The sequence below is a fragment of the Callithrix jacchus genome, chromosome 18 (assembly GCF_049354715.1).
Source record: "Callithrix jacchus isolate 240 chromosome 18, calJac240_pri, whole genome shotgun sequence".
NCBI classification, from domain to species: Eukaryota; Metazoa; Chordata; class Mammalia; order Primates; family Cebidae; genus Callithrix; species Callithrix jacchus.
In genome coordinates, this window is record NC_133519.1 from 16,256,478 (window position 1) to 16,533,627 (window position 277,150).

Consider the following 277,150-nt stretch of genomic DNA (forward strand, 5'->3'; position numbering starts at 1 on the left):
GCTAATTTTTTGTATTTTTAGTAGAGACGGGGTTTCACCATGTTGACCAGGATGTTCTCTATCTCTTGACCTTGTGATCCACCCACCTCGGCCTCCCAAAGTGCTGGAATTACAGGCTTGAGCCACTGTGCCTGGCCTATTTGTTTATTTATTATTATTTTTTTTTGAGACACAATCTTGCTCTGTCGCCCAGGCTGGAGTGCAATGGCACAATCTCGGCTCACTGCAACCTCTGCCTCCCAGGTTCAAGCGATTCTTGTGCCTCAGCCTCCCGAGTAGCTGGGATTACAGGCATGTGCCACCACACTAGGCTAATTTTTGTATTTTTAGTAGAGATGGGGTCTCATTATGTTGGCTGGGCTGTTCTTGAACTCCGGACCTCAGGTGATCCACCCACCTCGGCCTCCCAAGGTGCAGGGATTGGGGCCGGGCACAGTGGCTCACGCCTGTAATCCCAGTGACTTGGGGAAGGCTGAGGCAGGAGAATCACTTGAACCTGGGAGGCGGTAGTTGCAGTGAGCCGAGATCAGGCCACTGCACTCCAGCCTGGCAACAGAGCAAGACTCTGTTTCAAAAAATAAAAAAGTGCAAGATTACAGGGGGGAGCCACTGCACCCGGCCCTGCCTAGCTAACTTTTAAATTTTGTTTTGAGATAGTGAGAGATGAGGGTCTCACTATCTTGCCCAGGCTGGTCTTTTTGTTGTTGTTGTTGGAGACAGAGTCTTGCTCTGTTGCCCAGACTAGAGTGCAGTGGCACCATCTTGGCTCACACCAACTTCCGCTTCCTGGGTTCAAATGATTCTTGTGCCTCAGCCTCCTGACTAGCTGGGATTACAGTCACGCACCACTATGCCCAGCTAATTTTTTTTCTTTTGAGATGGAGTTTCACTCTGTCACCCAGGCTGGAGTGCAACGGCATGATCTCGGCTCACTGCAACCTCCACTTCTCAGGTTCAAGCGATTCTCCTGCCTCAGTCTCCCAAGTGGCTGGAATTACAGGCACCTGCCACCATGCCTGGCTAATTTTTTGTATTTTTAGTAGAGATCGGTTTTCATCATATTAGCCTGGTCCTGATCTCCTGACCTCATGATCCACCTGCCTTGGCCTCCCAAAGTGCAGGGATTCCAGGCATAAGCCACTGTGCAGGCTTTTTTATTTTTTTTAATGGAGTTTTGCTCTTGTTGTCAAGGCTGGAGTGCAATGCGCAATCTCGGCTCACTGCAACCTCCACCTCCCAGGTTCAAGCGATTCTAGTGCCTCAGCCTCCCAAATAGCTGGGATTACAGGCACACACCACCATGCCTGTCTAATTTTTGTATTTTTAGTAGAGACAGGGTTTCTTCATGTTGGCCAGGCTGGTCTCAAACTCTCAACCTTAGGTGATCCACCTGCCTTGGCCTCCCAAAGTGCTGGGATTACAGGCATGAGCCACTGTGTCCCACCACAGCTGATAGTTTTTTAATCTTCTCCCTTCTAGTAGTCCCCGCTTTTTATTGTTGCCATTTTTATGTCTGTTGAGTACTCAGTGTTTAGCTCCCACTTACTAGTGAGAACATGTGTTATTTGGTTTTCTCTTCCTGTGTTAATTTGCTTAGGATAATGACCTCTAATGAATTTAATAGTCAACAAATATTTATTTATTTATTTATTTTTGAGACGGAGTTTCGCTCTTGTTACCCAGGCTGGAGTGCAACGGCGCGATCTCGTCTCACTGAAACCTCCGCCTCCTGGGTTCAGGCAATTCTTCTGCCTCAGCCTCCTGAGTAGCTGGGATTACAGGCACGTGCCACCATGCCCACCTAATTTTTTTTTTTTTTTTTTTTTTTTGTAGAGACAGGGGGTTTCACCATGTTGACCAGGATGGTCTCAATCTCTTGACCTCGTGATCCACCCGCCTCGGTCTCCCAAAGTGCTGGGATTACAGGCTGGAGCCACCGTGCCCGGCAACAAATATTTATTTATTGAGTGTCTACTATGTGCCAGGCACTAGGGATGCAATACATTGATGAGCAAGAGTGCTGTTCTTGTAGAGTGTAGCAGAGGACAATATAAATCAAATAATTACATTAATAAATGTATGATTACAAATTGGGAAATGCTCTAAAAGAAAAGAAACAGCCCAGGCATGATGGCTCACACCTGTAATCCCAGCACTTTGAGAGCCCGAGGTGGGTAGATCGCCTGAGGTTGGGAGTTCAAGACCAGCCTGGCCAGCATGGAGAAACCCTATCTCTGCTAAAAATACAAAATTAGCCAGGCATGGTGGCACATGCCTATAATTCCAGCTACTTGGGAGACTGCGGCAGGAGAATCACTTGAACCCAGGAGGCGGAGGTTGCAGTGAACTGAGATCGCTCCATTGCACTCCAGCCTGGGTAGTAAGAGCAAAACTCTGTCTAAAAAAAAAAAAAAACGGAAAGAAACACAGGTAAATGCAACACTCCAGGGAGTAACATGACCCTTGCAAGTGCTCTTTGTGGATTTCTCTATATGCCTTAAAGTCTGGAGGGATTCACTTTCATATTTTCTGTTTGGTGTATTTTATCCTCCCTGTGAGAGGAAGAGAGAATGGAAGGAGAATCAATTCCTGCTCTTTTAAAGTTTCAGTGAAGGAACTAAAAAGTATTTTCAAGCAACAAGCTGATATACGCATATTATGAGAAAACTGGGGCCAGGATCAGTGGCTCACGTCTGTAAATCCAGCACTTTGGGAGGCTGAGGCGGGCTGATCACAAGGTCAGAAGTTCGAGACCAGTCTGATCAACATGGTGAAAAAAACCCTGTCTCTACTAAAAATAAAAAAATTAGGCTGGGCACGGTGGCTCACGCCTGTAATCCCAGCACTTTGGGAGGCCAAGACGGGTGGATCACGAAGTCAAGAGATTGAGACCATCCTGGCCAACACAGTGAAACCCGTCTCTACTAAAATACAAAAATTAGCTGGGCATGGCACCTGTAGTCCCAGCTACTTGGGAGGCTGAGGCAGGAGAATTGCTTGAACCCACAAGGTGGAGGTTGCAGTGAGCTGAGATCTTGCCATGGCACTCCAGCCTGGAGCCAGGCGACAAAGTGAGACTCTGTCAAAAAAAAAAAAAAAAAAATTAGCCGGGATTGTAGCATGCCTGTAATCCTAGCTACTCAGGAGGCTGAGGTAGGAGAATCACTTGAACCAGGGAGATGGAGGTTGCAGTGAGCCGAGAGTGTGCCATTGCGCTCCAGCCTGGGCAACAAATCAAAACTCCATCTCAAAACAAACAAACAAACAAACAAAACTGGGACCAGGCGCAGTTGCTCATGCCTGTCATCCCGGCACCTTGGGAGGCTGGGGCAGGAGGATTGCCTGAACCCAGGAGTTCAAGACCAGCCTGGGCAACAGTGAGACCTCGTCTCTACAAAAAATGAAAAACTTAGCCAGGCATGGTGGCGTGCACCTGAAGTCCTGGCTTCTTGGGAGGCTGAGGTGGGACATTCCTTGAGCCCAGCAGTTCAAGGGTTCAGGAAGTAATGAAGTTCAAGGCTTCATTGTGACACTGCGCTCCAGCCTGGGTGACAGAGTGAGACCCTGTCTCAAGAAAAAAGAAAAAGAAAATTGGAAAATAGAAAAAAGAAAAAAAAAGTCAAGATTCCAAAATCTTAACAATTATTTTGTCTCCTCTTTATTTATTTATTTTTTACCACAGCTCCCACCTCCTCTTTATTTTTTTATTATTTATTCACTTATTTTTATAAACAGGAGACAGGGTCTTGCTCTGTTGATCAAGATCTTGAATTCCTGGCCTCAAGCTATCCTCCTGCCTCAGCCTTCCAAAATGCTGGGATTACAGGCATGAGCCACCATGCCCGGCCCCATTTTGTCTTCTGAGCTTATTTCCTGTGCATATTTTTCCTGATACACCACTCGGGATCAGTGTAAAAAATATGTAAAAAAAAGTACAAGTTATAGAAACAGGGGGAAACCCACTAAGAAACAAGCATTGCTAATTTTGGAACATCTTCCAATTTGTTTTAATTACCTTATGATTGCAATCATGGTATGTATATAATTTTGCATATTACTTTTTTCTAGATGACAGTCTTTTTTTTTTTTTTTGAGATGGAGTTTCACTCTTGTTACCCAGGCTGGAGGACAATGGTGCGATCTCAGCTCACCGCAACCTCCGCCTTCTGGGTTCAAGCAATTCTCCTGCCTCAGCCTCCCGAGTAGCTGGGATTACAGGCACGCACCAGCATGCCCAGCTAACTTTTGTATTTTTAGTAGAGATGGGGTTTCACCATATTGATCAGGCTGGTCTTGAACTCCTGACCTGGCGATCCACCCGCCTCAGCCTCCCAAAGTGCTGGGATTACAGGCGTAAGCCACTGCGCCCAGCCTGTACCTTGTTTTCCATAGACCTCTCACTCCAAGGTACTTTCTCATGTGAACTCCTTATAATAAACGTCCAGAAAAGAGTTGCCCATCTAGTCGGGGCCTTCAGTACTGCTCTCATCCATCCCCCATAGCTTGTGGTCTGAGAAGGCAAACAGCCTAGTGCTTGGAGTCCTCTTTGAATATTTCAAGAGCAATGTAAGTTTAGACATAGGGCATAATTTTTCAGAAAGCTGAGAAAATATTGATTCTTAACTAGTATAACTTTTACCAGATGGTAAACTGATGAACATCCCAATTGCCTAACACCGTCTATACTAGGGTCAATCCCACCTTCCAGGCACCTCTAAGAAATGCTCAAAACTGCCTGGCCTTGGGGAAACAACGTTCTAGAGGAAGTCCTGTTTTTTTTTTTTTTTTTTTTTGAGAGACGGGGTTTCACAGTGTTGGCCAGGCAGATCTCGAACTCTGGACCTCAAGTGATCCACCCACCTCAGCCTCCCAAAGTGCTGGGATTACAGGCATGAGCCACCGTGCCCAGCCTCCTAGAGGAAGTCCTAAGGCTCAACAGGCCCAGGATTAGATGTGCTAACAGGAAATTTTTGTTTGTTTGTTTGTTTTTCAGAGACAGGGTTTCACCATGTTGGTCAGGCTGGTCTTGAACTCCTGACTTCAGGTGACCCTCCTGCCTCGGCCTCCCAAAGTGCTGGGATTACAGGTGTGAGCCACCTTGCCCAGCCAACAGGAAATTTTGAATAAAAGTATGGGAATTCATGAGCAAGTCTTGTGTCTAAGCCTAGGGAGCTGGTAATTCGCCTCAAATAGTACTTTTTTTTCTTTTTTTTTTTAGACAGAGTCTTGCTCTGTCGCCGAGGCTGGAGTCCAGTGGCACAATCATAGCTCACTGCAGCATCGACCTTCTGGGCTCAAGCAGTCCTTCCACCTCAACGTCTCAAGTAGCTGGGACTATAGGCACACGCCAGCACACCCAGCTAATTTTTACATTTTTGTAGAGATGGGGATCTTGCTATGTTGCCCAGGCTAGTCTTGAACTGCTGGCCTTAAGTGACTTTCCCACCTCAGCCTTCCAAAGTGCTGAGATCACAGGCATGAGCCACCACACCCAGATAAAACCAGGCATCTTCATGATTTACATTCACTCACATCAAATCAGCTTCTTCTGAGGTATTTTTCCAAGTTAACATTTAATTATTGGTTTTTTGTTTTTTTGAAATGGAGTTTCGCTCTTGTTACCCAGGCTGGAGTGCAATGGCGCGATCTCGGCTCACTGCAACCTCCGCCTCCTGGGTTCAGGCAATTCTCCTGCCTCAGCCTCCTGAGTAGCTGGGATTACAGGCACAGGCCACCATGCCCAGCTAATTTTTAGTGTTTTTAGTAGAGACAGGGTTTCACCATGTTGACCAGGATGGTCTCAATCTCTTGACCTTATGGTCCACCTGCCTCAGCCTCCCAAAGTGCTGGGATTACAGGCGTGAGCCACCGCGCCCGGCTAATTATTGTTTACCAAGCAGTTGAAATTGCTGTGTCCCTTACTCCTTCTCATTCTCCCACTGTTCAATCCAAATCCCTGTCAGATTTTGCACGTTACAATTAGAGGTGCCCACTGAAAAGAACTGAGACTCCAAGAACCATGAGCTTGTTTTTTTTTACTGTTGAATTCCCAATGCCAACACATTGTCTGGCGTGCAGCAGGTACCCAATAAAGGCAGGCAGGCAAGGAACAAGAGATGGTCTGGGAAGCAGACTTAAAGCAAACATGAAAAGGCTCTGTTGGGCCGGGCACGGTGGCTCACGCCTGTAATCCCAGCACTTTGGGAGGCCGAGGCGGGTGGATCACGAGGTCAAGAGATCGAGACCATCCTGGTCAACATAGTGAAACCCCGTCTCTACTAAAAATACAAAAAATTAGCTGGGCATGGTGGCGTATGCCTGTAATCCCAGCTACTCAGGAGGCTGAGGCAGGAGAATTGCCTGAACCCAGAAGGCGGAGGTTGCGGTGAGCCGAGATGGCACCATTGCACTCCAGCCTGGGTAACAAGAGTGAAACTCCGTCTCAAAAAAAAAAAAAAGGCTTTGTTTCTTCTTCCTACTTATTCTAAGTTGGAATTTCAAAAGAAGTTTGGTATAATGTTGAATTTTGGTTTTGTCTTTTTTGGTGGTGGTGGTAGGTATGTGTTAGTTGCAACTAGATTCATCTATGTCTCTTCAGGAGTCAAAGGACATGAACGTAAGAGTGTCCAGAATGTTTTGGGTGGGACTGCACGTTACTTCTCTGGCTGACTAGATTGAGCTGCATGCCTTCCCGGGCGGCAGGGATTTTATGTTGGATTGCAGTGTATTGAGCACTTGGACCCACACATTTCTCTGCCTCTGCCCCTTCACCTGCACACTCCTCTGCCAAGAAACTAGAGAAAGCATTTTCCAGAGATGTTTTGGAGCTGAAGTTTTTCTTCTGGCTCAGAGCAAACTGGAATAAACTCTGGCAATAACCAGCTCCAGGAAGTGTAGGAAATGACACATATCCCCAATGCAGCAGCTTTTGTTCAAAAAACCGGGTGACTTCATGATATGATCATGTGTGCTGTGGAATATATGCACTGAACCAAAAGCTCCTCGTGAGTTTTTTTTTAAGCAAAGATTATTAGACAAAGCTAAAACAGTTCAGTAATTTTGTCTCAAGGCCAACTCATGTTGAAAAGTTGATCGGATAGCTTTGTACATCGGCAGGATCACAGCCAATGAGGCATGATTATTGCTAATTGAAAACTTTTCCCAATACCCTGGCATTGGCAATTTTTGAGTCTCTATGGAGACTGAACTTCAAAAACAAAAGTTGATTGTAAATTTCTTTTATTTTCTTTTTCAGATGAAGTCTTGCTCTGTTGCCCAGGCTGGAGTGCAGTGGCATGATCCTGGCTTACTGCAAGCTGTCTTCCGGGTTCATGTGATTCTCCTGCCTCAGCCTCCTGAGTAGCTGGGATTACAGGCACCTGCCACTACACCTGGCTAATTTTGTATTTTTAGTAAAGACAGGGTTTCGCCATGTTGGCTAGGCTGGTTTTAAACTCCTGACCTAGAGTGATCCACCTGCCTCGGCCTCCCAAAGTGATGGGATGAAGGGCATGAGCCACCACACCCAGCAAGATTTCAAATTTCTGTATGAGTTTGGAAAAGGGATAACACTACCAATGACTTATTTAGTCTACTAAATTTAAATTTACTATTATTTAGTCTACTAAATTTACTAATTCCTTCCTTTTCTGAATTCCCATAACATTTCTAGTTTGAAGCTATAACTTATTACATTAAGACTGATCTCTAGTTGTTTAATATATACAAATTTTATGGAAGCTCCAGATTATATATATTTATTTTTTATACACAGTCTCACTAGTGCCCAGGCAGTGACATGATCCTGGCTCACTGTAACCTCCACCTCCTGGGTTCAAGCGATTCTTGTGCCTCAGCCTCCTGAATAGCTGGGATTACAGTCACAGGCCACCATGCCCAGGTTTTTTTTCTTTTTCTTTTTTTGAAACAGAGTCTTGCTCTGTCACCAGGCTGGAGTGCAGTGGCAACCTCGGTTCACTGCAACCTCCGCTTCCTGGGTTCAAGTGATTCTCTTGCCTCAGCCTCCTGAGTAGCTGGAATTACAGGTATGCACCACCATTCCCAGCTAATTTTTGTATTTTTAGTAGAGATGGGGTTTCACCATGTTGGCCAGGAGTCTTGATCTCCTGACCTCATGATCCGCCTGCCTCGGCCTCCCAAAGGGTTGGGATTACAGGCATGAGCCAGCATGCCCAGCCTTTTTGTTGTTGTTGTTGTTGTTTTTGTATTTTAGTAGAGACAGGGTTTCACCATGTTTCTCAAGCTGGTTTCAAACTCCTGAGCTCAGGCAATCTGCCCGCCTCCACCTTCCAAAGTGCTAGGATTACAGACATGAGCCACCATGCCGGCCCATATTCTATATTCCTCTGATAATCTATATTCCTTTGAATCCCCCACAACTCTTTCAAACAGTGCTTAGTGCATGGAAGAGGCTTATAAATAATTCACCTGAAATTCTATCACCTATTCTAACAGAGGTTAGAAAATGGAATGCCAAGCTAGGCACAGTGGCTCATGCCTGTAATCCCAACACTGGGAGGCCGAGGTGGGCAGATTACTTGAGATCAGGAGTTCGAGACCAGCCTAGCCAACATGGTGAACCCCGTCTCTACTAAAAGTACAAAAAATTAGCCAGGCGTGGTGGTGCACACCTGTAATCCCAGCTACTTGGGAGGCTGAGGCACAAGGATCACTTGAACCCACGAGGCAGAGGATGCACTGAGCCGAGATGGTGTTACTGCACTCCAGCCTGGGCGACAGAGACTCTGTTTTGAAAAAATAAAAGTTAAATAATGAGGACAAAAAATCCACTCCTGGGCCAGGTGAGGTGGCTCAAGCCTGTAATCCTAGCACTTTGGAAGGCTGAGGCAGGAGGATTACTTGAGGCCAGGACTTCAAGACCCGACTCTATAGAAAAATGTAAAAATCTAGCATGGAGTGGTGGCACATGCCTGTAGTCCCAGCTACTGAAGAAGCTGAGGCAGGAGGATCACCTTAAACTCAGGAGTTCAAGGTTACAGTGAGCCATGATCACACCACTGCACTCCAGCCTAACAGACAGGAGATGGTCTTTTTTAAACTAAAACAGGCTGGGTGCAGTCTCACGCTTATAATCCCAGCACTTTGGGAGGCTGAGGTGGTGGATCACTTGAAGTCAGGAGTTCAAGACCAGGCTGACCAAATTGGTGAAACCCTGTCTCTACTAAAAATACAAAAATTGGCGGGGCATGGTGGCTCACACCTGTAATTCCAGCCCTTTGGGAGGCCAAGGTGGGTGGATCATCTGAGGTCAGGAGTTTGAAACCACCCTGACCAACAAGGTGAAACATCGCTAAAAAACAAAACAAAAAAAATACAAAAATTACCTGCTTATCGTGGTGCGCATCTATAATCCCAGCTACTCAGGAGGCTGAGGTGAGAGAATCACTTGAACCCAGGGAGCAGGGGCTGCAGTGAGCCCAGATCATGCCACTGCACTGCAGCCTGGGTAACAGAGTAAGACTCCGTCTCAAAACAAAAAAACCATTTGTTTAATGTCCAAACTACGTCCTCTCTACCAACACTGGTGACCATTTAGAGTAATGGAGATAAAATGACCTTCATGTAAAAAAATTATCACTTTCAATTCTCATTTAGCATACTTTTAACAACTTTAAGTAACCCTTGTCAGGTAGCAAATGTACTGTCATTTTCCATGTTTTTCCTGTCTGCTCCCAAGAGGTGATCTCTTCAAATGAAGGAGGACTCCATGACGTAGGTGTTTTGTACATGGTGGGCACTCAAATTTTTTGAATTTGTGTTTTCCAGAATGTAACATCTCATGGTATGTTTTTCTTAACCCTTTTGCAATGATTCCAAAAATTCTACCCACTGATAGGTAAGTAAAGGAAAGCCCAAGTTGTTTAAAAGTTTTGTTTATGTCATACAAACTGTCTTCACACACAAGCGCATTAAAAAACTTTTTCCCTCTTCCTCCTCCCCAAACATCACAGTAGACCAATTTTTGCTAATATATGACAAAGTTGAAATATGTCCCCTGTGAATTCTAGAGAGCTAATTCTAGACACTAACATCTGGATCTTATAATTTACTGGTCTGGTACAGACATGAGCAGTTCCAGTGCCTTTCAACTTATCCCTGAATTTTTCTTTTCAAAGTTCTAGGCAGTAATTAATTTTAATGCCCTCAAATTGGATAAAGCTGATTACTTAGAGCTTATAAATTAGCTACACTTTATGGCACTAAGAATAGAGCTATGACTTATGCATATTATACCTGTCAAACTACCTAGCACCTCCAATAGAACTCTTTGGTACTAATGGATGGACTAATTAATACAAGGATTTAATATATGACAGTGATAGTCTTAAATTTAAAACAACTATTTGTTATTTTCCTTATATATAATCCAAATTCCCTTCTATCTTTCTGGCAATATTCTCTACTGCCTGACTACCTTAATTATATGGTGTTGGCCAGGCGCAGTGGCTCATGCCTATAATCATAGCACGCTGGGAGGCCGAGGCAGGCAGATCACAATGTCAGGAGTTCGAGACCAGCCTGGCCAATACGATGGAAACTCTCTCTACTAAAAATACAAAAATTAGCCAGGCATGGTGGTGGGCACCGGTAGTCCAGCTACTCGGGAGGCTGAGGTTGCAGTGAGCTGAGATTATGTCACTGCACTCCAGCCTGGGTGACAGAGTGAGACTCCATATCAAATAATAATAATTTGTCAATTTCTTGCTTGGGCCAGGTGGTGCCTCATGCCTGTAATCCCAGGATATTGGGAGGACAGCTTGAGCCCACGAGTTCGAGACCAGCCTGGGCAAATTAGTGAAACCTCATGTCTACTAAAATACATATATATATTGCTTAATGCTATTAAAAATTCCCCAGGTCATTAGTAATAAGCTATGGCATTAAACTTAAAAGGCGCTAAACCAGTTTAAATGTAAAACATTCTCATAATAGAATTGCACTGTATTTCTTTCCTACTTTTTGATGCTTTTCCAAAGTGCTATAGTTCCTGTGAGATTTTTGTCCTGTACAGAATCAAATTCTGGGTCTTTCATTTTTGGATGGCTTGAGTACCATAAAGCATGATTTATTTGGTAACAAAAATGTTTCCAGGAGCTTCAAAAGGGACCACTACTCAGAGCCAAATAGGTTCTAACAGTCACTTTTCTTTAAATCTAGAACATTTATCATTAGTTTATAAAGAAAAACACAACTCTGTCCTACTTCCTCTAATAAAAATGGAAAATATTAAGATGAGCTGTGTGCTTATCAAGAGGTGCTACACAAAGTTATCTTCTTAGTTTCTAGTTGACACGAACATTGCTTCCGTGACATTTAATATTCAACATGTGATACATTATTTTACTCTCCACATATAACAAGGTCAGATATCAAAACAGTCCTGATCTTAAAACAGAGAATTCGCTACCAATATTTAAAGCTGTTTCTTCCTAGGACTACAGTTTCTCAACTATGCACAGGAAGCAAAGTGGTACTCCCTTAGGATAAACTTGGTCAAGGCTCAGATAACCCTGAGATGAACTTACAAAGTCCTTGTAAAGAAATCTTCAGATGAGATGCCACCTATGTGAATTTTAAAGCTTTAAGAATGACCCATTAAACAGAAATAGGAGACTTTGTTAGCGCACCGAGTCTAGTGATTGTCCACGTCAATCCCTAGACTCAGTGTTCCAACAAAATCTTTTTTGGGTAAAATTTTACCCAAACCCCTGATGTCTCTTCTGTATGGAAAACGCAATCAGCGACGCAGGGTCGGAAAAAAACATCTTTCCACTGTAGCTCTTCTACAGAGCACAAAGTAGGAGGAGGCCATTAATATACACACATTGGGTGTGCACCTGTGGGGAAAAAATTAACCTGGACAAGGCAATGGCTGACCCAACTGCAAATTTTGATTGAACAAGTTTAGTTAATACAGTTATGATTCTCAAAATGTCTATCTTTGCAGGTAAAAAAAGAAAACCCTGAAATGAACAGTAAATTAACTTCCTAGGAGAAAACTTCATCACATTTTATATGCTTCTGACTGTTCTCACTCATCCCAGTGCGTTTGGGTAAAATGTGCACTTCTTAGAAAAACCAAGCTTGCACTGAGAATACTGTTCTGAGCCTGCCTTTTTAAGCCCTGCAAACAGACAGCCTAATTTTCCCACATCTCACCCTCCACAGTCTGCAACAGGAGGCAGCCCCACAGTATCTGCTGAAATTTGGCACTGATCTCATTAGCCCTGATTTCCCTACATGATTTTCTTTCAGTCCCTAGGAAGCATAGTGTGAACAGAAGAGACTGAGGTCTTTCTCTGGGATAGTCCCAGGAAACTGAAATGGAAGGATAATGTGGAGTGCAGGGCAAAAACTTCCCTTGCGAAGTTAGTCAATCATACATGGTATACATATTCTCCTGGGTATAAACACAGTTACATTAATATCAGCACAATAGAACCCAAAACATTGGTAGATCAAATTCTAATGTGACAATTTAAAAGCAGACAGTGCTCCACTGGGTTAATAAATCATACTTAACAGACAATACTTTAAATACCACATCATTAAAAACTCCTAGTAGGCATGTCCCTCTTATCAGTTACTTTTAAAACAAGGGTCCTAACAGGAGAAAGAGCGAGCACCATGCTCATGACTGCAGGTTACTGGACTGCTTTGAAACAGCACTGCAGTTCAAAGATAAACACTGCACATCTTCTCTTCAGGTTACGGAATCCTTCTTCTTCCGGAATGGTGATTTTAGCCTCTTCCATACACTGCTTTTGGGTTTAGATTTTTTCTCCATGGCCAGTACTGCTTCCTTTTCCTTCCTGCGTATCTCCCGTACGAGGGCATGGAAAACATCATCAATGTAGTAGCGGTATGCAGCAGAGGTCTCAAAAAAGGGACAGCTGAATTCTCGGGCCAATGCCAATCCTTCTTCCTTGGTGACCTTTAAAAGTAAACATGAGAAAAAGAGGTCCCGACACCGGAATGCACCACCACCTTAACAGAAAGCTTCTCAACTCCGGAGGTGTTCAAGCAGACAGCACTGATTTTTATAATTCCGGGAGGCTAGACTACGTGACTTCTAAGGTTTCTTCTGCCTTCAAATAATATAATTCCATTTCTAGTCTATTTTTGAGATATTTTTTGGAACAGAAAATAGTTACAGATATCAAATACACAGTCTTAATTCTCCCCACACTTTTTATTTTAAGAAAGAAAAGGCCAGGCACGGTGGCTCATGCCTATAATCCCAGCACTTTGGGAGGCCAAGGTGGGCAAATCACCTGAAGTCCCGAGTTTGAGACCAGCCTGACTAACAGGAAGAAACCCCGTCTCTACTAAAAATATAAAATTAGCCAGGGGTGGTGGCGCATGCCTGTAATCTCAGCTACTCGGGAGGCTAAGGCAGGAGAATCGCTTCATCCCAGGAGGCAAAGGTTGCAGTGAGCTGAGATCATGCCATTGTACTCTAGTCTGGGTAACAAGAGTGAAACTCCATCTCTCCAAATAAAAAAAAAAAAAGAAAGAAAAATAGGCTCGGTTTGGTGGCTTGCACCTATAATTCCAGAACTTTGAGAGGCTGAGGCAGGAGGATTGCTTGAGCCCAAGAGCTTGGGACCAACCTGGGCAATACGGTGAGACCCTATTTCTACAAAAAATTTTTTTAAAAATTAGCTGGGGCTGGGCATAGTGGCTCACAACTATAATCCCAATATATTGCAAGACTGAGGCAGGTGGATTACTTGAGGGTCTAGGGTTTGAGACCAGCCTGGCCAACATGATAAAACCCTGTCTCCACTTAAAAAAAGAAAAAAAGGCTGGGCATGGTGGAGGACACCTATAATCCCAGTTACTCATGAGGCTGAGGTAGGAGAATCGCTTTAGACCCAGGAGTTGGAGGTTGTAGTGAGCCGAGATCATACCACTGCACTCCAGCCTGGGTGACAGAGTGAGACTCTATCTCAAAAAAATTTAGCTGGATGTGGTGGTATACATCTGTGGTCCCAGCTACTCAGAAGACTGAGGTAAGAGGATTGCTTGAGCTCAGGAGGTCAAAGTTGCAGTGAGCCATGTTTATGCCACTGCACTCCAGCCTCAGTGACAGAGCAAGACACCGTCTCAAGGAAAAAAAGAACAGCTGGGTACGGTGGCTCATGCCTGCAATCCCAGCACTTTGGGAGGCTGAGGCAGGAGGATCACGAGGTCAGAAGTTCGAGACCAGACTGGCCAACATGGTGAAACCCCATCTCTACTATAATGCAAAAATTAGCTGGACATGGTGGCGGGTACCTGTAATCCCAGCTACTCAGGAGGCTGAGGCAGGAGAATCGCTTGAACCCGGGAGGCAGAGGTCGCAGTGAGCCGAGACTGCAGCACTGCACTCCTGCCTGGGCAAAAAAAAAATTTTTTTTTTTTGAGACAGAGTTTTGCTCGTTACCCAGGCTGGAGTGCAATGGCGTGATCTCAGCTCACTACAACCTCTGCTTCCTGGATTCAGGCAATTATCCTGCCTCAGCCTCCTGAGTAGCTAGGATTACAGGCACACGCCACCATGCCCAGCTAATTTTTTGTATTTTTAGTAGAGATGGGGTTTCACCATGTTGACCAGGATGGTCTCAATCTCTTGACCTCATGATCCACCCACCTCGGCCTCTCAAAGTGCTGGGATTACAGGCGTGAGCCACTGCGCCAAACAAAAATTTTTAAATAAAAATAAAGAAAAAAGAAAAAGAAACACAAGGGAAGGGAGATACATACTTACACTAAAATATTGAAAACTCTTAGGAGCCCATAATTGATTTATCTAATTATGGATATTGCATAATTTCTACTTTGGACAGTTAGGCTGTTTCTTATTTTCTGCTACCATAAATAGCTTTGCAACGAACATGTTATATATAAATCCCTGAAAATTTTTTCCCAATGGGGATTAACTGAGAAGCATGACGAATTTGACTACTACCAAACTACTTCCAGCCAGGTGTGGTGGCTAACACTTGTAATCCCAACACTTTGGGAGGCGGAGGCAGAAAGCTGACTTGAAGCCAGGTGCTCAAGGCCAGCCTGGGCAACATAGTGAGATCCTGTCTCCACAAAAAGTAAAAGAATTAGCCAGAAGTGGTGGCACACACCTGTGGTCCCAAGCTACCCTCAAAGGTGATGTGGGAAGATTGCTTGAGCTGGGGAGGTAGAGGCTACAGTGAGCTGTAGTCTCAATTTCACTGCAACCTCCACCTCTCCAGCTCAAGGAATCCTCCCACCTCAGCCTCTCAACTAGCTGGAACCACATGTGCACGCACCACTATGTCCAGCTACGTTTTTTTGTATTTTTTTTGTAGAGATGGGGTTTCGCCATGTTGCTCAGGCTGGTCTTGAACTCCCGAACTCAAGCAGTCTGCCCACCTTGGCCCCACAAAGTGCTGGGATTATAGGCGTGAGCCATCTCACCCAGCCTGATTTTCTATTTGAAGTCAAAACAATCTGTAAGCCAAGAAACAAAAATGATTTATTACACAAGATTATAGACAGTATTTTCCTCTCTATCCTCACCTGTCTTAGCTGTTTGAGGTCTGACTTGTTTCCCACAAGAACCACAGGTGTATCATCAGTACGTCGAACTCGATAAATAAGCTGTTTAAACTCACGAACTTCATGGAAACTTCGACGATCAGTGATAGAGTAACAGATAATAAACCCTTCTCCTGCCCTCATATACTGGTCCCGCATGGCTGTAAACTCTGCCTATAGGGAAACAAGCGTCATTATGTACTGATGCAACCTAGCACTACTACACACACAATTAGCTATTTATTTCAGATTTTTAAAAATGCATGTCAATTACCTGCTGTCCTGAGTCAGAGTGCATGAAAAATTAAGAGATAAACTAGTGATCTTCTCTGTATAGGCCTTCCCCTCCCCTCTACTAGAGTAAAAAAGCATTTACTTATAACATTCTGGGATTTAATACCTGTCCAGCTGTATCCAAAATGTCCAGATTGGCAGGCTCATCATCAATACGGATCCTGATTTTATAAGCATCTTCTACAGGAGGGAAGAAAGGTGTACTATAAAGTCATAAATGCAGGAAGAAATGCCAATTTAAAACTCATTTTACAGAGTAGTAGATTCAACCCAAATTCATTAAATGCCCAAATTTTCTCAGGAAGCATGCCCAGCCTAATTCACTATATTCTAAATAATCGACAGTTTTGTAATTTCTCTTTTCTGAAAGCAAATTTCTTTATGTATATTATTATAGTAACCTTAGAAAACACCACTCAACATTTTATTCACTTAACAACTATTTACATCTCAATGTATTTCCTTTTAACATTTTTTCTTGAATTCTTGCTTCTGACTCTTCTTCAAAGATGAAGAGCCAACTAAATCAATGCTTCTCAATAATTCCTTAGGATTAGTGAGTTGTGAAATCTACTTAATGGGCTGAGACCAGCATTCAAATAAACAAGCAGAAACTTAATAAAAGTAGAAAATACCAGAGTGGGCTGGGCGTGGTGGCTCACGCTTGTAATCCCAGCACTTTGGGAGGCAGAGGAGGGAGGATCATGAGGTCAAGAGATCGAGACCATCCTGGCTAACATGGTGAAACCCCATCTCTACCAAAAATACAAAAATTAGTTGGGTGTGGTGGCGTACGCCTGTAGTCCCAGGTACTTGGGAGGCTGAGGTGGAAGGATCACTTGAACTCGGGAGGCGGAGGTTGCAGTGAGCCGAGACTGTGCCACTGCACTCCAGCCTGGCAACAGAGCAAGCCTCTGTCTCAGGAGAAAAAAAAAAAAAAGACCCACAGTGGGTCAGGTACAGGGGCTCTCATGGCTGTAATCCCAGTGCTTTGGGAGGGCAAGGGGAGATCACTTGAGCTCAAGAGTTCAAGACCAGCCTGGGCAACAGAGCGAGACCTCATGTCTACTAAAAAAAACAAAATTAGCTGGGTGTAGTGGCACAAGCCTGTAGTCCCAGGTATTTGGGAAGCTGAGGTGGGAGGATCACTTGAACCCAGGAGGTCCAGGCTGCAGTGAGCCAAGATCACACCACTGCACTCCAGCCTGGGCAACAGAGTGAATCCCTGCCTCAAAAGAAAGAAAAGAAAAAGAGGTTAAAGTTACGTAATATTTTAGTTACATATACACGTATACTTGTATATATAATTGTATATATAATTTAATACATACATATGCACACATTCATATACTTTTTTTTTTTTTTTGAGACAGAGTCTTACTCTGTTGCCCAGGCCGGAGTACAGTTGTGCGACCTTGGGTCACTGCAACCTCCACCTCCTGGGTTCAAGCAATTCTCCCACCTCAGCTTCCTGAGTACCTGGGATTACAGGTGTGTGCTACCACACCCAGCTAATTTTTGTATTTTTAGTAGAAATGGGGTTTCACCATGTTGGCCAGTATGGTCTCAAACTCCTGACCTCAGGTGATCTGCCCGCCTTGGCCTCCCAAAAGTAATGCGATTACAGGATTACAGGCATGAGCCACCACGCTAGGCCTTGTATGCTTTTATATCTCTACTAGTTATGATGTAAAGTTTTTCTGAGTATACAGCCAGAGTTTGAAACCAAATGCACTAAACTATAAACTCAAGAACAGAAACCGCATCTTTTTGTTCACCACTGTACCCACAGGCTAAGCAGTCCTTGGTACGTAACAGAAACTCAGAAGACATAAGTATGTGCTGTTGAGTCAGATAATATTGTCAGGAAAGTAGTTAACTGGGGGAAAATTGATTAAGACAGATAATTTGGGCTGGGCATGATGGCTCATGCCTGTAATCCCAGCATTTTGGGAGGCTGAGATGGATGGATCACGAGGTCAGGAGTTCGAGACCAGCCTGGCCATTATAGTGAAACCCTGTCTCTAATAAAAATATAAAAATTAGTTGGGCATGGTGGCAGGCACCTGTAATCCCAGCTATTCAGGAGGCTGAGTCAGGATGATCTTTGAACCCGGGAGGTGGAGGTTGCAGGGAGCAGAAATTGCACCACTGCATTCCAGCCTGGGCAACAATGTGAGACTATGTCTCAAAAACAAAAACAAAAACAAAAACAAGCTGGGCGCAGTGGCTCACGTCTGTAATCCCAGCACTTTGGGAGGCCGAGGCGGGTGGATCACGAGGTCAAGAGATCAAGACCATCCTGGTCAACGTGGTGAAACCCCGTCTCTACTAAAAATACAAAAAATTAGCTGGGCATAGTGGCGTGTGCCTGTAATCCCAGCTACTCAGGAGGCTGAGGCAGGAGAATTGCCTCAACCCAGAAGGTGGAGGTTGCGGTGAGCCGAGATCGCACCATTGCACTCCAGCCTGGGTAACAAGAGCAAAACTCCGTCTCAAAAAAAAACAAAAACAAACGTAACTCTTACAGGAGATGAGTATATGAGCTTTACTTTAAAGAAGGGAAAAGATGCTTCTGGAGTTCTCAAGTAAATTATCATAAGCCCTAAATTCATTTATTCCTAGAACTCCCACCATAATTTAAATCTCTGAACAATGTTCTAAATTTGATATAGTACATGAAAAAGTCAAGAACTTCTTCTATTTTTCCCAATCCCTGGAATCATCTAATGTATAAAATGACCACATCCAAGGCTGGGCCACCGCAAAACATTATCGGCTCTGTGGGAAACAGAGCAGCAGAGGCCTAACCCAATGGAAATCCTTCCTAGAGAACTAGGATCATGGCAAAGAGTGTCACATACTGAAAATAATAGTAGTATAGCTGACTTTCTGTGCCCTCTCCCATTCCCATATCCATTTTTCTGTCATATTAGAATATAAACTCTTAGGAGCACACCTGCTTCCTTATGGTTTAGGAATGACAGTAATGTCCTTACTCTTTGTAGAGACTAGCAATTAAAAAAACAAAAAGTCAGAGCAAACAAAATGACATTTTTACTCCACTAGCATTCTGCATCAAGAGTTAACGACTATCGACTGGGTGCGGTGGCTCATGCCTGTAATCCCAGCACTTTGGGAGGCCAAGATGGGTCGATCACCTGAGGTCAGGAGTTTGAGACCTGCCTGACCAACATGGAGAAACCTATCTCTGTTAAAAATACAAAGTTAGCCAGGAGTGGTGGTGCATGCTTTTAATCCCAGCTACTTGGGAAGCTGAGGTAGTAGAATCACTTGAACATGGAAGGCAGAGGTTGGAGTGAGCTGAGATCCTGCCATTGCACTCCAGCCTGGGCAAGAAGAACAAAACCCCATCTCAAAAAAAAAAAAAAAAAAAAGTTAAAGGCTATAAAAGACAGGAAGGCCGGGTGCAGTGGCTCATGCCTGTAATCCCAGCACTTTGGGAGGCCGAGGCAGGCAGATCATGAGGTCAGGAGTTCAAGACCAGCCTGGCCAACACAGTCAAACTCCATCTCTTAAAAATACAAAAAAATTAGGGCTGGGCACGGTGGCTCATGCCTATAATCCCAGCACTTTGGGAGGCTGAGGCAGGTGGATCACGAGGACAAGAGATCAAGACCATCCTGGTCAACATGGTGAAACCCCGTCTCTACTAAAAATACAAAAAATTAGCTGGGCATGGTGGCGTGTGCCTGTAATCCCAGCTGCTCAGGAGGCTGAGGCAGGAGAATTGCCTGAACCCAGGATGTGGAGGTTGCGGTGAGCCAAGATCGTGCCATTGCACTCAAGCCTGGGTAACAAGAGCGAAATTCCGTCTCAAAAAAATAAATAAGGGGCTGGGCGTGGTGGCTCACGACTATAATCCCAGCACTTTGGGAGGCCGAGGCAGGTGGATCACGAGGTCAAGAGATCGAGACCATCCTGGTCAACATGGTGAAACCCCGTCCCTACTAAAAATACAAAAATTAGCTGGGCATCGTGGCACACGCCTGTAGTCCCAGCTACTCAGGAGGCTGAGGCAGGAGAATTGCTTGAACCCAGAAGGCAGAGGTTGTGGTGAGCTGAGATGGCGCCATTGCACTCCAGTCTGGGTAACAACAGCGAAGCTCCGCCTCAAAAAATAAATACATAAATACATAAATAAATAAATAAAAATAAATAAAATTAACTGGGCAGTGGTGGTGGCAGGCACCTGTAATCCCAGCTACTCAGGAGGCTGAGGCAGGAGAATCTTGAACCCAGAAGAGATCATGCCACCGCACTCCAGCCTGGGTGACAGTGGGAGACTCTGTCTCAAAAAAAAAAAAAAAAAAGAAAAGAAAAAGATATGGGAGAAGGCATTACTATACGATGAACTTAAGATATAAGGAAGCAAATGAAGAGCTCCAAGTGCAAGACCTCCAGGCTCTGCTCATCTGGGTTGTCAGAGTTCAGCAGGCTGGCTCTACTTGTTTTTCTGCTTCCTTTTGTGGAAGTTCAAACCAGCTGACTCACAGTTACAGAGTCAGTCTCAAGTCATGCCCTTAGAGAAGTGACAGCAAGAAAAAGCTTCGTTAAGTGGCCTCTATACAACCATAAAAAAATACAACAAAGAGAGTTGTCCCATTAATGTTCAATAAGAGACAGAGACTAAATAAAGATGGCTTATGACATATAGAGTTAAGTCTGGAAAAAAAGAAATATTCACTTGCTTACCAACTGCTGATACCCTTGTTTCTAAATAAATCAGAATTAGACTCCAAAAAAAGGCTCAAAATATAAATAGTTAGAAACCATTGATATTAATTAAGATATTTTTATGGGGTAATTTGGAAACAGAGTGATGATCTTACTTACCAATGGTGGGATCATGATCTTCTGGGAATCGGTGACTGATGAACTGCATGGTCATGGCTTCAACACAAGACATAAAAGTCAAATCCTCACAAAGGTGACCCATAGAGAGAATTTTAAGTATTAACACTGCAAGATAGCCAGTATCCCATCTGATCATTTAAGTACTTTTCATCCATACTTCCTGTCAAATGGAAAATGTTACCTACCACTCTTCCCTACACCACCAGCACCCAGCATCACTAGTTTGTATTCCCGTGAGAGCCCAGGGGGGCTGCTGCAGCCGCTACCAACAGGGCGAGTTCCAGAATCCATTGTCCTCTTGGGGCCTTCCTGGGCTGCCCCGAGGAAAAGCCACCTAGAAAAGGAGGAGGAAATGCTTAATCCAGGATGGAGACACCACGGCGGCAGTCCTCAAACCAGTGCCTTACCTTTCCATACATACGCTGGCCTGTCCCTCTTGCTCACCGGAACTGCACCCTTTCTGGTGGCTCTAAGAAACCCCCCAAATCTTCACCCTCCCTCCTAGACAGTTCAGTCACATGACATATCACAGGTTTTACTTTTTCCAAGGAGAAACATAAAAAGATACAAAGAAATTTAGATCCCGGCACAGTAGGGATAAACCGAAAGTTTTGGGAAGAAAAGGATGCGGCCCCTTAAGCCACAGGGGTCCTCTCACGTCCGAGGTACCCGGAGGTTCCACCCCCTCCCCATTCTCCTCTGAGACCCATCCCGGCCCCCAGCTGCTCCTCCGCCACCAGACTCCCCACCCCTCTGCCTCACAAGCCGATGCCCTACTGCTCCTGCGGGTCAGTGGGGCCTGGAAGACCACGGCCTGTCGGGTCACCCACCTCGTCTTCCTTCCCTCGCAGAGGATCCAGTACTGACCTGTGACCCCTCCCGCAGCTGGGTAAGATGGCGCCACTGGCGCCCGTCGCTGATGGAGGGGCGGGGCCGCCCCATGACGCCCCACAGCCTGCCCCGCCTTCTTCCCGCCTCTTCCCATCCCTTCCCACCCCAGGTCCCTAAACCCAGTTCCGGGACTCACCGCTAAAGGCCTTCTGGTCACCTATCCAGCCTAGGGTGTATGCACACACAGACATGGGTAATCAGGAGTAGAAAGTAAATTATTTACACAAAACCAAAGAGTAAGTGATAACAGACATGCAGGGACACTAAAAACGTTAACAACTTACCCAGAGTTGTTTGCTGCTTGTGAAACAAAACGAAACTAATTTGGCATAATACAGTTAAGAGGAAGTGAGGAAAGGGGCACTCCCCAAATCCTCCTAACACAGGATTGGGATCAAGATAAATGCTTCATAGCAGAAAAATCACTTTCCCAAAGGAGCAGCCACAAAGACTTTGGCTATTGAAACCTCGATTCATTCTCAAAAACTAGATTTCACACTTCCTAACCAGAGTTCTATATTTTAAACACATATAAGATACACAAAACCTTGTTTTAAACAGACTATTTAGGTAGCACAGATGCTAGAAGAAACTGACAATGGAAAATTGTTCTGATGCAGCTCTGTCCACAACTGTTTTATCATCCCCCACCCTCGCTCCCACAACTGTTATTTTTAAATGTCTTTCTGGGCCAGGTACGGTGGCTAACGCCTGTAATCCCAGCACTTTGAGAGGCCAAGGCAGGTGGATCACAAGATCAAGAGATCAACTATCCTGGCCAAAATAGCGAAACCCCCCCTCGACTAAAAATACAAAAAAATTAGCAGGGCATGGTGGCACATGCCTGTAGTCCCAATTACTCACAGGAGGTGGATGTTGCAGTGAGCCTAGATCGAGCCACTGCACTCCACCCTTGCAACAGGGCAAGACTCGGGTTTCCAAAAAAAAAAGTCTTTCTGGGCGGATCACTTGAGGTCCAGAGCTCGAGACCAGCCTGGCCAATATGGTGGAATCCTGTCTGTACTAAAAATACAAATTAGCCAGGCATGGGGTAGGTACCTGTAATCTCAGCTACTCAGGAGGCTGACATTGGAGAATCACTCGGGAGGCAGAGGTTGCAGTGAACCAAGGCTGCACCATTGCACTCCAGCCTAGCCGACACAGCAAGACTCCATCTCAAAAAATAAAAAGGCTTTCCAAGAGTAATCTATTTCCTTTAAAATCTGCTTCATTCACTGGGCGAGGTAGCTCACACCTGTAAATCCCAACACTTTGGGAGGCTGAGGGCAGATCACCTGAGGTCAGGAGTTGGAGACTAGCCTATCCAATTGGAGAAACCCCATCTCTATAAAAATACAAAATTAGTGGGGCATGGTGGCTTGCACCTGTAATCCGAGCTACTCAGGAGGCTGAGGCAGAATTGCTTGAACCTGTGAGTCAGAGGTTGCAGTGAGCCAAGATTGCGCCATTGCACTCCAGCCTGGGTAACTAGAGTGAAACTCCGTCTCAAAAAAAATAAATAAAACAGGGCCAGGTGTGGTGGCTCACGCCTGTAATCCCAGCACTTTGGGAGGCCAAAGCACGTGGATTATGAGGTCAGGAGTTTGAGACCAGCCTAACATGGTGAAACCCCGTCTACTAAAAATACAAAAATTAGCTGGGTGTGGTGGCGCGTGCCTGTAATCCCAGCTACTCAGGAGGCTGAGGTGAGAATCGCTTGAACCCAGGAGGCAGAGGTTTCAGTGAACCAAGATCGTGCCACTGCACTCTAGCCTGGGCAACAGAGCGAGACTCCATCTCAAAAATAAAATAAAATAGGCTTCATTCATGAAGTCTTTTTTTTTTTGAGACGGAGTTTCACTCTTGTTACCCAGGCTGGAGTGCAATGGCACGATCTTGGCTCACCGCAACCTCCGCCTCCTGGGTTCAGGCAATTCTTCTGCCTCAGCCTCCTGGGTAGCTGGGATTACAGGCACGCGCCACCACGCCCAGCTAAGTTTTTTGTATTTTTAGTAGAGACGGGGTTTCACCATGTTGACCAAGATGGTCTCAATCTCTTGACCTCGTGATCCACCCACCCTGGCCTCCCTAAGTGCTGGGATTACAGGTGTGAGCCACCACGCCCGGCCCATGAAGTCTCTTTAACAGTCTGTTTAATTAAGGAGGGCTAAAATATGAAAATGGAACTTTAAGTGTACATTTTGCAGTTACAGAACTCTCGGAACTAAATGTAAATCTTGGGGTCTGTATATGTATTTTTCTGATATTATATTGCATTAGGCTATGAGTAAACAAGTTTATGAATTTTAGTGTATGGATGGGTTGTGGAAGAAAACAGAGAAACCGCAAACAGAATATTTATACATTTATTTATAATGAAATTATGGTCTCAATATTTACAACATATAGGAAACCAGAGGGTAAGTTTATACAAAGCCAGCCTGCAAAGTATTCAAATGTGCAAAAATGACAGTTCAGTATCTCAAACTACTCCTGGTTCAGCAGACTAGCTCCTTCACTTTCACACATCAAGATTTGATACAAAAAAGTTCTTTTGGCAAAACCTGTAATGCCAAGAAAAAGGACAAGTTGCAATTTCAGTCATTAAGTCCAAAGTCCTACTGCAGGCAGTCAGATCTCTCCATTTTAGCTGCAAACAGTTCTGAGAGAGACAGACTACTGTGTTTCATTTGTGTGATGAGTTCTGACCAGTTCTAGTCAAGAATTCTTGTTTTCTCTGACCCAGCTGAAGACAGGATCTTAGAAGGGCAATAAAAACAGCAATGGCTATAAGACAAATGTGTCTGAAGGTGCCGGCTTTGGATCACCCCAATTAAAAAACACAATGAAAAAAATAACTTCATTTTCCTATCCAGGATCCAGCTATATCCAACAGTTTTAAATGAGACAGCATTTTCCAAAACAGAAATAATCCAAAACAAAACAGGGATGCAGATCTGTCAGAATTAAATACCAAAAAGAACGGTCTAAAATCATTTCCCATTAATAAACAGTAAGGCTTTGTAACCAGTTATGTATCAAAATTGACCAAACAGTACTAAAATACAAATAAAACTTTCTTTAAGTCAGAATTGGGGCTATTCATTTGGAAGAGGCTGGACCAGGTCAAACGTGTATGGGAACGACCCTGTTTTAGGACGCTTTGTTGGACAAGCACGTTTCACCAACTGTTAAAAAGCTTCTGAGATAAATTTATGATTCTAATTAAATTTTAAGATTCTATGCCACCGCAGAAATAAGGATTTTTTTTTTTAAGGAACCCCTTTAAGAAAGGGGGCATTGAATCTCTAACTTCTGCAAAGATCCAAGATGGTTCCCAGCACAGGCCCCAGAGTCTTGTTAAATCAAATGCATGCATTATTGCTAAGAAGAGTCACCGAGGGTCAAAACTCTGTTCCACAGTTTCCTAGGGAGCCATCCAGAATGGCATCTGTTGTTTAGCTCGTGGTTGTGATGAAGGATACTGGTATCCCAAACTCCAGCCCTGTGGAAAACTACTTGCATTTTTATGACCTCCATGTTCCTCCTCTTCATCAGATGAATCTGCAGCATAAGCCACCAAGCCAAATCCCTTCTCTGTAGTTTTCATCTTCTTGGCTGGATAATCTAGAATAGAGAAAAACAACCCCAACCCCATCCCCACCAAGGGAAAAAAAAAAAAACAACAAAAAAAGATAATACCATAAATTCGTTAATAAAAAAAAGATGTTAATTTTAAGTGGTTAGTTGGACACCATTTTGAGGTCATAGGGTCAGTGGTCGCCCAAAACCGTTGAAGATCACACGAAAAACAGCACCGGCATCAGCAAATGTGAATCCACCAGAACCATGTAAGAAAACAGAGAAAGAAAAAAGAAACACAAAAAAAAGAAAAAAGAAAAAAAGGAAAGTTAGCAAGTGAGTCTCTTGAGGGCTGATATTTCACCTTTTAAAGAGTTAAAAGAAAAGAAGAAAAGAAAAAAACGTGAATTTTCTTCTGTTCATTTTTATGACTACAGGCAAAGAACAAAAATATTCCATATCCGTCTATAGGATTTAGAGTTCTGGGATGCTAAAAAGCAGTACTTTCCTAACAGCCACAGATTGACCAAGAGAACTATAAGGGGAGGTGTGGCTCAGCTCCCAATACAAAGCAAAATCAACTTTTAGGAAGTCCGTATCAGATTAACTCCAGGTATTCACACAACATAGGCAACAGGATTTTGATATGACCTAGCACTCATTAGTATTCCCTAGGGTTTTAATGTCACTGATGCTATGTATAAAATAAGTTGACTAGCCCTTTCCTAGACGCATGTTGGTTGGAATAAATGGTTGTCCATATACAAGTTTTTTTCACTATTTTCTTTTTTAGTTGAGACAGTCTCAATCTGTTGCCCATGCTGGAATGCAGTGTTGTGATCTTGACTTACTGCAACTTCTACTTCCCAGGTTCAAACGATTCTCCTGCCTCAGCCTTCCAAGTCACTGGGATGACAGGCACATACCACCAAGCTGGCTAATTTTTCTATTTTAGTAGAGACGGAGTTTCTCTGTGTTAGCCAGGCTGGTCTCAAACTCCTGACCTCAGGTGATCCGCCTGCCTCGGCCTCCCAAGTGCTGGGATTACAGGCGTGAGCCACCGTGCCTGGCCCAAAAGTATTTTCATTAGCCAGTAGATTATAGAGGTTGGATTAAACACCTGAATGAATATCAGGTTAGAAAACTAATCCCAGCTTTATTTATTAATTTATTTTTGAGACAGAGCCTCACTCTATTGCCCAGGCTGGAGGGAAGTGGTATGATCTTGGCTCACTGCAACCTCCAACTCCCAGGTTGAAGTGATTCTCCTGCCTCAGCCCCCTAAGTAGCTGGGATTACAGGCAGCCCCTGCCACGCCCAGCTAGTTTTTTTTATTTTTAGTAGATATAGGGTTTCAGTATGTTCGTCAGGCTGGTCTTGACCTCCTGACCTCAGGTGATCCACCAACCTTGGCCTCCCAAAGTGCTGGGATTACAGGCGTGAGCTACCGTGCCTGGCCGAGAAAACTAATAGCTCTAGACCAGCCTTACTTAGTCACTCCCCTGTCCCCCAGCTATACCATACTTACCATGGCTCCCTGTTAAGGTCCCAGACCCATTCCTTTCATCAGACTCTGTTTTTATTCCAGTCACTGGAAAGGCTGGTGGAGGCATCAACTGCCTATGGAAAGATAAAATAAAACTTTCTTTCAATTTAAATTTTCTTAACTTATCCTGTGAATAAGAAGTGGAATTAAGTCTGCAAACAATCCTTCAAATTCATTTTAACCATTAATTTCAACCCCTTCCACCTTCTTCCAGCCCCTTTATAAAAGTATATAAGCCCTGTCTACACAGCAATTGCCATGACAAAAATTGAACGGTTACAGAAATAACTCAGCTCCTTTCTTATGAAGGTTAACATACTAAGAAAAGAAAATTCAAATGTTGCATGTATGGCAGGCTGAACTCCCACATTCACATACTTCCCATCCATGATATTCTAATGACTCTAAGGTAGCAAAAATAGCTGAATTATATAACACTTCTGTTACTGTCTACCCTTAGGAAAATGGCCAAGATGCAGACAGTAGAAGTCAAAAAAGATGTCTGAATAAGAAGTAAATTATTCAAAGCCAAGTATAACTGCTTCTATGTCTGAAAAAGGCCTATCGTTATATTTTTCTTCACTGCACCAATTACAACAAACAGAAGTTTATTTCATTCAAAGATTTCATTTCAGTTTCAGAACACTTAAGCTCATACCAATGATCATTAGTCTCACTCATGGTGCATACAAATGACATCTGAATACATTTGTATAATTATTCCAACTTACCTGTCCCTCTCTCTCTCTTTGCCTGAGGAACTTGCTGGCTTCGATCCTGCACCTTCAATCTCATTCTGACTGGAGAAGCCTGTACCTAAATTAGTCATATGAATGGGTCCATGCTATGAGCAGAAAAATACAGTGGCATTAGCAAATCTACAACTGCTGTATTGACTTTAGCTCCTTAATGTAACTGTCAAGTGCCTCATCTTTCTGATAATTGTAATAAGTTAAACTGTACTACAAAGCTCTTTGGGATTTGCTGTGTAACTGTAGTCAAAAGTAGGAATTTATTTTTCTCTTGGACAGGGATTTTGTAATTCATTATGCTCTCTATGGCCTGCCTGGTTTAACTGACTGCCCATAGTTCAACTGATTTCTATAAACCATGTTAGAAACTATAAAAAATGCTTTGGTTTTGATTCAAGGATTCTGGCAAAATGGAAAGGTACTTCTGATAAAACTGCACCAGAATTAAGAATCTTTTTAACTTTAGTGCCTAACTTTATAATTACATGTATGCACAGAATCACTCCTTTTCTAGCAGTTTGGAAGGGTAGGGAGACTGGAGGGAGAAATCACTTTCTTTTTTAGGTGGAGGGTAAGAGATAGCACCACTGAAAGCCAAGTGTTTCTTTTTTTTTTTTTTGAGACAGTTTCACTCTTGTTGCCCAGGCTGGAGTGCAACAGTGTGATCTCGGCTCACCACAACCTCCGCCTCCCAGGTTTAAACCATTCTCCTGCCTCAGCCTTCCAAGTACCTGGGATTACAGGCATGCACCACCATGCCCAGCTAATTTTTTTGTATTTTTAGTAGAGGTGCGGTTTCTCCATGTTGGTCAGGCTATCTCGAACTCCTGACCTCAGATGATCCGCCCACCTCGGCCTCCCAAAGTGCCGGGATTACAGGCATGAGCCACTGCGCGGGCCTAAAGCCAAGATTTTAAAAATACAAACCATGTGTTGTTAGATCAATAGCTTTGAGTGAGATGTATAAGAAAGTAAAAACACTCAGAGGCTTTCAAGAGTCTGTTGACTAGGACAAAAAACCTAACCAAAATGAATTCCAGAATGCAGAAATCCTAGTACTGGGAGAATAATGTGAATTTATCTTTTTTAAAGGGAGAATATAGGAGAATAAGATGAAGATAGGAAAACAGGGTATTTTATTTAACCTGGTATCCAAGCAGTCCAGATTCCCGTTCATCTGGTAGCTCCTCGGTGAATCGTCTCTTCTGTGCCTGGGGCTGACTTGGGAGTGGGGGCTGGGGCTGGGGCTGGGGCTGGGGACCAGCAGGCAAGGCAGTTTTGACAGGAGCAGCAGGAATAAAAGGACCACCCATCGGACTCTGGGACCAAAACAAACCAAGGAAGAAAAAAAGTGTGAGAATGCCCAAGAAGTAAGTAAACAATTATTACAATATACTTTAAGGATCAATAGGTATCATATGAACTTTGCCTGTTCAGGTCCTTAGTCTCCTTCATGTATAATTTGTTAACAGTATCACCTAGCCTTCTCACCTTCATCCTAGGAAACGTGAAATCAACAACCTATATACAATGCTTTGAACTTTTAGGAAAACTCTGTTGCGCATTTGGGTTACTAGGAGCAAACACGACTGTTAACAAAACAGAACTCCAACCACTGATAGTCAATGTGTGATAAGCTTTCTGTAATTTATAAATGCTGCTAATGCTGGTGGAAGAAGCAACTTCATCTGCCACTCCCATAGTTACTAGTAAGTTACTATGTCAAGATTAAGTCTACCTAATGTTTGAAGATGTTGCTCCAAAAAGGAGTAAGGGGTATCAAAAGACAGTCTATGTTACATAACAATAAGCAGGTCTGAAGAGAAAACTACTATTACTACAGTCACGCATTGCTTAGCGATGGTAATACTTTTTTTTTTTTTTGAGACAGAGTCTCAGCTCACTACAACCTCCGCCTACCAGGTTCAAGAGATTCTCCTGTTTCAGCTTGCTGAATAGCTGGGACTATAGGCGTTGTGCCATTGTACGCGAGCATTTTTTTTGTACTTTTAGTAGAAACAGAGTTTTGCCATGTTGGCCAGGCTGGTCTCAAACTCCTGACTTCAAGTGATACACCTGTCTCAGCTTCCCAAAATGCTGGGATTATAGGTATGAACCACTATGCCCAACGGGAATACATTTTGAAAAATGTGTTGACTTTTGTCATTGAACAAATGTGTATTTATACAAACTTAGATGAAAATAGCCTACTATACAACTAGGCTATGTGGTATGGCCTACTGCTTCTAGGCTACAATCCTGTGCAGCATGTTACTGTACTGAATGCTGTTAACACAATGGCATTTGTGTATCTAAACAGAAAAGGAACAGTGAAAATATGCTTTTTCCAGGACCACCATCATATATGCAGTCCATCAGTGACCAAAATGTTACGAGGTGCCTGACTGTACTGATAATACAGCTAACATTTATTGACAGACTGAATCATCTTACTTCATCCTTGCAAACCTTTGAGATTTTTATCACTGTGCCCATTTTATACCTAAGGAAAACCAAACCCTAGACACATCAAGTTACATCCCAGTATCACATAGCTCAAGAACAGGAAAGCATAATGAACCCTGGTAATCTAATTTTAAATCCCAGCTTTTTTTTTTTGAGACGTGAGTTTCGCTCCACACCCAGGCTGGAGTGCAGTCATGCGATCTCAGCTCACCACAACCTCCGCCGCCAGGTTCAAGCAATTCTATTGCCTTAGCCTCCTGAGTAACTGAGATTACAGGCATCCGCCACCATGTCCAGCTAATTTTTGTATTTTCAGTAGAGTTGTGGTTTCACCATGTTGACCAGGCTGTTCTCGAACTCCTGACCTCAAGTGACCTGCTCGCCTCGGCCTCCCAACTGCTGGGATTACAGACATGAGCCACCACGCCTGCCTTAACTCCCTGCTTTTAACCATGCTGCTGTATAGCTTCCCAATTACAAAGGACTGACACTTAAAGCAGAGACCTATAGAGCTGTCTAAATATAAAAATTAAAATAATTTTGGCCTGGCACAGTGCCTCACACCTGTAATCCTAGCACTCCAGGAGGCCAAGGCCACGGATAACCTGAGGTCAGGAGTTCATGACCAGCCTGACCAAAATGGCAAAAGCCCGTCTCTACTAGAAATACAAAAATTAGCTGGGCGTGGTGGCGTGTACCTGTAATCCTGCTACTAAGGAGGCTGAGGCAAGAGAATCACCTGAACCCGGGAGGCAGAGGTTGCAGTGAGCCAAGATCACGCCACTGCACTCCAGCCTAGACGACAGAGTAAGAATGTCTCAAAATAAAAATAAATAAATAAAATAAACCTGACTAGGGACCACAAACAAAATTTAGTTCATAGCTGTTTTTTTGTTACATACTGTGCAACCCTCTTCAGTGCTCACAGCTCATAGGGTAAGGGGCTGGGCAATGGTTCGAGGCTGCCATTTACTCTGGCATGGGTCCACTATGAGAGGCCCACAGAGAAGGACCCACCATAAATCCATTACCATGCTCTCATTAAGTCTCTCCCCTGCCTCCACGACTGGCATATAATGCATCCAGATTATTATCCAGACATCTACTCTTTTCCTAAAATTCTACTTTCATGTTTAAGAAATTATAAGTATACATTTCTTAAGTTCTGAAAGGAAACATACCAGCATTTATAATCCTTAAATTTGAAAAGTTTATATGTCTCATATAACACCTACATAATGTTTTTTTCTTTTTTTTTTTTTTGAGACAGGGTTTCACTCTGTCACCCAGGCTGGAGTGCACTGGCACCATCTTGGTTCACTGCCTCTATGAACTCCTAGTCTCAAGGGACCCTCCCACCTCAGCCTCTTGAGTAACTGAAATATAGGTATGCACCACCATGCCCAGCTGATGTTTTGTAGAGATGGGGTCTCACTATGTTGCCTAGGCTGGTCTCAAACTCCTGCACTAAAGCAATCCTCCTGCCTCGGCCTCCCAAAATCCTGGGATTATGTTTCTTTCTAAGATCTGAGTTGCTAACTCAATTCCAATCACTGAGAGATGTGGTGTAAGCAGCCCCATTTTCCTTGAGGACTTTGTTACCACTCAAAGGCAAGGTTAGGCAAACAATGGCCAAGGAAATGGCAGACTATGATTGTGGCCTGCCACCTGCTTTGTAAATAAAGTTCTGTTGTGGTACAGCTATGCTCATTCACGGAGGTATTAGCCACTGGCTGCCTCTGCACTACAACAACAGGGTATAGTAGTTGTGACAGAGAAGGTATATTAAAGCCTAAAATATTTACCATCTGACCTATTATAGCAAGTCTGCCTACCACCCCCACTTTAAACAGCTATTTGGTATGCAAGAATTGTGAAAATATACACTTTAGGATGACATACACAACTATACACTTATCCAAAATATTCAGGTAGGCTGGTGGTGGGAACACAGAAGACAGCAGGAAAAAGACATTCCACATTACACGATTTATTTCTGGAATGCCACCACTTCACCTTTCTCCAGGTTTTCCTAAATTCAGGAATATCTTGTTGCATATATCCTGGCATCCTACCTGTCCAGTGCTAGCTGGAGGCTGCACTTGTGTTATCGGGTATTGTGTTGGCACAGGTGGGACTCCAGTAGGTAATGCTGGCAAGACTCCAGGTGCTAATGAAACAGCTGGTGGCACTATGCTTGGTACTCCGTAGGGAGGTTGAACTGGCTGCTGAGGAGGGGGAACAACAGGGTAACCAGACTGATAGCCATTGGATGGATAATATGGTGGTTGAGGAGGGACACTACTTATAGCAGAGGGTTGTGTATAGCCTGAGGGGGAAGAAAAAAAGCGTTTAATCAGCTGCAGCAGAATGAGACAATTTATCTGAACATTAAACTTACTATCTAGGGAAGAAAAATACTGAGGCATGAATGGCTTTCCAAATTACCCTAAATTAAAGGGAACATTAATAGTGCCCTGGCACAATTAGTCTGGCCTCAAGTAACACAGTTACACATAACTATACTAGCAAAATATTTTTTAAACACGTCAAGATGTACACACCTGGTAAAGGTACAGCAGTATTAATCTGATTCACAAATCTAGAATATTCAGCATGAACCTGAAAGAGAGAGGGAAACAAATTAACGTGGGACAGCCCAAGCTGTGTATTTACAATCATCTGATTATATGACTCTAGGACCAAAGCAATCAGGAATTAAAATATATCTACCCATGTTCCAGTCAAATTTAAACTTGTTTAACCCACATTTTTTTCCCCCTTTCTATTGAGACGGAGTCTCGCTGTCGCCCAGGCTGGAGTGCATTGGGGCAGTCTTGTATCACTGCAACCTCAATTTTTTTTTTTTTTTTTGAGACAGAGTCTCACTCTGTCTCCAGGCTCCATGCTGGAGTGCAATGGCATAATCTCGGCCTCCCGGGTTCAAGTAATTCTCCTGCCTCAGCCTCCCGAGTAGCTGGGACTACAGGCATGCGACCACCATGCCCCGCTAATTTTTGTATTTTTAGTAGAGACGGGGTTTCACCATGTTGGCCAGGATGGTCTCGATCTCTTGATCTTGTGTTCCACCCACCTCGGCCTCCCAAAGTGCTGGGATTACAGGCGTGAGCCAACCTCAACATTTTAATAAGGCAGATCTATAAATTATTAAGCCAATTTTGGGAATTAGAAGCATGAATAATCCTGAATCCCCTAAACTAGACTCAATTCTGGGGCATAAAATCACTTAGAAAGCCACAGAAATAAAGTAACTAGGAAATTTCTAAGTTGTTAGTATAACTGGTGAGACCGCATTCATTCACATTTACTGGGTGATTTGTCCTCAAGGAGTTCACAGTTTAATAAGGGTTTAGTATTTTCCTCATACTTCCTCCCTATATATTAAGTCCATAACCTCAAGTACCAACAAATTAAAAGATGGGAAAATTACCCAGTACAAGGGTTGGTAAATCAGGTGGTATGTACAAAAGCAAAACAAAAAACAGACACAACCATGAGCTACCCAACAAGGCGCCAGAGAACACAAGGTTGAACGTATTCAATACAAAACCTGATTTTCTTTAAGTGCTATAAAGACAGTCCTAAGTTTTAACTTTTGGTTATTTATTCAAAGAATAAAAATAATGAATAATCAAATAAGCAATCATCCCCCACACAGGTCTAATTGGTTTTAAATTGTTAGAGCTCTACCCTTTAGACTGGAGCTAAGCTAATATAAGCCAAAGAAAACCAACACAATGACCAGGTGCTAGGAGGGAGAAGAGGCCTTGATTTCTCTCTCAAGGACTCCAGAAGGAACCAACTCTGCCAGCACCTCAATTTCAGACTCTGCTTCCTGAACTGTGATAGAATAAATTTGTGTTATTTTAATCTACGCAATTGCAGTAACTTATTATAGCAGTACTAGGAAACTAAACAGGTGAAAGAAATATCTAAGACATACTCCAAAATGGCAATACCTCTTCTGAATGAGTATCAGACAAATACAACTCACTGTTTGCAAAAGATTCTCACAAAGCTTCTTGGCAGCAGCCAGACCTTCTGGTTTGGGGTGACTGCAAATAAATAACCAGAAATTAAAAAGAGAAAAATAAATCAAAGATGCAGAATTCTGCTTTCATTTTTCATGCTGTTTTATAAATTTACATTAATATATTCACTAGCTCAAATCTAGGCCTCTGAAGATCACAAAACAAATACAAAATAACATCATAAGTCTTTTCAGATATAACTACTATCATTACCACAAAAAATAAATTAGTTTTTTTTCTTTTGAGACAGTTTTGCTCTTGTTGCCCAGACTGGAGTGCAATGGCACGATCTCAGCTTACCGCAACCTCTGCCTCCTGGATTCAAGCAATTCTCCTACCTCAGCCTCCCAAGTAGCTGAGATTACAGGCATGTGCCACCACGCCTGGCTAATTTTTTTATTTTTAGTAGAGACAGGGTTTCTCCATGTTGGTCAGACTTGTCTCGAACTTCCGACCTCAGGTGATCTGCTCACTTCAGCCTCCCAAAGTGCTGGGATTACAGATGTGAACCACTGCACCCAGCTACCACAAGTATTTTAACAGTCATTCTCTGAGTAATGGTATTTCTTAACATAAAAAAATATATATATATATATATTTTTAGACAGAGTTTCACTCTTGTTACCCAGGCTGAAGTGCAATGGCGCGATCTTGGCTCACTGCAACCTCTGTCTCCTGGGTTCAAGCAATTCTCCTGCCTCAGTCTCCCGAGTAGCTGGGACTACAGGCACATGCCACCATGCCCAGCTAATTTTTGTATTTTTCGTAGAGACGGGGTTTCACCATGTTGAACAGGATGGTCTCGATCCCTGACCTCGTGATCCACCCAACTTGGCCTCCCAAAGTGCTGGGATTATAGGTGTGAGCCACCACACCCGGCCAGCATAAAAATATTTAAAGTTCATAAAATTACTATAAAATCTATTAATGTTGACATAGATTTAAATAAAAATTATTTCAGGCTTATCACAGCTCACTTTAAGATTCACTTTCATACAGACTTGTACAAAAACCAAAGGACTTGAGTACTAAAGAAACAATTCCATCTCCTAATATAACACCTTCCTCCCTCCCTCTCTCCCTTCCTTCTAGAAACAATTCAGTCTTCCTAATTCAATAATTTCCTTCCTTCCTTCCTTCCCCTGACTTCCATCCCCATCTCCTTCCCCTTCCCCACTCCTCCAGTCAGGAGCGCAGTGCCTTGACCTCCTGGGCTCAAGTCATCCTCCTGCCTCAGCCTCCTGAGCAGCAGGTATTACAGGTGTGCACCACCACACCTGGCTACTTTTTAAAATTTTGTAGAGATGGGGTTTCGCCATGTTGCCCAGGCTGACCTCAAACTCCTGGGCTCAAGTGGACCTCTGCCTTGGCCTCCAGAAGTGTTCGGATTACTGGAATGAACCACAATGCCCGAATTCAACAATTTCTATTAACTAATTATAAATTACTCCTAGCATTTACCTAAATCCCTTGTTATAATTACATTCATTTTGCTATTGCTCCTTCTGAATCACTCCTGTCTGTACCAACAAGCTGACAAGAATTCACAGGTCTCCTGCCCTATATCCTTACCTGATATAAATATACATAGGTTCAAAAGCTTCTCGGCCAGATGCTGGCTCAATGCAACCTGATCCTTTGCCCCGTAGGAAGACTTTGGCACCTGTTTCAATCTGAATGTGCTGCAAATAGGAGCAGCCTGGACCTTCTACCTTCTCCTTGACATTAAAAGTGGGCACAGCATGTTCCAGACCCACAAACAATTTATCTTGAACATAATGCATCTGCAGGAAGAACAGAATACCTCAGATTAAACAGAATATATAATTAAATCCTCAGTCTTTGAAATAAGTCATTAAGAAATTTAGCAAAGACAGTCTCCTGTAAAACTGGAGCAGAGTGTTGGGTAGTACAGTCAGCCCTGTGATACTCTCTAGTGAGGGCTGCTCTCTCCACCCTTTTTTCTAGGAGGAATGTATCAGCAAAGTCTTACTTCATCAGACTCAGCCTTCTTAGTCCTCCACTTATTATCAAGTTTACAAACGAAACCCACTAGATGAAAAAAGTACAACATATATGCCCTCTACTCTATCAATATCCTTTCTAGAATCTATCAGTATAAAGAGATGTGTGCTCAGATGTTCGTTATATCGTGGAAAGTTGGATAGGCCACTAACAGAATACCAACGGCAGGTAAGTTTCAGGACTAGAATTTGGAATTTCCCGATTTTATTTTTTTCTTTATACGCATTATTTGGCACATATCTTTTTTATTTGAGATGGAGTCTCACTTTGTCACCCAGGCTGGAGTGCAGAGGCATGGTCTTGGCTCACTGCAACCTCCACCTCCCGGGTCCAAAGCGATTCTCCTGCCTCAGCCTCCTGAGTAGCTGGAATTACAGGCAGGCACCACTAGGCCTGGCTAATTTTTATATTTTTAGTAGAGATGGGGTTTTACCATGTTGGTCAAGCTGATCTCATACTTCTGACCTCAGGTGATCTGCCCGCCTTGGCCTCCCAAAGTGCAAGGATTATAGGCGTGAGCCACTACTCCCAGCTAGCACATATCGTTTTTATAGAAATGATAAAGCTATTAATGATCCTTCCCCAAAACATACCCCTGACTGGAAGGGAGGCTTCTGGCTAACAGCTGGAGACAACTGAGCAATGGGTGCTGGCTGGTGATAGACAGTTACTGTTGCACCATTGAAAGTTGGACTTGTTCCTGTGGCAGCTTTTACCACCCCATTGGTGATAATTTCTTTGATCCGGTTTACAGCTCCTTGGGAAAAACACAGACAGTAAAACTGAATGGAATGAACTGACTAGTGCCCAGACAGGCCAGTGTTCAATTACTCACATGTAAATTCGCTTTTAGGTTACCCAAATATGTGGCTCTCAACCCCTCAAATTCCCACACACATTCGTATATAGTTCACTAACAAGAGTTAGAACAGCCATCAGGGACAGTTTGCCAACTCTGTATATATACAGAGCCCTGTACTTTGCTCTTCACAAAAAGTGCTATGTGAGCCAAAAACATTACTTACTGTCCACTAATTCCCGTGTCTGGCCCTGAACATGTAGATATAATGGACGATCCCTATAAAGAGAAACAACAAAAGATGATTTTAACCTGGTCAAAACCAAAAAAAGGAAACAAATGGGTCACCAAATCCAATTTGTAATGTTTCAAGTTTCCAAACAACAAAAAGAGACTATTACATTAGAAGGGCTGTTGCCAGCTAATGTCTACGAACATGCTTTAACAGCTGGGGAATAAATAAACTTGACTTTTAAAAGTCAACTGGCCCATAGATTTGAGATTAAATCTGTTCTTATGGATTCACTAGCATCATTTTCCAGTCTACAAAGATAACTTAGTATTTAAGAATGTAATTCCTTTTTGCTGGTTGTCTAACAGGTTATAAACAAATGTGGTCTTGTCTATCCAAATCAATGAGGCAAGCTGGCTGCCATGGCTCACACCTGTAATCCCAGCACTTTGGGAGGCTGAGATGCGCGGATCGCATGAGGCCATGAGATTGAGACCAGCCTGGCCAACACTGCAAAACCCCATTCCTACTAAAAATACAAAAAATTAGCCAGGCCTGTATCCCAGCTACTTGGGAGGCTGAGGCAGGAGAATTGCTTGAACCCTGGAGGCAGAGGTTGCAGTGAGCTGAGATCAAGAAACTGCACTCCAGCCTGGGTGAAAGAGTAAGACTCCATCTCAAAAAGAAAAAAAAAGTTCCATTTCCTAAATATCTATTGACAGTGAAAAGAAACTCAAACACTGAATGATAGAAGGAATGAAATGAAACAGATTAAGTCTTTACCCGAGTAATCACAACCTATAACCATTAATTACAAAGGCAAAAAAAAAAAAGGTTTTTTTTTGTCTGAGACAGAGTCTTGCTCTATCACCAGACTGGAGTGCAGTGGTGTGATCCTGGCTCACTGCAACTTCCGTTTTCCAGTTTCAAGCAATTCTCCTGCCTCAGCCTCCCAAGTAGCTGGGACTACAGGCACGCACCACCACACCTGGCTACTTTTTTTTTGTATTTTTAGAAAAGACGGGGTTTCATCATGATGGCCAGGATGGTCTCGAACTCCTGACCTTGTGATCCGCCCACCTGGGCCTCCCAAAGTGCTTAGATTACAGGTGTGAACCACCGCACCCGGTTAAGATTTTTTTTTAAAGGGGAGTTTACTCCCAGTACTTTGGGAGGCTGAGGCAGTCAGATCACCTGAGGGTAGGGAGTTCAAGAGCAGCCTGACCAACATGGAGAAACCCATCTCTACTAAAAAATACAAAATTAGCTAGGAGGGGTGGCACATGCCTGTAGTCTCAGCTACCCAGGAGGCTGAGGCAGGAGAATCACTTGAACCTGGGAGGAGGTTGCAGTGAGCCAATATCGAGCCATCGCACTCCAGCCTGGACAACGAGAGCAAAATTCCATCTCAAAAAATAAAATAAATAAATAAAAGGGGAGTGTACAACCAAATATGAGCCCATTTGTGAGGGGAACTATTTCCATAGAAAAAAGTTTAGAAGTATATACATTATTTCTGCAAATCACATGGGTCAGAAAGGAAAAAAAATGGTAGTGGTTAGTTTCTTTTACACTTCCCTATAATTTGTTTCCTCCAATAAAAACATCAAATGTGAAATAAAAGTCAAAAAATAGCTCCCAACATCTTCTACCTATTTGATATCCAGAATTCTGCTACAGAGTATGCACACACATACCCCTCAAACCATGAACCAAATATTGTGTACACATATTACCTAAGGGTGAGAAACATGAAACTAACCCAACCCTTCCATAAACAAGGTAAGAGAAAAAGCAGACGCACCCTGGTCCCACTTTGGCCTTTTCCTCAGTTGTCATGAACCTCCCTCGAGTTGACACTGCAGCGCCACTAAGTCGGCTGATCTAAAAAAAAGAAATGTTCAATTAAAAAGATGTGGCGATTGGTTGATTTCAATGGCAGACAGATTTTCTTCCCATTCATCTGACCAAGTAAAGCAGGAATGAATTCTCTCCTATATCTGAATTTTGATTTCATGGTTTCTTACTCAAACCAACCCAGAGAATTCATTTATATCCATTTCATTATCTTCCTCTGAAGTTAAATTAAACCCAGTCTTGACTTTAGAGACTATGATCCAAACCCACTAGTAAATATCTGATGCCTGTTTAGAGCCACTCACCACCTTCCCCAAAGAGTCCCAATGCCTCCTCACCTCGTCTTGAGTCTGTCCTCGAGTCAGCAAGTTCCTACATGTGAGAGGCACATCATTAATTTCTACTTCAGCTACCACCAGGTCATCCTTGCTTTTATTGCTAGTTAGGCCTTTGCCAGGGGCCTGAAGCTACAAAGAAGAGAAAGAAATTAGATTTAAAAGTCTTTATGATGAGGTAACATCTTTTTTCTTTGAGACAGAGTCTCACTCTGTTGCCCAGGCTGGAGTGCAGTGGCATGATCCCGGCTCACAGAAACCTCTGCCTCCCAAGTTCATGTGATTCTCCTGTCTCAGCCTCCTGAGTAGCTAGGATTATAGCCACACACAATACCATGCCTAGCTAATTTTTCTATTTTTAGTAGAGATGGGGTTTTACCATGTTGGCCAGGGTCGTCTCGAACTCCTGACCTCGGGTGATCCACCCACCTCCCAAAGTAATGGGATTACAGGAGTGAGCCACTGGGTCCCGAGGAGATAAAATCTTTTAGTTGTCCAATTTACAACTATCCTTTCCCAAGTCCCACACCTCCCTAACCTTCCCTTTATCTGCCTGTAAACAGAAATAACAAGCAAACAAAAACCTCACTAAAATGACACTAACTAGTCAATCAGCTTGAAGGCCACAATCAAGATTTCTCTGTGATCTTGGCCTTGTGTGCGTTTTTATGACCACCTAATTATAGAAGCTCTAGGGACTAGAAGCTGTAACCTCCAAAAAGAAAATTCAAGGCCAAGTTATGATGCTCTATAGCTCAGTTAGTTAGCTGCACATGGAGTAAAACATAATAGTGGGTAGAGGAGGAATGCACACAACCCATATACCTCATCTATAAAACAGAAGTTGCCTTTGTGCCACTTCTACGATCGTAACATAAAATTCAACTAATTCCATTCTTGTAAAGCTCTCAAAAATCCTTAACTTGTATCTAACTAATTATTCCTCGCTCTATTACAGAAGAACAAAGAGGCAGAATGAAAAGCCAGTAAGATGGTAAAACCTGATCCAGTTTCTTTCAATTTAAACTACAAGGAGTTTGTGACTAGCCTAGCCAACATGGTGAAACCTCATCTCTACTGAAAATACAAAATTAATGAGGTGTGGGAGTTTGTGCCTGTAATCCCAGCTACTCAGGAGGCTGAGGCAGGAGAATCACTTGAACCCAGGAATCGGAGGTTGCAATAAGCCGAGATCACGCCATTACATTCCAGCCTGGGCAACAGAAGTGAAACCCTGACTCAAAAATAAATAAATAAATGAACTACAAAAAAAAGCCTGGGCCGAGTGACTTATACCTGTAATCCTAGCACTTTGGGAGGCTGAGGTGAGCGATCTTTTGAGCCCAAGAGTTTGAGACCAGCTTGGACAACATGGCGAAACCACATCTCTACAAAAACAAAAACAAAAAATTAGCCTGGCGTGGTGCATGAGCCTGTAGTCCCAGCTACTCAGGAGGCTGAGGCAGCAGTAAGCAGTGCCTGCGCCACTGAGCTCCAGCCTGAGAAACAGAGCAAGACTCTATCTAAAAAAAAAAAAAAAACAGGCCAGGCACTATGGCTCACACCTGTAATCCCAGCACTTTGGGAGGCTAAAGCAGACTGGGCAACAGTGCAAAACCCATCTCTTCAAAAAATAAAAAAATTAGCTGGGCATGGTGGCATGCACCTGTAGTCCCAGCTACTCGGGAGTCTGAGCCTGGGAGGCAGAGACTGCACCACTGCATAGTCAATGCCTGGGCAATCAAGCCAGACTATGGGACCACAGGCATGCACCACATCCAGCTAATTGTTTTTGTATTTTCTGTAAAGACAGGTTTTCACCATGTAGCCCAGGCTTGTCTTGAACTCCTGGTCTCATGTGATCCACCAGCATTAACCTCCTGAGTAGCTGGAACTACAGGTGCCTATCTCCTCAACTATGTCTAGAAAATCTGCTCAAGAAGGCCGTTGCCAGTGGCTTACGTCTATAATCCCATCACTTTGGGAGGGTGAGGTGGGCAGATCATGAGGTCAGGAGTTCAGACCAGCCTGACCAACATGGTGAAACCCCGTCTCTACTGAAAATACAAAAAAATTAGCCGGGTGTTTTGGCTCATGCCTGTAATCCCAGCTACTCAGGAGGCTGAGGCAGAACTGCTTGAACCTGGGAAGCGGAGGTTGCAGTGAGCCAAGATCACGCTACTGCACTCACTGCAGCCTGGGTGACAAGCAAGACTTTGTCTCAAAAAAAAAAAAAAAAAAAAAAAAATCTGCTCAAGAAGGTAAGATACTGTTGTTTACTTTGTGCATTAGATACATTTTTGAAATGTGGAGGCAAAACTAAATACAAACTCAACAATATCACCTTATCTTTGTTTAACCCCTTACATATTAATTTACATTATCATCTCAGTGAATCCTTATGGCCGCCTTTACACATCAATATTGTTCAAGAGAACTTTTGGTGACATGTGTTCTAGTCTATCAGTCCAATGTGGTAGCCACTGGTGTCTCTAGGCCTAATTTTTTTATTTTTTGAGACGGAGTCTCGCTCTGTCAACCTGGTTGGAGTCAGTGGCACGAACTTGGCTCAAGCAATTCTTCTGCTTCAGTCTCCAGAGTAGCTGGGACTACAGGTGTGCGTCCACCATGCCTGGCTAATTTTTTGTATTTTTAGTAGAGACGGGGTTTCACCATATTAACCAGGCTGGTCTCGAACTCCTGACTTCGTGATCCACCCGCCTCAGCCTCCACAGTGCTGGGATTAAAAGCACGAGCCAAGCCTGGTCTAAAGGTCTAAATTTTAAATTTTATTTTGTTTGGTTTTGCTTTGCTTTTTGTTTAAACAACAGGAGTTTATTTCTTGCAGTTCTGGAGGCTGAAAATGTGTTTAATTATTATTACTATTTACACAAGGTCTAATTCTGTTACTCAGGCTGGAATGCAGTGACATAATGACAGCTCAATGCAGCATCAAACTCCTAGGCTCAGGTGATCTTCCCACTTTAGCCTCCCAAGAATCCAAGGAGCTGGGACTACAGGTATGAGTCACCATAGCCAGCCCCTTAACTTTTTTTAAAAGAAAAAAAAAAAATGAAAGAGGAAAAAAAAAGAATGAAAGAGAGAAAGAAAGAGGAAGAGAAAGAGGGAGAGAGAATGGGAGTATGGCTTTATTGCCCAGGCTAAAATGCAGTCTAAAAATGGGTATTGAAAACCTCTTTTGCCGGGCGTGGTGGCTCAAGCCTGTAATCCTAGCACTTTGGGAGGCTGAGGCAGGTGGTTCACGATGTCAAGAGATCAAGACCATCCTGGTCAACATGGTGAAACCCCATCTCTACTAAAAATACAAAAAGTTAGCTGGGCATGGTGGCACGTGCCTGTAATCCCAGCTACTCAGGAGGCTGAGGCAGGAGAATTGCCTGAACCCAGGAGGCGGAGGTTGCGGTGAGCCGAGATCGCGCCATTGCACTCCAGCCTGGGTAACAAGAGCGAAACTCCGTCTCAAGAAAAAAAAAGAAAAGAAAAGAAAACCTCTTTTAAGCCAATAATTGTGCTTAACAATGGAGACAGGAAGGAATAAGGGAGGAAAATAACAAACAAGCAGCCAACCAATATTTCATTTAAACCTGTGAAATGCTATGCAATTACTGAGGGGTGATTTACTTCCAATTATGTGGTCACTTTTAGAATAGGTGTGATGTGGTACTTATAAGAATGTATGATTTGTGCATTTGGGGTGGAGAGTTCTATAAATGTTCATTAGGTCTACTTGTTCTGGGTCTGAGTTCAAGTCCTGGATATCCTTGTTAATTTTCTGTCTCGTTGATCTGTCTAATATTGACAATGTGATGTTAAAGTCTCCCACTAGTATTGTGTCGGAGTCTAAGTCTCTTAATAAGTCATTAAGAACTTGTGTTATGCATCTGGGTGCTCCTGCACTGGGTGCACCTGCACTGGGTGTGCTATATCCAGGATCGTTAGCTCTTCTTGTTGCATTGAGCCTTTTACCATTATGTAATGTCCTTCTTTGCCTCTTTTGATCATTGTTGCTTTAAAGTCTATTTTATCAGAGGCGAGAATTGCAACTCCTGATTTTTCTTTATTTATTTTTGCTCTCCATTTGGTTGGTAAATCTTCCTCCATCCCTTAGTTTTGAGTCTTTGTGTATCCTTGCATGTGAGATGGGTCTGGATACAGCATACCGATGGGTCCTGGCTTCCTGGCTGTGTCTTTTGATTGGGGGATTTAGTCGATTTAAACTTAGGATTAATAATAATATATGTGAGTTTAATACTGCCATTTGATGCTAGCTGGCTGTTTTGCCCACTAGTTGATGTAAATTCTTCATTATGTTGATGCTCTTACTTTTTGGTATATTTTTGGAAAGGCTGATACTGGTTCTTCCTATGTGTACTGCCTCTTTTAGAAGCTCCTGCAAAGCAGGCCTGGTGATGAAATCTCTAAGTACTCACTTGTTCACAAAAGATTTTATGTTTCCTTCGCTTGTGAAGCTTAGTTTGGCTGGATATGAAATTCTGGGTTGAAGGTTCTTTTCTTTAAGGATATTGAATATTGGCCCCCCCCCTCTTCTGGCTTGTAGGGTTTCTGCTGAGAGATCTGTTGTGAGTCTGATCGGCTTCCCTTTGTGGGTAACCTGACCTTTCTCTCTGGCTGCCCTTAGCATTTTCTCCTTCATTTCAACCCTGGTGAATCTGACGATTATGTGCCTTAGGGTTGCTCTTCTTGAGGAATATCTTTGTGGTGTTCTCTGTATTTGTTGGACTTGAATATTGGCCTGCCTTGCTAGGTGGGGAAGTTTTCCTGAATAATATCCTGAAGAGTATTTTCCAGCTTGGATTCATTCTCTGCGTCACATTCAGGTACACCTATCAAACGTAGATTAGGTCTTTTCACATAGTCCCATATTTCTTGAGGCTTTGCTCATTCCTTTTTATCCTTTTTTCTCTAATCTTGTCTTCTCATTTTATTTCATTAAGTTGGTCTTCGACCTCTTCTGCTTGATCAATTCGACTGTTAAAATTTGTGCATACTTCGTGAAGTCCTCGTGTTGTTTTTCAGCTCAATTAATTCACTTATATTCCCCTCTAAATTGTCTATTCTCATTAGCATTTCGTCAAACCTTTTTTCAAGGTTCTTAGTTTCTTTGCATTGGGTTAGAACATGTTCTTTTAGCTCACAGAAGCTTCTTATTACCAACCTTCTGAAGCCTGATCCTGACGATTCATCAAATTCATTCTCCATTAGGCCTTGCTCCCTTGCTGATGAGGAGCTACGATCCCCTGAAGGAAGAGAGGCATTCTGATTTTGGATGTTTTCAGCCTTTTTGCGCTTGTTTCTTCCCATCTTTGTGGATTTATCCACCTGTCCTCTTTGTAATTGCTGATTTTCAGATTGGGTCTCTGAGTGGGTCCAGATTGTTGGTGGTGATGTTATTTCTGTTTCTTTGTTTTCCTTCAGTGTACACCCCTCCCCAACAGAGCTGGACCTTCCTGGGTTCAGCTGTGCTTGCTGTGAAACTCTCAACCGTCAGTGTTGCCAATTGCTGTTTTTTTGTGGGGTGGGACCAGCCGAGCCCGATCGATCACCTGGCTCCCCGCCTTGGAGCCCCCTTTTTTTCTTTTCCTAATTGAACGGTTGATTCTTTCCCAGGTGTCCCAGTCGCCCGCTGAAAAGGCGCCGGGATCTATGCAATTTCCTGTGCGGCGACAGCGCGGGCTGAAACAGCGGCACCAAGATTCGTGGTGCTTTTCTGCCCGGGGAAGCTCCTGGTCTGGCTCCCGGCTTCAGTCCCCCTCTCAATCAGCTGAATGGGTGACCTTGCCTTCTCAGAGCTCCAAATGTCAACTAAAAGGGCACCCAGTTCCGCATATTCCGCACTGAGAACCGCCGCACCCAGACACCGGCAAGACAGCTGCGCTGGCCAAAAGAATCACACTGGAGACCCGTGGGGCTCCTCCGCTGGGAATCTCCTGGTCCGTAAGCAACAAAAATTCGTCTGGAAGTCTGGTGTCCATTCAATCCCTACGCCTTCACTGGGAGGTGCAACCCTGAGCTGCTGCTAGATGGCCATCTTGGATCTCTCTCCCCAGCCCCTTAATTTTCATTTAAATTGCCACAGCCAGCCCCTTAATTTTCATTTAAATTGCCACATGAGGCTAGTGACTACCGCACTAGACAATGCAGGTATATATTACCAACAAAGCTGAGTTTCATTATGCCAAAGCCACATAACCAGTAACTGTGGATAATGAGTCTCAAGCCTAGGTTTTATGATTCTAAATCCAGTATTTATGTATCCTGGTGAGGTCAAATATCTTTTTTAAAAAAGAGTATTATTTGGCTGGGCGAGGTGGTTCACGCCCATCCCAGCACTTTGGGAGTCCGAGGTGGGTGGATCACCTGAGGTCAGGAGTTTGAGACCAGCCTGGCCAACATGGTGAAATGCCATCTCTATGTTAAAAAAAAAAAGTATTATTCTAAAGAAAAAAAAATCCTTAAATGATTGACATCAGTATTAAGAATCTTAATATACAAAGAGCAAGGAGCATTCCATCTTTGACAAAATGCCTTTTTTTTTTTGAGGCAGAGTTTCACTCTTGTCACCCGAGCTGGAGTGCAATGGCATCATCTCTGCTCACTGCAACCTCTGCCTCCTGGTTCAAGCGATTCTCTTGCCTCAGCCTCTGCCTCCCAAGTAGCTGGAATTACAGGCATGTGCCACCATGCCCAGCTACTTTTTGTATTTTTATTAGATATGGGGTTTCACCATGTTGGCCAGGCTGGTCTCAAACTCCTGACCTCAGATGATCTCCCGCCTCAGCCTCCCAAAGTGATGGGATTACAGGTGTGAACTACCGTGCCAGGCCTGTCAAGATGCTTTAATTTTTCCCCATAAACCTTAGAAATGGACAACTGACTCACACAGTCTTTGCAAACAAGTCTGGGCATGGTGGCTTGCACCTGTAATCCCAGCACTTTGGAGGTTGAAAGGAGTCTGGCAAACATGGCAAAACCTGTCTCTACTAAAAATACAAAAAAAAAAAAATTAGCCAGGCATGGTGGCATGTGCCTGTAATCCCAGCTACTTGGGAAGCTGCGGCAGGAGAGTCACTTGAACCCGGGAGACAGAGGTTGTAGTAAGCCGAGATCGTACCACTGCACTCCAGCCTGGGTGACAGATGAGATTCTGTCTCAAAAAAAACACAAAAAACAAACAAAAAACCCACTTCAGGTTTTAATTAGAGATGACACTTTGAAGCTCACTTGATTTACCTAAACTTCTCTTTTGACTTCAGGGAAAAAGCACACGTTAAAAACATGTTATGTTGCTTTAAATGACTATGGAAATATAACTCAAGGTGAACTAAGTGAACAAGGACAAGACAAGGTATTTGGTCCATAAATGTAATCAGCCCAATCAAAAATGCCTCGTAAATATGTATTTGTGACAAAATGTCATCTGGAATATTCCAAAACTAAATGATCTCTAAACGACTATATCCATTTTTAACTAACGCAAATGATTATGAGATCACAGGATTACGAAACAACTAGTAATTCACAATTAGTGGAGACCCATCAATTTCAAATACCTTCTCAGAAGCATTCTGAGTTGGTTTCAGCTTCCCTTTTGCCATGAGCATGGCATTGATCTTGGCAGCCACAGCGGCAGCAGCATCCAAGGCTCCTGAAGGAGCAGCTGTGGTGCCCCCAGGACTTCCACCACTGCTGGTGACCTCCCCACCTGGGGCCGCTGCGGGGAGGAAGAGAAGTGGGGCTGGAGCTGGTTGGTCCCATTTGCTGCGGCGCCTATATGTAGAAAAAGAAAAAACATTAGGCCCCAAAGCTTTCATGTATGTTATTCTTTCCTTACTATGCCTTAGCACCCCATTTTCCCTCTATTATATTTCATATCCACTTCCGAATCACCTTCCAAATCTACAACTCCCCTCTTCTTAAACGATTATTGCTATTTTAACCACTTCTTTCAAACGCTTCCCCCAAATCTTTCCTTTCTACTGTCATCTTTATCCAACGACTCCACTCTGCCCTGTGCACTCTCGTTTCCTTCCCCTTGGCTCGCCCTTCCAAAAATCCCCGCTTCCCTCCTCCCTCAGATCCCCGCCGGCCCTTTAAGGGCCCCAGGCCTGCTCAAGATCCTTCTCCCCGAACGCCCAAGCCCCCACTTCCCACTTAAGGGCCCCTCCACCCCAAACTCAGCTTCTCAGGGTCCTTCCATCTCTCCCGTGCCACAGTACTCGCTCCGATGCCTTCGCCCCTGAAGCCTTACCCGCCAGCTCCAGGATGTGTCGCGCTCCCCGCGGACATGGCGACCGGCTCTACTCAACCACCCGCCAACTACCCAACTACCACTTTCCCGTCACTTCCGCCCCCAACGCTCTTACGCACAGCCTCTTCCGGTCGTGAAGCCGAGCGGTTCCGGTGAAAATGTCGATTCCGATTGGACTCTCCATGATTTAAAGGCGTCCTGCATTTCTGAAAAAGGTAGGGTGTGATCTTCCGGGTTGCTCCTTACCCTTAAGAAAGATGGCTGCTATGCGTACTATAAAGGCGGAATCGGGGCTAGCAGAATCCATCTTTATTGTGGGCATGTTGTTAGACTGGAAGACAATACGCATGAGTCAGGAGATTAAACAGGTTTCTCCTCAAATTCCGCTACGTTTGTGTTGAGTCCCAGTTTCTGTCTGGGGAGACAGCCTTCCGTAGCTTTTGTCCGTTTCACGTTTCTGTTACTTAAATTCGTTGAAAAGATCATTTGAAGAATTTATCTGTTTGCTTCATTTCTGTGCACCAAGCAGGGTATATGAAGATGAACAAGCCACAGGCCTTGACATTCTGGTACTGTGTGGCAGGGCAGGCGCGCAGGCAAATAGGTATGATAGAATTGTATGTTAAGCAAAGGTCGAAGAAGATAAGCTGCTCATCTTGCTGGAGCGTCTAAGAACGGGACGCTAAAAAGCCGGTTGAGTGCTGGAGAGGTGATCAAGCGTCGGTTATGGAGCACCCTTTTCCGGGATCTGTGTACTTAACGGTTGAGATGGCTGGAGTGCGGGAGGCCAGAAAATGAAAGGCCCTGAGGGCTATGCTGAGGAATTTGTTGAGCTGATTCTGTAAGCTAAAAGTTTCTTTTTTTTTTCCTTCCTCCCCCCCACCCCGAGACGGAGTCTCGCACTGTCGCCCATGGTGGAGTGCAGTGACACGATCTTGGCTCACTGGAACCCCTACTTCCCGGGTTCAAGTGATTCTCATCCCTCAGCCTTCTCAGTAGCTGGGATTCCAGGCGCTCACCACCGCCAGCTAATTTTTTGTATTTTTAGTAGAGACTGGGTTTCACCATGTTGGCCAGGCTGGTCTTGAACTCCTGACCTCGTGATTCACCTGCCTCGGCCTCCCAAAGTGCTGGGATTACAGATGTGAGCCACCGCGCCCAGCCTAAAAAGAGAAAATATAAGTGCATAATTCAGTGTTTTTTGGTGTGTCCACAAGATTGTGTCACAATCACCATTATGTAATTCCAGATTATTTTCATCACCCCAAAAAGAAACCCCTCACCTATTAACAATCACTTCCCATTTATCTCTCCCAGCAAGACAGGGACTGCCACTAATCTACTCTTTCTCTGAATTTACCTATTCTACACATTTTATGTAAATGGAATTATACAATGTGTGGCCTTTTGTGTCTGGCTTCTTTCACTTAAAATTTTTTTTTTTTTGAGATGGAGTTTCGCTCTTGTTACCAGGCTCGAGTGCAACGGCGCGATCTCGGCTCACCGCAACCTCCGCCTCCTGGTTTCAGGCAATTCTCCTGCCTCAGCCTGCTGAGTAGCTGGGATTAAAGGCACACGCCACCATGCCCAGCTAATTTTCTGTATTTTTAGTAGAGACGGGGTTTCACCATGTTGACCAGGATGACCTCTTGACCTCGTGATCCACCCGCCTCGGCCTCCCAAAGTGCTGGGATTACAGGCATGAGCCACCGCGCCCGGAGCCCGGCCCTCACAATGTTTTAAGAGTTCTGGCCGGGTGCGGTAGCTCACCCCTGTAATGGCGGTGAGCCGAGATTGCGCCATTGCACTCCAGCCTGGGTAACAAGAGCGAAACACCGTCTCAAAAAAAAAAAAGTTTATCCATGTTGTAGTGTATGTCAGAACTTCATTCTTTTTTTATCACTGAATAAACTTCATTCTTTTTTATCACCAAATTTATTTTCCATTGGATGTATAGACCACAATTTATCCATTCATCCATTGATGAACATTTGGGTTGTTACCACCTCTTGGTTATTGTAAATAGCGCTGCTGCGAACATTCACAAGTATTTAAGTACCTATTTTGAATTCTTTAGGGTTTATACGTAAGTGCAGAATTGCTATGTCATATGGACATCTTGTTTAACTTTTGTGGAACTGTCAAAGCAACTGGCTGCACTGTTTTACATGCCCACCAGCAATGTACCACGGTTCCTATTACTCCACATCATCTCCAACACTTGGTATTTTCAATTTTTAAAAAACCTTTTTTTCTTTTCTTTTTACTTTCCTTAGTCTTGCCAGTGTCTTATTTTTTTTTTTTTTTTTGCCTTTTAAAATAACCTAGCTTTTAGTTTTATTCATCATTTGCTCATCAATTCAATTTTTTTTTTTTTTGAGACGAAGTTTTGCCCTTGTTGCAAATGGCATGATCTTGTCTCATTGCAACCTCCGCCTCCTGAGTTCAAATGATTCTCCTGCCTCAGCCTCCTGAGTAGCTGGGATTACAGGTGCCTACCACCACGCCCAGCTAATTTTTTGTATTTTAATAGAGACAGGGTTTCACCATGTTGGCCAGGCTGGTCTTGAACTCCTAACCTCAGGTGATTCAACTGCCTCAGCTTCCCAAAGTGCTGGTGTGAGCTACCACAACCCCACAATTCCATATTAAGTTTTATTTTTTATTATTTATCTTCTCCTTTTGGGAAGATTTCTATTGTTTTCCCCCCTTACTTTCTTAAGTTAAATGTTTAGTTCATTTATAATTATTTCTTTTTCTTTTTTTGAAGTGGAGTTTAACTCTTTTTGCCCAGGCTAGAGTGCAGTGACACCATCTCAGCTCACTGCAACCTTCACTTCCTGGAGTCAAGCGATTATCCTGCCTCAACCTCCTGAGTAGCTGGAATTACAGGTGCCTGCCACCATACCTGGCTAATTTTTGTATTTTTAATAGAGATAGGGTTTAACCATGTTGACCAGGTTGGTATTGAACTCTTTTTTTTTGAGACGGAGTTTCGCTGTTGTTACCCAGGCTGGAGTGCAATGGCGCGATCTCGGCTCACCGCAACCTCCACCTCCCGGGTTCAGGCAATTCTCCTGCCTCAGCCTCCCGAGTAGCTGGGATTACAGGCACGCGCCACCGTGCCCAGCTAATTTTTTGTATTTTTAGTAGAGACGGGGTTTCATCATGTTGACCAGGATGGTCTCGATCTCTTGACCTCGTGATCCACCCGCCTCGGCCTCCCAAAGTGCTGGGATTACAGGCTTGAGCCACCACGCCTGGCCCGGTATTGAACTCTTGACCTCAAGTGATCCATCTGCCTGCCTTGGCCTCCCAAAAATTTGGAATTACAGGCGTGAGAGCCACTGTGCCCAGGCTTATAATTCTCGTAAAAGTCTTAATTTCACTAATAACATTTCTCTTTTCATGGCCAAGTGAGGTGGCTCATATGCATAATCCCAGCACTTTGGGACGCTGAGGCTGGTGGATCACTTAAGGCCAGAACACCATAGTGAGACCCCATCTCCACAAAAAATAAAAATGAACCAGTGTGCTGGCACACCTGCAGTCTCAGCTACTTTTGAGACAAAGTTTCGCTCTTGTTGCTCAGGCTGGAGTGCAAATGGCACAATCTCATCTCATTGCAACCTCCGCTTTCTGGGTTCAAATGATTCTCCTGCCTCAGCCTCCTGAGTAGGAGGATTCTCCTGAGGTAGGAGAATCACTTGAACTGAGAAGGTTGAGCAGCAGTGAGCCATGATCACACCACTGCACTCCAGCCTGGGTGACAGAGCAACAACAAAAATAATAGTAATAAAACATTTCTCTATTGTTACAACCGAATCTGATTTTCTTTTCTTTTTTTTGAGACGGACTCTCACTCTGTTGCCCAGGCTGGAGTGCAGTGACATGATCTTGGTTCACTGCAGCCTTCGACCCCTCAATTCAAACAATTCTCCTGCCTCAGCCTCGGGTGTAGCTGGGATTACAGGCATGCGCCACCAGGCCCAGCTACTCTTTTTCTATTTTTAGTAGAGATGGAGTTTCACGACATTGGCCACAGTGGTCTTGAATTCCTGACCTTGTGATCTGCCTGCCTCGGCCTCCCAATGTGCTGGGATTACAGGCAGGAGCCACCATGCGTAGCCGGAATCTGATTTTCTAAACTCAATTCAATAGCACTTTGTTCTACTGCTAATTGAAAAAGTCTCTCTAAAGTGAGATAGGTTAGGCTGAGGTTATTTTTCCTTTCTGTTGGGTGCATGGTCAAAATTTGACATATGAATTTCAGTGATTCTTTCCTAGTGCTCATTTAGGTATTATTAGGCCATTTACTACCAACTCCAAGGCAGTGACAGCTTGGAGAGCACATCCTTGCTACTACCCTGTTGTTTCAGTGGCACTTTCTAGCTAAGATTCAGTCACCTTTCCTCCAGATGGTGGTGCGGCATTCCCATACCGGCCTCCAGAGTATCTCCCCCGAATTCATTTAGATCAGCCCAACCTTGGAAAATGCCAAACTGGGTCATGCTGTTTGAGCCTAATAATCTTTCCCACAGCAGTAGGAATTGTGATGGGAAAAAAAGAAAAGATGGAGGGTGGGGTTTCCCAATGTCTCCAGTATTTACCACGTTGCATGTAGGGGAGCTACCTCAAGCATTTATTGAATAATTTTTCCAAACAAGGAGGTTTCCTATGAGGGATTCTGATGCCACCTCTAAAAATAGTTTTAGAAATGTTTTTCCACTTTTTTACAAGGGGAAATCTAACAAGAAAGAATAACAGAACAGCTATTCAAAAAAAAAAAAAAAACGAGAGTATACAGCCCCATTTCTAGCCCCTATGAGGACTGTTTATATTTTGTACCATGTGCTTGGATTGCCATGAGGTTACCCAGTGTATTTTTTTTTTTTTTTTTTGAGACAGAGTCTTGCTTTGTTGCCAGGTGCCAGGCTGGAGTGCAGTGGCGCAATCTTGGCTCACTTCAATTTCCACCTCCGGGGTTCAAGCAATTCTCCTGCCTCAGCCTCCTGAATAGCTGGGACTGCAGGCACATCCACCACGCCCAGCTAATTTTTGTATTTTCTGTAGAGACGGGGTTTCACCATGTTAGCCAGGATGGTCTAGATCTATTGATCTCGTGATCCACCTGCCTCAGCCTCCTAAAGTGCTCAATTACAGGCATGAGCCACCACACCTGGCTTGCACATCTTTTGTTACAATATTTTTCTTTTTTTTTTTTTAGTGCTCTGCCAGTTTTACTTTGGAAGATAAATGAGATGTATAATTCTCATTCCTTTGCCATTTTTCTGTAAATCTAAAACTATTCCAAAACATAAAGTTAGAAGGTGGTGGGGGGAGAGAGAGAGACTGATTTTTTTCTTTTCTTTTTTTTTTTGAGATGGCGTCTTACTCTGTTGCCCAGGCTAGAGTGCAGTATCTCAATCTCGGCTCACTGCAACCTCTGCCTCCCACGTCTCAGTTCAAGCAATGAGAGACTGATTTAGAACCCGCTTCTGGGCACTGAAGCTGCCCATACCCCTTACCAATACTGGAGAGTTTTCCCCAGTGAACCTTGGCAGACATAGGACAGGGTAGAGATGGTGGCTCCTTGGGTTGATGTAAGTTTAGGGATTTGGATTAGGGGTAGGTTTCCTACTCCTGCCATTTATAGTTCCCCCAGGGGTTTAGTTTCTGTCCCCTCTACTACAAACGCAAATACAAATACAAAGCTCCCTCCTCTCTGTGCTCTGTAGAGTGATAACTTTTTCCTTCTGCCTCCCCTCCAATTCCTCTTCGGAGATTCTATAGCCCAGGCTGTGAAGTGCAGGGACAGGGATGTGGGGCTGGAGAGACATGCGGACTGAGGGAGGGCGGATATTCAGGTGACTGAGAGGAGGGTTCAGCCCCTAGAAATCCTTTTTATGGAAGGCACCATAATCTACCGCTACAGGTCCTTGGACGCTGAGATGGAAGATGGCACTGGTGGCCGACTCTGAGTGTGCTGCCTATGAGTTCGTAAAAACAGACAAGAAAATGCCACTGGCAAAGTCTGGCTCTATAGGGTAATATGAAGGTAGGGGACAGCACAAGCATTTTTGCTGAATCTAGTTCCTCCTCATTTCCCAGCAGCTGTGAGTGAACAATCATCTCAAAAGGAGTTGTCACTGTCCTTCTGTCCACGTCCTAGCATTGTTTCCCTCAGGGTTCGTGATGTAGTGGAAAAGACTCCTAGGAGTCAAGAGACTTTTATCTCAAACCCTGACTTTACCATCACCTCCCTGGTGGTTTTGGGCAAATCACTCTCATTCTACATAAAGTCAGAAGTTGAACAAGATGGTCTAAAGATCCCTTCCATCTAAAAAGTTTATTTTCTATGAAGAGAGTGACTATATTTTTTGTTTTTGCCTCCCAGCATCAAGCACAGTGTCTGGCACACAGTAGGGTTCAGGGAATGCTGTGATTAGTGAGAGAATGAATGAATGAATGAATGAACAAAATGCTAGACAAATGAAGTTCTTAGACATGGCCAGCTGGTGGCATCACCTCTCTACATAACTACAAGGGAGTGTTGATAGTCTCAGACCAAGGGAAAGACATAGGACTAGAAACGGTAAAAAGGTAAAGAAACGGTCAGAGGATCAGATGTTTGAAATGAATAACAGAACCCTGGAATTCTGGCCCACTTTCTTTTCTCTATGCCAATAAAGAAAATAAGTTCAAAGCATGAAGCAGTTTTATTTTTATTTTGGGAGATGGAGTCTCACTTTGGTACCCAGGCTGAATACAGTGGCACAGTCTTGGCTCTTTGCAACCTCCATCTCCGGGTTTAAGCAAGTCTCCTGCCTCAGCCTCCAGAGTAGCTGGGACTATAGGTGCAAGCTGCCATACCCGGCTAATTTTTGGCATTTTAGTAGAGATGGGGTTTCACTGTGTTGCCCAGGCTGGTCTCAAACTCCTGAGCTCAGGGAATCTGCCCACCTTGGCCTCCCAAAGTGCTAGGATTACAGGCGTGAACCACTGCGCCTGGATTTTTTTTTTTAGATGGAGTTTCACTCTTGTTGCCCAGGATGGAGTGCAATGGTGTGATCTCAGCTCACTGCAATCTCCACCTCCCAGGTTCAAGTGATTCTCCTGCCTCAGCTTCCTGAGTAGCTGGGATTACAGGCATGTGCTACCAGGCCTGGCTAGTTTTGTATTTTTAGTAGAGATCAGGTTTTTCCATGTTGGTCAGGCTAGTCTTCAACTCCCAACTTCAGGTGATCCACCCGCCTCAGCCTCCCAAAGTGCTGGGATTACACACCCAGCCAAGCAGTTATCTAAACTGCCAGATTGGCAAGGTGATTCTGAGTGGGCAGAGAAGTAGACATAACCCCAAGAGACAGAGTGATGACACAATCACACAGAAGCAGCCCACAAGGCCAGGAGGTAGCCTCTGGGGTTCACCTGACCTCGGGGGCTGGGCACTCCCCTTCTGCCACCCTGTTCAGACTCATCCCTGGTTAGAAAGCCCCAACATGTTGGCACCCAGCCTGGATCACTCTCACCTCTGGGTTTCTCCTGTGCATTCACAAAGCCCACTGCTATTTATTCTCGCAAAGAGCCCCTCTCTTCCCCCAGCACTGCAAGGGAACTGGATATTGAACGTTACCTTAATTAGCTGGCAGAGGGGAAGAAGGTGCTGAGTATGTTGGAATCCTTGAGAAAGCCTTACTCTTTTACCTACCCACCTCCTGCCTTCTCTTTGTCCCCGCCACAGCTCCTTCTGCAGTAGGTAGAGATGTGGCAATAAAAAGGAAGGGCCCGATGAAGCATTTTTTCCCCCAGTTATGATTGAGATCATGGGGAGACAGGATGAGGTGTGGTGAGGGCTTATCTCAGGATCCTTAGCTCTGACATGGAGTTTGCAGGAGAGAGTGGGGGGATCACTCAGCTCTGTCCACTGACTAGAGCAGGAAAGGGGGAAAGGATGGTGACAGACGTTAGCAGGAATATTCAATTATCAGGAGCAGGAACAGAACTGAGGGCATGCCCAGGTCCACACAGGCCCTCACAGGCTCAGTGTTCCCCGTGGGGAGGAAACAGGAAGCTGTGACTTCCTCTCTCCTTTCCCTCCCTGCTCTTAGCCTCAAGGTCACTGCTGTGGAGATGAATTCCAACCTGTTTTAGTTGGCACTGTTCCCTGGGCATGGTAATAGCTACTCAGTACCCTTCTGCCACAAACACCCCAAAGTTCTCCTTTGAAATATTCACACAAAGACATATAAATCACACGTATTCTCTCATTTCATCACGCCACTCCTGTGAAGCAGACTTATCTGAAAATTTTAAGCAAGAAAACAAGCTCAGGGAATCAAAGGAACACTCCTAGTCACACAGCTAGTGAGTAGCAGGTCTGAGACTCTGCAGCCTCTGTGGTCTCCTCTCTCAGACACCCATGTTGATTCCCTGTCTCGATACCACCTCCCAGGCCCCTTCCTTTGGGCCCTAAGGGAACACTTGCTGCAGAGGAGGGAGGCCTCTGCACGCTGTTAGGAACAGAGGCAGCTCTAGTTTGGTTCCTGTCATCTCTGGGACAGGGAACCTCCAGCTTTCTCCCTGGGGTGGAGGCTTGGGGCTGTCCTCCATAGTGGGGTAACTCTCCCTTCTCCCCTCCCTCTCTGCCATTTAGAGTGCTTCTTGCAGGCAGGCGCATGCGCATATACCTTAGGGTTCAGGCTCTTCCTCACCCTGCCCCACCCACCACCAATCTTGACCGACAGGGACGTGGTGGGTTGTCCTGTCCACACCCCTCCCTCTGAGGTGTGGGCGTGGGCCAGCACTCACCAGAGGCCCCAGAGAAGCACTTAGTTCTAGAGCCTCCTGCTGAGAGCCTGCAGTGGCCTCTGCCAGTCTGGCAGGTACTTGCAGATCTCTCTGCTCAGCACCACCAATCTCTGATGCCCTGCGATGCCCACACTCAATACTTCTGCCTCTCCACCCACATTCTTCTGGGTCAATGCCTCCGGAGGCAGGGTGCCAAGTGCTGATGGTGCTGCAATGCCTGTCGAATTCCTAGTCCTGAGGGTCATGGTTGCCCTGGCCTATGGGCTTGTGGGGACCATTGGCTTGCTGGGAAATTTGGCAGTGCTGTGGGTACTGAGTAACTGTGCCCGGCGAGCCCCTGGCCCACCTTCAGACACCTTCGTCTTCAATCTGGCTCTGGCGGACCTGGGACTGGCACTCACTCTCCCCTTCTGGGCAGCTGAGTCGGCACTGGACTTTCATTGGCCCTTCGGAGGTGCCCTCTGCAAGATGGTTCTGACGGCTACTGTCCTCAACGTCTATGCCAGCATCTTCCTCATCATGGTACTGAGTGTTGCTCGCTACTGGGTGGTGGCCATGGCTGTGGGGCCAGGCACCCACCTCTCACTCTTCTGGGCCCGAATAGCCACCCTGGCAGTGTGGGTGGCAGCTGCCCTGGTGACGGTGCCCACAGCTGTCTTTGGGGTGGAGGGTGAGGTATGGGGTGTGCGTCTTTGCCTGCTGCGCTTCCCCAGCAGGTACTGGCTGGGGGCCTACCAGCTACAGAGGGTGGTGCTGGCTTTCATGGTGCCCTTGGGTGTCATCACCACCAGCTACCTGCTGCTTCTGGCCTTCCTGCGGCGGCGGCAACGGCGGCGGCAGGACAGCAGGGTCGTGGCCCGCTCTGTCCGCATCCTGATGGCTTCCTTTTTTCTCTGCTTGTTTCCCAACCATGTGGTCACTCTCTGGGGTGTCCTGGTGAAGTTTGACCTGGTGCCATGGAACAGCACTTTCTATACTATCCATACATACGTCTTCCCTGTCACTACATGCTTGGCTCACAGCAACAGCTGTCTCAACCCTGTGCTGTACTGTCTCCTGAGGCGGGAGTCCCGGCAGGCTCTGGCAGACACCTTCAGGGATCTGCGATCCAGGCTGTGGCCCCAGGGTGGAGGCTGGGTGCAATAAGTGGCTTTAAAGCAGGCAGGCAGGTGGTGGGTCGCCAGCAACCCCCTGGAGTGCGGCCCTTCAACCCTGCTCACCAACCTGGACAGAAGGACACCGGGGTGAAGGGCGCAAGCTGAATACACTCCTCTTTCTGAGATCCACCAAGTGTAGGATACTTGAGTCCTGGGAAGAAGCTGCCCCCTCTGCCAGGCTGCAGCACCCTCGGAGAAAAATCTCATCTTTGATCCCCAATTCTGCGTGTGGTGAATGGGGGAGGCGGGGGCCCAGATCAGAGCTGGGTGTGACAAAGCTTACGTCTTTATTAGGAGATGGGAAAGAAGAGGATCTGAGAATAAACCTCTGGATTATCCACCAATTGTTTGACCTTTTATCCCAGTTCCACCTCCAGTTCAGTGTGGAACAAAAGGATTCGTTGCTCTATTTCTGCCTTCTGCAGTAATTCCCAGGAAAACTTCCCTAAGGGTTCCAGGCTAATGAATCAGAGGTCAGTGCCCATCTCCCTCTGCCTGTACCCCCCACCTCAAAACAGAGTATCCCTTGTCTTTCTCTGGTATCAAGGCCACAAATACCCTCTTCCCCTGTCCCCACCTTACCATCTCAGTGGTGACCACAGAAACTTGCTGCCTACAGAGGCCTCAGCTGCAGAAACTATAGTTCCCCTAAAGGAATACCAGGTGTGGGATATTGCTGAAATTCCCAGCCCTGGGTGTAAAACCCTGGTGCTGACGGGAGTGCCTGTGTTTCTCCCTTTAAATCAGGATTTGAAAGGAGAAGATAATGACAAGTCAAAGACATGGGTGGAGTGAACGCAGGTGAGAGATTAAAAGGGGGGCAACTGGGAGAACAGGCTGCAGGTGGAGTCAGAAAAGTGGAAACCTCAGAAAGTGGTGCTAGTCCTTGTCCCTGCCTCAGAGTATCAATCTGTCAGAGCACCTGGATGCACACCTTTACCTCCAGCAAATTACTTTACCTTTGTACCTCACTGTTCTCCCCTGTAAAACGGGCTACTGAAGATTTAACAGCCGGGCATGGTAGCTCACGCCTGTAATCCCAGCACTTTGGGAGGCCGAGGCGGGCGGATCATGAGGTCAAGAGATTGAGACCATCCTGGCCAACATGGTGAAACGCTGTCTCTACTAAAAAATACAAAAATTAGCTGGGCATGGTGGCATGCGCTTGTAGTCCCAGCTACTCGGGAGGCTGAGGCAGGAGAATTGCTTGAGCCCAGGAGGCTGAGATTGCAGTGAGCCAAGATTGCACCACTGCACTCCAGCCTGGTACCTGGCGACAGAACAAGACTGTCTCAAAAAAAAAAAAAAAAAAAAAAAAGATTTAACAGTGACATATACTGTTAACTATTATTCTTACATCCTGTGTAAAATGGAGACAGAGAGAAGGGAGGAAATAAGGGTGCAGCTGGGAGATCATGATGGGGAACCATGTCTCATCTGGAATGGTTTTATGTGTTCCAAAGTGGGGTATAATGAAAGCTTCACATAAACAAGTAAGAAAGGCTGGGTATGGTGGCTCACGCCTGTAATCCCAGCACTGTGGGAGGCTGAGGCGGCTGGATCACAAGGTCAGGAGCTTGAGACCAGCCTGGACAACATGGTGAAACCCCATCTCTACTAAAATACAAAAAATCAGCTGGGCGTGGTGGCAGGCGCCTGTAGGCTGAGGCAGGAGAATCGCTTGAAACAGGAAGGTGGAGGTTGCAGTGAGCCAAGACTGTGCCACTGAACTCCAACCTGGGCAAAAGAGCGAAACTCTATCTCAAAAACAAATACAAGAAAAACCTCAGAGCTTGACCCCAAGCCTCTCTTGAAGGTGGTGTGTTACCAGGTCTGCAGGATAGGGGGCTCCTCTGTGGTTCCTATACTGAGACACACCAGTGATAAAGGTCAGCCATCAGAAGGGTTTTCTGGGAGGCAGCCTCTAGAAAGGAGGAAGGCAGAGGGAAGATGGGGTAGAACTCCCACTTTCACTGCCCCCTCCTCAGGCTCTCTGGCATGTCTTGGAACCCATGAGGACACAGGGTGCTCAGGCTCCTGGGGCAGCAGCCGGGAGCAGTGCCACCTTATTAAGTGCGGAGCCCCCTGTGAGGGGGGAAGCCACAGTGCCTACAGGTGTCCCCTGCCCCAGTTCCTTTAATTGCTGGGCAGAGGCGGCTCCAAAGAGGCACCCAATTCACAACAGATTAAGCAATGTGAAGGTAACTTAATTAGCCTCGTTTAATTTCCTCTTGTTGATGATGTTTAGCTCCAAAACTCCAGGTCTATTCCTAGCCCATGAAGGCAATGGAAAATCCTCCACCTAAGCAACCGTCTTCCCACCCCAACAGCTCCTCTGACGCCCTTGCTAGGCTCCGGATATTGGCTCCCCTGGGGGAATCTCTGCTTTATGGGCCCTGGAGGTAAATATTGACAAAGTGTACACAGGTTCAAGTCAGAGATGAATGCTCTTGGTGGGGAGGAGGAGGAGGAGGGTGCAGCTGGATGGAGAAGGGAGGGCTGGGCAGAGCGGGCAGCCGGGAGCTCCTCTTGGAATGGAAAGACAGCAATGTTTTGGTGAGAACATGGGCCCTGGGGCTCCCTAGAACACAAAGCCAGATGGCTTTGAAACTTCAGCAGGAGGGACAGAGGTTAAGACTGTAGGTTCCCAAAAGCGGGTTAGGGAGGGGGCAGGGGACACAATGGTTCAAGATGTGAGGAAGGGACCTAGCTCTCAGGAGCAGCCGCATCAGACGAGTTTGTGCCCACGTTCTGGGGCTGAAGATGTTTATGTGTGGTGGGCAGGGGTTGGTAACGTGGTGGCAGAAGGGACAGCACTGCTGGGAAGAAAGCAGCGGTGGACTTCGCACCCACTCTGGGCTGTGTCTCCAGGTTTCTGTGTTCTCTTCTGACCAGCATCTCTCACTGGACCTGTGGAGGATTCTGGGAGAACCCGCATTCCCCCTTTTTGGTGGACTCTGCATGCTATCTAATATCGCCACCCCACCCTCACCTACCTTCCTTTCCCACCTAAAGGTTCTACCTTCACAGCGCTGGGTCTGAGCTGCTTCCAGCTGACCTGGCAGGCAGCTGCTGAGCCCTGTGTCTATGTGGGTGAAACCTAAAGCCCTGATATTTGTAGGCAGAATAGCCAAGGGAGAAAAGTGGTGGACTAGAACTAAGAAGGCTGGTGAGGAGGCTCAAGCCTGTAATCCCAGTACTTTTAGAGGCCCAGGCGGGCAGATCACCTGAGGTCAGGAGTTCAAGACCAGCCTGACCAACATGGAGAAACACCATCTCTATTAAAAATACAAAAATTATAGGCTGCACACGGTGGCTCATGCCTGTAATTCCAGCACTTTGGGAGGCCGAGGTGGGCGGATCATGAAGTCAGGAGTTCGAGAGCAGCCTGATCAACCTGGTGAAACCCCATCTCAAAACAAAAAAAAACCTGGGTGCAGTGGCTCACCCCTGCAATCCCAGCACTTTGGAAGGCCGAGGTGACAGGATCATGAGGTAAGGAGTTGGAGAGCAGCCTGGCCAACATAGTGAAACCCTGTTTCTACTAAAGATACAAAAATTAGCTGAGCATGGTGGCACGTGTCTGTAATCCCAGCTACTTGGGAGGCTGAGGCAGGAGAATTGCTTAAACTTGGGAGGCGGAGGTTGCAGTGAGCTGAGATTGTGCCATTGCACTCCAGCCTGGGCAACAAGAGCAAAACTCCATCTAAAAAAAAAAAAGCGGGTTCCTTCCTGGCCTGGCAAGCATTGTGCACCTAGGTTTCCCTGCATGTAAAATGAGAACAATTCCCCATTCTCAGGATCCTGGTAATGGCTGAGAAAGCACCTTGTAAAGGTTTTGTGCTGGAGAATGAGTTACAGAAGGGGAGGGTGCTGGCTACTCCCCCAGCCTGCTTCCCACATGATTTCAATTCCTCTTTCTAGCTGAGGGCCTGAGCCCCATTCTCCTAATCCGACCCCATGGGGGTATGAACTTGTACCTGCATTTATACACAACCCTAGACTCTCCCCTCCTTCCCTCCCCACAAAGCCCCAAAGTAAGTACCAACCGAACAGGAAGTAAAACTAGCTAAAAAGAAGAACTGAAACCAGCTCATCTCTCACTGCCTCTCAAAGAGGCCAAGTCAAGGAGCAGCTCCTGTGAGGGGCAACCCCAGGGCCCGATGCCATGGAGACGAACAACGGCAGGTGGGGGCTGGATCTGACAATGAATGAGGCTGGGGACCTGGGCAATAGGTGGAGGCGATGGCTGAGCATGGCCTACAAATACAATGGTCACACATTTCCTGATAGCGCAATTCCCAACATCGGAACCTGTGTGCCCTCTTTGTTTTCATCCTTGTACTGGTACATTAAAAAACCAAAAGCAGATTTTCAGTGGTTACTTTTGTTAGTGCCCCCCTCTTCAGCGAGGCAGAGGCTGTCCTTTCTGTGAGAGAAAAAGGCCCCTTTCAGAGGAACGGTCACTGCCCGGCTCTCTCCTATCATCCTCCTCAGAACCGGCAGACATTACGGGAAACAGTACCTTGTGGAGTTCCAGGTTTTTAATTTTCCCTGATTTTTTTTTTAAACAACCAAATTGGCAGGAAAAAAAAAAAACAAAACTGGGGCTGGTCGGCATTTGAGGGCAGGGGTTCCACTGAAAAATCCCCCAAATTCACGCTGAGGTTTCAGGTCATGGTTGCTGAGGTGGAAGATGAGGTCAGGGCTCCTGGAAATGTCCCAACCCACCCTAGAACTTGTTTCCAAATGGCTGGGGAAGAGGTCAGTATAGGTCCCCCCGTTACTGCAGATGAAGGCAGAAGTCATTGTCTCCCCCACCCCTCGACTTCTTCAGAGATGTGGAGATAGGAGGCTTCGATCTCTAATTGCCTACGATCTCTTAAAAATGTAAAACACGTGCAGTTGACTTTGGTACAAAAAAGAAAACAAAACAACATCAGAACATTCTGGTCCCTGTGGGTATTTCCCTCGCCCCCAACAAACCATTATGGCCACCCCAACCTCTATTCCATCAACTCCAGGAAGCCAGCTTATCTCCCAGGACTTCCATAAAGGACGGAGAGAGGGAGAACAGCAGTACAAAGTTGAGGGGAGAGGAGAAAAGGACATGGCCCTGCCCACAGCCCTCCTTTAACTAAAGGGCAGTAGGGTTCTGTGGCTGCAGCCTCTCCTCTAAGACGGGTGTTGCAGGGGAGGGGTGTTAGGGCAAGAACGCAGCAGCTGCGTGGATGAGCCTGAATAAACCCCAGTAGTGTTGAAGGACGAGGCCCTCTGATCCCTATGGCTTGGTTCCCATGTCCCTGGTACTTTAAATCTCTCCTCTCCCCCCATAACTAATAAACAATAAATAAATAAATTTTCCTAAAGTAGAGGGAAGAAGGCATGAACCACTGGCATCTGTGGTGTAGCTTTCGGATGCCCCGGGGGTGTTGTGGCCTAATTCCCCCAGCTTCTTAAATGGCCCCAGGTATCCAAGGATCCCAAGAGCTGGCAAGGACAATTAGCAGTTCCTTCAAATGTTCCCTCATCATTGGCAAATTGGAGTCCCCAAGGTTAGCCCCCCTCAGTAATGTTCTTCAGTGGGGCACAGGGCAGGGGGAGGGGCCCCCCTTAGCTCTCGGAGGCTACCACCTCCCCGTCGCGGCTCTCCGTCTCCTCCGGGATGTCCTGCATTCTGGTAAACTCTGAAGGGGGACAGGACAAAGCCAGTGAGTGAGCAGAGACTCCCATGAGGAACTGTGCCCCTGTACTAATGCCTCCCCAACTGCAGGGCCAGGGGCTCTGGGGCTATGAAGGGATGACAGGGTTCTGTAAGTTCTTGGGTGAGGGGAAAACCTCTAGCAACAAAGTTAACAAGGTATCCACACCTAGGTACCTGATACGCTTTTACAGTATTCAAAGATACAATCTGATTAGGAAAACACCAAATACTTTAAGATTAAAGCTTTTGGTAATTTTTTATTTCATGAACCAACTGTAAAAACTTGAAGGTCTTTGGCCTGGCATGGTGGCTCATGCCTGTAATCCCAGAACTTTGGGAGGACAAGGCAGGTGGATCACCTGAGCTCAGGAATTCGAGACCAGCCTGGGCAACATGGTGAAACCCTGTCTTTACTAAAATACAAAAAATTAGCTGGGCGTGGCAGCATGCACCTGTAATCCCAGCTATTCAGAAGGCTGAGGAAGGAGAACTGCTTGAACCCAGGAGGCAAAAGTTGCAGTGAGCCAAGATCACACCACTGCACTCCAGCTTAGGTGACAGAGCGAGACTCCCTCTCAAAAACAAAAAACGGGCCAAAAGTGATGGCTCACGCCTATAATCCCAGCACTTTGGGAGGTCAAGGAAGGTGGATCACGAGGTCAGGAGATCAAGACCATCCTGAACAACATGGTGAAACCCCGTCTCTACTAACAAAAATTAGCTGGGAGTGGTGGTATACACTTGTAGTCCTCGCTACTTGAGAGGCTGAGGCAGAAGAATTGCCTGAACCCAGGAGGCGGAGGTTGCAGTGAACCGAGATTGCACCACTGCACTCCAGCCTGGCAACAGAGCAAGACTCCATCTCAAAAAAAAAAAGGCTGGCGGGGGGACGGGAATTGGCCCTGAGGCTTGTGCCTATAATCTCAGCACTTTGAGAGGCCAAGACAGGAAAATCACTTGAGGCCAGGAGTTGCAGACTAGCCTGGCCAGCATGGTGAAACCCCATCTCAACTAAAAATGCCAAAAATTAACTGCATGTGGTGGCGCACCCCTGTAATCCCAGCTACTTGGGAGGCTAAGGGACGAGAATTTCTTGAACCCAGGAGTCAGAGGTTGCAGTGAGCTGAGATCATGCCACTATGCTCCAGCCTGGGTGACAGGGCAAAACAGCAAACCTCTGTCTCAAAAAATAGATCTACATATATTTCTTTTCAAGCACAGTGGCATACACCTGTAGCCCCAGCTACCTGGGAGGATCACTTGAGCCCAGGAGTTTGAGTCCAGCCTCTGCAAAAGCACAAGACCCTGTCTCTAAAAAATTTCAGAGCGAGATCCTGTGTCTGGGTCTGTGTTCTGTCGCCTATGCTGGTGCGATCATGGAGTACTACCAACTCAATCTGCTGGGCTCATGCAATCCTTTCACCTCAGTCTCCCGAGTAGCTAGGACTAAAGGTGCACACCACCACAGCTGGCTAATTAAAACAATTTTGGGGGGCTGGGTGCAGTGGCTCACTCCTGTAATTCCGGCACTTTGGGAAGCCAAGGTGGGTGGATCACCTGAGGTTAGGAGTTCAAGATCAGCCTCGCCAACATGGCAAAACCCCATCTCTACTAGAAAATACACAAAAATTAGCCAGGTGTGGTAGTGCACAACTGTAATCCCAGCTACTCAAGAGGCTGAGGCAGGAGAATCACTTGAACCCGGAAGTGGAGGTTACAGTAAGCTGAGATCGCACCACTGTACTCCAGCCTGGGTGACAGAGAGAGACTCCATTAAAAAAAAAATAGGCCAGGCGTGGTGGCTCACACTTATAATCTCAGTACTTTGGGAGGCTGAGGCAGGCAGATCACAAGGTCAGGAGTTTGAGACCAGCCTGATGAACATGGTGAAACCCCATCTCTACTAAAAATACAAAAATTAGCCGGTGGGCATCTGAAATTCCATCTACTCAGGAGTCTGAGGAAGGAGAATTGCTTGAACATGGGAGGCAGAGGTTGCAGTGAGCTGAGACTGCACCACTGCACGCCAGCCTGGACAACAGAGCAAGATTCCGTTTAAAAAAAAAAAAAAAATAGGCCATGCATGGTGGCTCACGCCTGTAATCCTAGCAGTTTGGGAGACCAAGGAGGGTGGATCACAAGGTCAAGAGATAGAGACCATCCTGGCAAACATAGTGAAACCCCATCTCTACTAAAATACAAAATTAGCTGGACGTGGTAGAGTGTGCCTGTAGTCCCAGCTACTCGGGAGGCTGAGGCAGGAGAATTGCTTGAACCTGGGAGGTGGAAGTTGCAGTGAGCCAAGATCGCGCCACTACACTCCAGCCTGGCACCTGGCGACAGAGCAACATTCTGTCTCAAAATAAATAAATAAATATTTTTTTTGTAGAGGCTGGGGGTCTCACTACGTTGCCCAGGCTGGTCTCAAAATTCTGAGCTCAAGCAATCCTCCTGCCTGGGCCTCCCAAAGTGTTAGGATTACAGGTTTAAGCCACTGTGCTTATTTTTTTTTTTTTTAAATCTATTTCTACTTGTAAAGGTTGAGAATCACCAAGCAGTTGGAGGAGAGAGGCCCCCACACTCTGCTTCCTACAGTTCCACAACCCATTCATCATCAGCCAAAACAGTTAGTCCTCTCAGTGTCCCTCCCTAGAGTTACTAGAAGCCTCACAGGTCAGTTAGGGCCCATATGGAAGCCACAGCCCAAAGGCCTGTACCCAGGCTGCACTCTACCTCTGGTCCATGTCTCCGCCAAGGTCTCACCTCGTGGACTGTGGGGCGGAGACAGACGGCTGCTACCTTCCTCCTCGCTGCCGGTGTCAGGGTCACTGCTGTCTTGCAGACGCTCTTCGGGGCTCCCCAGTTCCTGCCTCTCTCGGTCCTCAAAGTGTCGATGGACAGAGCGAGTAGTGACAGGGAGATCCAGGCGGTCAGTGCCTCGGCTGGGCTGTGGACAGTGGGCAGGAAGAACAGCAGGCCAGGGACTGAGCAATGTGAAGACTGCAGGCTCTGCTTGGCTGAAGGCAGCAGCTCTCCGCACTGGGGCTCACCCATGACTCCCCTTCAGGAGATCCACCACCACCTGAGTTAGTCTCCTCCACCCCTGCGCCCATCTACATTTCTTTTCAGTTCTCCAACCAGTATCTCATATCCTTCAAGTCTGCTGCCTGATTGCATTTGGGCTCAAATCCCTAATGGCCCAATTTCTTTTGGGCTCAATAGACCCTTATGTCCACCCCAGGTCCATCCACCAGTGCAGGCCACCTTACCTGTGGGGGGTTGAAACTCAAGTACAGGGCATCGCCTGCAGGGAGGCTGCGCCGCCGAGGATCCACAGGTCTGCGGGCCCAGGGGGCCTCAGCTGGGAGCGGCTCCGTCTGGCCCAGGGCGGCCAGCTGCCTTCGGGCCTCTTCGGCCTCCCGCTCCAGCAGGGCCCTCGCCTGCTCACTCTCCCGGAGCCGGGCCTCCAGGCTGCCAGCTTCGGTCGCCCGTTCTTCGCCCAGCCGCCGGCAGCGCCGTAGCTCCTCCTGCAGCAGCGCATGTTGCCGCTGCAGTAATGCCAGTTCCGTGGCCTGCTTTTCAGGGGCCACAGGGGCAGCCCCAGCCCTGCCAGCCTCCCCATCCCTAGAGTTGGCTCGGCACAGCTTCTCTCGCCGCTCTGGGCCCTCAGGGAACCGGGCTTCCATCAAAGTGTCCTGCTGGGCCACAGCTGCCTGGGGGTAGAATGCGGGCAGAAGCGTATATCAAAAACCCTGTGCTCTTCTATCCCTCTCACCCTCTGAGGCCCAGGTCATCACTCCCGGAGAGCCTGGATTGGGAGGTATTTACAAAAACCTGTTAGGATGACCATGCCCCATCTAGACAGGCATCTCTAGCCTGGCTCCTCCCCTTCCCCATTCAAGTCCTTGCCCTACTGACCTGTAGGCCATGTAGAAGTCCATAGAGATTGACCAATCGCTGTAATGCCTCCTGAGGACAGATAGGGTGGGAACAGGGCCCCAGCTTTAGGATGGGAGAACTGCCCAGAAGTTGAACAAGGGTGGGTGCGGGGACAGTAGGATCTGGAGACGTACTTGAATGCAGGCGCTTTCCCCGCCCCACTCCACACTGGGCTCTAACTTCTCAGACTGAGAACACCCTCCCTTCAGTCTCCTGTACCATCAGTTCCCATCTCACCTCTTGGGGTGATCTCAGCTGATTTCCATTTCGATCCTGCAGAAATGGGCAACAATGGGAAGTCCTCAGACACACAAATCCTGGGTGCCTGCCCCTGAGAGCTTTGTGTTGAGGAGAGGCTGTCCCTCTTCCACCCTCTTGCCATATCCCAGAACCCCTTGAGGACCTACCTTCTGGCTAGAGTCTGAGTCGGCTCTGCAGAGTTCAATGGAGCCATTGAAGGTTCTGGCCTCACCATCTGTTGAAGAGAAAAGGATGGCTGACTCACTTCCCTGGGGCCCTGATACCATTCAATCCCTGGTACCACCCCACTCTCTTTGGCCCCTCCCACCTACTACCTTGGTTCCCTGCCCTGGAACTCACTGGCAGTGACCCCAGGACTCGTGTTACCACCACTGTCTGGTTCCAAAGGCAGGACTGGTTCTCGGGGTGTCAAGAGCAGTTCCACTCCCGGCCCTACCAGCAGGTCTTTCAGACCCTCCACTGTGGGGAAGAAGAAGAGGTGAGAACGGGAATGACGCAGGACCGAGGGGAATGCCATTCACCCCCACACATGGTGCACTCGGGCATCCAGGGGAATGCCTCCTGACAGTGAGCCTCACTCACACAAGCACTTATGAGCTCAAGGGTAGTAAATGCCTATGGGGCAGCATGAGTCCATGCAGCATGAGCGATATGGAGCAACAGCAAGGACACACCTCCTCCCCTGCCTTTCCCAGGAACGGGCCCAAAAGAGGCACGCAGGGCTGTTTATGGTCTACGGGGTTGGTATCCCACTTGTCTGTATTTGTCTGTGTCTAGTCACGTCTAAATTCTGTGACGGTGAGTGCTTCAGCCTGGACTCTTCCCTGGGAGCTCCCTCACCCTCTCGGATGGCATCCTGCAGCAGCCGCTCGCCACGAGGGGACTCAAGGGACTCGGAGCGGAAAAGGCCCCTGGGCAGGGTGGGCAGGGGCATGCCACTGCCACCATCCTCCTCGGCCTGGAAATGGGTCATCTCAGCAAACAGCCCAACCTTCTCTCGAAGCAGCTCCACCAGTGCCCGGTCCTTCTGCTGCAACTCCACTGCAGATAAGGAATAAGTGAGCACATGAGGAGGCCTGGGGGTACGAAGGAGCGCCAGGAGAGGGCAGCCCTTGGGGAGAGGGTAGGGTGGGGCAGTGTGGCAAGACTTCATTTTGTTATTTTGGCATTTATGAAAAAGAAAAAGCTTTTTGTTGGCCAGGTGCAGTGGCTTACACCTGTAATCACGGCACTTTAGAAGGCCAGGTGGGTGGATCACTTGAGACCAGGAGTTCAAGACTAGCCAGGCTAACAGGGCAAAAACCCATCTCTATTTAAAATACAAAAATTAGCCAGGTGTGGTGGCACATGCCTGTAGTCCCAGCTACTCAGGAGGCTGAGGCACAAGAATTGCTTGAACTCTGGAGGCAGAGGTTGCAGTGAGCCGAGATCACACCACTGCACTCCAGCCTGGGCAACAGAGCAAGACTCTGTCTCAAAAAAAAAAAAAAAAGTTTTGTGGCAGGGGTTGCAGGTTGTCCAACAGTGTTCATTCTTCCCATCTTCCTTTAATTAGAAAATACACACAAGTTTCATCTGGGCACACATGGCTGCCCAATTAACAACTACGTTTTCCAGCCTGACTTGCACATGGCTATATCACTATGTGACTAGATTCTGGACAAATGGCTATAAGTCTTCCAGATCTGCTCTTAAAAGTAATGGGTACAGGTCGGGGCGGTGGCTCACACCTGTAATCCCAGCACTTGGGGAGGCTGAGGTGGGCAGATCACTTGAGGCCAGGAGATCGAGACCAGCCTGGCGAACATGGTGAAACCCCATCTCTACTTAAAAAACAAAAAATTGGCCTGGCGCAGTGGCTCACGCCTGTAATCCCAGAATTTTCGGAGGCCGAGGCGGGTGGATCACAAGGTCAGGAGATCGAGACCATCCTGGCCAACATGGTGAAACCCCATCTCTACTAAAAATATAAAAATTAGTTGGGCATGGTGGCGTGTGCCTGTAATCCCAGCTACTCAGGAGGCTGAGGCAGAATTGCCTGAACCCAGAAGGCAGAGGTTGCAGTGAGCCGAGATTGTGCCACTGTACTCCAGCATGGGCAACAGAGTGAAATCCTGTCTCAAAAGAAAAAAAAAAAAAAAGAAATGGGTATAAACTCTGCTCCTTTACTCCTCCTTGCTAGGTGTGATACAAGTGTGACAGTGGGAGCTAGAGGGGCCACTTTAGACATGACACAGAAATGGAAACTTCATGTTGAAGACAGCAGAGCTGCTCCACTATGCTGCACTTCCCATTTTGCACTGTTATGTTGACAGCAATAATCTTCTACCTTTTTGATTTTTTTGTTGTTGTTGTTACCCAGACTGGAGTGCAGTGGTGCAATTATAGTGCATGGCAGCCTTGAACTCCTGGGCTCAAACAATCCTCCTGCCTCAGCCTCCCAAGTAGCCAGGACTACAGACGTGTGCCACCATATTAGCTGTTTTTTTTTTTTTTTAATTTTTTGTAGAGACGAGGTCTTGCTAGGTAAGTTATGTTGCCCAGACTTGTCTTAAACTCTTGGCCTCAAGCGATCCTCCTGTCTCCCAAATCCTGCTGTGATTAAAGGTGCGAGCCAAGGCACCCGACTAATCTACTTCCTTTTTTAAGGAAGAGAAGATTTCTGTTGGTCTTTTTGTAAAGCAGTTCAATCATACTCTAACTAACATAAGGCCTTACCGTGAAAAAGTTACTCACCCAATCTTGGTCCTCCATATTATTTTTACACACATGGTAGTATACACTTTACACTGTTTTAAACCCTGTTTTTTTCACTTAATATGTTTCAGTTGTGGATCTACAGCAGCCTTCACAGAGCCATCTCATCTTTTTAATAGTTGTATGATATTGCATTGTGTGAATGTATCATAAATTACTAAGCAGCTCATTGTGGGTGGACTTACTCTTAATTCGCCGCAGGTAAGCCTCATCCTCTGTCTCAATCAGGGGGAAGTCCTCCCTGGATGGGCATCTGGAGGGGTAACAGGTCGCACGCCATTGGGAGACAGAAGCTAGGTTATAGACCAGAATCAGCCTTCCCTCCTTCCCAAACATGTCTTATGCTTCCCTCTTCTGATAAGACTCCTCAGCCTCACATCCTAGCTTCATTCAGTTTTGACCATCTCCCCTTTCTTCCTTTCCTTTTTCTTTTTCTTTCTCTTTCTCTTTTTTTGACAGTCTTGCTCTGTCAACCAGGCTGGAGTGGAAGGGCACAATCTCAGTTCACTACGAACGCCTCCTGGGTTCAAGCAATTCTCTTGTCTCAGCTTCCTGAGTAGCTGGGATTATAGGTGCGCATCACCACGCCTGGCTAATTTTTGTATTTTTAGTAGAGATGGGATTTCGCCATGTTGGCCAGGCTGGTCTTGAACTCCTGACCTCAGGTGATCCACCCACTCGGCCTCCCAAAGTGCTGGGATTACAGGTGTGAGCCACCACGCCCACTGACCTTCTCCCTTTTCTTAGCACTGATTATCTGTGTTTACTGATATGTATCTCTCCAAAGGTTGCCTGGAAAGGCAGCACAGTGCAGAGGGTCAAGTACAGGCTTTGGCATCAAGCCAACAGGATTCAAATCCTGGCTCCACTGTTTACCAGGTGGTAACCTCCCTATTTCCTCATCTGAAAAATGAAGGTAACATCTTCCTCATAGGTTTTTCATTAGGATTAAAGGAAATGTTAAAGTGCTTTGAACACAACAGAAGCTCAATAAATCAATTACAATATTATTAACTATAATTTCTATAATTACAATTTTCTTTTTTGAGACAGAGTCTCACTCTCTCGCCCAGGCTGGAGTGCAGTGGTGTGATCTCAGTTCACTGCAGCCACTTGCTCCCAGGTTCAGGCAATTCTCCTGCCTTGGTCTCCCAAGTAGCTGGGACTACAGGCATGAGCCACCGTGCCTGGCTAAGTTTTGTATTTTTAGTAGAGATGGGGTTTCACCATGTTGGGCAGGCTGATCTCAAACTTCTAACCTCCACCCATCTCAGCCTCCCAAAGTGCTGGGATTACAGGTGTGAGCCACTGTGCTTGGCCACAATTATAAATATTAATATTATTCATAAAGAAGCCACTACTGATCTACCATTAACAGGACAGGTTATTTTGAACTGCTTTCCTGGAATAGGCAATTTCATAATTTTTTTGAGACAGTCTCACTCTGTCGCCCAGACTGGAATGCAGTTGCACAATCCTGGCTTACTGCAAACTCCATCCCACCTCCCGGGTTCATGTGATTCTCCTGCCTTGGCCTCCCAAATAATTAGGATTACAAGCTTGTGCCACCATGCCTGGATAATTTCTGTATTTTTAGTAGAGACAAGGTTTCACCATGTTTGCCAGGCTGGTCTCGAACTCTTGACCTCAAGTGATCCACTCGCCTCAGCCTCTTAAAGTGCTGAGATTACAGGTATGAGCCACTGCGTCCAGCCTGCAATTTAATACTTTTATATTATATACATTTTTTTTTTTTTTTTGAGAGGGAGTCTTGTTCTGTGCTCTGTCACCCAGGCTGGAGTGCAGTGGCACGATCTCAGCTCACTGCAACCTCCACCTCCCAGGTTCAAGCGATTCTCCTGCCTTAGCCAAGTAGCTGGGATTACAGGTGCCCACCATCACACCCAGCTAATTTTTGTATTTTTAGTAGAGACAGGGTTTCACCATGTTGGCCAGGTTGGTCTTGAACTCCTGACCTCAGGTTATCCACCAGCCACAGTCTCCCAAAGTGCTGGGATTACAGGTGTGAGCCACCATGCCTGGCCTTTTATATGCATTTCTAAAAAACTTTTTCAAAAGTCTACAGTGCAGGAGTTAAAAAACAACAGTTTACAAATGATAAAGTTGAGGAAAACTGATTCCCCGAAAGCTAAACAAAAATTATAAGAATCTTGGCTGGGCGTGATGGCTCACACCTCTAATCTCATATCTTTTGGAGGCTGAGGTGGGTGGATCATCTGAGTTCAGGAGTTCAAGACCAGCCTCTGGCCAACATGGTGAAACCCAGTCTCTACTAAAAATAGAAAAATTTGCTGGGCATGGTGGTGGGTGCCTGTAGCCCTGGCTACTCGGGAGGCTAGGGCAAGAGAATTGCTTGAACCTGGGAGGTGGAGGTTGCAGTGAGCTGAGATTGCACCACTGCACTCCAGCTTGGGGACAGAACAAGACTCTGTCTCAAAAAAAAAACAGGCCAGGCGTGGTGGCTCAGGTCTGTAATCCCAGCACTTTGGGAGGCTGAGGTATGGGGATCACGAAGTCAGGAGTTCAAGATCAGCCTGACCAATATGGTGAAACCCTGTCTACTAAAAATACAAAAATTAGCAAGATGTGGTGCTGTGTGCCTGTAATCCCAGCTACTCGGGAGACTGAGGCAGAATTCTTTGAACCCAGGAGGCAGAGGTTGCAGTGAGCTGAGAGCATGCCACTACACTCCAGCCTGAGCGACAGAGTGAGACTCCATTAAGAGAAAGAGAGAGGCCGGGCGCGGTGGCTCACACCTATAATCCCAGCACTTTGGGAGGCCGAGGCGGGTGGATCACGAGGTCAAGAGATCGAGACCATCCTGGTCAACAAGGTCAAACCCCGTCTCTACTAAAAATACAAAAATTAGCTGGGCATGGTGGTGCGCACCTGTAGTCCCAGTTACTCGGGAGGCTGAGGCAGGAGAATTGCTTGAACCCAGGAGGCGGAGGTTGCGGTGAGCTGGGATCGTGCCATTGCACTCCAGTTTGGGTAACAACAGCGAAACTCCGTCTCAAAAAAAAAAAGAAAAGAAAAAGAAAGAGAGACGGAGAAGAAGGAAGGACGGAAGGAAGGAAGGAAGGAAGGAAGGGAGGGAGGGAGGGAGGGAGGGAGGGAGGGAGGGAGGGAGGGAGGGAAGGAAGGAGGAATGAAGAAGGACTATAAAAATCCAAATTAGAATTCACTCTTTAGGCGTAATCTTCCAGAATCCAGTTTAAACATCTTACCTGTGCTTTACTTGGTATTTTTTTCCGTCACAATTAGACACATAGATGATGTGTCAAATCTAATGTGTGTCCAATAGAAGCTAAAGATTCGCTGCTTTGACACACTGATTTCCTTCTTGTTTCTATTGTGTTGAGTTTGTTTATGAGACTCGTTCCTCTCTACTATTGAGGCTTTCATTATCCTCTTTTTCATTCATTTTTAGAAAAATAAACATAAAATGCAATACAATCCAAATCACAGCCCTCTGCCTACAGAGGCAGATGTGAATGCTGCTGAAATTGCACTGCTGGCTGGCAGGTGTGCCACCATGTGACAGCTCCGAGTACTCCTTTGCTTGTCAACTTGTGCTGCCTTTGAAAAGTAGTTGAGGTTGGCAATGTATAAGATGTGCCATGTATAAAATGTGACTTTACAGGACATAAAAACATAGGTGACCTTTCCTGTCTTGGGCCATTTTGTCTTTCCCTCAACCTCTTCTCCCCACTGTGAACACTTGATTCTGTTCCCAGGGAGTGCTGTGGCTGGGATCTGATGCTGCAGGTACCCTGAGGCCATAAGTACATGCAGGTGGCAGGTAGACACTCACATGCGCACTGTCTGCTGAATGACTCGGATCCAGGTGCTCCGGTCATCCCGGGATGCTGTGTGCACCTCGTACATCTCGGGTGGGGCTGCGCTGATCAGAAACATCCCTTTCTCCTGGTTGGCAATGTCCCGTACGATTAGATTCTGCAGTGATACCACTGAGGGCTTGTCCTGCCAGTCAGGGGAAAGGATGGATTAAGCCTGGGATTCCTGACCATTGGAATATTTAGGCCTTCAGTCCTTCTGGATGAGGACTGAAGAATCATCCTACAACACCAGTTAAGAGCCCAGGCACTGGTGCCAGCCAGAAGAGACTTAGAAATTGTGTAATTGCGAGGGCAAGAGATTGAGACCATCCTGGTCAACATGGTGAAACCCCATCTCTACTAAAAATACAAAAAATTAGCTGGGCATGGTGGCGCGTGCCTGTAATCCCAGCTACTCAGGAGGCTGAGGCAGGAGAATTGCCTGAACCCAGGAGGTGGAGGTTGCAGTGAGCTGAGATTGCGCCATTGCACTCCAGCCTGGGTAACAAGAGCGAAACTCCGTCTCAAAAAAAAAATTTTTTAATTAAAAAAAAAAAAAGAAATTGTGTGATCCTTGACAAATTATTTAACCAACTTGAAGTTTTACTTTCATCATCTATAAAATGATGTTGAAAATAATCTTCTCCCACAGGTGTACAAGTGCCTGGGCACAGTAACAATACCTGTGAGCTGCTCTTGTTTTTGATTATTACAGCAATAGTAACAGTAATAGCTGTTTGACTCTGGGGGCTTGGGCAGGAAAGCAAGAAGGGCCTAAAGCACTTGTCTGTGTTGAGAAAGGTGAAGAATGAATGTCTCACCAGGGTAGGAAAGATGTACTTCTGGTCCTTTTCCTGGAGAAACACCAGCACATCTGTCATCAGCAGCATCAGCACATCTGGCGGGGGATGAAGGTGGGAGAACAGTCAGCACTAGATGGTCTGAGCAGCTGTTTTCCTCTTTCCCAAGGACCAGGCTTATCCCATCAGGTTAGAGCTCCCCATTTCCCTCTTCCTGGCCTTTCTTCCCACTGTGCTTCCACTTTTTCAGACCTCTCACCTCTACCCATTCTTTTTATTTTTATTTTTGAGACACCTTGTTGCCCAGGCTGTAGTGCAATGGCATGATCTTGGCTCACTGCAACCTCTGCCTCCTGAGTTCAAACGATTCTCCTGTCTCAGCCTCCCAAGTAGCTGAGATTATAGGCATGCACTATCACGCTCGGCTAATTTTGTATTTTTAGTAGAGATGAGGTTTCACCAAGTTGCTCAGGCTGGTCTCAAACTCCTGATCTCAGGTTTATTCACCAGCCTCGGCCTCCCAAAGTGCTGGGATTACAGATGTGAGCCACTGCACCCAGCCACACATTCTTACAGCTTAAAAATGGTTGGGGAGGATGCAGGGCAGAGAAAGATTCATGTGCTATCAGACAAAACAGCATCGTGGGCTAGCAGGGACCATAGGAGTCACTCAGTGTCTCTATAGAAAACGCTTTTTGCCGGGCACGGCGGCTCACACCTGTAATCCCAGCACTTTGGGAGGCCGAGGAGGGTGGATCACAAGGTCAAGAGATCGAGACCATCCTGGTCAACATGGTAAAACCCGGTATCTACTAAAAATACAAAAAATTAGCTGGGCATGGTGGCGCATGCCTGTAATCCCAGCTACTCGGGAGGCTGAGGCAGGAGAATTGCCTGAACCCAGGAGGCGGAGGTTGCGGAGAGCCGAGATTGCACCATTGTGCTCCAGCCTGGGTAATGAGTGAAACTCCGTCTAAAAAAAAAAAGAAAAGAAAAGAAAGAAAACGCTTTAATGCTTTTTACCTGAATGATTCAGGTTTCTTAACCTAGAGCCTACAGACTCCCTGGGATGTCAGGTTTCAGGGGCTCTGTAAACCTTCTGAAGTTGTGTAAATAGTTTTACACAGAAACACAACTCACGTGTATTTTTTTGGGTAACAGAGTCGAAGATTTTTGTGAGAGTCGTAAGAATTCCCAGAGCAAGGAACCACACTTTTATTTTTTACTTATTTTTAATTATTTTATTTTATTATTTTTTTGAGATAGAGTCTTACTCTGTCACTCAGGCTAGAGTGCAGTGATCTCGGCTCACTGCAACTCCCTTCTCCCAGATATAAGCGATTCTCCTGCCTCAGCCTCCCAAGCAGCTGGGATTAAGGAGCACGCCACAATGCCTGGCTAATTTTTTTTTTTGAGACAGAGTCTTGCTGTTTTGCCAGACTAGAGGGCAGTGGCATGATCTCGGCTCACTGCGACCTCCGTCCCCCAAATTCAAGTGATTCCCCTGCCTCAGCCTCCTGAGTAGCTGGGACTATAGGCACACGCCACCACGCCTGGCTAATTTTTCGTATTTTAGTGGAGACAGGGTTTCACCATGGCCAGGATGGTCTCCATCTCCTGACCTCATGATCCGCCCACCTCGGCCTCCTAAAGTGCTGGGATTACAGGTGTGAGCCACCGTGCCTGGCCTCATTTTTGATGTTTTTGTAGAGACGGGATTTCACCACATTGGTCAGGCTGGTCTCAAACTCCTGACCTCAAGTAATTTGCCTTCCTTGGCCTCCCAACATGCTGGATTACAGGCATAAGCTACTACTGCTGGTCTATTTTTTATTTTGGGGGGCGGAGTCTTGCTCTGTTGCCCAGGCTGGAGTGCAGTGGCACCATCTCTGCTCACTTTGACCTCTGCCTCCCAAGTTCAAGCAATTCTCGTGCCTCAGCCTCCCAAGTAGCTGGGACTACAGGCAAGCACTGCCACGCCCAGGTAATTTTTGTATTTTTAGTAGAGGTGAGGTTCCACCATCTTGGCCAGGCTGGCCTGGAATGCTTGACCTCAAGTGATCTGCACATTTCAGCCTCCCTGGAATTACAGGCGTGAGCCACCGCGCCCAGCCTGGACCACACTTTTCAGCCTTTAAATCCCATTTCTAATATCTAACTAATGGAAGAACTTTTTGCTATCTGACCTAAATTCTCCCTGTCCTGGCATGCTCCCACTTCTAATTTTGAGCTTGGTAGGGAGGGAGAAAGTTTCCTTCCTCTCACAGAGAACTGAAAGACCATCCCTGACCCATCCATCTCCGTCAACCCCAGCAGGCCCCTCCTTCGATTTGTCTGCTTCACACTTCAAGCTCTCAGATCCTATGGGGTCAGCACTCCAAGACTGAAGGAGGAAACAAAGGTCAATTCCATAAAACTTGAATGTTTTTGAGGTGCGGTGGCTCACACCTGTAATCCCAGTACTTTGGGAGGCTGAGGTAGGCAGAGCACAAGGTCAGGAGATTAAGATCATCTTGGCTAACATGGAGAAACTCTGTCTCTACTAAAATACAAAAAATTAGCCGGGCGTGGTGGTGAGCGCCTGTAGTCTCCGCTACTCAGGAGGCTAAGGCATGGGAATTGCCTGAACCTGGGAGGCGGAGGTTGCAGTGAGCCGAGATGGCGCCACTGCACTCCAGCCTGGCAATAGAGCAAGCCTCCATCTCAAAAAAAAAAAAAAGGCCGGGCGCGGTGGCTCACGCCTGTAATCCCAGCACTTTGGGAGGCCGAGACAGGCGGATCACGAGGTCAAGGGATCAAGACCATCCTTGTCAACATGGTGAAACCCTGTCTCTACTAAAAAATACAAAAAATTAGCTGGGCATGGTGGCACGTGCCTGTAATCCCAACTACTCAGGAGGCTGAGGCAGGAGAATTGCCTGAACCCAGGAGGCAGAGGTTGTGGTGAGCCGAGATCGCGCCATTGCACTCCAGCCTGGGTAACAAGAGCAAAACTCCATCTCAAAAAAAAAAAAAAGGCCAGGCGCGGTGGCTCATGCCTGTAATCCAAGCACTTTGGAGGCTAAGGCAGGCAGATCACCTCAGGTCAGGAGTTCAAGACCAGCCTGACCAACATGGTGAAACCCCGTCTTTATAAAAATAAAAAAATTTGGCCAGGCGCAGTGGCTCACACCTGTAATCCCAGCACTTCGGGAGGCTGAGGCAAGCGGATCACGAGATCAAGAGATCGAGACCATCCTGGCCAACATGGTAAAACCCTGTCTCTACTACAAATACAAAAAATTAGCTGGGCACAGTGGCGCATGCCTGTAATCCCAGTTACTCAGGAGGCTGAGGCAGGAGAATTGCCTGAACCCAGGAGGCGGAGGTTGTGGTGAGCTGAGATCGCGCCATTGCACTCCAGCCTGGGTAACAAGAGCAAAACTCCGGCTCAAATAAATAAATAAATAAAATTAATAAAATTAAAAGATAAAAAAATTTTTTTAAAAAGAGTTATTTGCATATTTTGGCCGGGCATGGTGGCTCATTGCTATAATCCAAGCACTTTGGAGGCCAAGGCGGGTGAATCACCTGAGGTCAGGAGTTTAAGACCAGCCTGACCAACATGGTGAAATCCCGTCTTTAAAAAAAAAAAATATGGATGTCACAATCAAGGAAAAACAGAAGGCCACACAGAGCGGCTCAGGTCTACAGTCCCAGAACTTTGGGAGGCTGAGGCAGGAGAATTGCTTAAGGCCGGGAGTTTGAGCAAGACTGGCCTAGGCAACATAGCGAGACCTTGTCTCTACAAAAAATTTAAAAATTTGCTGGGTGTGGTGATGCACGTCTGCAGTCTCAGTTACTCAAGAGTCTAAGGCGGAAGAATCACTTGAGCCCAGTAGTTTGAGTTACAGTGAGCTATGACTGCACCACTGCACCCCAGCCTGAGCAACAAAGCGAGACCCTGTTTCTAAAAAAAAAAAAAAAAAAAAGAGAGAGAGAAAACATACACTCACCCTCTGCCCTTGGGGATTTTACTAAACTGTGGGCACACAGAAGGGGAGGGCTTTTGCTAAATGCTTCAGAAATAACGCGCTCCAGCCTTGCTATTTTTAATCTCCCATGGTTTATATTCTTAGCTGCTGCGTGGGAGGGATGGGAAGGAGAGAAAGGGATAAAGGAAAGAGGCTGGTGAAGACTGATGATATCCAAACCCAGGGAGCAGGGACTTCATGACATGGGTACGGAGGCTCAGCCAGGTTCTGGCCTCAGGTATCACAGTTTCCTTTTGTCCCTTACATCTCACCCCCAAAGCCAAAGCCTGCTATTCTCTTGCTTTGATTTAGGTAGGAAAGACTTTCCCAGTGTGGACAAATTCTGGAGAGAGAGCCTGGGAAAGTATGCCCTGGCCCCTGATCTTCCCCCTCGGCTCCGCTGTCTCTTCTCTTCCCTGCCTGTCCTTCAAAGGCTCAGTCCCCTTTTCTGGGCCTCCTCTGGTTGCACTCCCCAAGCTCCTGCTTACTCCCATCCCTGGTAGCTGGGATTCCAGCTGGGGGAATCAACTGATCCTGTCCTCCAGTCTGAGAGTTTGTCTTCCTCAGTAAAACTGGTAGCTCTCTGGACATGCAAGAACCAAAGACATGAGAAAATCCTGATAAGGAAGGCTCTGTATGGTCCATAAAGTTAACCGCAGAATTCTGACTTTTGCTGCCACAGAGACCCCAATTTTCTCTCCCACTGAGTCTCACTGTCGTATGGGCTGCATAAAGATGGGTTGATTCTAAGGCCTGCAGGCATCTCCCACTCTCCGTCTGACTCTCAACTCCTGCCTCGTCTGCTCAGCAAGTCTGACCTTTGAAGCGCCCTGTCGCTGTCTTCCAAAGCAGGCAGCCATCGTGGATGAGTTTGCGCCGCAGAAGTTCCTCTCGGCCAAAGGGGCCCTTGCTAGGCACTGGGGTCTGGGCCCGAGGGTCCATGCGGTTGTAGATCTCCTGTAGACGGGCCCCTTTCTCCAGCTCATGAACATCCTGGTCCACATTGGACAGCAGCTCCTTCACTAGCCCCAGTGCCGTGGTCAGGTCCTGACGCTCCTCCTCCATCCCTGGCACCAGGAGTTGGCATGGGGGAAGGCTCAGCCAGCTACACTCACACCCCAGTTCCCATTGTGTCTTGATTCCACCTTTAGAGGCTGCCCAGGGTTCCACACCCGACCCCACCCTTCCTGTGGTCATTCCAAGCCCTTCCTTGCCACTAATGGTCTCCCAGCGGCCCCTCCAGGGCCTGCCTACTCACCGTGGGAATGCTGCAGGATGCGGCTGAGCAGCACCGGGTACTTGGTGATGCGCTGAGTCACCAGTAGGATGCACTCCTGTACCCCGTGCCGCTTGAGCACGGCGGAGCGGGTCACTTTCTACAAGGGAGGAGGCAGGGCTCAGGGCCAGAGGGGAGGACAACGGAAAGGCCTACCACCTGAGCTCTGGTGCTGGCCCTGCCATGGCCATGTATTTACCTCACGCTGGCCTAGGTGACACGTTTGGAAAATGGGCATAGCAAAGCCACAGGTTTGTAGTGAGGACCAACTGAAGGAAATTACCACAACATGGTCTAGCGCTCTGAGGGGTCATTGCTGATGAGATCCACGTGTAGATGGTCCGCACGGGTGGTCAATGCCTGACCTCCATGTGGGTGCAGCTCACCAGCACTGCCCCCATGAGTCAGGGAGGGTGGGATCTGGAGAGGTGGGCTCACCCGGATGAATTGCTGAAAGCGTTTGTCTCGGGCATACAGCTCCTTATAGAGTTTTAAGGCCTTGGTGTGGCGGCTACAGAACTCCGAGTAGGTCTTCCGCATCTGCTCCGCGCTAGGACCTGAGAACTAGAAGTTGGTGGAGCAAGTCTAGGTCAGCATTCCACCACAGCCACACTGTACCCACTGGACACACCTCTGGCCTCCTGTCAAACAGACTGGCTTCCTGTCTCTCCAGCTTTCCCTGGCTCCCCTCCAACCCCTAGAGTTTGGATGCAAGAAATACGCAACCCAGTCACACCTCCTTCCATGAATGTCACCCAGGGGTCCTGCCTTTTCCCACCTGGCTGATAAGCAGATCACCCAAGCGGTGGATGACAAAGTTCCGGGTGCTGCCAGGGCATAGGGCCTGGCGTCGGCGTTCTAACAGCTGGCTGAGGAAGCGTGTGTGGATGTCACTGAGCTCGTCCACACAAGGGAACAGTCCATGGACCACGCTGGGCTCCAACTGTAGCTCTTCTAGCATCCCCGTGCGGAAGAGGCGGGTCATGATCTTCAGTGTTCTTACGTGGTGCAGCTCTGTCTGGATTAGCTCTGTGGGAGATGGGGACATTTGGTCTCTACCCTGGCTTGCCTGAAACTGGCAGGGCCCTAGGATAAGGACTTCACGGCTCATGTGAGGTTTCCAAGGTCCCTTCCAGGTTGATATTCTGCATTATTATGATGTTAGATCATTTTCTGATCATTTTTATCTTTGAAAAAACTTATTGGCCAGGCGCAGTGGCTCAAGCCTGTAATCCCAGCACTTTGGGAGGCTGAGGCAGGTGGATCACAAGGTCAAGAGATTGAGACCATCCTGGTCAACAAGGTGAAACCCCGTCTCTACTAAAAATACAAAAATTAGCTGGGCATGGTGGTGTGCGCCTGTAGTCCCAGCTACTCGGGAGGCTGAGGCAGGAGAATTGCTTGAACCCAGAAGGCGGAGGTTGCGCTGAGCCGAGATCGTGCCATTACACTCCAGTCTGGGTAACAAGAGTGAAACTCCGTCTCAAAAAAAAAACAACAAAAAACCGTATTTTTTTTTTTTTCCCAGAAACGAGCTCTTGCTCTGTTGCCCAGGCTGGAGTGTAGTGGCACTGCAGCCTGAAACTCCTGGGATCAAGCAGCCCTCCTGTCTCAGCCTCCCAAGTAGCTGGGACTATAGGTACACGCCACTACACCTGGCTAGTTTTTTAAAATATTTTTTAAAGACAGAGGTCTTGCTTTGTCACCCAGGTTGGTCTCAAAATCCTGGCGTCAAGTGATCCTCCCACCTCGGCCTCCCAAAATCGCTGAGATTATAGGCATGAGCCACCACGTCCAGCTCCATTTTTCATCTTTACACCTTATCATCTCAAGCTGTGAGCTATTTTAGGGCAAGAACCATATGTCTTCTACATGTCGAGGCTTCCCACAGCCTCCAGCACGGTGTTAGGCGTGGAACAAGCACAGAGTAAAGACTGAAGACTGAAATAAAGAAGGGATAAAGAGGGCGTTGGAGACCAACAGCATCAAGAGGCGGGGGCCTACTGGGCAACTTGTGGGATACCGGGCAGGGTCTTGGAGGCCAAGAGGATATAAGGGAAATTTCAGAGGTAGGGGCTGGTAGAAAGAAGGATACAGCTGGGCACGGTGGCTCACACCTATAATCCCAGCACTTTGGGAGGCTGAGGTGGGCAGATCACCTGAGGTCAGGAGTTCTAGACCAGCCTGGTCAACATGGCGAAAACCCTATCTCTACTAAAAACGTAAAAATTAGCCAGTCATGGTGGCTGGCACCTGTTATCCCAGTTACTCAGGAGGCTGAGGCAGAGAATCGCCTGAATCCGGGAGGTGAAAGTTGCAGTGAGCCGAGATCACGCCACTGCACTCCAGTCTGGGCAACAGAATGAGACTCGGTCTCAAAAAAAAAAAAAAAAAAGACCAAAAAAACAGGACACAGATAAACAGGACCAGGTGAAGGAAGAGGAAGACCAGGGCGGTCTTGGTCTTGGCTCACCGTAGATGACATCCTGCTGCTTCATCACCTCCTTCTTATGCTGCTGCAGGAAGCTGCTGTCCACAGCCAGGCTCCAGGAGTCAGCTGCAAAGTCCTTCTCATCCATCTCAAAGTCACTCATCAGCTCATTGTAAATTACCTCTGCACCTGAACATGTGCAGGGCAAGCAACTCAGAGGTCTTGAGTTCCCTTCCCTGGGTCCTTGGCCCTTCTCTAGATCCCTTCCCTCCTTGCCCTTCCCAGACGACTCCCACCAGCCTCTCAACCCCAGCCCCTCTTCATCTTCCTCAAGGCTCCTTGGGGCCCAGGCCTGCTCACCTTCGTCAATGAGAGATTCCACTGATAGGGTTCGGTTCCGCATGTTGAGGGAGTCTGTGGACTGTGAGAGGATCCGGCGCAGTCCCAGGGGAGACTCATCATTGAAATGTCTGAAGAAAGTGGGGGCTGTCTGCATCATCCCCCGTCGGGCAAGAGACCCCTTCCCAGGTAGGGAACCAAAGCCAGGATCCAAGAGGCAGTCCCCCTAAGTTCTCCTTACTCATCTGTCTACAGTTCTGAACTCAGGGATGGAAAGGGACCTCTCAGCACCCCTTGGTCTCCACTGCCACAGTCTCTGCCTGCCCCTTTCCCCAAACAGAGGCTCACCCAGCAATATTGGTGGTGGAAACACTCTTGGCTAAAGACAAGGAGGAGCGGCCACGGCGGGAGCCGAGGAGGGACTGCCGGAAGCTGTCGGAGGGGTAGATGGCCGAGCTCGGCCGCTCCCGGATGGTTGCTGTGAGGGAGAGAGACCCAGCAGGCAAACATCACACTCTGGTGCTTCCCAGGACTGAGGCCTCCCAGGCTCCTTCCTCTCACTCTACCTCAGCCCCCTCTAGTCAAGAAAGATGATAATGATGCCACCTTACATTGGTGCAATACTGTAATATTCACGAAGAACTTTTTCCTACTTATCTCCTCCCTGACATACATAGCCTATGAACAAACAGGAGCTCAGAAAGGCAAAAAGACTTGTCCAGGGTGACTTGGCTGATGGCTGGGCAGGGACTGAGGCTCTGCTCTTTATACCTGAGTGCCATGCTCTTTCTGTTACACCAAAGCTGTCTGAATTGACACTTGACAGCTGCCACCAACACTCCCAAAATGCAGTGTAAATGACTGATAAAAATACAGGTTGTGGCCAGGCTTAGGTGACCACCCATCTCCAGCCCTCATCCCCATTTGGACTCTCCCGTCCTGCTTCTGAGTCCAAGAGTCTGCGCCATCTCTTAGGCCCCGCTCTCTGCTTCTAATTGAGAAAAGGTGCTGTGCCTGGGAACAACCCTGGGGGGGCAGCAGAGCCCATGTGTTAAGCAGCATGGTGTTCAGGGGCTTGGGGGCCTCCTCCACTCCCCAACTACTCACTCTTACTTCGAAGAGACACGGACTGCAAGGCAGTGTTGTTCTTCAGCAGGGCCGCTTTCTGTTGCTGTGAAACAGAGCAAGAGAGAGATACCAAGAATGGCCGTCACCCAAGGATCACCCTGGGGGCATGGGGCAGGAGCTAGGTGGCTGGCCCCCTTAGGAGAAACCTGGCACTGTGGTTAAGGGGATCAGGGTGGTTGAGCCCAGTGCTGCAGGGACATGTCTGCAGCAACAGGCCTGGCCTACGTGGGGCCCGAGGCCAGGGGTTGAGGGTCTGGACTGCCCCATGGTGAGGAGGTGGGGTGGTGAGAAACACAGGGTAGGGAATGAATGGAAAAGGCACGAGGGTACCGCACACTCACTACCCTCTCCCCCAGCCCTCTGCCCTCCCTGCCGTCTCACCTTCTGCTTGACCTTGGTACAGTTGGCGAGGGTGTCTTTACAGCGGTTGTGGATAGTCACATTGCAGGCTGGGAGGGTGGGGTAGAGAGGGTGAAGGGAGGGCCGGGTGGTACAGGAGGGGACACACCCACATGCAGACACCCATCTCCTCCTGGCCACACAGTCCTCAGGGTCTCTCCCCCCTTCCCCGACTTCTGGGCCGTTACCACACTCCAGTCCCCCTCCTCCCACCTCCCTCTTCCTTCAAGCAGGAAATGAAGTGAGGGGGGGGGGATAGGTGCTGAATGAAATTAAAACAATCAGGTGGGATGGGCAATCCTGACCCCAAGGTGGCCTGAGGGGTGGACCAGAGGGGAGCAAGGGTCACTGGCTGCCAGAGATGAGCTCAAGAAGCACGAAGGTGGTTGTGAATGGCAGATGGAAGAAAGGACTCCCACAGAACAGAAGATGGCACAGAGGCAGCCAGGATGGGGCTGGGGCAGAGGGGAAATTAACATTCCCCGAGCTTTTATCATAGTCAAGGTTCCACATTTACTTAATCCTAACCACCTGTGGAGGGAGGTTCAGTTATCCTCATATCATGTATGAGGAACTTGTCCTGGAGTGGCTAAATCCTTCAGGAGTCACACAGCCAGTGGGAGAGCTGGGGTTTACACTCCCGCAGGCCTGAATCCAAGGGCCATGCTCCTTCCCTTGGACCACATGCCCTGGACTCCGGCTGGGCCTCAGCAGCTCCAAGGCTGATGGCTCCAGTGGCAGAGAAGGGACATGACCTGCTTTGCCCCAACCCTCCCCACCAAACCTGGCCTTCTCCCTTCCAGGCCTAGGAGTCCTGTTCCCCCAACTCAGGCAAATCCACAGCTCCCACACTCCATCTGCTTCTCCGCCATCCTCCACCCCACCTTGCCATGGGGTAGGAGAGAAGAAGAAAGGAAGAATCGCCGAGCCTAGGCACTGGGGCCCTTGCCATGCCCTTCCCAGACATGCCCTCAGCTCCGGGCCCTCTCCAGCTTCCCCTCCCCCATCCAACAACACCGGAAACTCTGCTAACTCTTTCAGACAATACCCAGCACCATGCTCACTTCCACAAATACAAGGCAAACAGGGTGGAGCAGAGGGGGCAGACAGAAGTGGGGGTTGCAGCTGCCCCCACCCCTCTGGAGCTCCCTTCTCCCACCCCCAACACTCAGTGTCTCTGGATCGAACCTCCGCTTTCCACCTGCTCTCAAAATAGTGCTGCCCGCCTCCCCTGTTCCCCTGGCAACAAGCTTCCGGATTGGGAATGTTGTCAGGTCTCTACAGGGATCTAGATTGGGGTTCCCTCCTCATCCTCACAACTCTAAGTTGAACAGTGAGGAAAGCAGGGAGGCGCCACTGGTTCTTCCTGGGGGTACCTTCCCCAAGTTCCATAGGGATTCACAGGCTACAGCTTTTGCCAACTATTCAGTAGCAGGTCACAATACCTTCAATCCTGCTCTAATCAGAGGCATTTCTGCCATAACTTCAGGAGGAAATGAGGGAGAGGGGGCAGCAGGAGCCCTCTGTGTAGGCATTCTGGGGAAGGAAAGAATTCCTGGCTTATACTCCCTAAAGACAGGGCTACACTCAGATCTGGATGACGGGCAGGGATTCTAACCCCTGCCCCCAACATACACATCCCTGCTGCATTCCCTCTTTCTCACTGTATAGTCAGACTAGAAATTTGAGATGAAGGGTCCTAATCCCATCTTCTGCTTGAAACATCAGAGGTTTCAGGCTCCACCCATAGGCAATAGAAAGGAAGGGGCAAGGGGACTGTGAAGTCCTGAATGCCCAGCTCTGCCCAGGAAGATGGGCAGAGCCAGCTGCAAGGCTGGCAGCTTTCCACCTAGTTCCTCTATCACCCCCCACCCCACTCCCTCCACACATACAACATTCCTGCTCCTTCTCCAATCAGTTCCCCTAACCCTTAGCAGCTGTTCAGGGAGCAAGAGGGGGGCCCAGTGGATGACAGCTGCAAGGGGAGCCAGCCCAGCCTCCCCTCCCCCACATTCCCAGATAGTCCGGCTTATGCTATATTCCAACAGCCACCACCCCTCAGCGTGAGGACAGGGAGCAAGGGATCAAGCATCTGGCCCTGGCATTTGGGCCCGGCTGGGGATGAGAGAGACGAATGATCCTCATGGGTCCAGGCAGATAAAAACAGATGCAAAGATCAGGGTCAGCGGGCACTGAGTCTGGGTGACTCTTAGGGTCCAAACAACTTACTTGGGCAGATGAGAGCTTCCTTGGCTGTGATGCTCTTGTTACAGGCATAGCACATGGTCATGCCTGAGACTGAAATGGTGGTGAAGAGGTGCCCGTTGGTATAGCGGGCATCCTTGGCTTCCTTCATCTTCTCCTTTTCCCGGGCCTGCGGAAAGGGTGAGAGGGAGAGGAAGTGAGGCTGGAAAATGCCAGGGTGCCTGGAGTCCAGAGGCAAGGAAGAAATGCCAGCCTGAGGAAAGACACCAGTTCCTAAAGCAGAGCCTGCAACTGGGTATCAGAGGCAGCTGTCCAGGAGTGACCAGGCCAGGCTCTGGGGCAGCCAGTCCAGACGGGTTCTGGGTCCCTGACCTACCTGGCCCCTGCGGCTGGGCTGCCTCCTATTGCCACTCATCTCCCTGGCTCGAGGTCTCTGCGTCCTCACTCCACCTTCCCAGTCCTAGCTCTGCTCGCCCCCGAGCTGCTGTACTCTCTTCTCTGTGCTAGGGGGAAGATGCGCAGAGAGGAGGGGAGAGCAGGCGAAGCAGAGGGTGCCAGCTCACCAGCGCTTTCCAATCTATGGGAGTTAGCTCCTCTTATAACCATGACAACCGATGTTGGAGCCGCTGTCTCCGTGGCAGTGGGGGGGGGAGCAGGAGATCCCCTTATTAGATTGGCTGAAGGGGGCAGAATGCCTCCCCCTTGCCACCCCCAAGCCAGAGGTCAGGATCCCAAACCTCTAGATCTTTTCACCAACCCTCAGCCAAGGAATACAGGCCTGTCTGGGAGGCAGCATGTCCCCTCATAACCTCAAGGCAAGGGCAGCTGCCTTTGGGTCATCCCTCCATTCTGAGATCTTTAAGTAAGGAATCTCAGCCAGCCATCTCGGTTGCTTTTGGCAGAAAATCTCTCCTGCAATCTGACTTTTATCCCTCTCATACTATCCTCCAGAGTTAAAATCTGGGAGAGTCCTCTTTTGCTCCTCACTCAACTGGGCTCTCCCATCCTAGGAAGTCCTTTCTGAGACCTACCCTCCATCCTTCAGTGCTGGTCTCCACAGATGGCGCACACCTTCCTCGGAGCCTCAGAGCCGGCCTTTCCCGACTCTGCTGTCTCCCATTTCCCCCAGTGTCCCTGCCTCTGCAAGTCGAGTCATTCTCCCTGACCTCCAGTCTGTCCCTCCTCAAGTCCCTACGCTTCCCAAAAAGTCTGAGAAGGCGAGAAGCGGGGGATATCACTCTCCCCACTATTCTAGGACCTTCCTCAGTTGTGACCCTGGATCTCTAAGATTTTCCCTCCGCTCTTGGAGGAGGAGTAGAAATTGACAAGACCACTCCCTCCAAGGTTTGCCAGGTTCTCAGAAATCAAAGAGCAGGATCCAGATGGCTGAGGGTGGAAGTCCCAAGACAGAGGCTCTGGGTTGGGGACAAAGAATTACAGTTCAGTGGGGAGCACTCAGCCCAGACTCTAGAAGACTAGTACTGACTCAGCCCAGGCCATGCTAGCAGCTGAGAGGTGGAAGAGGTAGAGTCTCACAGGCCTGGTGGTCAGGGCAGAAAAGGGTAAAAAGGGGAAGTGTGGAGGGGCTGAGTCAACAGTGCAGGGACGGAGGGCATGGGGCTGCAGTGCCTCGGGTCTCAGAGCTTCCTGGTGGCCCAAGATCCTTCTCTTTCCTGCCTTTCCTCCCAAGCTCCAGGTTTGCCTGATGACATGCAGAGTCCAGAGGTCTTTGGGTCAATCTCTTCTTCATTCTCCCCTCATGCATCCTCCCCACCCCCAATCATCCATTGTTCTCCTCCTCTTCCTCTTTCTCCTCCTCCTCCTCCTCCTCCTCCTCCCTTCTCTCAGGGTCTCCTTCCTGGGCTCCTCCCCCTCTGCCTTCCCTTTCTCAGCCTTGCTTCTCCGCCACTGTTCTCTCCTGCCCACGGCCTCTCCTCCTCTCCTCCTCACGCAGGCCAGCTGCTCCTCTACCTAAGCTTATTCAGGAAGCTGAGCTGCCTCTGGTCTCAAACTCAGAAACTGTTCTGGCCTCCTTTTTTCTATTCCAGTACCTACCTACTTGGACCACTAGAAAATGCTCCCTTTGGTCTAACCTCCACCTATCTTGTGCCAAATCATAGCTCTTTAGAAGTTCAAATTCAGGCTGGGCGCAGTTGCTCACATCTGTAATCCCAGCACTTTGGGAGGCCAAGGCAGGCAGATCACCTGAGGTGAGGAGTTCGAAATCAGCCTGGTCAACATGGTGAAATCTTGTCTTTACTAAAAATACAAAAAATTAGCTGGGCGTGTTGATGGGCACCTGTAATCCCAGCTACTTGGGAGGCTGAGGCAGGAGAATCGCTTGAACCCGGGAGGTTGGGGGTTGTGGTGAGCCGAGATTGGGCCACTGCAGAGTGAGACTCCATCTCAAAAAAAAAAGAAGTTCAAATTCACCTCTGAATAATAACCTCCCAGGATCTCAAAGACCAAGTCCAAATATCTCTTCCCACTGCCATACACTCTCCCTTTTCTCCTCTTCTCCTGCCCTTCCAGCCTTCTCTATGGCACAAATCCAAAGTTTGAGAATTTATCACATTTGAATTAAAAGCAAGAGGCCAGCGAGGCCGCTCACGCCTGTAATCTCAGCACTTTGGGGGGCTGAGGTGGGAGGATCGCTTGAAGCCAGGAGTTTGAGGACAGCCTGAGCAACACAGCCAGACTCCTGTCTCTATTAAAAATACATACATAAATAAATAAAAGAAAGCTGAAAATAGTATTAACAAAAAAAATATGGCTGGACCAGGGTCACTCCAGAATGGGCAATGCTGCTGCTCTGCCCCAATGCTGCTACAAGTGCCCTCTTCCACACCTGACCTCTGCCCTCCCCTCCCCTGTGGCAGCCACAAACACTCATCTGCCCCACCAGCTCAGATGGAGTGGCAAAGGGAGGAAGAGGACTAGGGCAGCCAGAGAACAGGGTCTCTAGGGGCCCCTCCCCTCTCTGGCATCGATGCTCCATAGACAGCCCCGGTACTCTGGGCCCTGCCTCCTCCACCTCTCAACACTCACCCTCTCTCGAAGTGACCCCCGCTCTAGGTGGGACAGCAGCGGGCAGCAGCCACAGCAGCAGCACATCCCAGCACGGGCACTGCCCAGCAGTAAGCGGCCCTGGCACTGCCTAGTGCTATTGTCCCAGAGGTGGCCTGTGCCCGCCCCAGGGCCCAGGCTTCTGAGGATGGAAGGACACAGGGCCTGCTTCCCAGGGGTGCCTGCTCCAGAGATGCAGTAAGTGGGCTTGTTTGGTTCTTTGTCCTACTCTTTTCCAGGTATTCCAAAGATAATCATGCTGGTCTCCCATTTACCCACCCCTAAGTAGGGCACCCCTTTACCTCCAAGACCCGATCCGTCCACCAAGAAAAAGGGCCCATTACTCCATAATCCATAACCCCCACCCCAGTGCTCAGAGGCTCTTCTTGCTTAGTTCAGTCCTCTGCTCTCCAGCATCTAGAGTCATTCTTTTTCTTTTTGAGACAGGGTCTCACTCTGTTGCCTGGAGTGCACTGGCACTATCATGGCGCACTGCAGCCTCAACCTCCCGGGCTCAAGTGATCCTTCCACCTTGGTCCTCCAAACAGCTGGGACCACAGGCATGCATCATGATGCCCAGCTAATTTTTAATTTTTTTTATATAGACAGGGTCTTGCCATGTTGCCCAGGATGGTCTCGAACTCCTGGATTAAGTGATTCTCCTGCCTCGGGCTCCCCAAAGTGCTGGAATTACAGGTGTGAGCCACCACACTCAGCCCTAGAGTCATTCTCTTTCTCACAAATCCCATGGGAAGTTCTTCTTGCCACACACCTTCATCCACACTACTGCTACATCAAGTGTAAAGTAAATAAAGAACATGAAAGCCCTCAGCACAATACCTGGTATACAACAGGCACCCAATACATGTCTCAAAATGAAAGAAAAGGAAGGAAGCAAAGAAGCAAGGAAGGATGCATGGACACCAAGACATGGGGTCTCAGCAGCACCCTGGCCCCTACTTGGAATTCTCTTGTCAGAGCTTTAGAACCCTCTGTCTTCTTGTTTCTCCTTTCCCCCTCCTCCTGAAGGGCTCTCAGCCGTTTCTCTCCTATTTCCTTTGAGCGTAGACCCTGAGGATTTCCTCTGGAAATCAGAAGACCAACCCCAAACTTCCTCCCACTGTCTTCCTAGATCTCAGTCACTTTTGTTAAAGAGAGACAGGGCCGGGCCAGGCGCAGTGGCTCACACTTGTAATCCCAGCACTTTGGGAGGCCAGGGCAGGCGGATCACTTGAGGTAAGGAGTTCGAGACCAGTCTGGCCAACATGGCAAAACCCCATCTCTACTAAAAATACAAAAACTGGCTGGGTGTGGTGGCAGGTGCCTGTAATCCCAGCTACTCAGTAGGCTGAGGCCGGAGGATCGCTTGAACCTGGGAGGCAGAGGTTGCAATGGGCTAAGATTGCACCACTGCACTCCAGCCTGGGCAACAGAGTGAGACTCTGTCTCAAAAAAAAAAAAAAAGAAAAAGAAAAAGAAAAAATAAAGAAGGACAGGACAGGACAAGATTAATGGCAGACAGCATCGGGGCTCTCCTTCGAAAAGCTCAAAGGCAGACACAGTCTCCCCTCTTCTCTCCACTTTGTCTCCCAGGCTAAGGGATGAGGAAACCGGGACGTACATGGAGGAGAAGGCAATGCCAAGGTTGGGACTTTGGCTTCCTGTGCTCCCAGCAGGCAGCAAGGCCTAGCAGGTCCACTCAGGCAAGGTAGAGCTTCTCCAAGCGAGCCCTAAGCCTTCATCTGCCTTTTTTTCTTTTTAGGGCCGGGCGCGGTGGCTCAGGCCTGTAATTCCAGCGCTTTGGGAAGCCGAGATGGGTGGATCACGAGGTCAAGAGATTGAGACCATCCTGGCCAATACGGTGAAACCCCGTCTCTGCTAAAAATACAAAAATTAGCTGGGTGTAGTGGCACGTGCCTGTAGTCCTAGCTACTCAGGAGGCTGAGGCAGGAGAATCACTTGAACCCGGGAGGCAGAAGTTGCAGTGAGCTGAGATGGTGCCACTGCACTCCAGCCTGGCGACACAGCGAGACTCCATCTCAAAATAATAATAGTAATAATAATAATAATAGATTTTTTTAAACTTAATTTTTTTGTAGAGTGAGGTCTCACTGTGTTGCTGGCCTCAAACTCCTGAGCTTATGGGATCCGGCTGCCTCGGTCTCCCAAAATGCTCGGATTACAGGGGTGAGCCACTGTGCCCGGCTCTCTCAGCTGCCTTTGGTTCTCTCTCAGGTACGTCCAAATCAAGACTTCTGGGAGAGTCACACGGTACTCAGAATCACCTCTCCTCCAGCTGCACTGGCAGCAGCCCCTTCCCCAAGATGGTGACACCTCTGTCCATACCCTCTGGAATAGTGATCAGAGAGACTGTGGAGAGTTCCACTGGGATTCGAATCACCTGTGGCTCAGCCCCTGGACAGCAGAGGCGCCGCTGGCTATGCAGGGCACTGAGTCCTGGAGGATGAGCCATAGAGCTGGGAAATGAAGAGATGAGGGGTTGCTGGCCATGGGACTGAGAAGAGGGCTTGGGATGGCCTCGGCCAGGCCCTGCACCTTTATGAGCTTCCAGGGACAAGGAGAAGACAGGAGGCTGAGGGGAAGGCAGCCAAATGGAAACGCTAATGCCAACGCCAGAAACAACACAGAAAGACACCTCTGAACACACAAAGGCACTTAATACATGCTCGCTTAGTGAATGAAGATGAGACGCTGGCAATGGGGGTGGGCACATGGGTGAAACAGAATAGGAGTGCCCAGGGCCACAGGGAATAAATCAGGTTAGGGACCCTGAGACCCAAGCATTCTGGACCCTAGCCTGCCCCCTACCCGGTCACACCTGTCAGGCCAGGAGAGAGAGACAAGCAGAAAGCGAGGGGGGTAGCGATGCAAACAGACAGGCATTTGTGCAAGTGAACAATAGCTGTGCCAGGACTCCCTGCCCTCCTGGCACAGGGCAGGCCGGCTGGGTTGGGAGGGGGGCAGCTGCTGCCTGCAACCCCACCCCCACCCTCTCCCAAGGAGACATAAACAAACCCTGAAGGGTCCAGCAGGCTCCTCTCAGCCTTTTCTCTTAACAACTTCAGAAATCCTGACCAATCCGCTCACTCAGCTCCTAGATGATACTTCCAAACAGAAACTAAAGCTAAAGATGGAGCTACTTCCTAATGGCCAGAGAGCACGAACCCCCTATTTTGGTGACCACTGTAGCCCAGAGCATCTGGGATGGACAGGAGGGCAGGCGGGCAGACGGACTCACTGACACACCAGCACACCAGTAACATGCACACGAAGGATTCACACATTCAGACCTGTCCCCTCTGATTCCAAGGTCACAGTTCCAGAGCCAGAGTGACTGAGATTAGACCCCACTGTAACTCCACTGGCCAGCCTCAGCAGGTCTTTCTCTAGGCCGTCTAACCTCCTGCAAGTCACTCAGTGACTTCCCTAAGCTTTAGGCTCCCTTCCCCCATCCTGACTTCTCCCCTCCCCCTCAGCTCTCTCCCTAACCTTCATGACCCCCAGAACCTTTTATCAAGTCCCCTGAAGCCTCAGCCACCCAGAGGACCCCCCATTCTTCCACTCTCTTCCAACAGCGTCAGCCCCCTCAGCTCCCTCCTGGGCTCTCCCAGCCATCCTCTCTGCTGCGCTCCCAGTCCCGCACACAAAGCCGGCCACCTCTCTATTCCTCAGAACAAAGGCACAGTCGCTCTGCACACTCCCCACTCCACCTGCCCACCACACACTCCAGTGCTGCGGTCGTAGGGATTCCAAGGGGACCCCCCAGCCTCCACAGTCATCCCTGGATCTCTGGTCCCTGCTTGGCAGAAAAGGACCCTTTGTTCTAAGCAAGGTGAAGGCTGGGGTTTGGGAAAGGAGAAAGGGAAGAACGGGGTGGCTAAAGAGAGAAAGGGGCCTTGTGGGGTCTGGGGCTTGTGGAGGTAGGAAGTACAGCAGAGAGAATTGAGGAGGTGGAGGACTGAAGACAGCCTGGAAGAACAGAAATGCAGTGAAAAGAAAAAGGAAGCATGGAGGGGCTACACAGAGAGGTCCCGTGAGGATGGGATGGAGGAAGGGCAGGTTAAACTCACATTCCTCCTCCTCCGAGGAGCTCCCAGGGAGGGAGGCAAGAAATGGGGAGGAGTGGAGGTGTCAGGGCTTAGCTGTGACCCATCCCCCAAGGAGGTAGCAGGGGAGACCATCTTCCTCAAATAATGTCTTTTCCAGCGGCGCCCCTCTACTTCCCACCACAGTATAAAAAGAAAAGAGACAGCTGGTGTGCTGGGGGGAGGGGGAGAGGGGATCCAGGGTTTGCTGGCTAAGAACCAACTCCCCCTTCTGTAACCACAGCTTTCCGGAGGTGGCCCTCCCCTTCCGACCAGCCCAAACTGACAACCACCCTCCTCCTGTGGCCTCTAGGCCCTCTCAGATCCACCCACTCAGCCCCCACTCCCCGCTGGCAGCCAGATTCCCAAATTACCCGCCCCCCACAGCCAGCCCCCAGGGTAAGAACAGCCAGTCCCCCCACCACCAAAAAAACAAAAACAGAGCATGAACACCCAGGTGTCTGACCTCCCAGCTCCCCACGATAATGGAAAAGGGATCCCAGTATCTACCCCGCCAGAGCCAATCTCTGTGCCCCGAAGCCAGGTCTTCCCCCCACCGGCTCCCCCATGGCTTTCCTTTTTAGGGTGGAACCAAATTTCCGTGGTTTCAAAAAACCTCTCCCGCCCCCCTTGGCTCTACTCCAGGGTCTCAGCTCAAACGGTTGAAAAAATAAACAGACTTTTGGAGCTGCGGCTGGGCCGGGCCTGGCCAGCGGCTGTGAAGAGCCTGTCTGCCACCCCACTGTTCCACCACACTTCAGCCACCTCACCCTGGCCCTCTGTTTGTCTTAGGCTCTACTCAAATCCCCAGCTGCTTTCCGGACAGCAAAATCTAATCCCAACCCCCTAAGGAAAGTCTTTGAAGCCGCCTTCCCTGGCCCTCCACCCCCAACCCAGGATGGAACCTCTCCCAGTTTAGCAACAAAACAGGTAGCCAGGCTAGGAACTAGCAGGGAGGGGGAGGGGAGGGCTTTCTATCTCCCTTAAGGTACTGCTCCCATGCTTGAAGATGGTGATCAGCATAGGCTGGCACCAGGGCAAGGCACTGAGGCTGGAGACAAGCCAGAGATTAAAGCAGCTCTGGGCTGGGACCTGGCCTGTCTGATAATGGGTAGTGTGGGTGCCCCAAGGAGCTGGTGTCTGCAGGCACCACCTTCCTTTCTGCTCTGACTTATTCACCTGCAAGTCAGCTTCATCATTTCCTGGGGTCTGGGTGTGGTAAGGTCAGGGCGCTTGGAAATGGGACTGAGTACAAAGGCAGGGATAAAGGGTACGTGGAGAGGAATGTCCAAGAGGTCATGATGGGAGAGGGGTGTGGATAATTATACACCGAGACTCATGAAATGCCAGGTGAAGGGACCCCCCAAGATGAGCAGATAAGGGAATGAGAGCGCTGGGGGAGGAGGAGGGAGGGCAGGAAACACAGCGCACACTGCCAGGTGGGTCACCCTAAGGCTTTCAGGTTGGGAGAAAGAGGAGCTGGAGGCTGGTGGGGCAGATACCATGGGGGCCCGGTGTTCCAGGCAGAAGTGCTCAGGATGGAGGAAAGGAGCCCAGCTACACAAAGACCTCTGCTCCCTTCACCTACAGGTGATGGCTTGGGGGAAGTAAGCGGTCCCCGAGCCGTCCCGACCCCAGCCACCCGCCCACCCAGAGGGCAGAACTGAATCACAGCTGGAAAGTCCATTTGCGAGGAGAGGAGGAGCTGACTTTTGTCTTGGAGGGGTGGTGGTGGTGGTGGGAGGAAACCGGGAAATCACCCCCTCCGCCCCCTCCGCCGGATGGCGGGGACAAAGGGGGAACGACCGAGCCAGCGACCGGGGGGTGGGGGGGGTCGCAACGCCGAGAGCAAACGGTGGGGCCCGGGGCGGGGGAGAGGGGGTGCCGGAGCTCCCACCGCCCCCATCCCCGGGACACACACCTCCCTCTTCCCGCTCCGTCCCTTACCGGAGCAACTTTCTTTCGCGCGGCCTAAAGCTCTCGGTCCCGCCGGCTGGGAGGCGACCAAGCCCAGGTTTGCTCCCTCCCGGGATCCCAGCACCGAATCGCGCGGCGGAGTGGAGGCGCGGGTCGCGTCTGCCGCTCCCCCCACCCCTCCCCGCTCGCTCGCAGTCCCCACCCACCCCGTCCCGCCGCTCGCCGCTCCGCCCGATTTTGGCGCCCAGAAAGCAGGCGGGGAGACAGGGGATACGCCGCGGGTGCCGGGGTTCGGGGAGCACCCGGGGACCGCGGCGGAGGGAGAGGAGGGGTTTCTGAGCCCACCTTGCTCGCCAGCTCTTTGCTCCGGTCGATCCGCGCCCGCGTGAGGGATTCGATCCGAGACATAATCGGACGGGGGGACCCGAGAGGACGCGGCGCGGACCCCGGCGTCCGGCTATTGTGGGGGGAGGGCTGGGGGGAGGGGTCCGGCCCGCACGCGTCGGTCTTGGGGACAGGAAGTCTGACTCCCCTCGCCCCGTACCCAGCGCCAGTTCCTCAAACCCGAGTCTCCTCCCCCGCCCAGGCTCAGGAAGGGGGGAGGCGGAGCGGAGGGAGGGCGGGGTGCCGGCTCTCGGGACGGGACGCCGGGGTTTGTGTGGGGGCAGCTAGGAGAGGTTCTAGGGTCCTAGGACAGCTTTGAGAGGCCCCTCGGCTTGGTTCCCCTTCAGCGCCCGGGGGCGCCCTCCAGCCCCAGAGACCCGCCTCTCAGCTCTGCTGTTCCTAAAACCCAGCCCGCAGCCCTGGCCGGACCCAGGTCTGCCCTTTCCCCTCTCCCCGCTCCTTCTTCCCTTCAGCCCTCCCCCTCCTTCCCTCCCTCCCCCACTGCGTTACTTCAGTCTTTAAAGACCCGCAGGCAGGAGGATTCCATCCCCTCCCACAGCTCTTAGAGAACCCAGGGCTGGTTCCTTCCTGGATTTCGGGGACCCACCATCAAAGCAGGCCTGAGCAAACTGACCCCTTTTACGATTGCGGCCAGAGGGAGAGGAAATCAAAGGAGAACTAAAGGCTGGGTCTTCTGTACACGGGACGGGTAGGATTCAGTCCCAGAGGTCGAAGAATAGAGAGGAGCGAATTCTCCCACACGCCCCCACCCTTCGGGGCCTTTCTGACCCCACTCTGCCCATCCACCTCCTAGCTCCGCCTCTGCCAGCTACTTTGGGGGACTAGGTTGGGATTCTCACTTTTACGGAAGGCTCTAAGAAGCTGAGAAACACCTTCCATGTCTCGAACGCCAGTTCTCTCAGTTGCAAGTGAAGCCGTAACTGAAAGACAGAAACCAGCCTGCCCTAGACAAGGACAGTTAGGGCCCAGCTAGCCTCTCCACAAGAAGCAGGGTAAGGTGGGGCACTCATCTCTCTGGACCCTTTGCCCCAGCCTGAGCCAGCCTCCACTTCGGGTGAGTTTCCTGCTATTGGGAAAATCCTCTTCCAGTCTAACTACGGTCATTCACAATGCAGTTCATTTCCGCCTCTCAGGGGCTCCCATTTCTCTGGAGAAACCAGAAGCCCGGAGAGGCATGGCACAGAGCATTCTGTTAGCAGGCTCCGGCCTGACTCTGGCCCCAAAGGGCATGGGAGAAGAAGAGAGGGAGAGGAGGCCCAGCCCAGATCCAGCAGCTCCCTGACCTGGCTCTGCAGTGGGGCCAGGCTGCAGGTTTCAAGCCCAACTCAGCACTCTTGTAGGTGCCAATTTTAGCCTCTGCCACTATTTTTGGGCTCCACTGCCTCACCACTGGCTGAGCTGGTTGGGCTGCTCACCCCCAGCACTACCCCCACACTGCCCTCCAGCTTCCCCTCCTGCCTAGCAACTCTTTCTTCACCTTCACCCATTCCCCTGTTTAGAACCCTTACATAGCAAAGACTAGAAAAAAAGGAGAGGGCATAAACCACGCCCAGTTTAGGCTGGATGGAAATCAGAAAGCAGGAAGGACTTTCCCAGGGCCATAGCTGGTTCTTCCAGGCTTGCACCTGCCAAGGATACCTAGGGCGGAGGGCCTAGGAACTCCCCCAAATCAAGAGTCCTGAGACTTTTGGCTCCAGAACTCCAGACTCACCTCCCCTGGGGTGGGCAGCCAAGACTCAGGAATGTACTAAATTTAAAAACAGACAGTCAGAGGCCAGAATCTTGGCCTCAAGGCTCCACCCACTGGAGGCCCAGAGACAAGATCTGGGCTGGGACCTCAGCTTCTCTCCCCAGTCTGAGGCAGGAGGGTGCTGCAAGCTATGGATAGAATCTTAAAGGGCCACACTCCAGCCTGGGTACCCAGGAAATGTAGAATTTGAACCCCAGGGTTTTTCAAGGGACCTCACGGTTCCTCAGCTCAACTTAGAAGGTCTCTATGAAAGAAGAGGACCTGACTCTCCAACCCTTTTCTGTCGCCCTCCCCAACCTTCAGTCTACTTTCCATCCCACCTGCTGTTACCCTAACCCCCCACCCTCGCCCCCGCCCATGCCTTCCCCTTAGAAGATGAATAAGAAGGAAAGGGACTAGGAACAGGGAAAAGGAAAGTGTTCTGCCTTTAAAAACACCTGTGTTTAGTGAGCTTGGCCTGCAGCTTGGCTCAGTTTACATGTCCTTTACCCTCTTAAACAATGAACACCTTTCCCTTCTCCTCGGCATCATCTGCCCCCCTTTTCCAAGCCCCCTTCTTCAGTCTGGCCTCCTTTCTACTCCTATCCAGTGATATCTTCCAGATTTTCAGAAATAATTTTTTTTAGATACACAAAAACAAACATTTCAACCGGGATCCAAAAGTAGCCACCACCTTCTTTAGCCCATTTAACTTGAGGAAATATGTCCCCTCCCATTTCATGGGTATGGAGGAGGTCCCAGGGAAGAACCTCGTTGCCAAAGTCTTGGCCAATTGGTGAAGAGATGGAGCTCCCGGGTATACCCGAGCCTAAACTCTATACTGTCCCAAGGGTGGTTTGTTTTTCTTCTTTCTTCTATTGGTCTGGACCTTGTATACTCTGGGAGGAGGTGATTAAGGCCAAATTGCCTTAAGGGGCCATCCTGCCAGAAGCTGGAAGAAGAAGGGAAGGATGAGAGGGAATGAACTGTTAGGGCTAAGGAGAGAAGCAGAGGCAATCCAGAGCCAAAGCCCTGGTTTCTGATACGGCGCTGCTTCTCACGAGGTGTGAGATCTTGGGCAAAGTAACTAACCTTTAAGTATTTGTCTGTAAAATTGAGATTGAAACACTTATCTTTGCCAGAATCGTTATAAGAATTGAATGAGCTGACCCCTGGAAAGTGTGTCATCAAGTGTGCAGCGCTACTCAAGGCGGAGGGACTAAGCCACTTCCTTCTCTCACTGCTTGACTGAGCCTCCTCCAGCCCCACCCCCTGACGTTTACTGCCTATGGAGGAAGAGATTAAGTGAAGCAGGCCCACACATTCATGAAGGTGGAACGAAGATGCGCCAGGAGATGACAGAGAGGGAAACAGAGGAAGACGGGACCACAGACATGGGGAGGAAAGGCTGAACGAGGCAATGTCTTGACTCATTCTGACTCTTCCCTGTTCCCGATCTGGGCTCCAAAGTCTCTGCCCACATTCCCCTTCACTAGGTTACTCAACCCTCCACCAGACTGCTAGGTCAAGGGTGGACAAACACACGAACGGGATCTGGATGCCTCTGGGCAGTACTGACTTCCCCTACCATTCCCACAGCAAGAAATGGGGGTGATTCCATCACCGACTCCCCTACCCTGCAGTGAGACAGCCTGTAGGGAAGTGGGACTCAGACCCCAAGGTCTCTGTTTTTGCTTTGTTCCCTCAAGATTTCCGTTGCCCCATGGGAGAGAAACTCACTGTCCCACCTGCCCTCCCTTCCCATCAGCGTTCAGATTCTCCCACTGCCCCTCTTCTGAGACTCACCCAGTCTCATGCCTCCATCAGCCTCAACTCCCCACCCATGGCCTGTGGTGAGAAGGTGCTAACAACAGGACCTGCTTTAATCTTGACCTTTGCAGCCCACCCAGAGAAAAGGGAATCATGGCCGAAAAAAGGCTGGAAGAGGAGAGAACTCTGGCACTATGGGTGGGGCTAGGAGGAGCCCAGGCAACCTTACTGGTGAGGATCTCATGGCTCTTCAAGGTGTATATATGATGACTTTTCTGGGGTTTCTCTCAACACTCAGAATCCGCCCCAGTGGGAAAGTACATGCATACCTGGGAGGCCAGGGGAGGAAAAGGGAGACGGCTCACTCTGCCAGTAAATGAAGAAAGTGGAAATGAATTCAAGGAGCCAGCAGGGTTCCCAGTTTCACCAGAGCCTGAGGCTTGGTAATAAGGATGAGAGCAATGTGCCTTCACTTCCTGGGATCAGAACAGCACATGGCCGCACGAATGGGTATGCATGTGCTTCCATAATCATACACTTTCCCAGCTTCTCTCTGCCTGTGGTCTAATTTCAACTCCTTCAGCTGCTGTATCCACCCATAAAATTATGAGTGTAAAAGCACTTTGCAAATGCTGATACTCTATGAAGAAGTAAAAAGTAGTGCTGTAATTATTATCATTATTATGTCCAATGGCTGAGGATTCTGCTGCCCACCTGTCAGCTATGTGAGGCCTAAAGAGGGAGGGCTAGACCATTCCTCAGCGTCTGAGGTTCCCGGCCCTTTTCCCCCTCCAGCTGTCCACAGCCGACTACTAAGCTGGAAGCGTAGGGGAAAGCAGAAAAAAGGTGATTTACTGCGACACAGAGACACAGACTAAAAGAGACAGCAGGTGTTCTCTTAAAATTTGAACCATTTGACTGGGCACAGTGGCTCACACCTGAAATCTCTGCACCTTGGGAGGCCAAGGCAAGAGGATCGCTTGGGCCCAAAAGTTAGAGGCTGCAGTGAACTATGATCATGCCATTGAACTCCAGCCTGGGAGACGGAGACCCCCTCTCTTAAAAAAAATGAAACATTTAGCCAGGCGCAGTGGCTCATGCCTGTAATCCCAACACTTTGGGAGGCCAAGGCAGGTGGATCATGAGGTCAGGAGTTCAACCAGCCTGGCCAAGATGTTGAAACCCCATCTCTACTAAAATACAAAAATTAGTCGGGTGTGGTGTCAGGCACCTGTAATTCCGGCTACTCAGAAGGCTGAGGTAAGAGAATCGCTTGAACCCCAGGGACAGAGGTTGCAGTGAGCAGAGTTCATGCCACTGCACTCCAGCCTGGGTGACAGAGTGAGACTCCGTCGCAAAAAAAAAAAGAAAGAAAAGAAAAAGAAAAATTTGCCAGGTGAGGTAGCTCATGCCTGTAATCCCAGCACTTTGGGAGGCCAAGGTGGGCGGATCATCTGAGGTTGGGAGTCCAAGACCAGCCTGACCAAGATGGAGAAACCCCGTCTCTACTAAAGGGACAAAAAAATAGCTGAGTGCGGTGGCACATGCTTGTTAACCCAGCTACTTGGGAGGCAGGGGAATCGCTTGAACCAGGGAGGCAGAAGTTGCAGTGAGCTGAGATCACGCCATTTCACTCCAGCCTGGGCAACGAGCAAAACTCCATCTCAAAAAAAAAAAAAAAGAAAGAAAAATTGAACCATTGCTCTGAGTTTCTATTAGGGAGAGTGATGCGATGTGGCGATGGTGTGATGGGAGAAAGGGAACCGGGGAGGGCAGTGGGGTTCCAAGCTTCCTGCTTCCCCAGTTGACTCCTACCTTGGCCTTTCCGGTCATGCCCAAGAGGAAGCTGAAGGTCCGTCGCAGGGAGGAGCCTGCCCAGGTACCTGAATGTCCTTCCAGCTGGCTGCAGCTGCAGAGAGAGAAAGACTTGAGGAGATGGGGGAATGCTGGAAATGAAGAAAAACATCCTTCCTGAGAGATGGTAGATGAAGGTGCCATGACCAGCAGAGCCAGAATGGGAAGGAAGAAAGAGGAAGGACTGGGAGAGAAAGGTAAGCCCCAATCCTGACCTCCTAGGACTTCCTGGATGTGGGCATTTCAGTTTCCCAGGCCCCTCTATTTAGGAAGAAAAGTCCAGGCTCCACCCAGATAAATACCGACTCCTCCTTCCTACCTAATCCAGGCTCAGGATGGGAGGCCCAGTCTCTTCTATCGTGTTGTTCCCCAAAGGAAGTGGTGTAGGGCGGGGGCTCTCCCGGGGGGTATTTTCTCCACTCAGAACAAGAGCCCTGTGTACGACCCTCTCTGCTGTTTAGAGAAGGCCTCTGGGCCTAAAGCCAATAAGGACTGAATTTCCTGGGATTTCATCAGCCCCATCCCATGAGCTAATCCCAAACCCAGAGCCAGGAGGATGTGTCAGCTAGAGATTTTCAGGACCACAGAGCAGAGCCTGATATCTTAAAGGGACCATTACTTGCTTACACATCCACACTGTCTTTAGAGGCTGGCCCACTCTAACCAGGCTTCAGCCATAGAAGCCAAATAAACAGGTGCTGATTTTGCATGCTTATTTACATAGTTATGCAAATATCCCAGCCTCTACCTCCAGACCTGAACTCTGCCCTCAGGCCCCTCTCTGTTGGGGGCTCCACAGCCAGCCAGTCCCCGTTCGTTCATCTATTATCTGAGCCATCCTAAGCTGATCCATGGTCCTTGGTCACTGCCCCTCACGAAGACCGTTCCACAGCTGATCTGCCCTTTCACGCTATACCACTGACAACAGCAAGCAACTCCCATGCTCTGTTATTCAACAGACACCCTGGATACTCCTTTTCTTTCCCTAATTTCTCTGCCTGTCTCATGGAGCTACCAGGAACCTGGTGAGCCCACCCATACCAAAGAAAAGTGTGTGAATTCTATGCAGCTAAGGGAAAGATATTTGGAGGTCTTAGATCAGAAATGTTAAGGGGAGGAATGATTCAGGAAGCAGGGAGACCCTTGCAGCTACAAAACCATGGCCTAAACTCTATTGCTCTTCCCCCATAGAGGCTTTTGAAGGACTCCGAGTCCCCCACACTCACCGTTTCCTGAGGTCAGTGGCAGAGGACTGGGATAAATTCCCTGCCAACACAAAAGGAGACAAGAAGTGTCTAGCTAAAGCCAGACAAAGGCGCCCAGGGCTTCCTCCCCCACCCGCTTCACCTGGATCAGGTTCCCAAGCTGCAGGTGCATGTGACGCCATTCCTGAGGGCGGGCACTGGGCAGCAGGGAGAAAGGGCGGGGTCTAAGCAGGGCAAAGCTGAAGAATTTAGGAGCCAGGGGAACAGGGCACCAGGGTTGTGTGGAGATGGTGGCTGGGAGCCTGATGTTTCAGAGGTTTCACCAGAGCTCCCAATATTCCATCTTGAGGACAAGGTATATTGCAGGTAACTGTCCTCCATCTCTGGTGATGGGGAGGCTGGAGAACTTCACTGTGTCCTACGTCTGCTTTCATTGGTAGGAGTTTCAGAATGCCAAAGTCCAGAATTCAGATTGTTCATTTGAATAAAGCCATTCTGAGGCTGGACATAGAGGCTTATGCCTGTAATACCAGCACTTTGGGAAGCCAAGGCAGGTGGATCGCTTGAGCTCAGGAGTTTGAGACCAGCCTGACCAACAAGATGAAACCCTTTCTCTACTAAAAATACAAAAATTAGCCAGGTGTGTTGGTACACTCTTGCAGTCCCGGCTACTCAGGAGGCTGAGGCACGAGAATCACTTGAACCTGGGAGGCAGAGGTTGCAGGGAGGTCAGATTGCACCACTGCACTCCCAGCCTGGGCGACACAGTGAGACTCATCAAAAAAAAAAAAAAAAAAAAAAAAAAGAAAGAAAAAATAGTAAAACCATCTGGGAATTCCAAGGGTGTGCGGCTAGACATAATCCCGGACATCTGGACCCTAAACAGCTAGCTACGAGGAGTGGCAACGAGATGAATAGGAGAGGGGGCCACCCTGCTTTGCTCCCTACTTTTGCTCACCATCTGAATCCGACCAGTCCAAGAGGCAGTTGATGCCACTCATGGATACAGACTTGGAAAGCATTCCAGTAGCCGAGTGGTCCAAAGGGCCAGCAGATGGATGAAAGGAATCCTGACCCTGGAATCATGTCAAGAGTCCTCACACAAAGGGCAGGCTTCATCTGTCCTCCCCTCATGCTCTTCACTTCCCCGCAGCTTGGCGCCTCTTCAAATCCAGGCCTCCCATCCCTTTCCAATACCATACTGGGATACTGCACTACTTTAAATGGTTGGGAAGTTATCCCGTTATCCCTGCTGTTTAGCAGTCACTCTGTCACAGTTCAAGCCCAGGCTTTCTTAGTATATAAAAGTATCTTAGAGCCAGGCATGGTGGCTCACGCCCTGTAATCTTAGCACTTTGGGAGGCCAAGGTTGGTGGATCACCTGAGGTCAGGAGTTCAAGACCAGCCTGGACATCATGGTGAAACCCCATCTTTAATTAAAAAAAAAAAGTATCTTAGAAGAGAGATTTACCCTGCATGGTTTCCAGAGGTGATAAACTCAACCTATAGAGGCCAGGGAGCTAAGGAAAACAGGCAGTGGCTCAGGCCTGTAATCCCAGCACTTTGGGAGGCCAAGGCACGTGGATCACTTGAGGTCATGAGTTCGACACCAGCCTGGCCAAAATGGTGAAACCCTGTCTCTACTAAAAAAAATACAAAAATTAGCTGGGCCTGGTGGTGTGTGCCTGTAATCCCAGCTACCCAGGAGGCTGAGATAGAAGAATCACTTGAACCTGGGCTGTGGAGGTTGCAGTGAGCTGAGATCACGCCACTGCATTGGTGCAACAGAATAACTCAAAAAAAGGCCAGGCACAGTGGCTCATGCCTGTAATCCCAGAACTTTGGAAGGCCAAGGTGGGTGGATTATTTGAGGTCAGGAGATTGAGACCAGCTTGGCCAACATGGTAAAACTCCACCTCTACTAAAAATAGAAAAATCAGCCAGGCATGATGGGTGGCACCTGTAGTCCCCACTACTGAGAGGCTGAGGCAGGAGAATTACTTGAACCTGTGAGGCAGAGGTTGTAGTGAGCCGAGATCATGCCACTGCACTCCAGCATGGGTGAAAGAGTGAGACTCTGTCTCAAAAATAAAATAAAGAAATAAAAAATTGAGGCAGTCTGGGTTTAAGACAATAGGGAGGAGAAATATTCATAGGCTGTGCCCCTCCTTTAGAGAGTAACTTTTTTCTCAAGCCTACATGGAGCATTATAAAAACTGGCCACAAAATAGGCCCTAAGGCAAATCTCAACACATTTCAAATAATCTGCATTATAGAAATTATAGCAAATAAGCCAGAAGTCCCTCCTCAGTAGACTAGATAAAGAATCAATAGTATACTTATGCATTGAAATAATATTCAACAATAAAAATGAAGAAATCACAGCTCAGTTAACAATAAGGATGAATCCCACAGATGTGTTGAATGAAAGAACCAAGACACGCCAGGCACAGTGGCTCAGGCCTGTAATCCCAGCACTTTGGGAGGCTGAGGCGGGTGGATCACCTGAGGTCAGAAGTTCGAGACCAGCCTGACCAATATGGTGAAACCCCATCTCTTTTTTTTTTTTTTTGAGACAGAGTTTTGCTCTTGTTACCCAGGCTGGAGTGCAATGGCGCGATCTCAGCTCACCGCAACCTCTGCCTCCTGGGCTCAAGCAATTCTCCTGCCTCAGCCTCCCGAGTAGCTGGGACTACAGGCGCACGCTACCATGCCCAGCTAATTTTTGGATTTTTAGTAGAGACGGGGTTTCACCTTGTTGACCAGAATGGTCTTGATCTCTTGACCTCGTGATCCACCCGCCTCGGCCTCCCAAAGTGCTGGGATTATAGGCGTGAGCCACCATGCCCAGCCGAAACCCCATCTTTAAAAAAAAAAAAAAAAAAAGGAACCAAGACCCAAAGATGTATATACTACTATGATTATATTCATATGAAGTTTAAATGGGTAAAACCAATGGACATTGTTTATCGATGCATACATAGGTGGTAAGCCTATAAAGAAAATGGAGCCAGGTTCTGTGGCTCATGCCTGTAATCCCAGCACTTTGGGAGGCCAAAGCCCATGGATCACTTGAGCCCAGGAGTTCGAGACCAGCCTGAGCAACATGCCAAAACCCCATCTCTACCAAAAATACAAATTTAACGAGGCATGTTGGCTTGCGCCTGCCATCCCAGCTACTCAGGAGGCTGAGGCAGGTGGTTCTCGTGAATCCAGGAGGTAGAGGTTGCAGAGATCGTGCCACTGAACTCCAGCCTGGGTGACACAATGAGATCCTGTCTCAAAAACAAAACAGAGGCTGGGCGTGGTGGCTCACGCCTGTAATCCCAGCACTTTGGGAGGCCAAGGTGGGTGGATCACGAGGTCAAGAGATCAAGACCATTCTGGCCAACATAGTGAAACCCTGTCTCTACTAAAAATACAAAAATTAGCTGGGCATGGTGGCAAGTGCCTGTAGTCCCAGCTAGTCCGGAGGCTGAGGCAGGAGAATTGCTTCAACCCGGGAGGCAGAGGTTGCAGTGAGCTGAGATTGCACCACTGCATTCCAGCCTGGCTCCTGGTAATGGAGCAAGACTCAAAAAAAGAAAAGAAAATGGATCTCAAAAATCAAGAATGTGGTCATCTCTGCCAGAGAGAGGGCTACCAAGAACCCAGGGAGCTTCTCAGCTGTGATGATCTCTATTTTTTTTGAGACAGAGTTTCGCTCTTGTTGCCCAGGGTGGAGTACAATGACGTGATCTCAGCTCACTGCAACCTCCATCTCCCAGGTTCATAAATTTCCCGGGTTTTATAAATTTTAAAACACCATTCTAAATAAACGTATTGTCAAAGAAGAAATCATAATGGAAATTTAAAGATATTTTGTAACTGAACAGTAATGAAAATACAGAATAAAACCTGTGGGAGAAGGCCGAAGTGGTATTTCAAGGGCAAGGTGTAGCCTCAAAATGCTTATATTGAAAAAATTTTAATTCGAGAGAATTGAGCTATGCTAATTTAAAAAGTCAAACAAAGAACAGGACAAACTCATAGAAAACAGAAGGAAGCGGCCAGGCGTGGTGGCTCACGCCTGTAATCCCAGCATTCTGGGGGGCTGAAGCAGGTGGATCACCAGAGGACAGGAGTTCCAGACCAGCCTGACTAACGTGGTGAAACCCTGTCTCTACTAAATATACAAAACATTAGCTGGGGGTGGTGGTGGATGCCTATAATGCCAGCTATTCCAGAGGCTGAGGCAGGAGAATCTCTTGAACCCAGGAGGCGGAGGTTGCAATGAGCCGAGATCATACCATTGCACTCCAGCCTGGGCAACAAGAGCAAAACTCCACCTCAAACAACCAAACAAAAAGACGGAAGCATATAATAAAGATAAATGGAGAAATGAAATAAGGCTTTGCGCAGTGGCTCATGCCTGTAATCACTGTTTGGGAGGCTGAGGTGGGTAGATCACGTGAGGTCAGGAATTTGAGATCAGACTGATCAACGTGGAGAAACCCCGTCTCTACTACAAATACAAATTTTTTTTTTTTTTTAAATTGTAGGCCAGGCACAGTAGCTCATGCCTGTAATCCCAGCACTTTGGGAGGCTGATGTAGGCAGATCACAAGGTCAAGAGACAAGACCATCCTGGCCAACATGGTGAAACCTCATCTCTACTAAAAATACAAAAATGAGCTGTGTCTGGTGGCGCAGACCTATAATCCCAGCTACTTGGGAGACGGAGGCAGAAGAATTGCTTGAACCCAGGAAGTGGAGGTTGCAGTGAGCTGAGATCATGCCGGTGCACTCCAGCCTGGCGACACAGCAAGACTCTGTCTCAAAAAAATGTATATATACGCCGGGCACGGTGGCTCACGGTATAATCCCAGCACTTTGGAAGGCCGAGGTGGGTGGATCACGAGGTCAAGAGATCGAGACCATCCTGGTCAACATGGTGAAACCCCGTCTCTACTAAAAATACAAAAATTAGCTGGGCATGGTGGCGCGTGCCTGTAATCCCAGCTACTCAGGAGGCTGAGGCAGGAGAATTGCTTGAACCAGGAGGCAGAGGTTGCAGTGAGCTGAGATCGCGCCATTGCACTCCAGCCTGGGTAACAAGAGCGAAACTCCGTCTCAAAAAAAAAAAAATGTATATATAAACAAAAATAAATTAGAGAGGATCAATAAAGCCAAGAGTTGTTTTCTAGGATCAAGCAAATGAAATAGGCAAACCTCTGATAGGAACGATAAAACAAGAAAAAGCATAAACAGAATGAAAAAGTAGACTTAACTATAGAAAGAGCGGTGATTATAAAGATAAGAGAATATTACCTACGGTGGGGCACAGTGGCTTATGACTGTAATCCCAGCACTTTGGAAGGCCGAGGCAGGCAGATTTCTTGAAGTCAAGAGTTTGAGACCAGGCTGGTGAAACCCTGTCTCTACTAAAAATAATTAGCCAGGCATGGTAGCACACACCTGTAATCTCAGCTACTCAGGAGGCTGAGGTGCAAGAATCACTTAAACCTGGGAGATGGAGGTTGCAGTGAGCGGAAATTGTGCTACTGCACTTCAGCCTGGGAGTCAGAGTGAGACTCCATCTCAAAAAAAAAGAATACTACCTACAACCTCATGCCAATAATTTTAAATGCAAATGAAGTAGACAAATTCCTTCCTATCCCCCAAAATAAAACTTACCAAAACTGAATCAAGAAGAAATAGAAACTCTGAATGGTCCTATTAAAGAAATGGAATCAGTAGTTAATCTTCCTAAAAACAAAACAAAAACACCAGGCTAAAGCAGTTTTATAGGCAAAGGACAGATCTTTCAAGGAACATATCACTGAAATCTTGTACAAACTCTTCCAAAGTATAGACAACTAAAACAAAAACTCTTCAGCTCTTTCTATAAGGTAAGTACAACCTTGATTCCAAAACTACAACACATAGACAGAATGACAAAGAGAAATTATGGGACAAAGTCTTTTATGCACATAAGTACAAAAATCCCAAAGAAAATATCAGGAAAGTATAGCGGATTTTACTTTTTATTATTGCTTTCTTTGAGACATAGTTTTGCTCTGCTGCCCATACTGAAGTGCAGTGGCACGATCTCTGCTCACTGCAACCTCTGTCTCCTAGGTTCAAATGATTCTCATGCTTCAGCCTCCCGAGAAGCTGGGATTATAGGTGTGTGCCACCTTACCTGGCTAATTTTTGTAATTTTAGTAGAGACGGGGTTTCACCAGGTTGGCCAGGATGGTCTTGAAATTCTGGTCTCAGGTAATCCTCCCGCCTCGGCCTCCCAAAGTGCTGGGATTACAGACGTGAGCTACCACACCTGGCCAGTGCAGCAGATTTTAAATGGCCGCAAATTATTTGCAGTTCCTCCCATTAAGAAGGAGCCTGTCTCTTCACTCTGAATCTGGGCTGGTCTGTGACTTACTATGACGACTAGAATGTCACAGAAGTACCATCATGTGATTTTTGAGCCTAACCCTCAAGAAACCTTAAAGCTTCCACTCTCGCCCACTTGGAATGCTATTTTCATCTGAACAAGCCTAAGCCGGCATTCTGGAGAGCCGTGTGGATGAGAAGCAAGGTACTGCAACTGGCAGGCTGCCAGCTGAAAGCATAAGGAAGGCCATCCTTGATCCTCAGCTCTATTCAGGCCACCAGACAATGGCAGCCAGCTAAATGAGTCCAGGTGAGACCAGCCCAAATTGCCCACCCAGAGAGTTGTGAGAAAAAAAAAAGTTTTCGTTTTAAGCTGCTCAGTTTAGGGTTGGTTTGTTATACAGCAATAAATAATTGATACAAGTAGGCCAGGCGCGATGGCTCACACCTGTAATCCTAGCACTTTGGGAGGCCGAGGTGGGTGGATCACCTGAGGTCAGGAGTTCAAGACCAGCCTGGCCAACATGGTGAAAACCCATCTTAAAAAAAATCAATAAATAAGGCTGGGCATGGTGGCTCATGCCTGTAATCCCAGCACTTTGGGAGGCCGAGGCGGTGGATCACGAGGTCAAGAGATCGAGACCATCCTGGTCAACATGGTGAAACCCTGTCTCTACTAAAAATACAGAAAATTAGCTGGGCATGGTGGCATGTGCCTGTAATCCCAGCTACTCAGGAGGCTGAGGCAGGAGAATTGCCTGAACCCAGGAGGTAGAGGTTGCTGTGAGCTGATATCGCACCATTGCACTCCAGCCTGGGTAACAAGAGCGAAACTCCATCTCAAAAATAATAATAATAATAATAATTGATACAAGTAAAATCCAGCAGTATGTAAAAAGATAAAATCTGTCATGACAAAGTTGGATTTATCCTAAGAATACAAAGGTGGTTTAATGTGAGAAAAATCCTTAAGTGTAATTTACCTCAATAATATATTAAAGGAGAAGGGGTGTGGTGCCTTATGTCTGTAATCACAGCACTTTGGGAGGCTGAGGTGAGGGATCACTTGAGCTCAGGAGTTTGAGACCATCCTGGGTAACATGGTGAAACCCCATTTCTACCAAAGATACAAAAAATTAGCTGGGTGTGGTGGCACACATCTGTGCTTCCAGCTACTCAGGAGGCTGAGGTGGGAGGATAGTTTGAGCCCCGGAGGCAGAAGTGACAGTGAGCCAAGATTGCACCACTGCACTCCAGCCTGGGTGACAGCGAGACCCCATCTCAAAATAATAATTTAGGCCGGGCACAGTGGCTCACGCCTGTAATCCCAGCACTTTGGGAGTCTGAGGTGGGTGGATCACCTGAGGTCAGAAGTTTGAGACAAGCTTGGTCAATGTGGCACTGCAGCCTGGGAGACAGAGCAAGACTGTCTCAAGAAACAAATAAACAGAAACAACAATAAGTAATAATAATAATATATTTAAAGAGAAAAAATGTACAATCATTTTAGTAAATGCAGAAAAGCATAGGATAAAATCCAACACCCACTAATTGTAAAGCCAAAGGCTTGGCAATTAGAAACAGAAGGCATCGACTGGGCACGGTGGCTCACGCCTGTAATCCCAGTGCTTTGGGAGGCTGAGGCAGGTGGATCATGAGATCAGGAGATCGAGACCATCCTGGCTAACACGGTGAAACCCTATCTCTACTAAAAAATACAAAAAAATTAGCTGGGCCGTGGTGGCATGCACCTGTACTGCCAGCTACTCAGGAAGCTGAGGCAGGAGAATTGCTTGAACCCAGGAGGCAGAGGTTGCAGTGAGCCGAGATCGAGCCATTGCACTCCAGCCTGGGTGACAGAGCGAGACTCCGTCTCAAAAGAAAATAAATAAACAGAAAGAATCCTCCTTAACCTGATCAAGAATATTTTTTAAAGCCTGCAGCAGAAAATCAACCTCAATAGAGAAACACAAGATATACTCCCTCTAAAATCAGAAACAATACTTCTTATGGCATAGTTTTTAAGAAAAATTATAATAAAATCCAGAAATAAGGATGTCCATTATGGCCATTTCTGTTCAGCACAGCACTGGAGTCCTATTTTGATGGATTGATGCTGGAAGAGAGGAGAAACACAAGATAACAAATAAATAGAAATAGAACCCCAGCCAGCACAGGAGTGCACGGAGGAGAAATCAAGGTAGAACCCTAGCCAGCACAGGAGTGCACGAAGAAGAAATGAAGGGAGTGGGTACTGGAGAAGAAGAAACAACAGCTGGGCGCGGTGGCTCACGCCTATAATCCCAGCACTTTGGGAGGCCGAGGTGGGTGGATCATGAGGTCAAGAGATCGAGACCATCCTCGTCAACAAGGTGAAACCCCGTCTCTACTAAAAATACAAAAATTAGCTGGGCATGGTGGCGCGCACCTGTAGTCCCAGCTACTCGGGAGGCTGAGGCAGGAGAATTGCTTGAACCCAGGAGGCGGAGGTTGCGGTGAGCCAAGATCGTGCCACTGCACTCCAGTCTGGGTAACAACAGCAAAACTCCGTCTCAAAAAAAAAAAAAAGAAAAAACACTGCTCATTTAAAGGTGACACAGTCTGGGTAAGGTGTATCGCACTTGTAATCCCAGCACTTTGGGAGGTTAAGGTGAGAGGCTCACTTGAGCACAGGAAATTTGAGACCAGTCTGAGCAACATAGTGAGACCCCATGTCTTCAAAAAAAATTTTTAAATCATGGCTGAGTAGAAGAAAAGTAGCTGGGCGTGGTGGCACACACCTGTAGTCTCAGCTTCGAGGGTGGCTGAAGCAGGAGGATCCCTTGAGCCTGGGAGGACGAGGTTGCAGTAAGCCATGATTGTGCCACTGCACTCCAGCCTGGGTGACAGAGCAAGACTCTGTCTCGAAAAAAAAAAAAGTAAAGATGACATAATTGTATACTTAGAAAAGCCAAAAGAAAAAAAAACACAGATAAATTGTTTTAACGTAAAACAAGTCTTTACCAAGATAAATGACTATAATATTATTGTATGAGGAATATTTTTTTTGAGACAGAGTCTCACTCTGTTGCCCACGCTGGAGAATAGTGTCTCAATTTTGGCTCACTGCAACCTCTGCTTCCTGGATTCAAGCAATTCTCCTGCCCAAGCACTTGGGATTACAGATGCACACCACCACACTTGGCTAATTTTGTATTTTTGTAGAGATGGAGTTTCACCCTGTTTGTTGGCCAGGCTGGTCTCAAACTCCTGACCTCAGGTGATCCACCCACCTCGGCCTCCCAAAGAGCTGGGATTATAGGCATGAGCCACTGTGTCTGGCCATATATGAGGAATAATTCAATTCCATTTCTATAAACCAAAAATAATTACAAAATGTAATTTAAAAATAAGAAAGTAGGCTGCGTGTGGTGGCTCACGCCTGTAATCCCAGCACTTTGGGAGGCCGAGGTGAGCGGATCACCTGAGGTCGGGAGTTTGAGACCAGCCTAACAAATGCGGTGAGCTGAGATCACAACACTGCACTCCAGCCTGGGCGACAGAGCAAGGCTTCATCTCAAAATAATAATAATAATAATTAGCTGGGCATGGTAGCGTGTGCCTGTAGTCCCAGCTAGTCAGGAGGCTGAGGCAGGAGAATCACTTGAACCTGGGAGATGGAGGTTGCAGTGAGCTGAGATCGTGCCACTGCACTCTAACCTGGGTGACAGAGCAAGACTCCATCTTGGAAAAGAAAAAAAAAATTTCTCTACCCTTACCTAGAGAAAAAAAATGTCTTTTCATTAAATATTAACTTTCTTCACACAGGCTTTGTCAATATTAGATTTATTTCTAGGTAACCTATAGTTTTGGTTACTATTAAAAATACTTTCTGCCGGGCACAGTGGGTCATCCCTGTAATCCCAGCACTTTGGGAGTCTGAGGCCGGTGGATCACGAGGTCAGGAGTTCAAGACCAGCCTGACCAACATGGTGAAACCCCGTCTCTACTAAAAATATAAAAATTAGCAGGGTGTGGTGGTGGGCAGCTGTAATCCCAGCTACTTGGGAGGCTGAGACAGGAGAATGACTTGAACCTGGGAGGTGGAGGTTGCAGTGAGCCAAGCTCACTACTGCACTCCAGCCTGGGCAACAGAGCAAGACCCTGTCTCAAAATAAATAAATAAGTAAATAAATAAATAAGTTCAGCTCCAAACTGGGGAAAGTGGGGTCCACAGAAAGAAGTGGTTATAACTACTAGGGGAACAGGGCCCTTTTACTGAGAGAGGAACAGATACACCCTCATCAACACAGAGGCACAGACATAGAAAGGAAGAAACAGAGAGTCTTAGAGAAAGAGACAGAAGCAGGGTACCCGGAGTCAGGGACGGAGCACACAGACCCAGGGAAGCAGACAGAGGCGCATAGACGATAGATTCCGATTTGGTCAGATGGAGCCAGAGCAATGCCTGGGCACAGAGAGACCCAGCAGCTGGCAGAACAGAGGAGACATAGAATAGAATGGTGGCTAGACGGGCGAGGAGAGGAGGAGCAAGGCAGGGGCATTCATGAGGATTTGTCTGTCCATACCAGGCGGGAGGGGTGGCCACCCTGGTGCTGCAGTCCCAGAAAGGTGTCCAGTTCTTCTTGGCTCTGCAGGAAGGGGGCCTCCTCGGGGCTTGGGCATCCCGACGCCTGCAGTCTCCTGAAACACACATCGCCACCACCACCCTCTGTATCCAGTGGCCAGTGACGGGCACCAGGGAGGAACACCGCCTCGCTTCAGCCCAGCCCTGTTGCTTGCCCCCAGCCCAGCCCTTCCTGTTGGCATAGGCACAGCCCAGACCCAAACTGGCCGCACTTTGGGGCTCTGCTTTGCCAGGGCTGCAGAGTTGATTGTGGGCAAGAGCGGCCTCTGCTGGTCAAAGGAGAGTACTGCTCTCCAGAAGAAAGCCGGGGTTCAGGGGAAGGCGAACAGCAAGAGCAAGCTGGATTCTCACTCCTTGACTGGTTGCTGATGCCAGCCTTTGCCCCTGCTCAGCTAAATAGTCCACTCAGGACTCCAACCCCTCTCTAACCAAGGGGTATAATTAATGCCTGACCGTGAAAAGTGGGTGACACCTGAAAGACCCTGAGATACAGGTGGCACCACATAAGGGGGGCCCAGGCATGTGGGCAACTCTGCTTTCAGCCAGCTACCCTTTGGAAGGTGCCATGAGCCCTGCAGGCATTACTTCTCATCTGAGTTCCCACCCAAGCCAGTTCAGGGACAAGGCCCAGGGTCCTCGCCAGCTCTGCCCAGGAGTTAGGGAAGGTTGGTCCACTCACCAGAGCTAAAGGAACTTGTCCAAGGGGCCCATTGTCAGAGCAGAGGGACAGTGCCCTTTCATGGTCAGCAGGCCCCTACAATGCTCACTCACACTGAACTCTTCATGCTGACCCCCAGCCCTTCTCTTTCTGACTTCCTCTGATTTTGGGGAAGTGGTCAGGGATTTTCCACGGGAGGGGGAAGAGATGATCTTTCTGCCCCAGTCCACCAAGCGTATGCAGAACTCTGAGCAAGAACAGCTGATCTCACATGGCAATGCTGGACCATGAGTTAAGCCAGGACATCTCGTGTTGTCCTCAGCCTGCAGCCAAAAGCCCAGCAAGAATCTGGCACTGGGACAGGCCCAGTGTCCCAACCCTGGGACCACTTCCCTCAAGAAATCTCTGAAAGTTCTTTGGGCCTCAGTTTCCTTATCTGTAAAATGAGGAGATTGTGCCGTATGTTCTCTGTGTTCCTTCCAGCCCTGACACCATCACGTGGGTCTATGAACCCCCGTGGGAGGCAGAGGCAAGACGATCCTGATGCTCACCCCAACTCCACACCTCCCTCCCATTCCCACCCTCAGTCTGCCCTGAGAGAAGGAGATCAGAGCCACTGGAGAGAGCCGTATTTTGGAAGGCAGGCTCCATCCTCCGCAAAGGTCCACAAACGGGACTGGGTTCTGGCTCTCCAGGGAGAGGACTGCGGGCCTAGTTCTCCTCTCTCCTGTTGTCCTTCGGAGGGTTGTCTCTAGAGAATTATCTAGTTCCTTCCCAATCACTTTCCCATTTTCTCCAAGGTCTACGCCTGGAGGGAAGGAGGTACAGGAGATTCCCTGCGGGCTTACCTATTCAGTGGGTCCTCGAGCTCCCTGCCAGGCCCCCAACTATGTCTTTTGAAGAGGTCATAGTTTCGGCTGTGGGCACGGAAAGCCCCTGATCTTCGGAGGGGTACAGCATGTGAGCCATTCCCCTCCTTCATTTCCCCCACCTCTTCTTCCTCCAGTTGCTCTCTGGATTCGACGGCAGAAAGACAGCGGCGAGTGTGGCCTTGGGGCACCTGGTCTCCACCTTCGAGGAACACCTCTGGGACGGCTCTGTCCATGGGAGACATAGGTGGGCCAGTCTGCATCAGGAAGAAAGAAAAGGGTGAGCAGTGTTCTAGAACTTTGGAACCTTGGAGCTAGAAGCGTGTCACAGTCAGCTGGGCTTGGGAGCATCTAGCCACCCCTCACTTTACTGAGACACAGAACTGGAGAGTGTGTGGCTCAGGGTCACACTGTGAATCAGCTGCACAGTCAAGGCTGGAGCTTAGGTTTTCTGGCTCTCAGTTCAGTGTCTTCTCGTACGTAAAGAGACCCTCATTGTCTCATCCTTATTCCATTTACTGAAGATCCATACAGCAGAAAGCCAAGGAAAAAGAAATGGATATTGTTCCTGTCCTCAAGGATCTCAGTCCAGTGAGTGGGTGAGTGTGTGTGTGTGTGCACAAGCGGAAGGACAAATCACAAATGACTCCGTCACCGGCTCGCATGTGCCAAATGCCGTAAGAGAAGTTTCAACAAAAGGCTGTGGGCTGTTAACTGAGTGAGCGCATAAGTCCAGTTGGGAGACAAAAAAGGGAAACAGACCAGGTGTGGTGGCACACCCACAACTTTGGGAGGCTGAGGCGGGGGGATTGTTTGAGCTCAGGTGTTCCAGACAGCCTGGGCAACATAGTGAGACCCTGTCTTCACGAAAAATAAAAAGTTAGCTGGGCGTGGTGGCATGTGCTTATAGTCCCAGCTACTTGGGAGGCTGAGGTGGGAGGCTCACTTAAGCCCAGGTGTTCAAGGCTGCAGTGAGCTATGATCATTCCACTGCACTCCAGCCTGGGTGACAGAGCAAGACCTTGTTTGCTTTGGATTGTTTTTTCTTGTTTTGAGACAAAGGCTTGTTCTGTTGCCCAGGCTGGAGTGCAGTGGTGTGATCTTGGCTCACTGCAACCTCCGCCTCTCAGATTCAGGTGATTCTCCTGTCTCAGCCTCCTGAGTAGCTGGGATTATAGGCGTGCACCACCATGCCCAGCTAATTTTTGTATTTTTAGTAGAGACTGGGTTTTGCCATGTTGGTCAGGCTGATCTCGAAGTCCTGACCTCAGGATCCACCCTCCGTGGCCTCCCAATGTGCTGGGATTACAGGTGTGAGCCACCGCACCCAGCCTTTTCTTCTTTTTTTGAGATGGAGTTCCGCTCTTGTTGCCCAAGCTGGAGTACAATGGCATGATCATGGCTTACTGCAACCTCTGCCTCCCAGGTTCAAGCTGTTCTTTTGCCTCAGCCTCCTGAGTAGCTGGGGTTACAGATGTATGCTACCACCCCTGGCTAATTTTTTGTATTTTTAGTAGAAATGGACTTTCACCATGTTTGCCAGGCTGGTCTTGAACTCCTGACCTCAGGTGATCCACCTGCTTTGGCCTCCCAAAGTGCTGGGATTACAGGTGTGAAGACTTGGCTTTATTTTTGTTTTTAAAGGGAGTAGGAACAGAAGGAAATACAGGGCCTTTGAGATGTGCCTGGAGGGGTAAAGTGGTTAGGATTTTCCCAGGGAAGAGGGAGAGGATTTTAAGTAGATAAAATAGTTGGGGGAAAGGTTCATGAGTGATAGCGTTGTGATTTCTTCCTTTTTTTTTTTGAGACGGAATTTTGCTCTTATTGCTCAGGCTGGAGTGCAATGGCTCCCAAGTTCAAGCAATTCTCCTGCCTCAGCCTCCCAAGTAGCTGGAACTACAGGCACCTGCCATCATGCCCAGCTAATTTATATATTTTTAGTAGACATGGGGTTTCTCCCTTACATATTGGCCAGGATGGTCTCGAACTCCTGACCTGTGATCCGCCTGTCTTCGCCTCCCAAAGTGCTGGGAATACAGGTGTGAGCCATTGTGCCTGGCATGATTTCTTCTTCCAAGAGTCTGGTCTTATGGAGAGTGAAAGCCATTGTGACCTCTCCCCACGTTGCAGAGAGGAGGGCTCCAAGCATCAGCCTCAGAGCACACATTTCCTCCACTGTCTCCCCAGTGGGCATTGCTCTCACTTCCCAGCACTCCTGGTTGGCATCAGGGCTGCCGCAATGTGTCTCAGAGTTAAGAACACTCAGATGCTCTTAAAGTTGAAAATGATAAACCCCACTCCAGAAAGAAGTGCCAAGTCCCAGAGTACCAGGGGCAGGAAGGGCAGGAAGGGCAATAACATTTACTGCATACCTCTGTACACTTCACTCCTAGGCCATGTCTCTCTAGACCTTCTGCTAGAATGAGTCTCCCAGGCTCCCCTTCTCCTGGGAACACTTCCAGCTACTAAGATGTCATGAGTGCCCAGAAGGATCAGGAAGCTGGGACCCAGACCTTCCCTCTTTCCAGGCTTACTGTGGGGCTGTCAGACTTCCTCCAGGTTGTCTTAACCACCCCGGGAAAGTCCAGGTTATTGGAAAGTTGTCCCTTCAATCTACTTTCCTCCCTCATTGCAATCTGTCCACTGCCTTCACCCCAGCCAGAGCTGCTGGGAAGAAAGTGCTGTGCCTGGGGTGGCTGTGTGCCTATTTACCACGGAGACGGGAGGGAGGCAGGTACTCAGTCCTCTGCAGATGGCAGCTGCTCCCCCGCTGGGAGGGTCTAAGGGAAGAAAGGGAGAAGCCTGGGAGAGTGGCCAGGTCCTGTGCCCATCCGTGCTCATCGCGTCTGGGAGCAATGGACGGGGAAGCCCTCAGCCAGCCGCCAGGAGAGACCCTCTCCCTTCTTGCCTACAAACAGGCCTTGTGCTGGCTACACACAGGATGAGCAGATCTACAGGAAGCAGGTCAGAGCTGAGGGCCACGGCAGGGTCCCTCCCAATCAGTGGCCTCCAAAGCTGAGATTTGGAGGCAGAGGGAGGTTGACAAAAATATTATGAAAAGCTTGGGTGGAAAAAAGAGTAGGAACTGGAGATATACTAGGAAAAGGGGAATGGGGGCTGGAAATAGGACGGAAACTGAGAGGCAGTGAGGGGGAGGCAGGGACACCTGGGTGGATCATGGGAGGTCTGAAATTCAGGGACCTCCCAGAAGCAGAAAGTTGGTTTGAACTGTATGCCCTGTACCCAACCTCTACCTGATAGCCTTGTTTCAGCCTGTGCCTGCAGGGTTAATTTTTTTTTTTTTTTTTTGAGAGAGAGGACCTCTCTCCTCTGTCACCCTCAAGCTTCAAGGCTTACAGCAGCCTCCACCTCTCAGGATCAAACAGTCCTCCCACATTAGCCTCCTGAATTGGTAGGACTGCAGTTGCATGCCACCACATCCAGCTAATTTTTTTTTTTTTATAAAGATGGGGTTTCACCATGATGGCCAGGCTGGTCTTGAACTCCTGACATCAGGTGATCCACCCACCTCGGCCTCCCAAAGTGCTAGGATTACAGGTGTGAGCCACCATGCCCGGCCTAAATTTTTTTTTTTGAGACAGAGTTTTGCTCTTTTGCCCAGGCTGGAGTGCAGTGGCATGATCTCGGCTCACTGCAACCTCCACTTCCCTGGTTTAAGCAATTCCCCTGCCTCAGCCTCCCAAGTAGCTGAGATTACAGGCACACGCCACCACACCTGGCTAATTTTTTTTTGTATTTTTAGTAGAGACGAGGTTTCACCATGTTGACCAGACTGGTCTCGAACTCCTGACCTCAGGCAATCCACCTGCCTTGGCCTCCCAAAGTGCTGGGATTATAGGCATGAGCCACTGCGCCTGGCCTCCAGCTAATTTTTAAATGTTTGTTTTGTTTTGATTTAGGTGGAGTTTTGCTCTTATTGCCCAGGCTGGAGTGCAATGGTGTGATCTCAGCTCACTGCAACCTCCACCTCCCGGGTTCAAGAAATTCTCCAGCCTCAGCCTCCAGAGTAGCCGGGACTACAGGCATGCACTACCACACCCGGCTAATATTTGTATTTTTAGTAGAGACAGGGTTTCACTATGTTGGCCAGGCTAGACTTGAACTCCTGACTTCAGGTGATTCATCCACCTCAGCCTCCCAAAGTGCTGGGATTACAGGTGTGAGCCACTGCACCTGTTTTTAAATTTTTTACAGAGATGAAGTCTCACTATGTTGCCAAGGCTGGTCTCAAACTCCTGGGCCCAAGCGATCCTCCTGCCTCGGCCTCCCAAAGTGCTAGAATTATAGCTGTGAGCCACTACGAATGGCCTGCAGTGTTTAATTTGGCAAGATGAAGGAAATGCAGTGAACTGGAGACCTCTAGTTTTCTTCAGTCCCTGCAGGTATTCCTGCTGGAGATAGGGTCCTGTCACCCCGGCCCCACTGACAGACACCTCAGCTCTTATGATCTTTGTGTAACTCATCCTTCTTCCTCCCACTCAGACCAACTGGAGTCCGACCTCTTCTCAAGATCTACCCTTTTTCCAGCATTGCTGTCATTTCATTCATGGTCTCTGCCCTCTGTGAAAATGAAATCTGTCTGGCAGTTTCTCCCTTACATCCTCATCTCCACTCACCCTGCCTCATGCCATGATGCCAATATTTTTTTTTTTGAGACGTAGTTTCCCTCTCATTACCCAGGCTGGAGTGCAATGGCTCGATCTTGGCTCACCCCAACCTCCGCCTCCTGGGTTCAGGCAATTCTCCTGCCTCAGCCTCCTGAGTAGCTGGGATTACAGGCACACACCACCATGCCCAGCTAATTTTTTATATTTTTAGTAGAGACGGGGTTTCACCTTGTTGACCAGGATGGTCTCGATCTCTTGACCTCGTGATCCACCTGCCTCGGCCTCCCAAAGTGCTAGGATTACAGGCTTGAGCCACCGTGCCCGGCCCAGTTTTTTTTTTTTTTTTTTTTTTTGAGACGGAGTTTTGCTCTTGTTACCCAGGCTGGAGTGCAATGGCGTGATCTCGGCTCACCGCAACCTCCGCCTCCTGGGTTCAGGCAATTCTCCTGCCTCAGCCTCCTGGGTAGCTGGGATTACAGGCACTTGCCACCATGCCCAGCTAATTTTTTTGTATTTTTAGTAGAGACGGGGTTTCACCATGTTGACCAGGATGGTCTTGATCTCTCGCCCTCATGATCCACCCGCCTTGGCCTCCCAAAGTGCTGGGATTACAGGCGTGAGCCACTGTGCCCGGCTGATGCCAATACTTTTATTCTGTCCCTCAGAGGGTTGAGGTTTAGTAAGGGTTCCTCAACTCCCTCCTAGCAGTATTCCCTCCTCCACCATCTGAAATTCAGACTGGGACTCCAGTCATCCTGTTGCTTTTCCTTCCATTAGCTTAACTCTCCCAGCCCCCCTCCCATTTTCCCTCAGCCTTCTGAGCTCAGGAAATGGTGCATGGGAAAGGCCAGGGCTGGGTCTCACACAATGGTTTTATTTAGCTCTAGAATGAGATCACATTATGTCATATCACTGCTTCCGCTGAGCAGAGAGATAGGAGATTCTGAAATAGGTCTGGGATCAGATGCTTGAGACGGGGAGGTGGGGGGTGGGAAAGCAGAAAGGGGCTCTAAGAAGTCATTTCACTTGTCATCCTGCCTCTGGATGGAATCGTCTTCCCACCACTGCAAACCATCAGCGTGTCCTGTCCCTTCCTCCGAGTGTGTAACCTTCACAGATTGCACTAGTCATCAAAGATTTCTTAGGCATTCTACTGGAAGCTGGATGGGAATATGTATTTTAATAGAGAGAGAGACATCTGTTACTCAAAACTCTGAGACTGTAATTTCTTTAGGGCGCTACAGCTTTGAAGTCGGTCAGATTTGCTAGCTCTGCCCCTTTCTTTTTTTTCTTCAAGACAGTCTCACTCTGTAACTGAGGCTGGAGTGCAGTGGCACGATCCTGTCTCATTGCAACCTCCACCTCCTAGGTTAAAGCAATTCTCCTGCCTCAGCCTCCCAAGTAGCTGGGATTACAGGCGCCTGCCATCACGCCTGGCTAATTTTTGTATTTCTACTAGAGACGGGTTTTTGCCATGTTGGCAGGGCTGGTCTAGAACTCCTGAACTCAGGTGATTCACCCACCTCAACCTCCCAAAGTGCTAGGATTACAGGCATGAGCCACTGCACCCAGCCTAGCTATGCCACTTTTTTTTTTTTTTTTTTAAGAAAGGCAGACTGCCACATGCAGCACTTCATTTGGATGTGTCTGGAGCTATGCCACACAACCTTGGTAACTTATCTTTTTTTCTTTTTTGGACCCAGGGTCTGGCTCTGTGGCCAAACCTGGAGTGCAGTCTTGATCAGAGCTCACTGTAGTCTCAAACTCCTGGGTCAAGCGATCCTCCTGCTTTAGCATCCAGTAGATGGGACTACATGTATGTACCACCACGCTCTAAGTTCAAAAAAATTTTGGGGCTAGGCACAGTGGCTCATGCCAGTAATCGAGCACTTTGGGAGGCTCAGATGGGTAAATCATGAGGTCAGGATTTTGAGACCAGCCTGGCCAATATGGTGAAACTCTGTCTCTACTAAAAATACAGAAATTAGCCAGGCATAGTGGTGGGTGCCTGTAATCCCAGCTACTAGGGAAGCTGAGGCAGGAGAATAGCTTGAACCTGAGAGGCAGAGGCTGCAGTGAGCCAAAACTGTGCTACTGCACTCCAGCCTGGGCAACAAGAGTGAAACTCCATCTAAAAAAAAAAATTTTTTTAGAGATGGGGGTCTCACTGTGTTGCCCAGGTTGGTCTTGAACTCCTGGCCTCAAGTGATCCTTTTGTCTTGGCCTCCCTAAGTGTTGGGATTAGAGATATGAGCCCCTGAGCCCAGCCCGGCCAGTGTTTTTGACCCTCAGACTCATGTATAAAATGAGAATGAGAGGTTGGGTGCAGTGGCTCATGCCTATAATCCCAGCAGTTTGGGAGGGTGAGGTGAGTGGATCACCTGAGGTCAGAAGTTTGAGACCAGTCTGACCAATGTGGTGAAACCCTGTCTTTACTAAAAAGACAAAATTAGCCAGGCACGGTGGCTCACGCCTGTAATCCTAGCACATTGACCAGGCTGGTCTCAAACTCCCGGGCTCAACTGATCTGCCTGTCTTGGCCTCCCACAGTGCTAGGATTACAGGCATAAACCACCTCGCCTGGCCAAAACTTACTTTGTAAGGATGTTGAAAGACTTGATGATAATGTATGCAATGCAACGAGTGCCCCTTACATCTGTCTTTGGTACATATTAGGTGCTCAATAAATACTATTATTATTTTATTATTGTTACTTAGGGGTCATAGAGACAACAGGGCATGTTGAAACAGAGAGCTAGAAAGAAAGAGGCTCAGCCGGGCTTGGTGGCTCATGCCTGTAATTCCAGCACTTTGGGAGGATGAGGCGGGTGGATCACGAGGTCAAGAGATTGAGACCATCCTGGTCAACATGGTGAAACCCCGTCTCTACTAAAAATACAAAACTTAGCTGGGTGCGGTGGCGCACACCTATAATCCCAGCTACTTGGGAGGCCGAGGCAGGAGAATCACTTGAACCCAGGATGTGGAGGTTGCAGTGAGCCAAGATGGCACCACTGCACTCCAGGCTGGCGATAGAGTGAGACACTGTCTGAAAAAAGAAAAAAAAAGAAGGAAAGAAAAAGAAAAAAGGAGACCCAAGATAGAAGCAGAAATAGGCATTATATGATGGTGACCCACCGTTTTCTCTTAGAGAGAGAATAACCCATGGGTGACACTAACGTAGCTATGATGGGAACAGTTCTCATAAACAGCTCCTGATGGGAAAGCATGTATGCAACCAGAACAAGAAGAGCAAGAAGAAATGGGAGCTTTTTTGTTCTTTGGGACCCTGTTGAGCCCTGATATAGATGTCCTCTTCAAGGAGAAGAAAGGGATAGAATGGCCTCTGGAAATTTAAAGCAAGGGTTAGCAAACTCTAGCCTCTGGGACAAATCTGTCCTGCTATCTTTTTTTAATAGGTGAAAAAAAAAAAGAATACTTTGAGACACAAAATTATATGAAATTCAAATTTCAGTCCCCATAAATAAAGTATTTTTGGAATGCAGCCATGCTCAGTCATTTACATATTGTCTATGGCTGTTTTTGCATATCAACAAAGTTGATAGTTGCAAAAGAGAGCCCACAAAGCCTGATGTATAGATATATCCTGAGTCTGGGATCCTAATATATATATATGTGTATTATATATATATATATATATATATTTTTTTTTTTTTTTGAGGTGGAGTTTCACTTTTGTTGCCTAGGCTGGAGTGCAATGGCATGATCTCAGTTCACTGCAACCTCCGCCTCCCAGATTCAAGAGATTCTCTTGCCCCAGCCTTCAGAGTAGCTGGGACTAAAGGCACGCACCACCACTCCTAGCTAATTTTAGTATTTTTTAGTAGAGACGGGGTTTCACCATGTTGGCCAGGTTGGTCTCAAACTCCTGGCCTCAGGTGATCCACCTGCCTCGGCCTCCCAAAGTGCTGTGCTGGGATTACAGGCATGAGCCACCATGCCTGCAGCCTTGACTTTCCAGGCTCAAGCAAGCCTCCCACCTCAGCTTTTGGAGTAGCTGGGACTACAGGCGCATGCCATCACACTGGGATAATTTTTGTATTTTTTGTAGAAACGAGGTCTCACTATGATGCCCATGCTGGTCTCAAACTCCTGAGCACAAGTGAAATGCTCATCTTGGCCTCCCAAAAGTGCTGGGATTACAGGCATATGCTACCATGCTTGGCCTAAAATATTTGTTATCTGGATCCTTACAAAAAAAGTTTGTCAACTCCTGATCTAGAGCAACTGGGTCTCAAAATCTTAGGAAGGAGGAGAAAAAAGATAAAAGAGGGACGTGAAGGCTCACTACACACCAGACATTCTGTAACCTTTTCAGGAAGAAGGGACACTGAGACATTGAGACCCCAATATACCTACGTCCTGGTTTTTTTTGTTGTTGTTTTTTGTTTTTTTGAGATGGAGTCTTGCTCTGTTGCCCAGGCTGGAGTGCAATGGCGTGATCTTGGCTCACTGCAATCTCCACCTCCCAGGTTCAAGCAATTCTTCTGCCTCAGCCTCCCAAGTAGCTGGGATTACAGGCGCTTGCCACCACGCCCAGCTAATTTTTGTATTTTTAGTAGAGACGGGGTTTCACCATGTTGGTCAGGCTGGTCTCATACTCCTGACTTCTGGTGATCCACCTGCCTCGGCCTCCCACAGTCCTGGGATTGCAGGCATGAGCCACTGTACCCAGCCAACATACCTACTCCCTAAATGTCATCTGAGGCCTATGGAGAGAGATAAAAATGAGTGTCAACATCCATTTTGTGCCATCCTCAAAATATTTCTTGAAATAGACATTATTATCCCTGTTTTACACATGAAGAAACAGGCTGCATAGGTGGTGGTGCGTCTGTAATCCCAGCTACTTGGGAGGCTGAGGCAGAAGAATCGCTTGAACCCGGGAGGTGGAGGTTGCAGTGAGCTGAGATTGTGCCACTACACTCCAGCCTGGGTGACAGAGTGAGACTCTGTTTCAATAAAAAAGAAGAAAAAAAAAAAAAAGAGGGCTCACAGAGACCTTCAGTAACTGGCTGGAAGTTACACAGCTGCTAGGAGGTGGAGATGAATTTTCAAAGCTGATCCATCACATTATGGAGCCTAAATTCCTTTCTGAAACCAGAAAACAAGCTCCCAAAGAGAGCAAGTGGCTAGCTTTTTTTTTTTTTTTTTAAGACAGTCTCCCTGTGTCACCCAAGCTGGAGTACAGTGGCACAATCTCGGCCACTGCCTCCCAGATACAAGTGATTCTCCTGCCTCAGCCTCCTGAGTAGCTGGGATTACAGGCATGCACCACCATGCCTGGTTAATTTTTATAATTTTAGTAGAGATGGGGTTGCTCCGTGTTGGCCAGGCTGGTCTTGAACTCCTGACCTGAAGCAATTCAACCATCTTGGTCTCCCAAAGTTCTGGGATTACAGACCTGAGCCACTGCGCCTGGCCTATCAAGTGGCAAGCTTTTCTTTTTTTTTTTCTTTCAAGATAGAGTCTCACTCTGTCACCTGGGCTGGAGTGCAATGGCGCTATCTTGGCTCACTGCAACCTCTGCTTCCCAGGTTCAAGCAACTTTCCTGCCTCAGCCTTCTGAGTAGTTGAAATTACAGGCACCCACCATCGTGCCCAGCTAATTTTTGTATTTTTGTAGAGAAGGGGTTTTCACCATGTTTCCCAGGCTGGTCTTGAACTCCTGACCTCAGGTGATCCGCTCACCTTAGCCTCCCAAAGTGCGGGGATTACAGGCATGAGCCACCACGCCAGGCCAAGTGGCTAGCTTTGAAAGAAATCTGGCAACACTGTTTTTACCCACCTTATTCCTACCTCCCTGACCTCAGCCAAAGAAAGGAAGCAGCTTCCAAGAGAAATAAGACAAGGGTCCCAAAGAAGTGAAATGTATCCTTTCGTCAGCTTAGGCCTCTGAACGAGGTGATGGGGAACAGACGGTGTTTGCTGGTTGTGTTTGCTGCCAGCAAACACTGAACATCGGGGAGGAACTGCTGGAGCAACCACACAGCCAGGCGCTGTGGCCTGGAGGCAATGCTGGCTGGCCCTTTTGCAGCCTGAGCAGCTTTCTGAGTTTGGCTGTGGGATCCTAAATCTACCAAGGTGGCCGATGTTGGAGAAGACCCAAGAGAACTGGATAAGAAAGACTGAGGAGGAAGAGAGAGGGCAAATGGCATGTCGTACTGGGCTCTCCTCCAGATCTCCTGGGCACGGGCAGGGGTGGGGGGAGCACAGGGTCACAAAAACTCTTTGATGGTTCAAAATTTAACCTAACATTTCTTCTCCTGTAGAAAGTAAACCATTAATCCAACAGTGCCCTGCAAAGAAGGTAAAGCAAAGCTTCTCTTCACCTCAGATAAAGAAGGTCCCGGGAGATACAGTGCCTTCCCACCTGCTCCCTAGATACCCCATTCCAGGATAGGAGCACCCGAGTCTCTGATACCCTCCTGCTTCACCCATCTGCCTGACTTGGCTGAACGCAGGTGTCCTGGAACTCTTTCTCTCACCTTCCTGTCCACTGCCAGAGAGTAGTAAAATTCCAAAAATGAAAGGCAAGTAAAAGATACAGAGGATCCATTCATTCAGCAAAGATTACTTTAGCACCTTCTAGGTATTAGGCACAGAGAAGAGGACCCAGAAAGGTCTTTGCACAAACACAAACACAATGGCGAGACCTGGCTACTATCCCTCAGTGGGGCAGAGGCCAGTATGGGCAAAAGCCATTTGTCCATCAGCTTCCGGGTTGTCTCCTGAGAGACACTGTATGCAGAGGCCAGTATGGGCAAAAGCCATTTGTCCATCAGCTTCCGGGTTGTCTCCTGAGAGACACTGTACTTAGTTCTGGAATTTCAGAGCATCTGCAGAACTCTAATGTAACCGCACCCCGCCCCACTAAGCCAGCTGCAGGCATCTCAGACGCTCCCCCTAAATCATCCCCGTGTCGTTGATGTACTAGTTTCATAAGCTGGTCAGGAATTTTGCTGATCTGGGCTTCCAAGTATGACCCCCTTTTTTTTTTTAATTGGCTAGTAAACTGAACTTAGGGACCCTGCCCTCTTCCCTTCTGCTGGACCTGTAGCTGTATGCTTAGTCCAACAGGGGCTTGGGACCCAGAATAGCCCTTCGTCTGTGGGGGACAGGGAAGAAAAGGGTCAAGACCAACCTCCTGCCAGTTCCCTGGCATGTGTTCTGGGTGCTACGCCAGACGGGTGGGGCAAGAGAGGGTCTGAGGGTAAGGACTCAGGAAGGGAAGAGGGAAACTCACCAGACCTGGGAGATATCCCAAAGATGGGGGACCTGCTTCTGTCCTCAGTTGGTGACTTTAGTGCGGGACAAAGTCCTGTTTCAGGTGGCCCCCTTAAAAACCCAGTCCAGCACCTTAGTTGGGGGCACCTCTCTCTTGGTCCTTTTAAGGGAGCTGCTCATGGTCCAGAAGTTTGCATAGGAGAAAGAGGGGACTCAGTCCAGTCCAGACCAGCTGCCTCTTCAACCACTATAGCCCTTCCCTTCCCCGCCCCACTTCAAACACCCTAAACAGTGCTGTGCCCAGGCCCTTAACCCTTTCAGTGCCACCACTGATCCCAGGGACTCCTGGGTCCCTCTGTCCTCAGCATTTCCTGAACACAGAGTGACCACATAGAATTTAGACTTGTGTGGAAACAGGTATAAGAAGCCATGCTGGGGTCACCCTGAGGAGAGAGTATGTAGGAACCTGACAGCCCAGGGAACATTCACCCTCCCTCCAGGAGGGTCAGGGAGAAACTGGGGAGGGGAGAAAGCAGACATCTCAGGGAAAGAAACAGCTGCCACTGGAAACCTACTTAACAGCAGGGTCCTCAGCGGGGCAGTGGGGGGGTTCTTCATCCAGCTCCAAAACTGATGGTCCACCAGGCTCCGTGGCTCATGCCTATACTCCCAGCACTTTGGGAGGCCGAGGAGGGATAACGAGGTCAGGAGTCAGAGACTAGCCTGGCCAACATGGTGAAACCCGTCTCAACTAAAAATACAAAAATTAGCCTGGCGTGGTGGTGCACACCTGTAATCCCAGCTAATGGGGAGGCTGAGGCAGGAGAATCAATTGAACGTGGGATGCACAGTTTATAGCAAGCCAGGGTCACACCACTGTACTCAAGCCTGGGCAACGGAGTGAGACTCCATCTCAAAACAAACAAACAAAAAACCCTGATTGTCGGTCCCTTTAAGAGGCAGGTTACGGCAATGGAGGAAAGATTGTATTTTTTTTTGTGATGAAAGTACAGGGTGGAGCGTTACAAGGCAGCTGCACTGAGAAGGGCCCTAGCGTCAGCACCAGGAACCGAAGTGACCAAGCAACTCAGCATACCCAGGGCTCATGGCTTGTTGTGGATACCAGCGGGATATTGACTGGCTCCTCCACTCTCTTCCCAGATAACAGCTTCTGGGGCGGGGCAGGGGCTGACTCACCTTCTCCGCTTTCCCTGGGGCAGAGGACAGCTGGGGCGGAAGTCGGACTTCCTCAGGTAACTGGGAGCCCTCCTCACCTCCTGTGGTCTGGTAGAAAGGGCAAGTTGGAGTTGGAAGATGGCTGGGTCTGCCAACTCACTAGTTACAGGGCCCTGAGTCCCCTATGTAGCCTCATTTCCTCATCTGTAAAATGCAGATGTTAAATGAGACGTGCAAACCAAGTCCAAAAGTGGAACATAAATGCTGGGTCCATAATAAATAAATATGCTAGCTGCCACTGGCTGGGCAACCTTGGACAAGCCGCTTCAACCTGCGTCTTTCCTGACCTATTAAATGAGAGGATTAAATTAGGCAATCTATGGTCTATCCTTGCTTGAAAATTCTGCTGCCAGAGGCAGAACTGTGTGCCCTTCCCCACCTGGCTGGGCCCCACCCCAACACTGAGAAAGTGACAATGGCTGTTCCTCAAGTTCCTCACTTCATAAGAATACAGGGGTGATGCCCGCCCTATCATACTGGTGAGGGGTCCTCAAAAATCCTCTAATTAAACAATTTTGTGTTTGTCCAGATGAGGAAACAGGCTCCAAGATGGAAAGCTATTATGTGTCTATATATAATTTATATATATAATATATAAATAACATGTTGTGTGTGTGTGTGTGTGTGTGTGTGTGTGTCTGTATAATTTTTGGCCAGGCACAGTGGCTCACGCCTGTAATCCCAGCACTGGGAGGCCAAGGCAGGCAAATCACGAGGTCAGGAGTTTGAGACTGGACTGGCCAATATAGTGAAACCCCCTCTCTACTAAAAATACAAAAATTAGCCAGGCATGGTGGCATGTGCCTATAGTCCCAGCTACTTGGGAAGCTGAGGCAGAAGAATCTCTTGAATGCAGGAGGCAGAGGTTGCAGTGAGCCAAAATTGTGCCACTGCACTCCAGCCTAGGACAGAGTGACAGAGCGAGACTCTGTCTCGAAAAAAAAAATTTTTTTTTTTCTGTTGAGATAGGGTCTCACTCTGTCACCCAGGCTGGAGTGCTGTGGCATGATCATGGCTCACTAAAGCCTTGAACTCCTGGCTCAAGCAGTCCTCCTGCCTCAGCCTCCTGAGAAGGGGGCATGATTTACCTAAGGCCATACAGTCAGTGAATGGTGGAGTTGGGGCTGGGACCCAGTACTCCTGCCTCCATGGCATATGCTGCTACTCACCCTCAGCTGCTCTTTCAAGAGACTACACCTTGGTAACTTCTCACCCTTTCACTGAATCACTCCATTACTTCCAGCTTGGTAGATTTTTTTTTTTTTTTTTTTTTTTGAGATGGAATCTCACTCTGTCGCCCAGGCTGGAGTACAGTGGCACAATCTCAGCTCACTGCAACCTCTGCCTCCCAGGTTCATGCAATTTTCCTGCCTTAGCCTCCTGAGTAGCTGGGACTACAGGCATGCACCACCACAGTCAGCTAATTTTTGTATTTTTAGTAGAGACGGGGTTTCACCATGTTGGTCTGGGTGGTCTCGAACTCCTCACATCCTGATCTGCCTGCCTCGGCCTCCTAAAGTGTTGGGATTATAAGTGAGAGCCACCACACCCTGCCACTTTGTAGAAATTCTTTTACCTGTTTCCCATTTACTTTCTTCGAGTGTCAAAGCTGATTACAGGAAGGGGGCGGAAATCAAGGTACCTGGCTCCTCCTGGTACTGGGGCAGGGTGTGTGCGTAAGCAGACACCAGCTGAAAGTCTGCACAATGAGGGAGGGCTGGAGGGCTGGTCTCCAGGGGTGGGGGCACCTGAAACAGGCTGGCGGCTGACCTATCTGTATTGCCTTTTAGGGAGGAGCCTCAGTTTGGTACCCAGCCTCCAGGAAGGATGTGGGATCACTGCTTACTTTCCTCTCCCCTCACAGGTCTGCACACAATCCTGAGATCAAGGTCCATGCCTCTCTAGGGTGGTTTTCAGTCAGAGTGGAGGAGTGTTGTCTGCCACTCATCCTCCTATTAAATTACCTCAAGAAGTTAAGAGGGCTCAATCCTAAAGCCAACGATTCCAGCTAAGACTGTCTATAGATTTTAGAGGCTCTTTTATTCTCCAACACCACTACTTAAGGGAGGTTCACATTCCATCCTGACTCCAAGAAAGTTGATCTCTTAGGAGATGAGGTATCTAGCTTTGGCCTTTTTTCAAGGTGCCTGTGACACCAACTGCCTTTACAATGCTTCTCTTGTCACGTGTGTCAGGCCTGGGTTTCCCTCCTAGTCGCCCTCTCCATGACAAGGGCTAGGACACAAAGTGCTGAGTTTTGTAAGGGAAAGTACAATAAAGACACCCCAGCTTTTGGGAAGAGTTCAGATTAAGGAAGAAATCTTACAGACAGTCCCCGACTTACGATGGTTTAAGATTTTTTTTTTTACTTCACAAGTGTGAGAGCCACACACATTCAGTAGAAACCCTATTCCAAGTACCATAAAACCATTGTTTCTTTTACTTTCAGTACAGTAGTCAATAAATTCCATGAGATATTCAACACTTTATTTTACTTTTTGAGACAGTCTCGCTCTGTCGCCAGGCTGGAGTGCCGTGGCGTGATTTCGATACACTGCAACCTCCGCCTCCTGTGTTCCAGCGATTCTCCTGCCTCAGCCTCCCAAGTAGCTGGGACTATAGGCATGCACCAACACACCCAGCTAATTTTTGTATTTTTTCTTTTTTTCAGCAGAGATGGGGTTTCATCATGTTGGCCAGGATGGTCTCAGTCTCTTGATCTCATGATCTGCTCACCTCAGCCTCCCGAAGTGCTGAGATTACAGGCACGAGCCACTGTGCCCAGCCAAACTCTTTATTATAAAATAGGCTTTGTGGCCCACGCCTGTAATCCCAGCACTTTGGGAGGATCACTTGAGCTTAGGAGTTTGAGACCCCGCCTGGCCAATATGGAGAACCCCACTCTACTAATATAAAAATTAGCTGAGCATGGTGGTGGGGATCTGTAATCCCAGCTACTTTGGGAGGCTGAGGCATGAGAATCACTTGAACCTGGGAGGTGGAGGTTGCAGTGAGCCGAGACTGTGCCACTGCACTCCTGCCTAGGTGACAGAGTGAGACTCCATCTCAAAAAATAAATAAATACAAATAAAATAGGCTTAGTGTTAGATGACTTTGCCCAACTGTAGGCGAATGTAAGTGTCCAGAGTATGTTTTTTTTTTTGAGACGGAGTTTCACTCTTGTTACCCAGGCTGGAGTGCAATGGCGCGATCTCGGCTCACTGCAACCTCCACCTCCTGGGTTCAGGCAATTCTCCTGCCTCAGCCTCCTGAGTAGCTGGGATTACAGGCATGCGCCACCATGCCCAGCTAATTTTTTGTATTTTTAGTAGAGACGGGCTTTCACCATGTTGACCAGGATGGTCTCGATCTCTTGACCTCGTGATCCACCAGCCTTGGCCTCCCAAAATGCTGGGATTACAGGCGTGAGCCACTGTGCCCGGCCCAGAGTATGTTTAAGGTAGAATGGGCAAAGTTATGATGTTTGGTATGTTAGGTGTTTTAAATGCATTTTCAACTTAAGACATTTTTCAATTTACAACAGGGTTATGTCCTGATAACCCTATTGGAAGTCAAGGAATTACCTGTATTACCTTCCAGAGTTATGAAGTTTGCCCTATCCTCTGAGCAAGAACCTCTCCCCCTATAGGTTAACTCATTATATTTTCCTTGGAGACTACACAGATGGAAAATAGCACTTCCTCCTTCAGAGACTAACACTCCGTAGTCCTAGAGAGCAAAATGATGTGTATCAGACCGGCTCCCTTTCCCTTCCCCACATCTGTTCTCAACCCCAGGCCTCTGACTCATTGCCCCTTCCTCCCCATTCTCCTGAGCAAGTCCCAGGGTCTCTACCAGGAACACAATGAACAAAAGCAAGTACATCTTCCTTGCCTCTAACCTGGCCAGTCCTGGGATGTCCAAGCTGCAGCCCCCGAAAGAGGGATGTAAGCTGGCAGAGGGCTACTCCATTTGGAGCCTCCCGTTGTCTCCATGTTCTTTTCATCCTCCTGGGGCCTGGAGGCTCCGACTGCTGGGCTAGGGAAAGGTTAAACCAGTTGGGCAGGGGAGCCGGGGAAGCAGAATCTAAACTGGGCAACTCGGTAGCAGGAACAAAGCCTGTGTTTGTTGGGTTTCCCTCCTGCCTGGGAGGCTGTTCTCAGACCACGGCATTCCTGGGTTGGACAGAGTCAGCTCAGAGTGGCTTCTCCCCACTGTTGCTTCAGCAAAAGTCACTGCCGTTCCATAGGTCACACTTAGAGTCAAACTCAAGGGATCCAGGCACTTCTTCCCTGCCAGAGTTCAAAGAACAGAGGCATTGAGAGTAAATTCAGGCCAGGTGCGGTGGCTCATGCCTGTAATCCCAGCACTTTGGGAGGCTGAGGCAGGAGGATCACTTGTCAGGAGTTCAAGACCAGCATGGCCAACATGGTGAAACCCTGTCTATACTAAAAATTAAAAAATTAGCTAGGTGTGGTGGTGTGTGCCTGTAATCCAAGCTACTCAGGAAGCAGAGGCAGGAACATTGCTTGAACCAAGGAGGTGGAGGTTTCAGTCAGCTGGGATAGCACCACTGTACTCTAGCCTGAGGAACAGAGCAAGACTCCTTCTCAAAAAGTTAAAAATTAAAAAAACAAAAAAGGGGCTGGATGTGGCGGCTAACGCCTTTAATCCCCGCACTTTGGGAGGCTGAGGCAGGCGGATTATTTGAGGGCAGGAGTTCGAAACCAGCTTGACCTACATAGCAAAACCCCATCTCTACCAAAATACAAAAATTAGCTGGGTGTGGTGGTGGGTGCCTGTAATCCCAGCTACTCAGGAGGCTGAGGCAGGAGAATCACTTGAACCCAGGAGGTGGTGGTTGCAGTGAGCTGAGATCATGCCACTACACGCCAGCCTGGGTAACAGAGCAAGACTCCCTCTCAAAAACAAAAAAAAGGAAGGCCAAGGTGGGTGGATCACTGAGGTCAGGAGTTTGAGACCAGCCTGGCCAACATGATGAAACCCCATCTCTACTAAAAATACAAAAAAAATTAGCTGGGCGTAGAGGTGGGTGCCTGTAATCCTAGCCATTCGGGAGGCTGAGGCAGGAGAATCGCTTGAACTTGGGAGGTGGAGGTTGCAGTGAGCAGAGATCACAACATTGCACTGCAGCCTGGGTAACAGAGCGAGATTTCTTCTCAAAAAAAAAAAAACAGTAAAATTAAAGCTCAAGAAAAGCTTGATGCAGATTGGACATCCCAGGACTGGCCAGGTTCTTTTCAAGAACACTCAGTCAATAAATCAGATGCGGTCTAAGGGCATGGGAATAGCTGCTCCTCTGCCGATCATCTTTCCCTTCCTGTCTTCTCCAGCTGTGAAGAGGAGCTGCCTGGCAAGGAAAATAAGGGGTAGAAGCCAAAGATTCCAAAGGGCAGATATCTCCCTGGGAACAGGACCCACAGTCCCTACAGCAAGGCCAGAACTGAGCTTGCTTGCCCAGGGGTCTGGGCACTCAGGTACTGAGTTCCAGTAACTACCTGTGCTCACCCTCGTACTAAGAAAACAGACAAGTCAATGTGGCATTTGTTTTTATTAGAAAACCCTTTAGTAAGCACTTCCCTAACCCAGAACAGAGACTGGGTATCCTCCAAGAGTCCCACAGCTTTCATTTCATCTTCCACCCTCTTCTGAGAGAGGTGAGCAGGGGATGGGGATGGTGTCAGGCAGTCTCCGAAGTCCCCTCCTAGACCCCTGAGAGAACTCACATGCCAGCAGTAAACCAACAGCACCTCAGTGGGGCATCAGAGGGCCCTCTAGGCTCAAGGCTGTTGCCAAAGGCATTCCTGTTTGTATGGCTTCACGATGGAACCAAGGAGGCTCTCATAGACTCCTTCACCATGACTGAGAGTAGGGAGGAGAATGCGGCCGAGGGCTAAGGGAGAAGAAGAGATTGCATTTAAGAAAGCTTTGGAGTCTGGAAAGCACCTGGATGTCCTGGGAGAGGAGCCTGGATTTCCTGGGAGAGGAGCCTGGATTTCCTGGGAGAGGAGGGCTGAGGAAGCCTGCTCAGTTCTTCTTTGTTTTGGGAGTGTCGTATTTCCTCTTGCTGGAGTACCACAATAGCAGGGGTATGCCGATGGAGGGAAGGGTCATGACCCCAAAGGCTGCCCAGTCCAGCTGTGAAGGAAAACAAACACCTTGGTTAGAAGTCTGGATTTGGACACAGGAGAAGCCAGGGAAAATATGAGTTCAATGAGAAAGGGAGCAGTCTAGCCCAAATTTATTTATTTTTGAGACAGGGTCTTGCTCTGTTACTCAGGCTGTAGTGCATTGACATGATCACGGCTCACTGCAGCCTCAACCTCCTGGGCTCAAGTGATCCTCCCACTTCAGCCTTCTGAGTAGCTAGGATCACAGGGGTGTGCCAGGACACCTGGCTAATTTATTTTTTGTACAGGCAAACTATCACTATGTTGTCCGAGCTGGTCTCGAATTCCTAGGCTCAAGTGATCCTCCGGCCTTGATGTCCTAAAGTGCTGAAATTACAGGTGTGAGCCACCACACCCAGCCTAAATTTTCTTAATTTTTAATTTTAATTTTTTTTAGAGATAGGGTCTTACTCTGATACTCAGGTTGGAATGCAGTGGCACAATCATAGCTCACTGCAGCCTCAAACTCCTGGGCCCAAGTGATTTTCCGGCCACCCAAGTAGCAGAGATTACAGGTGCCTGCCACCAGGCCTAACTCAGCACAAATCTTTTTTTTTTTTTTTTATGAGATGGAGTCTCCCTCTGTGGCCCAGGATGGAATGCAGTGGCGTGATCTCGGCTCACTGCAACCTCTGCCTCCCAGGTTTAAGTGATTCTCCTGTCTCAGCCTCCAAGTAGCTGTGATTACAGGCATGCGCCACCACACCCGGCTAATTTTTTTGTATTTTAATAGATACAGGGTTTCATCGTGTTAACCAGGACGATCTCGATTTCCTGACCTTGTGATCCACCTGCCTAGGCCTCCCAAAGTGCGGGGATTACAGGTGTGAGCCACCATGCCCTGCCAACTCAGCACAAATTTTAAGCAGAACTTTGGCCAGGAAGGTCCCTCTCTGACCAATCCTGATACAGAATGGCTCACTAAAGACCAATCTTTCAAGCTGTGAAGCCAAAGGACTCACTTGATCCAAACCAGACTGGAAGAGAAGCTTCTGTTCCAGTCAATCTTGGAGAATGGAGATGCCCCCCTAGTCCTGCCCCTGATAGTCAAGCCTCCGTCGATACAGCCCTTGTTTGCATGTCAGGCCCTCTCTTTCTCATTCCTCCACCTCACATTCTGCCCTTCAGCCTTAATAAACTACTTGCCATTCCTGAATCACACCATTCTTTTCTCAATCTTGGCTGCTCTCTCTTGCCCTTCCTTACCTCTTGTTAGATGTTCCTGCTGCATGTTCCTCCAGCACCTGGCATATCACCTCTATCACAGCATTTTCCCCATTTACCTATTTTGAGTCCTCTATGAGCCCATAAGATCTTGGATTTTTTTTGTTTGTTTGTTTGTTTTGAGGTGGAGTTTTGCTCTTGTTGCCCAGGCTAGAGTGCAATGGCACAATCTCGGCTCACCGCAACCCACGCCTCCTGGGTTCAAGCAATTCTCCTGCCTCAGCCTCTTGAGTAGCTGGGATTTACAGGCATGCGCCACCACACCTGGCTAATTTTGTATTTTTTTTTAGTAGAGACGGGGTTTCTCCATGTTGGTCAGGCTGGTCTTGAACTCCTGACCTCAGGTGATGCGCCCACCTCAGCCTCCCAAAGTGCTGGGATTATAGGCATGAGCCACCACGCCCAACCTAAGATCTTGTTATTTTTTTTTTTTTAATTTTTAAATTTTATTTTAATGGATGAGAGGTTTCTATGTTGCCCAGGCTGGCCTCGAACACGTAGCCTTGCCTCCTCATGTGCCAGGACAGCTGGCCTGAGCCACTGCAACTCCTAGATCTTGTTATTTTTAGAGACAGCTTCTTGCTTTATCACCCTGGCTAGAGGGCAGTGGTGTGATCATGGCTCACCGCAGCCTCGAACTCTTGGACTTGAGTGGTACTCTCGCCTCTGTCTCCCGAAGTGTTGGGATTACAGGCGTGAGCCATGGTGCCCAGCCAGCCTGTAAGATCCTTAATGGAAGGGACTGTGTCTTATTCATCATTGTTTCTCCAAAGCAGAGCATAGAATGAGCACATAATTTGGAACATCATACTTACTCACTGAATGAATTCCTGCATTCAGTGCTTTAGGCAAATCTTCAAAAAATTCTTGCCTAGACTAGACCACAATAAAGTTCACACTTAACCTACTCAATGATCTAGGACCCTCTGAATCTAACCAGTTATTTTTTAAACCCCAAAATAGATCCAGGAGTCTAAGATGGGTCTGTACTCAAAGATGGGACTCTACTCAAGTCAGTTTTATGATTTTGGCAACTGTGATCTCATCGCAAAAACCTCTGGACATGGCTAAATCAATCTATTTGATACTATCTATATCAGTCACCGAAAAACAGAGAGACAGGGCAAGAACCAACCAACAAAACAAGTCCATGGAAGCCAGGAGGGTCCAGAACAAAAAGGGTATTCTCACACCAAGGGACTGATAAGAGAGAACACTACAAAGCTTACAAAATGCGGGGAGAATCGCCTATCAAACTCCCGCTGAGCCAGGATTCCTCCCTGTCCAGGTGCACTGGTGGAGCCAATCTGAAAAGAAGAAAAGAAGGACATTAAGGCAAGGCTCCTCATCTAATCTGAAAAAGGGCGGTCCCAACCAACCCAATTCTATGCATTAGATTCTTAGTTCTCAAAGGCTCAGGAGAACTTCAAGAAGATGAGGGAAAGCTTTTGGCTAGAGAGAGCTGGATGATTCTCTCTTAGTGTGTTGTAAAGAGGAGTACACAGGAGCCAGAAGACCTAAGAAATACCCCTTGGTGAACATTTAGCAAACAGGGTAGGCCAGGTATGCAACTGAAATTAAAGCCGAATTCTTCGGTCTGAGCCTCAGACTCTGGAAAGAGTGAAGTTGCTCACCACCACTGGCCCCTCTACAGGGCAGGGTGTGCAATGGAATGACTCACCCTTGCGACTCATTTACTTATTCCTCCAGCAAACAGACTCTACTTCACACAGTTCATGTGAGGCTCAAATGAAACAGCAGAAGTATACAGTGAAGTAGAAAGCCCTACCCAAATGTACATTACTAGAGGAGAGGCTGAGTCTGGCCCACATTCCTTTCCCTTGGAGAGGAGGCCAAGAGTTTGGAGCACACTGCAAACAACTTTATTCTAAAGTGGCAGCTGGGCCTTTGATTTTATGTTTATTAACCCATCAACTACCAGGTAGAACCAGAGAGTCCTGAGGTTGGTTCTGAAAGCAAAAATGATACAGGATGTGAAAACACAGCTAGATTTAGAATAGGGTTCCATGTAGTTTATGAAAAAAGAAAATGTAGAAGGTGCATTGAGTGTTAGTTCTTTCCATTCTATGGTTGACTGTGTTAAGTCCCTTCCCTACTATGTACTAATTAGCCTATAGCCCTGCTTGTATGGACATCATACATTTTAGCTTCATAAATTTATACACTTATGACTTAAGTTTTTTGAGGGCCTGGACAGTATCTTAATACTCTTGGTATTCCCCAGAGTCTGGCACATTTCAGGGGCTTCCTAAAAGTCTGTTGACCTTTACCTCAATCAGTCAAAACACTGTTAACTACTGAGTTTCTATCATATATGGGAAACAGAAATCTAAGACAGTCACTGGTCTCAAGGAATTTAAATTAAATTGGAAGGTGTTGGGTGGGAAGAGGGAAGATCTATACATAAGAAACAAACTCCTGAAGATAGTGATTAAATGTTCAAGACTGTAAGTGCTACAGAAGTTTAGATGCAGTCAATAAATGTTGATGAAAGAACGAAGAGCGGTCAGGCGAGGTGGCTCACAACCGTAATGAGGATAATGAGATCAAGAGTTCGAGACCAGCCTGGCCAACACGGTGAAACCCTGTCTCTACTAAAAATATAAAAAATTAGCTGTTGTCCCAATTACTCAGGAGGCTGAGGCAGGAGAATCGTTTGAACCTGGGAGGCAGAGGTTGCAGTGAGCTGAGATCGCACCACTGCCACTCCAGGCTGGGCAACAGAGTGAGACTCTGTCTCAAGAAAGAATAGCAAAGAGCAATCTGAATTGAAAACAGAAAACAAGGAGACACTACTCAAAGCTGGGTCTTGAGAAGGCTTCACATGTAATGGAGTGGAGGGAAAAGAGTACTTCAAACAGAACAAAGGCACAGAGGAAAGAGTAAGGACTAAGTTGGGGGAGAAGGTGTGGGAAGGAGCTTGGCCTAATTAGGATGCAGGGTCTGTATGGGCAGAGTGGGAGAGAAGGCTGGAGGCAGAGAATAGCTAGACTATTGGAGGGCTGCAGTGAGAGGCAGAATGCCATAAGCAGGAGCAATCTAAGCAAGGAAAGGAGAGAGTAACAGTGGAGACTGGGAAGGATCTGACAGTGGCAGAGAAGACACACATTGGAAAGGCAAGGACATCAGCAGGCAGCAAATGACACATTCCAGATGAAAAGAGAGAAGGAATGAAGAGGAGGGGAAGGCTATGGTACATGTCTCCCATCCATTTCAGTCACTCTAGTCCAGAACTTTAATTTGAACATACTTCCTTAGGACAATACCAAGTGTCTGGTTAACATTACCTCCCTCAGAATTTAGTAGCTACTGTGGAAATTTTCTGTAAGAGATTTTGTTTTAGAATCTATACTTTTTACATGGATACCCATCACCTTAAACACTTATCTTTTTTTTTTTTTTTTTTGGAGACAGGTCTCACTGTCACCCAGGCTGGAGTGCAATGCCAATATAATGGCTCACTGCAGCCTCAGTCTCCCGGGCTTAAGCAGTCCTCCCATGTCAACCTCCTGAGTAGCTGGGATCACAGGGGCATACACCATGCTCGGCTAATTCTTTAAAATGGGGGGTCTCACCATATTGCCCAAGCTGGTCTCCAACTACTGGGCTCAAGCAATCCACCTGCCTCAAGCCTCCTAAAGTACTGGGATTACAGGCTTGAGCTACCACACCCTGCTCTGTCTTTTTTTTGAGACGGAGTTTCACTCTTGTTACCCAGGCCGGAGTGCAATGGCGCGATCTCGGCTCACCACAACCTCCGCCCCCTGGGTTCAGGCAATTCTCCTGCCTCAGCCTCCTGAGTAGCTGGGATTACAGGCACACGCCACCGTGCCCAGCTAATTATTTGTAATTTTTAGTAGAGACGGGGTTTCACCATGTTGACCAGGATGGTCTCGATCTGCCAACCTCGTGATCCACCCACCTCGGCCTCCCAAAGTGCTGGGATTACAGGCTTGAGCCACTGCACCCGGCCCACCCTGCCCTGTCTTTACTTTATGATGGAAATGTTCAAATGCTTCTCATCTGGCTATTTTGAAATATACATTAGATTACTGTTAACTATAGTCACCCTACTGAACTATCGAACACTAGGTCTTATTCCTTCTAGCTGTATTTTTTTTTTTTGAGAAGAAATCTCACTCTATCCCCTAGGCTGGAGTGCAGTGGTGCGATTTCAGCTCACTGCAACCTCTGCTTCCTGGGTTCAAGTGATTCTCCTGACTCAGCCTCCCAAGTAGCGGGGATTACAAGCGCCTGCCACCATGTCCAGCTAATTTTTGTATTTATAGTAGAGATGGAGTTTCTCCACGTTGGCCAGGTTGGTCTCGAACTCCTGACCTTAGGTGATCTGCCTGCCTTGGCCTCCCAAGGTGCTGGATTACAGGCATGAGCCACTGCGCCCAGCCCTAACTGTATTTTTCTATCTATTAACCAACCTTTCTTCATTCCCCTCCCATCCCCACCACAAGAGATTTTTTTTTTTTTTTTTTGAGACGGAGTTTTGCTCTTGTTACCCAGGCTGGAGTGCAATGGCGCGATCTCGGCTCACCGCAACCTCCGCCTCCTGGGCTCAGGCAATTCTCTTGCCTCAGCCTCCCGAGTAGCTGGGATTACAGGCACGTGCCCAGCTAATTTTTTGTATTTTAAGTAGAGACGGGGTTTCACCATGTTGACCAGGATGGTCTCGATCTCTTGACCTTGTGATCCACCCACCTCGGCCTCCCAAAGTGCTGGGATTACAGGCGTGAGCCACCGCGTCCGGCCACCACAAGAGATTTTAAGGGAAGGCAGATCCAAATTCCATCGAGCTAAGAGTTTGGGCAACTCACCACAACGGGCCCATCCTCTTGGGCCAGGTAAGTAATTGTTGCTGAGGTAAAGTTGAAATAACCAGCCTTGAGAGGGCGCAGGACCACGGTGTGGGAGACATTGCTAGCACTGGCCAAAGAGTTAAGGAAGGGAAAGAGATGAAGCTAAGATTGTAGCAGTCTTTCAACCTGTGGACTAAACCATTCACAAAACAGTTGCCAGTAAGTGCTGATCTCATGCAGGAATGAAAAAACATAGGCTTCTTTTTAAAATGTACTTTTTTTAATATTAAAAAGAGAGAGAGAGATGGGGTCTCACTTTGTTGCCCAGGCTGGTCTCAAATTCTTGGGTTCAAGTGATCCTCCTGCCTTGGCCTCCGAAAGTGCTGGGATTACAGGCATGAGCCACCATACCTGGCCTAAGCTTCTTTTTTTTAAGTTTGAAGTTTATGGTATTACAGGTTGTCTTTCCAGGTAAATTTTAAGGGGCCTGTGTTATATTTGGTGTCATGGTTTTTGAAGTAAACTTCCAAAGCAATATATGTTATGAATAAAAAATTATAGTCATGGGCCAGGATCACAAGGTTAGGCATTCAAGAACAGCCTGGCCAATATGGTGAAAGCCCGTCTCTACTATATACAAAATTTAGCCGGGTGTGGTGGCATGCAACTGTAGTCCTAGCTACTCGGGAGGCAGAGGCAGAATGACTTGAACACGGGAAGCAGAGGTTGCAGTGAGCCGAGACTGCACCACTGCACTCCAGCCTGGGTGACAGAGCAAGATTCTGTCTTTAAAAAAAAAAAAAATATATATATATAGTCATTTAATCAGCACTTCTTTTTGGTTGTCAGGTCGGACATGGTGGCTCACACCTGTAATCCCAGCACTTTGGGAGGCTGAGGCAGGCAGATCACGAGGTCAAGAGATCGAGACTATCCTGGCCAACATGGTGAAACCCCATCTCTACTAAAAATACAAAAATTAGCTGGGCATGGTGGTGTGTGCCCATAATCCCAGCTACTTGGGAGGCTGAGGCAGGAGAATTGTTTGAACCCGGGAGGCAGAAGATTCAGTGAGCTGAGATCGTGCCACTGCACTCCAGCCTGGTGACAGAGCAAGACTCCGTCTCAAACAAACAAACAAACAAACAAATACAAAGACCATTATTTATCCTCATCAAGAAACCCAAATATATATTTATTTATTTATTGACACAATTTGGATCTGTGTCCCTGCCCAAATCTCATGTCAAACTGTAATCCCCTGTGTTGGAGGAGGGGCCTGGTAGGAGGTGACTGGATCACGGGGGCAGATTTCTCCCTTGCTGTTCTCATGATGTGAGTTCTCACAAGATCTGGTTGTTTAAAAGTGTGTAGCACCTCCCCGTTTACTCTTTTCCTCCTGCTTCAGACACTAAGATGTGCCTGTTTCCCCTTTGCCTTCTGCCATTGTAAGTTTCCTGAGGCCTCCCCAGCCATGCTTGCTGTACAGCCTGTAGAACCGTGAGCCAATTAAACCTCTTTTCTTTAAAATTACCCAGTCCCTTATAGTTAATAATACTGATACCTCTGATTAAAAAAAAAAAAAAATTACCCAGTCCCAGGTTGTTCTTTATGGCAACCTGAGAATGAACTAATACAATTATTATTTGTTTAAGACTAGGTCTTGGCCGGGTGCGGTGGCTCAAGCCTGTAATCCCAGCACTTTGGGAGGCCGAGGTGGGTGGATCACAAGGTCAAGAGATCGAGACCATCCCCGTCTCTACTAAAAATACAAAAAATTAGCTGGGCATGGTGGCGTGTGCCCGTAATCCCAGCTACTCAGGAGGCTGAGGCAGGAGAATTGCCTGAATCCAGGAGGCGGAGGTTGCAGTGAGCCAAGATCACACCATTGCACTCCAGCCTGGGTAACAAGAGCGAAACTCCGTCTCAAAAAAAAAAAAGACTAGGTCTCACTTTGTCACCAAGTCTGGAGTACAGCAACACTATCATAACTCACTGCAGCCTTGAACGCCAAAGCCCAAGCAGTCCTCTCACCTATACCTCCCAAGTAGCTGGGACTATAGGCGTGTGACATCACACCTGGCTTAAATTCCCAAGGAGAAAAATACCATCTAATTCAATATTCAGGAAATAATTGGGAGATGAGAATAAGAGGCTCATTGAATAAGAGACTTTCATGCTAGCATCCCACTGAATTTCTTTTTCTTTTTTTTTTTTTAGACAGAGTCTTCTTCTGTCACCCAGGCTAGAGTGCAATGGCACGATCTCAGCTCACTGCAACCTCTGCCGGGTTCAAGTGATTCTCCTGCCTCAGCCTCCAGAGTAGCTGGATTATAGGTGCCCGCCACCTTGCCTGGCTAAATTTTATATTTTTAGTAGATGGTTTTACCATCTTGGCCAGAGTGGTCTTGAACTCCTGACTTTGTGATCCACCTGCCTAAGCCTCCCTAAGTGCTGGGGTTACAGGTATGAGCCACTGTGCCTGCCCTAAATTTCTTTTAATTAAGTGTCGATATCTTCCCAATAAGGTATGTTTCGGGGTCTTTTTATTTTTTTGAGATGGATTCGAAGTGTTTGAATCTGCATCCTGGGTTCAAGTGATTCTCTGGCCTCAGCCTCCCAAGTAGCTAGAACTATATATAGGCATGCGCCACCATGCCAGCTAATTTTTGTAATTTTAGTAGAGATGGAGTTTCACCATGGTGGCCAGGATGGTCTCAACCACTTGACCTCATGATCCGCCCACCTCAGCCTTCCAAGTGCTGGGATTACAGGTCTGAGCCACCATGTCCAGCCTGTTTCAGGGTCTTATAATCCGAACCTCAGGATCCTCCTTCTTCAGCTCTACTCTAAATCATGCTCACACAATTTACACCAACCTCTCTTGCTCCATCTTATCCAGAGAGATGATGCGAAGACAGCCACACACATCCAGCCCATTTGTAGTACCCTTGATGCTTTGTAGGCAAGGCTCTCCCTGCTCCCCAACCCTTCATCACCCAGTGCCAAGAGGATACGGGGCAATCCGGTCCCATTTGACACTGAGCATTCCAGACACAATGCCAAAGTCTTCCGGAGGGAAGGAATCATCAGATAGTTCCACATCTAAGGCAGCACTAGAAAATGAAGGAAACAAAAAGGGTTAGTAAGTAATGGACATAAAATTAAAGCAATAGGCTGGGCATAGAGGCTCACACCTGTAATTCTAGCATTTTGGGAGCCAAGGTGGGCAGATCTGTTGAAGTCAGGAGTTCGAAAACAGCCTGGCCAACGCGGTGAAACCCTGTCTCTACTAAAAAATACAAAAATTAGCCAGGCGTGGTAGCACATGCCTGTAATCCCAGCTACTTGGGAGGCTGAGGCAGGAGGATCACTTGACCTGGAAGGCAGAGGTTGCAGTGAGCCAAGACTGCGCCATTGCACTCCCTCCTGGATGACAGAGCCTCCATCTAAAAAATAATAATAATAATAAAATTAAAGCAATAAACAATCAAACCTGCCTGCTTCTCAAAAAAAATCAGAACTGCAAAAGAGAGATATGAGTCATATAGTAACTTGGTTCTGTTTCACTGAAGAATCCATGTCAAGGACTGGATTCTATTGCTCAGAAGCACCAAAATAATCAAGTATTCAGGAGGCAATGGGTCCAAGTTCATCCTTGCCTTAATTTCTCTTTATGAACATGTCTGTGTGTGGAGGAAGGGAGAAGAACACAGTGAATACAGAGGAGAAAAAGGGAATAAAATGAAAGAAAGTCAACAAAAATGCTCTAGGCTAATGAAAGAAGGAAGATGACACAGTTTTTGTTTTTTTAGAGACGAAGTCTCACTCTGTCACCCAGGCTGGAATGCAATGGCATAGTCTTGGCTCACTGCAACCTCCTCCTCCCGGGTACAAGCAATTCCCCAGCCTCAGTCTCCTGAGTAGCTAGGGCTACCAGAACGTGCCAGCATACCCGGCTAATGTTTGTATTTTTAGTACAGACAGGGTTTCACCTTGTTGGCCAGGCTGGTCTCGAACTCCTGACCTGCCTCAGCCTCCCAAAGTGCTGGGATTACAGGTGTGAGCCACTGCACCCAGCCTTTATTATTAATTTTTTTGAGACAGAGTCTTGGTCTTGTCACCCAGGCTGGAGTGCAGTGGCACGATCTTGGCTCACTGCAATCTCTGCCTTCTGGGTTCAAGCAATTCTCTTGCCTCAGCCTCCCAAGTAGTTGGGATTACAGGCACCCGCCACCTTGCCCTGCTAATTTTTGTATTTTTAGTAGAGACGGTGTTTCACCATGCTGGCCAGGCTGGTCTCGAACTCCTGACCTCTGGTTATCCTCCTGCCTCAGCCTCCCCAAGTGGTGGGATTACAGGTGTGAACCACCATGCCCAGCAGGAAGACTACACTTTAAACCCCTAAGGAAACACGGAATCGTGTATTTTCTGTGCCTTTATCTTCCTCTCTGTTTCTCCACAATTCATGTTACTTTCGTACTTTAAAATTCTTCCAATCCAAGACGTGAAAGATGGTTTCTTGTAGCTTAGGTAAGAATGTCCTCCTTTCCAAAAGTAGGTCCCGAAGTATATTCATTCACTCAATATATCTGATGCGGGAAGTGTCCCAAAGGGAAATCACTACTCATCAATATGTTCCCTATTCCCTTCTGAGACCTAAGTATCCAGAAATAGGCTTAATCTGTAACTCCAGGGCCTCCTTACCTTGAGCCGACATTGTAAATGTTGTACTGCAAGGTTAGGTCTCGTCCCTCCACGGCGTATCTGTTCAGCAGTGACTTGGAAGCCAAAAGCCTGGCTCCTTCCTCTGCTTGAGTGACAGCAAATAGAGCCAACACCACAAATGCTAGCAGCCTCATCTTTAGAGAAAAAAGTAAAGTGAGTTATCAAACCAAGTATATAAAAGTCATCAAAATCCTCCTGACAGCGCTCCCGTAGAAAGCTCCTTCGATGCTACCAGAGCAGCAGCAGCCCCTTCCACAGAGTGGTCCATAAGCCACCCGCGCAGACCCGTTCTCCAGACTCTCCTACCATCTTTACCCTGCAGCCCTCGAAAAACCGGTCCAAGCACCAGTACATCTACTGCCCTCTTCCTGTCAGCCCCGGGATGCCCAATGGCTGGTGTACAGAATTGGGCTTTCCTTGGGATGCCTGATTTCGTGTCCAGAATAGGGCTTTTCTTGGGGTGCCTAATTTCGGCCGATCTTGGACCTGCAGGAGCCTGTAGCTTTCCCTCACACAGGAGTGTCCACAGCTGCAGTCTTCCCTCTGGTCCTCTCTTCCTTGGCTATAGGTCCACTGGGATCCCACGGCGGACTCGTGGGGTCCTCCTCACATCCTTGTACCCGACTCTCCAGTCCATCCTCTGACATCCCATTCGTCCTCGCCCGTCACATCCCTTTCTGGGTCCCTCGGGCAGGGGGGATCAGTCAGCTCTGCTCCCCTCCCGCTTGTCAAGGTTACATGTCCTCCACCCAGCGCGTCCTCTGCTCTTCCCGCCCTCCGAGCTAACCCCCAGCCACGGAATGATTCGAGGACACGAGGTGCTCGCCTCTCCCGCTCCGACTCCCTAAGCCTCCGGACTCACCATGGGCATAAGCAATGCTTTTCCGGCGCCACAAAAACCGGAAAAGAGCGTCAGCATCGGAAAGACCGGAAATAAGCCTGGTTGGAAATCCGCGGTGTTCCGCCCAAGCCTTGTGGGAGTTGTAGTTCTCGGAGAGGCGCTTTCCCTTTGTAGTGCCCTCCTTCCTGAAGAGGCTGTGAGCGCTCCTGAGAGGTTTTGTGCGTTCTCCACGCTTGTCTTGTTCGGGCCTCTTTGGGGGGCTTTTCGAGCTGATTTTTCACTGCTTATATGTGACCCGCACCTGATTGGGTGCTTCGAGAAACTAGCAAACCTAGAAATTTGGATCATATATGTAAAATGTCAACTAGTACTGCCGAAGCAGGAATTAGAGAAAAGCTATTCCAACCAGTATGTTTTCTATTCTCAGATGAGACACGTAGACATTTCCTACATCCAGCAGGTCACCGAGTCTTGAGCTTTATTTAGAAGCCCTTTGAAGTGCCAGAAAAGCAGATCTTTTGTTCTCCGTTCCTACTATAACTACTTTAGTTCTTGCTGACTACTTAAGTGGATTTTACTCTAGTAGCCTTTAGGTCTTACCTCTTTCCCTGCACTTTTTACTTTTATTTTATTTTTGAGACAGGGTCTTGCTCTGTACAGGCTCGAGTGCAGTGGCGCAATCTCGGTTCACTGCAACCGCCGCCTCTCGGGTTCAGGCGATTCTCCTGCCTCAGCCTCCCCAGTAGCTGGGATTACAGGCGCGTGCCACCACGCCTGGCTAATTTCTTGTACTTTTAGTAGAGATGGGGTTTCACCACGTTGTCCAGGCTGGTCTTCCACTCCTGACCTCAGGTGATCACCAGGCTCAGCCTTCCAAAATGCTGGGATTACAGGCTTGAGCCACCACGCCCCGCCTCTCTGCACTTTTTAATCAGCGGCCGGATAAACTTCTCAAAACAGCATTTTGAACAGTAGACCTTAGGTTCAGAGAATGAACTGTGAAGTTAGGCAGTCATGAATTCAATCCCAGATCTGTTACTTACCGGTTAGGTAACCTTGAACAGGCATTGGTTACCACATCTCTAAAACAAGATAAGTATAGCACTCACAAAAGATTAGAGTATCAAATAAGATGATGTATGTAAAACTCTAAGTACAGTACTCAGCACATGTATGTGCTCAGTAAATGGTAACTATCAATATTGCTGGTTGGTTTTTGGGGTTTTTTGAGATGAAGTCTCGCACTGTCACCCAGGCTGGAAGGCAGTGGCTTGATCTCGGCTCACTGCAACCTCTGCCTCCCGGGTTCAAGCAATTCCCCTACTTCAGCCTCCCAAGTATCTGGGACTACAGGCGCGTGCCACCACACCCAGCTAATTTTTGGTATTTTAGTAGAGACTGGGTTTCACCTTGTTAGCCAGGATGATCTTGACCTCCTGACCTTGTGATCTGCCCTCCTCAGCCTCCCAAAGTCCTGGGGTTACAGGCATGAGCCACCATGCCTGGCCACCTGGGTAATTTTTTATTATTTTATTTTATTTGAGAGACGGGGTTTTGCCATGTTGCCCAGGCTGGTCTCTACCTCCTGGGCTCAAGTGATCCACCCGCCTCAGCCTCCCAAAGTGTTGAGAATACAGACATGAACCACCTTATTTTGCTCAAATACTGCTTTCTAGAGCCATTTCTCCAAGACCAGAAAGATGGAATGTGTGGGTATTCTTGTTTCTCAGACTCTGCTACACCCAAAAGGAATATATCTTCAGCACACACTGTCCAAACGCCTTACTAAGTAGCCACTTCTGGATCCAGAAGAGAAATGTCTTTATCCTTGGGTTTCCCACTTATACACTGACCCTTTTCCTCCTCTATTTCATCCAAGTCACTTGTTGTTTCTTTCTTTCCTTCTTGTCTTTCTTTCTTTCTTGACAGAGTCTTGCTCTGTCACTCAGGCTGGAGTGCAGTAAGTAGCATGATCTCAGCTCACTGCAATCTCCTACCCCCGAGTTTAAGCAATTCTCCTGCTTCAGCTTCCAGAGTAACTGGGATTACAGGCATGTGCTACCACACCTAGCTAATTTCTATATTTTTAGTAAAGACAGGGTTTCACTATGTTGGCCAGGCTGATCTTGAACTCCTGACATCAGGTGATCCACCTGTCTTGGCCTCCCAAAGTGCTGGGATTATAGGTGTGAGCCACTGCTCCCAGCCCACTTGTTCTTTCATTTGTACATTTAGCATTCATTTGTTGAGCAACTATTATGCATCAAGTACTGCGATAGTCACTGTAAGAGATACAGCTGGGCGCGGTGGCTCACCCCTGTAATCCTAGCACTTTGGGAGGCCGAGGTGGGTGGATCACCTGAGGTCAGGAGTTCAAGACCAGCCTGGCCATCATGGTGAAACCCCATCTTTAAAAAAAAAAAAAAAGATACAAAATAGGATGTGGTGTCTGCCTTCAAGGAGGATGACCTATAGTCCTAACCATAATGAAAGGCAAATGAGATGTCAAACGCTCCTTAAAAAAACAAAAAAAAAGTCAGGCAAGGTGATTCATGTCTGCAATCCCAGCACCTTGGAAGGCAGGATTGCTTAAAGCTAGAAAGTTCGAGACCAACCTTGGTGACAAAGCAAGACCTGTCTCTACCAAAAAAAAAAATTTTTTTTTTTGAGTCAGTCTAAAAAAAAAATGCTGGAGTGCATTGGTGTGATCTTGGCTCACTGCAACCTCTGCCTCCCAGGTTCAAGCAATTCTCCTGCCTCAGCCTCCGGAGTAGCTGAGACTATAGGTGCTTGCCACCACACCTGGTTAATTTTTGTATTTTTAGTAGACAGGGTTTTGCCATGTTGGCCAGGGTGGTCTTGAACTCCTGACCTCATGAACTGCCCACCTTGGCCTCCCTAAGTGCTAGGATTAAAGGTGTGAGTCACCTTGCCTGGCCAAAAAAATTTTTTAAGTAGCCAGATATGGTGCTGCATGCCTGTAATCCCAGTTTACTCAAGAGGCTGAGGTGGGAGGACTGCTTGAGCCCAGGAGTTTGAAGCTGCAGTGAGCTATGATTGCACCATTGCACTCTAGCCTGGGTGACAGAGCAAGAACTGTCTCTAAACAAAACACATGGGCCAGGCTGGGTGGCTCATGCCTATAATCCCCGCACTTTGGGAGGCCCAGGACAGATCACCTGAGGCTAGGAGTTCAAAACCAGCGTGACCAACATGTAGAAACCTCGTCTCTACTAAAAATACAAAATTAGCCAGACATGGTGGCACATGCCTGTAATCCCAGCTACTTGGGAGGCTGAGGCAGGAGAATCACTTGAACCTGGGAGGTGGAGGTTGTGGTGAGCCAAGATCAAGCCATTGCACTTTAGCCTGGGCAACAAAGCAAAACTCCATCTCAAAAAACAACAACGCACACACGCACGCATGCACACACATACACACAGACAAATTCAGTAGCTTCTCATTGTCAACGACATTAAATCCAATTCCTTTATCTAGTAGTTAAGACCCTTCACTGTGGTCTCTAGCACCCTCTGCTTCAGCCGAATAGCTCCCTCTTGCACACTTTCTCACCTTCAGACCTTTTATTAGAGCAAGTTATTGAAGTTCAAAAAAATCTTTATTGATTACAGACTATTGGAAGCCCTATGCCAGTTTCTGGATACAGGAAGATGTAAGACACACTGCTTGGCTTAGAAGAGTTTATAATCTGCTGGCATAGACAGATGAACAGAACAGGACTTGGACACTGTCCGAAGTGCCAGAGGTTAGCATGTGATTTCCTACCCTGTGGTTTTTTTTCTTTCTTTTAATTATGTCTTTTTGAGAAACAAGAGTTCATTTTAATTATAGTGTCCTCTTAAAAAGCAGTAAATACTCACTGCCTCAGAAACAGTGCCTCTTGATGCTCTGGCTAGTACATGAGGACTTTGGACACCTGGGAAGGAAACAGACTCTGAGTTAAGACAAAATGTGACACTTACCCCCGATACAGTCGATGGGAAACATCCGCTAATGTGACCTATGTCAAAGTGAGGCAGTTAAGAAAATCTCTTGGATTTAACATAGATTGATTTTTTTCTTTTTTTCTCCAGAACTAGACAGAACTTGGGAAAATGCAGTGATAACAGATCATTTCACCCCTGGAACTCTCACGTATCTCACTGTGGATCAGAAAGTCTCAGACAAGGGATGGTCTGGTGAAGACACATCATCTCTGTTCAATCTCCCTACTGGAATTCATTCTGACTAAAGGAGAGATTTTGAGTCAATTGCTAAAGGAAGTGTTTCTGTTAAAAGAGCTCCAGAAGAATACCAATGTCCTGTTATCCTCAAGGGGACTCCAAACCAAGAGACTGAGTAGGACTTTGTGAGACGACCAGGAATTGTATGTCAGGATTAGAGGCGTACAGAGCTGGTGAGAGGCAACCTGTGGTGTCAATTGTGCCCCTAGGATGGTATCACAGGTTTTATGCCCTGTTTCCTTTCTTTTTCTTTTTTTGAGACCGAGTTTCACTCTTGTTACCTACACTGGAGTGCAATGACGCGATCTCGGCTCACTGCAACCTCTGCCTCCTGGGTTCAGGCAATTCTCCTGACTCAGTCTCCCAAGTAGCTGGGATTACAGGCACGCACCACCATGCCCAGCTAATTTTTAGTATTTTTAGTAGAGATGGGGTTTCACCATGTTGCCCAGGATGGTCTCAATCTCTTGACCTCGTGATCCACCCGCCTTGGCCTCCCAAAGTGCTGGGATTACAGGCGTGAGCCACCGCGCCCAGCCTACCATATACTTTAAATAATCTCTGGGCCAGGTGCAATGGCTTGTGTTTATAATCCCAGCTCTTTGGGAGGCCAAGGCAGGAGGATTATTTGAGACCAGGAGTTTGAGACCAGCCTGGGCAACATAGACTCTGTCTCTGTTTTTTTTTTTAAAAATGGGGTTTCACCATGTTGTTCAGGCTGGTCTTGAACTCCCAACCTCAGGTGATCTACCCACCTTGGCCTCCAAAGTGCTGGGATTACAGGCGTGAGCCACCACACCCGGCCTATTTTTTTTTTTAATTAAAAAAAATATTTCCAGGCCGGGTGAGGTGGTTCATGCCTGTAATCCCAGCACTTTGGGAAGCCAAGGTGAGTGAATCACCTGAGGTCGTGAGTTCGTGGATCACTTGAGGTCAGGAGTTCGTAACCAGCCTGCCCAACATGGCAAAACCCCGTCTCTACTAAAAACACACAAAAAAATAACTGTGCGTGGTGGCATGCACCTATAATCCCAGCTCCTTGGAGACTGAGGCAAGAGAATTGCTTGAACCTGGGAGGCGGAGGTTGCATTGAGCTGAGATGGTGTCACTGCACTCCAGCCTGGGCAATGGAGCAGAACTCCATCTCAAAAAAAAATTTTTTTTTCCACTCTGTATTTAATTGAATCCATGGATGTGGATCTCACAAATACAGAAGGCTGGCTGTATACACATTCATATATACTTTTTTTATTTTTTGAGATGAAGTTTCTCTCGTCGCCCAGGCTGGAGTGTGTGGAGCAATCTTGGCTCACTGCAATCTTCGCCTCCTAGGTTCAAGCAATTCTCTTGCCTCAGTGTCCCACATAGCTGGGATTACAGGTGCATGCCACCACGCACAGCCAACTTTTTTGTTTTTGAGTTGCAGTTTCTCTCTCGTTGCCCAGGCTGGAGTGCATGGAGCAATCTCGGCTCACTGCAACCTCCACCTCCCAGGTTCAAGTGATTCTCCTGCCTCAGCCTCCTGAGTAGCTGAGATTACAGGTGCCCGCCACCACTCCTCCCTTCAGGCTACTTTTTGTATTTTTTTTAGTAGTGACAGGGTTTCACCATGTTGGCCAGGCTGGTCTCGAACTCCTGACCTCAAGTGGTCTGCCTGCCTGAGCTTCCCAAAGTGCTGGGATTACAGGTGTGAGCTACTGTGCCCAGCTTCTTTATGACTTTCAAAAGAAAACCAGAATCCAACCAAGAATTGTGTTTTACAGCATTGCATTTGACCAAGAAATGTGTTTATACTAAACCAAATAAGCTTCTCCCCTAGAGAGAGCATGGAGAAAATGGAGAAATGCATGAAAGATAGAACTTTGGCTACTGAGAGGATGAGAGGAGAAAGAGGAGCAGAGGAGGCTCAGACAGAGATCAGGCTCCTGAAACAGATTCTGAAGGGTCCTTTCTTTTTTTTTTTTTTTTTTTTTTTTTTTTTTTTTTTTTTGAGACGGAGTTTCGCTCTTGTTACCCAGGCTGGAGTGCAATGGCGCGATCTCGGCTCACCGCAACCTCCGCCTCCTAGGTTCAGGCAATTCTCCTGCCTCAGCCTCCTGAGTAGCTGGGATTACAGGCACGCGCCACCATGCCCAGCTAATTTTTTGTATTTTAGTAGAGACGGGGTTTCACCATGTTGACCAGGTTGGTCTCGATCTCTCGACCTTGTGATCCACCCGCCTCGGCCTCCCAAAGTGCTGGGATTACAGGCTTGAGCCACCGCGCCCGGCCTGAAGGGTCCTTTCTAAGTCCTGGGATCACTTGCAAATCTTGGACAGACCTGGCCACCCCAAGTTGAAAGTTGATGGAGGACTATTTTCTGCTTTTGCCAAATTTCTCCCCAACACATGCAAATTCCAAGGTGGATTCTGGAATCTGTATCTTCTGTCTTGATGTCTTTTGAGGTTTCATCCCATTTTCAGAATTTGACCAGAGTCTTCTCTTCTTCCTTTCTATTAGCCCAGGTGGCAGCAGGGGGAGGGGTTGAGCAGGCCCAGCTTCCTCTTGCTGAAGAGTGAGGAAGGAGTGTGTGTGTGGAGTGTGTGTCTGTGTGTGTGTGTGCCTACATATGCACATGTGGCCTCTCACATCCTTCAGAGGAGCCCTCCTAGAGCACATGGGCTTGGGACCCCACCCTCCCGTTGCTATGACAACCACTTCTGTGAGGACATGCGGACTAAAGTATTGCGAATGTGGGATGAGGGAGGGAGGGGGACATGCCAGTCTCATGGCATTAGTGATCATAGAGCTCTATGATAAGAAGGGCCGGGCGCCGTGGCTCACGCCTGTAATCCCAGCATTTTGGGAGGCCGAGGCGGGTGGATCACGAGGTCAAGAGATCGAGACCATCCTGGTCAACATGGTGAAACCCTGTGTCTACTAAAAATACAAAAACTTAGCTGGGCATGGTGGTGCGTGCCTGTAATCCCAGCTACTCAGGAGGCTGAGGCAGGAGAATTGCCTGAACCCAGGAGGCGGAGGTTGCGGTGAGCCAAGATCATGCCATTGCACTCCAGCCTGGGTGACAAGAGCAAAACTCCGTCTCAAAAAACAAAACAAAACAAAACAAAAGAATGAGTATTTAATGCATTCCGGATATGCCTGTGTATCCTTTGCAGATACTACTTTGTAGCTTGCCTGTAGTAGTTTAAGCGAATGTGTCTTCTGGGCCAGAACAGCGTTTTTTAACCTCTGCTGCCTGCTCAGTTCTCATGGACATATGGGCGCTTGGTTTAGGATTGCTCTTTGATCTCTGTGCTTCTCTGTGGCACTTCCCCTTCCCCAGCATCAAGCGCAAAGTCCCATATGTAACAGGATGGGTCAGTGGAGAACATGCTTCATTCCTTGCTCTTGGATTCCCCCAAGGAAGAATATTCCAGCCTTGTTCAGATGAAAAGGCAGAAGCAGAAGAAGGTTTCCATCCTCCAGATGAGGAGAAATGACATGAAGGAGGAAGATGAAGAGGAAGAGGACGAGGAAGAGGAGGAGGACAAGGCAGAGGGGCCCCCTACCTCTTTGCAATCACCTAGGACAAGAGGGACGCAATACTCACACTCGAGGACCCTCCAAGTGAGACACAAGGAGCACCTGAGCGTCTTGGAAAGTAGCTTGAGCTCATCAACCAATGAAAGCAAGTTGTCTGGCTGGAGTCTGTCCATGTTTTGCCAATACTTGTGTAGCTGCTGCCACAGGAAGCAGAAATCAGTGGAGGAAAACAAGGCATCTGACTCCGGAGCAAGGAGGAGCCAGGTGAGACTGACTCAGCTGTGAGCATCACTAATGAGTGATGGTCCAGAGCTCCAAGGAGCTCTGAGGAGAGGTCTGGGCAGAAGCCAGAAGAGCAGAGAGTATAATCCTTCCGCTTACAAATAAAGCACATTTTATTTTTGTGAGTGGCATGCATGAGCCTGATGATTCCAGGTTTTTGTCTTTTTTTTTTTTTTTGCTAGATGTATTTAGATATATTCAATTCCTGCCCTGATTTATGTCTCTGAACGTCCCGTTTGCTTGCTCCTTCCTTCCTTCCTTCCTTCTCCTTCCTTCCTCCCTCCCTCTTTTCTTTCTTTCCTCCTTCCCTCCTTTCTTTCTCTTTCCTTTTTCTTACTTTTCTTTTTTTTGATCCAGGATTTCACTCTGTCACCCAGGGTGGCATGCAGTGGTGCCGTCATGGCTCATTACAGCCTCAATCTCCAGAGCTCAAGCAATTCTCCCACCTCAGACTCCCAAGTAGCTGGGATTACAGGTGTGTGCCACTATGCCCGGCTAAATTGTATATATTTTTTGTAGTGATGGGGTTTCACCATGTTGCCCAGACTTGTCTCAAACTCCTGGGCTCAAGCAATCGTCCAACCTCAGCCTCCCAAAGTTCTGGGATTACAGGTGTGAGCCACCTGGCCCATCTCCTCCTTTTTTTAAATTTTTAAATCATTAAAAAAAAAAATTTTTTTTAAGATGGGGTTTCACCGTGATGGCCAGGCTGGTCTTGAACTCCTGACCTCAGGTGATCCACCCACCTCAGCCTCCCAAAGTGCTAGGATTACAGGCGTGAGCCACCATGCCTGGCTTTTTTTTTTTGAGATAGAGTCTTGCTCTGTTGCCCAGGCTGGAGTGCAGTGGCACAATTTTGGCTCACTGCAACTTCCATCTCCCAGGTTCAAGCGATTCTCCTGCCTAAGCCTCCCAAGTAGCTGGGACTACAGGCGCTTGCCACCACACCTGGCTAATTTTTTTTTTTCTTTTTTGAGACAGTCTCGCTCTTTCACCAGGCCGGAGTGCAGTGGTGTGATCTTGGCTCACTGCAACCTCTGACTCCCTGGTTCAAGATATTCTCCTGCCTCAGCCTCCCAAGTAGCTGAGATTACAGACACACACCACGCCCAGCTAATTTTTATGTTTTTAGTAGAGATGGGGTTTCACCATGTTGGCCAGGATGGTCTTGATCTCCTTACCTCATGATCCACCCGCCTCGGCCTCCCAAAGTGCTGGGATTACAGGAGTGAGCCACCGCTCTTAGCCTAATTTTTGTATTTCTAGTAGAGATGGGGTTTCATCATCTTGGCCAAGGCTGGTCTCAAACTCCTGATATTGTGATCCGCCTGCCTAAGCCTCCCAAAGTGCTAGGATTACAGGCGTGAGCCACCACCCCCAGCCAAATTGTTTCATTTTCTTCCTAGGAACTCTCTGCTCTCAAGCAAAGCTTTTGAGCTTCTACAGGTGTGTGCCACCATGCCTAGCTAATTTATATAGTTTTTTGTAGCGACAGGGTTTCACCATGTTGCCCAGGCTGGTCTCAAACTCCTGGGCTCAAGCAATCTTCCCACCACTTGTCATAGCAAACAATAAGGGAAGAAAGTTGACCAACATGAACTCAGAAGCAGTTTTTAAGAATGTGGGCTGGCACGGTGGCTCATGCCTGTAATCCCAGTACTTTGGGAAGCTGAGGGGGGCAGATCATCAGCTCAAGAGTTCAAGACCAGCCTGGCCAATATGCTGAAATCCCATCTCTACTAAAAATACAAAACTTAGCCTGTTGTGGTGGTGGGCGCCTGTAGTCCCAGCTACTCAGGAGGCTGAGGCAGGAGAATCACTTGAACCCAGGAGGTGGAGGTTGCAGTGAGCCGTGATCACTCCACAGCACTCCAGCCTGGATGACAGAGCAAGACTCCATCTCAAAAAAAAAAAAAAAAAAAAAAAAAAAAAGAATGTGATGCCCTAGCAACAAGTTTTAGGCCAGCTCCTTAAATTACCACCTTGCCTTCCTTCCTCAGCCTGAGTAAAGGGGAAAAGGGCCTCTGCCCTCCACAGGCTCCCCAACTCCTCCCTGGCCCCATCTCCCTATGCACTAAGAATTTAGAAGGAATCTTAGAGATCAGAACTGTAATTGTTTTAGCACAGCTTCCCTAGAGGCCGAGCCTGAGACGAGGGTTCTTGTGCAAGTAATACTTTAAGAGAATGCTCTGAGGAGAGTGAGGGACAGGGCAGGGGAAGAAAGGGAGATGAGGATACAGTTTTGGTTAGCGCCTGCTTCAGCCTGATCCCAAGGAGCTCTGCGCAGGGATTATAACTCAAAATCAGGCCCACTTTTGAGGCAAGGGGTCAGCCTTTTGTAAGCCATATCAGTCAGTTATCAGCTAAAGGCTTGAGGGTAGACAGTGCTACAACTTCCAGCAAGGCAGCCCCCCTGCCCCGTTGACTGAGGGTAATTCTCTGGTGAAGGGGTAATCTTGAGCTGTGAGCAATCAATCCCACAGCAGCTGGGGAATGAGTATGTGGTCTCATCTCAGGGATGGGACAGCAGGTACTATAATTCACTGAGATTTGCTCGAGTTTGAGACAAGCCTGGACAACATGGTGAAACCCCATCTACTAAAAAAAAAAAATTAGGTGGGTGTGGTGGCACATGCCTGTAGTCCCAGCTGTTTGGGAGGCTGAGGCATGAGAATCGCTGGAACCCAGGAAGCAGAGGTTGCAGTGAATTGAGATCACACCACTGCATTCTAACCTGGGCAACAGAGCAAGACTCTGTCTCAAAAAAAAAAAAAAAAAAAAGTGTGGTGTAACAGCAAAGTACATACAAATAAAAGTACATTTTTCTTTTTCTTTATCTTTTCTTTCTTTCTTTTTTTTTTTTTTGGAGACGGAGTTTTGCTATTGTTACCCAGGCTGGAGTGCAATGGCGCGATCTCGGCTCACTGCAACCTCCGCCTCCTGGGTTCAGGCAATTCTCCTGCCTCAGCCTCCTGAGTAGCTGGGATTACAGGCACGCGCCACCATGCCCAGCTAATTTTTTTTATTTTTAGTAGAGGCGGGGTTTCACCATGTTGACCAGGATGGTCTTGATCTCTTGACCTTGTGATGCACCCGCCTCCCAAAGTGCTGGGATTACAGGTTCCCACTGCGCCTGGCCCATCTTTTTTTTTTTTTGAGGCAGAGTCTTGCTCCATTGCCCAGGCTGGAGTGCAGCGGCATGATCTTGGCTCACTACAACCTCTGCCTTCCTGGTTCAAGCCATTCTCCTGCCTCAGCCTCCCAAGTAGCTGGGATTACAGCTTCCCACCTCCACACCCAGCTAAGTTTTGTATTTTTACTAGAGACGGGGTTTCACCATGTTGGCCAGGCTGGTCTGGAACTCCTGACCTTGTGATCTGCCCTCCTTGGCCTCCCAAAGTGCTGGGATTATAGGCGTGAGCCACCGAGCCTGGCTAAAAGTACATTTTTAGAGAAACCTCTGTGCCGTCATCTTCCGTAATGGTTGTACTAATTTACATTCCCACCAACAGTGTATGAATTCCCTTTTCTTTGTATCATCTTCAACATTTTTTTGGTCTTTTTGTTAATAGCCATTCTGACTGGGGTAATACTATGTCTCATTGTGGTTTTGATTTGCATCTCCCTGATGTTTAGTGACATTTAGCATTTTTTCATATACCCATTGGCCAAGTTGCTCTTTTGAGAAGTGTTTATTCAAGTCATTTGACCACTTTTTAATAGAATTATGATTATTTTTGCTGTTGAATTGTTTGAGTTCCTTGTATATTCTGGATATCAGTCCCTTTTAGATGAACAGTTTGCAAATACCTTCTCCCATTGTACAGGTTGTCTCCACTCCACTGATTGATTCCTTTGCTGTGCAGAAGCTTTTTAGTTTAACATAGTCTCATTTGTCTATGTTTGTTTTTGCTGCCTATGCTTCTGCGGTCTTAGCCATAAAATCCTTACCTAGACCAATGTCCTGAACCATTTCCCACATTTCATTTTTTTTTGAGATGGAATTCCGCTCTTGTTACCCAGGCTGGAGTGCAATGGCGCGATCTCGGCTCACCGCAACCTCCGCCTCCTGGGTTCAGGCAATTCTCCTGCCTCAGCCTCCTGAGTAGCTGGGATTACAGGCACGCGCCACCATGCCCAGCTAATTTTTTTTATTTTTAGTAGAGGCGGGGTTTCACCATGTTGACCAGGATGGTCTCGATCTCTTGACCTCGTGATCCACCTGCCTCGGCCTCCCAAAGTGCTGGAATTACAGGCGTGAGCCACCGCGCCCGGCCCATTTTGTTTTTTTTTTTTTTTTGAGACAGTTTCACTCTTACTGCCCAGGTTGGAGTGCAATGACTCAATCTTGGCTCCCTGCAACCTCCGACTCCCAGGTTTAAGCAATGCTCCTGCCTCAGCCTCCGGAGTAGCTGGGACTGCAGGTGCAGGCCACCATGCCCAGCTAATTTTTTTTTTTTTAATTTTTAGTAGAGATGGGGTTTCACCATGTTGGCCAAGATGGTCTTGATCGCTTGACCTCATGATCTGCTCGCCTCGGCCTCCCAAAGTGATGGGATTAGAGGCATGAACCACCACCCCCAGGCTCCCCAAAATATGTTCTTGGCGCCTCTGCCAAAAATCAGTTGGCTATAAATATGTGGATTTATTTCTGGGCTCCCCATTCTGTTCCATTGGTCTATATGTCTGTTTTTATACCAGTACCATGCTGTTGTGGTTACTAAAGCTTTGTATTATATTTTGAAGTAAATATCGTGATTTTTCCAGCTTGTTTTTTTTGCTCAGTGCTTTGGCTATTTAGGGTTTTTATGGTTTCATATGATTTTATAATTTTTTTCTATTTTGGGGAATAATGTCATTGGCATTTTGATAGGGTTTACATTGAATCTGTAAATTACTTTAGGTAGTATGATCATTTTAACAATTTTTATTTATTTTTTTGAGACAGAATCTCACTCTGTCTCCCAGACTGGCACGATCTTGGCTCACTGCAACCTCTGCCTCCCAAGCGCAAGTGATCCTTCCACCTCAGCTTCTCTAGTACCTGCAACTACAGGTGCATGCCACCATGCTGGGCTAAGTTCTGTATTTTTTGTAGAGATGGGGTTTCGCCATGTTGCCCAGGCTGGTCTCCAACTCCTAGGCTCAAGGGATCCACCTGTCTTGGCTTCCCAAAGTACTGGGATTATAGGCATGACCCACCGTGCCCGACTCATTTTAACTATATTACTTCTTCCAGTCCATGAGCATGGCAGTTCATTCGTTTGTGTCCTCTTCAATTTCGTGCATCAGTATTTTGCAGTTTGCTGTAGAGGTCTTTTACCTCCTTGGTTAAATTGATTCCTAGGTATTTTATTTATTCCTTTATTATAGCTATTATAAAGGGGATTCCTTTCTCAGTTTATTTTTCAGATAGTTTGTTATTAGTGTATAGAAACACCATTGATTTTTGTATGTTGATATCATAGCCTGCAACTTCACTATCAATTCCAAGAGTTTTTCGGTGAAGTCTTTTTTTTTTTTTTTTTTTTTGAGACGGAGTTTCGCTCTAGTTACCCAGGCTGGAGTGCAATGGTGCGATCTCGGCTCACCGCAACCTCCGCCTCCTGGGTTCAGGCAATTCTCCTGCCTCAGCCTCCTGAGTAGCTGGGATTACAGGCAGGTGCTACTATGTCCAGCTAATTTTTTGTTTTTGTAGTAGAGACATGGGGTTTCACCATGTTGACCAGGATGGTCTCGATCTCTTGACCTTGTGATCCACCCGCCTCAGCCTCCCAAAGTGCTGGGATTAAAGGCTTGAGCCACCATGCCCGGCCTTTTTGTTTTGAGACCGTCTCACTCCGTCACCCAGGCTGCAGTGCTCACTGCAACCTCCGCCTCCCAGGTTCAAGTGATTCTCCTGCCTCAGCCTCCCAAGTAACTGGGACTACAGGCATTTGCCACCTCATCTGGCTAATTTTTATATTTTTAGTAAAGACAGGGTTTCACAATATTGGCCAGGCTTGTCTCAAACTCCTGACCTCATGATCCTCCTGCCTCCGCCTCCCAAAGTGCCGGGATTACAAGTGTGAGCCACTACCCCTGGCCCTTGGATGGAGTCTTTAGGTTTTTCTATTTTTCCAAATGATCATATCCTCTGCAAAGAGGCACAAGTTGACTTTACCTTTTCCAGTTGACTTGCCTTTTATTTTTTTCTCATCCCTGATTGCTCTGGCTAGGACTTCTAGTACTATGTTGAAGAAGAGTGGTGAGAATGGGCATCCTTGTCTTGTTCCAGTCCTTACAGGAAAGGCTTTCAGCTTTTTCCCATTCAGTATGATGTTAGCTGTGGGTTTGGCATATATAACCTTTATTGTGTTGAGGTATATCCCTTTTATGCCTAATTTGTTTAAAGTTATTATGAAGGGATATTCAATTTTATCAAATGCTTTTTCTGCATTTATTCAGATGATCATGGGGTTTTTGTCATTCCTTTTTTTTTTGAGACAGAGTTTCGCTCTTGTTACCCAGGCTGGAGTGCAATGGCGCAATCTCGGCTCACTGCAACCTCTCTCTGCCTCCTGCGTTCAGGCAATTCTCCTGCCTCAGCCTCCTAAGTAGCTGGGATTACAGGCACGCGCCCATGCCCAGCTAATTTTTTGTATTTTGAGTAGAGATGGGGTTTCACCATGTTGACCAGGATGGTCTCGATCTCTTGACCTCGTGATCCACCTGCCTCAGCCTCCCAAAGTGCTGGGATTACAAGCTTGAGCCACCGCGCCCGGCCGGTTTTTGTCGTTCTTTGTGTTGATGGGATGTATCACATTTATTGATTTGCATATCTTTGCATTTCTGGGATATCATACAATTCAGCAATCCCACTACTGGGATTTATCCAAAGGAAAGGAAATCAGTATACCAAAGGGATTCCTGCACTCCATGCTTATTGCAGCACTGTTCACAGTAGTCAAGGTAGGGAATCAACCTGTGTTCATGAATGAATGAATGGATGAAGAAAATGTGGTTGGTTGGGGGCACTGGCTCATTCCTGCAATCCCAGCACTTTGGGAGGCCAACGCAGGCAGATTGTTTGAGGCCAGGAGTTTGAGATCAGTCTGGGAAACATGGTGAAACCCCATCTCTACAAAAAATTAAAAATTAGCTGGGCGTGATGGCATGTGCCTGTAGTCTTAGCTACTTGGGAGGCTGAGGTGGGAGGATCACTTCATCCCAGGAGGTGGAGGTTGCAATGAGTGGCGATTGCACCACTATATGACAGAGCGAGACCTTGTCTCATACACATGCACAAAATTGTGGCGTATATACACAGTGAGATATTATCCAGCCATAAAAAGAATGAAATTCTGTCATATGCAGCAACATGGATGAAACTGGAGGTCATTATGTTAAGTAAACCAGGCACAGAAAGACAAATCTTGCATGCTGTCACTCATATGTGAAAGCCAAAAAAGTTGATCTTGAGGCGCCGCCTCACTGGCCAGCCAGGGGCGGTGCCTGTTAAAAAAAAAAAAGAGTTGATCTCATGGAGGTAGAGAGTAGAATGATGGTTACCAGAGGCTGGGGGAAGGGTGGTGCTGGGACTACAGGGATGAGCCACCGCGCCAGTCCAGTTTTTGTATTTTTTTTTTTTTTGAGACTGATTTTCACTCTTGATGCCCAGGCTGGAGAGCAATGGTGCCATCTCGGCTCACCACAACCTCCTCCTCCCAGATTCAAGCAATTCTCCTGTCTCAGTCTCCCTAATAGCTGTGATTACAGGCATGTGCCACCATGCCTGGCTAATTTTGTATTTTTAGTAGAGACGGGTTTCTCAATGTTGGTCAGGCTGGTCTTGAACTCTCGACCTCAGGTGATCCACCCGCCTCATCCTCCCAAAGTGCTGGGATTATAGGCATGAGCCACTGCACCTGGCCAGTTTTTGTATTTTCAGTGGAGATGGGGTTATGCCATGTTGACCAGGCTGGTCTCAAACTCCTGACCTCAGGTGATCCACCTGCCTTGGCCTCCCAAAGTGCTAGGATTACAGGCATGAGCTACCATGCCTGGCCTCTCTCTCTCTCTTTTTTTTTTTTTAAGAGTTTCACTCTGTGGGCCAGGCTGGAGTGTGGTGCTCACCACAGCCTTGACCTCCCAGACTCAAGGGATCCTCCCACCTCAGCCTCTAGAGTAGTTGGGACTATAATCCCACACCACCAAACTTGGCTAATTTTTGTATTTTTAGTAGAGATGGAGTTTCCCCATGTTGCTCAGGCTGGTCTTGAACTCCTGGGCTTAATCGACCCTTCTGCCTTGGCCTTCCAAAGTGCTGGTATTACAGGAATGAGAGCTACCACACCTGGCCTCTATACCATTTTATTTTATTATTTCATTTTTTTAAAATTTTATTTTTGAGTCAGGGTCTTGCTCTGTCACCCAGGCTGGAGTCCAGTGGTGTAATCATGGCCCACTGCACCCTCAAACTCTTGGGCTCAAGTGATTCCCTGCCTCAGTCTCCCAAGTAGGTAGGACTACAGGCATGCACCACCACGGCTGGCTAATTTTTTTTTTTTTTTTTTGAGACGTAGTTTTGCTCTGTTGCCCAGTCTGGAGTGCAGTGGCTCCACCTCAGCTCACTGCAACATCTGCTCCTGGGTTCAAGCTATTCTCCTGGCTCAGCCTCCCAAGTAACTGGGACTACATGCCCAACTAATTTTTGTATTTTTAGTAGAGACAGGTTTTCACCATATTGGCCAGGCTGGTCTCGAACTCCTTACCTCATGATTCACCTGCCTTGGCCTCCCAAAGTGCTGGGATTATAGGCGTGAGCCACGGCAAATTTTTGTAGAGATGGAGAGCTTGCTATGTGGCCCAGGCAGGTCTTGAACTCCTGACCCAAACAATCCTCACCCACCTAGGCTCCCAAAACACTAGGATTATAGGCATGAGCCTCCGAACCTGACCTCTAAATATTTTAAATGCAGGACATCATTTTCGCTTTACACAGTCAATGTTTGTTTAGACTATACCTATATTTGTACACATTTATTGTTCTCCATTTCTTTTTTTTTGAGATGGAGTTTCGCTCTGTCACCCAGACTGGAGTGCAGTGGCGCCATCTCAGCTCACTGCAACCTCCACCTCCCAGGTTCAAGCAATTCTCCTGCTTCAGCCCCAGTAGTTAGGACTACAGACACACACCACCACATCCAGCTAATTTTTGTGGTTTTAGTAGAGATGGGATTTCACCGTATTGCCAGGCTGGTCTCGAACTCCTGACTTCAGGTGATTCACCCGCCTCTGCCTCCCAAAGTGCTGGGATTACAGGCGTGAGCCACTGCTCCCGGCTGTACTTTTTCTTTTATGACTGAAAATTACCCTTTAGAATTGCCCTCGATATGAGTCTGTGGTAGATTGAAAATACCTTTATTTCGCCTTAATTTTTGAAAGTTATTTTTGGCTGGGCATGGTGGCTCATGCCTGTAATCCTAGCATTTTGGGAGGCTAAAGCAGGAGGACTGATTGAGTCCAGCAGTTTGAGACCATCCTGGGTAACATAGTGAGACCCCATCTCTACAGAAAATTTTAAAATTAGCTGGGCATGGTGGTGTGTGCCTGTAGTTCCAGCTCCTTGGGAGGCTGAAGCAGAAGGATCACTTGAGCCTAGAAAGTCCTGAGGTTGCAGTGAGCCAAGACCATGCCACTGCACTCCAGCCTGGGTGACAGAGTGAGACTCTGTCCCAAACAAACAACAAACAAACAAAAACCAAAGTTATTTTCATTAGGCATAATATCCTAGATTGGGATTTAGTAAGAAGATGTCATTCCAATATTCTGATTTCTAGCTTGGCTGTTGAGATGCAAGTGACAGTCTTTTGCTCCTTCGAAAGTCAAGTGTCATTATTCTCTAGTTGCCTTAAAATATATTTTCTGGCTGGGCGAGATAGCTCATGCCTATAGTCCCAGCTACTGGCTTATGGCACCACTGCGCTCCAGATTCGGCAACAAAGACTGTCTCAAAAAAAAAAAAAAAAAAAAAAAAAGCCGGGCACAGTGGCTCACACCTGTAATCCCAGCACTTTGAGAGGCCGGGGCGGGTGGATCACAAGGTCAGGAGTTCAAGACCAGCCTGGCCAAGATGGTGAAACCCCCGTCTCTACTAAAAATACAAAAATTAGCTGGGTTGTGGTGGCAGGTGCCTATAATCTCAGCTACTCAGAGGCTGAGGCAGAGAATTGCTTGAACCCAGGAGGCGGAGGTTGCAATGAGCCAAAATCTCACCACTGCACTCCAGCATGGGCGATAGAGCAAGACTCCATCTCAAAAACAAAACATATACATATTTACATAAAGGCCCTCAGATTCTAACTTTTTGTCCATTTAGCTCCCACTTCTTCAAGGCCTTCAAAAACACAGCTCAGGGCCAGGTGCAGTGGCTCATGCATGTAATCTCGGCACTTTGAGAGGCGGAGGCCAGTGGATCACCTGAGGTCAGGAGTTTGAGATCAGCCTGGCCAACATGGTGAAACCCCATCTCTACCAAAAATACAAATATTTTTCTGTAAAATTTTCTTTAGAAAAAAACAAAAATTTGCTGGTTGTGGTGGCAGGTGCCTGTAATCCCAGCTACTTGGGAGGCTGAGGCAGGAGAATCACTTGAACCCAGGAGGTGGAAGTTGCAGTGAGCTGAGATTGCGTCACTGCACTCCAGCTTGGGCAATAAGAACAAAACTCCATCTCCAAAAAAAAAAAAAAAAGAAAAAGAAAAAAAAGAAATCACAACTCAGCCTCTCAGCAACCTTTCCCTAATTGGCCTCCAGGTCAAAGGCAGCCAGTCTTTAGAGGTTTTTTTCTCCTCTGGGTCACCAGTCAATCTTATTCCCCCTTTGAGGCTTTTTAGATTTTTTATATATTTTTCCCAGATTTTAAAATTTCTAGTGGGAGTACTGGTCTAGTCTACCATTATCAAAGTGGAACCTCCCACTCATGGCTTATTCATATTCCACAGAACTGTAGTCCATCACTTCACTGTATGAAAGATAAAAGCCCACAGGTGTGAAAAGACTTCCTCAAACTTACATGGTCAGTAGTGCCAGGTTCAGTGTCACAGCCCAAGATTAACCACCAAACTTCACTTGCGTTAAGACCTGACTGTAAGAGTTTTTGTTTTCCTTTTTTTTTTTTAAGATGGGGTTTCACCATGTTGGCCAGGCTGGTCTTGAACTCCTGACCTCAGGTGATCCACCCACCTTGGCCTCCAGAAGTGCTAGGATTACAGGCGTGAGCCACCACACCTGGCCTGTTTTACTTTTTAAAACCTAAGGTAAGAGGAAGGCAATCTTGCCAAAAGATCAGAGGATGAAGACAGTAATCTTACAATTCAGTTTCCTCTACTGGGGAAAAGTGGGGAAAGAGATCTCAGATACCCAATGGTCTAAGGATGGGAATGGAATGCAATCCTCCCCATTCCAAAGTCAGATATTTACTGACACCTCATCAGGTATCCCTTAACCTTCAATATTTACGTATTTTATTGAGACAGGGTCTCACTTTGTTACCCAGGCTGGAGTATAGCGGCACAATGCCAGCACTGTAGCCTTGACTTCTTGGGCTCAAGTGATCCTCCTGCCTCAGCTTCCCGCGTAGCTGGGACTACAGACTCATACCACCACACCTGGATAATTTTTCTTTTTTTGAGACGGAGTCTTGCTCCATCTATGGCGTGATCTCGCCTCACTGCAGCCTCCACTTCCCCAGTTCAAGTGATTCTCCTGCTTCAGCCTCCTGAGTAGCTAGGACTACTACAAGCGCGTGCCACCACGTCCAGCTAATTTCTGTATTTTTAGTAGAGACGGGGTTTCATCATGTTGGCCAGGATGATCTCGATCTCTTGACCTTGTGATCCACCTGCCTCAGCCTCCCAAAGTGCTGGGATTACAGGCGTGAGCCACAGCACCCAGGTGCCTGGCTAATTTTTAAATTTTTTATAGAGATGAGGTCTCCCTATGTTGCCAGGCTAAAATCTAAGATTTTTTTGTTTTGTTGAGATGGAGTTTTGCTCTTGTTGCCCAGGCTGTAGCGAAATGGTGTGTTCTTGGACACTTTTAATACAAACATATATATATATATATGATATTGTTAACCTAGGAACACGTTTGATATTTCTTACCATCTTTAGTAACTGAACCAAACCTCGAATTCCTCTAGATCCCATTTTTTGCCCTGTAAAACCAAGAAGTTGCCTTCAGCCAGCCTCTTCTTCCTCAAAAAACAAATACCAACACACTCTCACAACAAAGACCACACCATTTATTTACAAAGGCCAGTGTGGGAGCTGGGGGAGGCAGGGAGGGAAAGCCACATGGACATCCTCTCTGGACTGCTCGGGACCCTTTCCCACTTGGAGCCAACTCTGTTCCTCTTGCTGTCATATTCTCAGCCGTGGGGTTGGTCCTCCAAGCAGCTGGGCCAAGTAGCAGAGGGAAGAGGTGATATGAGCCTCCTCTGTGCTCTGACAGAGCAATGTCCAATTCCAGATCAAAGGCATCATTGCCACCCTCTCCTCTCCTTCCTCAAAGAAAATTTTCTGGCCTGGAGGGAAATAAACCCTCTACTATTCCCACAAGGCAGTGACAGGTGATATGGGTGCTGGTAACAGTCCTGACAGCTTCAGAAAGGGTACCCACACTACCTCTAGGTTAACCAGCAGCCAGAGGCCCAAGGGACCTAGCTCTCCCGGATATGTATTCCTGCAATGGACTGATACTTTTACCCACTTGTCTCTGGTGGTGCGAGCACTCTGAACCGGAAACCAACAAATCATCCACTTCTCACCAACATGTGCGCACACACACGCACTTCCCTACCGTTCACAGACCCCAATCCCCTTCATGTCCTTTCAGGAGGGCTCAAATTACTGGTGCCTGGGGACACAGGCAAGTCCTGGGTCCATGGAAATGTCTGTGTGCATATAAGCACGTGTATTTGAGGAAATGAAGCCAATATGACCCCTTGTGGGGCATGGTGCTCAGCTTCATTGAGCCCTTTTCTTCAGTTCAAATCCATTAGCATCTCTGAGTCTCTTCTGCCAGCTTGGGCCTGGATTCTTCTGCCTAAAAGACCTGTGAGTGCTTCTGTTCCCCACTGTTAATTCCAACTTCCAAGCCTTTTACTCAGGCTGCCTCCCCTATTCCCTTCCTCTGAATAACCTCATTCCCTCCTTTTTCGCACCAATTTCCACAGGGCTGGTCCAGGCTTTGTTCATTCCTGTCCAGAGGGCTGTCTCATCTCCCTCTTCAGAGAGAGAGAACAGGTATCTTCCTCCTTACCCTGGAATTCCCAACAGTGCCCACGAAAAAGTGCTGAATGAAGAGACCAGAATAGGGGCTGAGGAGGAAAATTACCAGCTGCTTCACCTGCTCCTCCTTCAGAGCGAGAAATTCTAGCATTGGTTGGGCTAGGGGTGGGGAGTAGCGAGCAAAAGGAGGAAGAGAGTTACCAAAAGTAAACATAAGACAAAACCCTAGTGGTATAAATGGAAGACTATGTTCCAGTAAATCAGACAGCTGGTTCCTCCTCTGACTCTGCACTACCACTGCGAGTTTAAAGATTGCAAAAGGTGGCGTGGGGCAAAGAGGTAGGGTCGATCAGTGAAACTGGGAAAACTGTTTAAGTGGCTCTGCTCAAGGAGACCAGGAGAGAAGATTCTGTTAGAGATGTAGAAGTAAAACCATAATTCTCAGACAGAGCTAAGGGGTTGGAGCCCACGCCTCTCAAGTCACCCTGCTGTTTGGAGAGGATGAGGGAGAAGACAGAAGGGGTGACAAGCCGCAGGGGGGAAGGGCTGACAGAGGAACCAAACGCTGACATCGAGGGAAGGGAGAGGCAGGAGGCATGGGCCGAGGGATTAGGAGAGCTGGGAGCCCAGCAGTCTCTCAATAGCTGCGTTGATGTCCCCTCCTGTGGCAATCAGAGCCTGCAGGTTGGCCTCACGATTGATGAAGCCCATGGAGTTGAGCTGCTCCAGTTGCTGCTGAAATCTCACTTCTGGTGTCTGCACCTGGAGGGGATAGGCCTTGTGAAGCGGGCACAGGACCAATCTTGGGGGCCCTATTCCAATGAAGGGTTTCTAAGACCAGCAGGACTTCTCTAATATCCTTAGAGGCAATCAGGATAGGGAAGATGAGCTGCAAATGGGGGCCCAGGAGCCTAGGTCCCAAGTTCTAAATAACTGTGTAATAATAAGGCAGGCAGATACCTTTTTTAGAATTTCAAGGTAACTGATAAGCCTAGATCAGCGTATAGTCCTCAATACTTTCCGTGAACACTGGAGATGTTAACAGGCACTCCAAAAACCAAGGCTCTGTGGTCAAATAAGATGCATGCTTAGCGTGACCTCCAAGCCCCTCCTAATAGTCATCACATGTACAGCCATATGAAAGGCCAGAGGAAGGTCCTAGTTAAGAAGCGATTTAATTTTGTTTCACTGATCAACAACCATTTATTCATAAAAGAGAAGTATTTCCTTTTTTTTGAGCCAGGTCTTGCACCCAGGCTGGAATATAGTGGCAAGAATCAGAGTTCACTGCAGCCTCTATCTCCTGGGCTCAAGTGATCCTCCCATCTTAGCCTCCCTATATGTTAAGTAGAGGAACAACTGCTAGAATGAGAATGGAGAATACAAGGGCTAGGACACCTTAGAGATGGATCATAAGATTGTGTATGCAAATGCAAGACTGTCCACCTGGTGTTAAAAGGAAGAATGTTCAATCCAGAAAAAGACAGGACTTGCCTGGTGTCACAGAGCAAGTCAGTCGCCAAGACTTGGAGTATAAAAGCCCTTCCCGACTGGGTACAGTGGCTTATGCCTGTAATCCCAGCACTTTGGGAGGCTGAGGTGGGCAGATCACCTGAGGTCAGAAGTTTGAGCTGGGGCTATAGGTGTATACCACTATGCCCAGCTAATTAAAAAAATTTTTTTTTGGCCAGACACGGTGGCTCACACCTATAATCCTTGCACTTTGGGAGGCCAAGACTGGCAGTTTGCCTGAGGTCAGGGGTTCAAGACCAGCCTGCCCAACACAGCAAAAGCCCATGTCTACTAAAAATGCAAAAAATTACCCAGGTGTGGTGACACACACCTGTAGTCCCAGCTACTTGGGAAGCTGCGGTATAAGATCGCTTGAACCCGGGAGGCGGAGGTTGCAGTAAGCTTGATCACGCTACTGCACTCCAGCCTGGGCGACAGAGTGAGACTCCATCTGAAAAAAAAAAAAAAAAAAAAAGGCAGGCATAGTGGCTCATGCCTGCAATCCCAGCACTTTGGGAGGCTCAGGCAGGTAGATCACCAGAGGTCAGAAGTTTGAGACCAGACTGGCCAACACAGTAATATCCTGAATACAAATATCCTAAAATACAAAAATTAGCTGAGCATGGTGTCAGGAGCCTGTTGTCCCAGCTACTAGGGAGGCTGAGGCAGGAGAATTGCTTGAACCCAGGAGGCAGAGGTTGCCGTGAACTGAGATTGTGCCATTGTACTCATGGGGGACAGAGTGAGACTATCTCAAAAAAATAAAATGAAAATAAAGTAAAAAAATAAAGAAAGTAGAGACAGGGTCTTGCTATGTTGCCCAGGCTAGTCTCAAGTAATCCTCCTGCCTTGGCCTCCATAACTGCTGGGATTACAGGCATAAGCCACTACGCTAGTTTTGTTTTTTGTTTTTTTTTTTTTTCAGGCAGTTTTGCCCTTATTCCCCAGGCTGGAGTACAGTGGCATGATCTTGGCTCACTGAAACCTCTGCCTCCTGGGGTTAAGCGATTCTCCTTCCTCAGCCTCCTGAGTAACTGGGATTATAGGCACATGGCACCAAGGCCAGCTAATTTTTATATTTTTAGTAGAGATGAGGATTCACCATGTCGGCCAGGTGGGTCTTGAACCCCTGACCTCAAGTGATTCACCCACCTTGGCCTCCCAAAGTGCTGCGATTACAGGCTTGAGCCACTGCGCCCGGCCAGAAAAAAATCTTTTTTAATAAAAAAATTTTTCAGACTGGGTCTACCTGCATTGCCCAGGCTGGTCTCAAACTCTGGGCCTCAGGCAATCCTGCCTGCCTCCCAAAGCACTGGAATTACAGGCATGAGCCACGTTCCTGGGCGTGGCTTTTCATTCTTGTGATTCTTCTAAATATCTCCCGTAAATGTATGCCCAAGGGGTGTTTAGAGAGCACAAGCCTAGATTATGCACTAGAAAGAGTCCAGCAAGCACTGTCCACCTGGTGTTGAAGGGAAGAATGTTGGATCCAGAGAAAGACAGGACTTGCCTGGGGTCAGAGAGCAAGTCAGTTAGTTGCCAAGGCCCCCTGACTTGGAAAGGGCAGTATAAAAGCCCTTTCCAGCTGGGTGCGGTGGCTCACGCCTGTAATCCCAGCACTTTAGGAGGCCGAGGCAGGTGGATCACCTAAGGTCAGGAGTTTGAGACCAGCCTAGACAACATAGTGTTGACGGCTAAAAATACAAAAACTTAGCTGGGTGTGGTGGTGCGTGCTTGTAATCCCAGCTACTAGGGAGGCTGAGGCAGGAGAATCACTTGAACCCGGGAGGCAGAGGTTACAGTAAGCTGAGGTCACTCCACTGCACTCCAGCCTGGGCAACAAGAGCAAAACTCCATCTCAAAAAAAAAGAAAAAGCTCTTTCCAGTGCTCCATGTTGCTTCTCTTCACAGTCCACAGAATCTAACTAGGGTTGGACCGGGACTGGAGATCACCTAGTCTAGCTCTTGTGCTTTGCACAAAGCTGGGTAAACATACCTTTTGGTTGAATGGCTTTTCCAAATGAGTCAGAGGTCAGAGAAGGGTTAAGAGGCTCACTCGAGGCAGGTCATCCCTGCCCCTCCTGCTAGCCGCTGGCCTTGACTTTCCCAGGACTTTGGTTACCTCACCTCACAAAATCCCCCTCCCCAGAGTCTCAGAGATGGGGGCTGTTTTAATTATGAATAGGATCCTCTGATACAAGCAGAAATGGCACAGTGTGAATTCGGGAGGTGGAATGCCTGGGTTTGGGTCTCGGTTTTATTATCTACTAGCTATGTAAGTGAGCAAACCACTTAACCTTTCTGGGCCTCAGTCTCCCTCCTCTTTAACACAGAAATAATAATCGCTTTCTCACGAGGCTATTGTGAGGAATGTGGGAAACAAGCTCTGATACTTCAAGCGTTTAGAACAGTCTGTAACGCACGGTAAGTACCATTACTCTGCTCATCTCTATTTTACATCTGTACAAACTGAACTCGGAGGATCGGTAACCTGCCCAAGGCTAGAAAGTGGCAGAAGAGGACCTGACTCCCAAGCTTGCCCTACCGCCTCCACTCTGCGGCTTCCCTTGAAACCTCCCAGGATCAAAGTGGTGGTCCCAGCACCTGTCCCCACTGCCTCATGTACCTGTGAGTTTCCACTTCCAGCCAAAAGCTGGATCATCTGCTGCATGAGCTGCTGCTGGGCGCTGGAAGCCCCTGTTGGAGAAGATGTGGCTGGTGTGGCTGGCGAGGAAGTGGGGGCCTCAGGCATAGACCCAGCATTGCTGCCTGCTGAGGGTGCTGGGGTCCGGGACATCCCAAAGGAGCCAAGGCTGTAGGCAAGACAGACCAAGAGGTAGGAGATGGCATCCAAAAGAGGGATGAGAACATAAGATCCAGGAGAAGCAGTTGGAAGAAACAGGAAAACAGACCCTCAGACACAAAGGCTGCTGAGAGTGTGGCAGAGAGAAGAGGAGGGGTTGCCAGAACCTTGCTGCCCACCTGCCCCCCTGCCCTCACCTGGGTACCAGCCCAGGGGCCTCGGTCTGCAGGGTCTGTAGTCCCTGCTGGATCTGCAGCAATGCCTGCATGGCTCGGGGATTGGTAAGGATGGAGAGTGACTCCGGGTTCTGCATCTGGTGGGAAATAAGCAGAGAAAGGCATCGGGAGGTGGCAGGAAAGAGGAGACAACCTCAACCAGGAGTCCAGAGTCAAGCTCTGCCCCAATTTAATTTCCACCCATTGGGCTTCAAGGCCTATGCCCTCAACTTCCACCCATGTAGGCTCCTCACTCACCTGCTGCAGGAAGACTGGGAGCTGCAGGCGGAGCTGCTCCTGCAGCTGGGGGTTCCCCGCGAAGAGCGGCACATTCACCATCATCTGCCAGGGTGAAGGTAGTAGGGGGAGACCTGGGCCTTTCCACCCAAAGCATTTCCCCACAGCCTCAGACTCCCTGGGCACCCCCTACCACTGTAGGAAATCTGGCCAGCTTCTCCAGGGATCTCAAAGTATCCTGAAGGCCTAAGTGGGACAGTGAGAGGAAATGGAAATATGCTCTGGACAGTGAAGAGTATGAGGAGTCAGGCTGTTCAGCCCTGGGTCTGATGAAGCTAACATTTCCAGGTACATAGAGCTTACTTTGTTACACGCTGTGTTCTAACTTAACGTGTATTAACTCACTTAATCCTCACAACTCTAGGAGGTAGGAACTATTATTATCATTTTACAGATGAAGAAACTGGGAGGCTAAATAACTTGCTTAGCTTACACAGCTGGGAAGTGGCAGAGCCTGGGATGCAAACACAGGCAGTCTAGCTCCACAGTGTTTTGACCACGAGAAACTGTCCCTAACCAAGGGGAACTCTCTCCCCAACAACACTCTCCTCATGCTGTTCGGTACCTGAGCAGCAAAGTCGGGGTTCTGGGCAAGCGTCTGCATCATGCTGCGCATGTAGGGCGCTGAGATCACGTTCTGCATCAGCTGTGGGTTCTCAGAGATCTGCTGGAGGAGGGCTTGCATTTCTGGGCTATTGAACATCCCTAGGACAAGGTGGAAAAAAGAAAACAGGAGAGAAAGGGTCCAGATGGAAACCAAAGGCCTCACTTCAATCTACCTCATTCAGATACCGGATGGCTACACAACTCAGAAAGGCAGTGGTCCAGTGGGCACCCTAGGACTGTGGCATGAGTCCAACTCTCCTAACTCCAAGGTCATCTTGCCCTGCTTTGGCCTCGCCCCTTTTCCATGGACTCGCTAAGGACAAGCCAGCTAGGAACTAGGCCTGATTTATGCTCCTCTGGACTGTTGCTGCCATAAGCTCAAATTATGTCCACTTTGGAAAGAAATGATTAAATATTATCTAGATCAAACTTGTCTTAGCAGCAGAGACCCTTTCCTCATGCCAAAGCTCACTCAGATACCAAGTATGGTAATGGTCTGGTTGGAGCTGGGAGAGGAGGCCTGGAGCCTCTCCCACTGGGTCCTTCCTCATCCTGGAGATGAAGACCCTTTCAGGACACAGGAGCACAATTTTAAAACCATGGATCAAGTTCCAGTCCCTATTTTACAAATAAGGAAACTGAAACACCCAGAGGGAAGGAACTTTCCCAATCAAGATATCCCCCGGAGTGCAGAGAAATTAGGGCACCTGCTAAAGACATCCCCCAGGCCATGTGTACAGTCATAGTACAGATAAATGGGGCATCCCCTCGGGTTGTGCAGTGTATAACCTGTTCTTCTGTACATGGCAAGCCTGCACATCCCTTTCCCCCAGCCTCACATCTGCCTCTCCCCAAGTCTGCCCTGATTCTTCTCAAGCTCCCTCTCCCCACAGCAGTCTGACCCTTTTACACTGGGTAATACCAGAGGTGCTCATGGAGCTTAGGACGTGGGGCCTGGTTTACACATGAGCCATTACTTAGGTCACTCCCAGGGGTATCAGGACATGGCCAGAACCAGCCCTCACCTCCAAAGAGTGAGGCCACTATCCCAGACCGCAGAGCCCACTCTGTGGCCTCAAAAGTCTCACCTCTGTCTTCAAAATCCTGGGGCAGTATCAACCCCACTCAGTCCTGGGGCAGAGGGGCTGCCCTGGTGACCCCACTAAGCTCCTTCCACCCTAGGACATACCTGACCCCAGGCTAGCCGCATTGATCCCAAAGGGGTTCGAGACTGTCGGGTGCACCTGGCTGGTCCCCGATCCTCCGGTGCCCTCCCCACCGGACCCGGGGGCCTGGGAGGTGGGGGGCGAGGGGCTCCAGGGGTTAGGGAGGGGCTCTCGATTCTCAGTCCGCAGAGGCTGGGAGGATGAGCTGTCGGAGTTCCCGGCCAGGGAAGAGAAGGGATTGTTGCCAAACTGGGAGGAGGGAAAGGTTTCGGGTTAAGGACTGAAACAAATCCAGGGACAAGAGCTAGGCCCTTTCTCTCCTCTCACTTAATTGCCTCCCCTTCCCCAGAAAAGGAAGAGAGATTTAAGACCTCGGAGGCCCTGAGTTCAGTTCTTTGCCCAGCAATGGATAGCTTCTCCCTTGCTCCACAGGGTAGGAGCTAGCTGATGCTAGTGACTAGATAACTGAACCCCTGAGAAAATTGAAGACTTCCCATCCCTGCTGGTGGCTTTCAGTATTTGGTTTCTAATCATCTCCTATGTAACCCACTGCACTTTACACATGCTTTTCCCATTGTATAGCAAAATATTTGTTTTCCTGTACCTCAAGGGGCAGAGACAATGTCAGATTTGCCTTTGGACCCCCAGGCCTGACACTAGTAGGTGCTCAATAAGTGACTACTGGTTTAATGGGAGTGGGCTCTCAAACCTGGCTCTCCACTTGAACCCAGATCTTTTTCCACAGCCTCCTTGGACTAATCCTAACTCTCCAGTACCTTTCCCTCACTCCACAGTTTCTCTGACTCCTTGGTTCAAGTGATTCTCTTGCCTCAGCCTCCTGAGTAGCTGGGATTACAGGCAGGCAACACCACACCCAGCTAATTTTTGTATTTTTAGTAGAGACAGGGTTTCACCATGTTGGCCAGGATGGTCTCGATCTCCTAACCTCGTGATCCACCCACCTCGGCCTCCCAAAGTGCTGGGATTACAGGTGTGAGCCACTGTGCCCACCCCCCTACCTGGCATTCTGTCCATCTAGGCACACAATGGCCACCCCCTTGCAGAATCTACCTCTGGCAGAAGATGCCTTCTCTAGGTCTACCCCTCCCACCCCAAAGCCTACCTCTACACACTGGCTGCTTCAGCTGAACAGGCCTCAGTTTACCTCTGGTCCCCCTCACCCCACCAGGCTCCTCACTGTGTTCTCCAGGATATCTCAGGTGTGCTGCCCAAAGGCAACACCAGAACCTCCTCCCCTCCAGCATCTAGGACAGAGCTCTGGCTGAGGGAGTCCCAGACTCAGTTTCCCTACTCAGCCTTTCTCGTGGTCTTAAGAGCTCAGCAGCTCCTCTCCTGAGTTCCCAGGTGGTCCCACTTCAGCCCCTCCCCACCATAGAACTTCATCATTGAGCTGCTTTTCCTGTTTATTCAAAGTGGGTCATGGGGACCGGGGCTGACCAAGCATTCTCCTACTCTGAGCTGGGTTTCCTTCACCTTACCAGATGCCTGTTCAGATAACAGAACTCACAGGCCAGGGTTCATGCTCCATGGTTTCAGCCCCTGTCCCTGTTTCAGACTTCCCATTCTGATACCTGCCTAGCACCTCACCCCACTCTGTCATTCTGTTTTGGGCCCCTCTGTTCTTCCTAGTACACTCTAAGGACAAAATCTTTTCCTGAACTATCCACAATGATAACAACTATCATTTATTGAGCGCCTACTATGTGCCTGACACATTTATTTTAATGCTTATAATACTCCCCTAATACAGTTCTCAAAGTGTGGTCCTGGGACCCCTGCAAGGGTTAGAATTGTTTTCATAATTCTTTTTTTTTTTTGAGATAAAGTTTCGCTCTTGTTGCCCAGGCTGGAGTGCAATGGCACGATCTTGACTCACTGCAACCTCTGCCTCCCGGTTCAAGCGATTCTCCTGCCTCAACCTCCTGAGTAACTGGAATTACAGGCATGTGCCACTACATCTGGCACAGAGACCATGTTGGTCAGGCTGGTCTCGAACTCCCGACCTCAGGTGATCCACCTGCCTCGGCCTCCCAAAGTGCTGGGATTACAGGTATGAGCCACTGCACTTGGCCCTGTTTTCATAATTGTAAGACATTAATTTGCCCTTTTAACTCTTATTCTCTCATGAGGACACAGTGGAGTTTTCCAAAGCTTACACGGCATGTGACATTGCAAACGGAATGCAGATCTGAGAACCAGCTGTCTTATAGTAAGCCAGACATCAAAGAGGACTGCAAAACTGTAAAACAAGGCCACACTCCCCTCTAAAGTTTGGTTTTGGAAAATGAAGTTATTTTTCAAAAGAATGTTATTTATGTTAACTTGTAATAAATTTGTTCCTCCACCTCCCAGGTTCAAGCGATTCTCCTGCCTCAGCTTCCTGAGTCCCGGGGATGATGGGAACCCACCACCATGCCCAGCTAATTTTTGTATTTTTAGTAGAGATGGGGTTTTGCCATGTTGGCCAGGTTGGTCTCAAACTCCTGCCCTTAGGTGATCCATGTACCTCAGCCTTCCAAAATGTTGGGATTACAGGTGTGAGCCACTGCGCCCCACCAACTTGTAATAAATTGTCATTTTTAAATGAATTAAACATTGTTAAAGTTTCTCAGTTTTAGGCAGGGCAGGGCAGGGCACAGGGGGCAGGAGGCAACACAGGGCAGGGCGTAAGGTTGGGCAGGGCGGGCTGGGCAGTGGCTCACGTCTGTAATCCCAGAACTTTGGGAGGCTAAGGCAGGTGGATCACGAGCTCAGGAGTTTGAGACCAGCCTGGCAAACATAATGAAACCCCATCTCTACTAAAAATACAATATATTAGCCAGTTGTGTTGGTGGGCACCTGTAATCCCAGCTACTTGGGAGGCTAAGGCAGGAGAATTGCTTGAGCCTGGGAGATGGAGGTTGCAGTGAGCAGAGATCATGCCATTACACTTCAGCCCGAGTGACAGAGTGAGACTCCATCTCAAAAAAAAAAAAAAAAAAAAAAAAGAAAGATAAAGGAAGTGATGAAGCATGTATGTGAACCCAGGTTGCTGATGCCAAGAGTGGTTCTCATAACTTAGTGTGCATCAGAATTCACAGGAGTTCTTCATATAAGCATTTTTCCAACTATTGATTTTTCTTAATCAAGTGCATGCAGTACTTTGATTTAAAAAAATTTTCAGGACAGGTGCAGTGGCTCAATACCTGTAATCCCAGCATGTTGGGAAGCTGAGATGGGAGGATTGCTTGAGGCCAGGAATTTGAGGCCAGCCTGAGCAACACAGAGAGACCCCATCTCAACAAAAAAATGTTTTTAATTAGCCTGGTATGGTGCCACATTCCTTGTGTCCAGGGTTGGAGGCTACAGTGAGCTATGATTGAGCTGCTGCACTCAAGCCTGAAAAACAGAGTGAGACCCTATCTCTTAAAAAAAAAAAAAAAAAGGCCGGGCGTGGTGGCTCATGCCTGTAATCCCAGCACTTTGGGAGGCTGAGGCGGGTGGATCATGAGGTCAAGAGATTAAGACCATCCTGGTCAACATGGTGAAACCGTCTCTACTAAAAATACAAAAAATTAGCTGGGCATGGTGGCGTGTGCCTGTAATCCCAGCTACTCAGGAGGCTGAGGCAGGAGAATTGCCTGAACCCAGGAGGCGGAGGTTGCGGTGAGCCGAGATCACGCCATTGCACTCCAGCCTGGGTAACAAGAGCAAAACTCTGTCTCAAAAAAAAAAAAAAAAAAAAAAGTTGATCCCTACAAGCAATTTCTAAAACTTGAATGAGCAACGCCAGTAATAACCAAGGTGATGCTGAGGAGTGGGGGTGCAGGTGGGGATTCACTCTACTAGATACCAACACCTAATTAACATAATGTGACGTCATGGTAGGGGCAGACAAACAGACCAGTGAATCAGAATAGAATCAGCAAAAGACACACTCGGCTGGGTGTGATGGCTCAGGCCTATAGTCCCAGTACTTTGGGAGGCCAAAGTGGTGGATGGACTGCTTGAGCCCCAGAGCTGGAGGCTGGAGTGAGTTTATGATTTTGATTGTGCCATTCCAGCCTGGGCAACAGAGTGAGACCTTATCTGTTTAAAAAAAAAAAAAAAAAAAAAAAAAGCAGGCCGAGGCGGGTGGATCATGAGGTCAAGAGATTAAGACCATCCTGGTCAACATGGTGAAACCCTGTCTCTACTAAAAATACAAAAAATTAGCTGAGCATGGTGGCCCGTGCCTGCAATCCCAGCTACTCAGGAGGCTGAGAGGCAGGAGAATTGCCTGAACCCAGGAGGCGGAGGTTGCGGTGAGCCAAGATCGCGCCATTGCACTCCAGCCTGGGTAACAAGAGCAAAACTCCATCTCGGGGGGAAAAAAAAAGCAAAAAGCAAATTAAAATAAGACCAGCATGATACCACCTCATATTTAAAAATATGATAATATAGACATGTTTACACACATACACACAGGTAATAAAAGAATCAGAATGATAAACTCTACCTTCAGCAGTCGTTACCTCCAGAGAGAAAAAAAGAAGAGGAGAGGGGTTTGTGAAGGCTACAACTCTACCTTATTTGCAAATATTAAATATGTCTAGGAAAATATGAAAAATACTAACAACATTAGTTACCACTGGGTAACTAATGTTACCACCTCTTTCTTCTACTGGTCGACAAGAGGTGGCTGGGAGATGGAAACAGAGGGGTTCCTTCTGTAAATCTTTTTTTGGCCTATATACTTTTCCAAACTTTTTTTTGGAATACTCTTGTTTATTTGTGTAACTTTTGAATTTTCCTTTTTTTTTAATTTTTTTTATTTTTGCTCACCTTCAACTGTCTTGATTGAGTTATATGAATTTTCAAATATATAGACGTAGAATGTGTTTAACGTAAAATTAAATTTTTTTAAAAAACAAAAGGGCATTGAAGTTACATATGGCAACATGTTAGAGCAACATTGATTTTAAAGATGCTATATTTTTATCTATTTTTTTTGCGTGTACTTGAATAGTAATCATAAAGCATTTTTTAAAGTGCATAATCCTGGGGCCCAACCCTAAAAATGGATTCAATAAGTAGCTCAAAGGTGGGGACCAAGATTCCCATTATTAACAAGCTCCCCAGGTGATCCTGATGCAGGGGATCCACGGACCATACTTGAGACATGCTGTATCAGGGCTGGCGTCTGACCTCAGGCCTGTCGCGTGACCTTTGAGCCCCTGGTACAAGAAGTTTCTCAAACAATGTCAATTTCTTTGTCTGCTACACCTCACCCACTTCCACAAGGACCTCTGCTTATCTTTTATCCATGCCAAGTTGGACCATCCCCGGATATGCACTGTTGAGAACTGCCTTCAAGCCAAGGCCCACCCCTCAGGGGACTGGGGAAAGAAAGAAGAGCAGACCCAGGTTTGCCTGGGGTGGGGGTAGGGAATCTTGAGCCCAGACAGCCCAACCCACTACCTTGGCCCTTAATCCCACCTGTTCCCGGGCAGCACTGAACATGGGCTCCTGGATGTCTGTGTACATGCGCCGGAGGGCATTATACCCTCCAGGGATGCTCTCGAGGTTGCTCAGGGCCCGGTCTTGGTTCCGCATCATCTCTTGCATCATGGCTGGATTCCGAGCAAGCTCCATTGTCTGAGAAGGGAGAGAGACAAGATGGGCCCTGGAGCCAGAGGAGCACCAAGCTAGGAAAAGGGTGGGTCTTCAGAAGGGGGGTCTGTGTCAGGATGAGGACCAGGGCCCTGGAACTACCCCACAGTGACAGGGAGTAGAGTGAACTGGACTTCCTTCCTCTTCTGTAATCTTGGCTCCAACCTTGTTTCCCTGTGGGTATTTTGGTTGGCTTTTTCTAGTTGAGGACAATGATCCCAGCTGAAGTGAGGGCAGCAGCTTCCCTCCCTTAGGCTCAGAATGTCCAAAGAAATATCAGGGAGCACAAGGAAACTGAGTCAGAAGGGACACAGAAAGAAAGGGGAGGAGGCGGAAGAGAAAATTAACATCTACTGAGCACCTACTATATATGGGCACAGGGCCAAGTAGTTTACAGAATTCAAGTCATGTAAACTCCATGATAACCAATTTCTGTCCCTATTTTGCAGGTGAGCAAATAGGCTCAGAGATGTTAACTGACTTGCTGGCCTGGGACACACAGTCACTGAGTGAAGATAGTGTTCAAACCAGGTGGGTTGATCTAAGATCATACTGTGATTCCTGGTAAATGACTGCAAGTTGGGGAAGGAAAGGACTCAAGCTGGAGTAAAGCTACTGACGCCCTCTAATCCCCACCCCCAAGTCTTCGGCCTGCCTGAACCTTGAGAAACATGGAGGATGGGGACTTCCTTCTATGGAGCTATTGGCTCATTCTCAGTAAGGGGTGACCTGTATCAACCCCAGGGGAGTTCATCACAGAGAAATGAGCATAACTACTTCTTGTTGCCATCCAACCTGGAATAACTCCCCTCTCCTTCTTCCCAAATCTGCTCCACACTTGCCTCTTCTAAGACACCTTTATAATGGATATGCCTAGCCTCACAGAACTCTGATTTCTTGTCCTGTAATTCATTCATTCAATAAATATTTACTGAGTGACTGTCATGCACCAGGTAGTGTTCTAGACAGTGAACAAAACACTCACAAATCCTTGACCTTATAGGAGTTATCTTCTGGCGAGTCCAGCACTGGTGTCCATAGCTCTGCTGGGAAGATCATCTATCTTGGTCCTCTGGTGGAGCTAACCGTGAGATGGAACTCCCAAAGAGCAACATCACAACAGTGTCCCCTGGGTCTACCTTCCCCACTGGGCCCTGCCCAGCCACAGTGCTCCCCAGACAACCTACCATACATCTTTTACTCCCAAGCCTTTATAAGTGCTGTCCTTAGGCCCTGAATGCTCTAGTCTTTTTTTCCCCCTGGTTGTCTTCCTCCTTTGGGTCTCAGCTTGGTGCCATTTCTTCTTGGTGACATTCCTCCTCTAAGCCCCAGGGTAGGGTCAGGAGCTCTTCTCTATGCTCCTAGGGGATCCTGTGATTATCCTTCCAATAGCACTGACCACACGGTATGCTAATTGCCAGTTTACTTGTCCCACTTCCCTTTGACACTGGAATTCCTGAAAAGCTAGGCCTGTCTTTTCATCGCTGTACCTCCAGTGTTCAAAACTGCTGAATACACAAGTGGACAAATCAATGTAGGACAAGGAAGGAAAGGCTGAGCAGGGCATGGCTGGGCACCAGTGTCCTCCAGCTCTCCAGCCCTCTCATACCCACCTGCCTCATGAGTTCAGGGTTGTTGAGCATGTGGCTGATCTCGGGGTTCCGCTCCATCAGCTGCTGCATCTGGGGGTTGGCCATGATCATGTGACGCATCAGGTCAGGGTTCGACATCATATCCTGGACCAGGGGGTTCTCCATGATCTGTGACAGCATCTCAGGATTGGACATCAGCTGCCTCTGCATCTGCTGCTGCAGCTCCATAAAGTTGGCAGAGCCCAGGCCCAGGCTGCCCAGCCCCAGGATGCCCCCAAAGCCAGCTGTGGGAAGGGGGCAGGGTCACAGTCTGCCACAAGAGCCCATTCCTCTCCTAGCCAGAGCTACTGAATTCAGGTCTCCATGACAGGCCCCAAATGCTTCTCACACGTCCCTCTTCCAATCACTCCCACAGCCCGGCCCTGATCCATTGCTGGCAAAAAAATGTGAGCCTACTAGGCTGAGACCTCTCTGAAGGCTGAGGCTGTGCCAAACACAGAACTGAGCAGAGAGAAGGCAACCAGCAATGGTTGAATGAGTAGCCCATCTGGCTACTGCTGGATCCAACTTTTCCCCAGACTCACAGGGTCTTCCACTCTCTTTACCCAGGGTTCTCCACATCCCCAACCCCATTTCTCCCCCAACTCCTAACTCTTAGCCATTGTCCCCACCTCTGGGAACTCCTCAGACTAGTTTCCTTCCCAGCTTGAATCAAATATCAATGTCTGAAACTCTATGGAGTCCCCTATCCCCATCAGAGCAGGGGCAGGAACCATGCTTCTCCCTCCTCTAGGCGTTCCCCAACTCCCCAACCCCAAACAAGATTGTGTTCTCCTCTCTGAGGGCTTACACAGTATGGACGCAGTAGCACTGGGGGGTCCCTCTCCAGCCCCTGGAGAGGGCCCCCCCCCACTGCTCCTCCGGCTTCCACCGCCAGCATCCGAAGAGGCACTGCCAGAGGTGGAGGGCTGTGCAGGGGTGGCGGGTGAAGCAGGCGTGGTGGAGGGTGCTGAGGCAGGGTCAGGTGTGGAAGGGGAGGAAGCAGTGGCAGCGGCTGGATCTTGAGCCCTGAGGACAGAGAAAGGAGAATCCTAGTTGGAGTGAGCACTAGAAGAGGGAAGGTACTGGGACAATCTCTGTGCTTGCCATGGGACTACTGTTTTAACCCAAGCCTCCTCCTGAGCAGCCTTGATGCTGGGGCTGGGGGATGGCTGAGGGGCAGTCAGCACACCAGGGAGAGGGAGAAAGCAGCTACTATTATCTGTCTTCAGGGCATTCTGGGAGTGGTAAATCAGCTTCTCCTCCCCTAGAGATGAGATCATATTCATCTAGGAGCTACCTGCTGGGGCCTCAGCATAGATAGGCCTTCTGGGTACAGCTGAGCAATGAGTGAGAAAGTATCAGACTGGGAGGCCCAGTGAGAAGCTGGATCTGCTCTGCTCCTGAACTTACTTCTGAGGGGTCTTGATGACCAGATGGACAGTGAGCCCGTCCTTGATTCCATGCTGGTTCAGTGTGTCCCCATCCTTGAGGATCTTGCCTGCGAAGATCAGGACCAGCTGATCCTGCTGAGCCTTAAACCTCCGGGAGATTTCCTCTTTGAACTGTGATCAAGAGGCAGAGGTCACTGTGGAGGCTGCCTGGACTCGCCCTACCAGGGACCCTGACTCTTTAACAGCTTCTGTACTCTCTTGCTCTCATCTCTAGTCATGGGAAGTCCTTTCTTTCTTTCTTTTTTTTTTTTTTTGAGACAGAGTTTCACTCTTGTTACCCAGGCTGGAGTGCAATGGCGCAATCTCGGCTCACCGCAACCTCCGCCTCCTGGGTTCAGGCAATTCTCCTGCCTCAGCCTCCTGAGTAGCTGGGATTACAGGCACGCGCCACTGTGCCCAGCTAATTTTTTTGTATTTTTAGTAGAGACGGGGTTTCACCATGTTGACCAGGATGGTCTTGATCTCTTGACCTTGTGATCCACCCGCCTCAGCCTCCCAAAGTGCTGGGATTACAGGCGTGAGCCACCATGCCCGGCTGGGAAGTTCTTTCATGGGAAGTCGTTTCTGTGGTCTCAACACCATTCCTCCAGCTGTAATAAGCATCTCCTTTCTTAACAAAGGAGATGGACCAGTGAGAGGCTCTTGTCTCCCACTGTAGAAAGCCCTTGCTGCTATCTGCCTCCCAGCTTAAGTCCCTCCACCTAGTTCTCTGTGAGGCAGGGCAGCCTCCCCATTCCCCCTCAACGTCCCCCCGGCCCCGTCTCAACTAGGTCAACAGCCTTGGACCTTTAGCCTTCTGAGACCCAATTTTCTCTCCTCTCTATTCCCAGTGTTCTTGTAACAACTACAACAAGTAGATGCCAGCTACTGAGCACTATCTATGCACGAGTTAAAGATCTAGTATATTAATTATTATCTTCATTTTATTTATTGTTATATTTATCTTGAGATCTTGCTCTGTCACCCACGCTGGAGTGCAGTGGTGCGATCTTGGCTCACTGCAACCTCCATCTCCCGGGTGCAAGTGATTCTCCTGCGTCAGCCTCCCGAGTGGCTGGGACTACAAGCACACACCACCATGCCCGGCTTAATTTTGTATTTTTAGTAGAGAGGGGGCTTCACCATGTTGGCCAGGCAGGTCTTGAACTCCTGACCTCAGGTGATCACCAGGCTTGGGCTTCCAAAGTGCTGAGATTACAGGCAAGAGCCATCACGCCAGCCTCAAAGAATCAGCAAGATAAGGTAACTTGCCCTAGGCAGAACAGAACTCAAAGCTTGACACCAAAGTCCAGGCTCTCACCTAAACACACTACCTCTCAATGAAAGCCGTTTTCAAATTCGGCTTTGCAAGGAACAGTACGGTATTTAAATTCTGAAATTTAGTAATTCTCTGTGGTTAGGGAGGGAGAAAAGATGGAGTTAGACTCCCCAAATTCTATTGGCCCCTCCACAACACAACACAACACAACACAACACAACACACACTTTAAGTAAAAACAGTGCACTTGTTAAGCAGAGGCAGCTTCCAGATCCCTCTCTTCCAACCAGATGGCCTGTCTTAAGCCCCGCCTATGTGAAATTATGGAGTGGCCACAGGGGGTGGCGAACACAGGCAACAGTCCCTCATTCAACAAGATTTTATTGAGCACCTACTGCACACCGTGTAAATCTCAGAAGAGCTGAGAACCAAATGTAACCACGTCGATTTGAAAGAGTGGGAAGGATCTGGGCACAGGGAAATCCTCCCCCGACAGCCCCGCCGCTCACAGAACACTGGGCGTTCTCTGAGGCACCGAGTAGGCGCCGGCGCTCTTCGCCAGCCCCCGGCCACTTCTCTCGGTTAGCACCTTGCCGCGGCCTCCACTCGGGTACACTCCCCTCAAACCCAGGATCCTTCCCTCTTCCCGGTGCAAAGTGTCCCCTCCTCACTCTCCACCACGCCCCCAGCCCAGGCCACACGGCAAAACCCGCCCCTCAACACGCGCCACGCTCCCCTAGATCTCCCCTCGCAGGGCGCCCCCTACCCGCCTCTCCCTTCCTCCAGCTCCACGGAGTCCCAGCTGGCCCTCGCCCTCCTCTCCGGGGCCCTCCGGGACGCCAGAACCTCAGGGAGGGCCCCCCATCTCTTCACAGACCCCTCCTCCGCGCTCCCTCCGCCCCCCGCCAGCCGTACTACCTCCTTGACCGAGGCTCGATCGCAGATTACAATTTCCTCCTTGTCCTTGGGGGTCTTGACGGTGACCCGAATGGGGGGCCTCGTCTCGGCCCCGCTCGGCTCCGCCATGCCGCCGCCGCCGCCACCCGGCCGCCCGCCAGCCCGTCCAGCTCCTCCTCCTCCCCGCCCGCCCGGCCAGCCCGGCTCGGCTCCAGCGCCTCCAACACTCCCCTCTCTCCACCTCTCCCCTTCCTCCCCTCCTCTCTCCTCCCCTCCCCGAGGCTTCACCGCCCCCTCCGGACCAGCCGCAGCCACAGCGCCCCGGGCGGACCGGGGGGGCCACTGCAGCGGGTTCCGCCCAGGGCCGAGCCCCGGGTCCGGAGCCAGGCCCGGGGCTCGCCAGGCTGGGGCCCCTGGGGGGCGCTCTGGGCATGGGGAGGGGCGTGCCCTTCACTGCGGGGGCGGGGACGGACTCCTCGGGGAGACAGAGGCCCAACGCTGCCCGCCAGAGCCGTGCCGCGGTCCCTTCCAGCCCAAAGCTTCCCCGCCCCCTCCGCGTCTAACTCCGCTCCGGGACAAAGGACTTTCTGTGTCGCCGCTTTATCTCCATTCCCTGTAATAACTTGGTCTTTCTTGGAAGCCCAAAGTCCTTTCCAGGCCAGGGGCCTTTCCCGACCTGGAGGTTGGGTTTTCCCACCAAGTTAAGTCCTTAGGATCTTAGCTCTGGGACTGACCCTATAGCTCCGAGGGTCACGGCCTAACTGGTCTATTAAGAATGGTTCCAGGGAGTTGGGTTTTGGCTGCGTGGCCTTTCTGAGCCTTGGTTTTCTCAAGATAATAGTAACAGTTCCCCTCGCCTCATCGCACAAAATTGTGCATAACGGAGAAAACTGTTTTGAAAGTAACCAAAGGCATGCCTGACAAATATAAGGATGTAGTCTAATTATTGAATCGTGGACTGCCAAGCGGACACGTTGACTCCTTTCTCCCCGAAGGAGTTAAATGTCCTTCCAGTGCTGCCACTGTCCTTCCACTCCCGCTCTTTTTGCCCCCCGCAACCGCGTGGTCAGCCTGGAAAGGCGAACTATAGTTCCCAGGGTGCCTCGCGAGGCCACAAGGAACTACGATTCCCAGAGCCGCCCGCGGCGGGGTGGGGAGTTGAGTCGGAACTACAATAACCAGGCGAGGAAACTACAACTCCCAGGGCGTTTGGAAGCAGGCCACGGGACTACGGGAAGCAGAAGTCAGCGGCTCGCGGGAGGCACCTCGGAGGATCTGGGTGCAAAAGCCCAGGGTTAGAAGCCGTAGGCATGTTGCGCCCCAAGGCTTTAACCCAGGTGCTAAGCCAAGCCAACACTGGAGGAGTCCAGAGCACCCTGTGAGTGCGGACCACGGACCCGAGCGGCCAGCCCCGTAGTTGGGCTGCGCGCGGCTCCCTGAGGGAGGGGTGGGGAAGGATCGCCGGGAAGGGAGGAGGCGGCAGAGCGGGCAGCGGCTGGGAGTGCTGGCCAGTAGATACCCTCTCGAAAAGGGAAGCCGGTGTGCTGGGTGCTTAGGGCGCGTTCCAGGACACACTAAGCCCAGACCCTTGCTGGCTGTGCTAGTGGTGGGACTTGGGCTGGAAACCCAGGCGTTTTACTCTCTGTCCTGGGCACAACGTTATCCTTCCCCGCCCCTCACCAGGCTGCTGAATAACGAGGGATCACTGCTGGCCTACTCGGGTTACGGGGACACTGACGCTCGGGTCACTGCGGCCATAGCCAGTAACATCTGGGCCGCCTACGACCGGAATGGGAACCAAGCGTTTAATGAAGACAATCTCAAATTCATCCTCATGGACTGCATGGTATGGAGAGGGAAGCCAGACTTCCCCTGCCCCCCAAGGGGATCCCAAGGGGGTGACCCGGACCCCATCCTGGATGGTTGGAGGGGCAGGGACAGTGTCTCCGGAAGATTACTAAGAGTTGGTCTGCAGCAGCATTCGTAATAGGCAGGACCCTATTCATCAAATGGTGGTGAGGAAGGAGCCCTGGACCTGAGAGGTCTGACTTGGGTTCTGGTTTCAGCCATCCACTTATCAGTTGTGGAACCTTGGGTAAGTCGCCTAACCTCTCTCAGCTTCCTTACCTCATGTCTAAGGAGGAAGCAGCTATTTCCCTTTTCCCGCTCCCCTCCTGGATGGTTGTGAAGATCGGATGAAATAATGGGTATAAACAGTAGAACGATGTGCAAACACGAAGTGTTGTCATCCCAGCCTCGCCGACTCACAGAACCATGGTGGTCTCCAGACCCTAGTCCAACCCCTCACGGTTACAAACAAGGGAAAATGAAGTCCAGAAAGGGGAAGTTGCCGTTAGCTTGTGAACCTCTTAGTATCTGTTTAGTCAATAAGTATTTAGGTCCTTGTAGTGTTCTCAGGACTAGGGAAAAAAATAGCAAACAGAAAGGCAAAACCCCCAGCCCTAATAAATCTTAACAGTGATACAATAATGGCTCACTGCAGCCTCGACCTCCCTGGGCTCAGGTGATCTTCCTGTCTCAGCCTCTTAAGTAGCTGGAAGTACAAGCATCCACTACCACACCTCCCTAATTTTTGCATTTTTTGCAGAGATTGGGTTTTGCCATGTTGCCCGGGCTGGTCTCGATCTCTTGGCTCAAGTGATCCACCTGCCTCAGCCTCCCAAAGTGCTGGGATTACAGGCATGAGCCACTGTGCCCGGCCACATTATTTAAAATAAGTAAAATATGTAGTATGTTAGGTATTGAAAATGCAATGTAAGGCCGGGCGCAGTGGCTCACGCCTGTAATCCCAGCACTTTGGGAGGCTGAGGCAGGTGGATCTCGAGGTCAAGAGATCGAGACCATCCTGGTCAAAGAGGTGAAACCCTGTGTCTACTAAAAATACAAAAATTAGCTGGGCATGGTAGCGCGCGCCTGTAGTCCCAGCTACTTGGGAGGCTGAGGTAGGAGAATTGCTTGAACTCAGGAGGCGGAGGCTGCGGTGAGCCGAGATCGTGCCATTGCACTCCAGTCTGGGTAACAATAGCGAAACTCCGTATCAAAAAAAAAAAAAAAAGAAAAGAAAATGCAATGTAAAGAAAGGAGGGAAGTGAAAGTATGAGTTTGTTGGGTGTATGTGTCAGAGACAGTCTCACTGAAAAGGTGACATTTGATCAAAGATCTGAAGAAAGGTCATGGCAAGCCATGTGGCTATCTAGGGGAAGAATATTTTGGACAGAACAGCAAGCACGAAGGCCTTGAGGCAGAATTGTGCCTGCCCAAGGATCAACAGAGTTGGTTGGTATGGCTGGAGCTGCATGAAAATGAATGGAGGGTGGTAGGAGATGGTGTCAGAGAGGCAGAGAGTGCAGTGCTTGGTTTCCCGCGTAGAATGAATACCTAGTAAAAATTTGTTGAACTTACTTTTTTTTTTTTCCATATCGGCCAGAGGGTGAACTCTCTAGGAAGGGTCTTCATTGTAACCCAGCTGCTATTCTCTTCTGCCACCTGCACAACCAATGCTATTTTAGTTCAACATATGACGCTTAGTGAATGCCTAGAGCTGGTGCTATAGCTTTCAAACGTTTTGACCACAACCAAGCCATAAGAAATACATTTTAAGGGGCCAGGCACTGTGGCTCACGCCTGTAATCCCAACACTTTGGGAAGGCGAGGCAGGCAGATCATGAGGTCAGGAGTTTGAGACCAGCCTGTCCAACCTGGTGAAACCCCATTTCTACTAAAAATACAAAAATTAGACCGGGTGCAGTGGCCCACACCTGTAATTCCAGCACTCTGGGAGGCCGACACTGGCAGATCACCTGAGGTCAGGAATTCAAGACCAGCCTGGCTAACATGGTGGAACCCCATTTCTACTAAAAATACAAAAAATTAGCCAGGTGTAGTGGCATGCGCCTGTAATCCCAGCTACTCAGGAGGCTGAGGCAGGAGAATCACTTGAACCTGGGAGGTGGAAGTTGCAGTGAGCCAAGATCACACCATTGCACTCTAGCTTGGGCAACAAGAGTGAAACTCAATCTAAAATATATCTATATATATATACACACACACACACACACATAAAAATTAGCCTGGCTTGGTGGCGTGTGCCTATAATCCCCGCTACTCAGGAGGCTGAGGTAGGAGAATCACTTGAACCCGGGAGGCGGAGGTTGCAGTGAGCTGAGATGGCACCACTGCACTCCAGCCTGGGTGACAGAGTGAGACTCTGTCTCAAAAAAAAAAAAAAAAAAACCTTTTAAAGCTGAGTGCAGTTCCTCATTCCTGTAATCTGTAATCCCAACACTTTGGGAGACTGAGGCTGGAGGATTACTTGAAGCCAGGAGTTCAAGACCAGCCTTGGTGACCTAGCAAGACCTCATCTCTACAAAAAAATAAAAAGGAAAAATTTTTAAGAAAGACATTTTAGGGCCGGGTGCGATGGCTCAGGCCTGTAATCCCAGCACTTTGGGAGGCCGAGGCAGGTGGATCACGAGGTCAAGAGATCAAGACCATCCTGGTCAACGTGGTGAAACCCCGTCTCTACTAAAAATACAAAAAATTAGCTGGGCATGGTGGTGCGTGCCTGTAATCCCAGCTACTCAGGAGGCTAAGGGAGGAGAATAGCCTGAATCTAGGAGGCGGAGGTTGCGGTGAGCCGAGATCGTGCCATTGCACTCCAGCCTGGGTAACAAGAGCGAAACTCCGTCTCAAAAAAAAAAAATTAAAAAAAAGAGAGAAACAGTACTTTTCCTACTACATGTAATATACTTCATTTCTTCTTTTTTAATGCTGATCAACCTTCTTAATTTATCTCCTAACTGTGGGGTCAAACCTGCAGTTTGAAAAACATTACCCTGGGAAAAGAGAAGAAATATCAGTTGGGTTACTGCTCCCATGCTCCTCTCAGTGTCTATGGGGTGAGCTCATAGTAATAGCATCACTCGTTTGGATGACTGTTGGCAGACACAAAATTTCATGTATATTGGCACCCTCACCAACTGGGATGAGGTGGGGGTTACAGAAAGAGAAACTGAGTTTCTGAAAGACTAAGTTTCCCAGAGTAACATGGTTAGTAGATGGCTATGCTGAGGCTGGAACCTGGGCTCAGAACCCAATGTCCAGGGCTGTGGCCAAAAGCTTTTCTGCTGAACCTCCTGCTGTGCCCAGGGCCTGGGGAAAAAATATAGTCTCTCTGGGGCCAGAGAAACCTTTGGGGAAGGCGGGTGCTAAGGGTGCCAAGCAGAACATCACATCCCATCCTATCACCTCCACCAGGAGGGCCGTGTAGCCATCACCCGAGTGGCCAACCTTCTGCTGTGTATGTATGCCAAGGAGACCGTGGGCTTTGGAATGCTCAAGGCCAAGGTGTGTATATGCCCATCCCCCCACAGCCCCGGGCCCAGCCTTTGTGCTCCCTCACCATGTCGGCTCCCATCAGGACCCTGTTTTTAGCTCACCGTGTCCGCTCCCACCAGGACCCTGTTTTTAGCTCACCGTGTCCGCTCCCACCAGGACCCTGTTTTTAGAGTCTTCATGTCTACTTAGTGCATTTCTGGTATGGGCCAGCTCCCAAGAGCAGGTGGGGGTTGAGGCTGGTTGCTCCCTATGGCACAGGGAACAGACCTGGATTTGGGATTCCCAGGGGCTGGCCATGTGTGGGACTGATTTCTGTTCTCCTTCTTATAGGCCCAGGCTTTGGTGCAGTACCTGGAGGAGCCCCTCACCCAGGTTGCAGCATCTTAATGGCATTGGTGGAAGCTGGGGTCAGAAAAGAGACATGACCGTTTGGAGGGGTGGGGCCTCCTAGAAGAACCTTCTTGGACGATGCCGGGAGGATGGGACTTTGTTTTTTCTAAGAATAAACTTCAATTCTGGTCATGTGTCTTGGCTGCTTTCTTGGTTGGGTGGAATCAGAGAAGATAGGAAGAAGCAGGCATTGCTTCTAGGATTCCTCATGTTCTGCAAGGATGGATTTCTGCCCACCCCTTCACCATGACCTCCCATGACCAAATGGTTCTGGGCAGTTATGTCAAATAGTCCTTGGCCTTACCAATGGCATGGCCTTACCTAGACCCTGCTGCTCAGAACAGAGTCTTACCCACCTCATTGGCAAAACTGTGGGAGTGTGCTCAGAGGAGCAAGGGTCTGCTGGGGTTGTGTTGCCCAGAGAATATAAAGGCCCTGGGAAGTCACAGTTTTATTCCAGGTTTTTTTTTTTTGAGAGGGTCTCCCTGTTGCCCAGGCTGTAATGCAGTGACACACACAATCTCAGCTCACTGCAGGCTCAACATCTGGCTTAAGCGATTCTACCTCAGCCTCCTGAGTCACTGGGACTATAGGCACACACCATCATGCCTAGATAATTTTGGGGGGTTTTGTGTGTTTTGGGGTTTGGTTTTTTTTTTTTTTGCAGCGATGAGGTCCCACCTGTTGCCCAGGCTGGTCTCCAGTTGGGCTCAAATCATCCTCCTGCCTCCCAGAGTGCTGGGATTACAGACATGAACCACTGCCACTGCCCAGTGAGTGCCTTTTCTATTCGTGGTGTTGGGAGGGTGCCCCAGTAGCCTGGAATGAGCCATTCCTTTCCTCTTCCTCCAGGTGTTCATGTGCTTACACAGACTCTCCCCAGATCCTGAAGCCCTCTGTAGACATGATGCCTTTGCTGTGAGGCCTCAGGTCCTGTACAGGGACTAGAAGTAACCCAGACCTCCCAAAGGCCTTCATCTCCAGATCCTGCTCCTACACTCAGACCACTCACCCCAGCTGTGTGTTTCTGCCCCAGGTTCTCCCCCTACCCAGTGTCCTTAAAGCAGGTCTGTATAGGGAGCTACCAGCCCCCTTCCCCAGTGCCATAGAAAGGAACCCATCCCAAAGAAGTGGGTAGGTTTCGAGTCCCAGCTCCACCCAAGATGAGAAACACTGCCCATCCCAGGCCCTGGGCTGTTAAGGAGGGGCAGAAATTACTGTGGCCATGATGCGGCTCCCCCAGCTCCGCACTGCAGCAGGGTGACTGGTGTTCTGTCACCCCCTGGCCCAATGTCCCTTACTCTGGTTCTCCCAGTGTACCCCCTGACCAGGAGCTCTGAAGAAAAAGCAAGCCAAGTGAGTTTCTTTTTCTTTTTCTTTTTTTTTGAGATGGAGTCTCACTCTGTTGTCCAGCCTGGAGTGCAATGGCACGATCTTGGCTTACTGCAACCTCTGCCTCCCGGGTTCAAATGATTCTCCTACCTCAGCCTCCCAAGTAGCTGGGATTACAGGCGCCTACCGCCACACCTGGCTAATTTTTGTATTTTTAGTAGAGACTGGGTTTCACTATGTTCGCCAGGCTAGTCTCAAACCCCTGACCTCAGGCCTCCGAAAGTGCTGTGATTACAGGCGTGAGCCACCTCGCCTGGCCGAGAGTGGGTTTCTGAGGGGCTATTTGTTGCTCATTAGTTTCGGGGCCTGCCCTCACCACAGATTCCAGAAGCCCAGCAATGCACACTCAGCCCTCAGTGGGCTGTCTCTGAAGGTCCTGTCCCTGTGTCTCACTTCCCTGACTCTTATCCCTGGAGCTGGTTCTCCAGCTCTCGGGAGCCCAGGCTGAGAGCAGACACCCAACCTGCCGAACCTGTCTGACGTCATCGTCTCTCCACCCACCTGGGCCCCAGGTCTCCAGCCACCCAGCTCTTCCTGTTCTCAGCTTCCGTCCTCTCAGCTTCCTTACACACCCCCACCTGCCAGAGCTGATCTTCCCTAGGCCCTGCCTAACCTTGAGTTGGCCCCCAATCCCCCTGGCTGCAAAAGTCTCCTTACCCCCAATGAGAGGAGGGGCAGGCCCAGATCTTTTGAGAGCTGAGGGTTGAAGGCATTGAGCCAACACACAGACTTGTCACCTCTGGCCCCGAAGACACCTGCACCCTCCATGCGGAGCCAAGATGGGGAATGGAACGGAGGAAGATTATAACTTTGTCTTCAAGGGTGAGTTGGGGTCCCTGAAGCAAGAGGAAGCCTGAGAGACCCAGAAAGAGATTGTTAGAGCCAGAGAGGGCCCCCTCCTGTTTTATATCTACCAGAAACCGCTGGGGCTCCTCATTCCTTCAGAAAGAAAGCTGCAGGGAGTCGGGGAGGATCTGGTGGCGGGGGCAAAAGTCAGGGAGCCTCTGAGTATGCCCTACTCTGATAAATGATGATGTTTATCCCTCCTTAAGAGAGCTGAGTTAGGTTCCTCTTCCCCGTTCTGAATAGAAACCCAAATCCCTGGTGTTAGCCAGTGCAGCACAAGAGATGGAGGTCAGACTTTAGAAAGGACTTCCCTCTTGAGAAGAAAGGGAAACCAGCAGACAAGAGGAAAAAAGTCATTTTTTCTGGGCAGGTGTACAGGGAAGGACAGAAAGGAGAGACCTAGCCCTTTATGGGGTGGGGTAATACATACATAGGGAAGACAGAAAATATCATGAGTCTGCCACGGAGTCTGATAGAATCCAGAGGACTCCTAGGGACTCCTAGCCTTGTCTGCCTGTTCTTTGGCCAATTCACTGGACCTGCATACCAGGCACCGGGCTCAACTTGGCTGTGCCTGGAAGCGGGCATGTATCTTTCCAGCCCCTGGGTTTAGTCCCCCTGTTGTTTCTCAGCCCCACCTCCATACTTCCTTCAGGGCAGGGTGTACTATCCAGCCACCCTACCCCATTGCCTCTCCCAGCCTCAGCCTGGCCCTCCCTTGAGCTGAGCCCGGCCCTCCCTTGAGCTGGGACTCTCATTGTAGCACCCGCCCTCGAACTAAGCTGGGGAACCTGTACTACCGGCATCCTGGAAAAGGTCAGCAATAGTCTGGGGTAAAAATACGAGGAACTACCATTTATTGAGCACTTACTATGTACCAGCCACTACCTCGTTAATACCATAATCCCCAAAGGTTATATTTTATTTGGAGAGGCAGTGTAACATGGTGGTCGGAAGCCAGACTGAGCTCAGATCTCAGTCCTGACACTTACAAATATTGCGGGTTGGTTAGCCAGGTGTGGTGGCTCACCCCTGTAATCCCAGCACTTTGGGAGGCCAAGGCAGGGGGATCACTTGAGGACAGGAGTTCGAGACCAGCCTGGCCAACATGGTGAAACTCTGTCTCTACTAAAAATACAAAAATTAGCCAGGTGTGGTGACAGGTGCCTGTAATCTCAGCTGCTCGAGAGGTTGAGACAAGAGAATTGCTTGAACCCAGGAGGCGGAGGTTGCGGTGAGCCGAGATCATGCCATTGCACTCCAGCCTGGGCAACAGAGTGAGACTCTGTCTCTTTTTTTTTTTGAGATGGAGTTTTGCTGTTGTTACCCAGACTGGAGTGCAATGGCACGATCTCGGCTCACCGCAACCTCCCCCTCCTGGGTTCAAGCAATTCTCCTGCCTCAGTCTCCGGAGTAGCTGGGACTACAGGCGCGCACCACCATGCCCAGCTAATTTTTGTATTTTTAGTAGAGACGGGGTTTCACTTTGTGGACCAGGATGGTCTCAATCTCTTGACCTTGTGATCCACCCGCCTCGGCCTCCCAAAGTGCTGGGATTATAGGCGTGAGCCACCGCGCCTGGCTGACTCTGTCTCAGAAAAAAAACAAAAAACAAAAAACTATTGAGGGTTGGGGTCCCAGAAGCAGACGCTGAGAAGTTGGGGTGTTCAATGTTTTTTATGAATCAGCACCTGTGAAAGGAAGGGAGAGGAAACAGAATTGGGCAGAGGAAGAAGTCAAACAGCAACACAGGCTTGACAAAGCCTGGGTCGAGGGCGGGGAGCTCTGTGATTGCCCCACTTTGCTTGAGCACTGGGTGTAGGCTGCCTAGAAAAGGCATCACTTCCAGTGAGGCTGCCGTCTGCACCAGAGGCAGACGCTGAAGGAGCTGACAGCTGGAGCCTGTCTGCAGCCTGCACTCCCTGCAGCTGGGTGCAAATCCTTCCTCAAAGGCTGATCTGGCCAGCACATCTCTGTGTTTACAACACTAGCCCTGTTATCTTGGGCAAGTCATTTGACCTCCAAAGCGCCTTGTCTGTAAAAACAGGGAAAATAGTAATGGGATTCACGGCACTGTTACCAGGATTAAATGAGGTAACATGTGCAAAGCTTTTAAGGACACTGGCACGTAGTAAGCGCTCAATACACTGTAAACATGAACCATTAGTATCTCCACTTTACAACTGAGGCTTAGAGGCAAAGTCACTTACAAAAGGCCACAAAGTCTGACTCCAACGCTCTTGCCCTGAGCACCTTTGGGGTATGAAGCTAGGGCTGAGAGCCCACCCACTGAGAGGGATGAGAGGGGGATGTGCTCAGTAGGGAGAGGCAGGAACGCAGGAACACATGCTCGTGCACACACACGCACACGCATGCACATCCTCTGACACATATCCATATTCTTTCCAGCTTTGCCATACTGTCCTACACAAATAAGGAATTTATTTATTTTATTTTTCTTTTTTTTGAGACAGTCTCACTTTGTTGTCAGGTGCCAGGCTAGAGTGCAGTGGCGCGATCTCGGCTCACTGCAACCTCTGCCTCCCAGATTCAAGCAATTCTCCTGCCTCAGCCTCCTGAGTAGCTGGGATTACAGGCACACACCATCATGCCTGGATAATTTTGTATTTTTAGTAGAGATGGGGTTTCTCCATGTTGGTCAGGCTGGTCTCGAACTCCTGACCTCAGGTGATCTGCCCACGCCCTCCATCTCTTGGCATCCCAAAGAGGTAGGATTGCAGGTGTGAGCCACCAGGCCTGGCCTATTTTTTTATTTTTACTTTCTGAGACACCATTTCACTGTCACCCAAGTTGGGGTGCAGTGGTGCCATCATAGCTCATTGCAGCCACAATCTGCAGGGTTCAAGCAATCCTTCCATGTCAGCCTCTTGAGTAGCTGGGACTACACGCACATGCCACCACACTTGGCTAATTTTTTTTTCTTTTTTCTTTTTTTTTTTTGAGACGGAGTCTTGCTCTGTCACCAAGCTGGAGTGCAGTGGCGAGATCTCAGCTCACTGCAACCTCCACCTCCTAGGTTCAAGCGATTCTTCCGCCTCAGCCTCCCGAGTAGCAGGGACCACAGATGTGCGCCACCACGCCCGGCTAATGTTTTCGTATTTTTAGTAGAGACGGGGTTTCACCGTTTTGGCCAGGATGGTCTCGATCTCTTGACCTCGTGATCCGCCCGCCTCGGCCTCCCAAAGTGCTGGGATTACAGGCATGAGCCACCGTTCCCGGCCTCCTTTTTTTTTTTTTTTGAGCTGGGGTCTCACTCTGTGACCCAGGCTGGAGTGAAGTGGCACAAACCCAGCTCACTGCAACCTCCGCTCCCTCAGGCTCAAGCAATCCTCCTACCTCAGCCTTCCGTGTAGCTGAGACTATAGTCACGTGCCACCATGCTTGGCTAATTTTCTTATTTTTCGTAGAGATGGGGTTTCACCGTGTTGCCCAGGCTGGTCTCAAACTCATAGGCTCAAGAGATCCTCCCGCCTCGGCCTCCCAAAGTGCTGGGATTACAGGCACAAACCTCCACACCCAGACAAGGAAATTTTAAAGTTGGAGGAGGCCTTTATGGGTTGTATAAACAAGGAAACACAGACTGAGGAAAGACAAGTCATAGAGCCCACGCTGTGTGGCTTCCAGTCCTTGGGTGCCAGCCTGCCTTTCCAGAACCACTCTGACGACCTCCCCTAACTCTGGGTGCTCAGTTCAATGCCAGTGCAATTTGTGAGTCGTACTTACATCAGCCCCCTATACTCTCTCTACCCCAGCCCCCAGCTCATCCATGGTGGGTAAGGCTGGGCCCTGGATGCTGCCCACCAGTCTAAAGGGTCTTCATGGCCTCTCTGGTGGATCCTTGTCTCTGCAAATCCAAAGGCAAAAACTCTGGCCTGCCAACAACGATCAAACCCACAGTGATTTTTATACTTACTATATCTAGGGCAACATCTCACTTACTTCCTACAGCAACTCTTAAGGTAGATACTGATGTTTTCCCATTTTTCATATGAAAAGGACAGCTCAGAGAGGTGTCCTGAAGGACACACAGCTGGTCTAACACCCAGCCCCATGCTCTTAACCGTGTAGGACTGCCCCCTCCTTAGGGACAACTGGAACCTAACTTTTTTTTTTTAGAGATGGGGTCTCTCCATGTTGGCCAGGCTGGTCTCGAACTCCTGACCTTAGGTGATCCACCCACCTCGGCCTCCCAAAGTGCTGGGATTACAGGCATGAGCCACCGCGCCCAACCTTTTTTTTTTTTTTCTTTAAACAGAGTCTCACTGTGTCACCCAGGCTGGGAGTACAGTGACGTGATCTTAGCTCACTGCAACTTCCGCCTCCCAGGTTCAAGTGATTCTCCTGCCTCAGCCTCCTGAGTAGCTGGGGAATTACAGGCACCTACCCACCATGCCCAGCTAGTTTTTGCATTTTTAGTAGAGACGGGTTTCACCATGTTGGCCAGGATGATGTTGAACTCCTGACCTCAGATGATCCGTCCACCTCGGCCTTCCAAAGTGCTGGAATTACAGGCATGAGCCACCACGCCCGGCCCTGGAACCTAACTTCTTACACATACATGAGCACACATGCCTTCCTTTCACCCACAGATGTGTCAACTGCCAAACTTTCTCCTTACCCACACTTCGATTCACACCTCTGTTCCTTATGCAAACACACACACCAAAACTCCCACTTGTCCTCCCGGCTCATATATATAGAGACAAGCACAGTGTTCTCATACTCCTAGTCCTGGTCCAGAACTGTGCACCCCCCGACCTCCCACCATCCTTGTCCATATTCACACACAACAGTCATGTCTCCACACGACACTCATAAAGAGCCCACAGATGTCACTCCCTCATCAGAGATGCAGGCTGACTCCGCAGCCATGTCTCAACAGACCAGGCTATAACCCTTCAAGCCCCTTTGTTTGTTTTAAACTCTTGGCTTTTCTGCCCACCAGGACGGATGCATTATGCAGAGTTGCAGACTCCAGTCTCACAGGAGACTCCGCTCCCTAATCTTTTTTTTCTGAGTTCAGTTCTCTTTTTCTGCTGGGCAGACCCTCCAAGCTCAGCCGGGCTTGGAGCTGCTCTACCCCATGCTCAGCCCTTATCTCTCACTCCTTCAGTGGTGCTGATCGGCGAATCAGGTGTGGGGAAGACCAATCTGCTCTCCCGATTCACGCGCAATGAGTTCAGCCACGACAGCCGCACTACCATCGGGGTTGAGTTCTCCACCCGCACTGTGATGCTGGGCACAGCTGCTGTCAAGGCTCAGATCTGGGACACAGCTGGCCTGGAGCGGTACCGAGCCATCACCTCAGCGTGAGCCTGGGCCTGGGGGCTGCTGGGTGGTGGGAGTTCTGGGGAAGTCAGGGAACACTTCTGGAGGGGGAGGAGGCAAGGGGGCTCAGCGGTGGGCTTGGGTGGAGGGCGGGGAGCGGGACAGATCTCAGAAGACACAAGGTACTGTAAAGAGAAACAGCCCAAGCCGGGATATAGTAACACTGACTAGTACCACTGAAAGCAGGAATCATTGCCACTTGCTAAGCCTTTGCTATGTGCCCAGGAAGGGACAAGGCACTTTACATTTGGCATTTTATGTAACCCTTAAAGTATCACAGGAGTAAAGTGCTATAATTAATTAATTTCTATATAAATACAAGCAAGGTGAAATCAGGGTGGAGCTCGGATGGGGGCAAGCTGCATGGATCGAGAGCGCCCCCTCACTTCTGCACAGTGCTCTGCACTTTTCAACTTTCATCTTACCACAGATGGCCAAAAGCTGAACCTGGCATCTGCATTTTATGAAGACTCAGAGGACACACAAGAGGCCTCCTGACACCACATCCGAAGTGTCTCTTAGGCCGGGTGCGTTGGCTCACACCTGTAATCCCAGCACTTTGGGAGGCCAAGGCGGGTGGATCCTTTGAGCTCACACATTTGAGACCACTCAGGGCAACATAGCAAAATCCTGTCTGTACCAAAAATATAAAAAATTAGCTGGGCATGGTGGTGAATACCTGTAGTCCCAGATACTCAGGAAGTTAAGGTGGGAGGATGGCTCAAACCGGAAGGCAGAGGTTGCAATGAACCAAAATCGTCCCACTGCACTCCAACCTGGGTGACGAAGTGAGACTGTGTCTCAAGAAAAAAGTGTCAGCTGGTGTGGTAGCTCACGCCTGTAATCCCAGCACTTTGGGAGGCCAAGGCAGGTGGATCACCTGAAGTCAGGAGTTCAAGACCAGCCTGGCCAACATAGCGAAACCCTGTCTCTACTATAAATACAAAAATTGGCCAGGCATGGTGGTGTGCACCTGTAATCCCAGCTACTTGGGAGGCTGAGACAGGAGAATCACTTAGACCCAGGAGACGGAGGTTGCAATGAGCCAAGACTGCGCCATTGCAATCCAGCCTGAGTGACAAGAGCAAAACTCTGTCTCAAAAATAGAAAAAAGAAGAGTGTCTTCCAGTCAGTGTGAGGCCTAAGCATGTGAAATGGGGTCTGTGTGTGTGTGTATGGGATGGATAACACTTGCCAGGGGGCAGGAAGCAAGAGGCAGGGGCTTCGCTATGTTGAAAGGTCCACACACATTCATCACTCCTCGTTACCTGACCTCTTCTGAGCCTCAGTTGACTCATCAATAAATTGGGAGTTAGGCATCACCTGTCTGAAGACACCCCATCCAACTCCAAGAGGGAGACTGGATACATTGAATGGTCAGGCCAGGGACTGCTGCAAGGGGTAGGCATTCAGCTAGTCCTAGAAAGATGGCCACAGGAGAGAAGAGCGCACTGTTGAGGAGCCATGTGAAGAAGATCTTGAAGGTGGCAGATTTGGCTAAAGCCCAGATGTGCATTGGTGGAGAGCAGGGGCTAAAATCAGGACAAGGACCTGAGAAAGCAGAGGGGCTGGCTATGAGGAGGCCAGTGGAGATTTTAGAGCAGTGAGGTGAAACTTTAGAGGCTCCACGACCAGCGTCCCTGGAAGGCAGAGGAGACTTGAGCTGCCCTGTTGGGTTTTGGGCCCCTGGCCCCAAGTTTCTGTATTTCCTGATCTCTAATACTCTGATCCTGGGCGTTCCAGCTTGATGGCTCTGATGCTGGATCCAATGCCCCTGATTGTATCTCTGTCCATCCTTCTCATTCCCACCCAGGTACTATCGTGGTGCAGTGGGGGCCCTCCTGGTGTTTGACCTAACCAAGCACCAGACCTATGCTGTGGTGGAGCGCTGGTTGAAGGAGCTCTATGACCATGCTGAAGCCACGATCGTTGTCATGCTCGTGGGTAACAAGAGTGACCTCAGCCAGGCCCGGGAAGTGCCCACTGAGGAGGCCCGCATGTTCGCTGGTGAGAGCCTGCCACTACCAGGCTGACTCCTCCGAGCCTCCCACCTTCCCCTTGCAGCCTCTCAAGGCCCGGCCCCCACCCATAGAGCCCCTACCCTGGCCTTCCTCCATACAGTCCTCTACCTCATCCCTTCTTCCTTAGGATTTCCCGGCGCTTCCCCTCTAGGACTCTGTGTCTCCCATCATGTCCCACCACTTGCCCTGAGATTGTCTTTACAGCAATTATTTATAGTTGATTTTTTTTTTTTTTGAGACTGAGTCTCACTCTGTTGCCGAGGCTGGAGGGTGGTGGCGTGATCTCAGCTCACTCCAACCTCTGCCTCCTGGGTTCAAGCAATTCTCATGCTGCAGCCTCCTGAGTAACTGGGACTACAGATGTGCGCCACCATACCTGACTAATTTTTGTATTTTTAGTAGAGAGAGGGTTTCATCATGTTGGCCAGACAGGTTTCAAACTCCTGACCTCAGGTGATCCACCTGCCTCCACCTCCCAAAGTGCTGGGATTACAAGTGTGAGCCACTGTGCCGAATCCGTAGTTGATTTTAAGGCAGCTCCACTCTGCAGTGTCAAAGATCCCGTGGAGAGGATAGGCTTCCCAGGAGTTTTCTGGTTTAGAGGCAACACAACATGATGTCTTCTGGTTAAGGGTGTTCTGAAGTCCCATGGCCCAGCCTCCCATCTGCTCTTGGCCAGTTACTAAATGGGGCAAGTTTCTTACTCATTTTCTTTGTGTTTCTGGATTCAGTTTTCTAAATGAACCTACCTCATACGTTGTTTTAAGGATTTTTTTTTTTTTTTTGAGACGGAGTTTCGCTCTTGTTACCCAGGCTGGAGTGCAATGGCACGATCTTGGCTCACCGCAACCTCCGCCTCCTGGGTTCAGGCAATTCTCCTGCCTCAGCCTCCTGAGTAGCTGGGATTACAGGCGCACACCACCATGCCCAGCTAATTTTTTGTATTTTTAGTAGAGACGAGGTTTCACCGTGTTGATCAGGATGGTCTCGATCTCTTGACCTTGTGATCCACCCGCCTCGGCCTCCCAAAGTGCTGGGATTGCAGGCTTGAGCCACTGCGCCCGGCCCCATTTTAAGGATTAAATGAACTGCTACATGCCTAGAGTTTAGCACACAGCAAATGTATATAGCAAACATTATTTGTTATTATTATTATTATTGCCTTTGATTCCCACAATTAATGGTGTGTTTTGCTTCCTGGTAGAAAACAATGGACTGCTCTTCCTGGAGACCTCAGCCCTGGACTCCACCAATGTTGAGCTAGCCTTTGAGACTGTCCTGAAAGGTTAGAGACTACCTTTATTCTGCACCCTATTCCATCCCTGTGGCTTCTGCGGGCAGCAGTAGGAATGCAGATACTCAGCCCTCACCCCAGCTAATTCCTCAGCTCCCCTGTGGGCCCTGGCACCACTGCTTGTCCCCCTCAGTCCCTCCCCAGTGCCTCCCACTCAGCCTGGAGCTCAGGGAGGGAATAGGCCACACCTCCCATGGGCTGACTCTTGGTTCCTTCTCCACCCAGGTAAGGAGAAGGGACCCCAATGTCCATACTCCATTTCCTGCTGCAAAGCCTCCTGCAAATGTGGCCCCTCCCATGCTCGGATGGGGCACGCAGTGTGTGCGTGGGGTCAGGGAGGAGGGGGCATGGGCTCTAAATCTTCTGGCCTAATCACTGCCCTCTCCCCTCCCAGAGATCTTTGAGAAGGTATCCAAGCAGAGACAGAACAGCACCCGGACCAATGCCATCACTCTGGGCGGTGCTCAGGGTGGGCAGGAGCCTGGCTCTGGGGAGAAGAGGGCCTGTTGCATCAGCCTCTGACCTTGGCCAGCACCACCCTGCCCCCACTGGCTTCTGGTACCCCTTGTCCCCACCTCAACCCCAGGACCTTTCCCTGCCCTTTGGTTCCGGATGTTAGACTGTTCCCTGTTCACAGCACCCCCAGGGCCTTAAGGTCTTCATGCCCTATCACAAATACCTCTTTTATCTGTCCACCCCTCACAGACTCAGACCCTCAAATAAAGCTGTTTTGTATCAACGCCTGGTCATCCTGCTGCCTCCCTTCTGTTCCTTCCTCTTCTTGTCTATGCCTCCCCTTCAACTTTGGCCCCTCCTCTGAGTCTCTAATCCCCTTCCTCCCCTTCCTTCCTCTGTCCTCCCCACCATACCTACTGCCCCTCAGGGCCAGCTGCCTCTGGAGTCCTGTGGTGTGGGGATGGTGCCAAGGGGATGGGAGGTGCCCGCCCTTCCCTCTGCCAACCCCCAGGGCAGGTGGGGGAGGGAGGAGAACATGGAAGGGAGGAGGTATCTGGAAGGCGAGACAAAGGAAGCCATCGGCGGGCACCATCTGGTGCTGAGGGCCCTGGTGCCAAGAACTGAGGTCACTCCAATGCCAGGGGCAAGGGGAGGAGACAGTGGGAGACACAAGGGAGAAGAGGGAGTGGGGCCAGTCCTGTAGGTGTGTACTGAGGAAGGAGTTTTTAAGCCTGAGAGGTGGAAGGTCTAAGCCCTCCAACCAGGTGTGTTTTTTTTTTTTTTTTGAGATGGAGTCTCAGTCTGTCACCCAGGCTGGGGTGCAGTTGTATAATCTCGGCTCACCGAAACCTCCACCTCCCGGGTTCAAGCAATTCTCTCTGTCTTTGCCTCCCGAGTAGCTGGGATTACAGATGCCTGCCACCATGCCTGGCTAATGTTTGTATTTTATTTATTTTTAATTTTTACTTTTTTGAGACGGAGTTTCACTCTTGTTACCCAGGCTGGAGTGCAATGGCGCGATCTCGGCTCACCGCAACCTCCGCCTCCTGGGTTCAGGCAAGTCTCCTGCCTCAGCCTCCCGAGTAGCTGAGATTACAGGCACACGCCACCATGTCCAGCTAATTTTTTGTATTTTTAGTAAAGATGGGGTTTCACCATGTTGGCCAGGCTGGTCTCAAACTCCTGACCTCAGGTGATCCACCCACCTCAGCCTCCCAAAGCACTGGGATTACAGGCTTGAGTCATTAAGCCTAGCCCATCCAGTCTTCTTCCTGATCCCAAAGAAGAGGGATAGATTGAATCTAGTGGGGTAAATGGGGAGGATCCCTGTCTCTTAGCTCTCTGCCCCCTTTCCATGGAGCCTAGCAGATAGCTGTCCAGGTAGGATCTCTGTCACCCTGACTCACCTTCCCGTTTTTTTTTTCAAGACAGAGTCTTGCTCTCTCATCAGGCTGGAGTGCAGTGACATGATCTCAGCTCACTGCAACCTCTGCCCCCCAGGTTCAAGCAATTCTCTTGCCTCAGCCTCCTGAGTAGCTGGGAATTCAGGTGTCCACCACCACACCCAGCTAATTTTTGTATTTTTAGTAGAGACAAGGTTTCACCATGTTGGCCAGGATGGTCTCGATCTCTTGACCTTGTGATCAGCCCACCTCAGCCTCCCAAAGTGCTGGGATTACAGGCATGAGCCACTGTGCCCAGCCTGTGTTTTTTTGGTTTTGTTTTTAGACAGAGTCTCACTCTGTTGCCCAGGCTAGAGTGCAGTGGCACGATCTCTCAGCTCACTGCAACTTCCGCCTCCCGGGTCCAAGTGATTCTCCTGCCTCAGCCTCCAGAGTAGCTGATACTACAGGCATGTGTTACCATGCCCGGCTAATTTTATGTATTTTTGGTAGAGACAGGTTCTCTATGTTGCTTGTTGCCCAGGCTGGTCTTGAACTCCTGGCCTTAAGTAATCCATCCACCTCGGCCTCCCAAAGTTCTGGGATTATAGGCATAAGCCACCGTGCCTAATTTTTGTATTTTTAGTAGAGATGAGGTTTCACCATGTTGGCCAGGTTGGCCTGGCCACCTTCCCGTTATTGAGATGAAGATGGAAGAAGGCCTGACTGCATCTCCAAAGAAGAGAAGGGAGTAAATGGAGAAAAAGGCAGGAGATTGAGAGCTTGGAGACTCGAGCAGAGAGCTATGGAGAGCTGAGGGGGAGCGCAGGGTGGCAAGGAACTCTGGAGACATGCACTACTCACAGGTGTGTAGGGAGCCCAGAGCTACACTAGAGGAAATGCCAAGCTGCAATCCCCACCCAGATCCTCCCACTCACCCCAAGATGGCACAGACTCACATGCAGAGAACGAAGACAGAGCCTTAAGTAATAGTACTTTTAATAAAATTAAGTTCTTAATAGCACATTTAATACATTAACCCTCCCCCTTCTTGGTTTCTCTGCATTTTGTGCAACATCACTTTGACTTGATTATTCTTGGGTCTGTTTTATTTCCCGCCTTGATTTTGCTTTTGAAATCTTTTTCCTTGGTGGATTTGTACGTGTCTTCACTAGATGCCTCAAATTAAGTCTGACCACAATCCTACTCTACTTTCTACAGTGGAGAGACCATCCTCCCTGCCCCAGGGCTGTCTCCACCCACCCCCCCTTCCCCACCCGCACCCTCGAGTGGGGAAGGGGAAGCCCTCCCCACCCCAGACGCTACCATCCCAAACTAGCGGGGTTTCTAGGACAAAAGAGCAGGGGGAATCTGTCCCTAGGTGGGGCGAGAAGAGTAAATTGGGGAGAGGGAGATGTGTTTGGGGTCTAGGGCCAGGGAGGGGCATGGCAGAGTCATTGGTGTAATAAAGCAGGCTCCTCCTGCCAAAGGGAGAGCCAAGGGGCCTCTCCACCCCCTTGGATGGGAGCGAAAGGCCCAATCTGATTGCAAGCTGGGGTTGGTAAAAGGCAAGTGCTTTAAAAATGTTGATTTCTCACATGCAGAAGCCAAGCTCCCCAGTTTTGTGTGGGGAGGGCAATATGTTCCCAGGCCAGGGCACAGTGGATGACCCCTACCTAGACACTTACAGATGGAGGTGGACTGGAGCAGAGGGTAGGGTTGGCATGACCCAAAGTCCCTGTGCCTTTCCCCATGGGTATGCCTTTCTCCCAGGCCTTCATGGACAGTGTCTCCACTCCACTCCGTGGGAAGTCCTTCTTGGAATCTAACTTTTATAAGATAAGAAAGCACTTTGCAAGCAGGTAAAGAACCAGCCAACTTTAAAGAACAGTTACTGAGATTGTTACTGCCACTGCTGCCATGGAGGTCAAAGCTAAATGGAAAGCTGGATGGAACAGGGGTAGGGGACTGATCCCCTCAGTGCTCTTGAAGCTCCAAAGGTGAGAAGCACGTGTGCATGTGTCTGTTTGTGGAATGACTGCCCAGGCTGTTAAGTCAATCTGTGGAGAAGCGGACTGAGGTCACACTTCAAGAAGGGCTTCCTGTTAGGCCTGGGGGAAGCTGGCATGGGAGGGTTTGAGCTGAGCTGTCTCCATCCTCTCTTGGGAGCCCCAGGAGAGGACATCCCACATTGGAGTATGGGCTGCCCAGGCACTAGGGGTGCAAGTGAATGTGCTCGGCCTCCTCTGCTGCCCCCAGCGCAGCCCCTGTCTTATTGAGATGATTGGTGTGCATTGCACCCTTTCCAAGACCCTGGGAAATGAACCCCTCACTTCTTTGTCCTACAATTAAAAAATCCAAGGATTCTCAGAATCAACCCCACCAGACTGGAAGCTCCCAATCTTAAACTGGCAACCTGCTCCAACCCTGATATGTGAAGATGGGGCAACTCAGGGTGGACTCAGCCACTTCCCTCCTCTATTTATCTTTTCCTTACGACTTTTATACATTCTACTGGACCCAGCGGCCCTCAATGCTACTAAACTTTTAAGCTATCTGAATATCGTCTACTAAGTAACTAGTAATTGTTTCTTTCTCTCTCTAGGATTATATGAAATAAATTTGAATTATTATTATTAATAATTATTATTTTGTAGTATTCTTTTCTTTTAAACCCCTCGGTTTCTCTTTTTCTTCTCTTTCTCTCTTGTTTTTGGTTAAAAAAAAAAAATCTAGTTCTCTTAAATCTCACACGTCTCTGAGGGTTCCTACAGGCCTGCTAGGCCTCAGTTCTGGATTTCCCTTCCTCACTTGCCCCGGGACAGGGCAGGGGAAAGTTGGAGGGGACACCCCAGGATCCTCAGTCCTTAGTCCTACAGCTTCTTCCTTTCTTGTTAATCCCTTTCTTTGTTTGGCTCTGCCGGCTCCCCTGAGGGGGAGGGGGAGAGGGGAGGAGGAGTCCATGGAATGAAATCCAATCTACTGGAAGGACCCCAGAAGGGACCAGGTTCCCCCAGCTCCTCTCTCCACCATCCATCCCAGGATGCTCCCCCAAGAAAAGCAAATGACATTTCTCCCCAAAAAAAAGTGGGGGAAAAAAAGCAACGTAAACCCAAACATATATTAAAAACACTTTTTTAAGATTTAACTCTGAATACAAATGTACTTTTTTCTTCTTCTCTCCCTACATATATTCTAAACCTTCTAAAGTTTTTTTATTTTTTTAAGGATCACTTTATCATAAAATAAAATATCCTTTTCATATAATAAATTACCTAATAAAAAGTCTTTTTTTCATATTAGCCCAGGTTCTTTGCTACATTTATACGGTAATAAACGCCTTTATTAAAATAGAATATTAAATTATAAAGAACTGCTTTTTTTTTTTTTTTGCTATTTTTGTTTTCTCTCCTCTGTGTTGGTGGCCTGTCTCGCTCCCTCTCATGCTCTCGTTCTCTCCTCTATTTTGTCTCTCACTATGCGTGTTTCGTGTTTGTTTCTAGGTTTGGCTCAATTGGTAAGGGTGGGATTGAATTTGCTGAGCCCCCTAGTGTAACAGTCTTCTGCCTTTGTGGGTAAAGAGTGGAGAGGGGGAGGGGGATCGACAGACAGACATCCCTTCTTCCCACCCCCCTCCCCACCTGCCCCCGGCGACCGACCGAGGGTGCCCATTTGGTTTGGTTTCTATTGTACAGACATCTCAGGATGGCTCACATAGGTGGGAAGGAGGGAAGTCGTCACAGGGTAGTTTTCTTGGCTGTGACCTCCTTCCTCTCCCCTCCCTGGCTGGTGTTCTGGAGGGGAAGGCTGTGGAGAGGTGTTAATTCTCAACAGGAGGAAGGAGAGGAGGAAATCCCCTCTGCACCTCCACCTACACCACTTCTCCATCCAGGAAGAATGGGACTCTGGAGCTTTAAGTGCTCGGGTGATCACTCAGAACAGTCCCACCCCATTATTTACAAGGATCTCCTAGGACTCCCTGGGACTCCCATCCCTCCATCCTCTCTTGGCCCGGCCAGCGGAACCAGGAGGGTGGAGAGCTGGTGGCAGCCCCAACTGAGCAGGAGGGTAGCAACAAAGGGGGGTGCAAGGCCTGTAACAATATGTGATTCTCAGAACAGGCCCTGCTGCCCCCAATCCTGCTTTGCCCTGGGCTGACCCCTCTCTGAAGACCTGGCCTCTCCTCAGTCACAACGGGTGGGACAGAGACTCCATGATTTGCATGGAGGATTCAAGCTAATAAGGATTCAGTAAAGGTTCAGGTCAGGTCGAGAGGGGGGCAGGAGTGGGGCACCGCATGGGAGGAGGAGCAGCTCTTCCCTCCACCAGCCTCTCCTCCTGCCTCACGCCCTTTCCTGCTCCTTGAAATAGCAGACATACTACTCTGGTGCCCCCACTTCCACCACCAGAAAATCCAGCCCAAGAACTACTCCCTAAATATAATGCCCATAGATGATGAAGGTGGGGGTTTGACCCTTTACCCCAGAATTAGTCCCCTCCTCACATTTTCACTGAGAATGGGGATACATTCCATCAAGTATTTGAGATGTTTCTTTGGAGGAGTGGGGGAGAGGGCCTCCAGATGCTTGAAGAGGAATGGAGGGACCATCAAAATCTTCTTCCCCCTATTTCTCCCCAGGAGGATGGTATCCCCAAAGCTGGGCTGGAAGGGGCAGGAGGGAGGGGGTGAAAGGGAAGAAAGACAAAGACAAGGAGACAGAGCTGGGAGTGACAGCCAGCAAAGCAAAGCGCTGGAGGGAAAGGAAAGAGTTGAGGAGAGGGAAGACCCCAAGGGAAGGGAAGATGGGCGGATAGAGTGAAGGGAAACATTGGGAGGCAGGGGCAGAGAGGAGCGCTCCTCTCTAGATTCCCCTAGCCCAGCTTTGTGGGGACAGATGGCTTCTGAGCCCTTCAGCCATAGAAACGATTGACATGCTTCTCTCCCCCCACCCCTAGAAGATCTATGCAACTTCTGATAGGGCTCCAGCTCCTTACACTGCTGGAAACTGGGGACAGTTTCCCAAACAGGATACGAGGGTGGGGCGGGGGGGTAAAGGGTCATGTTAGGAGGTCGGAGGTCAGGGCTAGAGGGCTTAGGGATTGGAAAAAGCACCTCTAGCTACAGGTGGTAATTCTCCCTCTCCCTTTTACCCACCCCCTCCTCAGAAGATGGGGTGGAGCGACACACAGCTGGGGAGGTGGGCAGAGGGCGTCAGGATGCCTTAGCGGCCACCTCTGGCAAAACAAAAGTTTTTCTTAGCTGCTTCCAGATTGAAGGGTGTGTTGAGGTATCAGAGTTGTAACTCTAGTAAAATTTTCAGTCTGGCCCCCTCCCAATCTTTTCAGGACAGGGTGACCAGAGGCTCTGAAAGTGGCCCACCCTCCAGCCACCACTGCCTCCCTCCCCCCTCCCCCAGCGAGCGAGTATCTCTAAGCACCTTGCCCCTCAAATCACCGCTTTCCAAAAGGCCTTAGTGGAAAACAGGTCCAGGGTGGGCCCCCGTGGAGCGGGCCCCGGAGGCATGAGGCAAGGGGCTTAGGAGAATATTCGGATGGCTTGCGTGGCTGTGATGTGGCAGACGGGACACTCTGGGTCCGTCCTCTCGCAGATGCGTACTGCACACTCCATGCAGAACAGGTTGTGACCGCAGGGCACAAGGGCGGCAGTCACTTCGCTCTCAAAGCACACCATGCAATCCCGCCCGCCGCCGGGGCTTCGCAGGCCGCCCCCACCAAGTTTAGAGAAGCCCTGGAGCGGCTCTCCCGGCGGGCGCCTCGGGAGTCCGGCCAGCTCCGGCCCTGCGGAAGTGGCAGGAGAGCGGTGAGCTCCCGGAGGCCCAGCGCGGGCCTTGGCGGAAGAGGAGGAGGAGGACGAGGCCGAGGAGAAGAGCACGGAGGTGGGCGTGGCGTTCTCCTGGCCCGCCCACAGCGGGGGGCTAGTCTCGGCCACACCGTAGTACACATCCTGCTTGCCCACGCCATAGCCGGGAAACAGGTACCCGCCGTAGCCAAAGTCCCCGCCCTGCTCACCCAGCCGTGGGGCCTCAAAGCCAGAGTCCACTCCGCACTCGCCGATGCAGCCCAGGCTGTTCTGCCGGAAGGTGGAGAGGGGCTTGCAGCCGGGCGGGTGCACCCGCCAGGCGTCCGAGTAGCGGCTATCGAGTGCTGCGTCTGGACTCCCCGCCAGGAAGTCATTTTCATTGTTGTACTCGAGGATCTTGCCAGTGCGCACCGCAATGTGCGTCTCGATCTCCTCGCGTGCACGCTCCACGTTGCCCGGGGCACCCGTGATCTCGAACACGGGGTCGCGGTCACGGCTTGGTGTGATAATGTATGTGTTGGTTTGCTGCTGGATGCGCTTGATGGTTGCCCCTTTGGGGCCCACCACCAGCCCCACCACGCGGTAGGGCACCCTCACGCGGATGGTCACCTGGCCGGGCAGAGCAGGAGCCACACCAAAGGCAGCGCCTGACTTGTTGCGGGAGGCGCGGATCATGGAGAAGTGCTCCGCTGCTGAGATGATTTCCCGCCGGGCTGTGGCCACGTCCTCCCGCCGCCCGGTCACCATGAACACGGGCTCCTCGCCCCTCACCGGTGTCTTGATGTAGGTGTTGGTCTTGGCCCTCAGAGCCTTAATCTTGCAGCCTGGGATAGGGCGGGTAAGGAGAGAGACAGAGAAACACAGGCAACAAGGTTTGTGCTGGGACCAATAAATTCCTGATCCTCACCCAAATACCCAGCCTCCCAGGAGCCCTTCAGTCTAGTTTTGAAATGCCCAAGGCTGCACACACAGTTCACCCTGACTTGAACAACCCATTTATCAGACCTCAGATGTACCCTATGTCTCTCTCAACCACAGATGTCAAGATGTACCAACTTTTCCTGAGTTCCACTCAGGGCCAAATTCATTCACTCCTCAAAACCCCCAAATAATCACTGACCCTCCCTCCCATACAAGCTGGTAACTCAAATCTATTCACAAACTACATTCCTTTGCCCCAACATTTGCTCTTCCTTCAATTTCTCTACTGATTGCTGACTACTCACAAACTTCCAAATCACTTAATCACCCCCCATCTGTCACTGACCCTGATCTTTCCACAGAACCCCAATGTGCTAACTTCACAATCTACTCATCTGACCCTTAAAAGTGTCCTCCAAACTACCCAGGGACCACTGAAGGCCATCTGCTCTGTGACCTCCCCACACGCCTTCCACTCCGTAGTTTCTCTCAGTGGGCCTCAAATTCACAGCGAGTTTGCAGCAACTGGTAGAGTGGGAGACTGGGAAGGGTCTGAGATTCAGAATTTCAAGGAGGAAAGGAGGAGTATGGAGATAAAGAAACTTCTGTGTGAGGGAGCAGTGCCCAATGCCGTGTCACTCTTGTCCCCCTGTCCCCTGGGGGCAAGAGAGCTGAGCTGGGCCGAGGGCCCAGTAGGGTGAGGGAGAGGTATTCTGGACCCACACTCCTGCTTTGAAGTAGGAGTGAGTTAAAGCTGGGAGGTTTGGGAAAGGCAGGAAGAGAAAAAAAAATGAGACAAAGAGAGACAAAGAGGGAGAAGGCGAAAGAGAGAGAGCAAGAGAGAGAAGTAAGGGCTACTCTGCAGACCTGGGGCTGGACAAGTCCCTTTCCTCCTTACCCACCTTCCTCTTCCTTGCTCCTAGCTTCACACAGTCTCCAAGACTCATACCCTTTTGGGAAACACACATCACATGTGTGAGTTCACACACATGTACCTAAGAGGTGTGATGCACCGTGTGCCTTTATCTTAATACTTACGGGCCAGCCTGTACACTTTTATACACCTCTTTTATACACACACCAAGTCCCTGTGTTTCAGCCTTTCATACATCCCACTGTCCATCCCCATCCTCCCCAGCACACAAACAGCACATTCCTATACACACCCACACCCACGGCTTTCACCCCCATTCACATATAGACTCACTCACACCCCTCTCTGAGCACAACTCACTATTCCCTTTCTCTCTCCATCAGAAACCAAGTGGTCATACTTTTCTGCCTCTGCCCCAGCCCTCCAACCAGAGACCTGAGGTGAGCTCATTTTTTCCTCCTTCCTCCACTCCAGATGGCAGCTTCTTCAACGCTGGCAGATTGGGGGGTGGGGGGAGAGAGTGGGTAGGGGGCCCCTCCCCTCACTTTTCTTTCTTTCTTCCTTTTTTTTTTTTTATTGCGATGGAGTCTTGCTCTTGTCACCCAGGCTGGAGTGCAATGGTGCAATCTTGGCTCACTGCAACCTCTGCCTCTTGGGTTCAAGCCATTCTCCTGCCTCAGCCTCCCGAGTAGCTGGGATTACAGGCACCCGCCACCACGCCCGGCTAATTCTTTGTATTTTTAGTAGAGACAGGGTTTCACTATGCTGGTCAGGCCGGTCTCGAACTCCTGACCTCAGGTGATCCACCCGCCTTGGCCTCCCAGAGTGCTGGGATTACAGGAGTGAGCCACCACGCCCTGCCCCCTCCCTGCACTTTTAAAGAAGGAGAATGTGCTAGTCCCCTGTTGTCTTCAGACCTCTTGGCCGTTAAGAAGTCCTACCTGTTGTCCAGCCCACATCCTTGCTTCTTTAAGTCAGTAAATGATTGTTCTATTTTCCAGGTCTGAAGGGTCGAAGAACAGTGAACCCCCCTCTCCTACCATTTCTACTCACATATGTTTGATGGGCACCTGGATTCTGGCTCTAAGTTTTGGGTCCAAAAACTTAAATGAGAGCTAGGTATATTTAGCGGTTGGGGTTGGGGTGAGAAGGACAGGCCGAGGCATCAGAATAAGGAGAAATGCTAGAGGCCTGGAGGTACAGAACTGGTGGTGGGTCTCTTCCTGGGTTCTGCCACCCCGAAGAAGTGTCTCTTAAAGGGAAGACCCACTGGGCTTCACCTTCCTAGAGGTCAAACAGAGAAGCACTAACACTGCAGCAGGAGGAGGGAGGTTAGACAAGAGGGAGGACTTCCATATACTTGACTAAGTGGCAGGCTTATCTTTTCTGAATTAAAAAAAAAAAAAATCCCCCTACTTTTAAGAGGGACAAGCCCATCTGATGCGGAGGCAGAAAAGGAAAGAATGACTCCATTAAATCCCGGGGACTCCCAAGACCACCCCCACACCCACGAAAAGATAGCAGTGTCCGTCCCCACCCAGTTCCAGGCTTTGGATCCCCAGTTTCTGACAAGAGGAAATCCAACTTTCTAAATCAGAAATCTCAAGAGATGGAGTGCCCCGGGGGGGGGGGGGGGTAATGAGGGCTGTGCAGGGGAGTGGCATCTTCCCCTCCTCCATTCTGGATCTCTCTGTGAAATCCCCCTAACCCCCAGCACTCCGGGTGGGTGAGGTGGGATGTGGAGTAGGGGCCCCCCTGGCCCGCCTCCCCTTTTCCTCCGCCAGAAGCCGGCCTCCTCCCGCACTCCCAGCCGGAATGCAGCTCCTCTATTGTTCCCCACTGTGGGACAGCTCCTCCCCCACTCCTCCCCCACCCCACACCTCCCCAGCCCAGCCCCTTTGCAATTTCCAAATCCCGCCCCCCCCACTCTCCTTTGAGAAGCCAGGAGAGGGAAGGGTCCCCAAGATCCCGTCTGCTCAGTTTGGACCTTCACCAACACCCCTACCCACCCACCCAGGGATGCTGGAGCAGTAGAGGGTGTGGTACCAGACATACTAGCTGGATGCATTCTGCACCCCCTCCCAACACACCCAGACACACGCCTTCCACCAGATTTCCAGGTGAAGGTTTCCTACCCCCCAGCATGCCCACTCCTGCCCTGTCCTACTCTTTCACTACCAGAGACCCCTCTCTAGGCCTCTCTGGCCCAAGGCTGTGGCCAGCCCAGAACAAAAGCCAGAGAAGGAAGAGGAGAGGTCCAAGCCAGGACGTAGCACTTCCTTGGAGACACCCCTTCCAAAACCCCAGACAGTCCAACTTTGGTGGGTGGGTGACCACAGGACCCCCTCCTCTCAGCAGCCCCCCTCACCGCCTCTTCCCCAGGCTGGGACCCTCCCCTGGGCCACACCCCCTTCCATTCCTACACTCAGCCCAACAAAGAGACAGATACTCAGTCTGGCTTCAAGGGCCAGGTCTCCCCTAAAGTCTGTAACTCCAGGCGGCTGGGGGTCCCAGGGGTGCCCCCTCCCCAACCTAGGAGCAGATACCAGAGTACAGGCTTCTGAGTAACTCTTGCACATTCCGTCAGTTTTTCTGGTTAGGAGGAGTGGACACCCCCTCCGGACAGCCTCCCTGGATTAGGAGACCGATCCCCTCCCCTTTCCCTCTTCCAGTGCGAGGATATTTCTTTGTCTGAGGGCAGAGCCCTGGGGGTGGAAGGATCTGGAGAATCATCCCGACTAGGGGTAACAGGGAACTTTGTGGCACTTAGAAATCAGGGTAGGGGGCGGGTCCCCCTTTGTGGGGAAGGGACAGAGCCGGAGGCGGGCTAGAAGGGAAAAAATGAACTTTCCGCGCTGGGGACGGGGTGCCCCCACTACAGTCCCTCTCGCCGGTCCCGGTGCCCCGCTTACCTTGCCTGCCCACGATCTCGGCCACGTGCTCGGAGGTGGGCACGGGAACACACTCCGTGGTGTTGCTGCTGCCCTTCAGGCGCAGCTCGGCCTCTTTGTAGAGAGCGCAGAGCTTGGCGTCGCTCGCCCCTTTGGGGGCGGTGGGGGGCTGGGGCGTCTGCGCCGCGGGGGCCGCCGTCGGGGCGGCCGGGGGCGCCGCGGGCGGCGGCGGCGGGGCCGGCTGCGGGGGGGCGGCCGGCTGCGCGGGGGCGCCGCCCCCCCCACCTCCCCCGTCCTCGCCCGCCGTGGGGGCGGGGGGCTCCCCCAAACCCAGGAGGCAGAGTTGATCGAGAGCCAGCTGAAGGGCGCGCTCGTCTTCCAGCAGCCCTCGGTCCTTAGCGCTTCCCCCGAAACATCCTAGTTCTCCAAAGCCCCCATTTCTTTCCATTATTCCAGATACCACTAGACTAGGCATGGCGAAACAAAAGCTGGGGGAGAGAGAGAGGGAGAGAGAGAGAGAGAGAGGTGGTGGAAGGGAAAAGAGGAGAGACGAGGGGAGGGGAGAGGAGAGGAGGGGGTGTGTGGGGAGGGGGGAACAAAGAACTGGGGAGGGGGGAAGAAAGCGAGATAGAAAGATAGACCCTCCCCCTAAGCCCCCCTCCCCAAACACCCTGTAACCCGACTCCCCTCGCCCCAGCCCCCGGGGTGGGGGTGGGGGGAAAGAGAAGCAAAACCAAGAAAGCAGATCTCCTCTCCTCTCCGGGGGTGACGGGGGGCGGGGGGCTGCGGGATCTCTGCCCCCACCCCTCCCGCCTCGGACCTGGGAGTCTCTAGTCCCCGCCGTCCAGGCGCCCCCGTTAGGCTCCCGCACCGAGCCCCAGTCCGGGAGCGGCGCTCAGTGGCCCCCAATAGAGCCCAGCCCCTTCCAGCGCTCAAACTCTTTTGTTTTAAATGAACTGGATGGAGCAGCATGGAACTGACGGGAGGGGGGCGCGCCGGGGGCGCCCGGGGCATGCCGGGAGTTGTAGTTTCCCGCCCTCGGGGGCGCGGGGACAAATTCCTTGACCCGAGGAGGATAGGGATGTGCCCTTCGGTCTTTCCTCGCAGATCCAGGACAAGCTGGGGGTGGGATGGAAATCGAGGTCCCTAATTTTGTAAGGGGCGGGTGCGGGGAGAAGTAGTCGTCTGCGGAAACGGAGCGGGTTGGAAGCCGCCTGGCGCCGCGCGCCCCCTCCCTGGACCCGCTCCTTCCCCGCTCCGGCCGGTCCTGGGGGCCCGCTTTCTTATGGAAATGAGGGGGGGCCGGGGGCGGGGAGCGGTCCCCGCTCGCTCACTGCGGCTTTCTCTCTCTCTCCCCTCTTCCCCCTCCCTGCCGCGCTCCCTCTCCGCTTCCCCCTCCCGCTCTCCCGGAGTCGATGCCGGCGCCCAGCGGCGGGGAGAGGTTCTCGACCGAGCAGACAAAGCCCGCAGCAGCGATGGGGGTAGAGCCGGACCCTGCGCCTTGTGGGGGCCAGGAAGGGGTGCCAGGCCGGGGCTGGAACCCCCCGGCAAAGGATGGGGTTCCCTCATCCCTAAGCAACAAGCCATCTCCCCTCGCCCGCCCCCCGCCCCTCCAGTCTCGGAGATCTCAGAGCCAACGACTGGGAGGTGAGTTAGTTCACGTCCTTCTCCGTGGAGGGGGTCTGGAGGGCGGTGGAGTGATGAGGTGCGGAGGTTGAAGAAGTGCCGGGACAGAAGTGGGGTTCGGACGGAGAGTGGGGAGGCAGGAAAAGTCTTAAAGGCCTGGGGTGACTTAACTGCTTGGGGTGAGGGCCTTGACCTTTGGGTGTGACAGAGGGAGGGAGGAGAGACCAGGATGGACTAGGAACCCAGGCTTCCTTCAGGCCTGGGCTGTGACTACAGCTTGGGGTGATCCGTTCTTTTTTTTTTCTTTCTTTCTTTCTTTCTTTCTTTTTTTTTTACATTCAGTCTGGCTCCCCCACAATGTAGGTGATCCGTTCTTTAGCACTCATCGATTTCCACTGTTTCCTCTACTCCTCTCCCATTGAAAACCTGTTCGGGGCTGGGCGTGGTGGCTCACGCCGGTACTCCCAACACTTTGGGAAGCCTTGGCGGGTGAATCACCTGAGGATAGGAGTTCGAGACCAGCCTGACCAAAAAGGAGAAACCCGTCTCTACTAAAAATACAGAAATTAGCCTGGCGTGCAGTTACTCGGGTGGTTGAGGCAGGAGAATCACTTGAACCCGGGAAGCGGAGGTTGCAGTGAGCCAAGATTGTGCCACTGCGCTCCAGCCTGGGTGATGTAGCCAGAGTCGTCTCAAAAAAAAAGAAAAAAAAAGGAAAACCTATTCAGTCCCGTTTGACCGGAGAGTTGGTGAGAATGAAAATAAGTTTTTAAGGCTTGGAGTTTTAGTTTCAGGAAGGTGGAGTGTAATGCAATCTTTTCTTGTCCCTTTATCCCATATCTTCTGCATTTATTTTATATCACCCCCCCTTTTTTTTTTTTAAAGATGGGGTTTCACCATATTGGCCAGGCTGGTCTCGAACTCCTGACCTCAGGTGATCTGCCCACCTCAGCCTCCCAAAGTGCTGGGATTACAGGCGTTAGCCACCTCACCCGGCTTATATCGCCCTTTTTATGTCTGGACCTTTCCCAAGGGAAGAAGGGATGGCATTGCAGCTTGAGGGCTTGAGATCAGACTTTAAGAAGAACTTCCATAAAGAGTTTTATAACAATGGGTGGGTGAGCCACAGTGGTAAGGTGTCCTTTCCTGGAGTGACTTGAAAAAAAAAATCTAAACTTGTTTGTAAGATAAAGTCCTGCTGAGAGGCAAGGGAAGAATCGAATTGACCTCACAGACTTAGCAATGTGGGGTCTGAGGGCTGAGCTGTTTAGCCCAGTTCCCTAAACTGTTTCCTGGAAAGAGTGAATTTTCACACTAATGGGAGCGCTGGAACCTGAACTGAGGATCTCAGAAGGGGTGGGGTTGCGGGGTGGTCGCACTGCAGGGTTCTTTTCCCTTTGCTAGCCAGAAGATCCTGGGAAGGAGAACCTTGACTGAGGAGTCCAGGAAGGCCCCGGAGTTGGAAAAGTTTGCTCCCTGGATTGGGGATTTAACATAAGATCAACAGTAAACCTTATTGTGAGATTCGATGCTACTGCCAGCAAACAAGAGTGAAAGAGGAAGAATTGGAGAGACAGGGCCCTGGAGAGTGGGGCTGTTTCTGCCTCTTGTCCCCTCCGTCTTCCCCAGGAACCTGGATTGCAGAGACTGTGGTACTGGGGACCATGAGGTGTCTTTGGGAGAAAGTGTTTGCTTTGTGGACCAGGTGACTGTCTTTCACATTAATAGAAATAGCAAACAGTTGCATAGGACTTAATTGTGTGCTAGGCATTTTTGTGGGGCTACCAGCTGGGTGAGCCTTCCTGTCCCCACTGAAATGAGATTTCCCCCAGACTCCCACCCCGCCCTTGCCCTGCCTCTGCTTTCCTCTCCACTAAGCTAATTAAAGCAGGAGGTTAATGACCAGAGAACCCTTGGGGATTTTGCCAGGGAGGAAAACAAAGGGCAGAAACAAGTGTGTGTGTGGGGGTGGGGGGCAGCTGCAGAATGGGGAAGGGGCTGGCTGAGGGGTGGAGTGGGTGAGGCAGGGTCTCTACTGGACTGACTTCCTCCCTGATCCAATAACAAGAATGAATCAGCCCTCTGGGTAAGTTAATGTCCACCCTCAGGGTCTCACTGGGACTCCAGACAAATTTCCTTCACAGCAGATGTGAACGTGGCACCTGGAGGGCAAAGGATATGTGTGTGAATGCAGTTAGGTATGTGGCCTGGTGGACATGTGAGAGTGTGTGGATCATGTGGGAGAGTGCCCAGATTCTGAGGACGCTCAGGGTGGGCACCTTGAGGAGCTGGATTCTCAGAGCAGTTTTTCTTTTTTTTTTTGACTCAAAGTCTCACTCTGTTGCCCAGGCTGGAGTGCAGTGGCGCGATCTTGGCTCACTGCAACCTCCGCCTCCTGGGTTCAAATGATTCTCCTACCTCAGCCTCCTGAGTAGCTGGGACTACAGGCACACACCACCATGCCTGGCTAATTTGTTTTTGTATTTTTAGTAGAGATCAGGTTTCACCATGTTAGCCAGGATGGCCTCGATCTCCTGACCTCGTGATCCGCCCGCCTTGGCCTCCCAAAGGGCTGGGATTAGAATTGTGAGCCACCACACCAGGCCTCACAGAGCAGTTTTTACAAGTCCTTCACTCTCTCCCTGAGGCTGGTGGCCTTCTTTGTTCAGGAGACCCCCTCCCTCGACTGAGAAGCTAGATTTCTTTTCACGGGCTCTCCTTTTCCCCGCCTGCCCAATCCAGAATTATGGCAATAAGAGCAAAAGGCCTTATTTAAACAGTACTCCCCACTCTCTGCCTTATGAACAGAAAGGTGTAGAGGTGGCATACTTCTCCCCTTCAGGACCTTGGAGGACAGCATTGTGTCTCTTACCTTCATCATGGTCCCCAACCCTGGTGCCCAGAACCTAGCATGCATCCCTGCCTAGAACAGAGGCTCAATAGGGGTGTGTTGAGTGTAACTCCGTTTTTAAAACTTCATGGTGTAAGAGGAAAGAGCAGGTCTCCAGAGACAAACATGCGGCTTATTCGGCCACCTCGGGCAGTCATTTACTGCTGAGCTTCAGTTTCCTTATCTCTAAAATGGAAAGGATAAGCCAAGGTCTGGCAGGGCATGGTGGCTCACGCCTGTAATCCCAGCACTTTGACAGGCCAAGGTGGGGGGATCTCTTGAGGCCATGAGTTCAAGACCAGCCTGGGCAACATGGCAAAACCCTGACTCGACTAAAAACACAAAAACTAGCTGGGTGTGGTAGTGCACGCCTGTAATCTCAGCTACTTGGGAGGCTGAAGCAGGAGAATCACTTGAACCCAGGAGGCGGAGGTTGCAGTGAGCTAAGATCACGCCATTGCACTCCAGCCTGGGCGACAGAGTGAAACTCCATCTCAAAAAAATAAAATAAAACAAAATAAAATCAACGAAGGTCCTGACACAGTGCCTGGCTGTCTTAGGTGTTCACTCAGTTTGAGTTTCCTGGCCCTGGTTGTTCTCCCCTTGTGGTTGACTCTAGCCAGATTGTGGTCTTCATGAATTTTCATTCATTCATTCATTCATTCATTCAGCCAACCGCTTCCTACTGAGCTCCTAGGATGTGCCAGGCACTGAAGGAGATTTATTCTGACCCATCAAAGGTCACTTGAAGTCAGTTCTAGGTCTAGACTTGCTGAAATAAGATCAGTCCAAACAAACAGCAAATAATTCTAAAAATAATTCCTGTTAAGCTCTGGAATGCAGGTGACCTCTGACTCTGACTCTCTCTCTCTCTTTTTTTTCTGTCTCTCCCACATACACAAGCCAGGCTTTTGGCCTCATGCCTGGGGAACAAAGGACCCTGTTGAGTTGTTGAGTACATACACACACAAGCCTGGCTGCAGGGCAGGAAAGGTGACCCAGTGTAGAGTCCAGGGTTCTTGTGGAGGTTGGGGGATAGGAGTGGGGTGGACGATCCAGCCTGTGTGCTTGTCTCCATCTGGAGTAGTATTCCTTCTTTTCTCTGAGCCCTCCTGAGCACCTGTTATCACAGTCTGAACACTGGGTACCATGGGATGGGGATGCACACCTAACACTTGACCCTATTCTCAGAACCCCAAGGGAGGGAGACACGAGCCTGCCGTACCATGCCAACTGGCTCTTATAGAGGTTATCTCGCCATCTTCCTTTCTCTCAGGATGCCTTCTCTGTCTGACCTAGTCCACTGAGCCTCCTCTCCCGTGCATTATGGGATTTTCCCATTTTCTTGCCCCCCGCCTTTTTTTTTCTGAGACAAGGTCTTGCTCTGTCAGCCAGACTGGAATGCAGTGGCTTGATCATGGCTCACTGCAACCTCGATCTCCCAGGATAAAGTGTTCCTCCCACCTCAGCCTCTCCAGTAGCTGAACCACAGTTGCATGCTGCCATACCCAGCCAGTTTTTAAATTTTTTTGTAGAGATGAGATCTCTCTATGTGCCCAGTCTGGTCTTGAACTCCTGGCTTCAAGTGATTCTCTCACTTCAGCCTCCCAAAGTGCTGTGATTATAGGCATGAGCCACCAGTCTGGCCTTTTTTTTTTTTTTTTTTTTTTTTTTTGAGAGAGTCTTGCTTTGTTGCCCAGGCTGGAGTGCAATAGCGTGATCTCGGCTCACTGCAACTCCACCTCCCGGGTTCAAGTGAGTAGCTGGGATTACAGGCAAGCGCCACCACGCCCGGCTAATTTTGTATTTTTAGTAGAAATAGGGTTTCACCATATTGACCAGGGTGGTCAATATTGATCACTACTGACCTCATGACCCGCCTGCCTGAGCCTCCCATAGTGCTGGGATCACAGGCGTGAGCCACTTCGCCCGGCTCGGCCTTTCTTTTTTTAATATCCCTTTTTTGTGGGAAGTCTGCATTGCTATCTAACCACCATCCTTCCTGCTAAGGATCCAGCCAGTTTTCTCTCCTTTGCTAGAATATACTCAACACATTAATTAATTTAATTAATTAATTTATTTTTGAGACGGAGTTTCGCTCTTGTTACCCAGGCTGGAGTGCAATGGCGCGATCTCGGCTCACTGCAACCTCCGCCTCCTGGGCTCAAGCAATTCTCCTGCCTCAGCCTCCTGAGTAGCTGTGACTACAGGCACACGCCACCATGCCCAGCTAATTTTTGTATTTTTAGTAGAGATGGGGTTCCACCTTGTTGACCAGGATGGTCTCGATCTCTTGACCTCATGATCGACCCGCCTCGGGCTCCCAAAGTGCTGGGATTGTAGGCGTGAGCTGCCGCACCCGGCTTAATTTATTTTTTTAAAACCTTATACCAGCACTTCAAACCTCACTAGCATTAATTAATTTTAATCAATGAGAATATGGAATACAATTCTGTAGGCCACACAAAAGAAATGTGAGACTTGATCCCCACCCTCAGTAAGACACTGGCCTATATGACCCAGAGAACATGGGTAAGCAGGATTCAACGTAAGAACAAAATGGTCTTTGGGGTAGAGCACAGTGGCTCAAGCCTGTAACCCCAGCACCTTGGGAGGCTGAGGTGGAAGGATTACTTGAGCCCAGGAGTTTGAGACCAGCTTGGGCAACAAAGTGAGACCTCATCCATTTATTTTATTTATTTGTTTGTTTATTTTGAGAAAGAGCCTTGCTCTGTCATCCAGGCTGTAGTACTGTGGCATGATCTAGGCTCACTGAAACCTTGAACTCCCAGGCTCAAATGAGCCTTCCACGTCAGCTTCCTGAGTAGTTGGGACTACAGGCATGTGCACCTGTCTGGCTGATGTTTGTATTTTTTGCAGAGATGGGGTTTTGCCATGTTGGCCAGGCCGGTGTCAAACTCCTGAGCTCAAGTGATCCACCTACCTCGGCTTCTCAAAGTGCCGAGATTACAGGCATGTACCACCATGCCCCGCCCTCATTTATTTTTAAAATAAATTTTAAAAAAAGGTCTTTGGAGGCTGGGCATGGTGGCTTATGCCTATAATCCCAGCACTTTGGGAGGCCAAGGTGGGTAGACCATCTGAGGTTGAGGGTTCGAGACCAGCCTGACCAACATAGAGAAACCCCATCTCTACTAAAAATACAAAATTAGCTGGGTGTGGTGGTACATGCCTGTAATCCTAGCTACTGGGAGGCTGAGGCAGGAGAATCTCTTGAACCCTGGAGGCAGAGGTTGCAGTGACCCGAGATCGCACCACTGCACTCCAGCCTGGGCTACAAGAAGGGAACTCCATTTCAAAAAATAAGGTCTTTGGGACTCAGAGGGCTACAGACAGATTGGGCAAGAGAGTAGGTCACTATGAGTCCTTCTGTTGTGGATCTGATTTCCAAGGGCTGTACAGGCTCCACCTGAAGTTTGAAGCTGGACAGACAAACATCTCTGCAGCTACCCTGGCACTCCCCCTGCCAGGCCCCCTGTGCAGTCTGATTTCCCCAGGGAAAGCAGCTCAGAGGGGCTGGGGTGGAGTCTGGGCCCCCTAGGACAGCTGGTTGATGAGGCCCCTCTGGGACTCAGGGCTGGACCCAGGCGTCCAGGAGGCGGGTGATACTGGAGCTGTGACAGTTGGTCCCCAGATTCCACACCCAGTGGCGCCAGCTCTGGTTTCGGCTAGGGGGAGGGGGGAGGGGCACCTGGTGCCAGCCAGGGGCTGGATGCTCTCTTGGGGCAGGGAGGGGGAGGCAGTAAACATGCTCTTCCTAGGTTGGTGAGGATTTTCTAATTGCCCTCTCTGTACCAGGCACTGTGCTAGGTACTAACGGGATTCTGCAATGCAAGACGAAGTCTGGCACAGATGAATTGATAGCATACTGTACAGAGAATGTCAGAGCTGGACTAGCAGTTGAATGAATGAATGAGTAGGGGAATGAGTGAATGACTATTTCATCAATTATCTAATGTGCTCATTTTACAGAGGAGACTGAGGCCCAGAGAACCCGAGTCCTGTGACTCCATTCTGCTTTCTGATCTGTCATGCTTCCTTTTTCAGGAAAGGGAAGAGGAAGGCAGAGAGAGGGGTGGGAAGGAACTTGACATTTCCTGAGTGCTTGCTTGGTACCAGGCTCTGTTCTGGACTTTTCAGACTTGATGTAATTGTCTTCACAATTCTGTGAAGATGGACTTGGTGTCTGTGCTTCACATAGGGACCTGAGGATCAGAGAGGTTAAGTAATTTTCCTAGGTCACATAGCTGATAAGTAGACACTTCATTGTTCAAAACCCAGATCAGTGTGACTCCAGAGCCTGGGTCCCCAGAGGTAGACAGTGACACCCAGTGAGTGCTTAGAGGCCACAGAGGGTGGAGGGAGTGCTTCCTGGTTGAAGTGGATCTGAAGGAGTCCTTGAAGGAGTGAGATTCATTCGAAAGGAGAGAATTGGAAGGATGTCTGGAAGTTGGTGCTGGAGGTACCCAGGGAGACTTGCTGGTTGAGCAGGTGGCCAGGTGGCAAGGATCTTGGGAATCAGGGGCCAGGTTCAAAGAAACACGTCTTTGAACATTGGCCACCAGGTGGCGCCGCAGGCCAATTCCTAGAAGCGGCTCCAGCCTGAGCGCGCTCACTTAGGGCCCAGGTGTGGCTTCTCTGCTCAGCCAGGGCTCCAGGCTTGGCTCTGCGTCCTCAGGTGTCATCACCAGCTTCCGCTTGCCCCTGGCTTCTGGCATCCAACACATGGGGGACGATGATGCTCCAGTCTATTCCTGGGAATCCCCGTGGGTCTGAGCAGCTCCCCAGGTCACCCTGGGACCCCTCCAGGCACCTAAGCCTGGCCTGGTGACCAGTGCTCTTCTGAGTTTCTGGGAGACGCTGTTCAGGGGACTGGCCAAGGAAATGGGCATTTGAGTCCAACTGACCTGGGTCTGAAGGGAAATAATAATAATATCTACCTTGTAAGGATTTAAAATTTTGTTGAGGCTGGGCGCGGTGGCTCACGCCTATAATCCCAGCACTTTGGGAGGCCGAGGCAGGTGGATCACGAGGTCAAGAGATCGAGGCTATCCTGGTCAACAAGGTGAAACCCCGTCTCTACTAAAAATACAAAAATTAGCTGGGCATGGTGGTGCGTGCCTGTAGTCCCAGTTACTCGGGAGGCTGAGGCAGGAGAATTGCTTGAACCCAGGAGGAGGAGGTTGCAGTGAGCCGAGATCGTGCCATTGCACTCCAGTCTGGGTAACAACAGCGAAACTCCGTCTCAAAAAAGAAAAAAAAATTCTATTGAACACATACTATGTTATTCTAGGCCCTAGATACACCAGAGAACAAGACAGACAAGGTCTCTACTTGCGTGGAGCTGATATTCTGTGGGGGAGGGGAGGCAGATAGTAGTCAAATAGATAATGTATTTTCTGGTAGGTTCATCACTGCAAAGAAAAATAAACCAGGGTATAGGGGCAGAAAGGTTTGAGGTGGCTAATTTACAAAGTCTGGTCATGCTATCCAGCCAGGGCATCATAGTGAGACCCCATCTCTAAAAAAAAAAAAAAAAATTTTTTTTTTTTTAAATTAGCCAGGTGTGGTGAGGTGCTCTTGTAGTTCCAGCTACTTAGGAGACTGAGATGGGAGCCCTTGAGCCCAGGGTTGAGGCTGAGGTGGGAGGAGCACTTGAGTTCAAGGTTATAGTGAGCTATGATCGTGCCACTGCACTCCAGACTGGGCAATAGAGCGAGACCCCATCACTATTCAAAAATTTACAAAAAGGCCAGGTGCATTGGCTCACACCTGTAATCCAAGCACTTTGGGAGGCTGAGGCAGATGGATCGCTTGAGATCGGGAGTTCAAGACCAGCCTGGTCAACATAGTGAAACCTCCATCTCTATGAAAAATACAAAAAATTAGCCAGATGTGGTGGCATGCATCTGTAATTCCAGGTATCAGAAGGCTGAGGCAGGAGAATTGCTTGAACCTGGGAGGTGGAGGTTGCAGTGAGCCAAGATCGAGCCACTGCAGTCCAGCCTGGGGAACAGAATGAGACCATGTTAAAAAAAAAAAAAAATTAAAAAATGAAAGAAAGGGTGGTCATGTGGGATTTATACCAGCATCGTGTTAGATGCCGTTACTCTGTCTGCTTCCTTTGCTTCTGCCGCACTCCTTCCCCACGCTCCCTTTCTTCTGTCCTGAATTCTCTCCATGACTTTGTCTGGCAGCCCCCACAGGGAATGCAGCTGCTGGTTTCTTAACCAGGAGCTCTGAATGTTTACTTCTGGCTCTGCCCACAACAGTCCAGCTGGCTCCTCTCCAGCTTCCCCGGCTTCCGTTAAATGACATCACCATCCACCTGGTTGCTCCAGCCAGAAATTTGGAGCCATCTATGATTCCTCCCTCTCCCCAAACTTCCTCCCATCCAGCCATCAACAGGTCATCTCATCTATGCCTCAAGACATTTCCCGAGTCCAGCACATTCTCACCTTTTGCTACCACCCTGACCCAAGCCCTCATCACCTCCTGCCTATAATATCCTCTACCTGGCCTTTCTGCCTCCAGTCTTGCCTCCCCTTCAAGTCATTCTCCACACAGTGTCCAGAGAAATTTTTTTTTTTTAAGACAGAGTCTCACTCTGTCACCCAGGCTGAAGTGCAGTGGTACAGTCTTGGCTCACTTTCGCCTCCTGGGTTCAAGTGATTCCCCTGCCTCAGCCTCCTGAGTGCTGGGATTACAGGCACCTGCAAACCACGCCCAGCTAATTTTCATATTTTTTGTGGAGACTGGGGTTTTGCCATGTTGGCCAGGCTGGTGTCGAACTCCTGACCTCAGGTGATCTGCCCACCTTGGCCTCCCAAAGTGCTAGGATTACAGGCGTGACCTACCGCGCCCGGCCATTGTGATCACATTTTTTAAAATGGGGTTTTTCTTTCTTTTTTTCTTTTCTTCTTGAGACAGAGTCTCACTCTGTCACCCAGGCTGCAGTGCAATGGCATGGTCTCAGCTCACTGCAACCTCTGGCTCCTGGGTTCAAGCAATTCTCCTGCCTCAGCCTCCCGAGTAGTTGGGACTACAGGTGCCCGCCACCACACCCAGCTTTTTTTTTTTTTTTTTTTTAGTAGAGATAGGGTTTCACCATCTTGGCCAGGCTGGTCTTGAACTGCTGACCTCATGATCTACCTGCCTTGGCCTCCCAAAGTGCTGTGATTATAGGTGTGAACTACCGCTCCCTGCCAAAAAAATGTTTTGGTTTTTTTTTGAGACGGAGTTTCGCTGTTGTTACCCAGGCTGGAGTGCAATGGCATAATCTCGGCTCACTACAACCTCCACCTCCTGGGTTCAGGCAATTCTCCTGCCTCAGCCTCCTGAGTAGCTGGGATTACAGGCACACGCCACCATGCCCAGCTAATTTTTTGTATTTTTAGTAGAGACGGGGTTTCACCATGTTGACCAGGTTAGTCTCGATCTCTTGACCTCATGATCCACACGCCACAGCCTCCCAAAGTTTTTTTAAATGTGTTGCCGAGTGCGGTGGCTCATGCCAGTAATCCCAGCACTTTGGGAGGCCACGGTGGGCAGATCACCTGAGGTCAGGAGTTCGAGACCAGCCTGGCCAATATGGAGAAACCCCATCTCTAAAATAAATAAATAAAATAAAATGTGTTTAACTGCCGGGCAGTGGCTTATTCCTATTATCCCAGCACTTTGGGAGGCCAAGGTGGGCGGATCATGAGGACAAGAGATTGAGACCATCCTGACCAACATGGTGAAACTCTGTCTCTACTAAAAAAATACAAAGATTAGCTGGTTGTGGTGTTGTGCGCCTGCAGTCCCAGTTACTCGGGAAGCCGAGGCAGGAGAATTGCTTGAACCCAGGAGACGGCGGTTGCAGTGAGCTGAGATCGTATCACTTTACTCCGGCCTGGTGCCTGGCGACAGAGCAAGACTCTGTCTCAAAATAAATAAATACATAAATAAAATAAAATGCGTTTTAAAATGGTTTTCTTTGATGTTTTAAACAGTTTAAAATGCTTAAAATATTTCAAAACATGGCGTGTGCCTATAATCCCAGCTACTTGGGAGGCTGAGGTGAGAGGATGAATGGGTTGAGCCCAGGAGGCAGAGGTTGCAGTGAGCCAAGATGGTGCCACTGCATTCTAGCCTGGGGTTATAACAGAGCCAGACCCTATCTAAAAAAAAAAAAAAACATTGACATGTATGTTGAGTCTGGCAAGACGAACAAGCATTAGCCAGGTGAAGGGTCAGGGAACAGCAGATGATGATAGCACAGGCCAGAGCCCTGGAAGAAAGTCCATGTGGGCTGAGTGCAGTGGCCCATACCTGTAATTCTAGCACTTTGGGAGGCCAAGGACGGTGGATTGCCAGAGGTCAGGAGTTTGAAACCAACCTGACTAACATGGCGAAACCATATCTCTACAAAAATTAGCCAAGTGTGGTGGTGAGCATCTGTAATCCCAGCTACTTGGGAGGCTGAGGCAGGAGAATCACTTGAAGCCATGAGATGGAGGTTGCAGTGAGCCAAGATTGCACCACTGCACTCCAGCTCTGGGCAACAAAGTGAGACTCCATCTCAAAAAAAAAAAGTGATTGATCATGAAATGCCCATGCTCAAAACACTGTCTTAGCTCCCCATTGCCATCAGATTCACTTTCCTTAGTGTGATTATGTCCTTCTTGTCCTGGCTGGCTCCTGCCCATCTGATTAGCTCATGCCACCCCTCCTTCCCATTCTCTACTCCAGCACATGAACTTTCTTACCTCCTTTCCCTTTCCCTTCCCTCCTTCCCTCCCTCCCTCCTTCCCTCCCTCCCTCCTTCCTTCCCTCCTTCCCTCCTTCCCTCCTTCCCTCCTTCCCTCCTTCCCTCCTTCCCTCCTTCCCTCCTTCCCTCCTTCCTTCCTTCCTTCCTTCCTTCCTTCCTTCCTTCCTTCCTTCCTTCCTTCCTTTCTTCCTTTTGATGGAGTCCTGCTGCGTTGTCCAGGCTGGAGTGCAGTGGCGTAACCTTGGCTCACTGCAACTTACACCTCCCAGGCTCATTTTTGTATTTTTTGTAGAGACAGCATTTTGCCATATTGCCCAGGCTGATCTTCAATTCCTGAGCTCAAGTGATCAGCCTGCCTTAGCCTCCCAAGAGCTGGGATTACTGGTGTGAGCCACTGCACCAGGCCACATGTCACTTTTTCTCATAAATCTCCCTGGTGACTTCTGGGTATCCCTTACTGTGCATCATGCTCTATTGTAACGTTTTTTTTTTTTTTTTTAACTTTTTTTCTTTTTTTCACTATCTCCAGTAATGGGTATAAGCAGCAGAGTAACTGTTATGTTAACACTTGTTTCCCCAGTACACTGGAAGCTCTGAGAACAGGGACTGGAACTAATTTACTCCTGTATTCTCAGCACCCAGCACAAAGTAGGTGCTTAATAAATGCTTGCTGTTTGGAAACTGTTTTGCTGTTTTCTCATTCATACTTCCCTCCTGAACACCCTTTCCCTCGCCCACACATTGCCAAATATTCAACTTCACCCTCTGCTTTTCCAGCATACCTTTCACTCCCACACCCAGCTCCATCTCTCCTCTCCCCTTCCATCCCCACTCCCACACCCAGGCCCTCACAGCCTGCCCTCATCTGATCTCCAAGGGGATGCTGTCTGCATGAGGTTTGGTATATCCTGTCACTGGGTTCCTCCGCTCTCCAGCACCTGGTCTGGGGCTCCTACACAGCAGGAACTCCATATGCTGCTAACTCCCAGATGTGGCTTGGTTGGTGGCTCAGAAGGGGTCCCTAAGCATGCAGATTCCTTCTCTCAGTCACTGCTAGTAAAATGAGGCTTGCGTGAGAAGTATACCTGCTCCTTCCAGGCCCTCTCCACCCTCTAGGTCTTTGCACACACTGTGCCTCAAACCTGCTCTCTCATTTTGGCTATCTCACACTCATCCTTCAGACCTGAGCTGAAGTGGAGGAGTCGTGTCTTCTTTTTTTTTTTTTTTTTTTTGAGATGGAGTCTCACTCTGTCACCCAGGCTGAAGTACAGTGGCGTGATCTCAACTTACTGCAGCTGCCTCCTGGGTTCAAACAATTCTTCTGCCTCAGCCTGCCAAGTAGGTGGGACTACCGGCATGTGCTACCATGGTGGACTAATTTTTATATTTTTAGTAGAGATGGGATTTCACCATATTGGCCAGGCTGGTCTCGAAATCCTGACCTCATGATCTGCCCGCCTTGGCCTCCCAAAGTGCTGAAATTACAGGCATGAGCCGCCGAGCCTGGCCAAGGAGAAGCTGGGTATTCTCAGAGGCCTTCCTGACCATGCTGATGGTCTTAGGTATACCCCCTGAAGTCTGCTGGGATACCCAGTATTTACCCTTTGTTAGTGCTTAGCTCCAGTTCTTTCTTTCTTCCTTCCTTTCTTCCTTTTGAGGTGGAGTCTCACACTGTTGCCCAGGCTGGAGTGCAGTGTTACAATCTCGGCCCACTGCAATCTCCACCTCCTGGGTTCAAGTGATTCTCCTGCCTCAGCCTCCCAAGTAGCTGTGATTACAGGTGTGTGTCACCATGCCCGGCTAATTTTTTTTTTTGAGATGGAGTCTTGTTCTGTCGCCCAGGCTGGAGTGCAGTGGCATGATCTCAACTCACTGCAACCTCCACCTGCCAGGTTCAAGCAATTTTCCTGCTTCAGCCTCCTGAGTAGCTGGGACTACAGGTACATGCTGCCATGCTCAGTTAACTTTTTTGTATTTTTAGTAGAGACAGAGTTTCACCAGGGTGGCCAAGATGATCTTGATCTCTTGACCTTGTGATCCACCCGCCTTGGCCTCCCAGTGTGCTGGGATTACAGGCATGAGCTACCAGGCCCAGCTAATTTTTGTATTTTTAGTAGAGATGGGGTTGCACCATGTTGGCCAGGCTGGTCTTGAACTCCTGACCTCAGGTGATCCACCCTTCTCGGCCTCCCAAAGTGGTGGGATTATAGGCGTGAGCCACCATGCCCAGCCAGTTCCCAGTGCTTTCAAAGCCAGTTTACATGTTCATGCTACTCCAGACTGGTAGCTCTACAAGGAATAAGGGATGTGTCTCTCCAACACCTAGCATAGAAGAGGCCTTCAATAAAAATTTGTTGGGCCGGGCGTGGTGGCTCATGCCTGTAATCCCAGCACTTTGGGAGGCCGAGGCGGGTGGATCACGAGGTCAAGAGATCGAGACCATCCTGGTCAACATGGTGAAACCCCGTCTCTACTAAAAATACAAAAAATTAGCTGGGCATGGTGGCGCGTGCCTGTAATCCCAGCTACTCAGGAGGCTGAGGCAGGAGAATTGCCTGAATCCAGGAGGCGGAGGTTGCGGTGAGCCGAGATTGCACCATTGCACTCCAGTCTGGGTAACAAGAGCGAAACTCCATCTCCAAAAAAAAAAAAAAAAAAAAAATGCCGGGTGCAGTGGCTCATGCCTGTAATCCCAGCACTTTGGGAGGCCGAGGCGGGCTGATCACCTGAGGTCAGGAGTTCGAGACCAGCCTGACTAACATCGTGAAACCCTGTCTGTACTAGAAATACAAAAATTAGCCGGGTGTAGTGGCGGGCGTTTGTAATCCCAGCTGCTTGGGAGGCTGAAGCAGGAGAATAGCTTGAACCTGGGAGGTGGAGATTGCAGTGAGCTGAAATCATGTCACTGCACTCCAGCCTGGGTGACACAGGGAGACCCTGTTTAAAAAAAAAAAAAACAAAAAAACACACACAACAAAAAACAAAAAAATTTGTTGAGTAAATGATTGATTGAATGAATAAAAGGAAGAAAACTACCATGTGATACTGAATGAGTCACTCCCCATCTCAGTTTCCTCTTCTCAAAATGGGGAGGGTAGGAGAATGGAATGGCGGTGTGCTGGTAAATATTTAATAACCAGGGTGGGGAAAGCCCTGGTTTGTGGCAGTTGCCAGTTTCCATGGGGTAAATTCTCTCACCACGGCTGATTTCAATGTGAACAGCAGGCTCTCACCAGCAAGATGCAAGCCCCTGCAGGTGGAGTGATTTGAGCCAGATGACCTCCAAGACACTTTTAACGCCAACATCCTTGCACTAGGCTCTCTTCTAGCTCCCCCAGGAGCTTGGGGGTTAGAGGCCCGGCTGCTCCCCACTCTATTACCTCCCCACACATCTCATTAATTCTTGGGTCCAGTTCCCAGAACTTGGAGAGTTACACTCAGGCTGCCGTGTCCCCCTTATTGCCCACATCCTAGAGGCACCTGCATGCCCTTCCAGGTGGGTCACTGTCCGTGTCTCTCCAGGCAGCCTTCACAGACTACTCACGGGCTGTGGCTTGGCTCCAGTGCTGACATTCAGACCTGTGCAAAGGCATGATCTCCTCTGGCCTCCCGTGTTTCTGCGCCCCAGCTTCCCACACTGCCCAGGGCTCCCCAAGAGCGATGCTGTGTCTAGTCTCAGTTTTTATGTTGCTTTGCTTTTGACCTCTGATCCAACAGGTGCCTCCTTTCCCTCCGAATTCTTTATTTTCTCCTGGCTTTTCTCTGCCTTCCTGGGTGTTCCTTTTTGGTCCCCTTTGGTCTCTCCTCCTCTGTCTACACAGCCAGGGGTTCCCCCTCTCCATTTCCTCTGCCTAGAACACACTTTCTTCTCCCTTTTTGCCTGGCTATTCAAGCAGGAGCCTGTGGGTGGGTGGCAGTGCTCTGTGTAGTACCTGTGAACCCTATGCAAATTACTGCACATCTCTGAATCTGTTTTCCCATTGGTAAAGTGAAGATAGTAGTAGCAATTACCTCATGGGATTGTTGTGCAGTTAGTGGGAAGAGGCATGTAAAGTACTGACATACTGTCTAGTACACTGAGAACGCTTAATACATGTTGGTGATTATTATCCAGGACTCAGCTTAATCATCCGTTCTGCGGACTGGGTTAGGTGCCGGGTTCTCTGCTCCCCGGCATTCCGTTCGGAGGCACTCATCACCCATTCATTACTTTTTCTGTGAAGACAAAAGCTGTCTTTAGCGCCCAGGTGGTACTGAGTAAATATTTGTGAATGAATGAATGATGTGGACAACTGTCTCCTCTGGAAAGACACAGCCAGGGCTTCCTGTCACTCAGGACTAGCCTGGAGAAACCCTCGGGGAAGGAGAAGGTGGGGCTGGTCCCCGCTGGGCCAGCAGGTGGCGCTGGCACCCGTCAGTCTCTCCCCGTGGCCACCTCCCTTGCCCTGGCTCATCTCATGCCCCAGCGCTGAGGGTTCTCAGCTGGGGCAGAAGAGATGGGTCCTGAGGCCTGGGTGAAGTTCCAGGCCCTGGAGTGGGGGCCAGACTCTCTCTCACCCCTCCCGGAAAGATGTTTTCCTAGGGTGTGTCCAGCCTAACATGGCAGGGAAGTGAGTGGTGGCCACCTGGGAAAGGCGCTGGCCTGAGGGGTTGGGGGTCCTGATGAGGCTGCTGCTCTGTTGGGGACTTGAAATGAGCGGCGGTGAAGTCAGTCAGTGAGTCAAAAGCTGAGATCTAGGAACCAGACACTGTGGGAGAAGCTGCGGTGAAATTAATCATCGAGAGAGGAAGGGGAGGCCCGGTTTCCATGACAACGGTAGTGTTTGTGGCAAGCTGGGGACTCCTGGGTCCCCAGGGCCTGCGAGCAGTGATTCACCACAGGAAAGGGAAGGCTGCAGAGGGACCTGGTGCTGGGGACCGGATGCCCTGTGGCTCCTTCTCTCTGCTTAGTACGCATTCCTGCAGCCTAGGCCCAGGGTCTCTGCTCTGCCAGGTACTGGCAGGGAAACTGAGGGATGGCAGAACTGAGCCCTAACAAGGGGCAGGTGCCCTGCTCCACACTGGACATGCACGTCTCACTTATTGCTCACAACAGCCCTATGGAATTCATGTGATCCCTTTTTATCAGAGAGGAAACTCAGCCTGGCCCACAGTGGCATGGGCAGGACATGAGTTGCAGAGCCAGGATTAGAACCCAGGCTAGCCTGACTCTTTAGCATGCTTGGAAGGCCCAGAAAGCAGAAAAGGAAGAGCAGGAGCATGGGACTTGGAGGATGGCTCAGGCTCCAGAGGAGATGGACCCCAAGTCCCCCAGCCTCCCTGCCTGCCCTGCCCTGTGTGAGCCCAACACTGATACGGAGGGAGGCTGGCAAAGTGCATGGCTGGAGGTGGGCCAGAACCTGGGCAGCCATTCTACCTCTGACTCTCCTCCAAGCCCAAGAGAGCAGGTCCCAGTTCCAGTCCATCCAACTGGATGGCAGGTCCCCACCATTTTCTCTCTGCCCCGGTACTGGGGGCAGGAGTGTGTGTGCATGTGTATGCATGTATGTGTGTGCATGTGTGCGTGTGTGTGTGTGATCATCATGTCTGCACCATCACCCCTAACCTCCAGCTTCTGCTATAGCTTGGGAGTTCCCAGCCTCTCTTTGTCTGTGTCAGGATAGTTTCATTCTTGTTCAGCTTTGGGGCCCACACAATTTCAGTACAAGAGGGGTATGCCCATCTCACCCCTGGGCCTTCACAGCATGCAAGGGGAAAGTTTAGCCCCTCATCATCTATTCCTTTGTAGTAGAAGGGATGGAGGCTGGAAAGGCCTTAGAACTCTTCCCATCTGGTCTTCTTGTTTTGAAAGTGTGAAAACTGAGGCTCATAGAAGGGGAGTGATTTTTCTGAGGTCACAGAGCAAGTTAATGGACAAGTGAACTAGATTCCCTGTCCACAGACTTCAAGTTCTGTAATCCCAGAAAGGACATGTTGAATTTGGCACTGTGTTCTTGGGATGGGAGTCAGGTAGATGAACAGATGGAGTGAGACAGATGCAATGGGATAACGTAGCATAAAACGCCATGTGAGAAGAAGGTACACAACTCACGGCCCGCCTGTCTACTATGTTACATCAGGAATAACTGAGGTGAGATCATGGGAAGGACTTCTCACATATGTCTGTTAAGGGCACAAGATCTGTGGTCAAAATGGGCTGTGTGATCCCAAGCAAATCACTTACCTTTTCTGAGCCCCAGTGGTAACTCAGGATACCCTACCTGCAGGCTTGTAGGGAGATGGATGGAGGGAGTGTTGGGAAAGTGCTTGTGAACTGTGGGATGACATGAATGCTGTCAGTTGTCAGGGAAGGCAAGTCACGTCTAGTGGGACTGAGAGATAGTTACCCTGCACTGCAAAGGTAAGGGGTAGGCCAAGATGCTCACCCCTTGATCCCTGGGAGAGGGAGGGAGGAATATAAATTTCCGGTATGCTTGATGTAAGCAACAGTTCTCCTCCTTGGGAGTGGGAGGAAGTGGGCAGCAGGTTCCTGTAGACCCCTGGGGTGCCCAGAGGCTGTGGGAAGCTGAGCACTAATTAGCACTGACTCTCTAATTGGGCTTAATTGCCTCCTTGTGATGGACAATTAGGAGGCTGCATCAATTAGAACAGGGAGGTGACAGCTCAGCTGGGGCTGGTCAGGGGTCCCCTTTGGCAGGGAGGGAGGCAGGCAGGCAGGCAAAGCTGCCCTGCTGTCAGCCCCTTCCTCCCCTTTGAAGGAGAGGGCCCTGGAGGCCTCTAGCTCTAGGTTTCCCAGAAGCTACTAGGGTTCTAGGCTTGGATTGTGGCTTTTCTGACCTCAGTTTACCCACCTTCACTGGCTCTCTGACTTTTCTGCCCAGAAGAGACTTGCATTCTGGGCCTGGCTCCATCCACCACTGGCTCCTCTGCAACTTTGGGGTTGACAGCTATGGAGTCAAGGTTGAGAATGTGGCCTTTGAAGCCAGGTCTCCAGGGTTTGAATCCCAGCTCCACCATTTATTAATTGTGCCACATTGCACCCTTTGTGCTTTATTTTCTCACCTGTAAAATGGAACTGATAATAAAAGGTCCAGCTGGGCACGGTGGTTCACGTCTGTTATCCCAGCACTTTGGGAGGCCGAGGTGGGCAGATCACCTGAGGTGGGGAGTTCGAGACCAGCCTGACCAACATGGAGAAACCCCATTTCTACTAAAAATACAAAAGTAGCCAGGCGTGGTGGTGCATGCCCACAATCCCAGCTACTTGGGAGGCTGAGGCAGGAGAATCACTTGAATCCAGGAGGAGGAGGTTGCAGTGAGCCGAGATAGCACCATTGCATTCTAGCCTGGGCAATAAGAGTGAAACTCTATCTCAAGAAAAAAAAAAGTTCCATCCTAGCTACTCACGAGGCTGAGCTGGGAGGACTGCTTGAGCCCAGGAGTTGAAGGCTGCAGTGAGGGACAACAGAGTAAGATCCCATCTCTAAGAAATAATTCAGGGCAGGCACAGTGGCTCATGCCTGTAATCCCAGCACTTTGGGAGGCCAAGGCAGGCGGATCACCTGAGCTTGGGAGTTCAAGACCAGCCTGGCCAACATGGTGGAAACCTGACTCTACTAAAAACCCCAAAAAAATTGGTCAGGCATGATGACGCATGCCTGTAAGCTCAGCTACTCAGGAGGCTGAGGCAGAAGAATTGTTTGAGCCCGGGAGGCAGAGGTTGCAGTGAGCCGAGATCACACCCCTGCACTCCAGCCTGGACAACAGAGGGAGACTCTGTCTTAAAAAATAAATTAGAAAATAATTTTAAAATAATAATCTCTTCTTTGCAGGGTTATGGTGAGGATCAGGTGAACCTGCACTATTTAGAACAGCGCACTCTAAACACTTGATAAGTATCACCTGGGAATTAAAATTCCCACTCCAAACAGTTTCTTCATCTGTGAAATGACTGATTAAAGTATTGTGGTTTTTTTGAAAAAATTTTTTTCTTTTTTTGAGACAGACCCCCAGGCTGGAATGCAATGGTGCAATCTTGGCTCACTGCAACCTCTGCCTCCTGGGCTCAAGTGATTCTCCTGCCTCAGCCTCCTGAGTAGCTGGGATTTCAGGTGTGCACCACCACACCTGGCTAATTTTTGTATTTTTCGTAAAGACAGGGCTTCATCATGTTGGTCAGGCTGGTCTCGAACTTGTGACCTCGTGATCCACCTGCCTCACCCTTCCAAAGTGCTGGAATTACAGGCATGAGCCACTGCACCTGGACTTAAAGTGTTTTCTTTTTTTCCTCTTTTTTTAACTGAAAAATGTGGCTAGGCATGGTGGCTTACACCTGTAATCCCAGCACTTTGGGAGGCTGAGGTGGGCAGATCACTTGAAGCTAGGAGTTTGAGACCAGCCTGGCCAATATGGTGAAACCCCATCTCTACAAAAAACAGAGAAATTAGCTGGGTGTGGTGGCACACCCCTCTAATCCCAGCCACTCTGGAGGCTGAGGCATGGAATGGCTTGAACCTGTGAAACGCAGGTTTCAGTGTGCTGAGATCATGCCACTGCACTCCAGCCTGGGCAGCAAAGAGAGTCTCAAAAAAAAAAAAAAAAAAAGAAAGAAAGAAAAATGCCCATGCCCATGTGTCACCCCAGATTAATTACTGAATCAAAATATCCAAGACTTTGGGCAATTGGCAGTTTCGAAAGCCCCCTTCCTCCAAGCAGTGTTGATGCCCAGTGAGGGTTGAGATCACTGGATGAATGGTCCTGAAGGGCTCCATCCAGTCTGGCAGAGCACCTCCCTGTCACACACCACCCAGGACCCCTCTGCATAGCCCTGGAGGTGCTGCACTTTGGATGGGAGCTCATTACCACTGGTGTGGCTGGAAGCGGGTCCCTCCTCACTCCCTTGAAGGGATTTCTCCTCTATAAAATGAGAATAACGACCTTCCCATGCTCACCTCCAGGGCTTATAAAACATTATCGCCCAGAGATAATATTTTACTAGTGATAGGACCTGCTATAAAGGTAGGCAATTATAGTGTTCCTTCCCTTGATAAACTTTTATTGAGGCCTAGCGCATACCCCGTCTCCTTTACACATGGTGACGATGGAGTTACACAGTCTCCTGGAGGGACCTGCCCAGAACCATCAGACAAGTTAGGTCATAGGGCCAACCCCCTTTGTTAGCTCCTGCTGGTTATGAAATGAGCCAAAGAATGGAAGGAGCCTAGAACAGGTCCTGACACATGGTGAGTGCTCTGTAAACAGCAGCCCTCCTTACTATGGTTATCGTGACTGTGCCTGAGGCCAGGTTGGATAGCGGCCTGGCTGCAATGCACAGAGGGAGCTCAGCTGAAGGGAGGCAGGGAAGGTGGGGCCCTCCGGAAGAAGGGGAGCCTAGAATGAGGCGCTGCAGAGTAGGGTGTGTGGAAAGAGTAGAGGAAGTAGAGCGTGTTGAGGGTGCTGGTTGGTAAGAGGCTACGATGAGAATGCTCTACTCACACATGTATTGAGAACCTTCTGTGCACCAGGCACTGTGCCAGGTGCTGGGAGTACCGGAGAGCACCAGGTCCACCCAGCCTCTACCCTCGGGGAGTCCTCTAACAGGGGAACACACACATACACAGTGTCACAGACGGTGTGACAAGGGTATTGGTGAGTGGGGACACTTAATCCAGACTTAGTGGCACTTCCAGCTGAGCCTGGAGGATGAGTAGGAGTTGATAAGAAGGTATACTATGTGTGGTGTCTGGGAGGGTTGGTCAGGAAGTGATGAGAGAGGTTGAGATTGCTGGAATTTAGATAAGGCTGGAGATGCAAGCAGAGCCCAGGTCACGGAGGGCTTTACAAGTCAGGTCAAGGAATTTGGACTTTATCCTAAATACAGCGGGGAGCCACTGTTAGTTCAAAGTTTTATGGAAACACAATGAGGCTTTTATTTTGAAAAGATCACTGTGGGCTGGGCGTGGTGGCTCTCGCCTGTAATCCCAGCACTTTAGGTCAAGGTGGGAGGTCTGGGCAACAAAATGAGACCCCCATCTCTACCAAAAAAAAAAAAAAAATTAGTTAGATGCGGTGGCATGAACCTGGTCCTAGCTACTCGGGAGGCTGAGGCAGGAGGATCACTTGAGCCCAGGAGTTTGAGGGTGCAGTGAGCTATGATTGTACCAATGCACTCCAGCCTGCTGGATGACAGAACAAGATCCTGTCTCAGGAAGGAAGGAAGGAAAGAAGGAAGGAAGGAAGGAAGGAAGGAAGGAAGGGGGGGAGGGAGGGGGGAGTGGGGAGGGGAAGGGGAGGGCAGACTGTGGTTTATGGAGGAGACAGGATGGGAGCAGAGGCTAGGGTGGAGGCAGAGACTGGAGGCAGTTACCCAGGTGGGGGTTGATGGTAAGCAGACCAGACGGCTGAAGGTAGTACACAGAACCGAGAACAATTCTGGGAGTAGGAACCACAAGGACTTGGGGGCTCACTGGCCAAGGGAGTTGAGGGAGGAGAGGCTGAGGAAGGAGCAACAGAGTGGGATGGGTGTTGGGACACACGAACTCCATCTGAGATATCCAAGGAGCGATGACACGTTATGGACGCTTAGGAATCACTCCTGGCCTGGGAATACTTGGTGTCCTCTTCTAAGAATTCTCAAGAATGGAAGGCCACTCACCCTTGGCCCATTGTCAGGCCCTTGCCTTCCCTGGCCTCTCTGGGACAGGCTGGGAATTCTTGGCTCAGAAACACCATGTTGGGGCAGGCTGGCCTTGGTCCGCCCCAGCCCAAAGCCAGGGACGTGCCTGTGCGCCTGCTCCATGATACATGGGGGTGGGACTGGAGTGGAGGTGAGTGAATTCAGGGGTGTTCCCCACTCCCCACTTCCTGGACTTCTAGCCCCAGTTGTGGCCCCAGGAATGGATTCTGAGAAAGAGGCCAGAAGCATGCTTTCTGGGCCTGGGGTACAGAGGGCAGCAAGGTGCAGTGGACATACCGCAGACACCCAGGCAGGGCACCTAGGTGACAGTCCTGGTTCTGTCACCTCTGGTTAGGAGCCTGTGAGCACCCAAGGGCTCATTCTTGTCCTAAAACTGGGTCTTCAAGATGGTTTGGTTTAGGTGGTGTGAATGAACCCTTCCATCTCCGACCTTGAGAGAGTTGAATTTTCCCCCACCCGAGGTGTCCGCAGTGGACAGATCGCCTCCGCCCGTCCGCCTGGGGCCCGTCCAGAGCTCATCTCCATTCCCAGCCCCTCCCGGGCACCCCAGGCCTCCTGCAGCCCGCTCTTTGCGCTCTCATTAGGCTTTGGTTTCTGTGGGAATGTGACTCGAATTAACTCTTGGGAGAAAAATCACAGAAACCAGGAAGTGAGGGCTATGGAGAGGGGGCAGTGAGTCACATTTCCACGCATATTTTTCAAACTTTCCGAGGGAGTTTGGAAAGCAACAGTCTTTTGGTTGCCAGCTTGGGCCCGGCTCTCCAAGGGTCCCACGTTCTGTTTCTATGGGTCTTCCTGTAACTGCTGTGCCCTGGCCTGCCCTTCAGGTCTGCTGCTTTCCTGGGATCTCCTCCTGCTTCTCCGCTTCTCCCTGGGCACTTGCACTGTGGCAGAGGCACTGAGAAGCCTTCCTGTGGTGCAGCTTCCTTCTCTTCCCTGGTTTCATTTCATAGCCGAGCTATTCATCTGTCGTTGCCTGAAGATGTCCAACCCATGGGGGTTGCAGCAGAGTTGGGGACTTGGTCCCTGCAGCTGCTCTGGCCAACCCACCAACCCTCCAACCCTGGAGAACCTCCATGGGCACCAGGAAGCCCTGGACTCTAGGAACCTCCTTCCCACCCCTGCAGCTTCCTCTTTGTGCCCTCCCTGCTGTCCCTTCCCGCCCATCTCTGCATCCCAATTTCCAGAAGGCCTGTGGCTGAGGGTGAGAAGCCAGCAACCGACCCCCAGGAAGAAGGCTTGCAGAAGAGGGTCCTCACCCTAATGAGGTCACCAAGGAAAAGGACCCCCAGTACGCCTCTCTTGTGTGCCAGGCCCTCACACTTCCTCTGTCTGGGACTCTCTAACAGCCACGGGGAGGGTGCCAGGATCCCCATTTTGCAAAGAGTAGCTGAGACCCAGCCAGGAAAATGAGTGGGAACCTTGAGGATGGTGGGCAGGTGGTGGCCCCCTTGAGGAGGAGATGGGAGGGCAGTCCATACTCCTAGCTCCTGATTGGGGCAGGGAGGAGGAAGGGGTCCTGGACTAGCTCTCCTCTGCCCGTCTCTGGGGAAAGTCCCCCCCCCATTTCTGACTCATCCTTTCCATCGGCAGTGGCACATCCTGCCCCTGGTGTGCCTGTGCCAGCAACGGCCCACATCACAGGGCCACATCTGGCTCCATTTGAATACAACCCCACCCTCCCCCTTCTTTATCCCTCAACGCCCTCCTCTGCCTGAGAGTAGGGAGTGGCCCTCAAGATCCCCCTTCTCTGGCTCTACCAGCCCTGCTCCCCTGCCCCTTCCAAGTCTCTAGTGGAGTCCCTTTCCTTCCTCCAACCCGGCCTCAGTTCCTGGGACATCCTGGCTCCGTATTTCAGCACCTATCACCATATCCAGATGCCTTGACTCCCCCATTCCCAGCCCCCACTGAAGGAGAGATTGGGAAGAGGGCATTTTGGAAGGTCTAAGCCCCAAGAGCTGTCCCAGAGTAGAGGGAGGGCCTGGCAGCCCAGGGGTTCATTTCCCCCAGTCCAACCCTCTGGCATATTATCAGCTTGGGCTCATTGGGGGACAGGGGTTGGGGTAATCCCGAGATGTGTGTGTATGGAGGGTATAGCTCAGCCTGCCAGCTGGAGCGGGGCGCAGGCGGCTCATGCCCGTGTATGCTGGCTTTTGTGAGGGTGGGGAGGAGCCTGGAAGGGCCTGCAGCTACTGGCCTCCCTCCCCCCTCCCCCCTCCCCCCACCTCCCTCCTCCCTCCTCCCTCCTCCCTCGTCCTTGCTTAGCAACTGTTGTCATCTGGTAAATATTTGCCCCAACAGGATCTGGGGCTGGAGCACTGGTGTCAGCCGGGGTAGTTGCCCCTCCTCAATTTCTGAGCCTCCCCTCTGTTCAGCTCCCTATTCCAGAGCCCCCTGGCCTGGATTCTAAATGTGGTCCTCACCCCCTCCCTCATGGTTGACTTCCTCCACAACCTCCTCCCTTTCCCCCTTTTACTATCCTTCATCCCCACTCACCCTCTGTGCTCAGGTCTCTGTGGTCCATCCTTTTCTCCTTGATCCATTCACCAAGGGGCCTGAGTGAGGTTCCCCCCTCAAAGCCATACAGGTCCTCTGCTACCTCCCACTGGCAGCCCATCCTAGCTATGGCTCCTAGTACATCGTTGGTGCTCGGTGAGCCCTAGGACCTCATCTCTTTCCTCCAACAGGAAACATGCCCTCCACCCCTAAACCTTAGCTCCACCAAGCTCCAGGGCGGGAAGGCATATGGGAATGTTTTGCTGGACACCATATTGTACTCCCAGGCCAGGAAGCTCTGCATCAGGAAGCCAGCACCATTTTCACCTCCTCTGGGGTAGGATTGAGGGGACCATGGCCAAGAGGAAACAGATGCCCCCTTAGCTCCTCCCTGGGCAGCCTGAGCAGGCCAGGGCCTGAGAGCATGCCAGCTTTAGCCTGTTTTCCTGTCCTTCCCAGCCAGACCCCTGCCACCCTCCTCCCCCAGTGGTTTTCTCATTACCTGTCACTGATGGAGAGCCCCTCAGAGGTCAAGGCCAAAGTGAGGTGGGCTTTGAGCTCAGCCGGCAAACAGGGCCAATGGGGTGCTCCTCTGGGGCGGGCCTGTGGGCTGGCTTAGGGATAGCAGACATGGGAATCTGGGGAGTTGGACTAATGTGGATCTAGAAGGGAGGGGGTTGGGCTGCATGAGGCCTTAAGACTCCTCCCAGCTCTGAAGTTCTTCTAGGCAACGAATGATGAATGCTGGCCCACGTGCAGTCCCTTCTCCATCCCACAGGGCAGAGACCCTGGCCATCCGCTTGCCCCACTTGGCAGCCCCCTTCCCCACTCCTCCTGAGAGTGTCCCAGCACTCTGCCCCAGCCACCAGGAAATCTCCTGCAGATTCACCACCACCCTCCTGGCTGGCAGTTCACTGTCCCAGTTGAACTCCCAGTCTGAGGGCCAGAGGAGAGCCTTCAAAGGGGACCTTGAGGAGTGCGGGGGCTGCACGGGCTGTGGAGAAGGGTGGATTCACCACAGAGCAAAGGAAAGTGAAGCTTCAGGGCCTCTCAGTTGCATAAGCCCTTTCAAGGCCCCGAGAGGAACCTGCCAGTCTTTCCACACATGATCCCATGTCCATAACATTTGCAAAAAGATCATTTTGAATATACATATTTTTTTGAGATGGAGCCTTGCTCTGTTGCCCAGGCTAGAGTGCAGTGGCATGATCTTAGCTCACTGCAACCTCAACCTCCCTGGTTCAAGTGATTCATCTGCCTCAGCCTCCTGAGTAGCTGGGACTACAGGCACACGCCACCACACCCGGCTCATTTTTATTTTTATTTTTTGTATTTTTAGTAGAAACGGGGTTTAATCATGTTGGCCAGGATGGTCTTGATCTCCTGACCTCATGATCTGCCCGCATCAGCCTCCCAAAGTGCTGGGATTACAGAGGTGAGCCACCACACCCGGCCTTTTTTTTTTTTTTAAAAAAGTCTTGCTCTGTTTCCCAGGCTGGTGTGCAGTGGCACCATCTCGGCTCACTGTAACCTTCAACTCCCAGGCTCAAGCGATTCTGAATGGCTGGAATTACAGGCGTGTGCCACCACGCCAGGCTAATTTTTGTATTTTTAGTAGAGACGGGGTTTCACCATGTTGGTCAGGCTGATCTCGAACTCCTGACCTCGTTATCCGCCCGCATCGGCCTCCCAAAGTGCTGGGATTACAGCCGCGCCCGGCCCATTTTGTATTTCTTAAAAAGGGCCTCCCCACAAAATTGTATGCACTTTAAGTGGAATGAACAACTGTCCTTATTTTAGCATTTAAGTCTCTTATCCTAGGAGACTCCTCAGTCCCCGGCAAACCCGGGGCAACTGCCCACCCTAGTTTCAGGCTTCACAAACATTTGGCCCACCCCGGGATGGGGGTGAGGGAGAAAGGGAATCCTTTTCTGCCTCACTTCCTGGAAATGTGTAGGGGCGTGATGCCTGGGGCGAGGGGGCCCGCTCCTGCAGCTCCAGTCCTGGAGCTGTGGCGCTTCTGTTTGTTTCCTAGGCAACAGAGAAAGGAAACCCCCATTTAGGAGGCAGGGGAGGCCCCAGCAACCACACACACACAGAGACACACAGACTCACACGCAGCCGCCCACACGCAGCCATCTGCGTCAGCACCGACCGTCAGGCCCTCGCTGCCCGCCTGCGGGGTGTGGCGTGGGGAGAATAGCCCCGCCCGATCCAGTCCGACTACCCGCCCCTACAGATTTGCCTCAGACGCCACAGGCCCATATGGCCCCACCCACGCCCCTGGAGCCCCGCCCTTTCCACCCACGCCTCTGAGGCCCCGCCCTGTCCCACCCCTAACACCTCCCCCAGGTGGTGAGGTGCCAAAGCTGGGGGATGGACAGGAGAGAGGAGGGAGATGTCACTGCTGAATTTCCTTCTGCCCGCTGTCTATTTGACTGGCAATAGTCTGGTGTGTATCCTGACAGTTCAGGGAGCCCGAGACTCACTGGTAGGGTGGAGATTTGGGCCCGGTTTGGTGCGGGAAGTGGTTTGGAATGTAGGGAATGGAACTCCTGGGCAGACTAGGATTTTGCTGTGAGATTGGGTTCCTTGGGACCGGGGCCAAAGAGGAAGGGAGTGTATTTAACCTGAAGGCAGAAACCTAGGGTTTGAGCCTACTTCTGTCACTTATCAGCTGTGTGCATAATCAGCTGGAGACAATCAGCCTGCCCAAGCCTGGGTCCCCTCAGCTGTAATATGCAGATAATGGCACTTGCCTGTGCACCTCAAAGAGATTTGAGAAGGTTAGGTAGTAATCTTGATTGTGAAAGGCTTGCCACCTGGGAACCCAGGCACTACTCATTATCCAGCCTTCCCTCCAGCCGGGCTAGCGCAGCCCGCAGCCACTTCCCCACATTGTAGGAAGACATGCCGGTTCCTAAGTAGACCAGCTCCCTGACATCTGTCCAGTGTGGCTGCCCTGTCTCCCATGGCAGCGTGACACGGAGCTGGAGTGCTGTCTTGGCGGTTTTGGCCCTGCCTGGCTGTGTGACTTTGGGCAAATCTTTCCTCCTCTGGCCTCCGAAGTCTGCTTGTAAAGAGTGGGGCTTATTCCTCAGAGCCCGAGGGCCTCCTGGAATAGGGCTGCGGGGATCACCAGGCAGGGCCTGAAGCCTGCTAAGTAGAGAAGCTCTGCCTCTGTCAGTTAGTAGATTGTGCTTTTTGGGTGAGATTTCATTTGAGCCCGGGGTTCTCTGACTTTACGAATAGCTGTCATTCACTTACCCTTCTAAGGGCCCACTCCCCACCCCGCATCACCTGTGAGTCTGCCTCATTCCCCCTTGCTGAGCCTGAGTGAGAAGTCTACTCAGCTGTGCTACCTCAGGTCAATTACTCAACCTCCTGAAGATTAGGTTGTTTTCTTTTCTTTTCTTTCTTTCTTTTTTTTTTTTTTTGAGATGGAGTTTCGCTCTTGTTACCCAGGCTGGAGTGCAATGGCACGATCTTGGCTCACCGCAACCTCCCCCTCCTGGGTTCAGGCAATTCTCCTGCCTCAGCCTCCTGAGTAGCTGGGATTACAGGCACGCGCCACCATGCCCAGCTAATTTTTTGTATTTTTAGTAGAGACGGGGTTTCACCATGTTGACCAGGATGGTCTCGATCTCTTGACCTCGTGATCCACTCACCTCGGCCTCCCAAAGTGCTGGGATTACAGGCATGAGCCACCGCGCCCTGCCTTTTTTTTCTTTTGAGACAGAGTCTCACTCTATCACCCTGGCTAGAGTGCAGTGTTGTGATCTCCTGTCTCAGCCTCCCGAGTAGCTGGGATTACAGTCATGTGCCACCACTCCCAGGTAATTTTTTGTATTTTTGGTACAGATGGAGTTTTACCACGTTGGCCAGGCTGGTCTTGAACTCCTGACCTCAAGTGATCCACCCACCTTGGCCTCCCAAAATGCTGAGATTACAGGTGTGAGCCACTGCGCCCAGCCAGAGTTTGGGTTCTTGACACATAAAATGCAGATAATAATGCACCTCATAAGACTGAGGTGAAGATTAAATGGGATCACCTCCACATAGTCCCTAGCCTGGTGCCTGGCACATGGCAGCCACTTAAAGGGCACAGGCTTCCACAGTCAAGGTTATAACTATCACCTGCACACAAGTGACTCAGCACTTCAGTCGTTTAGTACCCTGTGGTCAAAGGATGAATAATGCCCTCCCTCAAGAACTCACTGTAAAGGGATTCCCAAACCATGTCCTAGAATCTCCAAGTCACCTCCACCTCCTCAGACCCTCCTCCAAAGAATTGTCTCTCTCTGACTCCTACCTGTCCAGGATTCTAGCCACCTGATGGTAAGATCTTGGCTTCCCTATTCAGGCCGACTCATATTAAAATTCTAGTTCTGGCTGGGCGTGGTGGCTCATGCCTGTAATCCTAGCACTTTGGGAGGCTGAGGTGGGTGGATCACCTGAGGTCAGGAGTTCAAGATCAGCCTGACCATCCTGGTGAAACCCCATCTTAAAAAAAAAAAAAAAAATTATCTGGGCGGAGTGGTGCACACCTGTAGTCCCAGCTACTCGGGAGGCTGAGGCAGGAAAATCGCTTGAACCCAGGAGCCAGAAGTTTCAGTGAGCCGAGATTGTGCCATTGCACTCCAGCCTGGGCGACAAGAACAAAACTGTCTCAAAAAAAAAAAAAAATCCAGTTCTGTTACTAACCATATGACCTTAGACAAGTGATTCTCAAGGGGGGTGTAATTTTACCCCCCCCCCCCCGCCAGGGATGTTAGGCAATGCCTGAAGATACTTTTGATTGTCATAACTGGGGATAGAGGTGCTGCTGGCATCAGTCGGGAGAGGCTAGGAATGTTGCAAACCGTCTCAGAGTACAAAGAGCCTTCCCAACAACAAATAATTATCTGGCCCAAAATTCAGTAGTGCCAAAGTTGAGAAACCTGGCCTTAAATGAATAATTTAACCTTTCTGGGCTTCAGTTTCCTCATCTATAAAATAGGGCTAATAATAGTATCTACCTTGTAGAGCTATTGTATAGGTTCAACCAAATAATGCAAGTACTTAGTGCCTAATAATAAAGGTGGTCCATAAATACTCCCTACACTGGTGGGTCTTAGCACACCTCTGAAATCCCTCCTGGCTTTCTCACTCTGCTGAGCCCATCCAACCCGAGTTTGGCTTATTTCTTGCCAAGGCCAGTGCTTCTGACTCTTTGTTGGTCTTGATACTTTCCTTCTCTCTTTGACCTCAAGTCCTATCACGAAGCTAGAAGCCTCTCCCTCAGGCCCCATCCCAGCACCAGGCCCCTGCCTCCACCTCCACTCCTCCCTTCCTGTCTCTCTTCCCACCTTTCCAGTCTTACCTCCAGTGACTCCCCATGCCCGGTTTGGTCCCGGTTCTGCCCTGGGTCTGTTACTTACAGCCTAGTTTTAGGAAAGTCCGCCTTACCTGCAAAGCAGGGGAATAATTTCCAGCCCATGAGCTTGCTCTGTGGACCCAGTTGAGAATGTATGAAAACATGTAACAACTATAAACATTGTTAAAATGTAAGTTATTGACTGCGTGAGCACTATTTTGCTAAATGCGCGCGCCCCTGTGTGTGTGTGTGTGTGTGTGTGTGTGTGTATGTGTATATATATAGTATATACACATTAATTTTTGTTTTTGATACAGAGTCTCACTCTTGCTCACACTGGAGTGCTTGCAAGAGTGAGCAAGAGTGAGACTCTGTATCAAAAACAATCACAGCTTGCTGCAGCCTCAACCTCCCCAGCTCAGGTGATCTTCCCGTCTTAACCTCCCAGGTAGCTGGGATTACACACTCACCTAATTTTTTTTTGAGACGAAGTTTCGATGTTGTTACCCAGACTGGAGTGCAATGGCACAATCTCGGCTCACTGCAACCTCCGCCTTCTGGGTTCAAGGAATTCTCCTGCCTCAGCCTCCCGAGTAGCTGGGACCACAGTCACGCACCACCACAGCCAGCTGATTTTTGTATTTTCAATAGAGACAGGGTTTCATCTTGTTGACCAGGATGGTCTCGATCTCTTGACCTCGTGATCCACCTGCCTCAGCCTCCCAAAGTGCTGGGATTATAGGCGTGAGCCACCGTGCCCCGCTGATTTTTTTTTTTTTTTTTTAAGAGTTGGGGTTTCGCTGTGTTGCCCAGGCTGGTCTTGAACTCCTGAGCTCAAGCAATCTGCTTGTCTTGGCCTCCCAAAGCATTGGGATTAAGGGCGTGAGCCACCATGCTCAGCCTCTGCTTTATATTTTTATTTCCATAGCTCCTACCATGTTCTAACAAACTATACATTTGTCTTTGGTTTGTTGACTGTCTTTTTCCAGTAGAATGTCAGCTCCAGAAGGGTAGGGATTTTTGTGTGTTTTATTCACTGCTGTATCCCTGGTGTCTAGAATAGGTCCTGGTATATAGTAGATGTTCAGTAGTTATTTGCTGAATAAGCGAATTCTCTATGTATAAGGCAATTCTGTAAAGCCCCTAAGTCTACCTTCTCCAAGAATCCCTCCGTCAAATGTATGTTACCTTATTTAATTACTGCACATTCCCATTTTACAGATGATGAAACTAAAGCTGAAATAAATGCAGTAACTTGTCCAGAGTAACTTGTCCTGAAAAGTGGCAGGGCCGGATGCTTTTGTTTATCCAAGAAACACTGAGAGGACTGGGCGTGGTGTCTTGCATCTGTGATCCCAGCACTTCAGAAGGCTGAGATGGGAGGATCACGTGACCCCAGGAGTTCAAGACCAACCTGGGCAACGTAGTGAGATCCCATCTCAAAAAAATAAAGAGGTTGGGCGTGGTGGCTCATGCCTGTGATCCCAGCCCTTGGAAGGGCCAAGGCAGGCGGATCACCTGAGGTCAGGAGTTTGAGACCTGCCTGGCCAACATGGCGAAACCCCATCTCCACTAAAAACATAAAAATTAGCCAGCCGTAGTGGCAGGCACCTGTAATCCCAGCAACCCAGGAGGCTGAGGCAGGAAAATCAGGTGAACTTGGGAGGCAGAGGTTGCAGTGAGCTGAGATTGCACCACTGTACCCCAGCCTGGGTGACAGAGCAAGTCTCAAAAAAAAAAAAAGACACCGAGTGCCTCCTGTGTGCCAGGCATTGGTCCAGGTGTTAGGGAGACAGATGACCAAGACTTGGTCCTTTCTGTCCCTCACAGCACTTTTAGGAATGGGGGTCACAGAGGGAAGATCAGGATGCTATAAGAAACAGAAGACCCCCCCTACTCCCACCAAGGTCATTGGTCTTCAAGATAAAGTGCCCAGGCTGGGTAAGGTGGCTTACACCTATAATCCCATCACTTTGGGAGGCCAAGGCAGATGGATCACTTGAGGTCAGGAGTTCAAGACCAGCCTGGCCAACATGGTGAAACCCCATTTCTACTAAAAATGTCAAAATTAGCTTGGGTGTGGTGTCGCTCGCCTGTAATCCCAGCTATTCAGGAAGCTGAGGCAGGAGAATCACTTGAACCTGGGAGATGGAGGTTGCAGTGAGCCATTGCCCTCCAGCCTGGGCAACAAGATCAAAACTTTGTCTCAAAAAAAAAAAAAAAAAGATGAAGTGTCCAAACCATCCCTTGGACCCAACCACTACATTCTGATTTCACTCATGAATGCTCCAGCTCCCAGACTTCTGGGACCCCTATGAATTCATCCAATTCAGAGTTCTCTGCTGCCCTTTAATCTTTTGTGCTTGTTGGTTTTGCTTCTCCCTCTGTCTTCCCCACTAGTGGGAGGCTCCCCTGAGAGCAAGCATAGTATTACCCTGTGGCAGAGTGTGAGGAACTCCTGCCTGCCCAGGAGCTCCGTCCCTCCCTTTGGTTGCCACTCTGCCCATGTTACAGGTAAGAAAACTGAGGTCCAGAGAATTCAGTACTAGATCTAGCATCACCCAGCAATTAAGAGGCAGGATTAAAACCTGGTCACCCCTTAAGTCACCACTCCCATCACCTCTCACCTCCAGCAGACTCAGCTCCTGTGGACCTGGCTGCTGCTTCTGGGTTGGTGATTTTTGCCCTGGCATAGGGAGAACAGACTTATGACATCCAGGGTCCAGAGTTAGGATTGAATATTCATAATAAAGGTCCACTTTGAAGTTCCGATTTAGGATTGAGGCCATTTTGATGGTGGTGGTGGGGAGACTGTGGAAAGAGCTTGGAGTAAAATTTGGGGTAAAAGCCCTCCTTCTTTTTTTTTTTTTTTTTTTTGAGATGGAGTTTCGCTGTTGTTACCCAGACTGGAGTGCAGTGGCAGGATCTCGGCTCACCACAACCTCTGCCTCCGGGGTTCAAGCAATTCTCCTGCCTCAGCCTCCCGAGTAGCTGGGGCTACAGGCACGCACCACCATGCCCAGCTAATTTTTGTATTTTTAGTAGAGACGGGGTTTCACCTTGTTGACCAGGATGGTCTCGATCTCTCGATCTCATAATCCACCCGCCTCGGCCTCCCAAAGTGCTGGGATTATAGGCATGAGCCACCACATCCGGCATCCCTCCTTCCTTCTCCTGCACCTTTTCCACAAGATGGGGAGGTCTGGCCAGACATGGTGGCTTACACCTGTAATCCCAGCGCTTTGGGAGGCTGAGGTGAGGATCACCAGGGGCCAGGAGTTATAGACCAGATCAGGCACACGGCAAGACCCCGTCTATATCATGATAGCCTATATTCTCAGCTACTCAGGAGGCTGAGATGGAAGAATCACTTGACCAGGAATTCAAGGTTGCAGTGAGCTATGATAGTGCCACTGCACTCCAGCCTGGGCGACCGAGCAAGATCCTCAAAAAAAGAGAGGGAGAGGTCTAGGACAGGAAGGGTTAAGTGTGGTTTTGCTTTCCCGGCCTGGAGGGGAAGCCAGGCCATTGGGGAGAAGGGGGGACTGAGTGCCAGGGAGGGGCTGAGGCAGCGGGAAGAGCATGAGCCCTTTCCTCATGTTTCACTGGCTTCCCCCTCCTGCCTCTGCTTCTGGTTTGGAGAAGCATAAGACTTTATTGTCTGCAAAGCTGAGGGTGGGTGCCACGCCCTGGGGGAGAGAAACCATATTCTGGGCCCCCTCCCCTGGGTGCATCCCTAGTGCTCACCACACTGCCCAGGCACCCTCACTGAGATGAGAACCTTCCTTGTTCTCCCCCTCTAATAACCAAAGTTCCTGCCTTAATCCCATGCCAGTCCCTCATCCACCCCAAGGCCAGGCTTCAGAACCCAGAACTGAGGGCCTGTCCAGCCCTGCTTTCCTTGTGTTTGAAAGAAGCCCTGATATCCTGGAACTGTACAAGGTAGCAGCATAATTTGATTTCCCTGGTTGCTCATTGGAGGATAAGCTGTAGGAGGCAGTGGGCAGGGCATGTAGGTGGATGGGGCCCAGACCTCAGCACTGTCACCTCTTAGAGAGGTGGACCAGGTGTGGTGGCTCACACCTGTAATTCCAGAACTTTGGGAGCCGAGGCAGGCAGATCACCTAGGGTCAGGAGTTTGAGACCAGCCTGGCCAACACGATGAAACCCCGTTTCTACTAAAAATACAAAAAAAAAAAAAAAAAAAAAAAAAATTAGCTGGTTGTGGTAGCAGGTGCCTGTAATCCCAGCTGCTCAGGAGGCTGAGGCAGGAGAATTACTTGAACCTGAGAGGTGGAGTTTGCAATGAGCCGAGATCTCGCCATTGCCCTCTAGCCTGGGTGACAGAGCAAGACTTCGTCTTAAAAAAAAAAAGGATGAGGTGGCTGTTGGGACCAGGATGGGGGCCAAGATGGTGGAAGGCTGATCAAAGGGGTCCTTGGTGAGGCCTGAGGATGGAGGCTCCAGAGCCTGAGGTAGAGAAGCCTGGGGACCTGGGTGATCCCGTTTTGTGAGAGAGCCCAGTCCCTCCCCAGAGCCAGCTACAAAATGGACCTGGCCATGGAAACTAGAGATGAGTGATGTACTGGACTTTGCAGCTAGCAAGGCTGTGGGGTCTTTGCTGTTCCTGCCCCCCACTACCTTCTTCCCCCCACTACCTTCTTTCTGGCTGAAACCAGGATAGAGACCCAACATTGACTGTCCAGCTCCTAGCTCTGCTTCCCCTTTCAGGCCCCTCTGGGAACCACAGAAATCTGGGACCCGATGTCCTGGCAACATAATGAATACACGAACAGCTCTGGTATCTGTTTTAAATTATCCATTAAAATAAGTACAGCTCTGGGGGAAAAAATAGTTGACTGGGTGGGGTAAGCAGTAGGAAGGGACTGAAGGAGGAAGGAACCAGGCAGTCTCCTTTTCCAACTGCTTGGGTCCAAAGGAAAGGACAGGAGATGGGAGGGGGCAGTGCCTGACTCCTATTCTTGGCCTTCTTTAGGGGACTGCGGCTTGTTGCTTGGGTCTAAAAACGAATGCTTGGTTTTGAAGGGAGATAGATTGGGGCAAAAGATAGGAAAAAAGGGACCCCAAGTTCCTGGATCCCTGCCCCCAAATTGGGGACTTAAAGGAACTTAGGTTCCAGAACTTTGCTCCCCCCAGGGTCCCCAGGCATTCCTTCTCCACCCCACTCCTGGCACACTGAGATGCAGCTCTGAATGGGCTGCCCACGTGTGGAGGGGGAAAGGGGTGACTCACTATTACTACTGGGAGGACAGGGGGAGCCAGTGGTGGAAGAAGGGTGAGTCACACTGGTGGGCACCAGCCTCAACCCTCCCCCCACTTTCCTGGCTCCCAGCCCTGCCTGACCCTCTCCCTTGCTTTGCACCCAGTTCCCCCTCTCTCTTCCACCCTTTGCCCACCCACTATCCCTCCTTGGCTCTGCCCTCTAGCCAGAAGGTCTGAGGCAGTGGGGGCAAGCTTGGAGCCCGAGGTGCTGAGCCGGCAGAAGCCGAGAGAGGGGAAGCGTAAGGCTCACGCAGTTGGGAGTGCGCTGGAGAGGGTGGGGCCCGACTTTGCCACAGCCCTGCGGTCCTTGCCCCTCCTCTGCACACCCGCGCCCCCACCCCCGTGGATCTGGGACTTCCCCTTTAAGAGCAGGCCCCTCCTCCCTTCAAAGGAGGACCTATTAGAGCCTTTGCCCCGGCGCCGGTGACTCAGTGTTCGCGGGAGCGCCGCACCTACCCCAGCCAACCCAGATCCCGAGGTCCGACAGTGCCCGGCCCGATCCCCACGCCTGCCAGGAGCAAGCCGAGAGCCAGCCGGCCGGCGTACTCCGACCCCGAGCAGTCTCTGTCCTTCCGCCCGAGCCCCGCGCCCTTCCCGGGACCCCTGCCCAGCGGGCAGCGCTGCCACCCTGCCGGCCATGGAGACCCCGTCCCAGCGGCGCGCCACCCGCAGCGGGGCGCAGGCCAGCTCCACTCCGCTATCGCCCACCCGCATCACCAGGCTGCAGGAGAAGGAGGACCTGCAGGAGCTCAATGATCGCTTGGCGGTCTACATCGACCGTGTGCGCTCGCTGGAGACGGAGAACGCAGGGCTGCGCCTTCGCATCACCGAGTCTGAAGAGGTGGTCAGCCGCGAGGTGTCCGGCATCAAGGCCGCCTACGAGGCCGAGCTCGGAGATGCCCGCAAGACCCTCGACTCAGTGGCCAAGGAGCGCGCCCGGCTGCAGCTGGAGCTGAGCAAAGTGCGTGAGGAGTTTAAGGAGCTGAAAGCGCGGTGAGTTCGCCCAGGTGGCTGCGTGCCCGGCGGGGAGTGGAAAGGGCGGCGGGCCGGCGCCCCTGGCCGGCTGCAGGAAGGGAGTGAGAGGGCCTGGAGACGGATAACTTTGCCAGAGAGTCTCCTCCCTCCCCGGAACTGCCCCCAACGGGTGATGGCCAGTGTCTAGGGGAATTGTCAAGACAGGACAGAGAGGGGAGAGGTCTCTGGGAGAGGTGGGAGGATATAAGGAATAGTGACACAGAGAGGGGAGAGGTCTCTGGGAGAGGGTGGGGGGATATAAGGAATTCACAGTGGGATTTGCCAGCTATTCGGAGCCTAAGGGAGGGGCTTGAGCAAAACAAAACTATCCCTGTCAGCTCCAAGAACTTTGGGCACCCAGGACACATTGGAGTGGCAGAAAGGGTCCTGTTAGAACTTCGTTGGTGGGCCTGGCACTGTGCCAGCTTTACCCAAGCTGCCTCTGAACACATGATGCCCACTAAGACATAACTCCCAAGCTGGCATCTGTCCAGCATGTTGGAGAGAGGTCAGGAAGGCAGGGCAGTCCCCCTTTTCCCCTCCACAGGCTTGGCGGTGGCCCCCCTCGGCATGACCTTGCCCTGGGTTCTAAGGGTTGGGAAGCTCTCCCTCACTCTGCCTGTCTGGGACCTTCCTTGGGCTCTGACAGGCCCACCAAAACAGCTCAGGGAGAAGGGAGATTGGCTCCCCCGCAGCTCCCACAGCCCTTGGCCTGCTTGGCCCAGGAATGCAAAGGAGGGAGGGAGACAGAGGGCAGAGGCTCCCAGCTCAGGCAGAGGCTCCCAGCTCAGGAAGTTGTGTTATGCCCAGGTCTGGCCGCACTCCTCCCTTGGCCCTCTGCCCAGTGTCTTCGAGGGTTAGGGGCACTGTCCTTTCCTCCTTGGGGTGAGCCACTCTCATTTTCCCAGCCAGGCCAAGAAGTCTTTGCTGTGGCCCATTCTCTCAGCTGCTGACGTTTTGATCTTTGCCTTATTAAAGTGCTGGAATACAATGACATTTTTGAAATCCAGCCGTTGGAAGCTTCAGGCCACTCCCACTTCACCCACTCCTGCCCCACCCTACCCCACCCTACTCAACTCCACCTTCTTTTCTAAAAAAGCCTTTGGGAGCTTGGAAGTATAGGCCCTCCTCTTCCAGCCTCCCACAAAATTTGGTTCCCTTCTTCTTGCTCTTCTTTTGTCCATTCAGACCCAGGCCAAGAGCACCAAGGGTGCTTGGAGATCCGTAAAGCACTGCTGGCTCTGACTCTTCTTCTCTCCCTTTATATCATCTACTCCAAACTCCTGCTCTTCTCAGAAGCCCTCTGTGCATTCTGTGGTCGTTCTACCCTTTGCTAGTTGTGGTGGGTAGATCCATCGCTCTTCTTTCTGAAGAATCCATGGAAGTTGCGTGTAGGAAGACGGGCTCAACTTTTATTTTGTTTTTTGGATTTTTTTTTTTTGAGATGGAGTCTCGCTCTGTTACCCAGGCTGGAGTATAGTGGTGTGATCTTGGCTCACTACAACCTCCACCTCCTGAGTTCAAGCAGTGCTCCTGCCTCAGCCTCCTAAGTAGCTGGGATTAGAGGCACCTGCCACCACACCCAGCTAATCTTTGTATTTTTAGTAGAGATGGGGTTTCGCCATGTTGGCCAGGTGGGTTTCGAACACCTGACCTCAAGCAATCTGCCAACTTCAGCCTCCCAAAGTGCTAGGATTACAGGCATGAGCCACTGTGCCTGGCTTCTGTTTTTCTTTAGACAGGATCTCACTCTGTTACCCAGGCTGGAGTGCAGCGGCAAGGGCATGTCTCACTGCAGCCTCCACCTCCCTGGCTGAAGCCATCCTTCCACCTCAGCCTCCTGAGTAGCTGGGCAGGCACCACTACCCACAGCTAACTCTTTTGTATTCTCTTTTGTAGAGATGGGGTTTTGCCATGTTGCCCATGCTGGTCTTGAACTCCTGGGTTCAAGCAATCCTCCTGCCTCAGCCTCCCAAAGTGCTGGGATTACAGGGCTTGAGCCACTGTGCCCAGCCTCAAACTGTATTTCTGCTGAAAGAGACCACATCTGTCCTTTTATTTATTTATTTATTTTAAGACAGGGTTTTACCATGTTGTTCAGGCCGGTCTTGAACTCCCGACCTCAGGTGATGTGCCGGCCTTGGCCTCCAAAGTGCTTGTATTACAGGCATGAGCCACCATGCCCGGCCCTTTTCTTTATTTTTATTGTATTTTTCAGAGCCTTGTTGCTCAGGCTAGAGTGCAATGGTGCAGTTGTAACTTGCTGCAACCTAGAACTCCTCCTAGGCTCAAGCGATCCTCCTGGCTCAGCTTCCCCAGTAGCTGAGACTAAGGGCAGACACCACCATGCTCAGCTAATTTTTTTTTCTTCATTTTGTTTGTAAAGATGGAAACTTGCTATGTTGCTTAGCTGGTCACAAAGTTCTAGCCTCAAGCAATCCTCCTGCCTCAGCCTCCCAAAGCACTGGGATTACAGGCATGAGCCACCAGGACCGGCCCCAGACCTGTCTTTTTTCTATTAGTGGTGTGAACAATTTAGTTAGCAAGACAGATAGGAAGCAAGGAAGGGAGTGCCCCAGAGAACTCCTTGCATTCTAAAGTAGTCCACTCAACTACCAAAGCCCCGTGAAAGACATTTTTAGCAGTTTTGTGGTGAAAACTTTGATCGGGAAACAGGTTGAGTGGATTCTATAGTCTCTTGCTTACCCAGCCATGCCAGTTTGTCTCCTTGGCCTCCTAGTGCAGCTGTCCAGGCCTGGGACACCAGGCCAGTATGTGCGCACGTGGGGCAGGGCGGGGGTGGTGTGTGTACTTGTTATATTTAGCCACCTGCCTCTGTTCTCCCCCACTGATCCTGGCTGGGAAGGCTGTTCTTCCGGAAAAGAGAGGTGGATTTGCATACCTGGATCCTGTGCTGATGGAAAGTGGGGTGAAGACAAAGGGGACTCAGACTGGGGTGTCTATCCTCTACTGTCCACCATAGGAGGAGCCAGGATTGGTCACTTCCTGTTGGGTCTGCTGTGCTCAGGGTGAGGTAGAGAAATGGGTAAAGAATTTGGGAGAGGAGGCCAGGTGTGGTGGCTCGCGCCTGTAATCTCAGCACTTTGGGAGGCTGAGGCGGGCAGATCACCTGAGGTCAGGAGTTCAAGACCAGCCTGGCCAACATGGTGAAACCCTGTCTTGAAAAAGAAAAAAAAAAGAATTTGGGAGAGGGAAAAGGGCATTTTCCCAACCCCTCCCACCAAAACCTAGAGAGATGGTGTCTGGTTTAATGTTTAATTAGAGCTCAGAGTTCAGGGCCAGATTTGGAGTTGGGAAGGAGAGTTGTCTATAAGACCCTAGCAATTTTTGACCCAGCCTGGGTACCTCAACCACACTCAGGAGTTTGGAACTCCCTCTGTCGGGCTGGATTATAGGGTCCAAGAAGAAACCCCTTTCCCCAATACTCTCTCTCTTCTTTTTTTGAGACAGGGTTTTGTTCTGTTGCCCAGGCTGGAATGTAGCGGTGTGAGCACAACTCACTGCAATCTCAACCTCCCAGGCTCAGGTGATTCTTCAACCCCAGCCTCCCGAGTAGCTAGGATTACAGATGTGTGCTACTACGCCCAGCTAATTTTTATATTTTTTTCTGGAGATGGGGTTTTACCGTGTTGCCCAGGCTGGTCTCAAACTCCTGGGCTCAAGCAATCCAGCTGCCTTAGCCTCCCAAAGTGCTGGGATTACAGGCACGAGCTACCATACGTGGTCTCTCTCCCTCCCCCACCCCACCCTGAATCCTCTGTCTCTTTCTAGTCTGGAGCCCAAGGGATTTGGGTACCAAAGTGCAGGCAGACAGGGAAGGTTGAAAGCACCAGGAAAGCCTGTCTGGGGTCCAGGCTTATAGCGGGGCCCCACCCCAGGCAAGACAGCTGGGTGGATGACTCAGATGCTGCCCCCCTCCCTCCTACCCTGGTGGCTTTACAGGGGACAGCAGGAGACAGGGTGGAGACAGCAGATGTCTTAAAGGCAGGAGTGGTGGTCTGAATGTCTGCATCTTCTGTCCCCCTTCCCATTGCATCCTGGAGTCCCTTGTCTGGCTCTTTCCTTAGACCCTCTGGTGGTGTCTGGAACCATAGCTCTCTGGACAGGCAACATGCACAAGTAATTAGAATCCAGAGATGAGTTCAGAGTTATGGGGTGGGCTGCAGGATAGTGCCACGGTCTGTGCCTTCCCATGTGAAACTGATGGAGGAAGGCTGAGTCAGCAGTGAGGAGATCGCAGACCCATAAAGCAGAAGCGCTGCTTCCACCCCAGTGAGGCCCTGGTACTCGACAACTTCCTGGATTGCCCACTGCTGCAGCCCCAGTGCAGACAGGCAGGGAGATGCAGGCTCAGGTTCATGTAGGCTCTGAGCAAGACAAGAACAGCAAAGGCCACAGAGGCACAGAGGCTTGTCCCATGTCATGCAGTAAGGGGGTGATAGGTCAGCACTTGAGCACAGGCCTTGTGACTTCCAGTTGGGTGCTCTTACCATTGAGGCTAACGTCTCTTAGCTTGGAGGACAGGTTGGAGGGAGGATCTAGAGGGTGAGGCAAGGTGAAGCTGGGCGGCTGAGGTTCACTTCTGCAGCCTGGAAATCCTACTCTGGGGCCAGTGACACCTTAATGTTCTACGGCCATACTTGGTGGCTCATTCCTATAGTCCCAGTGCTTTGGGAAGCTAAGGCAGGAGGATCACTTGAGGCCAGGAGTTTGAGACCAGCTTGGTCAACATAGCAAGACCCCCTTCTGTACAAAAAGACAATTAGCTGGTCAACGCCTGCAGTTCCAGCTGCTTGGGAAGCTGAGGTGGGAGGATCACTTGAAGCCAAGAGTGTAAGGCTATTGTGAACTACGTCTGCACAACTGCACTCCAGCCTGGGAGACAGAAAGACCCTGTCTCTGAAAAAGAAAAAAAAAACAAATTCTGCTGTCCTGCAGGACCTGTTAGCATATGATTAATAGCCTTTGCCACAGCCTATACCTGGAAAGACCCAGAACCCCTGCCAGCCCACCTATCTGAGACGGTCAGAGCTCTGGGAGGCAGGTGATTCTTGTTTTGAGACTGTCTTGATACTTGTGGAAGCTGTCTACCTGAATTGAAAGGAGGCTGTGCCCTTTGGCAGACCCATTAGATTAATGGGGTTGGAGACCTTTGAGGGTGCATGGGCTCTGGCCTTATCTGAGGCCTCCTGGTGTTTCCTCTCCAACCCTCCACTGCCAAATCCACATTCTTTTTTTTTTTTTTTTTTTTTGAGACGGAATCTCACTCTGCAGCCAGGATAGAGTACAGTAGCACGATCTTGGCTTATGGCAAGATCCTCCCAGGCTCAAGTGATCCTCCCACCTCAGCCTCCCAAGTAGCTGGGACTACAGGCACGTGCCACACACCCAGCTAATTTTTCTATTTTTAGTAGAGACCGGGTTTCACCATGTTACCCAGGCTGGTCTTGAACTCCTGGGCTTAAGCAATCCAGCCGCCTTGACCTCCCAAAGTGCTGTGATTACAGGCGAGAGCCACCTCATCTGGCCCAAATTCTGATTCAAAGGGAAATAAAAACGTGCAGCTAAACCTGGGGGGTGAGAAGTACTTAAAGAGCCCAAGAGAAACAAGAGAGAATAATTCCTCACTAGGACCCCCTGTTACCTTCCCACTATTGGTGCCCTTGCTCGGCACTTCCCCTGGCCTCCAGGATTCTGAGACTTACCCTTGGGTGAATGTGCCCATTGCCCCCACTCCCAGTCCCACCAGTGATTCAGTAGCTTGGTGTCTGTGCTGAAGCCTGGGACAGCTGGGCAGACAACTGGTAGGAGATCTCTTCACCTACCAGCTGTGCTTTCTGCTCTCCTCCCCCTCACCTCCCTCCTCCCCAGCCCCTCGCCACCTCTAGCAGCTGCAGCAGCCAAGACCAAGTCTTCAGAGGCCCAGACACGAGGGCACGGTTCATTCCATTCTCACCTCTTTGGACTCCCAGTGTACTGAATACAGGCCAAGCTCTAATATTCTTGGAGATCTCTGGAAGATTGCAGGGTCTCTTATCCCTCAATAAGGGGCAAGGGAAGCCAGGCACAGTGGATCACACCTGTAATCCCAGCACTTTGGGAGGCCAAGACGGATATATCTCTTTAGGTCAGGAGTTCAAGACAAGCCTGGCCAACATGGTGAAACCCTGTCTCTACTAAAAATATAAAAATTAGCCAGATACTGTGGTGGGTGCCTGTCATCCCAGCTACTTGGGAGGCTAAGGCAGGAGAATTCCTTGAACCAGGGAGGCAGATGTTGCAGTGAGCCAAGATTGTGCCACTGCACTCCAGCTAGGGCAACAGAACGAGACTCCATTTCAAAAAATAATAATAAATAAATAAATTAAATAAATAAGGAGCAAGGTGGTTCACCAACAAAACGACAGGCGGTGTGATATAGTGGACACCCTGGCCCTTGGTGCCCTTAGTTCTGGGTGTGGCCCTTTCACTAAATTGCTGTGTGACGTTGAGAAATCACCTCCCCCCTCTGGCCTTCCTAAGCTATAAAAGAAAGGGGTTGGAGCAGAAAGTCTCCAGAGAACCTTTAGGTTCCAAAGTAGTACAGTGACCCATAAAGTGAGAAACATTCCTCTAAAATACCAAGCTATTAATAGTAAATCAAATATAAATAATATGAATATAGTTAATAGCCAATGCGGTTCTCAATAGAAATGTTTTCCACAAGTGGCCAGGCGCAGTGGCTCATACCTGTAATCCCAGCACTCTGGAAGGCCGAGGCAGGCGGATTACTTGAGGTCAGGAGTTCCAGGCCAGCCTGACCAACATGGAGAAACCCCATCTCTACTAAAAATACAAAATTAAGGCCAGGCGCAGTGGCTCATACCTGTAATCCCAGCACTTTGGGAGGATGAGGCGGGCAGATCACGAAGTCAGGAGATCGAGACCATCCTTGCTAACATGGTAAAACCCCATCTCTACTAAAAATACAAAATTAAGGCCGGGCACGGTGGCTCACACCTGTAATCCCAGCACTTTGGGAGGACCAGGCGGGCAGATCACGAAGTCAGGAGATCGAGACCATCCTCGCTAACATGGTAAAACCCCATCTCTACTAAAAATACAAAAAATTAGCTGGGCATGGTGGCATGCACTTCACTTCAGCCTGGCAACAGAGTAAGACTCCACCTCAAAACAAAACAAAACAAAAAAAGCCGGGCATGGTGGTACATGCCTGTAATCCCAGCTACTCGGGAGGCTGAGGCAGGAGAGTCGCTTGAACCCAGGAGACAGAGGTTGCAGTGAGCCGAAATCGTGCCATTGCACTCCAGCCTGGGCAACAAGAGGAAACTCTCTCAAAAAATAGAAAAAAAAAAAGAAGAGTAAAAACATTTCCCACAAGCTGCAGAATTAAAAATACTACCACATTTCTCTATTTTCCCATGAAAGTTTGTTAGAAATGGTTAAATTATGACATTACCCTCTTGGCGTATGCTTTGTTTTCATTGCTACTAAGAAAGGACAACCCGTTTCAATGCCTCTCCCTCCATATAGCAGGAAAGGGAGACTCAGCCCAGGAATGACTCCTATTGACCGGTGTTGGGGGTGAGGGTGACGGCCTAGGAGAGGCAGGACTATTACCTTAGAGCTGGCTGGGATGGGCCAACAGTGCCTGGAACCCGGGGGAGAGGCGCGGTGACCTTGGGCTACCCACCTTCTACCCTTCTGGCACCCATACTGGCTCCCACAACCTGTGGCTGGGCTGGGAGGAGGTCTTGGCCCCTACCAATCCCCTAAGGAAGGGGACAGGGTTTGGGAAGGGGAGTCCTCCTTTTACCCCTGCCTCCCCGCTAGTTGTGAGAGAGGAAGCCGGAATCCCGCCTGCTGAAGCCAGGAATAATTCTGGCTGGGATCCCAGGCCCGGCAGGGGCGCTGAGTCACAGTAGAGGGCAGAGTGGAGAGTGGACAGGAGACCCTAGGCTTGTCCAGTCAGGGAAGCAGAGGCTGAGGGCTGGCCTTTTCTTGAGAACTAGATTTAAGGTGCTGCAAGGACAGTGGTCTGGATTTGATGGGGACAAATGGAAGGGGGATAGGACACATGAGTCCCTTTAGGGCTGGCTCAGGGGAGCTAGACTTCATTTTAAGGGGTCTAGGTTCTGGGAGTTGAGAGGAGGTCACCAAGGCTCCCCCTTCTTCCGAAAGCTCTAACACGGCCACCTTCTGCCGGCTGGGAGAGAGCTGTGTCTTCTGAGGCTAGAGCTGGAATGCAGTGAGACCAGACAGCCTAGGTCCTCCCCCACTTCTCCTGACCTTGAGGTGTGGCTCCCACTCTCTCCCAGTGTCCTCAGGGTTAAAAACTATGAGTCACTGTCACTGCATGGAGAGTTAAGGAGCTGCTGAATTGGCTTCTTATGAAGGGAATCCCCTAAATGTCCCTCCTTTTGGTCACTGGCCTCCCTCCTCCATGCCTCTGCTGCTTCTACTCTGTCCCCAGGCCCCACCCCTGCATTTTTGTGACAACACAGGAATGACTTCCGGAGAGAGAGCCCAGGATGGAGAGTGGAGCTTGGCAGGAGACCTTGCTGGGGGCAGCTGGTGAGGAAGCCAGCCGCCCATTGTCCAGGACCCCAGTGCCCTGGCCTCTGGCCCCAGGCTTCTCCTGCCTCTGTACAATGCCACGTTGATACGCCCAGCAGCTGTGACTCAGGCCTGGCCACCTGCCAGGCACAGCGCTTCTGCCGGAGTTGCGTCTGAACATGTCAACAGGCCTCCTATCCCTCTCTCAGCATCGGTTCTCCCCACTTCAGCCCCTCCCTCTGCCTGGAATTAAGACCTGGCTTTGTCTTAGGGGAGGACAGCTGGGAGCCTGGTGGCTCTGGAAGGGGATCTGAGGGGCCTCAGGCCCTGGGCATATTTGGCGGGTGTCACGCCCAAGGGAAGCGTGTGGAAGCAGAGCCATGCCTGCCATGGGGCACGTGGCATCCTGAGGAGGTCAGGTGTTCCATCCTGGGGCGCCTACTGTGGGCTTTTGAGGTGTACAGTATTCAGAACTTCACAGGTTGGGGTTTGGGGAAGGCTCAAGAGGCTTCTAAGTCCCTGGAACAGCTGCCCCCATCAGTTCCTCTCTTTAAGGTCTCCTTTCCAGAGAGGGATAATGCCTCAAATGCCAGGGAGGGGAAGTCCCCACATCCTGCCCTTACCTGAGAGTGGCCACAGACCCACAGACTAGCCAAGAAACCAAGCAGTGGTTACTCTAGGGAGTGGGTGGGGGCTACCAAACCTCATGGCTGGCCGCACACAAAGGTGTGGGTATGTGTATATTTGAGGGTGAGTGGGAGTGGCAGTTTCACTAGGCCTCTTTGTCATTCTGCCTGGGCTATCTCCCAGCAAGCGAGACGGAGGCAGACACACTTCCCAGGCTGTCTTCTGGGTCTCTCTGTTACTCTCTGCAGCGCCTGTGTGCATCGTGCCATTTTCTACGTTCTGCATCAGTCTGCTGTGAGTGTCCTTGGGTGACCTCAGGGCAGGTTTTTTGTGCCTGAGCCTGCCCTTCTCCAGGCCTTAGTTTCCCCCTGTAAAAGTACAGGAGTTGGTTCAGGTGAAGGTTCCTTTAGAAGTCTTGAGCATGTAAACTATCTAGTCTCAGGGTATTTGGGGGACACACAGAAAAAGCCCTGAGACCCGACAGGTAGAACACTGGCTGAAATCAGCAGGGCAGAGCTGAGACAGGCGCAAGCAGGGTGAGGGGTAGGGAGGTTTTGGGTGAATGGAGGGAGGGACAGAGGGAAGGAGGATACATTGCAGTAGGAGGAGTTGCTGGAACAAAAGGAGGGGTGGTAGGAACGTGCAGGCTGGCTTGGGGTGGCAGCAGGAGACGCCCCATCACGTGGCAGGAAATCAGCGTGGGCAGAGGTCTAGGTGCCCAGGAGGGGCTGGGTGTGGCGATTCATGCCTGTAATCCCAGTACTTTGGGAGCCCGAGGCAGGAGGATCATGTGAGGCCAGGAGTTTGTGACCAGCCCGGCCAATGTGGCGAACCCTGTCTCAACTAAAAATGGCAAAAATTAGCTGCGTGTGGGTGGCACGTGCCTGTAATCCCAGCTATTTGGGAGGCTGAGGCACGAGAATTGCTTGATCCCAAGGTGGAGGTTGCAGTGAGCCAAGATTGCACCACTGCACTCCAGCCTGGGCAACAAAGAGAGACCGTTTCAAAAACGGTAGTAGGTGCCGGACGCGGTGGCTCATGCCTGAGATCCCAGCACTTTGGGAGGCCGAGGAGGGTAGATCACCTGAGGTCGACAGTTAGAGACCAGCCTGGCCAACATTGTGAAACCACATCTCTACTAAAAATACAAAAATTAGCCAGGTGTGGTGGCACACGCCTGTAATCCCAGCTACTTGGGAGGCTGAGGCACGAAAATGATTCAAGCCTGGGAGACAGGTTGAGTGCGCTGAGATCGCACCACTGCACTCCGGCCTGGGTGACAGAGCGAGACTCCATCTCAGAATAATAATAATAAAATGAAAAAATGTTTAATTAAAATTAAAAAAATTAGATGCCAGGAGGATACAGGAGAGCATTTGCCACCAGGGTGGGCTCCGTTCTGCATCAGTCTGCTGTGAGTGTCCTTGGGCTCCGTGTACCCACCCAGCCACAGGGGGCGACGTTCACTGGGAGACAGGAAATGCCGAGGGGCGCAGAGACCCTCTGCTCTTCTGCTCCCTTCCTGTGCTGCCTGGAGATGGGGAACTCTGAGGGCTGGTGAGCAGGGCTGCCAGGGACTGGGGGGTCTAAGGAGTCCCTGCAGGGCTGGGCCAGCTCCTCCACTCCCCTTTGTCTTTCCCTCCCACTTTTTTTTCTTTTCTTTTTTTTTTTTTCCTTTTATTCTCCTTTTGAGAGACCCACTTCTTATTTTCAGCCCCAGTGTCTATCCTCTTGCTTCTCCCCCATACGAAGAGGAAATGAAAGCCTCTCCCTCTGGGCCTAGCACGTTGCTCCCAGCAACAGGGCCCAAACAAGCCTGTGGCTGGCCCTGGCTTCCATATCTGGCATCAGAGCTGGGCTGGGCAGGGTGACTCAGCGGGCGGGTCAGCGGCTGGCCCGGTGCCCACCCAGCCCCTTTGCTGTGCTGGTGCCTTTCTTCCCCAAAACAGCCCCAAGGGCCCAGGCCTGCTGCAGCCCAGGAGCCAGGCTTCCTTGTCCCACCAGTCACAGCCCCGCAGACCCCTGCCTTGGGTCACGCTTACAAGTGCCAACTCTCATTTCCACCTTATTCTTTACCTCTCTGCTCTCCTCCTCTCCCCATTCCCTCTTTTCCCTCTTTCTGAAATCTGATTTGCCAGTGATGGGAAGAGTTAGAAACAGGATGCCCAGCCCTTCTTGCCTCATGAGGCCGCTGGGATGCAGCCACTCCTGTGCTTGGGGAATCTGGAGGATGCAAGGGAAAGGACTGGTGCTCTCCTGGCACGGCACCCGGCCTGGGGCAGGACGCAGGCGAAGCCAGGGTCTCCCCTGTGAGCACTAGAGGATTTCCCGACCCCTGCCCGGGTATTGTGTGCCTGAGCATGAGTCACCTGAGGGGCCCAGGTTCCCACCCTTCCCAGAGCCTCTGGCCTGCCCCACCCTGTCCTCCCTGCCAACCCAGCATGTGCCCAGCGTTCCTGATGCCAACCCCCAGTGGACTGGGCTGCACCACCACCCTGGGGCTGAATGCCGGGCCAGGGTCTACTTTGGTCTCTGCTGGGTCTGAGGACCCCTCCTAGGAAGGAAATGGCACTGGGGGTGGGGGCAGGAGGACAAGGGAGGAGGGAGGAAAGATACTGAGCTCTACCGTACCCCTAGCCATCCCTTGGGGTGTGCGTGTGGCTCCCTGGCCACAGAGCTCCCGAGGTCTGAGTCATGAGCCCATGGGTGATAGTGGCTTCTTCCCCGAAGATGGGAGCTCCCCACGCCTAAGAAAACCACAAAGGCTCCTTCTTGCTTCCCTCTCTGTCCGTGGTTTCTCTCATCTTCAGGGTGTGTCTTAGTCCTTTAATCTCTCTGCAGTGCTAGTCAAAACCCCCATGAGGGAAAGAGAAATAGCCCCCTTACTTTCTTTTGGTTTTTTGAGATGGAGTCTTGCTCTGTCACCCAGGCTGGAGTGCAGCGTCGCGGTCTCAGCTCACTGCAACCTCCACCTCCTGGGTTTAAGTGGTCCTCCCACCTCAGCTTCTTAAGTAGCTGGGACTATAGGCACATGCCACCACACCCAGCTATAGATATATATTTTTTGAGACAGAGTCTCACAGGCTAGAGGGCAGTGGCACAATCTCAGCTCACTGCAACCTCTTCTGCCTCCCAAGCTCAAGCAATTCTCATGTCTCAGCCTCCCGAGTAGCTGGGACTACAGATGTGAACCACCACACCCAGCTAATTTTTTTTTGAGACAGAGTCTTTTTTTATTTTTTGAGACGAAGTTTCGCTGTTGTTACCCAGGCTGGAGTGCAATGGCACGATCTTGGCTCACCGCAAACTCCGCCTCCTGGGGTCAAGCAATTCTCTTGCCTCAGCCTCCTGAGTAGCTGGGACTACAGGTGCATGCCACCATGACCAGCTAATTTTTGTATTTTTAGTAGAGACGGCGTTTCACCTTGTTGACCAGGATGGTCTCGATCTCTTGACATCGTGATCCACCTGCCTCGGCCTCCCAAAGTGCTGGGATTATAGGCATGAGCCACCACGCCCCGCCTTTTTTTTTTTTTTTTTTTTTTTAAAGATGGGGTTTCATCATGTTGGTCAGGCTGGTCTTGAACTCCCAACCTCAGGTGATCCACCCGCCTTGGCCTCCAAAGTGCTTGGATTACAGGTGTGAGCCACCACGCCCGGCCCGAGACAGGGTCTTGCTCTGTTGCCCAGGCTGGAGCTCCTGCTTCAGCCTCCCTAGCAGCTGGGACTACAAGTGAGTACCACCATGCCCAGCTAATTTTTGTGTTTTTAGTAGAGGCGGGGTTTCACCATGTTGGCCAGGCTGGTCTTGAACTCCTGATCTCATGATCTACCCACCTCAGCCTCCCAAAGTGCTGGAATTACAGACGTAAGCCACCACCCCCGGCCAGCCCCCTGACTTTCTTTGGAGACCATGTACTGTGGCTTGTGCCAAAGTGGTATAGCATTGATTTCCAGCTCCCCTGTCTACTTGCTGTGGGACCCTGGGCATAGCTTTCCGTGCCTATTTCCTCAATTACATAGGAATAGCACCTCTCGCATAGGGTAGCTGTGAAGATGACATGAGTTAACATTGTAATATTTAGAGCTGTGCTTGGTACCTAATAAGTTCTATAAAAGTGTTTGCTATTATATTATTATCACCACCACCACCACTTTTATAAGCAGCAGAAAGTGAAGAGGTTAGACTGAAGGAAAAACTTCCGTGCTCATCAGCCCATAAGCTTGCAGGGCACAGGGACCAGGCATCTCTGTTTTCCTCAGTCAGTGTCTGCCAGGTACTGGCAAGGAAAGCCTGTTACCAGGGGGAACTCCTGGAATTCCTCCTGGCACCTAAGGAGGCTGGGGAGGCAGGACCAGGGAAGAGATGCCCTTGAGACATTTTCTGAAACCATCCATCGCCTTCCAGCTTCTTTCAGCTCAGGCTCGCTGGTCATGGGAATGTTTTGGGCCGTAGTGTCTGCCCTCTTCCTCCTCCTGGCTTCTCTGTTCTCTCTGCAACTTGTGGCTTAGGAAGGCAGTGAGGTGGAGGAGCGGGAACCCTAGATCAGCAGCCAGAACTAGCCGGAATGCTGCTGCTGGTTTGCAGTAACTGACACTGGGTCATTCACCTTCCTCCTCTGCACCTCAGTTTCCTCATCTATAACAGGGAGAGGGTTGAGCTGAACCAACTCTAAGCTCCTTCTAGCTCTCTAAATGCTGAGAGCCCCCAGAACAGCAGGCTGCAGCTGTTAGCCTTCGGGGTAGTGAGGCCTCTTCTGGGAAGCCCCAGCCAGCCTGGGAGTCGGCCCAAGGAGCTCGGAATCTAAGTCTGCCCCAGCCGCTTCACTTTACCAGCGGTTTTTCTTCATTCTCCCTCCTCCCCCTGTAGCTCTTCAGCTTCGGAAAAGTTCTGAAGTCATGGAAAGTTGGGGCTGCGCTCCCAGCCAGGGGCTGGGCCGGATGGCAGCCAAAACCTGAGCTGGGTTTTGACTTTATTTTTAGCTTTTCTGACTGCGACAGAGGAGGGAATACATTCTCTGGTTCTGGAAGGGCCCCTTTTTTTGCAGGAGACAGACACTGTTGCATTAAACAACTTGTTCTGAGGTGTGGCCAGAGGCCTGAGCAAGTGTGCAGGCTTCGGGAGTTCCCTCTGGCTTTTCAGGTCCTGCCCCTGCCCCTCTGGGTGTCACTTTATCCTCCTCCCTGCCTGGTAGAGGGAGGTGAGGGGAACTCCCTTTTCTGAAGTCTCCTAAGCTATGGCAGAACACTGCCTGGTCTTGTCCTCCAGAGCTTCTGCTAGTCTAGCCTTTGCTCTCCCTCTCCAGAGTGAATTGCTGGGCCTCTTGGAGTTTAGGGCTTTGTGGCAGGAGAAAAATGCTGGCAGGGCCGCCTTTCTCCTTTCCAGGACAGACTTTTCCTCCTGCCCACGTTCGGTTTTCTTTTCCATCTGCTGTGCTGGGCTCATGCTTAAGTGCTGATGAGTTACAGATGGCAACTGTAACCGGGTCCCTCGGATCTTTCTCTCTGCTCCCTGGGTCTACCGCTTTCTCGCACCCTGTGTTTGTGAAGGGACTGTAACGTCTAGACAGTTCTTGTGTTCTCTGGAGGTTTTTTTTTTTTTTGAGACGGAGTTTTGCTCTTGTTACCCAGGCTGGAGTGCAATGGCGCGATCTTGGCTCACCGCAACCTCCGCCTCCTGGGTTCAGGCAATTCTCCTGCCTCAGCCTCCTGGGTAGATGGGATTACAGGCACGCACCACCATGCCCAGCTAATTTTTTGTTTTTGTTTTTGTTTTTTTTGAGACGGAGTTTTGCTCTTGTTACCCAGGCTAGAGTGCAATGGCGCGATCCTGGCTCACCGCAACCTCTGCCTCCTGGGTTCAGGCAATTTTCCTGCCTCAGCCTCCCAAGCAGCTGGGATTACAGGCACGCGCCACCATGCCCAACTCATTTTTTGTATTTTTAGTAGAGACGGGGTTTCACCATTTTGACCAGGATGGTCTCGATCTCTTGACCTTGTGATCCACCTGCCTCAGCCTCCTGAAGTGCTGGGATTACAGGCTTGAGCCTCCGTGCCCAGCCTCTCTGGAGGTTTTAAAGAAAATAGGACTCAGGCCTGGCGCAGTGGCTCACGCCTGTAATCCCAGCACTTTGGGAGGCTGAGGCGGGTGGATCACCTGAGGTTGGGAGTTCAAGACCAGCCTGACCAACATGGAGAAACCTCATCTCTACTAAAAATACAAAATTAGCCGGGCGTGGTGGTGCATGCCTGTACTCCCAGCTACTTGGGAGGTGGAGGCAGGAGAATCACTTAAACCAGGGAGGCAGAGGTTGTGGTGAGCTGAGATCGCACCATTGCACTCCAGCCTAGGCGACAAGAGAAAACTTCATCTCAAAAAAAAAAAAAAGAAAAGAAAGAAGGAAAATAGGATTCCAGGCCGGGCGCGGTGGTTCACGCCTATAATCCCAGCACTTTGGGAGGCCGAGGCAGGTGGATCATGAGGTCAAGAGATCAAGACCATCCTGGTGAAACCTCGTCTCTACTAAAAATACAAAAATTTGCTGTGCATGGTACGCACCTCTGGTCCCAGCTACTCAGGAGGCTGAGGCAGGAGAATTGCTTGAACCCAGGAGGCGGAGTTGCAGTGAGCCGAGATCGTGCCATTGCACTCCAGTCTGGGTAACAACAGCGAAACTCCGTCTCAAAAAAAAAAGGAAAAGAAAATAGGATTCCTCTGTTTCTCTAGTCCACTAGCAAAAATAATCAGGGACCCAGAGAAGGTGAGAGAGGTGGCAGAGACAGCGCTCTTCCATTGGTTATAGCTAAAGCCTTACCCACTTTGTGGAGCAGAGAGCCTTAAAGCTGGGGCCCAGATGGACCTGGAGGCCTGGGAGCCACATCTGGAGCCAGATGCTAAAGTTGTGGTAGGACTCAGCCTTCTCCCTGGGTGCAGATGAGGCAGGAGGGAGGGAGGCAGGGACCCCTCTGTTCAATGCAGACCAGGGCACCCAGACTGGGTCCTGAGAAGGGAAAAGATCAATACTGTCTGTGGCTGTCCTTGTCCAAGGTCCCTCTGAGCTCTGACTAGACTTTCCTTCCCACAGTTCCACACGTGTAAAAGGGACTAGGAGAGGCGACGAGCAAGCACCTTTGGAGCTCAGACCAAAAAGCGTTAGGGACTGTGGGGCTCATGGCCATGAGCTTAGTTGTCAGGCTCCTCGGAGGGAGGGAAGCTTGGCCAAAGGGAAGTGGGTGGAGTCCAGGGAGAAGGCTAAGGCCCTGTGTGGGAAGGGCAGGAGACAAAGGTACCCCTGTCTCTTTGGGAAAGAATGGGAGGAGAAAGAGGGGAAAGCATTCATATCATGGGGTAGAGCTCTGCCGTTGGCCCCAGGCACGTTCCTGAACCCTGAGTCATGGGCAGGGTGGAGAAGCAGGAATGGGGTTTTCAGGGACCTTGGGGAGGTGGGAGCCCAGCCCCAGAGGCAAGCAGATGGAAACCAACCTAATGCAAGGATGCCCTCTCCTGGTAGTTGCGGGAACAGCAGCACCAGCCCCCATGGCTGACCTCTAGGGAGCCTGGTACTGTCTAGGTATGCAGACTCCTTTTCTTAAACCCACTCTCCCCTCTCTTCTTTAGCAATACCAAGAAGGAGGGTGATCTGCTAGCTGCTCAGGCCCGGCTGAAGGACCTGGAGGCTCTGCTCAACTCCAAGGAGGCCGCACTGAGCACTGCTCTCAGTGAGAAGCGCACACTGGAGGGCGAGCTGCATGATCTGCGGGGCCAGGTGGCCAAGGTGAGGCCACCCTGCAGGGCCCGGCCATGGCCCCACCTAACACATGTACACTCACTCTTCTACCTAGGGCCTCCCTCAGGAGGTGCCTGTCTGACCTGTCACCTGATTTCAGAGCCATTCACTGGTCCTAGAGTCATTTCACCCACTGAGGCCACATTTTTTTCTTTTTGAGACGGAGTCTTGCCTGGTCACCAGGCTGGAGTGCAATGGTGCCATCTTGACTCACTGAAACCTCCGCCTCCCGGGTTCAAGCAATTCTCTTGCCTCAGCCTCCTGAGTAGCTGGGATTACAGGCACATGCCACCATGCCCAGCTAATATTATATTTTTAGTAGAAATGGGGTTTCACCCTGTTGGTCAGGGTAGTGTTAATCTCTTGACCTTGTGGTCTGACTGCCTCAGCCTCCTAAAGTGTTGGGATTAAAGCTGTGAGCCACCGCTCCCGGCCTGGCCACATCTTATCCTAATTTGGCCACCCATGGGATCTAGCAGAGTGAATTTAAAATAATTGAGGCCAGGTGTGGTGGCTCATGCCTGTAATCCCAGCACTTTGGGAGGCCAAGGAGGCAGGATTGCTTGAGCCCAGGAGTTTGAGACCAGTCTGGGCAACACAGTAAGACTCCATCTCTAGAAAAGAAAAATTTAAAGAAATTGGCTGGGCATGGTGGTGCACACCTACAGTCCCAGCTACTTGGGAAGCTGAGGCAGGAAAATCATTTGAACCCAGAATCAGAGGTTGCAGTGAGCTGAGATTGTGTCATTGCACTCCAGCCTGGGCAACAAGAATGAAACTCCATCTCAAAAAAAAAAAAAAAAAAAGAATAGCTGGGCACAGTGACTTATGCCTGTAATCCCAGCACTTTGGGAAGCAAAGGCAGGTGGATCACCTGGGGTTAGGAGTTCAAGACCAGCCTGGCGAAACCCCATCTCTACTAAAATTACAAAAATTAGCTGGGTGTGGCGGCAGGCACCTATAATCCCAGCTACTTGGGAGCCTGAGGCAGGAGAATCGCTTGAACCTGGGAGGTAGATGTTGCAGTGAGCCAAGATCGGGTCACTGTACTCCAGCCCAGGTGACAGAGTGAGACTCTGTCTCAAAAAAATAAAATAATAAATAAAAGCTAGGAATCAGAAGCGCCGGGCGCCATGGCTTGTGCCTGTAATCCTAGCACTTTAGGAGGCCCAGGTGGGTGGATCACCTGCAGTCAGGAGTTCAAGACCAGCCTGGCCATCATGTTGAAACCTCATCTTTAAAAAAAAAAAAAAAATTAAATTAAAAAAAAAAAAAAAGGAGGCCGGGCGTGGTGGCTCACGCCTGTAATCCCAGCACTTTGTGAGGCTGAGGCGGGTGGATCACGAGGTCAAGAGATCGAGACCATTCTGGTCAACATGGTGAAACCCCGTCTCTACTAAAAATACAAAAAATTAGCTGGGCATGGTGGCGTGTGCCTGTAATCCCAACTACTCAGGAGGCTGAGGCAGGAGAATTGCCTGAACCCACAAGGCGGAGGTTGCGGTGAGCCGAGATTGCACCATTGCACTCCAGCCTGGGTAACAAGAGTGAAACTCCATCTCAAAAAAAAAAAAAAAAAAAAAAAAAAAAGGAATCAGAAGCAGTTTGTTCCTAATTTCACAGTCTCATCTGTTCACAGCAGGGCCAGGATTAGAGTCAGTGGCCAAGCTTCCATCCCGGGTGCTCGCCCTTCCCAGGCCCTGCCACCACAGTATAACAGGGAAAGACCTGGAGAAGCCAGCAGGTTGACCACCAGACCACCTTTCTCCTGGGTCTGACCTCCTGCCTCCCAGCTCTGCCCTTCCCCCAGCCCTTCCTGGTCAGCCGGTGCTTCCTTGCCGTCTTTTTCTTAGAACATAGACACGTTCTCTCTATGTTGTCCAGGCTGGTCTTGAACTCCTGGCCTCAAGAGATCCTCCTGCCTCAGCCTCCCAAAGTGCTGGGATTATAGGCATGAGCCACCATGCCCGGCTACTTTTTTGTATTGGACATAGCTTTTCTTAGCACAGTACCTCCCGAGAGGGTGTGAGTGAATGCTCTGACCTCTGCAGCCATCCAAGACCCTCCTTCCCTGGACCTGTTTCCACATGTATAAAGGGGTGCATGGGCAGCAGCCCACCTCTCAGCTTCCTTCCAGTCCTTGTGTTCTGTGACCCCTTTACGTGACCTCTGCATGCCTCCTCACAGCTTGAGGCAGCCCTGGGTGAGGCCAAGAAGCAACTTCAGGATGAGATGCTGCGGCGGGTGGATGCTGAGAACAGGCTGCAGACCCTGAAGGAGGAACTGGACTTCCAGAAGAACATCTACAGCGAGGTGGGGACTGTGCTTTGCAGGCCAGAGATGGGGCTGGGTGATGACAGACTCGGGCTGGGGGGACCAGCTGCGTGCAGAGCTCACCTTCCTGAGTCCCTTGCCCTAGAATACAGGGAGTTGGGCATAGCCAAGACCCAGCTCCGAGGTTAAAGTGGGGCTGGCAGTGCCTCATGGGGTACAGCGGGGCAGGGAGCCCGGCCCCTGGGTCTTGGTCTCCCAGGAACTAATCTTGGTTTCTGGGTCCTTGCTCCCACCCTTCCAGGAGCTGCGTGAGACCAAGCGCCGCCATGAGACCCGGCTGGTGGAGATCGACAACGGGAAGCAGCGTGAGTTTGAGAGCCGGCTGGCGGATGCCCTGCAGGAACTGAGGGCCCAGCATGAGGACCAGGTGGAGCAGTACAAGAAGGAGCTGGAGAAGACTTATTCCGCCAAGGTGCTTGCTCTCCCCTGGTTCCCTCACTGCCTCTGCCCGCAGCAGCCTACCCTTGCCCACGCTGGGCTGTTCCGCCGGGGAGATCAGGCAGATGGTGGCAGGGAGCTCAGGGCGGCCCAGGACCCAAGGCTGTGGCAGTGATGCCCAGCTCAGGCCTATCCCTCCACCCTCCTGGTCATCACCGTCCTACCCTTGTGTCCTTCCCTCCAGCTGGACAATGCCCGGCAGTCTGCTGAGAGGAACAGCAATCTGGTGGGGGCCGCCCACGAGGAGCTGCAGCAGTCACGCATCCGCATCGACAGCCTGTCTGCCCAGCTCAGCCAGCTCCAGAAGCAGGTGATACCCCACCTCACCCCTCCCTCCAGGGGCCTGGAGTCTGGGCAGGATGCAGGCTGGAAGCTCAGGGCCGGGTTGTGGGGGGTGTTCCTGAGGAGGACAGGGACAAACATGTCCCCAGGACCACAGAGAAGGGTCGCAAGATGCGGCATCAGGCGGCCTGTGTGCTGCTTCTGCACTCTTACCTTGCCTTCACTTCTCAAGGCTTCGATTTTCCCACTCGGAAATGGAAGCTGTTCTTAATCTCCCTGACTCAGAGTTGCCATAAGACTCTGCAATGTGAGGTGTTAAAAGCATCAGTATGATTCTAGCTGGCTGTGCCATCTGTGATGGGAGAAAAAGGGTCTAGCCTCAGAGTGAGAGATTTCAGTTAGACAAGGGGACAAGGGGAAGGACTTCCCAGTTGCCAGCCAAGACTATGATTAGAGCTTGTGATGGGCTCTGGGGAAGCCTCTGATTGCAGATCCTGGAGAAGGTGGCCATGTCCCTCCTCCTCCATACTTGGGGCCCTTGGGAGCTCACCAACCCCCCCAATCCCCTCCTTCCCAGCTGGCAGCCAAGGAGGCGAAGCTTCGAGACCTAGAGGACTCGCTGGCCCGTGAGCGGGACACCAGCCGGCGGCTGCTGGCAGAGAAGGAGCGGGAGATGGCTGAGATGCGGGCAAGGATGCAGCAGCAGCTGGATGAATACCAGGAGCTGCTGGACATCAAGCTGGCTCTGGACATGGAGATCCATGCCTACCGCAAGCTCCTGGAGGGTGAGGAGGAGAGGTGAGTTGGGGAGGCATCGGGGAGGTGGTGGCAGTGGCCTCTGGCCAGCCACTGGCCCTGACTAGACCCCCACTTGGCCTCCCTCTCCCCAGGCTACGCCTGTCCCCCAGCCCCACCTCGCAGCGCAGCCGCGGCCGTGCTTCCTCCCACTCGTCCCAGACACAGGGTTCAGGCAGCGTCACCAAAAAGCGCAAATTGGAGTCCACCGAGAGCCGCAGCAGCTTCTCGCAGCACGCACGCACTAGTGGGCGCGTGGCCGTGGAGGAGGTGGACGAGGACGGCAAGTTTGTCCGGCTGCGCAACAAGTCCAATGAGGTAGGCTCCTGGTCAGGGTCTCAGGGGGTACAACTGCATCAGTGAGAGAGTGGCAAGACAGAGGGATGACATGCGGAGAGAGGGTCATCCCACCCCTCAGAGGGTGGACCAGAGTGAGCCTGTATATCTCCTCCACACTCTAGTTCCAGGCCTTGCTCCTGGACTCCTTGGCTGTGAGATCTTCAACAGGTTCTTTAACCTTTCAGAGTGTCAGTTTCCTCATCAGTAAAATGGGATCAATAATGATCCCTAAGTCTTTGAGTTGTCAGGAAGATGACAGATAAGGTATCCGTGTGCCTGGCGCTGCATATGTGTCCACAGATCATGGCTATTATCCCCAGGCGGAAGGGCAGGGACAGGGGTGGGTGTAGATGGAAGAAAGCCAAGATACAGCCAGGAGCCTGGGTGAGCCTCCCCCACCTTCCTCTTCCCTATCTTCCTGGCAGGACCAGTCCATGGGCAACTGGCAGATCAAGCGCCAGAATGGAGATGATCCCTTGCTGACTTACCGCTTCCCACCAAAGTTCACCCTGAAGGCTGGGCAGGTGGTGACGGTGAGTGGCAGGGTGCTTGGGACTCTGGGGAGGCCTTGGGTGGCAATGGGAGCGCTAGAGTAAGTGTCCTTTTCTAATCCCTCCTCTCCAGATCTGGGCTGCAGGTGCTGGGGCCACCCATAGCCCCCCTACTGACCTGGTGTGGAAGGCACAGAACACCTGGGGCTGCGGGAACAGCCTGCGCACGGCTCTCATCAACTCCACTGGGGAAGTACGTATGCCGGGGCCGGGCTGCTTCCTAGACGAGGCTCCCCCTAGTGGCCAACATCGGAGCCAGCTGCCCCCAACCCAAGTTTACCAATTCAGGGCCCCTTTCTAGGGCTCTCTGGTGCAGGCCCCAGATGTTCCCAGCCAGTAGGCAAACCAAAAGATGCTTCCCCAACAGCACGCGGGGTGGAAGTCAGACAGTGAGTGAGGATTGCTAAAGGCAGAATCATACTCCTACTCGGAGAACTTGACAGTGTCCCTCTGGGGTAGAAATGAGTTCCTTAGCTCCGTCATCGCAGAGGGCAGAGTAAGCAGCAGGCTGGACAAAGGGCAGGCCACAAGGAAAGCTGCAGGTGGTCACTGGGGTAGACATGCTGCACACCCCTTCCCTGGCCCTGACCCTTGGGCCTGGTCCTGTGTCCCCGCCAGGAGGTGGCCATGCGCAAGCTGGTGCGTTCAGTGACTGTGGTTGAGGACGATGAGGATGAGGATGGAGATGACCTGCTCCATCACCACCACGTGAGTGGCAGCCGCCGCTGAGGCTGAGCCTGTACTGGTACCACCCAGCCAGGCCTGGGGGCAGCCTCTCCCCAGCCTTCCGTGCCAAAAATCTTTTCATTAAAGAATGTTTTGGAACTTCACTCGCTGGCCTGGCCTTTCTTCTCTCTCCTCCCTATACCTTGAACAGGGAACCCAGGTGTCTGGGTGCCCTACTCTGGTAAGGAAGGGAGTGGGAACTTTCTGATGCCATGGAATATTCCGGTGGGAGCAATGGACAAGGGTCTGGATTTGTCTCCTGGGAAGGGGACAGGAGGACAGACGTGGGGCATGCCCGCCCTGCCTCTCTCCCCCACTCCTGTTGCATGCATATCCTCTCTTTTCCCTCATTCTTCCTGTGAGAATGTTCTCTCATTCCTGCCCCCACTCCAATGAATAGTGCGTGCCTCCTGCCCTATAAGCATGCTCCCTTTCCCTCTTCTTTCCCTCTTAAGCTCAGAGTAGCTGGAGCAGAGTCAGAGTCACCGCTCTGGTTCTCTGTCCCCAAGTCTTGCTGAGCCTTCTCCTATTTCTCATCTTCCTTCCCCTCCTCCCAGCCCCTGGCCTCCCAAACCCCTGTTACCCACTGGCTCCTTGGGCACAGAACCCCACCTTCCTGCCTGGTGGCTGGAGCCTGCAAGAGCCCAGAGCCTGGGTGTTGGGCCTGAGTGGTCAGTCCCAGACTCGCCGTCCCGCCTGAGCCTTGTCTCCCTCCCCAGGGCTCCCACTGCAGCAGCTCGGGGGACCCCGCTGAGTACAACCTGCGCTCGCGCACCGTGCTGTGCGGGACCTGCGGGCAGCCTGCCGACAAGGCATCTGCTGGCAGCTCAGGAGCCCAGGTGGGCGGATCCATCTCCTCTGGCTCTTCTGCCTCCAGTGTCACGGTCACTCGCAGCTACCGCAGTGTGGGGGGCAGTGGGGGTGGCAGCTTCGGGGACAACCTGGTCACCCGCTCCTACCTCCTGGGCAACTCCAGACCCCGAACCCAGGTGAGTTGTCTCTGCTTTGTCTCCAAGCCCTGCAGGTGGGTCCCTGGTCATCGAGGGGTAGGATGAGGCGGCCTCGCAGGGGGGAGAGCCTGCCTTCTCTTCCGCAGCCCGGGGGAGTGGGAGCCTCCTCCCCACAGCCTGAGGCCTAGACGGCCCACCCCTGCATCCTGCCCCTTGTCTGAGCCCCAGACTGGAGGGCAGGGGCAGGGCTGGAGCGTGAGGGATAGGGGAGACACTACCTCCCTTCTAGGGACCAGGGGAGGGAGGGTCCAGGTCCAGGCCCTGCTGCTCACACCTCTCTCCTCTCTCTTCTCTCTTAGAGCCCCCAGAACTGCGCCATCATGTAATCTGGGACCTGCCAGGCAGGGGTGGGGGTAGAGGCATCCTGCTTCCTCCTCACCTCATGCCCACCCCCTGCCCTGCACCTCACGGGAGGGGGCTTGAAGCCAAAGAAAAATATGCCTTTGGTTTTTTTCTTCTGTATTTTTTTTTTCTAAGAGAAGATATTTTCTACAGTGGTTTTATACTGAAGGAAAAACACAAGCAAAAAAAAAAAGCATCTATCTCAATCCTAATTTCTCCTCCCTTCCTTTCCCCTGCTTCCAGGAGACTCCACGTCTGCCTTAAAACCAAAGAGGGCTTCCTCTAGAAGCCAAGGGAAAGGGGTGCTTTTGTAGAGGCTAGTTTCTGCTTTCCCGCCCTGGCTGCCGCCCCCACCCCGGGGACCCCGTGACATGGTGCCTGAGAGGCAGGCATGGAGGTTTCTCCGCCAGCCTCCTCTTGATGGCAGGCCCACTTGCCAGGCCAGCCTCCGAGAGGGAGAGAGAGGGAGAAGAAGAGAGAGGATGGCTTGAGCCAGCCCTTGGCCCTTGCCTCCCACGATTCCACTACACCTGGCTGAGCTTCCTCTGCCTGCCCCACCCCCAGTTCCCACCCTGCCCCCAACCCCGGGGTGATTCCATTCTTCCAGGTACCAGCTGCGCTTGCTTTTCTGTATTTTATTTAGACAAGAGATGGGAATGAGGTGGGAGGTAGAAGAAGGGAGAAGAAAGGTGAGTTTGAGCTGCCTTCCCTAGCTTTAGAGCCTAGGTGGGCTCTGTGCAGTCACTGGAGGTTGAAGCCAAGTGGGGTGCTGGGAGGAGGGAGAGGGAGGTCACTGGAAGGGGTGAGAGCCTGCTGGTGCCTGCGCCACAGAGAAGGAAGGCAAGAGACGGGGTAGAGGGGTGTGGCAGTGGTTTTGGCGAACACTAAAGAACCCTTGCCTCCCCATTTCCCATCTGCACCCCTTCTCTCCTCCCCAAATCAATACACTAGTTGTTTCTACCCCGGCTGCTGTGGTGTCTTTGTTGGTGGACGGCGCTTTGTGTACTGAGAAGCAGATTCGCGGGCATGCATGCAGGCGAGGTGCGCGCGCGCGCACGCACACACACACACACACACACGCACACACACACACGGCACCACACACACAGAGCCACACAATCACTGCATCCTCCTGCTCATTGCTGCCCAGCCCTTCGCTGCTCCAGAGAAAACAATTAGAGATCAGAGTACTTTGGGTGCACATCTGGGCACT

At 49.6% G+C, this 277,150-nt stretch overlaps 10 protein-coding genes, 2 long non-coding RNA genes, 2 other non-coding genes and 1 pseudogene across 72 annotated transcripts; 7 read left to right on the forward strand and 8 right to left on the reverse strand.

The window, feature by feature from the left end:
- Nucleotides 1–7,098: 7,098 nt before the first annotated feature.
- On the forward strand, nucleotides 7,099–7,202 carry LOC118149408 (U4 spliceosomal RNA; annotated as a pseudogene).
- A 2,696-nt stretch (nucleotides 7,203–9,898) lies between these two features.
- On the reverse strand, nucleotides 9,899–21,687 carry RIT1 (Ras like without CAAX 1). 3 transcript variants are annotated; one of them, XM_008984585.5, is made up of 6 exons: nucleotides 21,640–21,687; nucleotides 20,958–21,106; nucleotides 20,752–20,808; nucleotides 16,001–16,074; nucleotides 15,583–15,774; nucleotides 9,899–12,976 (listed from the first exon to the last, which is right to left on the reverse strand). In XM_008984585.5, exons 2-6 carry the CDS (start codon nucleotides 21,061–21,063, stop codon nucleotides 12,746–12,748), a joined length of 660 nt encoding a protein of 219 aa, XP_008982833.1. In that variant the 5' UTR covers nucleotides 21,064–21,106; nucleotides 21,640–21,687; the 3' UTR covers nucleotides 9,899–12,745. The 3 variants fall into 3 exon arrangements, with proteins under 3 accessions (XP_008982833.1, XP_008982834.1, XP_003735189.2); XM_008984586.5 differs by having other exon boundaries at nucleotides 21,603–21,687; XM_003735141.6 differs by having other exon boundaries at nucleotides 21,180–21,687.
- Nucleotides 21,688–24,015: 2,328 nt separating this feature from the next.
- On the reverse strand, nucleotides 24,016–48,520 carry KHDC4 (KH domain containing 4, pre-mRNA splicing factor). Of its 6 annotated transcripts, none has more exons than XR_013529422.1 (14): nucleotides 47,719–48,520; nucleotides 46,902–47,118; nucleotides 39,313–39,441; nucleotides 38,922–39,001; nucleotides 37,112–37,164; nucleotides 36,680–36,843; nucleotides 35,634–35,845; nucleotides 34,025–34,085; nucleotides 32,574–32,631; nucleotides 32,085–32,338; nucleotides 28,689–28,862; nucleotides 27,523–27,607; nucleotides 26,774–26,865; nucleotides 24,016–25,290 (listed from the first exon to the last, which is right to left on the reverse strand). XR_013529422.1 is itself a non-coding variant. In XM_035279559.3 (14 exons), exons 1-14 carry the CDS (start codon nucleotides 47,781–47,783, stop codon nucleotides 25,091–25,093), a joined length of 1,872 nt encoding a protein of 623 aa, XP_035135450.1. In that variant the 5' UTR covers nucleotides 47,784–48,520; the 3' UTR covers nucleotides 24,016–25,090. The 6 variants fall into 6 exon arrangements, 2 of the variants coding, with proteins under 2 accessions (XP_035135450.1, XP_035135451.1); XR_013529425.1 differs by lacking the exon at nucleotides 47,719–48,520 and adding an exon at nucleotides 47,600–47,677 and having other exon boundaries at nucleotides 32,085–32,237; XR_013529424.1 differs by lacking the exon at nucleotides 47,719–48,520 and adding an exon at nucleotides 47,600–47,677 and having other exon boundaries at nucleotides 27,523–27,635; nucleotides 32,085–32,237.
- LOC118149350 (small nucleolar RNA SNORA42/SNORA80 family) lies at nucleotides 30,909–31,045 on the reverse strand. The gene has a single exon (XR_004736734.2). It is a non-coding gene; the product is annotated as a small nucleolar RNA SNORA42/SNORA80 family (small nucleolar RNA).
- Nucleotides 35,959–36,086, reverse strand: LOC118149352 (small Cajal body-specific RNA 4). The gene has a single exon (XR_004736736.1).
- A 7,909-nt stretch (nucleotides 48,521–56,429) lies between the features above and the next one.
- RXFP4 (relaxin family peptide/INSL5 receptor 4) lies at nucleotides 56,430–57,697 on the forward strand. Its single transcript, XM_078355972.1, has one exon. It carries the CDS (start codon nucleotides 56,531–56,533, stop codon nucleotides 57,551–57,553), a length of 1,023 nt encoding a protein of 340 aa, XP_078212098.1. The 5' UTR covers nucleotides 56,430–56,530; the 3' UTR covers nucleotides 57,554–57,697.
- A 4,396-nt stretch (nucleotides 57,698–62,093) lies between these two features.
- Nucleotides 62,094–127,382, reverse strand: ARHGEF2 (Rho/Rac guanine nucleotide exchange factor 2). Of its 50 annotated transcripts, XM_054247592.2 has the most exons (29): nucleotides 127,153–127,382; nucleotides 115,237–115,514; nucleotides 113,672–113,786; nucleotides 108,405–108,443; nucleotides 103,687–103,804; nucleotides 102,750–102,789; nucleotides 101,485–101,578; nucleotides 86,701–86,845; nucleotides 84,454–84,521; nucleotides 84,052–84,115; nucleotides 83,293–83,422; nucleotides 82,966–83,075; nucleotides 82,648–82,794; nucleotides 80,953–81,203; nucleotides 80,613–80,738; nucleotides 80,157–80,274; nucleotides 79,717–79,965; nucleotides 74,907–74,983; nucleotides 74,061–74,230; nucleotides 73,136–73,258; nucleotides 70,411–70,478; nucleotides 68,309–68,509; nucleotides 67,808–67,927; nucleotides 67,615–67,682; nucleotides 67,445–67,480; nucleotides 67,187–67,237; nucleotides 66,538–66,981; nucleotides 66,002–66,215; nucleotides 62,094–63,251 (listed from the first exon to the last, which is right to left on the reverse strand). In XM_054247592.2, the coding sequence occupies exons 2-29, from the start codon at nucleotides 115,500–115,502 to the stop codon at nucleotides 63,178–63,180; spliced, it is 3,726 nt and encodes a 1,241-aa protein (XP_054103567.1). In that variant the 5' UTR covers nucleotides 115,503–115,514; nucleotides 127,153–127,382; the 3' UTR covers nucleotides 62,094–63,177. The 50 variants fall into 50 exon arrangements, with proteins under 50 accessions (XP_054103567.1, XP_035135453.1, XP_035135452.1 ...); XM_035279562.3 differs by lacking the exon at nucleotides 73,136–73,258 and having other exon boundaries at nucleotides 66,032–66,215; XM_035279561.3 differs by lacking the exon at nucleotides 73,136–73,258.
- On the forward strand, nucleotides 115,622–135,426 carry LOC118149185 (uncharacterized). Its single transcript, XR_013529426.1, has 4 exons — nucleotides 115,622–115,856; nucleotides 128,295–128,386; nucleotides 130,160–130,233; nucleotides 135,294–135,426. It is a non-coding gene; the product is annotated as an uncharacterized LOC118149185 (long non-coding RNA).
- On the reverse strand, nucleotides 133,923–146,255 carry SSR2 (signal sequence receptor subunit 2). 2 transcript variants are annotated; one of them, XM_035279577.2, is made up of 6 exons: nucleotides 146,207–146,255; nucleotides 145,324–145,478; nucleotides 143,634–143,732; nucleotides 140,635–140,743; nucleotides 137,014–137,091; nucleotides 133,923–134,528 (listed from the first exon to the last, which is right to left on the reverse strand). In XM_035279577.2, the coding sequence occupies exons 1-6, from the start codon at nucleotides 146,213–146,215 to the stop codon at nucleotides 134,418–134,420; spliced, it is 561 nt and encodes a 186-aa protein (XP_035135468.2). In that variant the 5' UTR covers nucleotides 146,216–146,255; the 3' UTR covers nucleotides 133,923–134,417. The 2 variants fall into 2 exon arrangements, with proteins under 2 accessions (XP_035135468.2, XP_035135469.1); XM_035279578.3 differs by having other exon boundaries at nucleotides 145,831–146,255.
- Nucleotides 146,256–166,500: 20,245 nt separating this feature from the next.
- On the reverse strand, nucleotides 166,501–185,535 carry UBQLN4 (ubiquilin 4). 2 transcript variants are annotated; one of them, XM_078355973.1, is made up of 11 exons: nucleotides 185,022–185,535; nucleotides 182,805–182,892; nucleotides 182,203–182,420; nucleotides 181,374–181,636; nucleotides 179,587–179,745; nucleotides 174,132–174,357; nucleotides 172,902–173,041; nucleotides 172,298–172,381; nucleotides 172,022–172,137; nucleotides 171,648–171,834; nucleotides 166,501–168,271 (listed from the first exon to the last, which is right to left on the reverse strand). In XM_078355973.1, the coding sequence occupies exons 1-11, from the start codon at nucleotides 185,431–185,433 to the stop codon at nucleotides 168,119–168,121; spliced, it is 2,046 nt and encodes a 681-aa protein (XP_078212099.1). In that variant the 5' UTR covers nucleotides 185,434–185,535; the 3' UTR covers nucleotides 166,501–168,118. The 2 variants fall into 2 exon arrangements, with proteins under 2 accessions (XP_078212099.1, XP_008982837.1); XM_008984589.4 differs by having other exon boundaries at nucleotides 182,805–182,956; nucleotides 185,022–185,261.
- Nucleotides 185,536–186,249: 714 nt separating this feature from the next.
- LAMTOR2 (late endosomal/lysosomal adaptor, MAPK and MTOR activator 2) lies at nucleotides 186,250–190,880 on the forward strand. The gene is made up of 4 exons (XM_002760001.6): nucleotides 186,250–186,378; nucleotides 186,684–186,846; nucleotides 190,278–190,367; nucleotides 190,689–190,880. The coding sequence occupies exons 1-4, from the start codon at nucleotides 186,311–186,313 to the stop codon at nucleotides 190,743–190,745; spliced, it is 378 nt and encodes a 125-aa protein (XP_002760047.1). The 5' UTR covers nucleotides 186,250–186,310; the 3' UTR covers nucleotides 190,746–190,880.
- A 1,796-nt stretch (nucleotides 190,881–192,676) lies between these two features.
- Nucleotides 192,677–202,389, forward strand: RAB25 (RAB25, member RAS oncogene family). The gene is given in 7 exon segments (XM_002760000.6): nucleotides 192,677–192,962; nucleotides 198,121–198,316; nucleotides 200,149–200,342; nucleotides 201,561–201,641; nucleotides 202,045–202,127; nucleotides 202,130–202,189; nucleotides 202,191–202,389. Coding segments are annotated over 7 exon segments (771 nt in total). The 5' UTR covers nucleotides 192,677–192,919; the 3' UTR covers nucleotides 202,305–202,389.
- A 2,081-nt stretch (nucleotides 202,390–204,470) lies between these two features.
- Nucleotides 204,471–214,976, reverse strand: MEX3A (mex-3 RNA binding family member A). Its single transcript, XM_035279580.3, has 2 exons — nucleotides 214,017–214,976; nucleotides 204,471–210,133 (listed from the first exon to the last, which is right to left on the reverse strand). Exons 1-2 carry the CDS (start codon nucleotides 214,468–214,470, stop codon nucleotides 209,025–209,027), a joined length of 1,563 nt encoding a protein of 520 aa, XP_035135471.2. The 5' UTR covers nucleotides 214,471–214,976; the 3' UTR covers nucleotides 204,471–209,024.
- Nucleotides 214,977–215,403: 427 nt separating this feature from the next.
- Nucleotides 215,404–217,523, forward strand: LOC144580237 (uncharacterized). Its single transcript, XR_013529427.1, has 2 exons — nucleotides 215,404–215,642; nucleotides 217,026–217,523. It is a non-coding gene; the product is annotated as an uncharacterized LOC144580237 (long non-coding RNA).
- Nucleotides 217,524–251,545: 34,022 nt separating this feature from the next.
- Nucleotides 251,546–276,897, forward strand: LMNA (lamin A/C). The gene is made up of 12 exons (XM_002760091.8): nucleotides 251,546–252,108; nucleotides 268,952–269,108; nucleotides 271,308–271,433; nucleotides 271,696–271,866; nucleotides 272,077–272,202; nucleotides 272,752–272,972; nucleotides 273,065–273,287; nucleotides 273,734–273,841; nucleotides 273,933–274,052; nucleotides 274,478–274,567; nucleotides 275,305–275,574; nucleotides 275,895–276,897. Exons 1-12 carry the CDS (start codon nucleotides 251,753–251,755, stop codon nucleotides 275,919–275,921), a joined length of 1,995 nt encoding a protein of 664 aa, XP_002760137.1. The 5' UTR covers nucleotides 251,546–251,752; the 3' UTR covers nucleotides 275,922–276,897.
- The last annotated feature ends 253 nt before the right edge of the window (nucleotides 276,898–277,150 follow it).

Coding starts and splice junctions, on each gene's coding strand:
- ARHGEF2 (XM_054247592.2), bottom strand. CDS start 115,502: ATGTCTCCCATGGACAGAGCCGTCCCAGAGGTGTTCCTCGAAGGTGGA. Junction 74,231..74,906: donor AGTACATCTTTCCTACCCTG/GTGAGACATTCA, acceptor CCTGACTGGCAG/GACAAGCCCTCAGTGGTATC. Junction 67,683..67,807: donor GAGTCCTGGGGTCACTGCCA/GTGAGTTCCAGG, acceptor TCTCTTCAACAG/ATGGTGAGGCCAGAACCTTC.
- RIT1 (XM_003735141.6), bottom strand. Junction 20,809..20,957: donor TGGTGGTGTAGGGAAGAGTG/GTAGGTAACATT, acceptor CTTGTGTTGAAG/CCATGACCATGCAGTTCATC. Junction 12,977..15,582: donor ACCTCAAACAGCTAAGACAG/GTGAGGATAGAG, acceptor TTACTTTTAAAG/GTCACCAAGGAAGAAGGATT.
- KHDC4 (XM_035279559.3), bottom strand. CDS start 47,783: ATGGAGAGTCCAATCGGAATCGACATTTTCACCGGAACCGCTCGGCTT. Junction 36,844..37,111: donor GACACGGGAATTAGTGGACA/GTAAGTAATGTT, acceptor GTTTTTCCCAAG/GAGCTGTAAACCGGATCAAA. Junction 32,632..34,024: donor GTGAGAATCTTTTGCAAACA/GTGAGTTGTATT, acceptor TCTCTCTTTCAG/GTTCATGCTGAATATTCTAG.
- LAMTOR2 (XM_002760001.6), top strand. CDS start 186,311: ATGTTGCGCCCCAAGGCTTTAACCCAGGTGCTAAGCCAAGCCAACACT. Junction 186,847..190,277: donor TCATCCTCATGGACTGCATG/GTATGGAGAGGG, acceptor CACCTCCACCAG/GAGGGCCGTGTAGCCATCAC. Junction 190,368..190,688: donor TTGGAATGCTCAAGGCCAAG/GTGTGTATATGC, acceptor TCCTTCTTATAG/GCCCAGGCTTTGGTGCAGTA.
- SSR2 (XM_035279577.2), bottom strand. Junction 137,092..140,634: donor AAGAGGATGGGCCCGTTGTG/GTGAGTTGCCCA, acceptor TCTTCTTTTCAG/ATTGGCTCCACCAGTGCACC. Junction 134,529..137,013: donor GGCGATTCTCCCCGCATTTT/GTAAGCTTTGTA, acceptor TTTCCTTCACAG/CTGGACTGGGCAGCCTTTGG.
- UBQLN4 (XM_078355973.1), bottom strand. CDS start 185,433: ATGCCCAGAGCGCCCCCCAGGGGCCCCAGCCTGGCGAGCCCCGGGCCT. Junction 174,358..179,586: donor TCAGTGCTGCCCGGGAACAG/GTGGGATTAAGG, acceptor CCCTCCTCCCAG/TTTGGCAACAATCCCTTCTC. Junction 171,835..172,021: donor GCCCCTGGGCTGGTACCCAG/GTGAGGGCAGGG, acceptor TCTTGCCTACAG/CCTTGGCTCCTTTGGGATGT.
- MEX3A (XM_035279580.3), bottom strand. CDS start 214,470: ATGCCTAGTCTAGTGGTATCTGGAATAATGGAAAGAAATGGGGGCTTT. Junction 210,134..214,016: donor CGAGATCGTGGGCAGGCAAG/GTAAGCGGGGCA, acceptor GCCCTATCCCAG/GCTGCAAGATTAAGGCTCTG.
- LMNA (XM_002760091.8), top strand. CDS start 251,753: ATGGAGACCCCGTCCCAGCGGCGCGCCACCCGCAGCGGGGCGCAGGCC. Junction 269,109..271,307: donor TGCGGGGCCAGGTGGCCAAG/GTGAGGCCACCC, acceptor GCCTCCTCACAG/CTTGAGGCAGCCCTGGGTGA. Junction 274,053..274,477: donor TCATCAACTCCACTGGGGAA/GTACGTATGCCG, acceptor TGTCCCCGCCAG/GAGGTGGCCATGCGCAAGCT.
- RXFP4 (XM_078355972.1), top strand. CDS start 56,531: ATGCCCACACTCAATACTTCTGCCTCTCCACCCACATTCTTCTGGGTC.